At 43.3% G+C, this 288358-nt stretch overlaps 7 protein-coding genes across 22 annotated transcripts in view; 3 read left to right on the forward strand and 4 right to left on the reverse strand.

Annotated features, from left to right (window-relative positions):
- Positions 1 to 760: 760 nt before the first annotated feature.
- LOC106575302 (cysteine/serine-rich nuclear protein 3) lies at positions 761 to 27669 on the reverse strand. 5 transcript variants are annotated; one of them, XM_014151746.2, is made up of 7 exons: positions 27407 to 27669; positions 26348 to 26397; positions 20336 to 20443; positions 8227 to 8415; positions 7212 to 7474; positions 5107 to 5418; positions 761 to 4870 (listed from the first exon to the last, which is right to left on the reverse strand). In XM_014151746.2, exons 4-7 carry the CDS (start codon positions 8381 to 8383, stop codon positions 3845 to 3847), a joined length of 1758 nt encoding a protein of 585 aa, XP_014007221.2. In that variant the 5' UTR covers positions 8384 to 8415; positions 20336 to 20443; positions 26348 to 26397; positions 27407 to 27669; the 3' UTR covers positions 761 to 3844. The 5 variants fall into 5 exon arrangements, with proteins under 5 accessions (XP_014007221.2, XP_014007224.2, XP_014007222.2 ...); XM_014151749.2 differs by lacking the exon at positions 20336 to 20443 and having other exon boundaries at positions 5122 to 5418; positions 7212 to 7471; XM_014151747.2 differs by lacking the exon at positions 20336 to 20443 and having other exon boundaries at positions 7212 to 7471.
- A 5468-nt stretch (positions 27670 to 33137) lies between these two features.
- On the forward strand, positions 33138 to 93562 carry LOC106575303 (xin actin-binding repeat-containing protein 2-like). The gene is given in 12 exon segments (XM_014151752.2): positions 33138 to 33625; positions 57267 to 57387; positions 68771 to 68946; positions 70317 to 70457; positions 71563 to 71655; positions 73857 to 73926; positions 74287 to 74390; positions 74678 to 81226; positions 81228 to 81380; positions 81382 to 85126; positions 93206 to 93339; positions 93437 to 93562. Coding segments are annotated over 11 exon segments (11478 nt in total). The 5' UTR covers positions 33138 to 33394; the 3' UTR covers positions 93301 to 93339; positions 93437 to 93562.
- A 3475-nt stretch (positions 93563 to 97037) lies between these two features.
- On the forward strand, positions 97038 to 222866 carry LOC106575305 (beta-1,3-galactosyltransferase 1). Of its 9 annotated transcripts, XR_006759984.1 has the most exons (8): positions 97038 to 97670; positions 165537 to 165591; positions 186021 to 186168; positions 186546 to 186560; positions 215905 to 216144; positions 216250 to 216348; positions 216463 to 216538; positions 216733 to 217456. XR_006759984.1 is itself a non-coding variant. In XM_014151755.2 (5 exons), exon 5 carries the CDS (start codon positions 220706 to 220708, stop codon positions 221693 to 221695), a length of 990 nt encoding a protein of 329 aa, XP_014007230.1. In that variant the 5' UTR covers positions 97038 to 97670; positions 165537 to 165591; positions 186021 to 186168; positions 186546 to 186560; positions 220428 to 220705; the 3' UTR covers positions 221696 to 222866. The 9 variants fall into 9 exon arrangements, 3 of the variants coding, with proteins under 3 accessions (XP_014007230.1, XP_014007229.1, XP_014007231.1); XR_006759982.1 differs by having other exon boundaries at positions 216463 to 217456; XR_006759983.1 differs by lacking the exon at positions 186546 to 186560 and having other exon boundaries at positions 216463 to 217456.
- A 25300-nt stretch (positions 222867 to 248166) lies between these two features.
- LOC100195750 (salarin) lies at positions 248167 to 252339 on the reverse strand. The gene is made up of 13 exons (NM_001140779.2): positions 252312 to 252339; positions 251780 to 251918; positions 250979 to 251121; positions 250716 to 250751; positions 250572 to 250629; positions 249793 to 249935; positions 249551 to 249659; positions 249294 to 249436; positions 249141 to 249167; positions 248972 to 249032; positions 248738 to 248880; positions 248554 to 248589; positions 248167 to 248233 (listed from the first exon to the last, which is right to left on the reverse strand). Exons 2-13 carry the CDS (start codon positions 251901 to 251903, stop codon positions 248228 to 248230), a joined length of 1029 nt encoding a protein of 342 aa, NP_001134251.1. The 5' UTR covers positions 251904 to 251918; positions 252312 to 252339; the 3' UTR covers positions 248167 to 248227.
- Positions 252340 to 256301: 3962 nt separating this feature from the next.
- LOC106575306 (bile salt export pump) lies at positions 256302 to 276880 on the reverse strand. Of its 2 annotated transcripts, none has more exons than XM_014151760.2 (29): positions 276596 to 276880; positions 270714 to 270796; positions 270584 to 270602; positions 270140 to 270169; positions 270010 to 270061; positions 269260 to 269522; positions 268665 to 268752; positions 268436 to 268569; positions 267759 to 267930; positions 267318 to 267442; positions 265475 to 265649; positions 265183 to 265296; positions 264950 to 265060; positions 264708 to 264833; positions 264305 to 264508; positions 263698 to 263868; positions 263114 to 263315; positions 262876 to 262942; positions 262597 to 262684; positions 262141 to 262314; positions 261947 to 262051; positions 261562 to 261723; positions 261150 to 261353; positions 260468 to 260709; positions 260133 to 260289; positions 259834 to 260031; positions 259485 to 259691; positions 257317 to 257463; positions 256302 to 257023 (listed from the first exon to the last, which is right to left on the reverse strand). In XM_014151760.2, the coding sequence occupies exons 1-29, from the start codon at positions 276667 to 276669 to the stop codon at positions 256823 to 256825; spliced, it is 4095 nt and encodes a 1364-aa protein (XP_014007235.1). In that variant the 5' UTR covers positions 276670 to 276880; the 3' UTR covers positions 256302 to 256822. The 2 variants fall into 2 exon arrangements, with proteins under 2 accessions (XP_014007235.1, XP_014007236.1); XM_014151761.2 differs by lacking the exon at positions 276596 to 276880 and adding an exon at positions 270898 to 271186.
- On the forward strand, positions 275664 to 281769 carry LOC106575307 (retinol dehydrogenase 7). 3 transcript variants are annotated; one of them, XM_014151762.2, is made up of 5 exons: positions 275664 to 275809; positions 279973 to 280293; positions 280492 to 280750; positions 280951 to 281114; positions 281359 to 281769. In XM_014151762.2, exons 2-5 carry the CDS (start codon positions 279981 to 279983, stop codon positions 281580 to 281582), a joined length of 960 nt encoding a protein of 319 aa, XP_014007237.1. In that variant the 5' UTR covers positions 275664 to 275809; positions 279973 to 279980; the 3' UTR covers positions 281583 to 281769. The 3 variants fall into 3 exon arrangements, with proteins under 3 accessions (XP_014007237.1, XP_045554864.1, XP_045554863.1); XM_045698908.1 differs by lacking the exon at positions 275664 to 275809 and adding an exon at positions 279588 to 279647; XM_045698907.1 differs by lacking the exon at positions 275664 to 275809 and adding an exon at positions 279689 to 279708.
- Positions 281770 to 284374: 2605 nt separating this feature from the next.
- The window catches only part of LOC100196679 (ATP synthase subunit beta, mitochondrial), a 6889-nt gene continuing 2905 nt past the window's right edge, over positions 284375 to 288358 (reverse strand). The window contains exons 6-9 of the mRNA XM_014151763.2: positions 286019 to 286300; positions 285674 to 285886; positions 285114 to 285315; positions 284375 to 284805 (exon numbers count right to left, since the gene is read on the reverse strand). Of these exons, the coding sequence (XP_014007238.1) occupies positions 284708 to 284805; positions 285114 to 285315; positions 285674 to 285886; positions 286019 to 286300 (795 nt within the window). The 3' untranslated portion in view covers positions 284375 to 284707. The remainder of the gene's footprint in view (positions 284806 to 285113; positions 285316 to 285673; positions 285887 to 286018; positions 286301 to 288358) is intronic.

A 288358-nucleotide genomic window follows, 5' to 3' on the forward strand; every position in this document is an offset into this window, starting at 1 on the left:
CCAGTCAGGATCGAGGCAAAGATGAACAGAGCAAAGCACAGAGAGATCCTTGGTGAAAACCTGCTCCAGAGTGTTCAGGACCTCAGACTGGGGGGGCGAAGGTTCACCTTCCAACAGGACAACGACCCTAAGCACACAGCCAAGACAACGCAGGAGTGGCTTCAGGACAAACTCTCTGAATGTCCTTGAGTTGCCCAGACAGAGCCTAAAAAACATGTTTTTCTTTGTCATTATGTGTGTGTAGATTGATGAGGAAAACTGTTTTTTTATCACTTAGAATAAGGCTGTAACCTAACAAAATGTGGAAAGAATTTAGGCGTCTGACAACTTTCCAAAGGCACTGTACATCCTGGAATAATCAGCTGCTGAGACAATACTGAAAGAACTCCTCAAATTCATTACATAATGTAGAGGTCTTGCGCGCAAGACAGCAGTCTTAGCTATGTGTTACCCTGGGAAACAGACACATTCCGGAGAATCCATCTCACTCTGACTCTGTGGGCGGGACAGACAACATGGCACTGGTTTTCTCTAGGGATTTCAGAGGCTACATTTGGAACTGAAAAATGGGTGTTGACATAGACTTTTTTTTAAATACACTATAAACTGAAACAGACATATTTATGTTTATTTAGGATGTACATTTTGTCTTACTTTAATAATTCCAACAATACATTACATTTCTGATATGTATGATTCATCTTGACAAACTGTCAAGGTCATATTAATCCGCAACCAAAATGATTGACAAGGGACACAATTATTCCATTGGTTATTTATTCTCAAAGTCTGATGTTTGTGGAAAAGGAACAAATGGTGGTGTAAAAAAGAAGAGACAAACAGAGAATATGTATTTTAGGCCCCCAGTTCTAGGCAGTCTTGATAAACAAAGAGACATTCTGGAACAAAACTAAACAGAACAAGAAGGCTGTGTCCCAAATACCCTATAATGGTACTACTTCCTTGTTCAAAAGAAGTGCACTATATAGGGAATAAGGTGCCATTTGGGACAAAATCAAAAACAACATGAGCTCTGTGAACTTCAAGGCCTTCATGACACAACAGACTGCTGTGAGAATAAACCACAATAAAATACCCAGTTTCACATTGGCCACAATATAGACTAGCAAATCATATCTACAGCAGAATAGCAGAGACTGGTACAGACGTAGCTTACTTCACTATAGATCACCTGAACATGAACGCTTTGGCACCCTTACGCTGCACACCACCTCATTGGCTGACGTGATATGATGGGAGAGAGGAGAGAGAGGTCATGAGAGCAAGAGGAAGAGAGCGTGAGAGAGCGAGGAGAACCTTAAAGGGGCTAGATGAAGAGACTGGGTACATAGAGAAAAGAGAGAGGAGACAAAGAACATGCTGTGATGGAATAGGTCCATTCCTTCCTCAATCACTCCAGTACCCCTGCACACTGTAATAACAGTACTGGCACCGTACTGACCTGTATATAAGAACGTTATATAACTCTATTCTCCTGTTTCTTTTCTTCTTTTCTTCTGTCGCATTTCACATGTTTTATTTCTTATCTGTATTACTACCGTTATTGCGCATTTTTGGGAAAGAGCCCCCAATTAAGGCTCTCTCTGTACTGTTTTACACCTGCTGTATCCTGTGCATGTGACAATAAAACTTGATAACAAAGCCTTCCCTGTAGCTCAGTTGGTAGAGCATGGTGTTTGCAACACCAGGGTTGTGGGTTCGATTCCCACGGGGGGCCAGCACAGAAAAAAATGTATGAAATTGTATGAAATGTATGCATTCACTACTGTAAGTCGCTCTGGATAAGAGCGTCTGCTAAATGACTAAAATGTAAATGTAAATCATAATAGCAGCACTGAAAATATAGCTTGTCTCATGAAATTGAGCACGACGTTTAAAACGATTTCAAACGAAGTACATTTTCCAAGTTTCATGGTCCTTTTGAAAATGGACCTAAATGTAATGGTAAGACTAGAGATGATTATAAGTCTGTGACTACAGTATATTGGAGTATTGTCCAATCTAATGTAAAGTATAAATGCTCTTTAATTTGTTTCCTTTTGACATTCTCACTGTATATAAAAAAAAAATACATTTTTAAACAGGGTGTTTCCTTTTAACAAAATACATGCAAAGTATTCAACATCTATGAGACAACACAAATAAGCACGAGACCGACGCTTAATAATTGTAGTACCTCAAAATCGTGTTGATTTGTCATCAATACTAACCACAGCATGCTCTCATTATCAAAACATACATAATATTACATAAACTTTGTATAGCCATAAATAAACTGCAGCTATATACATTTTCCAGTTGACTCCATATAAAAGTTCAATCTACTAAGGCTGTGACTATACCAGTATTGCAATACTTTTTCCATGGCAATTTTTTTTTATTTTTACACGAAGCAGACAAAACTCTTTGGTCTTTTAAAAACCTGCTATATGTAAATAATGTGTGCTATAGCATGGAAAAGAAATACATGTGACTCTGGGTGACAACATAATGTTTATTTCCAACATTAGGGCTGTTTTCCTAAAGAAGTGAAATCCGCTTCGTGTTTTGTTTCTTTGCCACGCTACCAACAAGTATCGCGTTACTGATATCATCCGAGCCCTAGCGTCTATCTTAGTTCATTCATTTAACTCAAATCAGATGATCTTTTCATTTTCCCATTCCACATGGTTATATTGTTGAAATAAGGAATCATTGTTTAATTCTAACTATTTCACAGTCATTGTCTGTTAGACATTCAGATCCAGGACATGGAAACTGCGTGTGCAATAATGTGCAAAGATCCTTCTGAGGCCAAACCCCACAGCTTGCCTTTGCAACCTAATCGTTCACTTTAAAAAGGTACATTCATCAGGAGTTTAAAAAAAAACCCACCGTCCTTCAGGTTCTATTCAATCAAACGGACAACCCAGTTTCTAGGATAGGTCAAAAACAGCATTATTCCTGTACAGAAAATGAATTGATATTGACATCATGTAGTTTCACTGGTAAAGGGATACTTCAGGATTTTGGCAATGAAGCCCATTATCTACTTCCCCAGTCTGATGAACTCGTGGATACCATTTTATGTCCCTGCATCCTTCATCCAGTACAAAGGAAGTTAGAGGTAGTTTTGCAAGCCAATGCTAACTAGTGTTAGTGCAATGACTGGAAGTCTATGGTCACAGCTAGCATCTGGTACCACAGACTTCCAGTCATTGCGCTAACGCTAGTTAGCAACTTCTTTCAAACTACATGCAGAGACACAAAAATGTTCAACTGGATCTGGGGAAGTCAATAAAGGGCTTCATTGCCAACATCCTGAAGTATCCCTTTAATTAAGTTGGTCAGCACATTAATCCAAATGTGCATACTTGCTGCAAAGGAATGCTAATTTCACTTATCACACTAACCAGTTTCATTGAACTTGCCACAAGTCTACCTGACACTATGCTAGTGACTAGTGTTAGTCTCTAGAATTGGTGGATCCCTTTTGTTCTCAGGCAAGAGAGGATGCCTCAGCCAGCCCGTTGAACGACCCCTGGCTTTGCTGCTCCTCAGTCCCCACAGATACCTCAGACCGTGTGCTATTCTTCAGGGACGTGCAATATCATTACCGTTCATGTCTGTCTGAAAGGCAGATTGACAATTATTGTTATAAGTCTTGTCCTGGAGGCAGAACTGAGCGATTTCTCCTTAGATAGGCCAGCTGCTGAGTCAAAATTGTTTATATTGTAAAAATTTATGAAAACAAAAATGTGCTTTTGATCTTAAGGTTAGGGTTAGGCATTAGGGTTAGCAGTGTGGTTACGTTTAGGGTTAAGGTTAGGTTTAAAATCAGATTTTAGGACTTTGTGGCTGTGCCAGCTAGTGACCACTCTGCAGAGCTGCCTCTAGAACAAGTTTCATGACGAAAAACGCTGACCTGCGTCTGAAAGGGCTGCTCATGGTGTAGTGTACTAGTCTCCCCACTGTGGGGAGTGTTGCTCTGCTGCAGTGCTGAGGAACAGGCGTTGGCTGCTGGTGCTTTGTCAGTGTGGGGAAAATGCATATACAGTCCCTCTATCTGGCTGAGGTGGTCTGTGTGTGGCTCGGAGGTGGTTTTAGGCTGCTCCTGTGACACGACCGTGGGGCCATCGGTGGCCCCCTGCCTGTTGGGGAGTGAGAGGAGTGAGGGAGCTTCACTAGGGGCTTTGGGTGTGGGGTTCAGGTTGGCTGAGTTGTCCATCTGGTAGTACCCTGATGAAGGGTTGTGGTAGTATGAGTTGGGGTTAGCGTGGTTGGTGTTGGTGTTGGTGTTGGTGTGTGTCCCATCAGTGTAACCCAACACAGAGGAGAGAGGAACCACCTCTGTGTGAGAGACTGGGGGTCCACTCACCCCCTCCTCCATAGACTCACAGTCATCTTCCTCCTCCTCCTCCTCCTCCTCTTCCTCCTCAGAGTCACTAGTGTGCAGGCTGTCGGTGCTGCAGTCCGAGAGGCCACTACATAAACTACTACCATCATCCTCATCCTCGTACTCCTCCTCATCATCTTCCTCATCTTCGTCCACTTCCTCTTCTAGATGCTGCTCTGCGTCGCTGCCGCTCGGCAGGTTCATGATGGGAGTCTGCAGGACTGGGATGTTGTCAGACATCAGGGGGTACTGCAGAGCACGCTGGACAGGGACGTTGACTGGTAGTTCTCCATGGTAACCATTACCATTGGTGACCTGCGGTTGTTGTTGTTGCTCGCGGCTCTTTTCCAGCTCCAGCTTCATGATGGTGTGCAGGAAGTGGGTGCGAACACGGATGGGGTTGAACTCGATGCGGCCTGTGCTGTTACTGCAGCCCTCCTTGCTGCAACCGCATGGGAATGACATTCGATCTACCTGTACAGACAGACAACCAACGCCTCAGTTAGCCTCCAATACTGGACGGTTCCCATTTCCAATGAATAACGAACACATAGACAGATGCATAAGCATAGCAGACGGTCAAACAGACAGACAGGCAAAAAGACAGGCAAACAGCCAGGCAAACAGCCAGTCAGCCAATAGCGGGCCAGCTAGCCAGCTATCACTTAACAGGCAAACATACTGACAGAGGTAATTCAGGAGACCCTCACCACAGCTCCATTTACCTGGCACTTGATGCCGGCCAGGCTGCAAGCGCAGGTCGCGGGGTGGCACAGCCCCCTGCAGTCACAGCCGCACTCCTCCCGGGACACCCGGATGGCCCGCAGCTCGTGCTTCTCCTCCACGTCGATGCGTCGCACCCCGGAGGCCCGGAGGAGAGCGCGGCGCCGCCTGGTGGTCATCGGCTGCAGGAAGAAGTACTCGTCCACCTCCGTGTTGTCCAGGTCGATGTCGTCCTCTGAGATGTCGTCCAGGGTCAGCGACTCGGCCTCGTCCGACTCAACAGTGCCATTATTGGTCAGCTGGAGGAAAAACACACGAGTAGATGGTGATGCTCTCTAGTGATGAACACTGAGTATACCGAACACCTTCGTAATACTGACCGCTTGTGTTAGCGCATCCCCTTGTGTTGGATTAGAATCACTGCGATAACGCAGCTTAGACTACACTGAAGTCACTGCTAGTGACAACACTGAAGAAATACATTATAAGGAATGTAAAGATCATTTTGACTAGAAAGGACTGTGGCCCTCAGGTTATTCATGTCATTTGTCATTAACCTTGAATTCATAACCTAGTCCTAATGCTACCCTGCTTTCCTGGTTATTCCCGGCTTACTAATGGGTAAACATTCCTTCCTCATCTCTCTGCTATGTTAGCTGATTTCTAGCACAGAAATAGCTGCCATGCTACACATCGGTGTACAATGTAATGCACTTGGAGAAGTACCACTGTGAATGCTTTATGCAATCTATTATTAATAAACTGCATTTGCCACTGCACTGCTCGATACTTTAATACAAAGGCATTAAAGGCACAGTCCAAACCTTTAGTTAGATGGAGTTGACTACCTTTAGTTTGATGGAGTTGACTCGGCAGAGTTGATTACTTTGAGTTAGATTCATTTGACTACCTTCAGTCAAATGGAATTGACTAAAGTTGACTAGCTTTAGTTTGATGGAGGACTAAAGTTGACTACCTTTAGGTTGATGGCGTTGACTAAAGTTGACTACCATTAGTTTGATGGAGTTGACTACCTTTAGTTAGACAGAGTTCACTACATTTAGTTGGACTAATGGTTCCCAAACTTGGGGTCGCGACCCCATGTGGGGTCACCTGATATGAAAATGGGGTCGCGGGAGAATTTCCAAAATCCTGAAGAATAACAATATACACTAGCGTTCAAATGTTTGGGGTCACTTAGAGAATTCCTTGTTTTTGAAAGAAAAGCAAATGTTTTGTCCATTAAAATAACATCAAATTGATCAGAAATACAGTGTAGACATTGTTAATGTTGTAAATAACTATTGTAGCTGGAAACGGCAGATTTTTTATGGAATATGTACACAGGCGTACAGAGACCCATTATCAGAAATGCATGATGTGTTAGCTAATCCAAGTTTATCATTTTAAAAGGTTAATTGATCATTATAAAACCGTTTTGTAATTATGTTAGCACAGCTGAAAACTGTTGTCCTGATTAAAGAAGCAATAAAACTGGCCTTTAGACTAGTTGAATATCTGGAGCATCAGCATTTGTGGGTTCGATTACAGGCTCAAAATGGCCAGAAACAAAGACCTTTCTTCTGAAACTCGTCAGTCTATTCTTGTTCTGAGAAATGAAGGCTATTCCATGTGAGAAATTGCCAAGAAACTGAAGATCTCGTACAATGCTGTGTACTACTCCCTTCACAGAACAGCGCAAACTGGCACTAACCAGAATAGAAAGAGGAGTGGGAGGCCCCGGTGCACAACTGAGCAAAAGGACAAGTACATTAGTGTCTAGTTTGAGAAACAGACGCCTCACAAGTCCTCAACTGGCAGCTTCATCAAATAGTACCCGCAAAACACCAGTCTCAACATCAACAATGAAGAGGCGACTCCGGGATGCTGGATACATTATGTCAGACTAATTTGCAATTGACTGTCATAGCCCCACATTAAAAGTATGTGATGGTCACAAGAATTTTCAGATATCAAAATGGGGTTCTGGGTTAAAAAGGTTTAGGAACCCCTATGTTAGATCTAGTTGACTACCTTGAGTTTGATGGAGTTGACTAAAGTTGACTAACTTTAGTTAGATCGACTTGACTACCTTGAGTTTGATGGAGTTGAGTTTCTCCTCTTTGAGGTGGTCTCGCAGCATGTCTCGGTGGCTTCTCTCCTGCTCCACGGCGAACTCCCCCAGAGTGTAGCGCTGCACCCAGCTGTGGCGTGTGGACATGCCCAGGGTGCTGCCACCCTGCGTGGGCACGCTGGTGAAGCCCTGGCGCCGGCTGAAGTAGTACACCGTCACGCTCTCAAAGTGCACGTTGCGCACCCGCAGGCGCTTTTCACACCTCAAGATAGAAGAGGCTGCTAGAGGGAGGGCGAGAAGGAGGGGTAGGGAGAGAAGGAGAGAGAGTTGGATAGAGAGGGGGCATTTAGAGACAAAGTATCACTATATAAATGTTTAACTTTTTTTATTGAACCTTTATTTAACTAGGCAAGTCAGCTAAGAACAAATTATTATTTACAATGACAGCCTACCCCCGGCCAATTGTGCACCGCCCTATGGGACTCCCAATCATGGCCAAATGTGATACAGCCTGGGTTTGAACCAGGGACTATAGTGACACCTCTTGCACTGAGAAGCAGTGCCTTAGACCGCTGTGCCACTCCGGAGCTCTTGAGTGAGTATTGCTGCTATTGATATCCCTATGGACCCCTTGAGTGAGTTCTAGCATCCCTAACATCCTCCCTGTCATCTAAAAACCCACAGGGAGCAGGAGCTAGGGGAGATCACCCCCTATGACTCCTAAAGAGAGATGAAATCACACTACTCCCAAGAGCTACTTCCTGTTTCTCTCTATCATTCTAATCCCGCTGAGGCTCAATATGCTGGTGGTGCTTGAAGGAATCGCAGCTGATTTGAAAAGCAGTAGGTGAGGAAGAGGTTCTCGTAACTGGGAGTTTTTTCCACTGAAAAGATGGGAGGCTACTCACTAGCACAATGTAAGGCGCTATTTCATTCACTTGGGGTCAAATAGTTGACAGTGTTGTCCAAAGTTGGCAAAGCTGGCTTTGTTAGTTAAGCAGTCAAGTACATGCATGCTGGGTAAGCAACTCACGGGCGACGGGGGTGGAGGGGCCTGGGTTGACACTGTCGCTGCTGTTCCCGCTGTCGCTGCCAGCGGAGACCTCGTCATCGGACCCCCGGAGAGAGAGGCACGGGGAGGGGCTATCCACCTCCACCTCCTCAAACTTCCTCTTCAGGATCCCACTCATCCTGCCGTAGGTCTAACACCCAACGTCTGCCCCTGAGAGAGATAGGAAAGGATGTGGTAAGAAATGTTATTACTGTTATTGCACAAGAGTGTACATGGTCGCTGAGCAAACCCATGCTACTGTACATGGTTGCTCATTTAATGCTATGGTGGGCATTGATCTCTCTCAATAGGTATAGGTGATGAGAGTATGCACATCGATTGCATAAAAGTAAACTTAACATTATGACTATAACTACTGTTCTCTGAAGGAGGGAAACGAGGTACAACTCACTATGGGGAGTCGCACTCTCGCGACTTCGGTTGAAGGATCTACAATCACGCCTGATAAGGCCACGCCTTGCTGGAAGCCCAACCTTCCACAGGTGATAAGCGTGAGGCTCGAATTCATTCATTCAATTTAATACCGCTCTTCACTGAGCCCAGGAACGGGCGGCGCGGGGCCAAACAGGTGTTGTACCTCGTTTCCCTCCATCAGGGAACAGTAGCCCAAAGCGAGAGCATGTGCGCACTGCTCCCCAGAAATAGGGAGCGTGCCAAGGTTAGGAGGACGAGAGACAGTCTCTCCCCGTCTGTTGATGCACACCACCACTCACATATTGTTGGTTCTGACCAGCACAAGCCTGCCCGACAAAAGCACGGGGAAGTGAGCGCCGATATACCATTAGGAGCTCTGGGTAATTGATATGGTGCACTCCACACCAGTATCCATACCTCCCGAATCGAGTTGCCTTTCTCCAGCAGACCCCACCCTTGGGGGGATTCCTCTGTCGTGATCACCTTGCCAGATATAACTCAGCCCATGGGAGCTCCCTGACAATAACAGAGGGTCCCACCACTGGGCCAGGGCCCGAAGGCCTGACAGGGACACCCAAAGCGACCGGGTTAGGCTGCGAGATGCGTCCAGGTGAGTGGCTAGCATTCAGCGCTGGAAGGGCCACATCAACAATAGCCCCACGGGAACGACTTCGATCACAGAAGCCATCATCCCCAGTAGGCATAGCCACTGGCGAAAATGCACTGTGTGATCCAGCCGAAATTTGCCTCAGCAGAGCCGGAATCTGGACACCCTCCACAGGGATAGAAAAGAGCGATATGCGAGCGAGTCTAGCTCGAGACCCAGAAACGGTATGTGCCGAGATCTTTTTCTGATTTCTTATGAAGCCTAGAAACTGAATACGGGACAGTAGTATGGATGTGTGTAACACTGCGTGCCCCCTCGACTCTGCCGCCACCAGCCAATAGGTTGTAATAGCCGGCGGCTCGTGATTATTCTGAGTTTTCAGTCTGAGGTGCTTGCTGAGGGCATGTAGGTCTAGAATGGGATGCAAAGTCCTGTCCCTTTTCGGAACCAGGAAATATGGACTGTACCAGCCATCTTGGATTTTCAACATAGGAACCACTCGGATTGCCTGCTTCTGGAGACGGGAGGATATTCCCTCCCTCTAAATGTTTATTTATTTATTTATTTCACCTTTATTTAACCAGGTAGGCTAGTTGAGAACAAGTTCTCATTTGCAACTGCGACCTGGCCAAGATAAAGCGTAGCAATTCGACACATACAACAACACAGAGTTACACATGGAATAAACAAAACATACAGTCAATAATACAGTAGAACAAAAGAAAACAAAAAGTCTATATACAGTGAGTGCAAATGAGGTAAGTTAAGGCAATAAATAGGCCATGGTGGCGAAGTAATTACAATATAGCAATTAAACACTGGAATGGTAGATGTGCAGAAGATGAATGTGCAAGTAGAGATACTGAGGTGCAAAGGAGCAAAATAAATAAATACAGTATGGGGATGAGGTAGGTAGATTGATGGGCTGTTGCAGTGCAACAGGTGCAGTGATCTGTGAGCTGCTCTGACAGCTGGTGCTTAAAGCTAGTGAGGGAGATATGAGTCTCCAGCTTCAGAGATTTTTGCAGTTCGTTCCAGTCATTGGCAGCAGAGAACTGGAAGAAAAGGCGGACAAATGAGGAATTGGCTTTGGTGGTGACCAGTGAGATATACCTGCTGGAACGCATGCTACAAGTGGGTGCTGCTATGGTGACCAGTGAGCTGAGATAAGGCAGGGCTTTACCTAGCAGAGACTTGTAGATAACCTGTAGCCAGTGGGTTTGGCGACGAGTATGAAGCGAGGGCCAACCAACGAGAGCGTACATGGTCGCAATGGTGGGTAGTGTATGGGGCTTTGGTGACAAGATGGATGGCACTGTGCTAGACCGCATCCAGTTTGTTGAGTAGAATGTTGGAGGCTATTTTATAGATGACACCACCGAAGTCAAGGATCGGTAGGATGGTCAGTTTTACGAGGGTGTGTTTGGCAGCATTAGTTTAGGATGCTTTGTTGCGATATAGGAAGCCGATGTTAGATTTAATTTTGGATTGGAGATGCTTAATGTGAGTCTGGAAGGAGAGTTTACAGTCTAACCAGACACCTAGGTATTTGTAGTTGTCAATGTATTCTAAGTCGGAGCCGTCCAGAGTAGTGATGCTGGACGGGCGAGCAGGTGCGGGCAGTGATCGACTGAATAGCATGCATTTAGTTTTACCTGCAGTTAAGAGCAGTTGGAGGCCACGGAATGAGAGTTGTATGGCATTGAAGCTCGTCTGGAGGTTAGTTAACACAGTGGCCAAAGAGGGGCCAGAAGTATACAGAATGGTGTCGTCTGCGTAGAGGTGGATCAGAGAATCACCAGCAGCAAGAGCAACATCATTGATGTATACAGAGAAGAGAGTCGGCCTGAGAATTGAACCCTGTGGCACACCCATAGAGACTGCCAGAGGTCCGGACAACAGGCCCTCCGATTTGACACACTGAACTCTATCAGAGAAGTAGTTTGTAAACCAGGCGAGGCAATAATTTGAGAAACCAAGGCTGTCGAGTCTGCCAATAAGAATGTGGTGATTGACACAGTCGAAAGCCTTGCCAAGCTCGATGAATACGGCTGCACAGTAATGTCTCTTATCGATGGTGGTTATGTCGTTTAGGACCTTGAGCGTGGCTGAGGTGCACCCATGACCAGCTCTGACACCAGATTGCATAGCGGAGAAGGTACGGTGGGATTCGAAATGGTCGGTAATCTGTTTGTTAACTTGGCTTTTGAAGACCTTAGAAAGACAGGGTAGGATAGATATAGGTCTGTAGCAGTTTGGGTCTAGAGTGTCACCCCCTTTGAAGAGGGGGATGACCGCGGCAGCTTTCCAATCTTTGGGAATCTCAGACGATAGCCTAGCTGGGAATGGAACGGTCTCTTTCCCCTTCTGTGGTAAGAGACCGGGGCGATTTGTAATCAAATCTAAATCCCAGGAATGAAACGCTTGGAGCTGGAGACAGCTCATTTCAGGGTTCATATGAACCACAGAGACTGTTGGATAATAGCATGGCCGTGTCGAGCACTTCCTGTCCCTCAACTACACTACCAACCACCTACAGGGCCTACAATCTGTATCACTAGAAAACTCATAGGGACTAGTAAGAAACAGGCAGGAATCAGCAATGAATCCCAGTAATGAGCCACCTATGGCGAGGGGTGCCCCTTGTGGACAGAGCGAATTGGCCAACTTATTACTTGGGAGACTGATATACCCATAGTGTAACGGAGACAAAGTCGAGAAGCAAGTGAAATGTTTAATAAAACGAGACAACATAACAGTAGCATCTACACATAAACAATACTGACTGGGGAAAGAACCTAAGGGAGTGCCAGAAATAGGGGAGGTAACAGAGTCCAGATGTGCCTCATGATGACGTGCATGTGTGCATAACGATGGATCCCAGGACCGGTGGTTAGTATACCGCCGATGTTGAACACCAGAGGGGAGGAGCGGGGGTAGACGTGACAGTAGTCCTCCCCCCCGATGTGCAGCCCTGAGGACAAGGATCGGGCCGGGTGAAGAAGATGGAAATCACGGATGATGTTGGGATCCAGAATGTCGTCCATCGGACCCCAACACCGCTCCTCTGGGCCATTCCCCTCCCAGTGTCGGTAGTCCAGTAGAGATCTGACGGTGTCCGGGGGGGGGCATGGGCGGGACAGCATCAGCTAGGGGACCAGGAACCACGGGCCTGAGAAGGGAGACATGAAAAGAAAGTGAGATACGGTAGTCAATGGAAAGCTGTAACCTATACATCCCCTTGTTGACACTCCGAAGAACCTTGAATGGCCCCATAAACCAGGGGCTCAGCGTCTTACAGGGCAGGTGGAGTGTGAGGTTCCTGGTAGAGAGCCAGACACTATCCCTAGGGTGGTTCATGGGGGTTGCACTGTGGTGGCAGTCTACAGTGGACGGCACGTTGGAGTCTCATGCGAGTGTCGCTCCACACTTCTGCGTGCCTGAACCACTCAACCGCAGGAGCGTCGGTCTGGCCCGGGGTCCACAGAGCCAGGGTCCGGCTGAACCCAGAACTAGAAGAGGGTCAACCCAGTGGAGGAGTGACGTAGTGAGTTCTGGGCGTACGGAACAGGAGTTGACGTAGCGAGTGATGTCCTGCGCCAAGGTGGGCCACCAGTACTTCTTAAAGCTAGATTGGGTAGTGTGAGAAATACCTGGATGTCCAGCAATGGCAGCTGTGTGCCCAGGTCAGTAGCTGATCTCTTATCCGCGTGGGAACGTAGACACCCTCGGGAGGACAGTTAGTGGGTGCGGGCTCCATCTCCAGAGCCTGATGTCCACATCTACGTCCCAGACCACAGGAGGGTGATATTATAGGTGCATTCTGGACAGGATCCTCTCCCGAATCGTAGACGGGGCATCGGCCTTGATGCATTTTTAACCTGGGCGATAGGTCAGCGTGAAGTCAAACATTATGAAGAAAAGGGCCCACCTTGCTGAGTGCGGAGTCAGTCTCCTCACTGTCTGTATGTACTCCAGGTTCCGACGGTCAGTGAGGATGAAGAATGGTTCCTTGGTGCCCTCCAGCCAGCATCTCCACTTTAATGCCACCTTCACCGCCAGGAGCTCTCGATCACCGACGTTGTAAATCCTCTCTGCAGGTGACAGTTTGAGCGTAATATGCACACAGATATAGTTTCTGTGGATTACCCTGTCATTGAGAGAACTGGCCCCCACGCCCACCTCTGAAGCGCCCACCTCCACCAAAAGATAGTGGGATCTGGGTGTTTTGAGCAATGGGGCAGAGGTGAAACGTCCCTTGAGTAGACGGAAGGCCTCGTCGGCTGCTGGGCTCCACACCAACCTATAGGGACCACCCTTGAGGAGAGGTGAGAGGAGCGGTGACGACGCTGAAGTTCCTGATGAAACTGCAGTAGAAGTTGGCAAACCACAAAAACCATTGTAACCCCTTTATATGGGTTGGGACTGGCCATGACCTGACCGCATCTACCCTCTTGTCGTCCATTCTCACTCCCAGCGGGTTGATTTGGTAGCCTAAGAAGGAGACAGACTTCCAATGAAGTTGGCACTTCTCAGCCTTGACGAACTGCTGGTTAGCCAGGAAGCGTTCCAGGACTGCTCGAACGCGAGTGATGTGATCCTCTAGGGTACACAACCACCTGGCATCCAAGCACGTCCCTGAACACCTCGTTAACAAATGCCTGGAACACTGATGGAGCATTGGCTAAGCCAAATGGCATCACCAAGTACTCGTGGTGGCCAGACCGTGCTAAACAGTCTTCCATTCATCCCTCTTCCGGATGTGGATGAGCTTGTATGCACTCCGCAGGTCCAGTTCGGTAAAAAAAAGAACGGGCCCCGTGGAGCTGTTCGACAGCTGTCGGAAAACAACAGGAGAGAGTAACGGTACTTTGTGCTGATTTCATTGAGTCCTCTGTAATCAATACATGGACGTAACCCTCCATCTTTCTTGGCCACAAAAATGAAGCCAGCTGATGCAGGAGAAGAGGACGTGCGGATGAATCCTTGTTGGAGCGCCTCTTGGATGTAATCCTCCGTGGCCTGGGTCTCAGCCACCGACAGAGGGTAGATGCTCCTGCGCGGAGGCACAGACCCTGCCAGCAGGTTGATGGCACAGTCCCAGGGGCGATGAGGAGGAAGACAGGTGGCGCAGGTCTTGGAGAATACCTACTCCAGGTCCTTGTATACATGGGTTGTTGGGCTGAAGGGCAACCACAGGACTCTCAACCGACGTAGAACCAGCATTCGGGTGACCAGTCTGATTCTCATACTCGACAATGAGATGGTGGGGTTATGGCATTGAAGCCAAGGGAGGCCGAAGGAGATCTAGTGAACTGTTAATGTAGAAGGGGATGTTCTCCTGATGAATGGACTCCACGGTGAGGGTGAGTGGTTGGGTGATATGTGTAATGGTTCTGGATCCTGGCCGACTATCGAGGGCTTGAACCGGGAAAGGAGAGGAAAGCGGGTATGAGATGTTAAAGAGAGGAGGCAAGGGTCTGGTCAATAAAGTTCCCTGTGGCACCGGAATCTACTAACGCTGTAGACACAGTACATGAGGGACAGTCAACTAGTATGATGGACACCAAAAAGAGTTTAGCAGAAAGTGATGAAGATGGAATACTCACTCCTGCCCCAGGAGGTGGAAGATCACGTGACTCTACTCTTGTGGATCCCGGATTAGGAAGTGCGGGACACCGCTGGAGCTGGTGCCCTTCTTGACCACAATATAGACAGAACCCATCTTTCTCAGTCTGCATCGCAGGGAGGCATGTGACCCCTACCTCCATGTGTTCAGGCTCTGATCGAGAGTGTTCACTTAGAGGGGGTGAAAAGCGATGAGTGCCGACGCTGCCGAAGTAGGATATCCAGACGGACGGCCATCACAACGAGTGCGTCCAAGCAGAGGTTGTCATCGACAGGCCAGTTCCGTCTGGACCTAATTGTGCAGACCTCTTCTGAATAGCGTACGAAACACCCACTCGTTCCATCCGCTGGATGCTGCTACTGTCCGGAAGGTGAGCGCATACTCGGCAGCCGTCTGGTACCCCTGCCATAATTGGAGTAGGCGCTTACCCCCCTCTGCCCTCCAGGGATGATCGAAGATGCATTTCAACAGAGCCATGAACCCCTCATGAATCTAGCTCCTACTCTCCTCTCCCAGACGGCCGTGGCCCATGCCAACACACGCCCAGTCAGCAGAGAAATAACCGTGGCAACCTTGGACCTCTCGGTGGTGGGGGCTCTCATTTGGTGCATAAAGTAGAGGGAGCACTGAAGTAGGAAGCCACGGCATTTAGATGGGGTGCTGTCATATTTATCCGGGAGGGACAAACAGGCATCCCTGACCTGAGCGGGTTGCTAAATGGGCTGGTTGTGCTGGCTCGCTGGGTCAATTGGTTGTAGAGTATCCTCCGCTAGTTGACAGCAACGCCTCCGGGTATGTTCAAGACGTTGCACACTGCGAAGAACCTCTTCCATAGCCGTTGTACTAGCTGGTCATGGTGTTGACGTAGAAGGTATCCCTGCTCGTCGACTGTCTGGGAGATACTGTTTTCCTGCTGCTTCCATTGTTGGAGTCAGTATTCTGTAACGGAGACGCTGAGAGTTGAGAAGCAGGTGAAACTTTTAATAAAACAACAACCATGAACCGAGACAACATAACAGTAGCATCTATGCATAAACACAGGAATAATACCGACTGGGGAATGAACCAAAGGGAGTGCCAGATATAGGGGAGGTAATAAGTGAGGTAATGGAGTCCAGGTGTGCCTTATGATGTTATGCAGGTCCGCGACCTGCGTAATGATTGATGCCAGGTGTGCGTAATGATGGATCCCAGGACCGGTGGTTAGTATACAGGCTACGTCAAACGCCGAAGGTGAGGAGCGAGAGTAGACGTGACACATAGCCATTAAAGCCAGTAGATAGTGATAGTGCTGACGTCATCCACGTATTCCTATGAAAACTCCCAATGGCGCCTGAAGCCAGAAGTATTTGAATTTGAAGCGTGCCATATATTGCTAAATGGCTCTGAATGGCACAAACAAATTGCTAAGGATCATGGTGAAAGTGGCCATAACTAGCAAAAGATCATGGTTGATGTAGGTGTTTTCATCCTGCCTGAGAGAGTCAACAGGGAGCCTCCGCGTATCCTGCCGGCCCGTGATTGGTCTGTTTCAGCACGTGGCACCTGTGTGACTACAGAAGGTAGTAGTCAGAATGGATCACTATTGATCATAATTAACTAACGGCCTTCAAATCAAATGTATTTATAAAACCCTTTTTACATCAGCAGATGTCACAAAGTGCGTATATAGAAACCCAGCCTAAAACCCCAAACAGCAAGCAATGCGGATGTCTTATGGGCTTATCCAGCGATGGCTGATGTAGTACCCCATAGTACCCCGTTTGCTGTATCAAAATGTGGGGCACTGTCGTCACAGCAATGTTTTTAGTGGAGTGGTGCAGCTACTCGGGAGGCTACTTCCTCATCGGAGGAGCACGCAAGCCCTGCTCTCTCTACTCCATCTCCAGTAATTGAAAATAAGAGTAGGGTTGCCATAGCGCTTGGGGGAACACTAGTAAGATTCATTCACCGGAAGTTATGCATGATAGCTGACATTAGCCTGGAGGCTCTTTAGTCTAAACTAGGCTTGCTAGCCTCTTTGATCGCAGCATGGTCCGTTAACAATAACCAAGCGACTTAATGTTATGTATACTAAACAAGACAGCTACCCCAGCAACTCCACCGTGGGGAGGCAGGTATAGCTAGTAGTAGCTAGCTCGCCTCGTTAGCTAATCTGGCTAGCACGCTATGCAGCGCTTGTTCGCTAACCTGGTCTCGAAAGTGTACGTAGGACCGGATCACTGAGGTGGGAACCGGACCCTTCTGGGAAGAGAAGCAGGCGGTGCTTAATAACCAAGGTAGACACAGGCGGTGGGGATACCCACAGAACCTGGTCGCCCTCTCTCTTCAAGTAGCCTCCCGCAACCGGCGGCAGTGCGCACAGGAGCCGGGAGACATTCTACCCGACCAACGACCCGAACCATCAGCCGAGGTACGGGCACCCGGGAGAGGAAGTCACTATCGGAAACACCAAGTCCCCTAAATAATGCTACACGATTGTCAAGAGAACCTATGCCACGGATTAGTAGGGGAACAGTGTCAGCCATCCCCTAATCTCGCACACAAACAGATTCAAGTGAGGGCAGCCAGAGCATGTACCGAGCCGAGACATACAAGACAACCAACGTGAGTATCTTGGGGCATGGTCGCGAATCCGAACCCGGCTTGTTAGCCTTCGTCGTTTCGGTCGCGTAAACCAGCTTACTTATTGCTATAGCCAGGCCAAGCAATTCGAAGAATAACTAATTGTTTGTGATTGGGAAACGTATGACAACCATACAAACTTCAGAACACAACATCCAGGGGGTGAGCACTCTCTACCACTACGGGACAGTTGAGATGGCACAACGTCAGACAGTCTCGTGTTCCAATTGTGTTTTCGCCAGGGTGCGACTCCCCATAGTATGTTGTACCGAAGTTGACTGACTGAAAGGGAACACGCATCAAGGAATGCACACACGTAATCACCTGCACTGTGCATGCACACACACAGGACTCATAGAGGGGTGTTTTAGACATAATACACGGATGATGCAGTGGCAGCCCTGTCCCCCCCTTCCCATCCCACTCCGCATACAGTCAAGGACATCTCGCTGTCATACTGTGTTCAACCGTGTTGCATCTTGCCTAGCCATCTTGTTTCAAGAGGACCACAATGGAAATAAGTCCCAGACGTTATTGTGTGATATCCTCCATGATGTTACTCATGTGCATGTACGGCTTTTCAAGTTTCATGTGTTCGTGTTTTTTTTTTTAAATGGTCGAGTGAATAAACTAAACTAAAATTCAAACACAACCCCCCACAGTGACAGTATGGGGAGATGGTGGGAACTGGGTAAGGGTTTCCATGGCTATATCTAAGCATCATGTACCGACTTCCTACACTGCATTTCAGTCATGTATTCTCATTCCCATCCTCAGAATCCAGCACTCCGGTCACCATGCTACCCATTCCTTGAAAACCCTTGCGGTGGTTGCCATGACAACGGTGTCATCGTATACATGTATCTTATTAAGAGACATGTTTAATTCAGACAGTCGTTGCCTGATATAGACATTATGGATACTATGTGCAAAACAATACCACTTAAAACGGTGGTTTACTGTCCACACAAATCCCAATCTCATAATAAATGCCTCCTTACTGATGACCACACAACAGGACCTGAGGCTGGGAGCTTCTCCCTCTGAACTGGTATCGGATGACATCATGCACCAGAACAGAACAGAACACAGGAGCAGACTACCCTGCAATGGCAGTGAGAGAATAGGTGGAGGGAGACTCCCCCTCCCTTTCACTCGCTAACCACCTCTCTTTCCCTCTCTCTCTCGCTCTCTCTCTCGCTAACCACCTCTCTTTCCCTCTCTCTCTCTTTAAATCTCTCTTGCTAACCACCTCTCTTTCCCTCTTTCTCTCTCGCTAACCACCTATTTTTCCATCCCTCTCTCTCTCCAGGAAGAACAGTAAGCTGTGCAGCAGGATATATACTGGGAACACAACGCTGCATAAGCTCCCTCCAAACCAGATGCTACAGATAGTGTCCTGTGCTGAATGGATCCCACTCGTGAGTCCCCCCCCCCCAAAATGTAAAAGTACCAAAGGTGAGGAAATATTACCACTACACTTCAATAATATTTGTTACCACTGACTGACCTGTGTCGTATCGCCTTGCAAACTCCAGGAATCCTCTAGTGCATCCTCACAGTATTCACTACATAAACGTCCACATTGACAGGGTTCCCAGAAGAACAGACCTTGCTGCTACCGTGTTGCTCTATTGTTTAGCACCCAGGAGTCTGTCTAGGGTTCACAATCTTTCTCTCTCTCAATTAAATTCAAGGGGCTTTATTGGCATGGGAAACATATGTTAACATTGCCAAAGCAAGTGAAGTAGATAATAGACAAAAGTGAAATAAACAATAAAAATGAACAGTAAACATCACACCCACAGAAGTTCCAAAAGAATAAAGACATTACAAATGTCATATTATGTACATTACAGTGTTGTAACGATGTACAAATGGTTAAAGTACAAAAAAGGTAAAATAAATAAGCAAAAATATGGGTTGTATTTACAATGGTGTTTGTTCTTCACTGGTTGACCTTTTCTTGTGGCAACAGGTCACAAATCTTGCTGCTGTGATGGCACACTGTGGTATTTCACCCAGTAGATATGGGAGTTTATCAAAATCGGGTTTGTTTTCAAATTCTTTGTGGATCTGTGGAATCTGAGGGAAATATGTGTCTCTAATATGGTCATACATTGGGCAGGAGGTTAGGAAGTGCAGCTCAGTTTCCACCTCATTTTGTGGGCAGTGTGCACATAGCCTGTCTTCTCTTGAGAGTCAGGTCTGCCTACGGCGGCCTTTCTCAATAGCAAGGCTATGCTCACTGAGTCTGTACATAGTCAAAGCTTTCCTTAAGTTTGGGTCAGTCACAGTGGTCAGGTATTCTGCCACTGTGTACTCTCTGTTTAGGGCCAAATAGCATTCTAGTTTGCTCCATTTTTTTGTTAATTCTTTCTAATGTGTCAAGTAATTATCTTTTTGTTTTCTCATGATTTGGTTGGGTCTAATTATGTTGCTGTCCTGGGGCTCTGTGGGGTGTGTTTGTGTTTGTGAACAGAGCCCCAGGACCAGCATGCTTAGGGGACTCTTTTCCAGGTTCATCTCTCTGTAGGTGATGGCTTTGTTATGGAAGGTTTGGGAATCGCTTCCTTTTAGGTGGTTGTAGAATTTAACGGCTCTTTTCTGGATTTTGATAATTAGCGGGTATCGGCCTAATTCTGCTCTGCATGTATTATCTCTCTCTACCCCCTCTCTGCCTCTCTCCCTCTGGTGTTGCTTGCTGTCAGCTTTCTCAGCCAGCTTCTCTCTCCCCTCTAGCTCTCTCTCTCTCTCTCTCTCTTTCTTTCTATTTGTATCTCTATTTCTCTCACCGTCCGTTTCTCTTGCTCTCGCTCGCACTCTCTCCCTTTCCACACAAAGACTCGTTAGCTTGTGCTGGCTGAAGTGCCCGAAGCCTGACTGAGGTAGAGGAGGAAGTCCTTGGAGATCACATAAAGAGAAAGAGGATAGAATGAAAGAAGAGGAGAGAGAGAGAGATGGGGGGAGAGAGAGAGGGGGGGGGTGTACTCAGACAATTTCAACAAAATAGCAAAAAGGGCAAGGAGACAGATCTGCAATACGAAATCTCCCTTTTATAATCCCAAACCCTGCACTGCCCCCTGTATAACAGACAGACACAACATCACTGCGTCACTTTACAGGCTCAGGTTGTCACAAATAGCATGGAGATGAGTGACAAAGCTTAGTGTGGAGCACCATTGCCAACCCCTGTCCCGACCCTGTCCACAGACACTCAAGTCACGATTATGAATACAGGCCAACTGTCAACTCAACTTAACTCACTGCCCTAAAATACCCTCCTGCATTTCCTCTCTTCCTCTCTCTCTACTTCCCCTTTCCTCTCATCTCTACACCTCCTCCTACATTCATGTTTGGATTCATTGGGTTAATGGTGTGTGTGTCATACAGCAGAGAGGAGCCCTGACTCACTCACTGCAGTGAGACTGGTTGAATTAGCGCTAGGCTAGCTAGCTAGCCTCCATTCAGCCTCCAGGCAGGGAGGTTGAGAAAGGAAGCCCTCTCTAGATTCTAGAATGACCTCACAGAGAGGGTCAGTTAAATGGGATTCCTAAAGGAACGGCCCCCAATGTCACCTGGCGCTGAAGAAGCCTACTGCCACAGACATGCACACAGACATGCACACAGACATGCACGCCCCCATGCACATACTCACACACACGTGGAGGCAGGCAGACACACACAAAGACACACAGACCTGTTTTCACCTCTGGGCACAGGGAGTACAGGGGAGCAGGGCTGGGTAGGGCTGGGTAAGGCAGGGAGGGGCTGGAGGGGACTGAAGGAGATGTGAGGGAGTTGACTTTATGGAACAATGGTTCCTCTTCCTATCCATCCATCCACCCACCCACACCCACCTATACAAATGTGCTCTTTCTTTCAGTTTGAGTTGAAAATGTTGCTGGATTGCCAGAATGTGGAGAGAGAGAGAGAGAGAGGGAGAGAGAGAGAGAGAGAGAGAGAGAGAGAAAGAGAGAGAGAGAAAGGTGGACAGACAAAGACTAAGAGAAAAATCTAAAATTAGACTAGGCGCCATCGAACAAATCACGAAACGATGACTCCATGCCATTCATATGTTCTGCCATTATATTTCAAATAGACATGAGTCATGAGCAATACCAGACAGAGTGCTGTATCTCCCTTAATCAGAGAGCTGTATCTCCCTTAATCAGAGAGCTGTATCTCCATTATTCAGAGAGCTGTATCTCCCTTATTCAGAGAGCTGTATCTCCCTTAATCAGAGAGCTGTATCTCCCTTAATCAGAGAACTGTATCTCCCTTATTCAGAGAGCTGTATCTCCCTTATTCAGAGAGCTGTATCTCCCTTAATCAGAGAGCTGTATCTCCCTTATTCAGAGAGCTGTATCTCCCTTATTCAGAGAGCTGTATCTCCCTTATTCAGAGAGCTGTATCTCCCTTATTCAGCGAGCTGTATCTCCCTTATTCAGAGAGCTGTATCTCCCTTATTCATAGAGCTGCATCTCCCTTAATCAGAGAGCTGTATCTCCCTTATTCAGAGAGCTGTATCTCCCTTATTCAGCGAGCTGTATCTCCCTTATTCAGAGAGCTGTATCTCCCTTAATCGGAGAGCTGTATCTCCCTTATTCATAGAACTGCATCTCCCTTAATCAGAGAGCTATATCTCCCTTATTCAGAGAGCTGTATCTCCCTTATTCAGAGAGCTGTATCTCCCTTATTCAGAGAGCTGTATCTCCCTTATTCAGAGAGCTGTATCTCCCTTAATCAGAGAGCTGTATCTCCCTTATTCAGAGAGCTGTATCTCCCTTATTCAGAGAGCTGTATCTCCCTTATTCAGAGAGCTGTATCTCCCTTATTCAGAGAGCTGTACCTCCCTTATTCAGAGAGCTGTTTCTCCCTTAATCAGAGAGCTGTATCTCCCTTATTCAGAGAGCTGTATCTCCCTTATTCAGAGAGCTGTATCTCCCTTAATCGGAGAGCTGTTCTCCCTTAATCAGAGAGCTGTATCTCCCTTAATCGGAGAGCTGTATCTCCCTTAATCGGAGAGCTGTATCTCCCTTAATCAGAGAACTGTATCTCCCTTATTCGGAGAGCTGTATCTCCCTTATTCAGCGAGCTGTATCTCCCTTATTCAGAGAGCTGTATCTCCCTTATTCAGCGAGCTGTATCTCCCTTATTCAGAGAGCTGTATCTCCCTTAATCAGAGAGCTGTATCTCCCTTATTCAGAGAGCTGTATCTCCCTTAATCAGAGAGCTGTATCTCCCTTATTCAGAGAGCTGTATCTCCCTTATTCAGAGAGCTGTATCTCCCTTATTCAGAGAGCTGTATCTCCCTTAATCAGAGAGCTGTATCTCCCTTATTCAGCGAGCTGTATCTCCCTTATTCAGAGAGCTGTATCTCCCTTATTCAGAGAGCTGTATCTCCCTTAATCGGAGAGCTGTATCTCCCTTAATCAGAGAGCTGTATCTCCCTTATTCAGAGAGCTGTATCTCCCTTAATCGGAGAGCTGTATCTCCCTTAATCAGAGAGCTGTATCTCCCTTAATCAGAGAACTGTATCTCCCTTATTCGGAGAGCTGTATCTCCCTTATTCAGCGAGCTGTATCTCCCTTATTCAGAGAGCTGTATCTCCCTTATTCAGCGAGCTGTATCTCCCTTATTCAGAGAGCTGTATCTCCCTTATTCAGAGAGCTGTATCTCCCTTATTCAGAGAGCTGTATCTCCCTTAATCAGAGAACTGTATCTCCCTTATTCAGAGAGCTGTATCTCCCTTATTCAGCGAGCTGTATCTCCCTTATTCAGAGAGCTGTATCTCCCTTATTCAGCGAGCTGTTTCTCCCTTATTCAGAGAGCTGTATCTCCCTTAATCGGAGAGCTGTATCTCCCTTATTCAGAGAGCTGTATCTCCCTTATTCAGAGAGCTGTATCTCCCTTATTCAGAGAACTGTATCTCCCTTATTCAGAGAGCTGTATCTCCCTTATTCAGCGAGCTGTATCTCCCTTATTCAGAGAGCTGTATCTCCCTTATTCAGAGAGCTGTATCTCCCTTATTTATCGAGCTGTATCTCCCTTATTCAGAGAGCTGTATCTCCCTTATTCAGAGAGCTGTATCTCCCTTATTCAGAGAGCTGTATCTCCCTTATTCAGAGAGCTGTATCTCCCTTATTCCGAGGGCTTATAATGGTGCCATGGGTGAAAATAACAAGAGAAACGTCTGCTTTAAGATGGAAGGTGACAGAAAGGCGTTACAACATCAGTCCCTCTACGACTATTCTGACAGTCCTGTGTGTGTGTGTGTGTGTGTGTGTGTGTGTGTGTGTGTGTGTGTGTGTGTGTGTGTGTGTGTGTGTGTGTGTGTGTGTGTGTGTGTTTGTGTGCAGCAGCTACAGTTTACCCATACATGAATGAAAACTGGTTGCTATAGCAATACCAGACATATAGCACCCAGACAAACATCCCAAATCCCACAGCCTAACGAGAGAAGGAATACCCTTCCATCTTAAACCAGCGCACCACTCAAATCCTATAAGGGACACTTGAACATCCATCAATCTAAATTCTACCTAGACATAACAGAATAGAATGGCTTGTTAGGCTGATATAGTATTGGGGAGGGCTGACATTCTGTCAGTATGCACTCACAGTCTAAAGCTTTTGGAGAACAAAGACCAACGTAAAATCATGAACTATTTGCAAAGTTAATCTACGGACACTTGTCGCCTGAGCTAACGCGTCACTGGAAATCAATTCGGTCTCTAGAAAATGTTAAACAATTAACATTTACCACTGATTAATTTACCACTGAATGAATAAACAGTAGCCTTTACCACTGCACATAATATGGCCTAGCTGTTGGAAGCACGATAAGAGGAAATAGTGGAGAAGTCCAATTACTATTGTATGTGTCCTACAGCGAGTAAGTGAGCCCTTTTTCGTTGCTCTCTTCTCCCTCTCTTCTCCTAGTGACTGGTGAAACTAATTGTGCTGCATTTAAAATCTGCTACTGATTTCTCTCCCAGACACTGCTCTCTCTCTCTATCTCTCTCAACATCCCTCTCTCTCTTTCTCTCCTCTCTCTCTCACCCACACTTCCGCTTTCTGTCTATTTCTCTCTCTCTCTCGTTCTCATTTCAACTTCTCTCCCCCTTTCCCTGTCTTTCTGCGCTTCTCTCTATATATGTCTCTCTCACTCTATCTGTTTCTCTCTCTCTCTCAACATCCCTCTCTCTCTCTTTCTGTTTCTCTCTCACTCTGTTTCTCTTTCTCTATATGTGTCTGTTTCTCTCTCTATATATGTTTCTCTCTATCTCTTTCTCAACATCCCTCTCTCTCTCTCTCTTTCTCTCCCTCTCCCTCACTCTCTATCCATATCAATTTCTTTCTCTCTCCCTTGCTCTTTCTCTCTCTCATATTATCTCTCTCCAATCAAACGTGGAGCAAGGGGATGCAAAGTAATTACCTCGATAAATGTGGAAGGTGAGCGGTGCTGTGTACCTCCTGTCTGCATTCTGTCTGCAAGTTTATTTAGTGGAAAGTCTCCAGACAGAAGCCTTAAAGAGGTGTGAGCATGATTGGCTATGATTGGGGGGTTGGAGAATAAGTTTACTAAACCTGCAAATAAAACCCTGATGAACATTTGTCCACTAAACCAAGTCAAATACAAAGAATACTATACATTTACAGTGGTTTGCTAGGTCATAATATATATATATTTATTATACTAAATAATCCCAAATAATGACCATCTCTTACAAGTAATGAACATGTGAAATGAAATAATCACACTTTCAGCTGACCTCAGCACCCTGGTTAATTCCTAGATGTTACCTTTTATAAGCGGCTTGTCCTCTCCTAGGGGGTGAACAGCAATATGCTGCTGGAGACTAAGTGAACATTCCAATCAGCTGCCATGGCAACCAGCCATGAGGGGGAGGGGGAGTGAGGGGAGGGGGGTGGAGGCGAGGGGAGAGCACTATGCTGAAGCATGAGTTGGACTGGGAAGTATACCACATCTCACAAAGAAGAACTGTTATGTATGCTAGCCAGGAGAGGCGAGGACTATAGATACAATATACAGTGTGGCTGCACACAATAGTTATGGAGCTGTATCAATGACAATACAGAATGATCCATTGAAATATAGAATAGTAATACAATTCTACATGTAAAATACAGTATAGACTATCATATTATTACTATGCATTATGAAGCATTCATTGGAAGTGTAACTAGAATACTATATTTAACAGACAATGATGCAACCGCTTTCTCTCTCTCTCTCTCTCTCTCTCTCTCCCTCCCTCCCTCCCTCCCTCCCTATGAAATTGTAACAATGTATCCTTCACCTTAATGATATACAGTCAAAGCCTAATGAAAACATGGCATGACCTCTAGTAATATAATTTATGCATTGGGAATTGCTTGATGATGGATTTGATAGACAGATGTTGACAGATGGAGAATCAGGGTGACCTTTACAGAGTGTGTGTGTGTGTGTGTGTGTGTGTCTTTGCATTGTATTGTGTAATAACACCCCATACTTCTCCAGTTCTATTTTCTCTCCCCTGCTATCTCCTGTAGAGATAATAACCATGGGGTGGTGGACAAAGAGAGGCTCTACCCAGATATATCAAGCATCATGCAGCCTGCACTGGCACTTAGCTGCCCCACTCACTACATGATGACTTCTCCCATCAGGAACCTTTTAGGAAACGCCAGACAGCTAACAAGGCTGCTAGTTGGACAGACCGTATATGGAGTTCATGTTTAAAATCAGTCTATACAAACTGGAATAACAATGCTTGGACAAGTTAAAGCCAACCTACCTTAGATGCTGAGAGATCAAGTTAGGTTGTTGGCATGAGAAGTCGCTGGCCTGTAAAGAAATGCGCACAGGTGAGGACTGATGAGCTAATGTATTTTTATTTGACAATAGCTGTAATATAGTGAGACACAATTCAATGATAGTGTGGATTGGGTTCTCATAGAAACTACTCATGCAGTGAGACACAGCCTATAGTGAGAGTTTGGCTTGGGGGAGTGGAAAGCAGGCGTTGCTGCCCCCCACTACCCCCTCCTCCCTCTCCTTCTCCCCCTTCTCCTCTTGTGATGAATAATTGGTTCCCAGGGGACTCAGGAGTGGGGCCCAGCAGTTCTACACACACAGATGCCCTTTCTCAACAGACTGACTGGGGCTGTAGCCTCCTCTCTGCAGCACTGAAGTGTAAGTGTGTGTGTGTGTGTGTGTGTGTGTGTGTGTGTGTGTGTGTGTGTGTGTGTGTGTGTGTGTGTGTGTGTGTGTGTGTGTGTGTGTGTGTGTGTGTGTGTGTTGTGTGTGTGTGTGTGTGTGTGTGTGTGTGTATGTGTGTTTACAAGAGCATAGATTTTTTTTAATGATAAGACATGCAAATACAGTTGAATCAATCTGTTATAACTATGCGTAACCTCGGAATAAGTTATACAGAAAAGGTTCAACTATGATGTCATTAATTATACATTTTTTGGGGGGTACTAGCATATAAACTACAACTTATAAATAACGAATGTCAAATTGTTTTAATAATAAAACATAGTGTTGAAACCTTTTGAATGAAAACATAATGTAGTTATGCCTGTGACAAAGCAAGAAACCCTGAAGGCTGTGAGGCCTCTATGACAAACCACGTATCCTACAACAACATGTACTATACTATTCCATAACACTTTATATTTGCAAAATATGTGCATTGCTAGCGTGACATCTCTCACATCATGCACTCACTCAGCTTGTTAAAGATTCAGATAGTGAAAAAGCACAGCAATGCGCTCAGGGTATCGCGGTATGCCGTGCTATATAGGAATTGAAAAGGCTAGAGGGAAAGACTAATACAAAAACAGTGACTTACCAATCATCTTGTCAAACCATCACGAAAAACTGGCAACTGTATAAAATGATGTCCCGTATAGGCTAAAATAAACAAATGAATAGTCTCAATGACAACTGTTAAATGAAATACTAATTATCAATGCAGCTTAAATTATATTTGCGCACCATACACACAAACGCAAAACAGAGTGATATGGTCCTGTAATTGATTATGTTGTAAATGAATTAGCAGGTTTTGCAGCACGACTGATGCGTGGAGGATTTTTCGGCTGCGCGCGCTGACAATGGTGGAGAGAAAGGGGTTGACACGAGCGCTACAGGCAACGTGACTACGGTTAGCCAATCATTCCCAGGTGAATGAAATTATACGTGGACTACCAAAGTGTCGGCTACTGTAGCAAATAATTACACGTTTTTGAAACATTGTAGCCTATCTTTGAAAACATAAAACAATATTTTTGTCAACTCCAACAAAAATAATTGTGGTCTTTGGTCTTCAGATAAGAAGCTGTTTGTGTGTGCGTGTATGTGTGTGTGTGTGTGTGCGCGCGTGCGTGCGTGCGTGCGTGTGTGTGTGTGTGGGGGCTCAGCGATGGATTTGGTGCGGTGGAAATGTTTTGCTGCCATCCAGTGGAAAGCTTGGCTAGCCTCTCAGCAGGGTATTTAAATACTTAACCGTGTATTGTTTTATGTATTGAGCTGTCAAGAATAAGTATTATATTTGAATGTCGTAGCTGAGGTACAGAAACACCCTGCCAGGATGTGTCCACAAGTTGTTATAGTTGTATAATAATATATATATATATAGTATATTCTGTATGATTATCATTTGATATTTCATTGAATTTGTTTTATTCAAGTGTTGGATTTGGGTATAGCACATCGTGTATTTGAATAGATTACTTAATAGCGACTACTTGGGGACATTTGTAGTATTGGCCGAAAAATGGTATTATCAGTGGGTACAGGTACAGTAGAGAGTGATATTAGAGCCAGAAGACAGCAGAGGGCGCTCACAGCCCACAGACGGCACTGGATCCGTTCTGTTCCATTTCCATTCTCTGTGATTTTACAGACGTATTTGATCACTCTTTTGTTGCTGAGAATTTTCCTGCCCAGCAGGAAATGAAAACCTGTAGTGTGATTGAGTTTAAAAGCTTCTAAAGTTTGTAATTTCCACTTTGAAATTTAAGACTTGATTTACCCTAACGAAAAATGTATCAACCTCCTACAAAAAGATCCATTAATTGTAATGCACATAATAATTCAAATGTCCTTTCATGCTGTAACAAACTGGCTCAAATTAAGATCCTACATCTGTATTATTGACAGGCACTGTAGGGCTCATTGCAGTCTACATACACAAAGGTAACTAACGTTGATTGTCTTGCACATTCATCGTCTTCCATATGTCTTTGTAACAGGAAGTCTTGCTTAGTACCTGGGAAACATGGTTCTACGAGACCCTTATCCCCTGTTGACTCTAGCTGCATTGTAATGAGAGCTAAATGAGATGGAGTCACTTTTTCCAGCAGTAGAGAGAGAGAGAGAGAGGTGGCTGAGAAATGTCCAAATACCATTTGAGTTTGTGTTTAAAGAACGGTCTGGTCTGGGCAGAGTACCAAGCCAAACAAGCTAACTATGGCCTGAAGCTTAGGATACGTTTAATAGCTCTTTGCTTGTAGCCTAGTCATTCCCCGACAAACCTCAAGATGAAGCTTTCCCTCACTAAAATGGTGAACTCTCAACTGTCTATGTTGCAATCTGTCTCTTCGGTCTGGTTTCCCGGCAAGTCAGTCATTAAACTATTTCATCCGGCTGTTAAGAGAACACGACGAGAGATTGAACGGGAGAAGCAGTGTAACAGTTGGGAGAAATCTCCAACAACAGTTTATACATTGTTCTTTTGGTCAAGCGTTGTTAGAAGTCAAATCAAATGGACGTTTGTTTAAAGGTGTATAGTCAATAAAAAAGAAAGGTCAGTACACTGTTTAACACCTATCGTGAAATAAGCACAACTAAATAATATAAAAGGAAATGTTTGATAATGCCACGTAATGTCCAAGGCATTGAGTGCCGTGTGCATCTCTGTTGTAGCTGTTGAGCTACTCGAACACCCCATTAAACACTGTAAACATAGGCTGCAGTATAAGTATTACCATTCACTAGGTAGGGTGTCCCTTCTCACCTGCCGTATCGGTGACGTGTGAAAACCAAGCTCTGAAGTAAACCTCAGTAACTGGAGTGTGTGAGACAGAGATCTGATACTGAATGACTAGAGAGCCAGGAATAGATCACACCTAGCCACATGTCTAGTACTGCATGCAGCAATTCCCCGTCTGCTGAAAAAAGCCCACGTTAATCTAATGAAAGTTTAGAAATAAGAGCTTTCATTTGGATACAAAAGAAACAATACAGTGCTTTTTTTATGGAGAACTTCTCTGTAGAGAAATACACCCCATCCTACTTTTTGCATTCCATGATAACAAATTATATTCCTACTTGTCATGGCATGGCTGGTATGTAGCTGTTGAGTTATGTCTTTGTATTTGAAGGGTTTTCCATGAGAATGAAGAGGACTTTAGGACTACAGATTATGAGGCCCATTTCTTACTTCTGATCCGCTTTGGGAGGGAGAGGGCAGTGCGTGTGCGTACGTAAAACTCAACAAAAAAAGAAACGTCCCTTTTCAGGACCCTGTCGTTCAAAGATAATTCGTAAAAATCCAAATAACTTCACAGCTCTTCATTGTAAAGAGTTTAAACACTGTTTCCCATGCTTATTCAATGAACCATAGACAATTAATGAACATGCACCTGTAACCGATGTGAAATGGCTAGTTAGTTAGCGGTGGTGCGTGCTAATAGCGTTTCAATCAGTGACGTCACTCGCTCTGAGACTTGAAGTAGGGTTTCCCCTTGCGTTGCAAGGGCCGCGGCTTTTGTGGCGCGATGGGTAACGATGCTTTGTGGGTGTCAGTTGTTGATGTGTGCAAGGGTCCCTGGTTCAAGCCCAGGTTGGGGCGAAGAGAGGGACGGAACCTACACTGTTACACACCTTTGGAACAGTCGTTAAGACACTAACAGTTTACAGACGGTAGGCAATTAAGGTCACAGTTATGAAAACGTAGGACACTGAAGAGGCATACCTACTGACTCTGAAAAACACCAAAAGAAAGAGGTCCAGGGTCCCTGCTCATCTGCGTGAACGTGCCTTGGGAATGCTGCAAGGAGGCATGAGGACTGCAGATGTGGCCAGGGAAATAAATTGCAATGTCCGTACTGTGAGACGCCTAAGACAACGCTACAGGGAGACAGACAGCTGATCATCCTCGCAATGGCAGACCACATGTAACAACACCTGCACAGGATTGGTACATCCGAACATCACACCTGCAGGACAGGTACAGGATGACAACAACAACTGCCCAAGTTACACCAGGAATGCACAATCCCTCCATCAGTGCTCAGACTGTCTGCAATAGGCTGAGAGAGGCTGGACTGAGGGCTTGTAGGCCTGTTGTAAGGCAGCTCCTCACCAGACATCACTGGCAACAACGTCGCCTATGGGCACAAACCCACCGTCGCGGGACCAGACAGGACTGGCAAAAAGTGCTCTTCACTGAGGAGTCGCGGTTTTGTCTCACCAGGGCTGATGGTCGGATTTGCGTTTATCGTCGAAGGAATGAGCGTTACACCGAGGCCTGTACTCTGGAGCGGGATCGATTTGGAGGAGGAGGGTCCGCCATGGTCTGGGGCGGTGTGTCACAGCATCATCGGACTGAGCTTTTTGTCATTGCAGGCAAACTCAACGCTGTGCATTACAGGGAAGACATCCTCCTCCCTCATGTGTTACCCTTCCTGCAGGCTCATCCTGACATGACCCTCCAGCATGACAATGCCACCAGCCATACTGCTCGTTCTGTGCGGGATTTCCTGCAAGACAGGAATGTCAGTGTTCTGCCATGGCTAGTGAAGAGCCCAGATCTCAATCCCATTGAGCACGCCTGGGACCTGTTGGATCGGAGGGGGAGGGCAAGGGCCATTCCCCCCCAAAAATGCCTGGGAACTTACAGGTGACTTGGTAGAAGAGTGGGGTAACATCTCACAGCAAGAACTGTCAAATCTGGTGCAGTCCATGAGGAGGAGATGCACTGCAGTACTTAATGCAGCTGGTGGCCACACCAGATACTGACTGTTACTTTTGATTTTGACCCCCCTTTGTTCAGGGACACATTATTCCATTTCTGTTAGTCACATGTCTGTGGAACTTGTTCAGTTTATATCTCAGTTGTTGAATCTTGTCATGTTCATACAAATATTTACACATGTTATGTTTGCTGAAAATAAACGCAGTTGACAGTGAGAGGACGTTTCTTTTTTTGCTGAGTTCATGTGCATGTGTTTGTGTGCATGCATGTAAGATGAGTGTGCCAGGTGGATACAGGATCCATTTGAAAGTGACACACATACCTTTGGCCTCCACTAAATAATGTATATGCCACAGGTTCAAATGAAGCTGGATACTATATCCCCACAGTACTATCAGATGCATCTGTCATGGCCTCGCACTCATTAAGATGATCTGATCTCTCGCTCAATCTTTATCCCTCTCTCATATCCCGCTGTATCCCTCTCTTTATTCCCTGAGCTGAACAACTTTTGGGGATTTGACTATTTTCCAATAACGTGGCCCGAATCAACTACTTCTCCTGGAAGGAATTTAAGGCATTTTAAAATAATCTGCTATAAACAGCCTACTATTTGAAAGTATTTTCAAATACTTATTTCAAATACTATTTTCAAACTCATGGGAGTGTGTTTGAGTCAGTGTAATTTGAGTATTTTCCAATACCTTCTAAGTGTATTTTAAAATATATTCAACTACTACCTGAGACGGTTGCCAAGGTACTCTTTGAAATCCTATTGCTTAAAAAAGTCATTTTGACATACCTGAGAGGACCACAGAGTTGCCTTGGCGGATTTCACAACCTATGCATAAGTAATTCAATTAATTTCACATGGTTGGCGATTCATTGTTTAAATTCATTCAGATAACCCAGCAAACCTTACAGTACAGTTAGCATATCCTCACACTGCACAAAGTCCCCACACTGAAAGACAAAAAACATTCAACGCAAAGCTGTGAGAGGCACCATTAATGTTACAGGCGGATAAAGAAAAACAGTACAAAAATTGTGCTCCAATGGTGTAAATAGAGGAAGAAATGTGTTTAAACCGTCAAACAACCTTTAGCCGTGCCCAGTGAAGTAAAACCCTCCCAAGGAAAGGAAGGGCAATAAAACAACTATCACACTGGCGGCTGGGGTGGGAGGATAATTGTGACAGAGCTTCCATGATTTGTTCAGGAATAATAGGATTGGAGCCAGACAAGGCTAGGGCTGGGTCAAACCTGGGTCTCAACTGTTTCCTGTCAGCCTGGCCTGGGTGGTACTGACAGAGGGAGGGAGAAAGGGGTCTGTTCAGTCTAAACTGGGTTCTGGAGTTCCTTGCTTCAGGATTAAGCTGAGAGGTAGGCTATAATATTAGTGTAGTATTACATTTATAAAGTCTGTCTGTCTGTCTGTCTCTCTCTCTTTCTATCGCTCTCTCTCTCTATGTCTCCCTTTGTCTCCCTCTGTCTCTCTCTCTAAAGTGGATATTTATTTCTCATAGCTATGTAGCTGACGTTACTGTGAGCTGCGTCCAAGACCCAAAACGGTGTGTCACTGGGAAAACCTTTTCCTCTCTCCTCTCCCTCTCTCCTCCTCTGAAGGCCAGCCTCTCTGTGTCGTCTATCAGCCTGGTGTGTCTAGAGCTAGCTACAGGGTCAGAACAGAGCAGAGAAAGGAATCTACCCCATCTACTCCTCTTTCTCTCTTTCTCTCACTCACAATACTCACAAATCTCTCTTCCTTTCTCCCTCTTTTACCTCCCAGTCATACAATAGACTTCCCCTGTACGCTCCTGCCCAGAAGAAAGAACGGGGGGATACGGTTTCCACAACAATGGAAATTCAATCAGGAAATGGAGTGGAGTTGGAGGTGGTGAGTGGCGAGTCATTAGCGACCTCGGGCTCCGTTTCCTCCTCGCCGTATCTCTCTGGCCCTCAGGCAGACGGCACGGACGATCAAGTACTCCGGGAGGACCTCCAGGCTGCCAAGACCATTGAGAGGTTTGACATCCCTCTGAGTAACTTGAAGAGGATGTTTGAGAAGCCCCCAGGAGCAGCCAACACTGTAAGTACACTTCTTTGCTTATTATGCAGTACAGCTTGATGTGAATTGAATGTTTAAGCCAAACAGTGCCCTAACTTACTGTGGGCCAAAGCGCTCTGTTCATGGACTGTTTGGGAGGGAACCAAATGATGGGCAATTATGTGCTACATTTACTGTGAGAAACTGAATAAAACTTTAGTGGAAAGTTCAAAAAGTAAGTTGAGTGAAGTAGGTTCACTGAAGATTTTGTCACAGTTGTAATGTATCTGTCTCTAGTTTCTGAGCGACGATAAGCAGAGTATCAGTGTAGATAGAGGGAGGTCTGGTGACCAATGGCATCACACCTTTTGAAAACATCAGCCCTGCTGCTCGTTTTTGTGTTCTTGTTGCGTCTCTCACTTAATTCCATAAATACGTCTGTTCTAGTTTCAGGGTGGCTATGTGGGATCCTGTGAAAGACTTCCGTGTGATCACTGACAAATAGAAAACCCCTGGCGTAGCACCTGGTTTCAGTATTTTGCCCCCTCTTTTTATTGCATTTGGTTTTTACACAGTTAGAAAATGCACTATTTACTAAGATGGATGGTTTAAATGTCAAGATAGAACAAGATGATAAGGGATAGAAAGTATGTTTCAAAGAGCAGTGGAATTCCACGGTCTAGGGTTAGGAGTATTGTTACAAAGAGCAGTGGATACCACGGTCTAGGGGTTAGGAGTATTGTTACAAAGAGCAGTGGATACCACGGTCTAGGGGTTAGGAGTATTGTTACAAAGAGCAGTGGATACCACGGTCTAGGGGTTAGGAGTATTGTTTCAAAGAGCAGTGGATACCACGGTCTAGGGTTAGGAGTATTGTTTCAAAGAGCAGTGGATACCACGGTCTAGGGTTAGGAGTATTGTTTCAAAGAGCAGTGGATACCACGGTCTAGGGTTAGGAGTATTGTTTCAAAGAGCAGTGGATACCACGGTCTAGGGTTAGAAGTATTGTTACAAAGAGCAGTGGATACCACGGTCTAGGGTTAGGAGTATTGTTTCAAAGAGCAGTGGATACCACGGTCTAGGGGTTAGGAGTATTGTTTCAAAGAGCAGTGGATACCACGGTCTAGGGTTAGAAGTATTGTTACAAAGAGCAGTGGATACCACGGTCTAGGGGTTAGGAGTATTGTTTCAAAGAGCAGTGGATACCACGGTCTAGGGGTTAGGAGTATTGTTTCAAAGAGCAGTGGATACCACGGTCTAGGGTTAGGAGTATTGTTTCAAAGAGCAGTGGATACCACGGTCTAGGGTTAGAAGTATTGTTACAAAGAGCAGTGGATACCACGGTCTAGGGGTTAGGAGTATTGTTTCAAAGAGCAGTGGATACCACGGTCTAGGGGTTAGGAGTATTGTTTCAAAGACATGAACAAGAATGATGATGCTCTGATACTTGGAGCATCTTCTCTCTAGACAAATAGTGTTTTAAAAGGTATCTTTAAAAATATACTGAAAAGCCAGAGAATATGATTCAGCCTTTGGCAAAGGGTTTACCCAAAGTTTGTTGACTCTGGTAAAAGTGCTTACGTCTTCTTTTTTCACTGAGGTCGAGGGCGAATGACTCACCGGCTCACCGCCTGGTTTCCCATCACATTGCAGCTGGCTGCTCTCAGAGGAAAATCTAAGACACTTGGAAGCAAAGTGGGTCATTTCGGGGAAAGCGTCCCACAGCCAAATGTCTACCGTTGAGTAACGAATGGGCCATCTGACCTAGTTATCCTCTTAGTTGGTTTTAACACCGTCATGATGTCAACCATATTCTTCCCAAATCTGGCCATGATGTGTTCGGAATGCCAAAGATCCACCGCAGATTCCATCGGTTTAATCAAAACGATAATACAAAATATTCTCACAATATCCTTAGTGAATCTATAATGTACCAGCAGATGGCATGGAGAGCACAGCAAAAGTGAAAGGAATGAGTGAACTCTCCCCATTAGCTGCACAGAGAGATCTGTATTGATCTCCAGTCCATCCTCTTGTCTGTGGAGTGTAGCCTAAATACACAACTGATGTTTCTCAGCCCCGGTCATGGTATTACTGTCCTCTCGAGAGTTGTAAAGGGAACTTCGTCATGCTGTAAACAAAATAAATGACCATGTCTCAGTGTCAACCACCTGAAAGCAGCTTTAGTTATTTATACACTAGATCAATACACTGACTGTGTTTATTGGTTTATTGGTTTATTCAGATCCCCGTTAGCTTTTGACGAAGCAGCAGCTACTCTTCCTGGAGTCCACACAAAACACAAAACATGATGACCAAGCACTGATACACTGATAGACAAGAACAGTCACACACATGTAGAATTCAACGATGTACAACTGACGAATAACGTGTGTGTAGATTGTGTTCGAGTGTGTCTATGTGTGTGTGTCATTTCACAGTCGCTATTTTGCCATGAGACGTTGTTTTATCCACTTTTTGCTGTTTGCTGGAGTAATTGGATCATGGCTCTGTATAATACTGTGTGTTGTCATGAATTCGTTTTGGACTTGGGGAATGTGAAGAGACCCCTGGTGGCATGTCTTGAGAGGTATGTATGGGTGTCTGTGCTGAATGTTATTTGATTATGCAGACAATCTGGAATTTTCATTACAGTAATACATCTCATAAAAACAAGAAGACAAGCAGTTCATCTCTCATCAACCCTCAACCAGGAAAGACTATCATGAATGTCATTGATGTTAGTTCTGTATGTGCAGTTAAAGGCAAGGTGTGCTGCTCTGTTTTGAGCCAGCTGCAGCTTTGCTTGGTCATTCTTTGCTGCACTTGACCATATTACCGGACAGTAATCAAGATGGGACAAAACCAGACCCTGAACAAATTGTACAGTTGATTTTTGTGTCAAAAACGCAGAACATATTTTCAAAACAGACATACCCCTCCCCATCTTCACAACACATTTTTCAATATGACTTGACCATGATAATTGACCATCCAATGTTATACAGTTGAAGTCGGAAGTTTACATACACCTTAGCCAAATACATTTAAACTCAGTTTTTCCACAGACGGTGCACTTGAAGGCCCCTCCTCCAGCCTCCCTACGAACAGCCCCTCCCAACTCCATGGGCATCGGAGCGGGAGTGCTGGGAGATGGAACCGACAAAGCCCCCTCAGGACGTCCACGGATGACCAGCAGGTTATCCAACCGGATGGACATCTCCACCAGTTGGTCAAAGGTGGTGGTGGCATCCCTGCAGGCCAACTCCCGTCAGATGTCCTCATGTAAGCTGCATCGATAGTTGTCGATGAGGGCCCTGTCGTTCCATCCTGCTCCGGCGGCCAAGGTCCGGAACTCCAGCGCGAAATCCTGTGCGTTCCTCGTCCCCTGCCTTAAATGGCAGAGTCGTTCACCCGCCGCTCTACCATCGGGTGGATGGTCAAAGACAGCCCAGAAACGGTGGGTAAACTCCTCCAAGTGGTCCAACGCCGCGTCTTCATCTCCCTACACGGCGTTTGCCCAATCCAGAGCTCTCCCCGAGAGGCATGAGACGAGGGCGGATACTCTCTCCCTTCCTGAGGGAGCTGGGTGAACAGTGGCCAGGTAAAGGTCCAGTTGTAAAAGAAATCCCTGGCACTGTGCGGCCGTCCCATCATACTCCCTGGGAAGGGAGAGACGTATTCCACTGGAGCTGGATCCGGACGCGACGGGTAGAGATAACCCCGGTTGAGCTGGTCGAGGCGCTGGAGAGACTACCTGTCTCTCCCAGCGGCCCATGGTCTGGACAACGCGATCCATCATGGCACCGAGATGATGTAGCATAGCCGCGTGTTCCTGGACGCGCTCCTCGACTCCTCTGACCGGGGTACCTGCTCCTGCTGACTCCATGGTAGGTGTAGGATTCTGTTAGGAGTGTGTATCGGAGGCGAAGTCAGGTGCAGGAGAGCAGAGTGTAGTGAACAGGCAAACTTTTATTCCGGTCAAAAGACAGCATAAAAATAACATAAAATGTGCCCAAAACACAGAACATAGACAAAAAGTAATGCGCGTAACAATATCCACAATATCAAAATACACGTAACACAAACAATCCTACACAAAGACATGATGAGGAATAAATACATATGAATTGATTGGGGAATGAAAACCAGGTGTGTAGGGAACAAGAAAAAACAAATGGATACATGAAAAATGGAGCGGCGATGGCTAGAAAGCTGGTGTCGTCGACCGCCGAATGCCGTCCGAACAAGGAGAGGAGCCAACTTCGGCGGAAGTCGTGACACCCCACTCTTCCTCCAAACATAACAATGGTCATTATGACCAAACAGTTCTATTTCTGTTTCATCAGACCAGAGAACATTTCTCCAAAAAGTACAATCTTTGTCCCCATGTGCAGTTGCAAACCGTAGTCTGGCTTTTTTATGGCGGTTTTGGAACAATGGCTTCTTCCTTGCTGAGCGGCCTTTCAGGTTATGTCGATATAGGACTCGTTTTACTGTCAATATAGATACTTTTGTACCTGTTTCCTCCAGCATCTTCACAAGGTCCTTTGCTGTTGTTCTGGGATTGGTTTGCACTTTTCGCACCAAAGTACATTCATATCTAGGAGACAGAACGCGTCTCCTTCCTGAGCGGTATGACAGCTGCGTGGTTCCTTGGTGTTTATACTTGCGTGCTATTGTTTGTACAGATGAATGTGGTACCTTCAGGCGTTTGCAAATTGCTGGATGAACCAGACTTGTGGAGTTCTACAATTTTTTTTCTGAGGTCTTAGCTGATTTCTTTTGATTTTTCCATGATGTCAAGCAAAGAGGCACTGAGTTTGAAGGTAGGCCTTGAAATACATCCACAGGTACACCTCCAATTGACTCAAATTATGTAAATTAGCCTATCAGAAGCTTCTAAAGCCATGACATCCTTTTCGGGGATTTTCCAAGCTGTTTAAAGGCACAGTGAACTTAGTGTATGTAAACTTCTGACCCACTGGAATTATGATACAGTGAATTATAAGTGAAATAATCTGTCTGTAAACAATTGTTGGAAAAATTACTTGTGTCATGCACAAAGTAGATGTCCTAACCGACTTGCCAGAACTATAGTTTGTTAACAAGAAATGTATGAAGTGGTTGAGAAACGAGTTTTAATGACTCCAACCTAAGTGTATGTAAACTTCCAACTTCAACTGTACCTAGGAGTATAGCTTCCTCAACTTGATCAATGATCACGTAATGCACAACTGCATTTTTTTTACCAAATACAATACTTTTAGTTTTAGATGTATTTAAGACCTGTGTATTATTAATCACCCATTCTGATACTGATTAACTTCTTATTTATCTATTCACTGAGCTCACTGGCTTTGATTGCTTAGTTGTGGGATTCATAGTAGCTCTGACTAGTCCATAATTAAGTTCTGGAGTTGTTCCTGACCATATAGCCTTAACTGAGTCCCAAAGTTGTTCCCAGTTAGCTCATGGTCAGGGAAAACTCTGAGCCCTACTCATAATAAACATACAGTAGTCCCAGCTCTGTAGGTTTTAGAGGTCTTGAGGCGGCAGCACAGCTGCAGTATGGTGTCTCTCTAGTCTGTCGACTGTGGGCTGTAACCTGTAGGTGGCACATGCTGTCTGTGCAGTGCAGTGCCATGCACAGCCGACAGGGCTTATTCCACACTGTGCTATTTAAGGCCTATTCCTGGGGTTGTATGGTTAAGCTTTATTTTAAAAATAATCCTGTAATTGGTATGTCGGCTGTGGCTAACAGCGAGGGAGTGGAGGGCCTTTAGATACTGCCAGCCTGCCTCAGATCAGATGGGAGCGCAGGCAGAGTGGAGACGTGGATCTATAGGGAACTGGATCATGCCTGTCGTAGTCAGAGTTCTGGACTGGGTCCTGCTGTCTGTCTTCTTATGTGGATCTGTGGGTTCTGGTGTTGCTTCAGATCACAAAGAGGAAGGTGAAGTCAGCTGAACTGATTAAAGGCCAGCTGAGAAGCCTCATTCTTAGTAGTTTAACCACACGAGCAGAAGTGTAAAAAACCAAACAGTTCTTTTTTTCTTTGTCTTCTTTTTAATTTTTTTGTGATGGGGTTGTTGTTTTTTGTGAGGGTTTTTATCTTTACTGTTCTTTAATTAATACGTATAAGTGACCTCACTGACAAATTGAGACAGAGACAGAGACAGAGACAGAGACAGAGGTTGGGGGGGAGTGACTCAAGATGTGAAAGGAAATGTGAGAGGTTTCTCAGATGACTGTACCGTAGTTTGCTGCGACCACAACACTGAGCCAATGATGCCAAAGGTCCAAAAGATGCAATCTTTCACAGACATTCTTTGGCTCAGAATAACTGGCCATGTCTCAAATACACAGTAAAAACTTCATCTGGTACTGAGTGAAATGTTGTATTTTAGGGAAAGTTAAGTCTTGTTAAGTATATTTAGACTAGTGTGGCGAGACAGAGTGCAACAGAGCCATAATAAACCAAACACGTCCTGATAAGAACAGAGTTTGGCTCTTCCCCAATGGACCTTGTCCTATAATACATTTAGGAGACATTTGCTTCAAAGATTAATTATTTTATTCCCTTGACATGAGCTGACTGACAATCATGATGAGAGTGAGACAATGTAGGTTAGGCTAACAGATGCTCTTATCCAGAACAACTAGGGTTAAGTGCTTTGCTCAAGAGTACATCAACAGATTTTTCACCTAGTCAGCTCAGGGACTTGAACCAACAACTTTTTGGTTACTGGCTCAACGCTCTTAACCACTAGGCTACCTGCCGCCCCCAAACTCCATGCACTGGTGGTTTATCTACTGTACCGTTGTGATATACTAACGCTGAAGCGCTTGTATTTCTATAGGGATCCAATATGACAACTCTCAATCCTTCTTCTATTTCATCATTCAAGTCAAGGAAAGAGAGACAAAGCCTTACTTTTACTCTACGACACCCATTTGGAATTCATCCCTCATTTTGCATGACCAAAATTCGTAGAGAAACCGATCTTTCTGTCATTATCTTGAATCTTAATTTTGAGAACACGGATACTCGTCACTGTTTAATTCTTCCATTGAATCCTACAAAACCTGACCTTTCTATTTGACATTTGATTCTTAATGAATGTTAATCCAATTTGCCATTTCCTTTCAATTTCCTCTGCAGAAGATTTCATTCTCATTTTTAATTTTTGTTCCATGGTGTTAGTGATTTTTTATTCTCCCAAATCAAATTCATTCTGTCCCCTTTTGGGGCAAGGTGACCTGAGAAACAATAAAACACAATATTAATATTTGATTAATACCCCTTTAGAACATTTAATTAAAGGAGACCTTGAATGAAACACAATAATCTGACTGTTAATTTGTCTCTGTTTCACTCTGGTTTCTAATAACATTCTCAGCCACACAGTATTCACAGGCAATGGGAAGGTCACCTTCTTATCTCTGATTTAGTCATCTAACAAAAGCCTGTGTCAGTTCAACACAGGGCCAGTGTTCACAGATCACAGAAGAAAAGGTTTGCAGCTCACTAAAAAACATGACTCTGTCTCTTGCCTTATCTGTAGGGTTGTAATGCAAATGTCAGCTTTGGTGGGATATTTTATTATTTATACAGTGGAATGCCTGGGATGTCATTGAGAGGTTAGACATAACAATGGAGGATGGATCATCGCCGGGTGGTCGTATAAGTAGTGCCAAAACTTCACTGATTCCACTGTAGAGGAGGACAGGCTATGTTTCCATTATCCACAGATGTGGAGTGATGCAATAGTTTATGTTCAGAGCGAAGAGTTCCTTTTTTGCCCGAGTGGACTAGCTGACTAGCCGACCCCATTCTGTTTATGTTTACATGGTCTGTCTGACCCTGGTTGTGTAACACACATGTGCACGCCCGCACACGCACACACGCACACCCTCACATACACACGGGTTCCCTGTACTGGTTGACGGTGGAATCAGATGTTGTTACCAGTCCCAACCAGAGGGGGGCAATCAAATGTCTGGGAGTCACATCAATTAGTCCTGTTTCTGCTTAATCATCATGCTATCCTAATGAGATGACCTCAGGGATTGATGTATATATATATAAATAAAATATATATATATATATATATATATATATATATATATATATATATATATATATATATATATATATATATATATATATATATATATACAGTACCAGTCAAAAGTTTGGACACACCTACTTTTTAAACTATTTTCTACATTGTAGAATAATAGTGAAGACATCAAAACTATGAAATAACACATATCGAATCATGTAGTAACCCAAAAAGTGTTAAACAACTCAAAATATATTTTATTTTGGAGATTCTTCAAAGTAGCCACAATTTGTCTTGATGATGGCGTTGCACACTCTTGGCATTCTCTCAACCAGCTTCATGGGGTAGTCACCTGGAATGCACTTCAACTAACAGGTGTGCCTTGTTAAAAGTGAATTTGTGGAATTTCTTTCCTTCTTAATGCGTTTGAGCCAATCAGTTGTGTGGTGACAAGGTAGGGAGGTATACAGAAGATAGCCCTATTTGGTAAAATACCAAGTCCATATTATGGCAAGAACAGCTCAAATAAGCAAAGAGAAATGACAGTCCATCATTATTTTTAAAACATGAAGGTCAGTCAATCCGGAACATTTTCAAGAAACATCAAGCGCCATGATGAAACTGGCTGTCACGAGGACCGCCACAGGAAAGGAAGACCCAGAGTTACCTCTGCTGCAGAGGATCAGTACATTAGAGTTACCAGCCTCAGAAATTGCAGCGCAAATAAATGCTTCACAGAGTTCAAGTAACAGACACATCTGAACATCAACTGTTCAGAGGAGACTGCGTGAGTCAGGCCATGGTTGAGTGCTGCATAGAAACCACTACTAAAGGACACCAAGGAGAAGAGACTTGCTTGGGCCAAGAAACACGAGCAATGGACATTAGACTGGTGGAAATCGGTCCTTTGGTCTGATGAGTCCAAATTTCAGATTTTTGGTTCAAACCGCCTTGTCTTTGTGAAATGCAGAGTAGGTAAAATGATCTCTGCATGTGTGGCTCCCACCATGAAGCCTGCAGGAGGAGGTGTGATGTTGTGGGGATGCTTTGCTGGTGACGCTGTCAATTATTTATTTAGAATTCAAGGCACACTTAACCAGCATGGCTACAACAGCATTCTGCAGAAAAACGCAATCCCATCTGGTTTGCGCTTAGTGGGACGATCATTTATTTTTCAACAGGACAATGACCCAACACACCTCCAGGCTGTGTAAGGGCTATTTGACCAAGAAGGAGAGTGATGTAATGCTGCATCAGATGACCTGGCCTCCACAATCAGCCGACCTCAACCCAATTGAGATGGTTTAGGATGAGTTGAACCGCAGAGTGAAGAAAAGTAGCCAACAAGTGCGCAACATATGTGGGAACTCCTTCAGACTGTTGGAAAAGCATTCCAGGTGAAGCTGGTTGAGAGAATTCCAAGAGTGTGCAAAGCTGTCATCAAGGCAAAGGGTGGCTACTTTGAATAATCTAAAATCTAAAATATATTTTGATTTGTTTAACACTTTTTTGGTAAACATGATTCCATATGTGTTATTTCATAGTTTTGATGTCTTCACTATTATTCTTGACTGGTACTGTATATATGTATTCACAAGTCATATACACATTTAATGTGAATATAGAGACATCGCCATATTGCCGCTTCTTAATAATTTGTGGTGTTTTAACATGTTGTTTTAATGCACATCATAGAGGACCAATATCAAAATGTTCATTATCATCTGATATTTAGATTTTAATTAAACATTACATTTGTTATAGATGAAAAACAATAGCGCTAAACACTAAAGTGTTTATTAATGTCATAGCTGTTTAATCAAATCAACGTTTATCGGTCACGCACTGTACATAGTTTAGCAGATGTTATAGCGGGTTCAGCGAAAGGCTTCTGTTACTAGTTCCTAACAGTGCAGCAAAAATGTCAAATAATAATCAAAAACAGTAAATCACAAATGTCAGAACGAATCCAGTTAACAACCCATATAACACTGTATCAGTAATCCAAATGCAATTTAAAGCAATCCATAAACGTTGCATAGCAGAACAGGTAGGACTATAATAAAGAAACCAAAGTCATACAGCATGTATCACTCCACAGAGATAGATTCTATGTCACCACACCATGGCACAGAGATAGATTCTATGTCACCACACCATGGCACAGAGATAGAATCTATGTCACCACACCATGGCACAGAGATAGATTCTATGTCACCACACCATGGCACAGAGATAGATTCTATGTCACTACACCATGGCACAGAGATAGAATCTATGTCACCAAACCATGGCACAGAGATAGATTCTATGTCACCACACCATGGCACAGAGATAGATTCTATGTCACTACACCATGGCACAGTGATAGGATCTATGTCACCAAACCATGGCACAGAGATAGAATCTATGTCACCAAACCATGGCACAGAGATAGAATCTATGTCACCACACTATGGCACAGAGATAGATTCTATGTCACCACACCATGGCACAGAGATAGGATCTATGTCACCACACCATGGCACAGAGATAGATTCTATGTCACTACACCATGGCACAGTGATAGGATCTATGTCACCAAACCATGGCACAGAGATAGAATCTATGTCACTACACCATGGCACAGAGATAGATTCTATGTCACTACACCATGGTACAGAGATAGAATCTATGTCACCAAACCATGGCACGTCCTGTGTCATTGTCCTGTTATTTCACCAGGGACTTAATCTCGGGTAGTTTGTTTTTGGAGGTCCTAGGGGTTCTCTGAGATAGATAGCCCACTCCCCATCCTCACTTCACAGGACCTCCAGACTCCAAATATACAGGCCACTGTGACTTATGAAGCTTGATGTCATGGGTGGCTTTAAATGTGACATATCCTGAAGTCTTTGAGGTGTCTGCACACATTCAGATGGTGGCACGTGTGGGTGGGAATGTACATGGGAGCTTAGGTTGATCCTCACAGCTTGAGTAGCTACCGTACCTCTGTACTATGTTGGATGTACTGCAAAAGCATTTATTTTTATTTAACTAGGCAAGTCAGTTAAGAACAAATTCTTATTTACAATGACGGCCTACCCCGGCCAAACCCGGACGACGCTGGGCCAATTGTGCGCCGCCCTATGGGACTCCCAATCATGGTGATACAGCCTGGAATTGAAACAGAGTCTGTAGCCTCTTGCATTGCGATGCAGTGCCTTAGACAGCTGCGCCACTCGGGAAAATGATTGTTTTTTAATTTTTATGGAGGCTTTAAACATTGCTTAATGTGACCCATATGCATAATTTTCAGCTATGTAGGTAACTTGACACTTGACACAACATCATGTGTATGCTTGTGTGTTTTATTTAGGGGTTAGTCAATTGTGTTTACTGTCATTTCATTGGCTGCCCTGGTTGACAGGAAGTGGTATTTGGCGAACAGGTTTGAGAGCCTCTTTTAAAGCGCCAAATGGTTAATGTTATGATGACATTAAGGCTGCAGTTTACTAACACCCCTATCAAAACCCCTTCATTCTGACCCATTCTTCCAGCCCTCTCTTGTCCAGCCCAGCCCGGCCCTCATGGCTCACTTGTAAAATTCCATTAGCTCTATGAGACACTTCCACCTCGTCTCAGTTTCACTGATTCAAATCATTTAATAGAGTCACGGCTGTATGAGTCTAACCACACGGCCCAATGACAAAGGAGTTGGTCTCTGAACGCTAGACATTCCAATTATTACCAGCACTTATCTGTTGTATAGTTCAACCAATGGCCAGGCCACATCCTCACCTGGCTTTCCATTTCCATTGACTTGACCTAAAACAAGTTCTATTCTAGATATTGTATCGGTAGGGAATTTGATTGGGGCTTTCCCTTTTTAAAGCATTCATCTTGTACTTATCTGTTATGTGCATATAATGAGCATTCCTTTCCTATTGTTCACCAGTCATCTTCATTATGGTCATAACCCATCTTCACCACCAGCATGATTGTGTGTTTCAGGGCCCTTTTCTTTTTTTACAACGGTATTATGATGACACCCAGAACGGCACCGGAGCGTGCATGCCAACGGATTACCACACGAACCACAGGGCTTACAGTTTAATCATTTATGTAGATATTGCTCTGAGACAAAGACAGCACTATAATTCATAACGTCCCCTCACACAGACCTGGCTGCTATTGTGACGGTTGCCATGGCGAAAAAGATTAAATTGTTGTTTTTTTTCAAACCCATTAAAGTTTTATTTATAACTTACTGGATGGCGAACGGTATTCGGAGTGACGGCTTAATCATTAACATCAGCACCGTTGGTCAAACTGAGAACACACTCGCAGCTAGTTTATTTTACTTCCACCTGTCTATATCCATATAAACAAAGATAGACTAGGCCTAGATCCCCAGAACATTGTATCTGCATTGATGAACAAGGGGCCCCTGATTCAGCTTATGTCCAAAGTCACTGTCTGGAAATGGAGAAGGTTCTGGATATACTGGTTTAGATCCGTCACTCGTACGTATAAATAGCGTCGGATGGAGTTGGTGTTTGGCAGCGCTCAGTAAACAGAGGAGCCTGATGAAAGGGAGTGAAACATGATTTGCATTCATTACGCATAGGCCCAGTGGGAAGAGACAGAGAGAATGGCCTAGTCAGAGAGAGAGAGAGAGAGAGAGAGAGAGTGAATGAGAGAGAGTGAGAGAGAGAGACATGGGAAAGAATTAACAAAAAAACAGAGCAAACTGGAATGCTATTTGAGACTTAACAGAGAGTACACAGTGGCAGAATGCCTGACCACTGTGACTGACCCAAACTTAAGGAAAGCTTTGACTATGTACAGACTCAGTGAGCATAGCCTTGCTATTGAGAAAGGCCGCCGTAGGCAGACCTGACTCTCAAGAGAAGACAGGCTATGTGCACACTGCCCACAAAATGAGGTGGAAACTGAGCTGCACTTCCTAACCTCCTGCCCAATGTATGACCATATTAGAGACACATATTTCCCTCAGATTACACAGACCCACAAAGAATTTGAAAACAAATCCAATTTTGATCAACTCCCATATCTACTGGGTGAAACACCACAGTGTGCCATCACAGCAGCAAGATTTGTGACCTGTTGCCACAAGAAAAGGTCAACCAGTGAAGAACAAACACCACTGTAAATACAACCCATATTTATGTTTATTTATTTTCCCTTTTGTACTTTAACCATTTGCACATAATATGACATTTGTAATGTCTTTATTCTTTTGGAACTTTTGTGAGTGTAATGTTTACTGTTCATTTGTATTGTTTATTTCACATTGTTTATTATCTAGTTCACTTGCTTTGGCCAATGTTAACATATGTTTCCCATGCCAAAAAAAGCCCTTAAATTGAATTGAATTGAAATTGAGAAAGAGAGAGTGAGAGTGAGAGTGAGAGTGAGAGTGAGAGTGAGAGTGAGAGAGGGAGAGAGAGAGAGAGAGAGAGAGAGAGATGTTGGTTCTCGGGACTTAACAAGCAGGTCACTGTACTTCATAAACAAGCATGACGAGCACATTTCAGAACCACGCTCTTTTTTTTCATGTTGACTCTCTGTAGTTCCAACTCGCTATCTCTCTATACATCTCTCTCAGAAAAGTTCAGTGACAAAAATGATTGTACATGTTATATCAACATTGACAACCTTTTCCAGAGTACTTCCTACACCTTCCATAAATCAAGTGCAAAGTAGCCTAGGCTCAGAAGAGTGTTACATCATCACTAACCCACCACTGTAGCTGTGTCTTTTCTGGGTTTGATGTACTGTGTTGTGATGAGTGTGATAGAGGGAGAGGTGTTACCAACAATAAAGCCTGGTGTCTAGAATAATCCTCTCCACCCGTACAACATATGACACTTCTGCAGCCTGTCTGTCTGGCCGTCTGGCCATCTGGCACACAGTACTGTTTAGCTCCTCTGTGTGTGTCAGCTGGCCCAGCGAGACAGAGGCTCCTAATCATCTCAAACATGCTTGGAGACGCCACAGCCAAGCTGGGCCCACTCCGTCACAACACTCTCTCTCTCTCTACTCAGCCTCTCTCTTTCTCTCCACTATGTGCCTGTCTGTATGTCTCCTCTCTCACTCTCTGTTTTCGCTCTTTCTTGCTCCCTTTCTGTCTCTCTCTCTGTATCCCTCTCTCTACCTCTCAATTCAATTCAAATGGCTTTATTGGCATGGGAAACATATGTTTACAGTGTCAAAGCAAGTTAAATAGACAATAAACAAAAGTTGAATAAACAATCAGAAATGAACAGTAAACAGACTCACAAAAGTTTAAAAGGAATAGAGACATCTCAAATATCATATTATGGCTATGTACAGTGTTATAACAATTTGAAAATAGTTAAAGTACAAAAGGGAAAATAAATGAACAAACACCATTGTAAATACAACCCATATTTATGTTTTTCACTGGTTGCCCTTTTCTTGTGGCAACATCACAAAACGGCACACTGTCGTATTTCATCCAATAGAGTTTATCAGAATTGGATTTGTTTTGAAATTCTTTGTGGATCTGTGTAATCTGAGATAAATATGTGTCTCATACGTCCTAATTGGGATTTTATGTTCCTTTCGATGGCGTAGAAGGCCCTTTTTGCCTCTCAGACTGTTCACAGCTTTGTGGAACTTACCTGTGGTGCTGATGTTTAGGCCGAGGTATGTATCATTTTTTGTGTGCTCTAGGTTAACAGCGTCTAGATGAAATTTTTATTTGTTAGCCGTGGCAACTGGACCTTTTTTGGAACACCATTATTTTTGTCTTACTCATATTTACTGTTGAAGACGTAGGGGCTTAAGTTGCATCTCTTTCTCACCCCAACGCCCTTTGGAAAGAAATGTGTTTTTTTTTGCACATTTGTTGTTTGTGTACATGGATTTTATAATGTTTTCCCCCCAACACCATTTTATTATTACATAGCAGATTTTTTGTAATTATATAGCCGACCTTCATGCCAAATTGAGTCAAAAGCTTTTTTGAAATCAACAAAGCATGAGAAGACTTTGTCTTTGTTTTGGTTTGTTTATTTGTCAAATAGAGTGTGCAGGGTGAATACATGGCATGTCATACGGTAATTGAGTAAAAAGCCCATTTGACATTTGCTCAGTACATTGTTTTCACTGAAGAAATTGTCCTTTCATTCATTCAATGTAATTGGAGAATCCAGTGGGTTCTGGTAGTCTTTAATAGCTGATTCTAAGATTTTTAATTTATCATGTATATGTCTTTGCTGTTTGATCTTTGTTATAGGGTCAAAAAGATTGGAGAAGTGGTTTACCCATACATCTCCGTTTTGCTCCGTTTTGTTCCTTCTTTTTCCGTAGTGTATTTCTGTATTGTTTTAGTGATTCACCATAGTGAAAGCGTAGGCTGTGGTTTTCTGGATCTCCATGTTTTTGGTTGGATAGGTTTCCCAATTTCTTTCTTAGGTTTTTGCATCAAATCATTGGTCATTGTTGTTAATTGTCTGCCTGAAATGTCTAGATTTGATAGGGAACTGAAAGGTCAAATATACTATTTAGGCTTTCTACTGTCAGCTATCGTCACTATCTCTTACAGTTGAATGCATTCAGTTGTACAACTGACTAGGTATCCCCTTTATCTCTTGCTCTCCCCGCTCTCATCTCTATCTTTCTATCCTCACTGCAACTCTTTTGTGACTGTGTTGGCTTGAGAGTGAAATATACGTGGGTGGATCTCAGTGGCCTATGTTTCCTAATAATGGTGAGAGTCAATAGAGAATTGTACTGTACAATATTCTTCACTGCAAACTTTTGGATTGTGAGGAGAGCTTATGGCATTGGATGCAAACACATAACTCAGATGGAAAGAGAAGCTCGTGCCAAGGTTTGGATGAGACACTCTGGAGTCTGTTAAGTGCATCTGGGTGACCTTCAAAGACAGGAAATATCTGCTGTTTCAGCAAAAGCTTCCAAACCAGAAACTAAAGCTTTGTTATTTCACAAAGAGGAGAAAGTGAAATCAAACTTGTTCAGGTACAGTACGTGCTCAGGTGAAGCAAGTTTTGTGACGCTGTAACTCAAAACATGCGATCGATTAGTAAAGTATTGGATTGATTTAAGGTGAGGAAAGAAAAACGAGATGTTCTCCACCAGCAGCAAGGCAGATGCCTCCTACAGCCTAATGGTATGTCTCTGTCTTGACTGTCAACTGTGGATTCTGATGAGTCATCTTCATGTCACTTCATGTTGTGCCAGGAAAGCAATAAGGCAGCTTTCACAACATTAGACCTCCTAGCCAGGAGCAATCAGGCTTTGTGGCGTGTATATGTGCGTCTGTGTGTGCATCATTTGAAACAAAGCATCCCTCCAAGTGGTGAGTCAGTCACATATGAGCTGCCATTTCCCTCAGCAACCCCTTCTAGTCCGTCACCTCAGCCAGAACTCCTTTTTCTATACAGACACAGAGAGAGAGAGAGAGAGAGATCACCTATAGCTGCTGTATGACGTGCTTTTCCATATAATAAACTGATGTCATCGCCACGGTTTCCCCTGACAAGTGTCCGACCGGCCTCACCGTTTTACTGTGCACGCTGTCATATCAGAATTAATGTCATGGATGGGTGGCATTGAAATAATTAGTGAGACACCCTTAAAAGGGTTATTTATTTTCCCTGCGGATTGTCTGTGAGGCTGGTAGATTTCCTGAAGCACGTACCTTATTAATGATGTCAGTCTGTCAAGGGGAGCGTAAGGGGAGTGATTCCCCAGGCTGGACGGGAAGGCTGACAGGGAAGCTGACGGGGAAACTGTGGCAGGGCCAACGGGAACATATGGAGGACAAGATCTGGCTAACAGGGAGCCCTGGGAAATGGCCTCCTGTCTGTGACTTATCTGACCCCCATTCCTCTTCAGAACAGGAGATGCTGTGGCATGATAGTAGAGAAAAGCAGAAAACATTTGATTTATTTTAATGGGAATGGGTGAGGAAATACATGAGGATACTGCTGAATGACCATATATGTACAGTTGAAGTCGGAAGTTCACATACACCTTAGACAAATACATTTCATTTCAGTTTTTCACAATTCCTGACATTTAATCCTAGTAAAGATTCCCTGTCTTAGGTCAGTTAGGATCACCACTTTATTTTAAGAATGTGAAATGTCAGAATAATAGTAGAGAGAATGATTTAGTTCAGCTTTTATTTCTTTCATCACATTCCCAGTGGGTCAGAAGTTTACACTCAATTAGTATTTGGTAGCATTGCCTTTAAATTGTTTCACTTGGGTCAAACATTTTGGGTAGCCTTCCACAAGCTTTCCCACAATAAGTTGGGTGAATTTTGGCCCATTACTCCTGACAAAGCTGGTGCAACTGAGTCAGGTTTGTAGGCCTCCTTGCTTGCACATGCTTTCTCAGTTCTGCCCACAGATTTTCTATGGGATTGAGGTCAGGGCTTTGTGATGGCCACTCCAATACCTTGACTTAGTTGTCCTTAAGCCATTTTGCCAAAACTTTGGAAGCATGCTTGGGGTCATTGTCCATTTGGAAGACCAATTTGTGACCAAGCTTTAACTTCCTGACCGATGTCTTGAGATGTTGCTTCAATATATCCACATCATTTTCCTCATCATGATGCCATCTATTTTGTGAAGTGCACCAGTCCCTCCTGCAGAAAAGCACCCCCACAACATGATGCTGCCACCCCCATGCTTCACGGTTGGGATGGTGTTCTTCGGCTTGCAAGCCTCCCCCTTCTTCCTCCAAACATAACGATGGTCATTATGGCCAAACAGTTCTATTTTTGTTTCATCAGACCAGAGGACATTTCTCCAAAAAGTACAATCTTTGTCCCCATGTGCAGTTGCAAACCGTAGTCTGGCTTTTTTATGACGGTTTTGAGCACTGGCTTCTTCCTTGCTGAGCGGCCTTTCAGGTTATGTCAATATAGGACTCGTTTCCTCCAGCATCTTCACAAGGTCCTTTACTGTTGTTCTGGGATTGATTTGCACTTTTTGCACAAAGGAAAATGAATCTCTAGGAGACAGAACGCATCTCCTTCCTGAGTGGTATGATGGCTGCATGGTCCCATGGTGTTTATACTTGCGTACTATTGTTTGTACAGATGAACGTGGCACCTTCAGGCGTTGCTCCCAAGGATGAACCAGACTTGTGGAGGTTTCTGAGGACTTGGCTGATTTTCTCATGATGTCAAGCAAAGAGGCACCGAGTTTGAAGGTAGGCCTTGAAATACATCCACAGGTACACCTCTGATTGACTCAAATTATGTCAATTTGCCGATCAGAAGCTTCTAAAGCCATGACATCATTTTCTGGAATTTTCCAAGCTGTTTAAAGGCACTGTCAACTGGGTGTATGTAAACGTCTGACACACTGGAAGTGATACAGTGAATTATCAGTGAAATAATCTGTCTGTAAACAATTGTTGGAAAAATTACTTGTGTCATGCACAAAGTAGCTGTCCTAACCGACTATAGTTTGTTAACAAGGAATTTGTGGAGTGGCTGAAAAACAAGTTTTAATGACTTCAACCTAAGTGTATGTAAACTTCCGACTTCAACTATATATATATATACTGCTCAAAATAATAAAGGGAACACTTAAACAACACATCCTAGATGTGAATGAAATAAATGATCTTATTAAATACTTTTTTCTTTACATAGTTGAATGTGCTGACAACAAAATCACACAAAAATAATCAATGGAAATCCAATTTATCAACCCATGGAGGTCTGGATTTGGAGTCGCACTCAAAATTAAAGTGGAAAACCACACTACAGGCTGATCCAACTTTGATGTAATGTCCTTAAAACAAGTCAAAATGAGGCTCAGTAGTGTGTGTGGCCTCCACGTGCCTGTATGACCTCCCTACAACGCCTGGGCATGCTCCTGATGAGGTGGCGGATGGTCTCCTGAGGGATCTCCTCCCAGACCTGGACTAAAGCATCCGCCAACTCCTGGACAGTCTGTGGTGCAACGTGGCGTTGGTGGATGGAGCGAGACATGATGTCCCAGATGTGCTCAATTGGATTCACGTCTGGGGAGCGGGCGGGCCAGTCCATAGCATCAATACCTTCCTCTTGCAGGAACTGCTGACACACTCCAGCCACATGAGGTCTAGCATTGTCTTGCATTAGGAGGAACCCAGGGCCAACCGCACCAGCATATGGTCTCACAAGGGGTCTGAGGATCTCATCTCGGTACCTAATGGCAGTCAGGCTACCTCTGGCGAGCACATGGAGGGCTGTGCGGCCCCCCAAAGAAATGCCACCCCACACCATGACTGACCCACCGCCAAACTGGTCATGCTGGAGGATGTTGCAGGCAGCAGAACGTTCTCCACGGCGTCCCCAGACTCTGTCACGTCTGTCACGTGCTCAGTGTGAACCTGCTTTCATCTGTGAAGAGCACAGGGCGCCAGTGGCGAATTTGCCACTCTTGGTGTTCTCTGGCAAATGCCAAACGTCCTGCACGGTGTTGGGCTGTAAGCACAACCCCCACCTGTGGACGTCGGGCCCTCATACCACCCTCATGGAGTCTGTTTCTGACCGTTTGAGCAGACACATGCACATTTGTGGCCTGCTGGAGGTCATTTTGCAGGGCTCTGGCAGTGCTTCTCCTGCTCCTCCTTGCACAAAGGCGGAGGTAGCGGTCCTGCTGCTGGGTTGGTGCCCTCCTACGGCCTCCTCCACGTCTCCTGATGTACTGGCCTGTCTCCTGGTAGCGCCTCCATGCTCTGGACACTACGCTGACAGACACAGCAAACCTTCTTGCCACAGCTCGCATTGATGTGCCATCCTGGATGAGCTGCACTACCTGAGCCACTTGTGTGGGTTGTAGACTCTGTCTCATGCTACCACTAGAGTGAAAGCACCGCCAGCATTCAAAAGTGACCAAAACATCAGCCAGGAAGCATAGGAACTGAGAAGTGGTCTGTGGTTACCACCTGCAGAACCACTCCTTTATTGGGGGTGTCTTGCTAATTGCCTAGAATTTCCACCTGTTGTCTATTCCATTTGCACAACAGCATGTGAAATTTATTGTCAATCAGTGTTGCTTCCTAAGTGGACAGTTTGATTTCACAGAAGGGTGATTGACTTGGAGTTACATTGTGTTGTTTAAGTGTTCCCTTTATTTTTTTGAGCAGTGTATATATGTAGACATATGACATGTTTTGTATAGAAATATGTCATATAATTGCTGGCTATATTATGTGATGTAAATGCTCACTCCGCTGATAAAGATGTTTGACATCCTGCCCTGTTTGTTGACATCTGACCTCAGAGCTGAATAGCCACAGAGGGGCTCAAGCCCAGTCTGCCTGGTATTCTGTCACGGCTGTTCGAAGGATCAGACCAACATGCAGCGTGTTCGTAGTTCCACATATTTATTAAACGTGAAACTGAAATGCAATACACTTAAATACTTGAAAACACAAAACAACAAACCGTGACCCAGAGAGGAAAACACACTACTCAAAAAATATAACCCACAAACAACAATGAGAAAAACCCCTACATAAATATGATCTATAATCAGAGGCAATGAGGATCAGCTGCCTCCAATTAGAGATCAACCCCAAACAATCCCAACATAGAAATAGAAAACTAGAACTTAAACATGAACAACCCAAAACACCCCCTGTCACGCTCTGCCCTACTCTACTATAGAAAATGACATCTTACTATGGTCAGGACGTGACAGTACCCCCCCCCCAAAGGTGCAGACTCCGAATGCAAAAAAAAAAACACAAAGGGAGGGTAGGGTGGGTGACTAATGTCTATGGCGGCGGCTCTGGTTCCGGGCGTAGTACCACCACCGCCGCCCGCTGATACCCCCGCTTCTGTATGTCCGGAGGAACCAGACCATGGATCATCGCCGGAGGCTTCGGACCGCCAACCGCCGCTGAAGGCTCTGGGCTGCGGACCGCCGCTGAAGGCTCTGGACCGCCGCTGGAGGCTCCGGGTTGCGGACCGCCGCTGGATGCTCCGGGTTGAGGAGCATCGCTGGAGGCTCCGGGCTGAGGAGCGTCGCTGGAGGTCCGATGTGTGGAGCTGGAATACGAGGCGCCAGACTAGTAACACGCACCTCAGGGCGAGTGCGGGGAGCAGGCACAGGACATACTGGGCTATGGAGACGCACTGGAGGGAGAGTGCGAGGAGCAGGAATCGGTCTCACCGGACTGGGGAGACGCACTAAGGGCCGAGTGCTCACAGCAGGCACTGGCCGTACCGGGTTATGGATGCGACTGAAAGGAGAGTGCGAGGAGCAGGCACAGGACGTACTGGACTATGGAGGCGCACTGGAGGGAGAGTGCGAGGAGCAGGCACAGGACGTACTGGGCCGCGAATGCGCACTGGAGGTCTGGAGCGTATGGCTTGCACAACCCGCCTTGGCTGGATGCTCAACTCAGCTCGACAACTGCAGGGTGCAGGCACAGATCGCACCGGACTGTGAATGCGCCCCCCTGACGACACAGTCCGCATCACCGCACAACACGGTGCCTGCCCCGTCACTTGCTCCCCACAGTAAGCACGGGAAGTTGGCTCAGGACTCCACCCTGACTCTGCCCAACTTCCCATGTGCCCCCCCCCCCCCCGGAATGCCTCTCGTGCTTCCTTCGTTGCCTTGCCTGTTGATCTCGTCGCTGTACTTCCCTCGCTGCTTCCACCTGTTCCCATCGGAGGCGATCCATTCCGGCCTGGATTTCCTCCCACGTCCAGGATCCTTTTCCCTCCAGTATGTCCTCCCATGTCCACGACTCCCGCTGCTCCATTCCACGCTGCTTGGTCCTTTGTTGGTGGGTTATTCTGTCACGGCTGTTCGAAGGATCAGACCAACCCGCAGCGTGTTTGTAGTTCCACATATTTATTAAACGTGAAACTGAAATGCAATACACTTAAATACTTGAAAACACAAAACAACAAACCGTGATGCAGCGAGGAAAACACACTACTCAAAAAATATAACCCACAAACAACAATGAGAAAATCCCCTACTTAAATATGATCTCTAATCAGAGGCAATGAGGATCAGCTGCCTCCAATTAGAGATCAACCCCAAACAATCCCAACATAGAAATAGAACACTATAACTTAAACATAGAACAACCCAAAACACCCCCTGTCACGCCCTGCCCTACTCTACTATAGAAAATGACATCTTACTAGGGTCAGGACGTGACAGCAACTGGATTCTTGTAAACAGTAAAATAAGCTCACTGTGCCAACATGTTTGTAGTGGAGCATTATTATTTACAGGAGATTTGACTCCAACATCCCCTTGTGGATTAGATTGAATGGAACCCTCATCTCGAGATTAGCACACAGTCCTCTCTATACCGTCAATCCCTACTTCACAGACACAAATGCTGTTCAAACATCAGTTCTATTGCCACTAATGACGCTTTTAAACATCTCCGGAGCAACACACAGCGCTGCCGTAGACTTACTATTACTATTATTAAATAACGGGAGACGTCAACAGAAATGGTAAGACGATCCAGTGGGAGGCTGGGAGCTCGTTCTTGAGGAGAGGAGTGGTTCGAGTTTTACGGAATGGAGCGTTCGGCTACATGGTGTTTACTACTGTTCTGCTGTTGACAAAGCTTGAAGTGTGAGGGACTAAGTCCCACATTCAGTCAATCGAAGAACCCAACTCTGTTCACGCTGTTTTGGGACCTGTAACCTCGACACACCGCACAAGCTGTTCCTCTCATGGACATGCCCTTCAAATACATTGTGTCCTTGTGTGTGTGTGTGTGTGTGTGTCCCAGATTTGTCTCAGGTGCGTTTCTCTGATTGTGGCAGTGTGTTTTGGAGCATTGTCTGTTGTGTCCTTGTGTTGTTGTTTGCTTGTTGTCACTCTTCCCCAGGTCCTGGGAATCTGTAGATGAAATACCACAGGGAACACATTTGATTTGCAAATAGTTTTTGGAAAACAACACATAGGTGTGTTTGTTCCAGACAGTGCTGATTTGCAAGAAAACTAGGCGTGCTTATTCTACTGGTTTCTACATTTGACAAAAAAAACACTTCAGGAAACACAAGATTATATGCCTCAAGGATATACCACGAACAACGAGACATGTTTTGCATTGTAATATTGCGTTTTGTCTGACACGGTAGTTGTGTAACCTACAATTCTGTTGAAGGGTGGAGCCTTAAGCTGCTACACACACCAAGAGTTTGCCAATTAAAATTCACTGGAGTGTTTTGTTTGCTGTAACTTTCCAGTCGATGCCTGTTTTGCACATTCCAGTCAAGGTCGTCAGTGTTTGCGCTGTAAGTTCAGAAGTTTGTTTGCCATCCAGTCAACAGACACAGACATCCTTGCTACCATTGATAATGTTCCACTGGTGTCCAGGGGTTCAGTGACACCTAACACTCACTGGGTGGATCATTTTTCAGATATGGGCATGTGTGTGTGTGTGTGTGTATGGGCATGTGTGTGTGTGTATAGCAGCCTGTGTGTGTGTGTGCCGATTGAGCTATGACCTGTACCTCAATCATCACCCCCTTCTGGGAAAGCACAGGTGTTTCCTCTGATAATATACTCACCAACTCCTCCTGTCTCTCTCTCCTCCGTCCCTCCCTCTCTTTCCCTAACCAGGAAGTGAGAGCTGTACAGTCCAGCCCATCCAGAAGAGCCCCAGCCAGTAGCTACCAGCTGGACCAGAAGAGGGACCCATCACCTGGTGAGAAGATGGCCTCAACTCATGACCCCAGCCTCTGTAAGTAGTTCATTACTTACTTAAGTAGTATTACACACTACCTCCTCCTCCTCCTGGACTTTTATTCCATCAGAAATCAGGTTTCACAACTTTCAAAGAATTTCTTCAAATCCACATAGCAGCTACAGAATGTGATACTGGTTATGTGTACTTGAGAGAGAAATCCGAAGACGAGCTTGTGTGTTGAGAATATACTGTATTGTCCTTTGTGGGATCAAATCAACTCTGGGAATTGAGTATCATCCGAGGCAGAAAATGAATAACCCTAGATACAGAAACAGTGTTTCCATTACTGTGATAGGAGAAGTTGGTGAGTGGCTACATTGTGGGTTCTCTCTTTTCCACTGCAACTGATAACACTGGCTGTACAGAGTAGTCGTGGGGAAGGTGCAGTATTCTCCATCTAAAAAAACTGCAGTATTTCTCATTTAAAAAGGTTCTCAGATATATGTTTCTTTATGGAAAACCATCCACAAATATACATTTCACTGTTTCACTCCATTTAAATGAATTACACGTGTGAAGGCAGAGGACGTGACCCGAGTGAGATAGCCCTTGAGTGTGTGACATTGGGGTCATGTTGAGGTGCTTCAGTGAGTGAGTGAGTGAGTGAGTGAGTGAGTGAGTGAGTGAGTGAGTGAGTGAGTGAGTGAGTGAGTGAGTGAGTGAGTGAGTGATACAGAAAGGCTCAGTGGATTGATGACAGCTCACTGTGTGTTTCACTCATTTACTTACTCACACGCGCACACACACAGACACACACAGACACGCACACACACTCACACACACACTCTCTCTCTCACACACACTCACACACACGACACGACTCCTAGTTGTTGTTGTGGTTTCAATAACAACCTATATACAGCAATTCAATCTCCAAAATGTTTTTTTTTCTCTTCTCAAATGTTACGTCGGTCATGTGAAATGGTTAAGCAGTCCTAAATCACTGTGGTGGCTAAAGCTGGAAGACACTGTGGCCTTTGCAGACCGGTGTTGGTGTAACTGATGAGGGTCTGTGAGAGCTGACCGATTGACTGTGTCATGTCAGTGACAGCATCATGTGATTTACAGCTCACAGTGAGTGACAGAGGAGGTAAAGGAGCTGTTTGGCCAAAGCCACCGTGTTAAATAAAGACCTGTGAACGACACACTGCGCTTTGTGCTTTAAACAAGTACCAACCTCACCTTCGAACCAGCATGCTTTTGTCTTTTAAATAGACAACCTTGGTTACAATATCTCCCTTTTGCATATCCCACTGGATTCTGGATCTGGTTTATATAGCCCACACCTGTGGGTCCAAACAACACTATATTTTTTATATGGAATGTAATATTCACAGTTGTAGTGGTATTATTTTATAATATCAGGGGATACGCTCCGTTGGGAAAAGCACCACTGATTTTGTTAAACAAGGCAAATTTGTTTTGGGATTTTACCCAACGAAGGTTATTGGAGGAGATTTTAGCCTCAGGATTCCTGCTTGAATTGGAAATCGAAGCTCCAGTCACTCAGATTGACACCTATTGATCCACATTGTTTCTCTTAGGGCTTCTCTAAATGGCAAAAGTTCACTTCCTCCCATTATCTTCCATTAAGCACAATACTCAAACAGAATCAGAGGGCTAAGGTGCTTTGAGGGACAAGAGTCTCTACCTAGACAGGCAGCACATAAAATAAACTGTGATTATCTATTGTCTAAACACTGACCTGAAAATAAGCATTGCCAGTGAATTTGCATACACATCTACTGTGCCTTAACAAAAAAAGTTTCCAGAATTTGTGAAATGCGTTCATTATTAACCCTTTGAAGGCCTGCAGGCATTAGCTAGCTGATAAAGCACCAAGGGATGCTGTCTATGACATCAGATATTCCGGGCGAGTTTGTTTACACTCCACGAACAGGAAATCCATGTGCAATTTCAGAGGGATTATCAGCATGGCACAGGTTCCTACAGCAGAGATAAGCAGGCTTTCCTTTAGTCGATGCACTGCTATGTCTGACTCTGGGGGTACTTACACACCAGAGGAGGCTGGTGGGAGGAGATATAGGAGGAAGGGCTCATTGTAATGGCTGGAATGGAATTTATGGAATGGAGTCAATCATGTGGTTTCCATATGTTTGATACTGTTCCATTAATTCCTTTCCAGCCAATACAATGAGCCCTTCCTCCTATAGCTCCTCCCAATAGCCTCCTATGGTATGCACTGTGTTTCCTCTGCATGGCCAGAAAACAACAATCAATGCTATCTACTTGAATTTAGTGAACTATACAATACCTGGAGGCTTTCTGAACAGAACCAGGAGTACCCTGGGTAGAATGTCAAGAAAGGTCAGGGTCTGCACATTGATGCCTTGAGCGAGCTAATGCTAATCAGTCTTTAATAAAAGGCCTGAATGAGAGAAGTTAGCGTGATGAAGCTATTCTCACAAGGTCAATGGCTTAAGGGGGGCTCGCTCTTGTTGGGCAAAGTTTACTCCCCTCTTTCATGCTGAGCTCTTTTCTCTTTCTGCAGGTTAGTGAGAAAGTTACAGAGGGTCAAAGACCATACCCCCAAGACATACTAACCTCTTCGCCATTACCAATAACAGGGAGGATAGCCTGTCTTGGGGGTATGACATCTTTAACTTTCTCACTCATCATTATTCACAATTCATTTAGGATTATCCGTAATCATTGTGGCATCCACATTAATGTAGTAGTGTTTAGAAACATATTATATTCGATTTACAATAAAAGGGACTTAAAAATGAAACAATACATTATTTACCATGCATTTCTATTGGACACAAAATAATCTGAAACACAACCAAAATGAAATGCAAATGCATCCAACAAGTTTGCAAAGTCATTGCTATGAATATGGGACCAAATACTACACTTTTGACTTCTTTATTTATAAGAATCTTCAGGGGTGTCAATAATTTTGACTCCTACCTTAAAACTTCTTCAGGATTGGTGTGTCCCCCATGGGACCGTTGAGCTAATGTAGGCTAATGTGATTAGCATAAGGTTGTAAGTAACAAGAACATTTCCCAGGTCATAGACATATCTGATATTGGCAGAAAGATTAAATTATTGTTAATCTAACTTCACTGTCCAATTTACAGTAGCTATTACAGTAAAATAATAGCATGTTATTGTTTGAGGAGAATGCACAGTTTTGAACTTGAAAAATTATTAATAAACAAATTAGGCACATTTGGGCAGTCTTGATACAACATTTTGAACAGAAATACATTGGTTCATTGGATCAGTCTAAAACTATGCACATACACTGCTGCCATCTAGTGGCCAAAATCCAAATTGCACCTGGGCTGGAATAATACATTATGACCTTTGTTTTTTTTCTTTGCATTATCTTTTACCAGATCTAATGTGTTATATTATCCTACATTCCTTTCACATTTCCACAAACTTCAAAGTGTTTCCTTTCAAATGGTACAAAGAATATGCATATCCTTGCTTCAGGGCCTGAGATACAGGCAGTTAGATTTGGGTATGCCATTTTAGGCGAAAATGTTAAAAAAGGGGCGGATCCTTATGAGGTAAAAAATAAAATGTATTTCTTGTTAAACAAAATCTCTTTCTCTGACCAATTTTTTTGGAGCATATAACATAGCTCAGTATTTGAATTATTTATTTTATACACTTATTATTGCTCATCTTTAACAAGGGTATCAATAATTTTGGACCTCACTGTATGGAAACACTGGTTTGGTGCTGGAGATGATGAATATGAGGTTGAAAAGTGGCGGAATTGCCCTTTAACTACGACATGATGTCAGTTCAATGATAAATGATTGAATGATACTTCTTGTATGTCAAGTAAAGGGCCAAGTTTCCAGTCACCAAATATTGCATTTAATTTATGTGTGTTCTTAAGATAGAATTCTTAATTGAAACAATAACAAAACACACTCCCCGCCCCTGTTTAGCTAAAAAGCTAAGTAATGGGGCTGGAGAAATTTAACCACTCTCAAATTTATGATATCAAATGTATAGTTTTAACCATGTTTTGAATCTCTAATGTGTTTCTTTACATTCATGCTGTTTTATAAACATTGAGGTAAAGCAAGCTATTCGGGGTTCTGATGGGGTACGACAGTTGAACTAAACTCATTAAGCATTTATAAGATATTCTTCAAGAATCAATGGGAATCAATAAGTCCAAAAATGGATCTAGCAACTAAGGATTCTAGCTTTAAGGCATGCATTTATGTAACAGTTCCTGGAAATGTTATCAATGATTCCCAGAACACAAGTGGCTTTAATAATAATAGATTTATTTTATACAGCGTTTTTCATTACAAAGAATTTCAAACACGCTGTAAAAACAAACAAAACTAATGTAGAGATCTGGCAGGTCTTGGGTGATGTAATCGGTCTGTGTGTAGCTGGTGTACATTTACATTACATTTAAGTCATTTAGCAGACGCTCTTATCCAGAGCGACTTACAAATTGGGCAGAGTCAGGCGCAGGACAGCAGATATGAGTAATCAACGTATTTACTCAAGAATACACAAATACAACACAATATACCGAGCCCACAATAACGGACCGTATACAAGACAAACAATCACTCACAATCAACCATGGGGGAGCAGAGGGTTAAATAATGAACAAGTAATTGGGGAATTGAAACCAGGTGTGTAAAACAAAGACAAAACAAATGGAAAATGAAAAGTGGATCGGCGATGGCTAGAAAGCCGGTGATGTCGACCGCCGCCCGAATAAGGAGAGGAACCGACTTCAGCGGAAGTCGTGACAGGTGATGTTCTTCCATCTTCAGATGATAAGGTGCTGTTCAGCCAGGCAGTTCAGAAAGGCTGGGCAGTAACTTAAGGGGAGGGAGCCTCGATGGCACAAAGAGGGAGCAGCGTCACTCAGTTACTTAGACAGGCCCGGTACCACAAACACACACACACACACACACACACACACACACACACACACACACACACACACACACACACACACACACACACACACAGACACACACACACACACACACACACACACACTAAGATCTGAGATATATTTGTATATAGTGTGTTGTAAATGCCATGATCATGGCTGATGCATCAGGTCGAGCTATGACAGGCGGCTCTGTTGTGGTCTCAGAGGGGACTCCTGTCCATCTGGTATCCCTGTTCCCCATCTGGGCCCGGGCAGCCAAGAGAGATCCCTGAACCTCAGGTGTCTGCCCTCTACTCAGTCCCCTTCACTTTCTACTTTTCATTTTTGGCATGTAAAAAGTCCTGCTCTCTGTGGCTCTTAAAAGGGAGCCTAGGGTGGATTCACACATTTCATCATCAAAGATATTAAAAGAACGTCATCATGGTGAATCATCGTTGTCAATATTTCTGGATTTCGGGACGTGTATGAGGTTATCTGGGTCGGTCCTCTCATTGGGTTGATTACCCACCCCATCCCTTCGTCTTTTCCCCTCCTCTCTGAGAAACGAGCGTTGCGGGTCCGGTTTCGAGGTCTCATTGAAGAACGTCTGTTCCGTTAGGTCCGTGTGACTTAAGGTAAAAGGAATGTAGGGTACCTCATCTAAAAAAAGCCCCCCTACCCCTCCTGAGCTCTGTCTTTTAGGAAGGGGGGGGCATCTAAAATAAAATCAGCTGTCACTGTCCACTAGGCCCCACAGAGCTGAGCTGATTGCACACTGCTGGAGCTGGTCTCCAACCCTCATTAAATCACCTCCCAGGGTTTTGTTTAGTTTCCTCTGGTAACGGCTGGGCGAAAATACCCTGCTGCTGGCTCTCAGGGGATTTCAAGGCCCTTCAACATCATCTGAGGGATTGTATTGTCCGAGGTACACGGTCGTGCTAAAGGCATAGAGAGCACTACAGTAAGTAAGCCAGTCTTTACAACCTTCATAGCCTTTCAGTGTGTTACAATACTCTGCATGTAAAGGTGGACTGACATTCATTGTCACATGATTGATTTGAGTGAGACACACAAAGACACTTCGAGAGATATGTAGAGAGAGAGAGAGAGATACTATATGGACTGGATGAATGAGAGGCTGAATGGTGAATTGACTGTGTTGACAGAAGATTGCCTTTTCAGCCTTATACAGCTTTTGCTTGCGTGTACTGTACGACTAGGTTGTTTTACCATGTAAAACAGGACTGGAATTACAGCAAGAGTCTTCTAAACGTGTTCCAGAAGTATAGAGTTGTCAGATGATGCTGATTGGGCCGGTGACCGAGGGGTCGGTGGTTCGAATCCCCGCGCTATCTAGGTGAGGGATCTGTCGATGTGCCCTTAAGCACGGCACTTGACCCTAGTTGCTCCTGTAAGATGCATCCAGAGCATCCTGTAAGATGCTCTGGATAAATGAATAAAATGTAAAATTGCGAAAGGAAGCATGATTCCACGAGGATGTGGGATTGTTAAGTATGCATGAAGTCAGCTTGTTTTTTCCGATCTGATATGACTTAGTTATTTCGCCTGGAATGCTCTCCGACCGTTCGACTGTGAGCGTACTCAGTAGAAACATCGTGACCAAGTACTTGAGGTCGATCCAGTACTTGAGGCCGATCCAGTGGTCTCTTTGATCCATTTGACAGCTTAATAATTGTGCGTCGTCTCTGTGCATGTGGAACATCCAGTTGAACTGGAGTCACAGAACAGTGAGCTTTGGCTCAGGATCTCAGCTGCTGCTCTGGGTCTGTGGTTCCATGAGGCTAGCTAGCTAGCAGTGTAGCCCACCTCTGATCACATAACCACAGGCAGAGCAGCAGCAGTGACCGTGGGGGGGGGGGGGAGGGGGGCTGGCTCAGCTCAATATAGCCACTGAGCCATGCATACCAGATGCAAGGCCTCCCCCACACATACTCTCTCCCCCATAGACTTTTCCTGACGCCCACCCGCCACCTCCAACCACCCATCAGCCGCCTCAACCTCCCCCTCCTATCCCTAGGGCCAGATGAAGGCACCGCTGCCTCGCAAATCAGAGAGATTAAGAGTTATCACTCCTCAGGAAGAGAATAAGAGCCACACATCCCTTCCATGTGGAGTTTCCGCAAACACACTGCTGACTAATCATACAGTAGGTGGCCTTCCATGGAAGGGAAGTTAATATAGGAAAATAAAAATCTGCTTTTAAGATAGCGATGTCAAAACGCAAACAGATGGTAATCTGCTGGAAGATTATGGCATCTTACCCAGTAAGATAAGTCATTTGTAAACGTTATAATCATTGAAATCGGTTGATATCGCTAATTAAACAAAGGAACGTGCCAGTGATGTAGATGAAAAAGCTTTTAGGCTTCTGGAGAAATTGAGCTCTTTTGAGATGTCCTTGTGTTTGACCTCTCCCTCTCTCTCTTTCCCCTTCATCCCTCTTTCTCTTACTGGGAAACATGACTGCAGACAGGGCCGGAAAAAAAGTAGGATTTATTTTGCGACTCTCATGGAGCCTGGTTTAGTTACCTCACTTTCCCGCTATGGCGAGCTTTGCATTCATTCACCACCATACCTCCGCTCGCAGGCTGAACATACCAAGGGACTGTTGTCAATGGTTTTATGGCATCAGAACGCTTGTATGTCTGTCTGTCTTACTGACAGCCCAGGGCCCAGTTTCCTGGTAGAGATGTAATTTAGGGTTAGGATTGTTTAAAATATGCATCTTTCCTACAATGTCCGAAGATATAACACACGTTTTCCAAAACACCTGGCAGAGAGAAAGGTCACTAAGTGTGTTGTACGTGCATGTGTCAATACTGATAGGATCAATAGAAAGGGAGCGCTGCTCTTGGATAAGCTTTCTCCATTCAAATCTTTCCTTAACATTATAATTATTCCCCAATACTGACAGCAGATCAGCTCCTAGAGAGATATTACCACCTACGGCTACAAATATTGAGGTGGCTTATTCTAATTACCGGAGATCTGCTGTGGATAAAGTGACGCAGGAACGCAAACAAACCTCTAACAACGCACTTTGCTGTTCTACGAGTGGTCCGAGGCAGGCGTTAGATTACAAACGTTTTCAAGTGCAACGTTAATAATGGTTTTGGGAAACAGCTCGGAGATTTAACGATGCTCCTACGAAGGTTCTAACGAGGAATTTAGCCTTAAGATGCCTTTGGGAAACCGGGGCCAGAACCATGACGTGTGGTACGCACTTATCCCCAGTGATAAATGAGGACATTATCCCTCGTTCGCTGTGTTAAACGAGTGTCAGCTTTCAGGTGATCTCAGGTGCAGAGTATCTGGCCCGTATTTATAGTCAAGAGCGGGTAAAACCCACATTTATTTTTGGACGTTGCTGCGCTGGTCAGTCATCCTCTAGCTATCTCTCTCGGCAGCGCAGGGTGATTGGTTAACACTAACACGCCCACCATAGCAGGAGGATCTAAAAATGGTGGTTAAAGGGAACATGCTTTCATCACATGGTAGCCAATCCAAGTGCTTGGCTCCTGTGAGAAATCCTGTTTGTTTATGAGACAAAATATACACTGCTCAAAAAAATAAAGGGAACACTTAAACAAAACAATGTAACTCCAAGTCAATCACCCTTCTGTGAAATCAAACTGTCCACTTAGGAAGCAACACTGATTGACAATAAATTTCACATGCTGTTGTGCAAATGGAATAGACAACAGGTGGAAATTCTAGGCAATTAGCAAGACACCCCCAATAAAGGAGTGGTTTTGCAGGTGGGGACCACAGACCACTTTTCAGTTCCTATGCTTCCTGGCTGATGTTTTGGTCACTTTTGAATGCTGGCGGTGCTTTCACTCTAGTGGTAGCATGAGACGGAGTCTACAACCCACACAAGTGGATCAGGTAGTGCAGCTCATCCAGGATGGCACATCAATGCGAGCTGTGGCAAGAAGGTTTGCTGTGTCTGTCAGCGTAGTGTCCAGAGCATGGAGGCGCTACCAGGAGACAGGCCAGTACATCAGGAGACGTGGAGGAGGCCGTAGGAGGGCACCAACCCAGCAGCAGGACCGCTACCTCCGCCTTTGTGCAAGGAGGAGCAGGAGAAGCACTGCCAGAGCCCTGCAAAATGACCTCCAGCAGGCCACAAATGTGCATGTGTCTGCTCAAACGGTCAGAAACAGACTCCATGAGGGTGGTATGAGGGCCCGACGTCCACAGGTGGGGGTTGTGCTTACAGCCCAACACCGTGCAGGACGTTTGGCATTTGCCAGAGAACACCAAGATTGGCAAATTTGCCACTGGCATCCTGTGCTCTTCACAGATGAAAGCAGGTTCACACTGAGCACGTGACAGACGTGACAGAGTCCTGAGACGCCGTGGAGAACGTTCTGCTGCCTGCAACATCCTCCAGCATGACCGGTTTGGCGGTGGGTCAGTCATGGTGTGGGGTGGCATTTCTTTGGGGGGCCGCACAGCCCTCCATGTGCTCGCCAGAGGTAGCCTGACTGCCATTAGGTACCGAGATGAGATCCTCAGACCCCTTGTGAGACCATATGCTGGTGCGGTTGGCCCTGGGTTCCTCCTAATGCAAGACAATGCTAGACCTCATGTGGCTGGAGTGTGTCAGCAGTTCCTGCAAGAGGAAGGCATTGATGCTATGGACTGGCCCGCCCGTTCCCCAGACCTGAATCCAATTGAGCACATCTGGGACATCATGTCTCGCTCCATCCACCAACGCCACGTTGAACCACAGACTGTCCAGGAGTACAACGCCACCTCATCAGGAGCATGCCCAGGCGTTGTAGGGAGGTCATACAGGCACGTGGAGGCCACACACACTACTGAGCCTCATTTTGACTTGTTTTAAGGATATTACATCAAAGTTGGATCAGCCTGTAGTGTGGTTTTCCACTTTAATTTTGAGTGTGACTCCAAATCCAGACCTCCATGGGTTGATAAATTGGATTTCCATTGATTATTTTTGTGTGATTTTGTTGTCAGCACATTCAACTATGTAAAGAAAAAAGTATTTAATAAGATTATTTATTTCATTCAGATCTAGGATGTGTTGTTTAAGTGTTCCCTTTATTTTTTTGAGTAGTATACTTTGTCCCTGTTTTAATAGACTTGAAGTAGGGAGGATGTTTGACTTGTGTCATCCGGTCAGATAACCAGTCAATTCCAGGAATAGGAAATCAAACCGGCAGATAGTAACACATGTATTCATAGGACTTTTCTAAAAGTGGTCTGACAGGCATTAGGACGACTAGCTCTTCACCATAGGGGTATATGCGTACGGTATGTACCAAGCAAAGAATAGCTTTAATCGCTAATAGTTGTAGCCGAGTTACCATTGGAATAGTTCCTTAAAATATACCAGTGTTCTATCCATGTGCTTCTGTTTTGGCTAAGATCCCCCCCCCCCCCCCAGTATGTGAAACAGCAGAGAAAATCCACAACATAGAAATGTCAACGTGTACTACATAAAACTATTACCATTTCCATCCGTTGCCTCTTTGATCTCAATGCATTATAACCCAGGCAGAATCAACATGCTAAAAGCCTTGAGGCCCAGTGTGGGTGTTAGGGAGATCCTCAGTGGAGTCATCTCACTGGCTTAACGATGCCTTATAGCGGAGCGGAGTCAACCATAAATCAATACTTGACTCTAATTGGACGTCTACAGGGATGTACTGTACTAACCACTAATCAGTGTGCGCGTCCATTGGTGTGTGTGTGCGTGTGATGTTAGAGCAGTCCTGTTTGATTGATGAGTTTGACTCGCTTCAGTTTCATGACAACATCCTTTGTGAATCCCCATTGTCTTGTCTATGGCTATGTATATAGGGGTCCTGTAAGGAACATGTGACAGGACGTGGTTCTGGAACAGGCCAGACGGAGTGTGGAGGCTGCTGAGGGGAGGATGGCTCATAATAATGGCTGGAATGGAGTCAATGGAATGGTATAAACTACATGGAAACCGCGTGTTTGTGTTTGATACCATTCCACTGACTCCATTCCAGCCATTACTATGAGCCGTCCTCCCTACAGCAGCCTACACTGGTGGAGATTGTCACTGTTGACGCTCTGCCGCTCGCAGTTACATCATGGCCCCGTCCTTACAGATAACAGGACATAGCTAGCACAGCTGGTTTCCAATACGTCCTGTTAAAATGTCGTCCATGGTTATTTCAACAAGTATCTCTTGAAAGTATCTATTCTGTTCGTGTTTTATTTTATTTGACCATTAGTCTATTTGCACCACGAAATGGTGGACATCAATGGGCTGAAACGCTGAAAGGTTGACTCATAACTGATCTGACTCTTACGTAAACCATGGATTTACTGTAAATCAAGGATGAGAAAGAACGCAGAAATTCGTGTGACAAACGCCGCTTTCAAGTCAGGATTCGGCTCTCTATGTGCATAAACTGCATTCTCATGTCCTGGAGAGTAAACTGTTGCGTTTTGCAGCTGCGGGGGGAACCAGGCCAGGACGTCCTGAGGAAAGGGAAGGGGTGGTGAGTCAGAGGAAAGGAGACGGAGGAGCGCCCACCAGCGAGGAGGCGGAGTCCGTGTCACTAAAGGAACGCATGGCCATGTATCAGGCGGCCGTGTCCAAGAAGGAGGCCAGCAGCTCATCCGCCACGGTAAGGGGATACTTCCACAAGGACGTAAAGAGAGATGGAGGGAAAGACACTCCAAGGATAATAACTAGACAGGCTGCTAAGCAGGCAGGACAGGCAGACAGACACTATACCTTCAAACACACACATTTCCATGTGTGTGGTATAATTGGCAGTGCGTCCCATTTTAATGGGTATTATTAACAGAACATTTTCACCTATCTCCAAATATGACGCATTCTCAAAACTTTTCTACACAGACATCCATGACCACATAAACATGCTGTGTAAAAAAAAAACCACAACAAAAAAGAGCTTACATGCCTGGTTCATCAGCGTAAAGAAACACCTCTCCGAAAGCAGCTTACACTTTGTCCGACCTGTAATTGAAAACGAGGGCATGTACTAAGCCAAGGCCATTAATTCAACTCAGTCTGTGGACTGAAGCCATCGGAGCCTCAACCTTTTAGCCTTTTACTATACGTGAGTCAGCGGTTCACTATTATTCACTATTATATGGCTTCTCTTCCCTGGTCTGTTGCATTCCATTCAGCTTCTCTATACCCAGGTCACTGTTATCTGATTGGAACTGAAAGGAAGTCAGGAAGACATTTTTATATTCCTAAGCCTTTTTATATTGAGAATCCTCATGGATAGAAATAATTCCTCTTTTGTCAGAAAGAAACCCAGTGTTGAATATTCCTGGACACTACAAAGATCTTCCAGCGACCACATATTCCAGGAAGCTCTGTCCACACAGTAATATGTAACATTCTGAAGACAAGTAGTGGGATATCAACATTCATCACACATCATTTACTTTTACATTCAGTACTGAATAATGACAGCTATGTAGATTTGCTCTGAGGCCATCAGTGTCATTTGTCGGTGCCACTGCGGTGACCTCCGTTGACCCCAGTGTCACGGCCCATGGGCAGGCTGCTGACAGCTGACGGTGGGAGGCTGGGCTGTAGGGTTACTGAACACTATGAGGGGTAACAGACAGAATCTGGACCAGAACTATCTATCAATACCTTTACAGCTACTGTCTGCATACGCAGCTAAAACATAGCTTGATACTGTTATGCTGTGTTGTACTAGTTAGTTTGATTTGACATGATGTCACAGATATTTGGGATTTCCAATTGTGTGGGGAGACTGGGGACATCCTTCTCTTGCAAACGTCATGAGGTCCAAGTCATTACTCCCTACTGTATTTAGGGTTGGAAGTAGTCTAGTCCTGTGGAATAGGCTGCTCACTTATGCCCCCTTCAGGAAGTCCCGGGAACTATAACTTCTGCATTAACTACCACTGTACCCCTGAAGATACTTTAATGAGAACTGTTTGCATGGAGATGACTCGAACTAATGATGCCTATGTCTTCTCTTAATAGGTTATGGAGGAGTCTGAAGCCTGTTCTCTGCCAGGGGGTTTGGCCAGCGTGAAGAAACAGTTTGAGAGCCAGGAGTACGCCTCCTCCTCCCAGTCCCAGACCAGCATTACCCAGGTCCACTTAGAAAAGAGATCCGTGCAGGTACTGGCAACTAAACAGGCAAAGCATAAGCCATACGTAGAAATGTATTCTTATTTATTTATATTGCACTACCATAGTAAAGCATGCTGAACCATACTGACCACACTGAGTCATACAAATCCCTAGTAAAACAAGGCAGAAAGCCCATATACAGGTCACAGCCACACAGGGATAGAGGTGTGTGATGACTCAGCATGCTGTAGTGATCTCACTGGATCTCATAGAAGTCGATTCAATTTTGCCCAGTCATGCATTCTCTCTCATCCTGCCGAGCTTAAAACAGGCTCGATTCAGAGAGTGGGCCCAGACTTGTGTAAATACTTAATGATGCATGGGGCTGTGGTCAGATGTGGAGCAGTGGGTTTTGTTGAGTTGTTGTTACTTTGCGTCAAGAGCCTTTTTACGTGTCTCTGCAGCTCAGGTAATGGGTCCACATGCTGTTTTGTTTTTGCTGTATGGCAAGTTGTACAGCAACAACATATGTTATTCCAGACCTAGGTGGTCTCAGGGAGCCAGTACTATTCTGACACGTATGCTTCTATGCTCTAAATGCCAGTGAAATAACGTCCAATTTCAGGTATTCAATTTCAAAAACCTATTTGAGGTGCATTTGGTGTATTTTCAATTTACTTCAGAGATTGTCCACCTCTCTCTATTTGTCACTCACTCTCTCCTTAAGTTACTGTCTACTATTTACACAGAGAGAGCTCTGCAATTGATAGGAAATGATGTATTATTTGTAGCAGATTAATGTTCCTGTAAGCTTTGCTCTCTAAACATTCATATTTTCCCCTCCTGCTGCTAAATATGGTCTGCTGTCATGGGGAACACAATATTGCTGTGTGTTAGTGACTGCTAGCTACAATGTGTGTGTGTGTTAGAGTGTTTGTGTGAGAGTGTGTTGCTTGCAACCTGTCAGCGAAAGGAACAGACGCTAGTGGAGCGGGTCCGTGACAAAATATTGTATGCCGCCCTCAAGTAAAGTACCCCCGTAAAGCAGAACCAGCATAAACCACACCCACCGGCATCTGGAGACATTTGTGTTTGTGAATCATAAATACGTAGGCCTAGTGTGTGAACGGTCTGTGTGTGGTCTTTCTGACAGGAGGTGTCCAGCTCACAGGAGGTGACAGTGAGGAGCAGTGTCAGGGAGGTCATTCCCACCACTCAGCAAGTGGCCTACTTCCATGGCCAGGAGGTAATATACACTTAAACATTATTACAATGCATTACTTACCTGGTATTTACCAATGAATTCAGATCATTACTCAGCTTTTCTCTCATATACAGCTGAAGTCAGAAGTTTATATACACTTAGGTTGGAGTCATTAAAACTCATATTTCAACCACTCCACAAATTTCTTGTTAACAAACTATAGTTTTGGCAAGTCGGTTAGGACATCTACTTTGTGCACGACACAAGTAATTGTTCCAACAATTGTTTACAGACAGATTATTTCACTTATAATTCACTGTAGCACAATTCCAGTGGGTCAGAAGTTTACATACACTAAGTTGGCCTTGCCTTTAAACAGCTTGGAAAATTCCCGAAAAGGATGTCATGGCTTTAGAAGCTTCTGATAAGCTAACTGACATCATTTGAGTCAATTGGAGGTGTACCTGTGGATGTATTTCAAGGCCTATCTTCAAACTCAGTGCATCTTTGCTTGACATCATTGGAAAATCAAAAGAAATCAGCCAAGACCTCAGAAAAAAATTTGTAGACCTCCACAAGTCTGGTTCATCCTTGGGAGCAATTTCCAAATGCCTGAAGGTACCACGTTCATCTGTACAAACAATAGTACGCAAGTATAAACACCATGGGACCACGCAGCTGTCATACCACTCAGGAAGGAGACACGTTCTGTCTCCTAGAGATGAACATACTTTGGTGCAAAAAGTGCAAATCAATCCCAGAACAACAGCAAATGACCTTGTGAAGATGCTGGAGGAAACAGGTACAAAAGTATCTATATCCACAGTAAAACAAGTCCAATATTGACATAACCTGAAAAGCCGCTCAGCAAGGAAGAAGCCACTGCTCCGAAACTGCCATAAAATAGCCAGACTACGGTTTGCAACTGCACATGGGGACAAAGATCATACTTTTTGGAGAAATGTCCTCTGGTCTGATGAAATAAAAATATAAATGTTCGGCCATAATGACCATCGTTATGTTTGGAGGAAAAAGGGGGAGGCTTGCAAGCCGAAGAACACCATCCCAACCGTGAAGCATGGGGGTGGCAGCATCATGTTGTGGGGGTGCTTTGCTGCAGGAGGGACTGGTGCACTTCACAAAATAGATGGCATCATGATGAGGAAAATGATGTGGATATATTGAAGCAACATCTCAAGACATCGGTCAGGAAGTTAAAGCTTGGTCACAAATTGGTCTTCCAAATGGACAATGACCACAAGCATGCTTCCAAAGTTGTGGCAAAATGGCTTAAGGACAACTAAGTCAAGGTATTGGAGTGGCCATCACAAAGCCCTGACCTCAATCCCATAGAAAATCTGTGGACAGAACTGAAAAAGCATGTGCAAGCAAGGAGGCCTACAAACCTGACTCAGTTGCACCAGCTTTGTCAGGAGTAATGGGCCAAAATTCACCCAACTTATTGTGGGAAAGCTTGTGGAAGGCTACCCAAAATGTTTGACCCAAGTTAAACAATTTAAAGGCAATGCTACCAAATACTAATTGAGTGTATGTAAACTTCTGACCCACTGGGAATGTGATGAAAGAAATAAAAGCTGAAATAAATCATTCTCTCTACTATTATTCTGACATTTCACATTCTTAAAATAAAGTGGTGATCCTAACTGACCTAAAACAGGGATTTTTTACTAGAATTAAATGTCAGAAATTGTGAAAAACTGAGTTTAAATGTATTTGGCTAAGGTGTATGTAAACTTCCGACTTCAACTGTAAATATATATATATATATTTTAATTAGTCTTTATATTCACTTGGACCCTTAACCCTGCAACTGTGCAGTCTCAAACTAAACCTATTTCTCACAAACACATATTGAGCCCATCATGAAGCCTGCTAGACCGTTTCCCATCATTTCAGCCCACATCTACTCAATAAGTCTAATTGTTTAAACTCAATATGTTAGCTGCCCCTGCAACTACCCGCAACATCTATAATTAAGTGTATGTCAATAATTTTAACACTTTTTGTTTCTCATATCACTTTATTTGTTTACCAAAGTTTTCCTACATAGTAAAGTAAAAAAAAAAAATGCAGGACTAAATTAACCGTACGTGGTAAGACAAATGCTGTTTTCATTGCGAATGAACATTCCACTTACACACCCTTTCTGATGTCTGTGTGTGAAGGAAATCAATTTGAAGAATTGCCTATTGTGCTCACCGCTTGCCTCCATCTCATTACAGGTGACTCATGATCAAAGAGTTCAACAAAGCAACGTGGCCTCCAGTTATGAAAACCATTATGATGAAACGGGTAGATTATAATACCATTCATATTTAAATTTGTGGCTTTTTTGATCACACCCTAGAGTGTACGCTGTATAGTAATGACTGTTGAAAAGCTGGAGATTATTCTCCAAGCCTAAATTACAGAGGAGGTGTGGAATTGAATTGTATTGCAGATGCTTTTCTATTAGAAATTCAGTGCATGGCCGCAAATTAAATCAAGGCATAGGAAGGTAAAAAATATTGCTATTGGGAATAGGGTAATCAATGCCACTTTCGGAATTGAAAATGGTAGGTTTTAAAGACACAATTTTACTTTCCTCCAAACCAACTGGGCTTCAAACTGAGAATCATTTAATGAGACAACTGCTTCCTGTTTCTATTTCAGTTAGGGTCATTGGAGGAGAGGACTTACCAAAGGTCTCCACTCAGGCTTTGAAGCAGCAGTATGAGAAGACAATCGAACAGGCCACGCCGGGCAAGCAAATTAAGGTAATGATGCAGTCTGTTTATCTACATGGCCATTATAGTGTCTGTGTTTAGACGATGCCATGATATCAACATCAAAGCAGGGGAATTCACTTTGAGGGTAGTGTGTACTGAGTAAACTGGATGACGTGAGAATTTTGTGTAAAAACAAACGTATTCAGAGATGTCATTATCTGCTTAAATCTACTCTACGCTTTTTTCTGCTATACTGTCCTCTTTTCCATTTCTCTCACTTCATATTCTGACTACAACTATCACTGTCCTTCTTTCCATCAATCATTAAACCATAGATTGATCTGGATTACAACCAGTTTCAATGGGCACCGATAAACCAGTCCTCCTCAGCAGCAGCTAGCTATGAAAGTTCCTCCATTGTGAAACAGTCATCCAGAGCTTCAGCAGCAACGAGCTATGAAACCTCATCCACTATGAGGACAGGGGCTGTCTCCTCATCTACCGCTGCCTCAGCCTCATCCACTATGAGGACAGGGGCTGTCTCCTCATCTACCGCTGCTTCAGCCTCATCCACTATGAGGACAGGGGCTGCCTCCTCATCTACCGCTGCCTCAGCCTCATCCACTATGAGGACAGGGGCTGTCTCTTCCTCTACCGCTGCCTCAGCCTCATCCATGGATTATGAGACCATGGAGCACTTCCCTCCTCCACCCACTGAACTAATGCCCCAGGAGGTCCCCGAGTGCTGTGACTCTCTCCCGCCTCAGGACCAGGGTGGCCAACAGAGATACATCTTCAACAAGGAGCAGTACTCCAAGCAGAGGAACCTCAATGAGCTGAAGCGCCTGTACAAGCACATACACCCAGAGGTTCGGAGGACCATGGAGAAGGACTACTTCACTGACGTCACTGAGATCGAGCAGGCACAGCTGGATAGTGAAGATGAGATGACCGGGGAAGTCCAGCAGGCTTGCTATGCGTTTGAGAACAGTGGTGGTGATGAATGTATGAGCCCTGAGGGAGATTACCTGGAGTGGGACGAGATCCTTAAAGGGGAGGTGCAGTCCATGCGCTGGATGTTTGAGAATAAGCCGCTGGATACCATTAAAGATGACACCCCAGATGAGGATGATGAAGTGAAGAACATTGCTCAGCAGGAAATCATTGCAGGAAGTGATGTCAAATACACAGCCTGGATGTTTGAGACCCAGCCCATGGATGCGCTGCGTGCAGACACCCCAGACTCCACCGTACAGACAGGGCAATTGACCGAGCTGGCGAGAGGAGACGTACGAACAGCCACCTATCTTTTCGAGACCCAGCCACTGGATTGTCTGAATAAAATCTACCAGGAGGATGAGCAAGCCTTGGAGGTTGTCTTCACTAAAGATATTACAGGAGGGGATGTGAAAACAGCCAGGTATCTGTTTGAAACTCAACATTTGGATTCCCTCAGCCACACAGAGACCATTGAGGAGAGCCACTTCTTGAAACTGAAGTCAGAGCTTGAGGAGATCAAAGGGGAAGTGAAGACAACCACACGGATGTTTGAGACCCAGCCCATGTGTGTCATCAGGGGCAACTCTGGAAATATACTGGAGATCACCGCCATCCGCAGGGAGGAGATGGAGAAAGGAGATGTGAAGACCTCCCGCTGGCTCTTTGAGACCCAGCCTCTGGACATGATCAACAAAGACCCTGCCAAGGTGAAGCTGATCTGTGGAGTCTCCATGGAGGACAACTCGCAGGGAGACGTGAACCGAGGGAGGTGGCTGTTCGAGACAAAGACACTGGACTCCATTAAAGATGAGGAATGGCAAAGCATCAGGCAGAAGGAGGAGATTATTGGAGCTGATGTGCGGAAGCACTGCCTGGTTTTCGAGACACAGCAGATGGATACTCTGAAAGACAACGCCAATGCCAGACATTTACCCTCAGAGGCAATTGTAGGAGGTGATGTGCGATCAGCAAAACATCTGTTTGAGACAGTGCCAATGGAGAACCTGAAGGATCTGGCGGAAGTAGGGAAACTTCAGAAGATGGTTGCGTCCGAGGAGGAGAAGGGCGATGTTAGACATCAGAAGTGGGTTTTTGAAAGTCAACCACTTGAGAACATAAGGGAGGAGAAGAAGGAAATGACACGCTCTATAAACCTTGAAGAACTTGATAAGGGCGACGTCACAAATCATAAGGAAAGATTTGAAACCTTGGATTTAAGCAGATGTGAGGGGGCACAGAGAATTCAAGTTGAAGGTGTTACCAGTGGGTCTGTGAAATCAAACAAAGTTCTTTTTGAATCCACCCCGATGTATGCCATGCAAGACAGCGAGGGACACTACCACGAGGTGAAAACCGTGCGACGTGAGGAGATAGTAAAAGGAGATGTTAGAAGCTGCAGGTGGATGTTTGAAACACGTCCTATCGATGAGTTTGATGAAAGTAGCAATAAATTCCAGATTATAAAAGGTATATCAAAGGAGGAGATTGAATCGGGCGATGTCAAGACAGCCAAGTGGTTATTCGAAACTCAACCCCTCGATGGTATTAAACATTTCAGCAACACTGAAGAAGATGAAACTAAGACAAAGGAGAGTGTTGAAATTGAGAAAGGTGACGTGAAAACCTGCAGGTGGCTGTTCGAGACTCAACCAATGGATAATCTGTATGAGAAAGCAGATAAGGTGAGGAATGAGACTGAGGTTGAGGAGGTCAACAAAGGGGACGTCAAAACATGCACATGGCTCTTTGAGACTCAGAACCTCGATAATATCTGTGACCATTCAGAGTCTGAATCGGAGACTGTTCTCAAAACCTGCACTGTCAAACAAGAGGACGTCCAAGGCAAAGATGTGCATCACGCTCGCTTCCTCTTTGAGACAGAGAACCTGGAGAACCTCACAGGGGAGGAGAGTGGTGCCTTCAGGAGGGTGACTAAGATTGATGTCCAGTCTGGAGATGTGTCTAGGATGAAGTTTCTCTTTCAGAATCGGTCTTCCGACATCATGACCTCAACCTCATCTGAAACAATGCAGAAGCTGAAGACCCTTACGGCGGAGGAAATTCAGAAAGGAAATGTAGTGAACAACATGTGGCTTTTTGAAAACCAACCTATAGACACTATCCGAGAGGATACAGAGGAAGCCAAGGATACTCGCACCGTAACCGATGTGCAGGGAGGAAACGTTGGTCAAGGACGCTTCATTTTTGAGACTTACTCTCTCGATAAAATCCAGGAGGAGTCCACCGAGACTGAGATTTCAAAACTCCAGAGCATCATCAGGGACGATATAGAGAAAGGGGATGTAAAAAGCTACACCATGATGTTTGAAAATCAGCCACTGTATGCAATCTGTGACAAAGAGGGCCACTACCATGAAGTAACCACTATGACAAAGGAAGAAATCATGAGAGGAGATGTGGTGGGGGCCCGGTGGTTATTTGAGACAAAACCTCTGGATTCAATAAGGGACACAGACGACGTCTATGTCATCAAATCTGTCACTGAGGAGGACGTCCAGAAAGGTGATGTCAGCACAGCCAGGTGGAGGTTCGAAACACAACCTCTTGATGAAATCGCTGAGGACATGAAAGTGTTGACTAAAACAGTTGAAGATATCCAGGGTGGTGACGTGAAGACAAACAAACACCTTTTTGAGACAGATGAAATGTCCCAGAAGTATGTTAGAACTGTTAGCGTGAGTGAGATCCAAAAAGGGGACGTCAGGACTGCCTCATGGATGTTTGAAACGCATAGCATCGATAAGATCCATGGCGAGGGCTCAGAATATGATGAAATGGAGACAGTGACAAAAGAAGAAGTGATGAAAGGAGATGTCAAGCAGTCTGTGTGGCTCTTTGAAAAACAGCCGCTTGACAGCATTAAAGAGTCAGACGGAACAGAGACTGTTGTCACCCGGGAGGAGATCCCACAAGCAGATGTAAAGTCAACAACATGGCTTTTTGAAACCACTCCTTTAACCAAATTTAATGAGAACAGTGTAGAAAGAACTGAAATAATGGGGAAGAGCATCAAAGAGACCCTTGAAGAGCTGTATTGTCAGAAAATGGTTGACTCACAAGGGATTCTCATTGAGACGGATGAGATAGGAGATGTCAGAATGGCAAAATACAGACTCATGAACCAAGATGCTCCAGAAATCCAGAAGGAGGAGGTGATCAGAGGGGATCTGAACAACATCATGATGAACCTCCTAAACAGACGAGAAATGACAGAGAAAGGGATAGTCATAGACCAGGAAGAGAGAGGCAACATCAACACAACAGTAAAACAGCTATTCAACCAAGAAAAGGGATTCAATGTTGAGAAGGAGGAAATCCTCAGAGGCGACATTCAAGAGGCCATCAACAACCTACTGAAGGAGGAGGGCTCCTCAAAACGTGGAATTCTGATTCAAGAAGATGAAAAGGGAGATGTGCGAATGACTATATACTCCCTCCTCAATAAGGAAGACGGTGCTGGCATTGAGAAGGAGGATATCATCAAAGGCAATGTCAGTAGGACCCTTCACAGACTCTTGTCCAACCCAGGGTCAGAGGAATCTAAAAGGATAAGGGTGGAAGACACGGAGAGGGGTAACGTTAGCTTTTACTCCACCTGTATTGAATCTGGGGCTCTGGATTACCTCAGACAACTCCAGTTTGAACCTAATGAGGAACAAGAACAGGCGCAGAAGGAACGTATCATTGGCGGCGACATTATGGAAACCAAAATGACACTATGGAAGAATCAACAGCAGATTGAACGCACAGTAGCTGACGACGATATCGTCCCTGGTGATGTCAACAACACTGTGAAGGTGTTCATGATGGAACCTGCTCTCTTGCTGGAAAACCTGCAGAAAGAGGAAATTGTCAAGGGAGACCTGAGGGCGGCCCTGGACTCACTGACCAAAACTATTAGCAAGAGAGTCGTGATAGAGAAAGAGGAAGTGGTGAAAGGGGACCTGCACACCACTCTGAGGTCTTTGGAGGATGCTCAAAACCAAGCCAAGGAAATGGAAAAGCCAGAAATTGTCAGAGGTGATATCCGAGGAGCCCTCCAATCATTAGAGAAATCGGCGACCACCAAGACTGAGGTAACTGTTGAGGATTTAGTGCCCGGCGATATCAAAGGCACCTTGAAATCACTAGAAGAGGCTAAGCAGGCAGTGAAAGAGATGGAAAAGGAGGAGATTGTAAAGGGAGACATTCATACTGCGCTGAAGGGTTTGCATGAGGCCTCGAGTGAGAAAAAGCTTTACCAGCACCAAGTGAGTGAACAGGGGGACGTGAGAGGCACAATACAGCTGTTACTAGAACCATCCACATCCCCACGAATGCAACGCAGGGGAAGCACTGAGGGAGATGTGAAGACCTCCATAAAATGCCTCTACGAAGGGCAGGGGCAGGACCAGGATGAGGAGCAATCACAGATGGAGAAGGAGGAGGTCATAAAGGGAGACGTTAAAGGAGCGATAAAGAATCTGATGCAGAGAAAAGAATATTCCAATCGGAAAGTACGAAAGTATCCTCCCAGAAAAGCTCCCAGAGCTCATGTGAAAAATCCATTACCCACACAGCAAGTGGTGGACCATGAATACTCAGATGTGGCTAAGAATGAGAACGTCACAGTCAATCTAGCCCCTGCTGTGAAAAACCTGTCTCAGAGTCAGAGCAGTAAATTACAGGACACCACACAAAAGCACACTGAGATGTACACCGAGAACAAATCAGTGAAGAGCAGCAAGACCCTCACCCAAGAGGAACACTCTATGACAACACAGGTCCAAACAGTAAATATTATGGAGGCCTCACAGCAGGAACATGGAAAAGAACAGACTCAAGTTAAAGAACAGACACATGTTAAACAACAGAGTGTGAAACTGAAATTGCAACCCCCTCCTAAGCACATGATCATAAAGAAGAAAAACCTGACCAATCAGATGACTGATAATACATCAATGAATCAGATGACAGAGATTAAAGCAGCCAATCAGATGACTCTGAATCAATCAGCCAATCAGATGACTTTGAATCAATCAGCCAATCAGATGACTGTGAATAAATCAGCCAATCAGATGACTGTGAATAAATCAGTCAATCACATGACTGAGAATAAAGCAGCCAATCAGATGATTGTGAATAAATCAGCCAATCACATGAGTGAAAATAAAGCATCCAATCAGATGACTGTGAATAAATCAGCCAATCATATGACTGAGAATAAAGCAGCCAATCAGATGATTGTGAATAAATCAGCCAATCATATGACTGAAAATAAAGCATCCAATCAGATGAGTGTGAATAAATCAGCCAATCATATGACTGAGAATAAAGCCGTCTCAGACATAAATGTGACGAAAGAAACACAGAGAGAAACACAAGTCTCAGACATGAACGTGACAACACAGGTCAAAACAGTCAATATGTCTGAGTCCTCACAGCAGACACAGGTTGAAGAACAGGCTGTGAAACAGAAAACACCACCAGCCCCTAAGCCCATCTTCATAAACAAGAAAAACATGACCAATCAGATGACTGATAATACATCAACGAATCAGATGAAGGAGATTAAAGCAGCCAATCAGATGACTGAGAATAAAGCAGCCGCAGACTTAAATGTGATGAAAGAAACACAAAGCACATCTCAAACTATTATTGTTTCAAAGCAAACACAGGAAACAAAAACAATGAAACAGTTGCAAACAACAGTGACAGAGCATAAGACTGTCACACAAAAACACAATGTCAAAAATCTGAATACAAATTTCCGGAACCTGGACATGAAGGGAAAAGGTATGCTAAAGAAAGGGACGCCTGAGATTCATTTCCCCCCTCCTCCCACGTCCTCGCCTCCACCCTCTGAGTCTGAGATGTCTCTTCCTCCCCCCGCCCTCACCAGTGGCAGGCTGCCCAATGTCCCTGTCAAGCCGTAGCCCAATGTTTCCCACATCCCGTCCCCTGATTATGAGACAGGACAGTGACCTTCCGCCTCCACCTCCTCCACCCCCAGTAGAATGCGGGGAGCCCGACTTTTTTCCCTTCTCCCCCACCCCCACCCCCACCCTCCGTGGCAGGGCAAGACTTTCTTCCTCCACCGCCCTCACAGCAAGAGCTAAACTCAATGCCACACCAAGTGCCTACACCACCACCTGGAAAGCCATTTAAAGCTAGGCCTTTATTCAAAATCCCAAAACCTGAGCCACCCAAGCAACCAATACTGGTCAAACCAAAATGGCAGAAAAAGCAAGTAGCACCACCACCGCCTCCTCCACCTCCTCAGCCAATGACAGTTCAAGCAGAACATAAAGAGGAAGGAGTAGTCCAGGAAGTCAAACGTGAAATCAGTTGTAAACAGGAAGAAAATACAAATACTACCAACACACAGGTTCAATCTGATTCTACAGTGTCCATGACTAAAATCCCTTCACCAATCCCAGTGGCAAAACCACCACAGGAAGAGTTGCCACGACCACCTAAAAAGGTATTCGTCCCTCCAATCAAAATACCCCCACCTACAGAACCTGCACCAGTGGCAAAACCTAAACCATATGCCCGTAAATTCAAAACCCCACTGATGCTGGCAGAGGAAAGGTATCGTGTGCAAAGAGAGGAGGCTGAGAGAAACAAGTCACAAGACACAACTCCCGCCTCTTCACGAGTCACATCTCCCACCTCTCCTCCAACTAATATGATGCAGATGATGGGCTCAACCAATGTTGCAAGTGAACAACACTCAGATGCACACAAAACAGAGCAGTCAAAAGTGACCTCAGAGGTAACACATGAACAGGCTGAGGAAACTCACTCTAAAAGCAAAGTACGCACAGCATCACAAGAGCCGCCCACGAAGAAAGCTCTATCACATATCCCCCTGAGCAAACCTTTGATCTCCATGGTAAATAAGGAATCAAACTCTGAATCTGGAAATATTTCCTCAGATAAGAAACACATTACCATTGATCAGTCCTCTATGGTCTCTTCTGGGAAAGAACTCGCCTCATCTGTTGCCTCCAGAAAACATCAGGCTGTTTCCTCTGGCAAGCATCAGTCTGTTTTCTCTGGCAAGCATCAGGCTGTTTCAGTCTCTGCTGCTCACTCTCACCATGAGTCCAACATTAAAGTCCAATCTGGCTCTAATGTGATTTCGTCCTCAGTAGCTGAGCAGCAGAGTGGTATGACTGCTATCTCACAGTCTATCATCTCCACTCAGAGCATTGTCCAGGAAAATGTAAATCTTCAAACCCAATCCGCCATCACATCCGAAGCAGAGAATGCAAAGAATACTAACGCCTTTCTCACACAGGAAGTAAAAAATATTCCATCTCAGCCCACCAAAATCAAAATTCCAAAAGTGACACCAAATTTCAAGGTGAGAACAGTGAAGTTGCCAACAGAGAAGATGGAGGAGAAAAGCGAGGTGGTGGAAAAAGATCAACGAGCAGTGAAAAATGAATTACATGTACATCAAACGGGTATGGAGACTATTTCTAAGAGTGAGACCAGAGTAGTTCAGGAGAGCACCCAGATGGCCACCAGTAGCTCAGCAAAAAATGAAGTAAAGGTGGAGATGAATGTGACACAGGAGAAAGCTGAGGAGGTTGAGAAAACTGCAGCTGCCAAGGAAACAAAGCTGCAAATCCAAATGAAGACAAAGGCAAAGCAGAAAGGAATTAAAATCCCTTTGCCCAAAGAGCCAAAGCTAGTTCCCATGCCAGTAGCTCAAGCTCCAGGGCACTGCCACATATCTGTCTCCCATAGTCAACAAAGCATGCAGGAACAGCACATTCAGAAGCACGAGCAAGTGATTGTTAATGCGAGAGTAGTTCAACAGAGCTTCCAGAAGCAGGAACAGCAGGTTCGCACACCGAAGCAGCAGGTCAAGTCTTTCCAACAACAAGGAGAAGTAAGCAAAATGCAGCAGCATCAAGAGAGGTCAAAGGCAGAGTCTAAGGCTGTCTCCATGAACATTGCAGGGAATGAAACAGCTCAATCAATGGTGGAAAGCACAGCTCAATCAGTGGAGGAGACCACAGATTCAGAGAAATGTGTAATGGTACAGAAGTTGCTATTTAACATTAAGCAGCTTCATCCAGGTAAAATGGATTCAAACTCAGTGAGGACAATACTTAGTGAGGTCCCTGACTGGTTGATGAGGGCGGAGGAAAAGCGTGATTTAACACAGGTTGCTGTTCAGCAGAATAAGAAGAAGCTCACAGAGATAATTTTTCGTGTGAGAAACCTAGCACAAGCAAAACTTGTATTCTTAGAAGGACACATGGCAGCCATGGCAAAACAGGAAAGTGAACCCGCACCTGCCTCATCACCTGCACCACCACCTGCACCACACCATGCACCACCACCTGCATCATCACCTGCATCATCACCTGCACCACCACCTGCACCACACCCTGCACCACCACCTGCATCATCACCTGCAAAAGCACATGAAAAGAAAGGATTTGGAGGAGCAACTGCCAAGATATCTAAAATAAGCATTGGCTCGTCAAGAGTCGAAACCTATAAGAAAGTGGTTGAGGAGAAGAAGATCTCTCATGAGAGCAAAAAGCCAGAGCTGACTGAAGTAAAAGGTCCTGATCCCAGAGTTCCCTCTCCCATGCTTGCAACGCGAACACCTTCACCTACCTTCATAAGCATTGAATCAGTGAGGAGAACAAACTCACCCCTCATAGTGACACCCTCACCTCCTCCGTCATACAGGTCTGGTGCCACCCCAACCCCACCACCTCCCCCTCCCCGCACCCCTACCTCTCGGTTCTGTAGGGCCACACCCTCTCCCACCTTGAGCCGCTCAGAGAAGCTAGCCAAGTTGAAGGACTCCACTGCGAAGCTCTCTCGGGGCATGACCCCTCCCCCACCCATGCCTGAGTTTCTGATGACAGAGCAAGCCTCTGACAGAGAGGATTCCCCAGCGCTGATTGAACCTGAGATCCACATGCAGACACAGGAGATGGAGACTGGGACGACGACTCCGGATGTGGCTGATATGGTTGACTCCATGATGACTGTCAGAGACAAAAAGTTCTTCTTTGAGGAAGCTCAGAAGGCAGAGGTGAGCAGGACATACATGCGGAAGGACCCCATAGAAATCCCAGAGCGCCTGGGTCCAGATGATATAGAGGAAGTTCCTGAGGTTGTGAATATAGACATAATGAAAGAAGATCTCCCTAGGCTTGACCTGTCAAAGCTGGTCAATCAATTTGAATCCCCACAACCAAAGCTGTACATCAGAAAAGATCCCATCATCATCACAGATAGACTGGGTAGTGACACTGAAGATCCAGAGGCAGACCCCAAAACGCCAAAAACCGATGAAACACCTGCCTTCAACATCAAGGCCATCAAGAATGCCTTTGACTTGGGTGATCGTAATGCTCTCAAAGAAGTGAGAGAGAAACAAGAGGAGAGAGAGAGGAGAGAATCAGAATCTGCCGAACCGACGGGGCACTCCAAAACAAAGTCCGTCACTGAGGAGTTCTCTGGCATGGATGAATTTGGCACCGTAACAAGAGGGGTGAGGAGCGAGACCAGCATGCACTCTGAGAGCCACATGACCCGCCCCCTGCCTCCCTCTTATGCCGACGTGGTGAAAGGGACGGTTGAAGAGATGGCAGTTCCTGTGGAGGCCGCCACCGAGGACCTACTGAAGAGCTTCCACCAGTCCTGGGCCGAAAGCGAGAGTGTGTTCCAGAATTTGGGATTCAGTGTCTCAGAACAGAGGACATCACAGATCGTAACACACCAGCAGGAGACTGTCGTGACGGGTAAACCAACGTGTGGAGCATGAGGGGAGACTAATAGAGCGTGATGGTGTGTTTAACATATTTTTTGTGTGATAGTAAAAAACTATTAACAGTACCTTCAAATTCAGCATTAACGTTATGCATCTGCACTGGTTTTAATGATGCATTTCCCCTTTGTTGCTCTTCTTCTTTATTTTTATCTGACAGACACTAACACTTCTAAAGCATAATGAATCTAATGGGTACTGACAGTCTGTTTAGAATGCATTAAAACAAAGCAAGAGAGCGCCTCATGATGTGCTTGTCTACAGGGGGGTGGGTTTTGTTGATGCCTAAGATATAGAGCTGCTTTTGCAAAAAGCAGTGATGGGAAGTTATGGATTAATGTTTTCGTGCTTGTGTGAGGATGTGGTTGTATATTTCTAATTATAAACTGGGTGGGTTGAGCCATAAATGCTGATTGGCTGATAGCCGTGGTATATCAGACCGTATACCACAGGTACGACAAAATATTTATTTTTACTGCTTTAATTACGTTGGTAATCAGTTTATAATAGCAATAAGGCACCTCGGGGGTTGCGTCGTGTCTAAATACAGCCCTTACCCGTGGTATATTGGCCATATACCACACCTCCTCGGGCCGTATGCTTAAGTATAGAATTAGCATGTATATTCCATAAAAAAGTAACAAGTTATATGATTATTCTGATTAGGATTTAAAGCTGCAATATGTAACTTTTTGGGGGACGCGACCAAAGTCACATAGAAATGTGAGTTATAGATCTCTCATTCTCATTGAAAGAAAGTCTAAGAAGCGGTAGATATATTCTATCTGTGTTATTACAATGCTTCCATTTCTTAAGTTTCGTTTTTGAGTCTTTCACTTTTGGTTTTGTACACCATCTTCAAACAGCTGAAAATACAATATTTTTGCTTATGTAAAGTATATTTCACAGCGGTTTAGATGGTACAATGATTCGCTACACTATATTCACTTGTTTTGTCACTAAAAATGTAATTAGGTGAACTATTCGAATTTTAGCAACCAGGAAATGGCAGCGCGATTTCTGCGTAGTGCATCTTTAAATCTAAATTGAAATGATCTAAACATGAACTACAATTTATAATGGACTCATATAGTATAATATAAAGTCTTCATGAGCACTACATACAGTGGGGTCCTAAACCCTTAATAAAGATGAGAAATAATGACTGAATAAAATAAACAATTAAAATACTGAGCTACTGTATATTGTATGCTACATTTTATGGGGAAATTATATTATTTTATAATAATACAATTGCTCAGAGAAAGAGATTTTATTGAATAAGTCATATACATTTTTTTTTTTTTAATCTTATAAATAAAGTAGTCAAAAGTTGAGTTTTTGTTCCCATATTCCGAAACGTGACCCTACAAACTTGTTGGATGCATTTGCCTAATTACATAGTTTTGGTTGTGTTTCAGATTATATTGTGGCCAATAGTAATGAATGGTAAATCATGTATTGTGTCATTTTGGATTCACTTTTAATGCAAATAAGAACATAATATGTTTCGAAACACTTCTACATTAATATGAATGCTAGCAGGATTACAGATAATCCTGAATGAACCCTGAATAATGATAACCTATTATTGGTTATGGAGAGAGGATAGCATGTCTTGGGGGTATGATCTTTGACCTTCTGTAACTTTCTCACTCATCATTATTCACATTTCTATCAAGATTATCTGTAATCCGTAGTCATTGCGTGCTAGGAATATGGGACCAAATACTGAACGTTCTACTACTTTATTTATTTAAGAATCTTTAGGTGTTTTTTTAGAGAGAAAAAAGTATTACTTGTTAAACAAAATATCTTTCTCTGAGCAATTGTATTAGTGTAAAATGATATAATTTCTCCATTTGTTTTTGCATACAATAGAGCTCAGCATTTGAATTCTGTATTTTATACAGTCATTATTGCTGATCTTTATCAAGGGTGTCTGTAACGGGCGTCGTAAGGATTGGACCAAGGTGCAGCGGGAACGTGTATACTCATCTTCTTTATTAAATCAAAAGAAGAAAAAACAAACAAATCACGTATACAAACCAACGACCGACACTAAACAGTCCTGTCAGGTGCACAGACACAAAACAGGAAACAACTACCCACAAACCCCAATAGCACAAACACCCCTATACATAGGACCTTCAATCAGAGGCAATGAGGAACAGCTGCCTCCAATTGAAGGTCAATCAACAAACCCTAAACATAGAAGTAGAAAACTAGACTGAACATAGAAAAAAAACTAGCCTAGAACATAGACCAAAAACCCTGGAACACTCTAAACAAACACCCCTCTTACATAATAACATAGCCCAACAAACCCCGAACCACATAAAACAAACACCCCCTGCCACGTCCTGACCAAACTCCAATAACAAATAACCCCTTTAATGGTCAGGATGTGGCAGTGTCGGAACCGACTGTAGATGTTTCACGAGTCACCTATAAAGCACTATATAGATGGTTAACATAACTGCTCCATATGTAGGGTGCACTGCTAAATGCATAACACACTATGCTAATTCTCCCAAAAAGCTGTGTTTATAAAGGGTGACATGATGTATGCTTATTGGTAGGGACCGGACGATACCAGTATCGTGATACTCATGAGTATAATGGCAAGGAAACATAACTGAAAGCGGATTTAATTTATTCAGGAAAACATCCCTAATGTTGGAAAAAACATCATTATGTTGTCACCCAGTCGTATTTATTTTCCAAGCTATAGCACACAATATTTTAAATACAGCCGATTTTTTTAAGGACCAGCGTGTTTGGTCTGCTTCGTGTTTTCATTTTTGGCATGTAAAAAATATTGCGATATTGGTATCGTCACAGCCCTACTAATTAGGAGGCAATTCTGATGGTGACATTACTTGTCTTCAGGAAAGCCCTCAACTAGGGCCTTAAAAGGGGATAGAAAGCAGACAACCGGTATTATAACACCTACCACCAAGTTACATCTTTCTCAGTGCCAAAATGTACAGACAGACACGTGGACCCAGTCACCACGTATAGTCATACACACAAATGTTTGAATGGAATAGGTAGGCCACATGGTGTATGCTACATATTTACTTTGACATTGCCTTGTTGTACATACCTTGCATGAAGAGGCCTCCATCTACGCCACAACAATCATTGCGATCTGATGTCACACACCCTATCACACCTAAAGTAACCAATCATTCCCGATACTACCTTTATAATAGGGTAGATTCATTTAGATCACACTCATGACTACTTTGTGTAGTGCTTTGTCATACTTACTTTAAAGTGACACACCTATTGACATTCATAACACATCCAAAAAGATCTTGCTGCATCGTGCTTGGTTCTGCCCACATCCTTGCTTGCTCTGCCCATATTGTGACAATCATTCCTATTGGAAACAATGCATCTGAACTACATTAGGTTAGCTATAAGAATCTTGGCTTTAGACATTCGTAAAACACAGATGCATGCTGAATAAGTGTGTTACAGACCTCGGACATGAGGTCTCATACACTTACAGCTATTAACAGCCAAGTTAATTGTCCTGTTATTGACCTCTTCTTTTATCTGTTATAAACAGATAAAAGAAGACGCAGGAGAAGAGGTTTTGGAAAAGAAGGTAATCTGTTTTTTGAAAATTAATAGGAAACCCTTATACCCTTGAAATTAGCAAAGCCAACAGGCCTGAACAATACCTTGTTAGATAGCTAGCTTAGATATTATTTCAAAATACCCTACCCGCTAACTAGCCAAATAGCAATTCCGCTAGGCTTGTTTTCTTCCAAATTATAACTAGATAAAAAGTCACGTTAATGTGTCTGGGTGAACAATTATGTTACAGGAGCTTTATTTTTAGAGGGCGACCGATTAAGATTTTTCCACGCCGATACCGATACCGATTATTGGATGACCAAAAAGGCAGATGCCGATTAATCGGACCATTTTTATTAATTTATTTGTAATAATGACAATTACAACTATACTGAATGAACACTTATTTTAAACGAATATAATACATCAGTAAAATCTATTTAGCCTCAAATAAATAATGAAACATGTTCAATTTGGTTTAAATAATGCAAAAACAAAGTGTTGGAGAAGAAAGTAAAAGTACAATATGTGCCATGTAAGAAAGCTAACGTTTAAGTTCCTTGCTCAGAACATGAGAACATATGAAAGCTGGTGGTTTCTTTTAACATGAGTCTTCAATATTCCCAGGTAAGAAGTTTTAGGTTGTAGTTATTATAGGAATTATAGGACTATTTCTCTCTATACGATTTGTATTTCATATACCTTTGACTATTGGATGTTCTTATAGGCACTTTAGTATTGCCAGTGTAACAGTATAGCTTCCGTCCCTCTCCTCGCTCCTACCTGGGCTCGAACCAGGAACACATCGACATACAGAGCAAGGGGAACAACTACTCCAAGTCTCAGAGCGAGTGACGTTTGAAACGCTACTGCGCGCACCCCGCTAACTAGCTAGCCATTTCACATTGGTTACACCAGCCTAATCTTGGGAGTTGATAGGCTTGAAGTCATAAACAGCGCAATGCTTGAAGCACAGCGAAGAGCTGCTGGCAAAACGCACGAAAGTGCTGTTTGAATGAATGCTTACGAATCTGCTGCTGCCTACCACCTCTCAGTCAGACTGTTCTATCAAATCATAGACTTAATTATAATATAATAAACACACAGAAATATGAGCCTTAGGTCATTAATATGGTTGAATCTGGAAACTATCATCTCGAAAACAAAACGTTTTTCCTTTCAGTGAAATACGGAACCGTTCCGTATTCTATCTAACGGGTGGCATCCCTAAGTCTAAATATTCCTGTTACATTGCACAACCTTCAATGTTATGTCATAATCACGTAAAATTCTGGCAAATTAGTTCGCAACGAGCCAGGCGGCCCAAACTGTTGCATATACCCTGACTCTGCATGCAATGAACGCAAGAGAAGTGACACAATTTCATCTGGTTAATATTGCCTGCTAACCTGGATTTCTTTTAGCTAAATATGCAGGTTTAAAAATATATACTTCTGTGTATTGATTTTAAGAAAGGCATTGATGTTTATGGTTTGGTACAGTCGTGCAACGATTGTGTTTTTTTCTCGTAAATGCGCTTTTGTTAAATCATCCCCTGTTTGGCGAAGTCGGCTGTCTTTGTTAGAAAGAAATAGTCTTCACAGTTCGCAACGAGCCAGGCGGCCCAAAATGCTGCATATACCCTGACTCTGTTGCAAGAGAAGTGACACATTTTCCCTAGTTAAAAGAAATTCATGTTAGCGGGCAATATTAACTAAATATGCAGGTTTAAAAATATATACTTGTGTATTTATTTTAAGAAAGGCATTGATGTTTATGGTTAGGTAGACATTGGAGCAATGTGTACCTAAGCGATTATATGCAACGCAGGACAGGCTAGATAAACTAGTAATATCATCAACCATGTGTAGTTAACTAGTTATTTTGATTGATTGATGGTTTTTATAAGATAAGTTTAATGCTAGCTAGCAACTTACCTTGGCTTCTTACTGCATTCGCGTAACAGGCAGGCTCCTCGTGGAGTGCAATGTAAAGCAGGTGGTTAGAGCGTTGGACTAGTTAACCGCAAGGTTGCAAGATTGAATCCCCGAGCTGACAAGGTAAAATTCTGTCGTTCTGCCCCTGAACAAGGCAGTTAACCTCTATGGGCTAGGTGGGACGCAAGCGTCCCACCGTGGTGCACTCCATCAACAGCAGGTGCATTTCAAGAGCGGCAAATTTGAATCCAAATAAATGTCAAAATTCAAATTTTTCAAACATACAACTATTTTACACCCTTTGAAAGATAAACATCTCCTTAATCTAACCACGTTTTACGATTTCAAAAAGGTTTTACGGCGAAAGCATAAATTTAGACTATGTTAGGACAGTACATTTACAAGAGTTGTGTGTAATGTTGTGCCAATTCAAAGACAGGCGTCACCAAAACCATAAAATCAGCTAAAATTATGCACTAACCTTTTACAATCTCCAACAGATGACACTCCTAGGACATTGTGTTAGACAATGCATGCATTTTTTGTTCTATCAAGTTCATATTTATATCCAAAAACAGCGTTTTACTGTGGCGTTGATGTTCAGGAAATTGTTTCCCTCCAATAACCGGCATTCAAGTCAGCACCACAAATTAAATAATTAAAATTAGAAAACATTGGTAAAATATTATATTGTCATTTAAAGAATTATAGATTTACATCTCTTGAACGCAATCAACTTGCCAGATTTAAAAATAACCTTACTGGGAAATCACACTTTGCAATAATCTGAGCACTGCGCCCAGAAAAATACGCGTTGCGATACAGACTAGCCGCCATGTTGGGGAGATCTAAAATCGAAAATACTATGTAAATAATCCATTACCTTTGATTCTCTTCATCAGATGTCACTTCCAGGTATCACAGGTCCATAACGAATGTAGTTTTGTTCAAAAAAGCTCATCATTTATGTCCAAAAATCTCCGTCTTGTTAGCACATGATCTAAGCCCGCCGGACTTCACTTCATGAACGAGGGGAAAAAATATATTTACGTTCGTTCAAACATGTCAAACGTTGTATAGCATAAATCATTAGGGCCTTTTTTAACCAGAACATGAATAATATTCAAGGTGGACGAATGCATTCTCTTTTATAACGTATTGGAACGAGGGTACCCAACATGAACTCGCGCGCCAGGTGTCTAATGGGCCATCATCGTTCCATGGCTCTTGTTCGGTCAGATCTCCCTCCAGAAGACTCAAAACACTTTGTAAAGGCTGGTGACATCTAGTGGAAGCAATAGGAAGTGCCAAAATATTCCTCAGCCCCTGTGTTTTTCAATGGCATAGGTTTAAAGGTAATACAACACATCAGGTATCCACTTCCTGTCAGAAAATGTCTCAGGGTTTTGCCTGCCAAATGAGTTCTGTTATACTCACAGACACCATTCAAACAGTTTTAGAAACTTTAGGGTGTTTTCTATCCATATATAATAAGTATATGCATATTCTAGTTACTGGGTAGGATTAGTAACCAGATTAAATCGGGTACATTTTTTTATCCAGCCGTGCAAATACTGCCCCCTAGCCCTAACAGGTTAACCCACCGTTCCTAGGCCGTCATTGAAAATAAGAATGTGTTCTTAACTGACTTGCCTAGTTAAATAAAGTTAAAAAAAATATATATATATATATATATATATATATAAAATCGGCCAAATCGGAGTCCAAAAATACCGATTTCCGATTGTTATGAAAACCTGAAATCGGCCCTAATTAATCGGCCATTCCGATTAATCGGTCGACCTCTAGTTATTTTAATGTACAATCAGCATCGGAACCCGCAATCATCATCATTAACATACAATCATCATCATTAACATCAGCACAAGCGCCATATTTATGAAGCCTGCTTAGCTTAGCTTGGTAACATCTGTGTGTCGGTGTGTGTTATGTCTGTCTTGGTTAAGGCACATTTGGCGATGCAGCCTACTATACATAGGGAGATGCTCCCGAGTGGCGCAGCAGTCTAAGGCACTGCACCTCAGTGCTCAAGGCGTCACTCCAGACCCTGGTACGATCCCGGGCTGTATCACAACCATCCGTGATCGGGAGTCCCACAGGATGGCACACAATTGGCACAGCGTCGTCTGGGTTAGGGGAGGGTTTTGCCGGGGTCGGCCGTCATTGTAAAACTCATTTACCCGATTTGCCTAGTTAAAAATAAAGGTAAAAAAATGGTAGACCATGTCACCTTTTCTACACCCTTTATAGAGTATGGAATTAACCGATTTGTGAAGCATCTGTGTAGTGCTTAGCAATATGTTACTGTATGTATGCTACATAAAGCCTTCATAATTTGTAGTTTGTTTAAAGTGGGAACCATTTTTTTTGTGATTTCATAAATGATTTACAGTCCAGTAGGTTTCGTAATAATGACTAATTATTAACTAATAGTGTTGTCGCTTTGTTTGTTTTTACTGAAAAGGTCAATAAAAGAATGCCCTAACACTATCTTTCTCTTGCAGAAAATTCGAGTTCCAGAGTCCGAACTGTGTACGGTGTGTCGGAAGAGGGTGTATCCGATGGAGTGTCTGATCGCAGACAAACACAATTTCCATAAAAGCTGCTTCCGCTGTGAGCACTGCAGTGGCAAACTAAGGTAAACCACAAACTTGGACTTATAACCAGTACAAATAATAACAACTATCTTATTTCAAATGTTGTGTCTGAATAGTTACAACATTTGTCTTTCTCAGCCTTGGCAACTACGCCTCTCTCCATGGACGAATGTACTGCAAGCCCCACTTCAAACAACTGTTCAAGTCCAAAGGAAATTATGACGAAGGATTCGGACAGAAGCCTCACAAAGACCTTTGGAGTGCTAAAAATCAAGAGTATTCCATTGAAAATGAAAAGACTAAGCTAAAATCACCGTCCCCTGAAAAACTAGATTCCAGAAATTCCACAGCCAGGAGCAATGTCAGTTTGACAAAGATTGAGGTACCACCTCCACAGGAAAAGGAAGTGAGCAAATCACAGGATGAAAACAAAAAGCCCACTTGTAAGATTGCGGTTGTATGGCCCCCTCAGAATGATTCTCCCAAGAAAGTGTTCATGATGGAGGACGAGGTGAAGCTGGTTAAACCCTCATGGCCCCCCCAGGATAGCTCTCCACAGACCGACACCGATGCCAATAAAAGCCAGATCAGTGAACCTTCTTTAAATGATAGCCCTGCTATAAAAACACAAAATTGTCCTCAAGAAACTGCATGGGAAGGTGCCGTTGTAACTGTAGAAACTCCAGCAGAGAAGGCTTTGACCACTCCTGTAGACCTAGTAGAGGTAACAGAGAGTACTCCCACCCATGAACCCCCAAGAGACAGTGGCATAGCGGTAGCTGGGAAAGTGGAAGCCAATGTGGAAGTGACAAGCGAGGTGAACGAGGAAGGAGCTGTGGAAAGTGGGAATGTGACAGAAAAAGATGAAAAGGAAAGTGGAGAGAAGGTAGAGGATGTGAGAGTAAATGGGCATAGCGGGGAAGCTGAGGCAGAGAATTCTCATAAAGAGGAGGAGGAGAAAATGGAGAAAGTAAATGGGAGTGAGGAGGATAAGGTCAAGGTCACAGTGATAGATGGTGAGGCATCAGGAGAGCCAACAGTAAACGCAAACTCCAACAACAACAATAACGGACAATTATTATTTGACCATGAACCAATGTTCAAAATGCTTGATGACTACAAAACGGAAGAAAGAGATTTAATACTTCAGTCCACAGAACCAGCTGCTGCCGAAAGCGATTTTAAGGAGGGCATATTCGGGGATGAAGAACTAAAATGGATGCCAACCGACGTTCTAGACATGGCACGGAGGGAGGACGCTTTTGTGCCAATGGGTGCCAAATGTATGGAGGCCACAGACGACAGTCTAGATGAACATGTCTTCACAGAGGCGACTCAAAGTACATTTTGTTTTGAAGCGGAACCAAAGATTAGCACCTCTAGCTTCCTGGAGGACATTTTTGCTGGGCTCGATAACAGTTCCATCCTCCTGTCTGATTTCAAGTCTGACATCTTCAGTGAGTCTGTTAGTGAGAGGCCCTTGGTGTCATCGCTGGACGACCTTTTGGATTTTGGAATGGAGTCAAGAGGAAACACAGATAAACCCAAAGACGGGTGGAAAGGGGATGAACAGCTTGACAGTTTTGCCATGAAGGATGTCTGTGCACAGGGGAAAAGCAACATGGTGTGGAAAGATGATTATGACTCGCTGTCAGTGGAGGAACAAATCAAGAGGAACAGATATTATGACGACGAGGACAGTGACAACTCCTAAATCTGATCACATTTAATCCATCTTTTCTATCACTCAATTAGTCAATTCTGTCCTCATGCAATCCCTAATTTAATTTCTGTCCGTGGAGAGAAGAATCAAGCTAATATCACAACTTCCTTATATCAATTTTTGTACTGTGTTTTGGCAATGATATCGATGCTCTTTATTACAATATCTAGATTTGATCTTGCTGTTTAAAAGCACCTGGTGTGCAGTTAAAAAAAATTATAAAGGGATATTTTCTTTCATGTTTTTCTGTATACGTTGATTCTGATATTTTAAAACCATCAAAACAGAACATTTTCATATTTTGCAATACATTCATTATAATTTCTTGCTACAGTATAATGGTTTTCGATTTGCTTGGTTTGTTGGAATGAATGTCTGTGAGGTTTAATCTTCTGAGTCTGATTAAAGATTATTTACTTTTCCTATTCTATTGTTTCTACATTAGTAATGTAGTTATTATTAAAGACTTGACATGTTTCTGGTACATTACTTTTTAATCAGTGGGGGAAGAGATGCTAAGGTAAACATTGTGTGTAGAGGTGTAGTTTGGTCTACGGTCTGTATGGTTGGCCAGCTGAAATCTCTTAAATTAGAGCCATATTGAATTTCCATTGAGGGAACCAGAGGGTTGTAGGAGGAATACAGATTTTAACATGTACAGTGCCTTCAGAAAGAATTCATACCCCTTGACTTATTCCACATTTTGTTGTATTACAGCCTGAACTCACCTACACACACTACCCCATAATGACAAAGTGAAAACATGTTTTTAGAAATGTTTGCTAATTTATTGAAAATGAAATACAGATATATCTAATTTACATAAGTATTCATACCCCTGAGTCAATAAATGTTACAATCACCTTTGGCAGTGATTACAGCTGTGTCTTTCTGGGTAAGTCTCTAAGAGCTTTGCACACCTGGATTGTACAATATTTGCCCATTATTCTTTTTAAAATTCTTCAAGCTCTATCAAGTTCATTGTTGATATTGCTAGACAGCCATTTATAAGTCTCGCCATAGATTTTCAAGCCGATTTAAGTCAAAACTGTAGGAACATTCAGGAACATTCAATGACATCTTGGTAAGCAACTCCAGTGTAGATTTGTCCTTGAGTTTTTAGGTTATTGTCCTGCTGAAAGGTGAATTTGTCTCCCAGTGTCTGTTGGAAAGCAAATTTAACCCGTTTTTTCTCTAAGATTTTGCCTGAGTTTATAGATGTATTCTGTTGTTTTTTTTATCCTAAAAAGCTCTTTAGTCCTTGCCGAAGACAAGCATACCCATTACATGATGCAGCCACCAGCATGCTTGAAAATATAAAGAGTGGTACTCAGTGATGTGTTGTGTTGGATTTGCCCCAAACATAGCGCTTTGTATTCAGGACAAAAAGTAATTTTTTTTGCCACATTTTTTGCAGTATTACTTAAGTGCCTTATTGCAAACAGGATGCATGTTTTGGAGTATTTTTTTATGTACAGGCTTCCTTCTTTTCACTGTGTCATTTAGGTTAGTATTGCGGAGTAACTACAATGTTGTTGATCCATCCTCAGTTTTCTCATATCACAACCATTAAACTCTATCACTGTTTTAAAATCACCATTGGTCTCATGGTGAAATCCCTGAGCAGTTTCCTTCCTCTCAGGCAACTGAGTTAGGAAGGACGCCTGTGACTTTGTAATGACTGGGTGTATCGATACACCACCCAAAGCCTGATTATTAACTTCACCGTACACAAAGGGATATTCAGCCTCTGTTTACACATCTACCAAATCGGTGCCCTTCTTTGCAAGGCATTTAAAAACCTCCTTGCTCTTTGTGATTGAATCTGTGCTTGAAATTCACTACTTGATTGAGGGACCTTAAAAGATAATTGTATGTGTCGGGGGACAGAGATGGGGTTGTCATTCAAAAATCATGCTACCCACTATTATTGAACACGGAATGAGTCCATGCAACTTATCATGCGATTTGTTAGGCACATTTTACATTCTCAAATTATTAAGGCTTGCCATAACAATGGGGTTGAATACTTGACTAACATTTCAGCTTTACATTTTTTATTGATTGCAAAACGTTTTTACAAACAAAATTACACTTTTGACATTATGGTATATCAATTTTAAATTCAGGCTGTAACACAACAAAATGTGGAAAAAGTTAAGGCTTGTGAATACTTTCTGAGGGCACTTTAGGGCTCTGTCACCCTAACATAGCAGTTTAGCAAAATGGTCACACTGTGAAGTCGAGTCATGAGTTAATTTAGCCTAAAATTGTCTAATTCCAATTGTCTGTTATGAGTAGCATCATATCCATGCAAACTCTACATGAAATCCACATTAGCTTACCTCAAACTTCTCAGCTTTTGCAGTGCAATTCCTTGAAGCCATAGCCATGCATTGCAAATGTGTTTAGAAGCAACGTCAGTCAACCTTGCTAAAGAAAGTCAAATCCTCACTTCCAGACAGATTGATTGGCTACTATTCATTTCGCAAATAATCCTGATTGGACAGCTCTCTTGTCAGCTGCAGTACCGCATACAGTCACTATCATGTCTCCCCCACTCCTTTCTTGCGGTGAGATCAGATGCAGAGCCCAGCGCAGGACAGTTTCAGCACCTCTTGTCTTGGTGGGATGTAGACGACTAGACCGGTAGGTTCAAATGCTTTGTAAACTGAATCCTATTGCTGCTATTTGGGTTTGTCCAGTGGCGACAGCCCGCAACAGTTTACTGAACACTTGGTACAAGCTTTCGTCGTCATTCAGTAATTTTATTTCGTGCATGCGACTACTTTGTGATTAGATTAGAATCGTTTTATAGTGACAGTGCAAACCATTCGGTCGCTGCTTCTTTGTGTTTAGAAATGCATCGTCCGTTGTTTACTGTTGTCCTATTGGCTTTTCCCTCTGATGGACCGTCCGGGACTCCAAAGGAATGTTCTGTATTGAAGAGTGCGTCTCACATCAGCAGTGATGCTGCGATGTTTTGTGGTCCAGGATTGTCCGCAGATTTGATGTAACCTACGGCTTTGATGCAAAGCGATCCAAATAGCTATGAGTTGAAACCCTTTTATTGCTGCGCTTGAAGTGAATTGCGCAAGGCTAGCCTACATGTTTATCTCATTTTGAACTTCATATTGCTGTTAGTTGATATAGGCTATCATACTGAGCACATGCCTCTGGAACAAGTCCACTAGCACTTACTGTATGTCGTCCAAATACTACAGGGCGTTCAGCATAGGGACATACATTAATATACAACTGTTTTAAATACCACACATAGGCTACACGAACAGTATATTTTACTCAGAATCTCCCTCATCAAGTGAGAACCTATGAGCCCAGGGAGGCAAGGATTCATCATATTCAAATCATAAACATATGAATTATGAATGGTTTCTTAATATCGACTTTGCATAGGCTACAGTATATTCACTTTTTACGTATTGATTTTCATATTACGTTTTGGTGATAGCATCTGTTTTTTGACATGATGGTGCACCAGCCACACCACACTCACTATTGAGATGAACATGTAATTGTTATACTTGAAAAAGCCTTTAATTATATATATCATAGGGGAGGAGAGGACGAGCAGTGTTGATAGAGGCATCTGTTTGCAGTAAGTAGGTTCAACGCACTTGTTCTACTACAATGACCTTGCACATACAAAGCCAATAACTGCACGAGGACAACAAATGTTACATACCCAACAGTAGGTCGTTGATTTGTTTACTGTCCAGGACTAGAGTATCACCACTGTTTACCATTTAGGTGTAGTATACACGAGCATGACAAAGTAAATCAAAGCAAGACTGAACCTCCTCCGTTTTTAGAACGGTTGATTGTAGCCAATAAGGCATAGTGACCATTTAAGCTGCAGCGTCTTGTCATTCTGTGAACAGTGTGTCTAAACCTCGGGAAATCCATTGGCAGAGATTTATTATGACAGAGCCTTTGTGGGAGGAAACGCCATAGATCTCACAGGCTTTTTCACTGTGCGACTGATCCTCTTTTGGAATTACACTGCTGTTTGAAGTTGCTACATTAATACTTTTCGCACACTTGCTTGTCAGAGAGTAATGCTGTAGCAAGAAGCATAGTCCGTCTTGTGTAAGCGCAGCCTCTCTCTGTCTCTCGACCTTACAGTGCCTGGTCGCTAATTCCCCCGGTCCTGCCAAAATTCCCTCATTTAAACCTGCGTTCTGGCATCCTACCAGTAACTGATATTTTACGGGTGAAAAAAAAATGTCCCATTTAATTTCAAACATCCTCAGTGCCCCTTTTATCTCATTTGACAAGAAATGCAGCAGTTGAATCTCAATTAAACAATTACATATCAACATAGTTGTCAGGGACAGGTGGAAGCTTTAAATGTGGAGAACAATGTAGGTTGTGGAAGAGAGGAGAGAGGAGGGGTCTTTATATGTACAAGGGAATGAGATGCTGAATTGGTTTGATCCATCTAAACACTGTCATATTGACTGATCTCAATAATTTCATACTTATCACAATTGCCTATTCTTCTGTACTGCATTGCAAGATTACGGTTCCTTCAATAGCTATCACGGGCTATAATCAAAGCGAAAGCGTCTTATTTCTCCTGGCTGTACCCTACAGCGTCTATGTTCACGTTTGCATTACCTTAGATATAGATCGATAGTAAGTCAATACAGTAAGTAGCTGTGTGCTGACAGCAGGCCATGCATTGGTCAAGTGTAATAGGAACCCACTAAAAGCCTTCGATGCACATTCCCTTAACGTCAACAGCGGTGGTCGACGGGAAGCAACGATTTGCCTTAGGAAACATCCTGTGCATTTTTTTTAGAAGCACTGATTCCCGTCAAATGTATTGCAATATTGAACGTGTACCGATCCAGGTCATATCACAAACCCTCTTATCTTTAAATAGCTACTTATCTTTTACCGTAAGCCATGTCCCATTGACACTGGTGGAGAGAAGCACCAGTGTATTAACTCTCTGAGGGGCATTTGATTGCGTGTTTTGGCCCTTCTCTCCACTGGGTACTTGCTTAAGATTCATTTTATGCGTTGTTCCGTTCGTGTAGGGAACATGTAGGTCTACATCAAGGATGTATTTGACTTGAGAAATTGATCCTTTGAAATATACACTTTAGAACAATGCAACAGTGTACTGCCACAGTTCTAATGGAATGGAATATTGAATGCTCTTTTACCCACAGGGATAAAATATCCAAGAGCTACATATTCTTAATTACATTTGTGTGCTGTGGTGGAATGTTATTTATAAGAATCTACAAGGTTAATAGTTAATTCAGGAGATAAACACCATGTGACGTTGATGGATGGCATCGATAAGAGAGCGATAGAAATGTGGATTGCAAAATAGCATATTACGTTGTTCCCAGGTCATGTGCACTTCAGCGGTGTTTTTTTTCTTCTTCTTTTCTTATCAGATCAATTTAAAAGGAAAATCTGTGTCGGTAAACTTTTAAGTTTATTTTTTCTCAGGGGAATATTTCTGTCTTTCAAGTCTAGCAAGCCTGAGCTTGTCAAATGCCAATCTTCTTTTGTCCAAACAGAGTCAGCTTGAAACAGCTGCCATTTTATTAACACCTTGTGGATGTGTGTATACTGGGTCAGTATTTGGGATTGTTTTAGTTGAAGGCCTTTTAAAAGCCTGCTATATGGCAGGTTGGTTTAGTAAGGGGCCTAGCAGGAGCATAAACTGTTACAGGTGTCGTACTGACACCTGTGTATACTCATCTTCTTTTTAATGTGAAGAAGGAAAAACAAACAAATCACGTATACAAAACAAACGAACGACACTAACAGTCCTATCAGGTGCTCAGACACTAAACAGGAAACAACTACCCACAAAATCCCACAGAAAAACACCTCTTAAATAGGACCTTCATTTAGAAGCAACTAGGAGCAGCTGCTTCCAATTGAAGGTCAACCCCATAAACTAAACATAGAACTAGACATACTAGATAAACATAGAACATAGCCCAACAAACCCCAAACCACATAAAACAAACACCCCCTGCCACGTCCTGACCAAACTACAATAACAAATAACCCTTTTACTGGTCAGAACGTGACAGTACCCCCCCCAAAGGTGCAGACCCCGGATGCACCTAAAACAACAAAATAAAAACCTAATCCAATAATACTAAACAAAAACAAAATAAAGGGAGGGAAGGGAGGGTGGCCACCGTCACCGACGGTTCTTGTGCTACACCCCCCCCTCCCCAACCCACCTACTATGGAGGTGGCTCAGGCTCCGGCCTTACTCCCCAACCTAACCTGTCCACCCCCGCTAAATATCTATAACCTGTCCACCCCCGCACCTCCTGCACAACCCGTCCTGGCTGGATGGTAATAGTAGCCCTGTACAAGCGGAGTGCTGGCACAGGGTGAACTGGGCTGTGCAGAGGCCTGATGGTTGCCGTGCGCAGAGCAGACGTAGGGTAGCCTGGGCCTAGGAGGCGCACTGGTGGCCAGATGCGCTGCGCAGGCATCCTCCTTCCAGGCAGGATGCCCACTCTAGCACGACACTTGCAAGGGGCTGGGATCGCTCGCACCAGACTGTGCGTGCGCATGGGCGAGATCGTGCGCACTTCTGCATACTCCGGCGCTCTCCACTCCATATGCTCCCCATAATAAGCACGTGGAGTTGGCTTAGGGCTCACCCTTGGCCCAGCCAAACTACCCATGTGCCCCCCCCAAAAAATTATTGTGGGTGCCTCTCGTGCTTCCCAATTGGCGCGTATAAAGCCTCATAACGCATCGCATCCAAGATGGCGTAGCAGCTCAGACGTCCTCTACCCTCCTCTTGTCGTGTCCCGTGTATATATATATATTTACATATTTTTTTCTTCACTTATCTTTTAATATATATATATATTTTTTTTATTCTAAACTCAACCTCAAAGCACTCTCCTGCAACCCGCCTCACCAATTTAAAAAAGAAAGTATTATTTACCTCATCTGAATTCCACAACAGAAGCTAGCAAGAGGTTAGCCATTTTCACTGGCTAACGTTGAAGTTCAGCTAGCCACGGTTAGCTGTCCTCAGCTATCCATTAGCTAGAAAAGCTATCGCCAGTTTTTGTACAGCGCGACTCAGACCAGAGCATACCGGACCTATTCTCTCTCCTTTCCCCGATTTCAACCAACGGGCTCTGGACATTTACACCTGGATCTTGCAGCTAACTAGCTGCTACCTGAGTGACTATTGGCAACGTCGGTCACGGAATTAATACACATTATTACGGAGCTAGCCAGCTAGCCAGCTGAAGAGTTCCGTCAGCCACTCCTGGGCTATTCCTGAGCTAGCCAGCTGAAGTGTCTCCTGGGCTACAACTCACCTATCCTGACCCGTTTTACTGCCGATGCGGAGCCCCATCGGGTCTTCACGACTGGACCACCGACGTTATCTGCCCGAGGGAGTTATCCAACTGGCCCCTCCATCGCGACGTAACCTGATCGCCCATCTGCGGCCCGCTAATCGTTAGCTGTCTTTTCGGCTGCGATCTGAATAGGTCTATCGGACACTTTTCTTGGGCCACTATAACTAACTATTTTGCCAACTTGGACTGGTCCCCCCTTCCACACGGAACCCCACTAACCCACAGACGGAAACGCACGAGGTGGCTAAAAACAGACCTCCCTCCCATCTTCCACCAGCTTGCTACCTATGGCCCGGCTAGCTGTCTGAATCTCACTGGACCCTTTGATCACTCGGCTAAGCATGCCTCTCCTTAATGTCAATATGCCTTCTCCATTGCTGTTCTGGTTAGTGTTTATTGGCTTATTTCACTGTAGAGCCTCTAGCCCTGCTCATTATACCTTATCCAACCTCTCAGTTCCTCCACCCACACATGCTATGACATCTTCTGGTTTCAATGATGTTTCTAGAGACAATATCTCTCTCATAATCACTAAATGCCTAGGTTTACCTCCTCTGTACTCACATCCCACCATAACTTTGTCTGTACATTATACCTTGAAGCTATTTTATCGCCCCCAGAAACCTGCTCCTTTTTCTCTCTATTCTGGACGTCACAGACGACCAATTCTTATAGCTTTTAGCCGTACCCTCATACTTATTCTTCTCTGCTCCTCTGGGGATGTAGAGGTGAATCCAGGCCCTGCAGTGCCTGGCTCCACTCCTACTCCCCAGGCGCTCTCTTTGATGACTTCTGTAACCGTAATAACCTTGGTTTCATGCATGTTAACATTAGAAGCCTCCTCCCTAAGTTTGTTTTATTCACTGCTTTAGCACACTCTGCCAACCCAGATGTCCTAGCTGTGTCTGAATCTTGGCTTAGGAAGTCCACCAAAAACTCTGAAATCTTCATCCCTAACTACAACGTTTTCAGACAAGATAGAACGACCAAAGGGGGCGGTGTTGCAATCTACTGCAGAGAGAGCCTGCAGAGTTCTGTCCTGCTATCCAGGTCTGTACCCAAACAATTTGAACTTCTACTTTTAAAAATCCACCTCTCCAAAAACAAGTCTCTCACCGTTGCCGCCTGCTATAGACCCCCCTCGGCCCCTAGTTGTGCTCTGGACACCATATGTGAACTGATTGCCCCCCATCTATCTTCAGAGCTCGTGCTACTAGGTGACCTAAACTGGGACATGCTTAACACCCCAGCCATCCTACAATCCAAGCTTGATGCCCTCAATCTCACACAAATTATTAATGAACCCACCAGGTACAACCCCAAAGCCGCAAACACTGGCACCCTCATAGATATCATCCTAACCAACGTGCCCTCTAAATACACCTCTGCTGTTTTCAACCAAGATCTCAGCGATCACTGCCTCATTGCCTGCACCCGTAATGGGTCAGCGGTCAAACGACCTCCACTCATCACTGTCAAACGCTCCCTGAAACATTTCAACGAGCAAGCCTTTCTAATCGACCTGGCCCTGGTATCCTGGAAGGATATTGACCTCATCCCGTCAGTAGAGGATACCTGGTTATTTTTTTAAATGCCTTCCTCTCCATCTTAAATAAGCATGCCCCTTTCAAGAAATTTAGAACCAGGAACAGATATAGCCCTTGGTTCTCCCCAGACCTGACTGCCCTTAACCAACACAAAAATATCCTGTGGCGTTCTGCATTAGCATCGAACTGCCCCCGCGATATGCAACTTTTTAGGGAAGTTAGAAACCAATACACACAGGCAGTTAGAAACGCCAAGGCTAGCTTTTTCAAACAGAAATTCGCTCGTGCAACTCCAACTCTAAAAAGTTCTGGGACATTGTAAAGTCCATGGAGAATAAGAACACCTCCTCCCAACTGCCCACTGCACTGAGGATAGGAAACTCTGTCACCACCGATAAGCCCACTATAATTGAGAATTTCAACAAGCATTTTTCTACGGCTGGCCATGCTTTCCACCTAACTACCCCTACTGCATTCAACAGCACTGCACCCCCCACAGCTACTCGCCCAAGCCTCCCCCATTTCTCCTTCTCCCAAATCCATTCAGCTGATGTTGTGAAAGAGCTGCAAAATCTGGACCCCTACAAATCAGCTGGGCTTGACAATCTGGACCCTTTCTTTCTAAAATTATCTGCCGAAATTATTGCAACCCCTATTACTAGCCTGTTCAACCTCTCTTTCGTGTCGTCTGAGATTCCCATAGATTGGAAAGCAGCTGCTGTCATCCCCCTCTTCAAAGGAGGTGACACTCTTGCCCCAAATTGCTACAGACCTATATCCATCCTACCCTGCCTTTCTAAGGTCTTCGAAAGCCAAGTTAACAAACAGATTACCGACCATTTCGAATCCCACCGCACCCTCTCCGCTATGCAATCTGGTTTCAGAGCTGGTCATGGGTGCACCTCAGCCACGCTCAAGGTCCTAAACGACATCGTAACCGCCATCGATAAGAAACAATACTGTGCTACCGTATTCATTGACCTGGCCAAAGCTTTTGACTCTGTTAATCACCACATCCTCATCGGCAGACTCAGTAGCCTTGGTTTCTCAAACGATTGCGTCGCCTGGTTCACCAACTACTTCTCTGACAGAGTTCAGTGTGTCAAATCGGAGGGCCTACTGTCTGGACCTCTGGCAGTCTCTATGGGGGTACCACAGGGTTCAATTCTTGGGCCAACTCTTTTCTCTGTATACATAAATGATGTCGCTCTTGCTGCTGGTGAATCTCTGATCCACCTCTACGCAGACGACACCATTCTGTACACTTCTGGCCCTTCTTTGGACACTGTGTTAACAACCCTCCAGACGAGCTTCAATGCCATTCAACTCTCCTTCCGTGGTCTCCAACTGCTCCTAAATACAAGTAAAACTAAATGCATGCTCTTCAACCGATCGCTGCCTGCACCTGCCCGCCTGTCCAGCATCACTTCTCTGGACGGTTCTAACTTAGAATTTGTGGACAACTACAAATACCTAGGTGTCTGGTTAGACTGTAAACTCTCCTTCCAGACTCACATCAATCATCTCCAATCCAAAGTGAAATCTCGAATCGGCTTCCTATTTCGCAACAAAGCATCCTTCACTCATGCTGCCAAACATACCCTCGTAAAACTGACCATCCTACCAATCCTCGACTTCGGCGATGTCATTTACAAAATAGCTTCCAATACCCTACTCAACAAGCTGGATGCAGTCTATCACAGTGCCATCCGTTTTGTCACCAAAGCCCCATATACTACCCACCACTGCGACCTGTACGCTCTCGTTGGCTGGCCTTCGCTTCATAATCGTCGCCAAACACATTGGCTCCAGGTCATCTACAAGACCCTGCTAGGTAAAGTCCCCCCTTATCTCCGCTCACTGGTCACCATAGCAGCACCCACCTGTAGCACGCGCTCCAGCAGGTATATCTCTCTGGTCACCCCTAAAGCCAACTCCTCCTTTGGTCGTCTCTCCTTCCAGTTCTCTGCTGCCAATGACTGGAACGAACTACAAAAATCTCTGAAACTGGAAACACTTATCTCCCTCACTAGCTTTAAGCACCAGCTGTCAGAGCAGCTCACAGATCACTGCATCTGTACATAGCCCATCTATAATTTAGCCCAAACTACTACCTCTTCCCCTACTGTATTTATTTATTTTATTTATTTTGCTCCTTTGCACCATATTATTTATATTTTATCTCTGAACTTTCTTCAAACTACAAATCTACCATTCCAGTGTTTTTCTTGCTATACTTTATTTACTTTGCCACCATGGCATTTTTTTGCCTTTACCTCCCTTATCTCACATAATTTGCTCACATTGTATATAATCTTATTTATTTTTTATTTTTTATAATTTTTATTTTTTATTTTTATTATTATTTTTTTCTTATTTTTTTTTCTACTGCATCATTGATTGTATGTTGTTTTACTCCATGTGTAACTCTGTGTTTTTGTATGTTGTCGAACTGCTTTGCTTTATCTTGGCCAGGTCGCAATTGTAAATGAGAACTTGTTCTCAACTTGCCTACCTGGTTAAATAAAGGTGAAATAAATAAATAAATAAATAAAAAATAACGGCGCCGCTCCGCCTTGGCTGCCTCTATCTCCTCCGGTGGGCGACGGTATTCACCAGCCTGGTGCCATGGTTAAGCTCCGTCCAGAGTTTCCTCCCATGTCCACGACTCCCTGTAGTCCACCTGCTGCTCCTTCCTCCACTGCTTGGTCCTTTGGTGGTGGGTAGTTCTGTACGGGTGTCGTACTGATCAGACCAAAACCCAGCGGGAACGTGTATACTCATCTTCTTTTTAATGTGAAGGAAAAACAAACAAATCACGTATACAAAACAAACGAATGACACTAACAGTCCTATCAGGTGCTCAGACACTAAACAGGAAACAACTACCCACAAAATCCCACAGAAAAACACCTCTTAAATAGGACCTTCAATTAGAAGCAACTAGGAGCAGCTGCTTCCAATTGAAGGTCAACCCCATAAACTAAACATAGAACTGGACATACTAGATAAACATAGAAATATACTAACATAAAACATAGCCCAACAAACCCCGAAACACTCTAAACAAACACCCCTCTTACATAATAACATAACCCAACAAACCCCAAACCACATAAAACAAACACCCCCTGCCACGTCCTGACCAAACTACAATAACAAATAACCCTTTTACTGGCCAGAACGTGACATAAACTCTCCCTGTAAGGTGTCCTCTGTTTACAATAAATACCGTTTACCCCTTACATATGAATTAATATGACTTAGAGTGTCATATATTTTACTATTCTATTCCTGTCCCCATAGGAGAACCCTTTTTGGTTCCAAGTAGAACCCTTTTTGGTTCCAGGTAGAACTCTTTTGGGAAAGGGTTCTACATGGAAACTAATAGGGCTCTACCTGGAACCAAAAAGGGTTCTTCAAAGTGTTCTCCTATGAGTACAGCTGGAGAGCCCTTTTAGGTTATAGATGCACCTTTTTTTCTAAGACTGTAGCTTTAGTCTGTTGGCTATATATTATTTTTGTGACCATGTTTTTGTGGGACTATATTCTGCCTAAAGCAATAGTTCACTTGTTTTACCAAAAGACTCTATGTATTTCTGCTGGTAATGTCAATTGTGTTGGTATACCATGCATAAAAGCCACTAGTCTTGTGTAGTATAGTCTTAATATGAACCACAGTACAGCTATAATACAATTCCTCACATTTCCATTAGTGATTTTCATTCTCCTAGCATCTCCAATGTTTTCATGCTGATTTGATTTGACCTGTGCTGTCCTCCTCTATACAGAGTCACTAACAAATGCAACTGTACATTTCATCCGTCTCACTCAATGCTCGGCCTTGATCATCTTTGTCATTGCCATCCAGAGTTTTTTGGATCACTAGATAATCCCTTTAGCTATGACAGTCACACATGGCTCCCGTCCTGCTTGTGCTTTCCAAGGCCCAAATGTGACAGCAGCACACAGTCAGTCAACCACAGTGACACTATTTTAATGTTTTATTTGATTTGACACATGCATAAAATAGGCTGGCTAGACACATGTTGACATTTAGCAGATGCTCTTATCCAGAGCGACTTACAGTAGTGAGTGCAGAGAATTTCGTACTGGTCCCCCGTGGGAATCAAACCCACAACCCTGGCGTTACATGCCCCATGCTCTACCAACTGAGCCACAATGGACCACAACGCTGTCTGTACACCAACGTGCATGCAACGCCAGTGATTAGGAAGGTACAGAGTCAAATTTGATTGTGTTGTACAGTATGTGAATGGTTGTTTAATCAGTGATTTAAGCAAAGCCAAGCTATAGACACAAGCATTGTCCACCATATTTGTTTACAAGAATGGCAAATGGCCCTGTATGGCAAACACAGCGTTGTTATCCTCCGTAAGCATTCTAATGGCAGACGTCCACATTCATTTTCTGTGAAACAATTGAATAGCGTGTGATGTGATGTGAACGTGTCAGAGCGGACCCAAGTGGCTGTCACGCCAAAACCACAAACACATCCGAGGTTGATGAGGTGAGCTACCGCCATCTGAAGAATTGTGAGCAATGTGATGTCTAATGAACGCAGCTATATAAACTCAGTCCATTATCTTTCCCAAGAAAATCCAATGGCTGATTATGTGGGGGATCTAAACTGTAAACTTGCAGTTGCAGTCTTCCTTTAAGTGCTTTAGACAGTATGTGAGGACCTTTAGGACAAAGGTTTCCCTTTAACACGTCCTTGGAGCTCGTAGAGCTGGTATCACTGTGTTCGGCAGCCAATCTGGGACAAGAGATAAAGAGGAGGCAAATGCACCACGATTCCCCCACATCAGCAGCATCAGCAGCTGTAGCCCACTTTGTTTTCTGCAGCCCTGCCGCCACCAAGCTGGGACAACACCGACTCTGGTCCGTGCTCTGCAGTGTTGGTGTGTGGATCTACAGTACATGAGCAGCCTACAGAGCATAGGCCACCACACCACTGTTGGCTGTGGGAAGGGAAGAGCTCCAAGCTCTGAGAGTATAATTTCTCGGGTATAATTTGGTTCTGCTGAAGGGCCTTTGTTGGTTTGCCAACCTGGCCACTGGAGGCGGACGGCTTCCAGCTCCCCTGGTCAAGTGGATGATTGGATTTGCGCTGCAGTAGTCATACGAGAGGGGCTTCAAGGGGACGAGCAGTCCCCTCGCTGCCTCCTTGTGTTAAACTTTGGCAAGTGCCCTTTTTCCAACAATAGTAGTTGTTGAATCTGCTCCTATATTTCCATTATGTAGAAGCTGTTATGTCCCACCCAAACCACATACATTATCTCTCTGGTCCTGTGCCATTTAGAAGGGGGGGTCAGGCTCAGCGCGCCATAAGAAACATTTTAGCTCTTAATTGTTTTTTTTATCCTCCTAGAACACAGCACGACTCCAAACTCATGATGGGCCTGGGTTAGAGGTCGAGGGACTGAGAGAAAGGGAGGATGAGGAAGATGAGGCTTGGTCCATACATGTTACTTTGCATATCTGAAGCCATGTACAGACCACTATAGCCCCCAGATGTCACATTGAAGGATTATGGCTTGTTGGAAGGACATACTACATTTAGATGTGACAAGGTAACTTTGTTCACATTGTCAATTCTAGTCTGTTTCCACGCTGTGAGTCTGTGAACAAAACAATATTACAGCTCAGTGGACTACAATGTTCCATTTGAATACTCGTTTGTTCACTCCAATAGGCTATGCACTACACAGGAGGTTGGTGGCACCTTTATTGGTGAGGACGGGCAAGTGGCAATGGCTGGAGCGGAATAAGTGGAAAGGTATCAACAACATCAAACGCATAGTTTCTATGTGTTTGATGCCATTCCATTCGCTCCGTTCCAGCCATTATTATGAGCCGTCCTCCCCTCAGCGGCCTCCACTGATGCACTATTCTGATTGTTTATAGAGTATATAGGATGGAGTAGAACTAACAGTATTTTTATTGCAAACAGTAATTAGATACAGACCACGCATGTTTCAGTTTCCCTCTGAGATCTGCATGTCAATTTGACATTTGCCTTCCGCTCAGAATTATGCCTCTCAAATTGATTTTGAAAGGAGGCTGGTTTAATATAGAACTGTCTGATCCCTGGCTTATCCCCGATGGTCACATGACCTACTAGTACTAGGGGATTTAAACACTCTATGAATCAGAGGTGCTCTTTAAAGGCTTTAACTGACTTTGAAATGAACCAAAAAATTGAAGATCACTTAAAAAGAAACACACACATTGACTCATCTCATTTGCTCCACTAGACTCGTCTTCTGTGAGAAAGAAAGTGAGAGGTATTCATATTTATTAGGGATCCCCATTAGTTCCTGCCAAGGCAGCAGCTACTCTTACCGAGGGTTTATTATGGATCCCCATTAGTTCCTGCCAAGGCAGCAACTACTCTTCCTGGGGTTTATTATGGATCCCCATTAGTTCCTGCCAAGGCAGCAGCTACTCTTACCGGGGTTTATTATGGATCCCCATTAATTCCTGCCAAGGCAGCAGCTACTCCTCCTGGGGTTTATTATGGATCCCCATTAGTTCCTGCCAAGGCAGCATTAAGGCACTTACATCACACATAAAATAAAAGATAAAACAGTACATCATATAACATTATTACATATCTACAATACAAAATGTATAATACCACCATACAACATTATTTCAAGGTACGTGTGTGTAGAGTGCTAGCTTTTGTGTGCGTATATATGTGTGTGTGTACTAGAGGTCGACCGATTATGATTTTTCAATGCCAATACGATACCGATTATTGGAGTACCAAAAACCCCCGATACCGATTAATCGGCCGATTTTTTTATATATATATATTTGTGATAATGACAATTACAACAATACTGAATGAACACTTTTATTTTAACTTAATATAATACATAAATAAAAATCAATTTAGTCTCAAATAAATAAGGAAACATGTTCAATTTGGTTGAAATAATGCAAAAACAAAGTGTTGGAGAAGAAAGTAAAAGTGCAATATGTGCCATGTAAAAAAGCTAACGTTTAAGTTCCTTGCTCAGAACATGAGAACATATGAAAGCTGGTGGTTACTTTTAACATGAGTCTTCAATATTCCCAGTTAAGAAGTTTTAGGTTGAAGTTATTATAGGAATTATAGGACTATTTCTCTCTATACCATTTGCATTTCATATACCTTTGACTATTGGATGTTCTTATAGGCACTATAGTATTGCCAGCCTAATCTTGGGAGTTGATAGGCTTGAAGTCATAAACAGCGCTGTGAAGCAAGCATTGCGAAGAGCTGATGGCAAACGCAGGAAAGTGCTGTTTGAATGAATGCATACGAGCCTGCTGCTGCTTACCACTGCTCAGTCAGACTGCTCTATCAAATATCAAATCATAGACTTAATTATAATAAACACACAGAAATACGAGCATTTGGTCATCAATATGGTCAAATCCGGAAACTATCATTTCGAAAACAAAACGTTTGTTTTTTCAGTGAAATACTGGAACCGTTCCGTATTTTATCGAACGGGTGGCATCCATAAGTCTAAACATTGCTGTTATGTTGCACAACCCTCAATGTAATGTCATAATCATGTAAAATTCAGGCAAATTAATTATGGTCTTTGTTAGGAAGAAATGGTCTTCACACAGTTCGCAACGAGCCAGGCGGCCCAAACTGCTGCATATACCCTGACTCTGTTTGCACAGAACCCAAGAGAAGTGACACAATTTCCCTAGTTAATTTTGCCTGCTAACATACATTTCTTTTGACTAAATATGCAGGTTTAAAAATATATAGGCATTGATGTTCATGGTTAAGTACATTGGTGCAATGGCCGTGCTTTTTTCACGAATTCTCTTGTTAAATCATCACGAGTTTGACAAAGTAGGCTGTGATTCGATGATAAATTAACAGGCACCACATTGATTATTTGCAACACAGGACAAGCTAGTTAAACTAGTAATATCATCAACCATGTGTAGTTAACTAGTGATTATGTTAAGATTGATTGTTTTTTGTAAGATAAGTTTAATGCTAGCTAGCAACTTACCTTGGCTCCTTGCTGCACTCGCGTAACAGGTGCAATGTAATCGGCCATAATCGGCGACCAAAAATGCAGATTACCGATTGTTATGAAAACTTGAAATCGGCCGTAATTAGTCGGCCATGCCGATTAATCGGTCGACCTCTAGTGTGTACCTGTGTGTGTATCTCTTCACAGTCCCGCTGTTCCATAAGGTGTTTTAAAAAAAAATCTGATTCTACTGCTTGCATCAGTTACCTGATGTGGAATAGAGTTCCATGTAGTCTGTTCTGGACTTGGGGATTGTAAAGAGACCTCTGGTGGCATGTCTTGTGGGGTATGCATGGGTATGCATGAGCTGTGTACTAGTAGTTTAAACAGACAGCTTGGTGCATTCAGTTTGTCAACGCTTCTTACAAAAACAAGTAGTGATGAAGTCAATATCTCTTCCACTTTGAGCCATGAGAAATTGACATGCATATCATTAATGTTAGCTCCCTGTGTACATTTAAGGGCCAGCCGTGCTGCCCTGTTCTGAACCAATTGTACATTTCCTAAGTCCCTCTTTGTGGCACCTGACCACACGACTTAACAGAAGTTCAGGTTCAACAAAACTAGGACCTGTAGGACCTGCCTTGTTGATAGTGTTGTTAAGAAGGCAGAGAAGGGCTTTATTATGGACAGACTTCTCCCCATCTTAGCTACTGTTGTGTAATGGGAAGGGGTATCACCTCCCCCTCTTTTTTCTCTGTTTACCATAGTTAGCTAGGTGAGATGAAATGACTGGAAGAAAGCCAATGAGCAAAGTAATGCACTGCTTTTCCTGGAGCATATTCAGGGAGGGAGACAGACTCCCCAGCTACAATTTTGACCCAAAAATGTCTTCTTTTGGTACCACTCTGTCCTGTAGATATATTTACAGCATGGTACTGGCTTGCCTCATTTTGACTGTTTTCCAAGTTGTTCATTTTACCAAGGATATAAATTCCCCAAGGTGAAGTTAAAATGTGTACATTTAGCTCTATATCCAAGCATTTTGGATTTGAGATCATACCCAGGGCTGGATTACCGAACGGGCATGCAGGGCACGTGCCCTGTGGCCCCCGATTTCCAGGGGGCCCCTAACCAAGTAATGTTTTTGTTTTTGGGGGTTGTGTGCCTCCAGGAGGTCAGGTTGTATATGTTCGGAAAATGTGTAGAATTGCAGGAAATTTGCTGGAGGCCGGTGCCCCGGGGCCTCAAATGCAGTAGCCCGGCCCTGATCCAACCTCTCTCCATTATCAATAAACAGGGGAAGTTAGCATTTTTTTTGGGGGGGGGGTGTATAATCTTTGTTCTTTTGTAACTTTCTCACTCACCATTATTCATGATTATCCATATTCATGGTAGCATCCACATTAATGTAGAAGTGTTCAGAAACATCTTCTATTCTTATTTATAATAAAAATGACTTCAACATGACTATGCACCATTCAGTTCCTATTGGGCAAAGCATAATCTGAAACACAAACCCCCCAAAAAACTGCAGATGCATCCAACAAGTTTGTAGAATCACAAGCTTAATGTAGTCATTGCGGGCTAGGAATATGGGACCAAATACTAACATTTTGCATACTTGAATACACTTACATTTAAGTGAATTTGTCTAAATGCTTATGATTTTTTTGTTGTCATCAAGTGAAAATACTCTTACATAAAAGGTGACATTCTGTACTGTGACCTCATATGAAATATTTAATCTCAAATCCAAAATGCTGGAGTATAGAGCCAAATTGCGTGTATTTACTGTCCTCTGGGAATTGTGGAAAGAAAATCTATGACTTAAGGATGAAGGAATGCTCTGTTATCCCTCCTGAGGGGAATTTGAAATCAATTGTGTGCACTACTTACATTATTGTTCTTTAATTTTGTCACGACTTCAGGTCCTCTCCTTGTTTGGGCGGCGGTCGGTGCTCGGCGGTCGGCGTCGCCGGTCTTCTAGCCATCATCGTTCCATTTCCTTTTCATTTTCCACGTGTTTTGTCTTGTTTTTCCTCACACCTGGTTCCAATTCCCTCAATTACTTGTTGTGTATTTAACCCTCTGTTCCCTCATGTCTTTGTGTGGGAGTGTTTATTGTAGTGCTTGTGCACGTTCCCCGTGAGCGCACGACGGGTTATTTTTTGTGCCTATTTATCTTGTTGTTCTGGATGCTGTTGGTTTTGCTTAATAAATCTCTGGTTATTACCCAGTTCTGCTCTCCTGCGCCTGACTTCTCTGCCGCCAATTACGCACCCCGCTACAATTTTTGTAGTTGTTTGTTTTTGTTTAATCATGTGATGCTACTGTACATATAGAGGTCACCGTTTTCACAGTTTATTCTTGACGAGACCCCCAGTACTGTAGGCATTTGAACATGGATTTGAACATGGATGTTGAATGTATTGCATTTTGTAGTTTAACAAGGTTTTAAAGAACATCATCTGTTGCGGTCAAAATAGTAAATACGACCTGACTTGTACTTCAACTGTAATCCAGATATTTGGATTTAGCCATTTCTTAGCAGAACATCTGTCTCCTTCAGTCCTTATTTTCCTTTCTCAGGTTACACAAAATGTCATTGCTTCATGATACGGGCACTGTGATGTGTTGCACACAATATCATCTCTCATTTGTTGCGCCCATGCATATTTCATGATGCAGTTGATTACAGTTTCTGGATGATGTTCATATTTAATATACACAGGGCATTGGATGGGATGAACTCACACAAAGGAAGATACTGGATTATGTCTTGAGTATACGTATTATACATCGTGATTACCACAAGTCGGTAATGATTACCACAAGTCGGTAATGCTCCGGCAATTTTTTCAGATGTATAGCAGATGCTATCAATTACCTTATGAAAGCAGGAATTCAATTGAATCTGTTCAATGCAACAAGGATTGCTTCCGTGACACATATTATGCTCCCTTGGCCCCTTCTGAAGACGTGGATTCAGAGGGGTTGGGTTAAATGTGGAAGACACATTTCAGTTGAATGCATTCAGTTGTTTAACTGACTAGGTATGCCCCTTTCCCTTTCCTTTCTCACTTTGTCCCTGTGCACCTTTCACCTTGCTGTCAACTGACCCAGGACCAGTTTATACATCAGGAGTGGTTTAACCCAACCCCTCTGATTCAGAGGGGTTGGGTTAAATGTGGAAGACACATTTCAGTTGAATGCATTCAGTTGTTTAACTGACTAGGTATGCCCCTTTCCCTTTCCTTTCTCACTTTGTCCCTGTGCACCTTTCACCTTGCTGTCAACTGACCCAGGACCAGTTTATACATCAGGAGTGGTGTAAAGTACTTAAGCAAAAATACTTGAAAGTCCTACTTAAGTCGTTTTTTTTTGGTATCTGTACTTTACTATTTATATTTTTGACAACTATTACTTTTACTCCTCTACATTCCTAAAGAAATAATGTATGTTTTTCACCCAAAAGTACAAAATTATGAATTCTAAACAAGACAGGAAATCGTCCAATTCACACACTTATCAAGAGAACATCCCTGGTCATCCCTACTGGCTCTGATCTGGCGGATTCACTAAACACACATGCTTCATTTGTAAATTATGTTGGAGTGTTGGAGTGTGCCCTTGACTGTCCGTAAATAAAATAAAAATGCAAGAAAATTGCGCCGTTTGGATTGCCAAATAGAAGTAATTTGAAATGATTTATACATTTACTTCTACTTTTGATACTTAAGTATATTTTTGCAATTACATCTACTTTTACTCAAGTATGACAATTGGGTACTTTTTCCACCACTGTACATCAGCACATAAAGCCATTGAGTCTTTCCGAAACTGAAATATGTGATTAGCCTGCTTTTGATTAAATCTTTGAAAGCAAACTCCTTGATCTTCATACAATACTGATTTAATCTCATTGTGCTTAGGAGCATCTGCCAGCGACCCAGAAAATTGGGAAGGGATGGAGTGATTATGATGAGTGATCTGATAACTCCACATGATGGACAATAAACCAAGCTTAGACTTCAGATGCACATTAATCTCTTTATATTGGCTTATAGGAAAAATATACTTCTGTTCACTGTGCTTATCACATCGCCTTAGCAAAGAATAAGTAAAAAAAAATTGTTTCGATAAATTGTGCCATCTGGAATATTTTTTCCTTACATATTCCCAAGCATCTACCGATGTGTGTCCAAATAATCAATCTCTTATTAATGTGGTTGATAGTTTTCATCAGTCTTGATCTACTAAGTTAAAATGTATATTTCTCATGTCTCCTGACCCTTCCAGCTAAATTAAGATGAGCTCATGATTAAGGCTGTGGCGGTCACAAAATGTAGTCAGCCGGAGATTGTCAAGCAACTAACTGTCGGTCTCACGGTAATTGACTGTTAATTACCATGAACAAATTTAGCATCTCCAGGCTTCCACACATAGCCTACAAGCCACTGGTGTGGCTATGCCAAATGGCTGTGGGCTACACTAGTTCATTTAGCAGACAAGATTCGTTTAGAGTTCCGTGGCGTTATTTTATATTATTTTATAGTATGAAGAATACACGTGATCGGGTCTTTCTCACAGTCTACAAGTGAAGGCAGACACATCGAGGATGCAACTGCGCGTGTTCTTATCCAATTCCAAGGTGCATATTGAACATATTGGAAGAACTTTCCACATTTACTTTTCTTCAGCCAATAAGATGATTAGGCCTAACGAACAGCAAAAGCACTAGCCTATGTCAATCTACTATCCTCCATAGTACAAAAGTCGACCTGTTCTATTCTGTGCAATAAATTAATATTCCAAACATAGTCTGGGACAGTTGTGGGGTGCGATAGATCCCAAATTAATAGAACCACTAGCATAAAAAGAAACTTTTTTTACTCAATGCGGCTGATGCAATAGATCAGAACGTTTAGCTTAAATGTTGATAAACTATTAAGCAATTGTTTGACATTATAAGCGCAGCAATGCGCACATAGCAGTTTTCGCACATTTTCCATTAGCGAGAAAACACCACTATCAAAAGCATTAGAGTAAAGTACTTAAGTAAAATATTTTAAAGTACTACTGTCACGCTGTTTAATGATTGGAGACAGGCGCAAGAATACGTAATAGTTTTTTTTATTTCTCCACCCAAAATAAAGTACGTCATGAAAACGACGGGGACGAAGCCCAAAATAAACACATGTGTATAATACAAGGGACGAGACCCGTAATAGTGCACAATAACACGTAGCACGAAAGCCCATACAACAGAGCACAGGTACTAATAAGACCAACGGACATAGGGACAATAATTGACAAGGACAATGGGAAACAGACGGCACATATATACACATACTAATCAGGGAGAATTGGAACCAGGTTTGTGTAATGAGACAAGACAGTCCGGGGTTGGTGGTAATGAATCCAATTCGGTGATGTCTAGAAGGCCTCCTATTCGATGAGGTACTGGAGACGTCCCGCCCGACGCCTTAAATCCAGGACTTCATGGACCGAGTATGCCGGACCTCCCTCGATGTCCTGAGGAGGAGGTGGGGCGTCACTGGGTCCAGCCTCAGTGAGGGGACCAGGCACCACTGGCCTGAGGAGAGACACATGAAAAGTCTGGTTAATGCGGTAATCAGCAGGGAGTTGCAAGTGGTACCTTACCTCATTAACCCTCCTCAGGACTTAAAATGGCCCCACAATCCGCGGGCTCAGCCTCCAGCAGGGCAGGCGGAGGGGCAGGTTCCGGGTGGAGAGCCAGACCCGGTCGCCTTGACAGAAAACAAGCGCCTTACTGCGGTGGCGGTCGGCCTGCTCCTTGTGCCGACGCACAGCCCGCTGGAGACTAGTGTGCGGTCTAGGTCTTGTCAGCGCGAGGAAACCACTTGTCCACCACAGGGGCCTCGGTCTGGCTCGGATGCCAAGGTGCCAGGGCCGGCTAATATCCCAACACGCACCAGAAAGGAGTGAGGTTAGTGGAGGAGTGGCGGAGGGAATGCTGCGAGTACTCAGCCCAATCTAGAAAATCCACCCCCTCCTCCTGCCGGTCCTGACAGTAACACCTCAGGAACCTTCCCACTTCCTGATTGACCCTCTCCACCTACCCATTAGCTTGAGGATGGTACCCAGAGGTGAGATTGACCCTGACCCCCAGGCATTCCATGAACGCTTTCCATACGTGTGAGGTGAACTGGGGGCCACGGTCTGACACAATGTCTTCTGGGATCCCGTAGTGCCGGAAGACATGCATAAAAAGAGCCTCCGCAGTTTGCATGGCCAACGGGAGCCCAGGCAGAGGAAGGAGGTGACAAGCTTTGGAAAACCAGTCCACAACGACGAGAACAGTGGTGTTCCCCTGGGAGGGGGGAAGGTCAGTGACAAAGTCCATCGAGAGGTGAGACCAGGGTCATTGTGAAACCGGCAAGGGAAGGAGCTTTCCATAAGGGAGGTGTCTGGGTGTCTTTTACTGGGCACAGATGGAGCAGGAAGAGACGTAAACCCGGGTGTCCCTAGCCAAGGTGGGCCACCAGTACTTCTCAGTCAGGCAGGCAATGGTACAGCTTATCCCAGGATGACCCGACACAGGCGCCGTGTGCGCCCAGGTAAGGAGGCGGTCCCACACACCCGTGCGATTCTCCGGGCACTGTGCATGTGCAGGACCTGCCGTATGTCGGCATCCACATCCCACACCACTGGTGCGATGATACGGGACGGAGGGATGATGGGGTCTCCTCTCCCTGCCTCTCTGCGTGATAGATGCAAGACAGGGCGTCTGCCTTCACGTTCTTCGAGCCTGGCCTATATGAAGCGGGAATTGGAACCTGGTGAAGAATACCTGGCCTATCTCGGGTTTAGCCTCTTCGCTGCCGTCTTCGCTGCCCAGGTTGTGGTAGTCCGTCCACACCAGGAAAGGGTGTTTGGACCTCTCCAGCCAGTGCCTCCACGCCCTCAGAGCCTTCTTGACCGCCAATATTTCCTGGTGACCACTCGTTCCATCCGGGTGGAGGCTGCGATGGTCCGGAACTCACGGGCGAACTCTGAGGCGGTCCTAGATCCCTGGCGTAGTCGGAGTAGGCGCTCACCCCCCTCTCGGCCCTCCACAGAATGATCAAACAGAGTGGATAGGAAGCGCTCATAGGACTCAACCTCGGGTCCGACCGCAGCACCACAGTCCAGGGCCCGTCCGGTCAGTGCCGAGATGACGGTGGCAACCCTGTCTCTCCCGGAGACAGTCTCGGTTTGGCGAGCGAAGTACAGGTAGCATTGCAGAAGGAATCCCTTGCATCTCGCTGGCGCACCTTCAAAGCGCTCCAGGAGGGACGGGTATTCCGTGGACCGGCTCAGATAGGATGGAGGCAGGTAGTGGTGGTGTGGGGCCTTGTGCCGGAACCGGTCCTAGAGACTGGAGGGACTGCACATTTCCCTCCAAATGCAGGATGGTTGCCAGCACGCTGTCCATTGCTCTGCCAAGTCTGGAGAGACTGTCCTCGTGATGCTGGACTGTCTCCACGATGGTCGCCAGAAAGTGGTCTCATCTGGTTTACTTAATATAAGGAATTTTAAATGATTTATACATTTACTTTAGATAGAAGTATTTTTTAAACCAAATACTTTTAGACTTTTACTCAAGTAGAATTTTACTGGGTAACTTTTACTTTTACTTGAGTGATTTTCTATTAAGGTATCTTTACTTTTACTCAAGTATGACTGTTAGGTACTTTTTCCACCACTGATCACAAGTGACCGCAGTTACGATTATGCATGTAATGATTTTATTACAGGTGCATTTTTATGGTGAAAATGATCTTCCCCAAACGTGAAACTGCCAGTTAGGCTCTAAACCCCTTGTAAAGCGATTAATGTGCTTAATTTTAAGAAGTTATTTGGCCGCTTAAGTTGTGATACAAACCTTATCAAAACATATAGGCCTGTGGGCTAGGCTACATTAGGTGTGCTACTACGATTTGAAAAAGGTGCAAAAAAAAGCTAGTTTTTTATGCTGGGCTTCATTCACAAGTGATAATATATAATTCACAAGTGATAGGCTAACATTGTCACCCATCAGACTATTCTTGATTTAATCTTGTCTTTACATATACTAAATAATAAATGTATGAAATTTGTTTTGATTTAGAATTGACAATTATCGTGCACCTGTCTCGAAATAAGGTCAGCGGGAAAGAATACATGTCATCTATGCTCTTAAATAGCTGATGGAGGACACTTTTCCTGTGGTTAATTTTCATGCCTATAGAAATGTTGCGCAACATGAGCTCATGGGCTCTCATGAAGTGTTTGATTAGATTTTCGATTACATTTGCATTGATGTCAGAGTGATTAGAGGGACAATAGAGTACTGAGTACCAGCTAGCAAGTTTACTAATGACCAGCAGCAGCATCAGAGCTTGGAGAAGCCTAATTGCCGTGACTAAACAGTGTGGCGGTAATACGGTCAACGCAACAGCCCTACTCATGGTCATTCATTGTTTCTGTCAATTGTTATTTCTCTCTTGTCGTACTGTACTTAGCCTCCTGCTTAAATTGCTAGTTCTGAGAGTAGCAGTATATCCGTATCCCAAACCTGTAACTTTTGACAGTGTTCCATCCACCATCATGCAACATATCTCAACTTTAATTCACCATCTGTTCCTCTTGGACATTTTACCACTGCGCTACTCTTCACCATTGTTCAACGATAATGAATGATCCATTATTGACCCCGTACTCTGCCAACAGAGTTGTGGATGTCAGCCCAAATGGAAAAAGTGTTATGAATATCCGCTATTCATTTATTGGGCATTTCAGTTTGGGGCATTAAAGACTGGCAGCGGTTGGAGAGAGATCAAAAGAACGGAGGCACCACCCATCATTTTGTCTCGTAAAAAAGACACCGTCAAGGATGCGCGCATCACTCTTCTCAGCAAAACATCAACTGAGAGCCATTAAACACACCACCAGTACATTACAGCCCATGTCTGCTCTGCAGTGTTGATCACAGCTCTGAATCAAAGATGTGGCGGGCACACTGTGATTCTTATCACCACAGAACCAATGGGTTCTGCTGTTTAAAAGCCAAACTTACAGCCATTAGGCCAAGCAGTATCTGTTTTATGACAGCTATCTGCTTTATTATCCGACATTTCGTTTTTTGCTTTGTGCTCAACACTTAGATGTTTGATTGTATCTTTCTCTATGAACTCTCTCCTAGAATTGTTATCACTTTTGGGGCATCTTCTTTTCATTATACACCATCATTACTGTTGATGAGGTTTAGTGAGACAAAGTAACTCATTGCCTGGCTAGCAAAATAGAAAGGAATTGAGGGTAACACTTTACTTGACACCCAGCGTCATAACACTTTATGACACGGTCATAACCATGTCATAATATGTCATAACAGCAGACATAATGTGTCATAACCTGTCATAATATGGTCATAACACTGTCATGACACATATAGTTAGACTTGTTGTGACATATATTGCGTCATTAAATGGCTGGTTATGACGCTTACATAAGACTGTCAAAACCCACAAAACCTACCACACAAGGAAAAACATTTCATTACACCATAATTTACCTGTCAACAGTATGTTTATGTTAGATAACATTTTCTGAAATTGACCATATTCAATTATCATTGTAATTGCGCCCACATTTATGTGAGACACGCACCTACCCCAATGCTCTGTTGCTGATTACTGGGATGAATGCAGGAGCAGATTTCAGGAGCAGGACAAGCCTCTCTCTTTTTGACTGATGACTGATTAAGACGGTCATAATGCTTCTTGACATTGTCATAAAGTGTATTTTCTTAGTCCAAGTAAAGTGACACAGGATGGTCATGATGCTTTATGACAGTGTCATAAAGTGTATTTAAAATATGATGGGGAAAAAATTCATTACAACAACAACAACAAGAGATTTAAGAAACAAGCTTTAAAACAAAAGGAAACTTCTCGGCAGGGAAAAAAACACATTTGAATATAATTGAGTTTTGACACTCTTTTGTAGGTGTCATCACCAGCCATAAAATAACGCAATATATGTCACAACAGATGTAAATATATGTGTCATGACAGCGTTATGACCATTTTATGACAAGTTATGTCAGCTGTTAGGACGTAATATGACATGATTATGACCGTGTCATAACGTGTTATGACGCTGTGTGTCAAGTAAAGTGTTACCGAATTGAGAAATATTACAGTCTAAGGGCATCGTCCTTTGTGGCTTCTAATTAATATTGGACGTGGAAATGTAATGGATCTCCAAGAGTCCTAAAGTCATTTGTAGGTGCATTGTAGGAAAATAATGAGAAATATTTTCACTGCAAGAATTAATCACTTTGAGTCACAGTTGGAGGTTTGTACAGAGCAGCCTCGGTACAGTAAAGTGAAACCAAATTTGAGAAATACATTTTTCTCCACTGGTAGCTAGGCTACAGTATATTCATCACCATTGAGCAAGCACTCAATGTTCCAGGAGATTGGCATAGTAGTCTGTGAGACACAGAAACCAGATGGTTTGCAGGTCAGGTTCCTCCACCATCTCCGAGCTACAATATTGAGTGCTGTGATTTATTGGGGGTGAAAGCCGGAGCAGCCTTCAAATAAAAGCAATAACTCTGAGCTTCCGGATGGTGCCGGGCCTAGCTGGCAAGCAACCGACAACCAACCGACTGTCTTTTCTTTTTTCCTCACAAACCCAAACGTGTCTGGGCCGCCGTTGTATTCTCACGCCTTGCCGTGCTCAAAGTTTATCATTATGGCCCCTGTAGATGGCTTATTACCGTTTCCTCCAGCGTTCGCCTGTCTGAAAGGCCTCCCAGGAACAGATTAGCGATCCAATAACGGTGGAGCATCCACCTCAGCAGCAGCAGGTGCTCCCCTGAGTGAATGCTGATGAGGCTGCTACCATGCAGAGCGGGTAGGCCCCGGAGCGAGACGGAGGATGAGACGTAGGAAAGGAAGGGTGACAACAGGTGACCAGCCCTGCCGGTTCTGTTTACCTGTGTCTCAGCTGGTGCATGCTATAGAACAGGGATGGTCAACTGGACCCCACTTTTGTAAGCCCGCAGACCAATACTTTTTAAAAATAATAATACTTTTTTTGGAACTTTTTTTGGAACTTAACTTACTGTTGAGAGTTAGAATAATAGAATACACAATGTGCAATTTCAAAAATTGGTTATGCATCAGCAGTCACTCAATTAGCCCATGTCAGCTAAAACAAATGAGATTGGTAAATGAGTCTAGCGGCCAGCTATGTAAACTTGTAGTAAGCATGGTCCAATTACCGCCCGGGGTGGGGCCCATTGATCATCAGTTATCATATTGAAAACTGCAAACATGATGAGTTCCGTTTTTTTGTGGACCCCACCACGACCAAAGTTGCCCATCCCTGCTATAGAAGATAGGGAAAACATGTTCCCTTACGTGAAGCGGAATAGCACATCTCCCACACCGATGACATATTGCATATATGAAAACTCTGGCCACAGTTATCAAGTTACAGTTATCAGTTATCAAGTAAACTCTAATGTAGTGTTGCCAGCCTCGTAAAAAGCCAGCATAAGCAAAGTCTACTGTATTTTCTGTAAGACAATAATATTCAGTCTACAATATGAAGCATGAACAAACAGAAATCATTGGAGCTTTTTTTCTTTATAAATATTTTTATGTATTTTCAGATAGTAAAAGAAAGTTTGATTCATTTATGAATATACACGTTCAGTATATTTATCACACAGTAAATAAGTAATAGATACACTTTGTACACACGGCAATAAAATGTGCTCCTCAACCTTCAAAACCTGGCAAAATTGACTTGGAGGCATACGGATAAGACTGTTGGCCGATGGAGTCAAATCACTTTCTATAGCAGAGGAAGTTCATCATCTCCTCACAGTCCCTAATTCCCCAGTACTCTTCTTCTTTGGCCAGGGTCCCACAGTGGTAACTGCCTGGGCACTGGGGCGGCTTTCCCCCGGTCCCTAACCCGGCCTGGTACTCCAGAGCATCCCCGTTCACCCACAGCCAGTAGCCGGCATGGAAGCGCAGGCCCGTCCACACGTGGTCCGTCTGGGCCCCCTTCATCTTGCTCTGGGCCTGGAGCTGCTCTGTCTCAGAGAGTAGGCTGGGGAGGTCTGCGTGGTGATCCCTGCAGTGCTTCAAAGCCTCCAACCACGTCTTATTCTCCTGAACCAGGATCAGCTCACGCTCCCCCTCATAGCAGAGAAAAGTGTGTTCATTATTGCATGATGTGTCAATCCATACATTATCAAGCACATTGGCGCAGGTCTCAGATTTACCTTTGTTTGGTTCTTTTTTTCCCCAAAGCCTGAACTCTGAGTCCTCCCCTCCTGACCACTTCCACCCAATTGGGTCATTGTTATCTCTGTACAGACCAATCCACATCACCTTGGCCGTTTCTTTAATGTTAAAGACCAGCTCTGCCTCTTCCTGGTTGCTGATGAATGCCAGGTCAGTGTAGTGCTCTCGGCAGTACTGTTGAGCATCGTGCCAAGTCAGTATTTTATCCACATGGTAGTACTTTTTGCTGGTCAGCCCAGAGGCCACTGCACACAGAGCAGTGACGAGGAGCCCAGTGAAGCTGCTCTTCTTCTGCATGATGATCAGTCAGTGTGGTGTGGAGCTGAACTGACCTTGCTGCTGCTCTTCTACCTGCTCCATCTACCTGGCCACACCCACCTGGAAAACCCAGCATACCAATCATAGGGCTTCCTTTCCTCACCTGAACATCCCATTGCTCCTTGTGCCCCCCACCCTCTCTCTGTCCGAGGCGGGTCATTGCTCTTACCTCTAACCCCGAACATAGATACATCTCCACTTGCCCTCTTAGGCAAATAATAGCCATGCAAAACTCCTCATTCCCTCAGAGCAAAACAGAATGCTGAACAGGGCTGCATTCCAACATCAATTGGCTGACCCACATGTTTTCACCAAGGTCCTGTGTCTTGTACTGTACAGGGTACTTCACCCTGCCTTCAGACCTGCTGTTGCATTATTGTATTCATTTTACAGTGATATTATTGTCCCCCACAATGACATCGTGAAGGGGACTGTGGATCTGTCTCCGTCTGTTAGTGCATTAGTACATTCATGCGATAGTCACACGTAATATCTCAGACAGCACAGGCCCGATTTTGACGAAACCTGGGTGAATGATGCATCTCGCCATAGAGATCCAGCATTTACAAAATTACACTGTTTGGTAAGATGGTATCGCTATAACAAGAGATTGAAAATTATAACTTTGAAAGGTCATGCCTCTCAACCTGTTTGACCTAAAGTCATAATTCGGTACATCGGTCTCTCTTCTCACATGGAACAAATTTGCCTCAGGGACCCATAAGGTCCGCCATGATGGATTTTCCGCCATTTGGAAGTTTGTGAAAAACACTTAAAATGCTACTTCTCTGGCACCGAATGACCGATCTGCACGAAACTATGGACAAAGCTCTCTCAGCTGAATACTTTCCAGACTAGTACCTAAAACAACATGGCTGCTATTGGCCAATAAACATTCACGTGGGTGTGTGTAACAAAATGTGTACACATGTTGCAAACACTGTCAAGCCTCAACATCGACCACATGGTGGCGCAATAACAGGCACATGTTTATATCTCTTGAGCTGTTTGACTCACAGTGATGAAATTTGGCCCACATGCTCAGGGATATGAGTCTAGCTAACCCACACAATATCTCAGACATCACTAGCCTGATTTTGACAAAACTTGGGTGAATGATGCGTCTTGCCATAGAGATCTGTAATTTACAAAATTACACTGATTGGCCCAAGGGGGGTACTGCATCATTCGTGGGGGGTGACATGCTTACTGTTGCCTTTTTATATAGTTGGCTTATGTTGGTACTAGGAGCCCGAGGGTGTGTCATTATAGGACAGTGTGGGCGACGGGATGAGAAGGAGAAAACAGATGATAAATATTCTTGTTGAATGTACAGCAGCCTGGTGTTGAGGTTATTGTTTCATAACTCCCCAGTTGTGAGAGGTCGGTTTTATTCCAGGGACTTGGAAATGTGGTTGATTCTGGGAGAACGCAGGATATTCCAGAAACTCACATAAATGATGGATGGGGTGAGCAACCCCACACAATGTGAAGCGTTTTGAGAGTCAAACATTTTCTATATATGTGCAATCCATTATTGTCATCATCATTATTAGTAGGCCTTTATGATCCTGGTGCAAAGTAAACAGCTACAAAACATCTATTGAACCTGGCTGAATATCAGCTATAGGCCTAATTTCATGTGATTTTATTGGTTGTTAATGGCGATTATGATATGATAATAATCAGAGGGCATTCTGACCTCAACAATGGAGTTGTGTTGCCTAAACCCACCTGTCTTGGGAGTGTACCTATTTAGGCAAATCAGTATCATTAGTAGACTCTGTTCACCTGCACAGAGACAGCAGGCAAATCATAGCTCTGCTTCCCTAACAAATCAGCCCTGCTCCAGAGTGAAAATCAGACCTTAGGCAAAACCCCTCATTTGAATATATCCAATGCTTCCAGTTTCCAACAGTGACATTTTCTGAAGCGTGGAAAACGCCTTTTGTCATTTACCTCCTGTGATCATAATGGCCATTTGATTTGATTTGAATTGAATTGATCCCAGGTCTGGTTATGACGACGTCGCCGTACAAGTCCTTTCCTGTCTTTCATGGTGACCCTGGCTAACGGAGAAGTGGAGGAGCAGCGCTGTGAACCTCCAGGGATGTGTTTGTCCTCTGTGTTCCCTGACAGGCACAACGTGTAAACACACACACACACGTGACTCTAAACAGACAGTCTTCTAGTGTCTGTCCATTTCAGAAGAAAACACGGAGGCCTGGGTCTGTGAAATTGAGAAACCACACAAAACACAGACAGATCTCATTTAAAGCGGCTTGATATCTCGCCGTGAAAGCTGTTGGGGTTTTATGTGGAGGATGGCGACGATGGACGGATTGGATGTTATAGTCCTATTGTATTCCACAGAAGAAAGCTCTTCATGTTTTTGTTTTGTTTACACTTTTTTTTGTCCATGCCTCTTTTATATTGGGAGCTTTTGTTAAGGCTGTGATACCATAGATGGAACAATAGCCTGATAGAAAGACTGGATTTACTGCTGCTGTGCAGCAGCAGATAGCAATGTTAATGTTGTGTTGTGATTTTTGTCCTTAAGAAGGGACTTTTCAGAACAGTCACCCACAGGTCACCTGGCCATAGCCTGAGACCTTCTCCTGCATGGGTGGGGGTTACTTCAATAAAACACCTGTCTTTCTTCCTGTTTCTATTCCAATGGAAGCCATCCTGTTTTGGAGGTATCATGCTACTTGACTGTGTGAGGAATGAGCGAGTACGTACTTGGTGCTCTTTCAGAATTCAGCTTTAAGCTGCTGTCTGTCATGGTAGGAAAGTTCCTCATACAAAAATAGAAATGCAGTAGTGTTGCTTATAATTGTGATATAATGTGTTTTATGAATTGATGCTATAAAAAAACACATCGCACCGAAACAATTAAGGAAGATGTGACACATCGGCATCTGTTTTCACAAGGTGAATTGAATCACAGCAGAAAACACAATCAAACGGGTCATTTCATTGCAGAACATTATCTTTTGTGTCTCGTTTGCATCTCAGAAATACATTAATTTCACATTATGGTGGAGGCTGCCTTCACATGGAAATGTTCAATAACGTAATTACATGGATGGAAGTTTGTGGCAATTTACAGGCATTATTTTCCCATGTGATTCTGTATCGGAGAGTTAAATACACTGCTGTCCAACCAGCAGTACTCAAATACATAAGATCCGAAAGGCTTGTATAAAGACAGCTGCTTCATTATGTTGTGAGATAGATTAGTGTTGTAATCTTCTTAATACGCCTTTATCCAAAATGCTTTTTCACAAGCAAAAGCTAATAACCATCCCTGACTGTCAAATGTAGATTTTATTATTCACATGGGAAAATAATAACATTATGACTTTGTTTTATAGCCTCCGAGTCATACCCGACTCCCTTATGATGTTGTCTTTGAAGATTCCTTAGATTAAATCCCAATGCTGTGTTAACTTTGCGTTCACAAATTATCGTACACAGTTGTTGATAAAAAGATTAGCTATGTGATGCTTCTTCTCCTACAACGACTGTCAGATGTGGAGTATGGGAGTGATAAGAAGAACCTCAAGCTCGAACAAAGATGAGATAGAGAGAGAGAGAGTGAGAGAGAAAGAGAGTGAGTGCGAGGCGCAAACACGAACATCATCACTCCTACCTCACAAAGACGCTCCCTATAGCCAGAACCACACCCCTTATACCTTCATTCACCACCATCTGTTATCTCGCCAATAACAATGAATTCATTTACATTGCATTCCCCATTTCCAGTTGTTTTTTAGATAGGACATATAGTATCGGCACGTGGGCGACCACAACGTTGGTCTTAGACTGATTCCCAGCTCAGCCGATGATAAACTATGTATCCCAAATGGCACCCTATTCCCTATTTAGTGCACTACTTTTGACCAGAGGTCATGCACTATATATGGAAAAGTAATGCACTATGTAGGGAATATGGTTCAATTTGAGACACATGCAAAGACTGGTCTGAGCTCAGTTAGTAGGCGAGACCCAGCGATAGCTAAACGCAGTAATTATGAGCGATGGGCTTCTAGCAGAGCGACAGCATCAAACCCAGAACTCACACTGATGTAGCTAGCATCTCCTATTTAGAAGGAGAGGGGGGGCAGCTCTTTTATGTACATACTCTAGAGAAGGGAAATGTGTGGGCAGGCAGGCTGAATTTCATTAAACCCAGTGTTTTTCAGTAAAAAAAAAAATGTTTTACTTCTGTCTGTAGTCCAGGCCAAATGGAAATGAGGATGAGGGACTGAGTCCTACACGATAGAATTACCAGGGTATTCTGACAGGAGACTCCAGGGTGACATTTTCTGTCAGCTAAACGGCACAGGAATGGGCAGAAATTACTCTATTACTCCCAGTACTTGCTGCAGGACTTACTGTATCTCGAAACATTGTAAAATGAGGCGATAATCTATCTGCTAAAAATATAGAAATATTACAATGATCTTTGGTAAGAGATCCATACTGTCATTCTTAGTCTTGTGTATTACATAGTTTTATGCATATTTTTTAAATTATTTTTATCAAACCTTCATCCATCCAGGAATGTTCCTGTGGTATGAAAATGCCAGTCTTTCAACTGATTCATCCCTCTGTTCATACATCATCTTTCCATACCCCTCCCTCCCAACCTCCACATCCCTTCCCCCTTTCTCCTCCACTCACCCTCTCTCTCTCTCTCTCTCTCTCGCTCTCTCTCTCTCTCTCTCTCTCTCTCTCTCTCTCCCTAGATACACAGCCACAGGTTGTCACAAACATCATTTCCACATACAATAATGTTACAGCCCACTGCGTCATAAACATCATAAACCATTATTATTCAGTGCAGAAAGGCGCTAAACCTCCGCTCGCTACTTGGAATGTTAAAGGTATGGCTTTTCCTACAAAAAACATTTTGCTGTGTTGGCATAGATTTCTCATTTCAAGGTGATAGGTGTGCTAAGGGAAGGTGTGTGAGCATTCAGCTGTATCGTTCTTGCTCTCGGTTTCATTTGCTGCGGGTTGCAGCGAGGCGCTCTGAGGTTAACCACCCAACACAGGCCAGCCCTCGGGGGAGATAGCACGCTTGTTTTTCTCTTATCTCCCTGGAATAGATAAGCACCCACCTGGAGGCACAGACAACACAGCCTGCATGCTGCTGGTTCCACTCCTCTATTCTTCTTTTCTGTCCATCTCCCTCCTGAGATTTGCTTCTGCTTTGTGTGTGTGTGTGTGTTGTCTGTATGTTTTGCCTCATAAAAGGGCATTCGGAACAGTAGGTCTCATCCTCTCTGTATGAATCGTGTGTTATTTAAAAGTGTAGGTGTGCAGCTGTTTGACTGTTAATCACTGAGTTAAGACTAATTGTGGTGTACTGATGTAACGGTGATGTGTCAGTTGACAAACGCAGTGTGGGCCCTGGCACGATGATGTTTGAAATGGTTCATGCCTCAGTGACGCTATCAGATGATCGCATATTAATCATACGCTATTCACAGGCGCACGCACATACACACACACAAACACACACACACACACACACACACACTCATGAGTTCAGACAGCTTTGATACTGTCCTTACTCTCCTGTAGCCCTTGATGTCATCGGGGGGGAGGGACACTGTGATTTGAATTGCATTAATCTTCTTTAATCTGATTTTCAATCTTCTCATCCACTGGACGTTTTCTCTCCCAATTAGATTGGCAGAAATCAGAACACAAGGGTAAAAAAATAGCAAAGGTTGAGCTGCATTTAAGTGGAATTACACGAGGACCCTCAAAGTGAATGTCAAAGGGACTTTGGCTAACTGGTTAACATGGACATTAGAATTCCAGTTGCAAGCTCTCTAATTTATTCTCAAAATGGTCTAATCATTTATGGCCCTGTTCCATATTCAAGGGGAAGGAGGGCTGGTGGTGAGATTTCCATTCCTGAATGTCATTGGAACGTTACTGTACTGCATCCTCCCTGGCTGGCTGCTTCTGGCATAGGCCTTGGACATTGACTTGATTCATTGGTAGATAAACACCCACTGGCTTAGTGGCTTTGTTTTTGCATATAATGCACAGAAACATACCAATGTTTCTATTATGAAAGATGCCTAAAGACAATGGCTTCCTATTTGCATGTATTCCAGTCCTTGAAAATAGGGATTTAGTTCCTGCGCCTACAGTGTTCTACTCAGTCTTCATTTGCTGTCTTCTTGTGTAAAATATTTGAAGAGCAACAATACTTGTCAGCGACTAATACGTTTCTCAGGCTCGCGACGTGGCGTCATGCTGCACGAAGAAAACGGGCCCAGTGTCTCGTCTCTGGCTGTGTCCCAAATATCACCCTATTCCTTATGTAGTGCACTACTTTTCGCCACGGCCCATAAGGCTGTGCACTTATTGGGAATAGGTTGCCATTTGGGACACTGCCTCTCTCTCTGTCTGATTAATGAATGGAGGTGTTTCCGGATAACGATGCAGAGGTGCACTAGAGAAGAGTGATGTGTTGGCACAGCCTTGCATGGTTTGTACTGTAATACTGTAGGTGGTCTCATTAGGTTTAAGTGCGCCTAGGGCAGACGTTATAAAGTGGGTAACCCTAAAGGATTAGCTATATGTGACTCATTTCAGGAAACTAGGCATATGTCGTGCATCACTACTTCACAGGAGCGCCATTTGAACGGAAACACATTTTTGGGGGCAGAAATGCCTTCTGTAACATTTGAACTTTCATGTGCCGTGATAACAAACTTGTATGCCATCTGTAAATACAAATACAATTATTCAATTACGAGCCTAGTTGGTTTAGCCACCGAAAAAAGGAGCAACCTTCCCGCTAGCCATGATTGGCTGAGATAATGAGTGTGCTGGACATGCCGAGAGATGAGTTTGGATTGGTCTGCCATGTTGCCGCTTCTGTATATAATATGAGCTGGTCAGTATGTGTAGGTAATCCTTTCTAATGCGGCTTTTTGAAAGATGTCACGTTTTAGAACTGTATACGTTTTGCTCTTCACTTTCTGGAGGACCGAGTTTTGAAATCAGTGGAATTAGAGTATGATAGCTAAGGAGATGGAGAAAATTCAGGCATTTGATTGCAAATATGCAGACGGGGTTGAAAAGAGAACACACGGAAAGGCTGTTGTATAAAACACCTGTCTCTGGATTACATCTTCAAACTAAGGGCAAACATGGCATCCGTGACAGAGATTGAGAAGCACCCATCCATGTATACGGACGGGTAAGAGAGTCTAGCTAGCTACATTTTCAGATATTAAACGTTTCTAATTTTGTCAGAAAGTAATTTTAATTTCAAATTAAAATGTACTGTTAGCTGGCTAGCTAGCTAACGTTACATGTATGATCTGTGAAAACAAAAGACTCCACTATTTCAGTAACTATTTCAGTAACTATTTCAAATGTTTATGATCTCACTGCAACCACTATCGATAGACGTAGCTGGTAAATTCACTCTGGCTATCTACTCCGATTTCAGAGCACTCTCATCTAAGTGTGCCAGAGTGCAGAATAACTGATACATTTACGAACGCTCAACACCTGTTGAATATGGCTGGTGTCAGTAAACTTTGGCAAAAAAAGCATAATTAAATTGTTGCCAGCAGCACAGTCACCAATGCTATGGATAACATAAAAACAGCCTAACCAGCTCTGCTAGGGCAAGTCAAATGATCAATGTCAGCTGTTCTATCATTTGTGTCTGGAAGTAGCTAGCAAGCTAGCCAACATTAGCCAGTTAGCTTGGGTGCTTGACTGCTGGTGTTAGCTCAGAATGCTCGGATCAACCCTACTTTTCAGCCAGAGCGTCCAGTGTGCACTTTGAGTGCTCCGGGAGCGAAACGCTCTGAATTTACGAATGGCAAATCTGACTGTAACGGGGTGAGTGACTGGTTGGCGGGAAGTCAGGCGCAGGAGAGCAGAGATGGGTGATAACAGGAGAACTTTAATATACACCCTGGCCCAAAGGCACAGGCGAGGCAGCACAAAGCACAACCATGGTAACATGAACCAGATTAAACAAAACAAACAAACCTAGGTTTGAAACAAACCTAGCGCAAGCCAGCCTGTAGCGTAACACCCTACACAAAGAACAATTCCACACACAGACATGGGGGAAACAGAGGGTAATATACATTTAGTCTGATGAGGGAATGTGAACCAGGTGTGCGGGAAAACAACAAAATTGAAAACAACAAAATTAAAGGTGGAGCGGCGATGGCTAGAAGACCGGTGACGTCGACCGCCGAACGCCGCCCGAACAAGGAGAGGGACCGAGTTCGGCGGAAGTCGTGACACTGACAAGTTTACGAACGCCCAGAGTACACTCTGGCACTCCAGATTAAATTTACAAACACACCCGTAGTATAAGCCAGCCTTTAGCCTTGAAATATTTAGTTGTTTAGTACATAGCCTCACATGTGAATCCTTAAAGAGATGGGTGGGGCTAAAGCGTAATAGGGTGTGAACGATGCTGAATGCGTGTAGACAAAGAAGAGCTCTCCAGTAGGTACCAAACAATCAAGGGCCATTTTCTCAAAAGTGAGGTTATAAGTTTATCAACTTTCAAAGCAGAATTACTTTCACATTGTTCTTCAACTGTAGTGTATGATGTACCATTTTCTAGCTCTGAGTCTCTACTTTTATCCAATGTAAATAACACCACTTCAAAATTTGCTACATTAGACCGAATCTAGCCGGTCGGTCACATATCATTATTGCTGTATACTGAGCAGATGCAATATAACTGTTTTACCGAATTTAGTCCAATACATGATACACCGCTGATACGACAGTAAAATATGCATACAATGGGCTGCAAAAATGTGTGCGCTGGCTGTGCAGCAATTATAGTTGTGTTGTCTAAGATGAACTGCTCTGACGTCCCCATGCTGTTCGTGATTTGGGACTTTTGCAACGCCAACTTGGAAAATGAGACCCGTAATTGAGCAGGCAGGAACAGTCTAGGCACGGGAGAACTCCCATAATGCACAGCAATTTGTGAGTCTAGAGTAAATGAGGACACTGTCAGTGTGGTCCCCATCCCTCCCTCCCTCTGGGATTTTAGTGCCCTTGTTTTAGACTAATGTAGGCTATTTAGCTTAGCTCCAGGCTGCGGCTGCTGGAGGTAGTTTGGCTATTGTTTCTCACCACGTTGTACTGAAAAAGTAACATGCACAGGGAATTCACTGAACAGAGAGATATGGAGAGAGAGAGAGCATTTGAAAAAAATATATTATTAAGATATTGTTCTGCACAACATTGTACAGGAACAGCTACATTTACAAGGATTGAGGAGAAATTGAGAGCTATTTAGAGAAACTGAGAGTATTTAAGCAATAAGGCATTCAAACCCGGGGCTGACGTGAAGCTGAGGGCCAGGAAAACAGCCCTTACGAGGGTGTTATTCACAATAATCCCCGGGTTCGAGTGCCTTATTGCTTTTATAAAATGGTTGCCAACATATTAAAAAAAGGTTTAAAGACAGGTTTACATTAAAAACTTTACATGCGTTTTATTTCATCCTTCCACCAGACAATATAGTCTGTGAAAAAGCCATTAGTTAGTTTGGAGATTTCTACATTTCTTGCCGAGCAGGCTGGTCGTCCATTCTATTGGCATGGTTTCCCACCAAGCGGACTGGTCGTCCATTCTAGGCTAAAACAGTTCCTATGCAAGCTGGCTACTTCTCCTTTGCTAGCTAGCCAACTAAAGCTTTCACACAATCACATCAAGCAGCTGAAATTACAGCAAACTATGTACATTATAGTTTGTTTTACCTTGATTTTTATTGTTATTTCTTTGGATATATCCATTATAATGAGTCTCCTCTGAACACGTTCATTCTCAATGGCACGGTGGAGATCGCAAAAACACCCCAGCAACATTGTTGCACAGGTCGGAGAGGCAGGCAGCAAGGTTTAGACCAGAGGTTTTCAAAGTTTGTGGGGCACCTCCCAAGGGGGGTACCAGAGAGTTTTCAGGGGAGGCGTGAAAGGAAAGCCAAGTGAAACTGTATTCGGTTCTCTAAAATGAATAAATATTAGGCTTGTTTCTAGCTACAATCTCGGGGAAAACACATATTTTAGCTTTCCAGTGCTACCACGATTATTTTTCAATTCCTAAAATTGCGAGCATGGAATTGTTTTAAAAATGCAAATACAATCGGAGTTTGTAGCATGGGGTTGTGGTCAGTTTGATTAAATGTTTGCGTGACAGTTTGTTCTGAACGAAGGGAGGCCCACTGTCTCTAACTTTGAAAACATCTGGTTTAGAAGACTAGGCTAGAAGCATGGGGAAATGTCTAGATGCTTTTTTCCAGGGGAAATTAAGTTTATGAATTGCTTGGCTGGGTTGTGGGACTGTGGATGCACATTGATAATTCAAAATGTTTTTTTTTTAAATGTTACCTTTATTTAACTAGGCAAGTCAGTTAAGAACAGTGACAGCCTCCCCCTAACGCGGACTAAGCTGGGCCAATTGTGCCCCCGCGTTATGGGACTGCCAATCGTGGCCGGTTGTGATACAGCCTGGAATCGAACCAAGGTCCATAGTGACACCTCTAGCACTGAGATACAGTGCCTTAGACCGCTGCGCCACTCAGGAACCCTGTTAACAGGCATTACCCAGGGATTGTCGCTAATAACTCCCTACTATCAACCAATCAGCATCCAGGATACAAACAACACGTTTTATAACAATATATTGTTCTTCACAAATGTGTACTGAAAAGCAAATATGTATTGAGAGAGAGGAAAGAGTTAGAAATTGGGAGAAAGACTATAAAAACAATATTCTATGTACTAGACTGGTTCTTTTCCACAGCCGCCCCATTTCTGCATAAATGAATACCAATTGGGTTGTGAAGCCTCCTCTGCTTAGAAGCATCTAGACATGTGGCTGATGTTCCTAATCAGTGTCTCTATACTCCAGGATAAATAACTCCATATCAGTTTAATTTAACCAAACACACTTTCATCCGTTCCCTTTCCTTTTTATATGTAATATGAATGAAACAACCTTCCCTCCGTTAGCCCGGGCTAGAAATATTTGGTGTGCACTATATAGGGAATAGGTTGCAATTTGGGATGCAGCCGTGTTTGTTGCCCAGTAATCCTTGTTGATTTCTCTTCACCATTCTGGTGACATAGTGTATACATTCTCCTTGTAATATATTATATCATATCATTCCGTACATACAATATGTATAAAGGTGGAGTTGTGTGTATGCAGCCTGATTCTGCAGATGGCTTGCGATCATTAAACACAGCTCATTGCAGTCCAGAGCTGGGGAAGCAGCAGCTGCTGGGATCAGGCTGGATCCTGATAACCCACACCCAGGAGAGATGGGGGGGGCGGACTGAGAGACTCCCCCCCTATTCCACACTCACTGTGTGCTAGGTGAATCAGAATGACGTATGGGTATGGATTGGTGGGTGCGTGGGTGGATGGACAGAAGTGTTTGTCCGCTTGTGCACATGCGTGTCCATGTGCGCGCTTGTGTGTTTGTATGTTTGTGCATGTGTGCATGTTTGCACTGTTTGTGTGTTGGTCCATTGGTGTGCATGTGTGCTTGTGTTCCATCTGTGCACTACTCATCCTCTATCCCCTCCTCGCCAATCAGCTTCATGAACACATGTAAATGTTTCTCTCTGGCTCTGGCAGCTACCAGAGAAAAACTGCTCCATAGCCGGCTGACATTTTGACGTTGTTAGCTGTTGACATGTTTATTCGCTAATCCCTCCATGATTCCTGGTGAGATTGACAGATAATTAAACACCAATCAGACATAGCCAGTTTACCTGGGCTTAATTAGAGGTTGGGACCATAGATATTGTACGAGGGTGGATTGGAATAATAACGTCTTAGTTTTGCCAGCTTTGTGGCTTGACAGCTGTTGTTTTCTCAGTGTCTTTTTTTTGCCCTACCTCTGTTTTGCTTCTGCCCATCTGGTGCGTCTGTGTCAGAGCTGATGTGTGTGCCGGGCTCAGTGAGTCAGACCCACGAGCCGATGTCCCTCTCATTCTCTCTCTCTCATTCTCCCTATCTGCATTCTCGGGCACACGTTCCGTTTTTTTTCAGACCACCACCTGCCAACCGCCACTGTGCAATTTCCTGCAGAAATATGATTCAGCCAATTGTGCCGTGAAGAAAGGGAATCATGGGAAAACAAACGAGTGCCGTTGCCATTCTGACACGCTAACAAGGAGGCGGAGAATAATAACCGCTAGTCAGTAATGATAATATAGATGAACGGGTGTCAGGCTCCTCATGAAAGATGAGCAATTATGGTGACTTGTCTACTCGTGAAACAATAACCAACAGTTGTTCCTTGTGTGTGTAAACACCATTATGAGTTTGACAACTATGTCATTGCTTTATTCATGTGCAGAAATCTCTTATTTTTCTTGCTTTGCTAGAGACAGATAAAGACAGCTCATGTCATTTGGCTACGTGGGTGCATATGTGTGTAGTGGTGCCCCGTGTGAGGGCGATTGTTACATCTGTGTGGGAGGGCAGATACTTTGTATTCATCCAGTTCACGTGTCATAATTGACATTTTATAAAGCATCAACCTCAGTGGGTTTAATGGACCGAAAGGTAGGAGAATACGACTACACTAGTTATTGACTGGTTTGTTTTGTAAAGAAGCCTAATTACCATATCAGTCTGGAGGGCATAGCTTCCATTCACACTCTCATTCAAAGACTTATCTTTTATAGTGTGTGTGCTGTTTGTATCTATAGAGGGAAGAAAAGAAAGACTGTGTCTAATTACAATGAGTAATACTCCATCTTGTATGTCGAAAGCTCAAGTACGTTCATTTTTTTGTTCCCACATAATGCCTGCTGTTCGTATCGAGCTCGGGGCGTTTTTGTTTTTGTCTGGTGGTTTCAGAGAGCTTCTAAGCAACAACAGAGCTTTCACTGAAGACCTCTCTCTCTCTGTCTCATTTGTTTTTGTCTGTGACGACCGAAGGGAAGGTGAACTGCCTCGCTGAAGTCCCTAGGAGCCTAGTTGCTTCCATTGTATCCTTGAGTACTCACTCAAAAGGGTTAAAAGCTAGAATAATTCTATCGACCCACTACATTGAACCTCTTCTATCCCCTTTTATAATCACATTGTGAGAGAATCAACGTGAAATTGTCTGGGTTCTGCCTGTACGTCAATGCCTCCCCACAGTGCTGCGACTCCCAGCAGCGACTGCTTTATTTATTCACCGCCACGTCAGCTAGGTTGTGGTGCGTGTCTGATTGCCATCTGAGCAGCACATTTCAAAGAGGACAGAGAGGGGAAACGAAACTACCTCAATGGGCTTTTTAAAATCTCATCTACAGGATATTGTCATAACAGGCGTGGCGGGGAAGCGGTAGTCATGAATTACAGACAGAGTCACAGTAGAGAGGTGCTCAAGAAGCAACAGGCCCTGTGATGAGTCCGTCTGCTCTCTCTCTCTCTCTCTCTCTCTCTCTCTCTCTCTCTCTCTCTCTCTCTCTCTCTCTCTCTCTCTCTCTCTCTCTCTCTCTCTCTCTCTCTCTCTCTCTCTCTCTCTCTCTCTCTCTCTCTCTCTCTCTCCTTGGCACGACTGTGATTCTGTGACGGTGACAGTTCATGGCAGCATCCGGGCACGAGCAGGTGACTAAGGGTGACACTTAATTCACCTAGAGAGCTGCTTCCTGCCTACCACATTTTCTCTCTTCATTTGGATAGTGACTCTGTAGGCTATCAGTAATGCGTAGCTCACGCCTTCCAGTGTAACCTTCACTCCCTGGTGTCCATAGCTGTTGCTACCGTGCAAAACACTTCCTGTATGTGTGCTGGTAAAAGACTTGGGATGTTGTCTAGGTAGGAGACGCAAGGCAGGTTGTTATGACTGTACCTTTAAGACAGATCATGCCTTTCCTTTTCCTCTGGCTCTGGCTCCGTAAACCTTTAAGTGCAGGCGTGCTGTGCCAGAGAAAGCTGAGGTGTGAATTCAACTGTTTTCTTTAGAAAGTAACCCTGCTCCCTACACACATTCCATTATCCGAGGTCTCTCTTTCTCCCTCTCTGTCCCTGTCTCTCCCCCACTCCTTCCTTTCTCTCTATATCTGTCTCTCTCATTCTCCTCTCCTTATGTTGTCTCATCATGCTGATGATGTTCATAGTATTGACACATTTCACCTCAGATGACCTACCCGTTTTACCATAGAGCCAAGATATATTCAACATGTGATTTAACTTTTCCATTTTCGTCTCAGATTGTTTGGCAAAGTGTTTTAAGGAGAGAAAGCATTTATTCCCCTAGGGATTAGGATGCACTGTGTATACACTTAGCTTTGGTTAAAAAATTAAACCCAAAGTCTTTCCTGATTAGTAGGTCATTGCTTTTAGTTAAAATGCTCAGTCAGAGAGGAAACAATTCAACCCTGTGTGAGTTTGTAAGTTACTGTGCCAGCTGTAATGCTCTGTTGAGAGGAACGCCTTGTGCAGGTCTCTAATGGCTCTGGGGAAGTGAAGAGGGATGACTTTGGCTTACTCTGACCTCTCCATTCTGAGGTTCCCTTGGTAACCATTATTCCTGCCTGAGGTGACAGTTTTTGTCCAACCATTTCGGTGTCTTAAAAAGGATTTGGGCTTTCGGAAATTGTAGGTAAAGATAATGGTAGACAGTCAAGGCAAAGGTTATGCCATGGTGGAAGAAATACACTGTATTTCTAAACTTACCTGGAATAATTCATAACATAATGAATAAAAAGTATGTTTACATTAATTTTGTTTACACTTTGTTGCTGCATAATATTTCCCTTAATAAGAAACCATGATTCATTCAAATGTGTTTTTGCCTAGTCACAATATTGTTACCACAATGGCATTGTTCCACACAGACAATTCATCATACAAAATATGATAAAAATGCGCTCATTTTAGGTTATTAAAACCAATTTATGCATTTAATTCTCAAAAGGTGCATTCATTTACATATTTAACCAGGTTAAGGTGACTCCTACCACCGCATAATACAATTTATTGATCAAGACTCCATTACTGCAACACGTAATTTTCTCATCAGCCCGCTACTGTTCTGCTGGCTTTGACAAGGCGAGAACTTAACATTCAATGTTGTTTACCCTCTCCCTCAATTAACGTCTATAGCAGCCTGCAGTGATGAGGTCTGTGCACTCCAATCAACTCTCACTGTTCAGCTCACACTCTGCTGCTACTCAGACTCATATCATTCATGTTTAGCATAATTATGTCATGTCCAATCACAGGGATGCAGAGGGTTGCTTATAAGATATCCCGCTATGCCCTCCGACGAACCATCAAACAGGAAAAGCGTCAATACAGGACTACATTTGACTTCCATCATCTAGGACATGACAATGGTTAATAAAATCTCTCCATTTCTGCCTTTTTTTGTTGTTGTTTTGGACGGTCTGCAGGCCTTCTCATACAGCTGCAACTGTAAATGCATTTGTAAATCAAGACCTTTCTTGAGTTGGGCTCTGGGATGGTGCAACTGTTGAGAATGTGAGCCTATGGTTGTGTGGGGGGAAAGGGTTGATTGTGTATGAGTGTGTGGGTGTATGTGTGTATCCCACAACTGTTGCGAAGGAGTAACAGATGTTAGGGACAATAGAGGATGATTCACAGCGATTGTTTGCTAATATAATAATTGCTTGTAATAATGTAATTTTGATAATGGCGAGACTGGTGAGAGGTAAAATCCTTTTCATAAATTGCCTACATTACTACAAATACTAATAGCTAATTATGGAAAATAAGAAACAGGATTCTTAAAATATATATATATATATTTTTTTTTGATGGCTATATATTCTGCTCAAAAAAATAAAGGGAACACTTAAACAACACATCCTAGATCTGAATGAAAGAAATAATCTTATTAAATACTTTTTTCTTTACATAGTTGAATGTGCTGACAACAAAATCACACAAAAATAATCAATGGAAATACAATTTATCAACCCATGGAGGTCTGGATTTGGAGTCACACTCAAAATTAAAGTGGAAAACCACACTACAGGCTGATCCAACTTTGATGTAATGTCCTTAAAACAAGTCAAAATGAGTCTCAGTAGTGTGTGTGGCCTCCACGTGCCTGTATGACCTCCCTACAACGCCTGGGCATGCTCCTGATGAGGTGGCGGATGGTCTCCTGAGGGATCTCCTCCCAGACCTGGACTAAAGCATCTGCCAACTCCTGGACAGTCTGTGGTGCAATGTGGCGTTGGTGGATGGAGCGAGACATGATGTCCCAGATGTGCTCAATTGGATTCAGGTCTGGGGAACGGGCGGGCCAGTCCATAGCATCAATGCCTTCCTCTTGCAGGAACTGCTGACACACTCCAGCCACATGAGGTCTAGCATAGTCTTGCATTAGGAGGAACCCAGGGCCAACCGCACCAGCATATGGTCTCACAACGGGTCTGAGGATTTCATCTCGGTACCTAATGGCAGTCAGGCTACCTCTGGCGAGCACATGGAGGGCTGTGCGGCCCCCCAAAGAAATGCCACCCCACACCATGACTGACCCACCGCCAAACCGGTCATGCTGGAGGATGTTGCAGGCAGCAGAACGTTCTCCACAGCGTCTCCAGACTCTGTCACGTCTGTCACGTGCTCAGTGTGAACCTGCTTTCATCTGTGAAGAGCACAGGGCGCCAGTGGCGAACTTGCCAATCTTGGTGTTCTCTGGCAAATGCCAAACGTCCTGCACGGTGTTGGGCTGTAAGCACAACCCCCACCTGTGGACGTCGGGCCCTCATTACCACCCTCATGGAGTCTGTTTCTGACCTTTTGAGCAGACACATGCACATTTGTGGCCTGCTGGAGGTCATTTTGCAGGGCTCTGGCAGTGCTTCTCCTGCTCCTCCTTGCTCAAAGGCGGAGGTAGCGGTCCTGCTGCTGGGTTGTTGCCCTCCTACGGCCTCCTCCACGTCTCCTGATGTACTGGCCTGTCTCCTGGTAGCGCCTCCATGCTCTGGACACTACGCTGACAGACACAGCAAACCTTCTTGCCATAGCTCGCATTGATGTGCCATCCTGGATGAGCTGCACTACCTGAGCCACTTGGGTGGGTGGTAGACTCCGTCTCATGCTACCACTAGTGTGAAAGCACCGCCAGCATTCAAAAGTGACCAAAACATCAGCCAGGAAGCATAGGAACTGAGAACTGGTCTGTGGTCCCCACCTGCAGAACCACTCCTTTATTGGGGGTGTCTTGCTAATTGCCTATAATTTCCACCTGTTGTCTATTCCATTTGCACAACAGCATGTGAAATTTATTGTCAATCAGTGTTGCTTCCTAAGTGGACAGTTTGATTTCACAGAAGTGTGATTGACTTGGAGTTACATTGTGTTGTTTAAGTGTTTCCTTTATTTTTTGGAGCAGTGTATAATACAAATCAAGGAGAGGGCGATGGAAATGCTTTTGGCAGTTGATCTACTCCTGTTCTGTAAATGGCACTGTGTGCTCTTTTCCAAGGATGGATCCCAGTCTTTTCAGGGCTATGGGATACGGGGGGTCGGGGGTGGTCTGCCAGGCATTGGGATGACAACCCAACTCGGGATGAGGAGGGCTTTTAGAGGGTGGATTAGTATACAAATCCCAAAACAAAGAAATTCTCACTCCAATACATTTTTATAGAAAGTTAGCAAAAATAGATAAGATCTTGCTACCATGGAAAGCAAAATACCTGTCTATTTGTGGAAAAATCAACCTGATTAACTCTTTAGTCATATCACAGTTTACCTATTTGCTTATGGTTTTGCCTACACCTAGTGACCTGTTTTAAAATTATATGAACAAAAAATATTCAAATTAAAAGGGCCTATTTATATAACGAATATGAATTCAGAGGGCAGATACTATTAAATATTAAAGCATTAGACCTCTCACTAATGGCATCAGTCATACAAAAGTTTTACTTAAATCCAAACTGGTTCTCTAGTAAATTGGTAAGAATGTCTCATCCTATGTTCAAGAAGGGCCTTTTTCCCTTTATTCAGATTACACCTGCTCATTTTCGGTTGTTTGAAAAGGAAATAATCTCCAAAATATCGTTATTTTTTAAACAAGCCTTAGAAAGTTGGTTGCAATTTCAGTTTAATCCACCTGAAAAGCCAGAACAAATAATACAACAAATTATTATTGATTTTTTTTTTTTAAACGTATTTTTCAAAGAAATGTTTAGAAAAAGGTATAATTTTAGTGAATGATATCATAAATAGGACTGGTGGAGTTATGTCACACATACAGTTAACACAGACATATGGAAATGTCTCCTCTACCCAAAATTACAATCAATTAATTGCAACATTACCACAAAAATGGAAGAGGCAAGTAGAAGGGGAAAAAAGTAAGGAACTTGTATGTCGGCCCTGTAGTAAAGAACAAAATTGGTTAAAGACAAGTGTGATAAATAAAAACATATACCAATTTCATTTAAGGACCAAAAAACTGACAGCTGTGCCTTATAAATTGCAAAATAGTTGGGAAGAGATTTTCGATGTACCCATTCCATGGCACATGGTTTATGAATTGATACTTTCAATTTTTCAATATAAATTACTATAAAGAATTCTTGCAACCAATAGAATGTTATATAAATGGGGGATACAATCTTCCCAGCTCTGCAGATTCTGCTGTGAGGAGGCCGAGTCATTAGATCATTTATTTTGGTATTGTCCATATGTAGCTCATTTTTGGTCACAGGTCCAGGAATGGCTGAAGAATTGCAACATTTGCCTAGAACTAACGCTGCAGATAGCAATACTGGGTGATTTGAAAAGCCATAGTCAATCAATCAATAATATAATAATTATTTTAGCAAAAAATATATTTTTCATTTACAGTCTGTAGAAGTTATGAGAATAGAAAAGTTCAATACTTTTGTGAAGCATCACTGCACAGGGTTTGCGGGGAATAATAAAGGTATATTCAAAAAAAAGTATGTCTATATAGGTATGTATATGTATATATATGTATATGTATGCATGCGTGTATGTATATGGATATATTTACCCAAAAAATATATGGGGGATTGGAAATGATGCAGACTATCACATTGATGGAAGCAACATTCTCTCCGCAATATTAAGCTGATCCACCCCTAATATATATATAGTTTTTAAATACAGGACTAAGATCAAATCGTACTACACTGGCTCCGACGCCCGTCAGATATGGAAGGGCTTGCAAACTGTTACAGACTACAAAGGGAAGCACAGCCGCGAGCTGCCTACGAGCCTACCAGACGAGCTAAAATACTTCTATGCTCGCTTCGAGGAAAGTAACACTGAAACATGCATAAAAGCACCAGCTGTTCCGGACGACTGTGTGATCACGCTCTCCGTAGCCGATGTGAGTAAGACCTTTAAACAGGTTCACAATTCACAAGGCCGCAGGGATTACCAGGACGTATACTCCGAGCATGCGCTGACCAACTGTCAAGTGTCTTCACTGACATTTTCAACCTCTCCTGTCTGAGACTGTACCAACAGGTTTCAAGCAGACTACCATAGTCCCTGTGTCCAAGAACACCAAGGTAACCTGCCTAAATGACTACCGACCCATAACACTCACATCTATAGCCATAAAGTACTTTGAAAGGCTGGTTATGGCTCACGTCAACACCATTATCCCAGAAACCCTAGACCCACTCCAATTTGCATACCGCCACAACAGATCCACAGATGATACAATCTCTATTGCACTCAACACTACCCTTTCCCACCTGTTCAAATGGAACACCTATGTGAGAATGCTATTCATTGGCTACAGCTCAGCGTTCAACACCATAGTGCCCTCAAAGCTCATTACTTAATTGAGGACGCTGGGACTAAACACCTCCCTCTGCAACTGGATTCTGGACTTCCTGACGGGCCAGCCCAGGTGGTAAGGGTAGGTAACAACACATCCGCCATGCTGATCCTCAGCTTGGAGGCCCCTCGGGCGTGTGTGCTCAGTCCCCTCCTGTACTCCCTGTTCACTCATGACTGCATGGCCAGGCATGACTCCAACACCATCATTAAGTTTGCTGATGACAAAACAGCCTATAGGGAGTAGGTCAGAGACCTGGCCGTGTGGTGCCAGGACAACAACCTCTCCCTCAACGTGATCAAGACAAAGGAGATGATTGTGGACTACAGGAAAAGGAGGACAGAGCACACCCCCATTCTCATCAACAGGGCTGCAGTTGAGCAGGTTGAGAGCTTCAAGTTTCAAGGTGTCCACATCACCAACAAACGATCATGGTCCAAGCACACCAAGGCAGTAGTGAAGAGGGCACGACAAAATCTATTCCCCCTCAGGAGACAGAAAAGATTTGGCATGGGTCCTCAGATACTCAAAAAGTTCTACAGCTGCACCATCGAGAGCATCCTGACTGGTTGCATCACTGCCTGGTATGGCAACTGCTCGGCCTCTGACCGCAAGACACTACAGAGGGTAATGTGTACGGACCAGTTCACCACTGGGGCTAAGCTTCCTGCCATCCAGGACCTCTATACCAAGCGGTGTCAGAGGAAGGCCCTAAAAATTGTCAAAGACTCCAGCCAGCCTAGTCATAGACTGTTCTCTGCTACCGCACGGCAAGCGGTACCGGAGCGCAAAGTCTAGGTCCAAAAGGCTTCTCAACAGCTTCTACCCCCAAGCCATAAGACTCCTGAACAGCTAATCAAATGACTGTTTGCATTGCCCCCCAACCCCCCTTTTACTCTGCTGCTACTCTCTGTTTATTATCTATGCATAGTCACTTTACCTACATGAACATATTACCTCAATTACCACGACTAACCAGTTCCCCCACACATTGACTCTACCGGTACCCCCTGTATACAGTCGTGGCCAAAGGTTTTGAGAACGACACAAATATTAATTTTCACAAAGTCCCTCTTTGCCATGCAAATTAACTGAATCCCCTAAAAACATTTCCACTGCATTTCAGCCCTGCCACAAAAGGACCAGCTGACATCATGTCAGTGATTCTCTCGTTAACACAGGTGTGAGTGTTGACGAGGACAAGGCTGGAGATCACTCTGTCATGCTGATTGAGTTCGAATAACAGACTGGAAGCTTAAAAGGAGGGTGGTGCTTGGAATCATTGTTCTTCCTCTGTCAACCACGGTTACCTGCAAGGAAACACATGCCGTCATCTTTGCTTGGCACAAAAAGGGCTTCACAGGCAAGGATATTGCTGCCAGTAAGATTGCACCTAAATCAACCATTTATCGGATCATCAAGAACTTCAAGGAGAGCGGTTCAATTGCTGTGAAGAAGGCTTCAGGGTGCCCAAGAAAGTACAGCAAGCACCAGGACCGTCACCTAAAGTTGATTCCGCTGCGGGATCGGGGCACCACCAGTACAGAGCTTGCTCAGGAATGGCAGCAGGCAGGTGTGAGTGCATCTGCACGCACAGTGAGGCGAAGACTTTTGGAGGATGGCCTGGTGTCAAGAAGGGCAGCAAAGAAGCCACTTCTCTATAGGAAAAACATCAGGTACAGACTGATATTCTGCAAAAGGTACAGGGATTGGACTGCTGAGGACTAGGGAAAGTCATTTTCTCTGATGAATCCCCTTTCCGATTGTTTGGGGCATCCGGAAAAAAGCTTGTCCGGAGAAGACAAGGTGAGCGCTACCATCAGTCCTGTGACATGCCAACAGTAAAGCATCCTGAGACCATTCATGTGTGGGGTTGCTTCTCAGCCAAGGGAGTGGGCTCACTCACAATTTTGCCTAAGAACACAGCCATGAATAAAGAATGGTACCAACACATCCTCCGAGAGCAACTTCTCCCAACCATCCAGGAACAGTTTGGTGACGAACAATGCCTTTTCCAGCATGATGGAGCACCTTGCCATAAGGCAAAAGTGATAACTAAGTTGCTCGGGGAACAAAACATCGATATTTTGGGTCCATGGCCAGGAAACTTAATCCCATTGAGAGCTTGTGGTCGATTCTCAATAGGCGTGTGGACAAAAAACACAAATTCTGACAAACTCCAAGCATTGATTATGCAAGAATGGGCTGCCATCAGTCAGGATGTGGCCCAGAAGTTAATTGACAGCATGCCAGGGCGGATTGCAGAGGTCTTGAAAAAGAAGGGTCAACACTGCAAATATTGGCTCTTTGCATCAACTTCATGTAATTGTCAATAAAAGCCTTTGACACTTGTGAAATGCTTGTAATTATAATTCAGTATTCTATAGTAACATCTGACAAAAATATCTAAAGACACTGAGGCAGCAGACTTTGTGGAAATTAATATTTATGTCATTCTCAAAACTTTTGGCCACAACTGTATAGCCTCGCTATTGTTATTTTACTGCTGCTCTTTAATTATTTGTTACTTCTATTTCTTGTTTTTTTTACTTATCCATTTTTTACCTACTTTTTTACTTACTTAACACTTATTTTTCCTAAAACTGCATTGTTGGTTATATTCGGTACATGTGACAAATACAATTTGATTTGATTTGTTTGTCCAATAGAGAAGCAGGGAACTGAGATGTTTGTCCAATAGAGAAGCAGGAGACTGGGATGTGGGTCCAATAGAGAGGCAGGAGACTGGGATGTGGGTCCAATAGAGAAGCAGGAGACTGGGATGTGGGTCCAATAGAGAAGTGAAGAGAATGAAAAGGGCTTTGACTAACACGAGGAGCAGGAGAACATCGAGGTAATGAGAAGTGTCAGTCTCATCAGACATATAAACAGTAAATGAGCCAGTCTAGTTAGAGAAAAGAAAAGACGTTGATTGAAATGGCCTGCTGTAAGGAGGCATTGATCTCACATCAAACCACATCAGTCAGAACAAATAACAGAGCGCCAACAGAGAGGAATGATTCTCCGTCCTTCTTTGTACTTCCTAATCTGAACCTAACAGATCACGCCACCATTTTGGGTGTCTTGTACACAATGTATGAAGAACCCCATACAAACACTAAATTGGAGCTATGTCTCCTTAAAACACTGAAATTCCACAATGTCTCTTTAGCTGAGCAAGCCATCCCCATGTTTCATACCAGTCTCTCACACACTCGCAGAGTTGCTGCACCGTACCGTAATTGAGACAATTGGCTGTACTGAGGAAGGAACATCCCCTCACCATCGAATGGCTCCACTTTGACGGAGGGAATAGCCAGCTCCGATTAGTGAGAAGAGCATTCTCGGTGGACTGGCCACGTGACATGCAAGGCGTTAGGTTTGGAAGAGGATGAAGGGAGCCCAGGTATACGGACGGTCAGCGATGGTGTCCATGGCGGGATGAGATGCGATTGGTGAGGAGAGGTGCAGACAGACATGTCACGCTTCAGGTTCCTGACAGAGAGAGAGACTTGCTTTGGCAATGTAAACATATGTTTCCCATGCCAATAAAGCCCTTTGAATTTAATTGATAGGAGAGAGGAAGAGGCAAAGAGAGAGAGACAGAGACAGAGAGAGAGGGTAAGAAGAGGATAGGCAGAAATAAAGAGTAAGAGGGGAGGAGGGGAGAGAGGAGAGAGGAGGTATAAGAGATGTAGAAAGAGGGCGGGGTGTTTGGAGGCTTCAGGAAGATCAAAGGAAATCATATTAAGGGAAGATTGTCTCTTATTCGGCTGTGATGTGCTGCAATGCCAATAGAGAGTGAGGGACGAGACTCTGTAGCCATCAGGATGGACGAAGCCTTCTCCTTTAGCTAGCTAAAACCGTTTCTCTTCATTTTTCTCTTTAATCGTTAGCATAATCATATTATTTATCATCATCATTATTAAGATGTTTGAACCTACACTAGCAAAAGCAATTAAAATGAATCACTGCTTTTCATGCAGTTGACTGAGCAGATTCATTCCTCAAGACCGATTGGCCATGTGAGTGACTGACCATTTTTCCGCCTTACGCCCAGTCTACGCACCCTCTGGCTATTTGTCGCGGACAGTAACTTGCTGGTGGGGAAACGAAGTGGCCTGGTGGCCCTGGTGCACACACTTCCATGTTTAACGATGCCTCGAGAGCGACTTCCCTCATTACACATGATGATAATGAACCAGAAGGTTACTGAGGAAATCTAGGCCAGCCTGACCTATTTTACTGTGGAGCGCAGATGCTCTTTTGTCATACTGGGAAGAAGGAGAGGAGAGTGGAGGGGAGGAAAGGAAAGGAGGGGAGATGATGGGAGAAGAGGAGAGGAAAGGAACGTTGACTTCCAGTGAGGCAGTGATGGAAGTGTTTAAGACTCTCTGGTTTGCGAAGCGTCAGATTCTTAAGAGGAAGCATCCACAAAATCCCAAAAATAATGGTCCAATTGATAAACCTTTTGAGTCTCATGATGAGGTACATTTGAAGTCGGAAGATTACATACACTTAGGTTGGAGTCATTAAAACTCGTTTTTCAACCACTCCACACATTTCTTGTTAACAAACTATAGTTTTGGCAAGTCGGTTAGGACATCTACTTTGTGCATGACCCAAGTAATTTTTCCAACAATTGTTTACAGACAGATTATTTCACTTATAATTCACTTATAATTCATATTTCACTTATAATTCACTAATTCACTTTGGTGCGAAAAGTGCAAATCAATCCCAGAACAATAGCAAAGGACCTTGTGAAGATGCTGGAGGAAACAGGTACAAAAGCATATTTTTCCACAGTAAAACGAGTCCTATATCGACATAACCTGAAAGGCCGCTCAGCAAGTAAGAAGTCACTGCTCCAAAACCGGCATAAAAAAGCCAGACTATGGTTTTCAACTGTACATGGAGACAAAGTTTGTACTTTTTGGAGAAATGTCCTCTGGTCTGATGAAACAAAAATAGAACTGTTTGGCCATAATAACCATCGTTATGTTTGGATAAAAAATGGGGAGGCTTGCAAGCCGAAGAACACCATCCCAACCGTGAAGCACGGGGGTGGCAGCATCATGTTGTGGGGGTGCTTTGCTGCAGGAGGGACTGGTGCACTTCACAAAATAGATGGTATCATGATGAGGAAAATGATGTGGATATATTGAAGCAACATCTCAAGACATCAGTCAGGAAGTTAAAGCTTGGTTGCAAATGGGTCTTCTAAATGGACAATGTCCCCTAGTATACTTCCAAAGTTGTGGCAAAATGGCTTAAGGACAACAAAGTCAAGGCATTGGAGTGGCCATCACCGAGCCCTGACCTCAATCCTATAGAAAATTTGTGGACAGAACTGAAAAAGCGTGTGCAAGCAAGGAGGCCTTCAAACCTGACTCAGTTACACCAGCTCTGTCAGGAGGAATGGGCCAACATTCACCCAATTTATTGTGGGAAGCTTGAGGAAGGATACCCAAAACGTTTGACCCAGGTTAAACAATTCAAAGGCAATGCTACCAAATACTAATTGAGTGTATGTAAACTTCTGACCCACTGGGAATGTAATGAAAGAAATAAAAGCTGAAATAAATCATTCTCTCAACTATTATTCTGACATTTCACATTTGTAAAATGACCTATCTGACCTAAGACAGGGACTTTTTATTAGGATTAAATGTCAGGAATTGTGAAAAACTGAGTTTAAATGTATTTGGCTAAGGTGTATGTAAACTTCCAACTTCAACTGTATGTCTAGGGCTGTTGCGGTGACCGTATTACTGCCACCCCGGTGGTCACGAGTCATGAAGGCAGTCAAATTCTACATGACCATTTAGTCACTGTAATTAGGCTTCTCCAAGATCTGATGCTGCTGCTGGTCATTAGTAGCCTACCAAACTTGATATCTGCCTGGTACTCAGCACTCTATTGCAAATGTTTTCAAAAATCTCATCAAACACTTCATGAGAGCCCATGAGTTCATGTTGCGCAACATTTCTATAGGCTATGCAATTGCGGGAGAAAAAAAGAGTGATGGCCGCTAATAAAAAGACGATCCCATCAGCTTTCTATAGGCTAGGATTAATACTTTTTTTTCTTAACTTTCCTAATATTAAGCACATTGCTTATATTTACAGCAGGAGTATAGCCTACCTGGCTGGCATGAAAATGGAAAGTGTCCTCCATCCGCTATTTATGAGCACAGATGACATGTGTTTTTTCCCGCTGCCTCTGTTTCCATACAGGTGAATTATAATGGTCCATTCTAAATCAAAACAAATTTCACACATATGTTATTTAGTATATGTAAAGACAAGATTAAATCAAGAATATTCTGATGGGTGACAATATTAGCCTGTCACTTGTTCGAATCATAGTCGCATACCTCATGTAGCCTAGCCCATAGGCCTATATGTTTTAATAAGGTCAGTATCACAACTAAAGTGGTCAAATAACTTCTTAAAATGAAGCACATTAATCCACTTTGCAAGGGGTGTACAGCCTAACTGGTATACAGTGGGGGAAAAAAGTATTTGATCCCCTGCTGATTTTGTACGTTTGCCCACTGATAAAGAAAGGATCAGTCTATAATTTTAATGGTAGGTTTATTTGAACAGTGAGAGACAGAATAACAAAAATATCCAGAAAAATGTATGTCAAAAATGTTATAAATTGATTTGCATTTTAATGAGGGAAATAAGTATTTGACCCCCTCTCAATCAGAAAGATTTCTGGCTCCCAGGTGTCTTTTATACAGGTAACGAGCTGAGATTAGGAGTACACTCTTAAAGGGAGTGCTTCTAACCGCAGCTTGTTACCTGTAAAAAAGACACCTGTACTCAGAAGCAATCAATCAATCAGATTCCAAACTCTCCACCATGGCCAAGACCAAACAGCTCTCCAAGGATGTCAGGGACAAGATTGTAGACCTACACAAGGCTGGAATGGGCTACAAGACCATCGCCAAGCAGCTTGGTGAGAAGGTGACAACATTTGGTGCGATTATTTGCAAATGGAAGAACACACAAAAGAACTGTCAATCTCCCTCGGCCTGGGGCTCCATGCAAGATCTCACCTCGTGGGGTTGCAATGATCATGAGAACGGTGAGGAATCAGCCCAGAACTACACGGGAGGATCTTGTCAATGATCTCAAGGCAGCTGGGACCATAGTCACCAAGAAAACAATTGGTAACACACTACGCCGTGAAGGACTGAAATCCTGCAGCGCCCGCAAGGTCCCCCTGCTCAAGAATACATATACATGCCCGTCGGAAGTTTGCCAATGAACATCTGAATGATTCAGAGGACAACTGGTGAAAGTGTTGTGGTCAGATGAGACCAAAATGGAGCTCTTTAGCATCAACTCAACTCGCCGTGTTTGGAGGAGAAGGAATGCTGCCTATGACCCCAAGAACACCATCTCCACAGTCAAACATGGAGGTGGAAACATTATGCTTTGGGGGTGTTTTTCTGCTAAGGGGACAGGACAACTTCACCGCATCAAAGGGACGATGGACGTGGCCATGTACCGTCAAATCTTGGGTGAGAACCTCCTTCCCTCAGCCAGGGCATTGAAAATGGGTCGTGGATGGGTATTCCAGCATGACAATCACCCAAAACACACGGCGAAGGCAACAAAGGAGTGACTCAAGAAGAAGCACATTAAGGTCCTGGAGTGTCCTAGCCAGTCTCCAGACCTTAATCCCATAGAAAATCTGTGGAGGGAGCTGAAGGTTCGAGTTGCCAAACGTCAGCCTCAAAACCTTAATGACTTGGAGAAGATCTGCAAAGAGGAGTGGGACAAAATCCCTCCTGAGATGTGTGCAAACCTGGTGGCCAACTACAAGAAACGTCTGACCTCTGATTGCCAACAAGGGTTTTGCCACCAAGTACTAAGTCATGTTTTGCTGAGGGGTCAAATACTTATTTCCCTCATTAAAATGCAAATCATTTTATAACATTTTTGACATGTGTTTTTCTGGATTTTTGTTGTTGTTATTCTGTCTCTCACTGTTCAAATAAACCTACCATTAAAATTATAGACTGATTATTTCTTTGTCAGTGGGCAAACGTACAAAATCAGCAGGGGATCAAATACTTTTTTCCCCCACTGTACATAAGCAGCGCGTGAGTTTCAAGTTAATAATTTTCACCATAAAAATGCACCTTTATAATAAAAGCATTACATGCATAATTGCATTTGCGGTCACATTTGATAATGGTGTTTTCCGCTTATGAAACATTCGCGCTTATAGCCTACTACCATGTGCGCATTGCTGCGCTGATAATGTCAAGAAATAGTCTAATAGTTTATCAACATTTTAAGCTAAACATTCTGATATGTTGCGTAAAAAAAAGGTTTGTATTCATCCCACAACTGTCCCAGACTATGTTTGGAATATTTATTTCTCGCACAGAATAGGTCGACTTTTGTACTGTGGGGGATAGTAGATTGACATAGGCTAGTGCTTTTGCTGTTCGTTAGGCCTACTCGTCTTGTTGGCTGCTGAAAAAATATCTTCAATATGCACCTCGGAATTGGAGTAAGGACGCCCACAGTTGTGTCCCCGATGTGTCTGTCTTAACTTGTAGCCTGTGAGAAAGACCCGATCACGTGACGGAGAGTTGTGTGAGTGAGAGACGCTTTGGATTGCGCAGCACACACAGGGAGAAGGGCACAATGCAGCTGTAACAATCATCTGACAGAGGGGACCAAGATGCAGCGTGGTGAGTGTTCATATTGAAGTTTTAATAATACGAAACACTTGAACTTAAGAAACAAACGAAAGCCAACAGTTCTGTCAGGTGCAAACCACACAACAGAAACAACTACCCACAAAAACCCAAAGGAAAACAGGCTGCCTAAGTATGACTCCCAATCAGCGACAACGATGTACAGCTGTCCATGATTGAGAGCCATACCAGGCCAAAACAAAGAAATACAAAAACATAGAAAAAAGGACATAGAATGCCCACCCTAGTCACACCCTGGCCTAACCAAAATAGAGAACAAAAACCTCTCTATGGCCAGGGCATGACAGCAGCACTCAGGTCCACAAAAGGCGTGGATTTGTTTAGGGTGCATTACGGCCACAAAGGGGATGCTGCCATGAAATTTGAAGCATTATCAAGTGCTTGTCAAATTGTGAATGAGAGACTATTGGAGTGTGAACAGCATGCGCAAAAAAAACAAAGCAGAGCTCATGCCGTTCAAGCAACCTTTTTCAAATCATCATTAGAGTCTCATCATGCAGCCTTACCACGTATTAAAAATGTAAACACAACATATAGTCCAGCATTTGTAGAACAACTAAAGTTACATTGATAACTCTAAATTAGGCATATAGGAGTACCTATTTCTTTGTTACTGCTCAACACAGAATAGCTGCATGTGTGCACTCCCTCAAATCATTTGGAGAAAATATGTATATTTTATTCAGCTTTGTTCAATTGTGTTCTTCAAACTATAAAATACCGCCACGGAATTCTAAGCAAATCTTATCTGCTAAATGAACTAGTGTAGCCCACAGCCATTTGGCATAGCCACATCGGGACCTAACATAAGGACAACTCAGAGTATGCTATTATTTTCTTCTGAAATAGACTTCATTTTCTTCATATCATCCTTCTTTAGACCTGTCTAAAATAAATAATGGATTTATTGTGAAGGTGTAGGCTATATTAAATGGATTTATTAGACTTTTTAAAATGGCTTGTAGGCTATGTGTGGGAGCCAGGAGATGCTAAATGTGTTTATGTTAATTGCCGGTTACCGTGAAACCGACAGTTATTTGCTTGACAATCTCCGACTGACAACATTTTGGGACCACCACAGCCCTACCTTGGTATGTCCACAACATCCTCTGTAGTATTTTCCGATAGAACAAACCGTTATATCCAGTGTCTCAAGTGTGAATTGATGGTAAATCACTGTTCAGAGGGAGAGAGAGAGAAAGGGAGAGAGGGAGGGACGTGCTTCCACTTCAATCAGCCCTGTGTTTTCCACTGCTGTGCACAAACCTATCTCTGCATCTGAGCTTGAAGGACATCTGACTTATAATGCTGAGCAGAGCTTAAAGAGTGACAAGTGCTCAGAACAACCTTGATTGGAACACTTCCTTTCTGTATACGTTTACATCAAGACGTGAGCCTATCAGGGCAGACTGAAGATCATTCCTCCAGGTTACGGGTAGTGTTTCACTAGGAATTTCAATACTGCTAGAGATGGAGTTGTGTATCGAAGTATTACAAGAATGGTGTTATGGTCTTTGGTATGATGTTGACAAAGGTCGATGGGCCGACATTGTTTTGAGCCGGTAGGTTCATGTCGGCTAGAGTTTGTGGTACAGTACCTACAGTACAGAGCCCATCATTGTCATCCTTTAATTATATCCACTTTGAAAACACTTTGACTTCAGGGTTGCTATCCCTCTATCTTCCCAGATGTATTTCAACCCTACAACTTTGAGGCTATTAATCTCATGGAACCGCTTAGAGAACGTTTCAGCACCTACACTTCCATGACAGCTCACACAGTTGTTTAATGTCATCAGTCTTTCGGGCACTTCCCCGTCACTAACGACATCTGACAGATCCCCCTTAAGAAACGTTTTTCTGAAGGTTAATCATCCCGTTTCCCGCCTGTGGTCCTCTTTGGATCAGACGCTCGCTATCCGTTTCCAAGCAGCCGAGCCGCTGACACTTTGAATTCAGAACGCGCCCTTCAGCCGCACATTTCTCCACGGTAATTAGGATCGGAGAGAGCAGGAGTGTCAATGTAAAAGTTTAAAGGGAAGACTGTGGGTTTGACTGATGCTTCTAATGGCCTTCGGGCGCCAAGGCCTTGTTCTTACAATGGCGTTCGATGGGGGAATGATGAGGGGGGGTTGAAGGAGAGGATGGAGGGGGGTATCATTAATCTACAGGTGACGCCACACAATCTGAAACAACGTCGTTCTTTTTCCATCAACAGGAAGTCATAACTCATCTATACCAGAGCCGTCCATGACTTTTGGTGGTTCATTTTTGACAGACAAGGATATTTAAAGTCGTTAATCACTGGCACTATTATCTCGCTGTTACCAAAGTCATTAAGATGGATAGACGTGATTGGCAATACTTGATTTGATATGGTTCATAATAATACAGTAAGATGGATGTGTGGATTGAACCTAATGTTTTGTTCACATAATAGGCTACGATTGATGTAATGCACCATGACAACGGAAGAGGATGGTTAGACCACGGATGCTTTAACAGTGTTGAAATGAATTGATTGATTCAGGGGCGGTAACACTATTTTGTTAAGTGAGGAAGCGGAAGCATATTTCAGCTAATTAACACCGGAATGGCTAATTGATCCATGATCTACACTGTATGCTCTCAGGTCTTACATAGATAATCAGGTATTGTGCTGATATATTTTACAGTGATTTTACATTGTCAAAATCAGAACGTTCTCTGGTAACTAAGATGTTGTTACAGAGCTGGAACCACAGGTCCCAGAGTGGTGGGTCATTTTTTTCAGACTCTATAGTGTATGTGTCACGGCTGTTCGAATGATTGGACCAAAATGCAGCGTCGGTTTTGTTCCACATATTTATTAACCGTGAAACTGAATGCAATACACTTAAATACTTGAAAACACAAAAACAACAAACTGTGACGCAGAGAAGAAAACACACTACTCAAAATATAATCACCCACAAAACACAAGTGGGACAAACATCAACTTAAATATGGCCTCCAATTAGAGACAACAACCGGCTGCCTCTAATTGGAGGTTATGCCCAACCTATAAATGCAAAACTAGAAACTAAACATAGAAATACAAAAACGGACAAACACCCCCCTGTCACGCCCTGACCTACTCTACCATAGAAAATAACAACTTACTATGGTCAGGACGTGACAGTATGACAGTGATTAAATCAGTTGTGACAATGTTTTATATGGGGTATAATGGGATGAAAAAAACTGTTATCAGGTCACATGGTTTTAAAAAAGAATCCTGGAAAAACCTGGGGAGGATGGGGAGGATGAAAATCTTGTCAAACTTCAGCAACCTTGTACTTGTTCATATGAATTATATTTTAAAACTAGACTAACAGGGGTTTCCTCTACAAACACAGAGACAACTGTGATTGGACAATAGAACATGCTTTATGCATGTTTGCATCGTGTAGGCCTATGCAACTTTGCAGGGCTCCTGAGTGGTGCAGTGGTCTAAGGCACTGCATCTCAGTGCAAGAGGCATCACTACAGTCCCTGTTTCGATTCCAGGCTGTATCACATCAGGCCGTGATTGGGAGTTCCATAAGGCGGCGCACAATTGACCCAGCGTCGTCCGGGTTTGGCCGGGTTAGGCCGTCATTGTAAATAAGAATTTGTTCTTAACTGACTTGCCTAGTTAAAGTTTAAATTGAAACCAAAAAAAGGTATGTCTAATAAAAAAAATGAACGACAGTCTACAGAATGTCATCACTATTATGTTGATTCATTAATTCCAGTTAAACATTTAGGATGGAAAAGATATAGGCAGCCTAACCAGCCCAAGTTTGAATAGAAACCAAGTTTGATCACATACACATTTTCTCCTAACACAAATAAATGGATTATAAATATTTAACATTACCACTTTATTTACCCTGGCCAGATGGACAGGGCGCATAGGCTGTATGAAGCTGCTGTTGTTAGTAGCCTAGTGTTACGCGGAGTGGAATAGGGGATCCCAGAGCAGACTCAGATGAGGTGACTGGGATGAAGTAACCAAGGTATTTATTGAAACACAGGGGGAAGATGGAGTGCAGGCCAGGGGAAGCTCGGGTGGGTTGCAGGAAACCAGGTGAGGAGGCTGAGGCTGGAGCGAGAGGGGTTGGGACAGGGTAAGCAGGTCCGTAGGGGAATCCAAGGGAGTAGTAGAGTGGGGAATCCAGGACAGAGTAGCAGGATGACGAGACGTGGAACTGGAGACAGAGACCAGAGTCAGAGCGGGCAAAACTGTAGCCGAGAAGAAAACAGCGTCAGGCAAGGAAAACAGGCACCACAGGATCTAATAGTAACAGCTAGACGCGTAGACTGACTGAGCAGAGATTACGATCTGGCAGCGTGGAAGTGGCAGGGCTGAGTATTTGTAGAGGTCTTGATTATGAAACAGGTTGCAGCTGGTAGGGATCTGCTCTGACTCCAGCACACCTGTTTCCGCCCACACAATCACACACACACACACAGAGAGAGAGAGTGGGAGAGAGTACTGGGGGAGTGGCGGCAGGTCAAGGAGACACAGGATGAGCTGTAGAGGGTGTTGCAGGAGCAGATGTGACACCTAGTCCTGCAACATTTATTGAAAGAGTTTTTGCATGTGTCTGTCAGGGTGATGTATTATCACGTTTGCGAAATAAATACCGGAGGAAAGTGGAAAGCGCACTTGAGTGTGTGTTGTGCCCAGCCCACGCAGCCCGTGATTTCCGTGAATCTGATTGGTCAAGCACTCACCGAACCTGCAGTACTCTGATGTGAAGGACAGATAAATTGCGAGTTGACAAATCATGAAGCAAATCAGTCTAAAAAACAGTACTTTGCTTCAATATTTTGTACTACACTAAATAAGAAATGGTGCTCCACCTGATTGAAAAGGGAAAATGTCTGCTTGCCACACGTTTTTCGACGGCCCTGTGTTGTTCGTAGCTGGTTAGAGGATTATTAATGTAATGTCAACACTCAACATATTGCCACATAATAATAAACTTACCAGTCAAAAGAGTCTGGCATCACAATTTATTTTACAACTGATCACAAATAAGGGTTATACTGTTAGCGCTGTCTTATTTTCCTGAAGGAGAGAGATCCAGTAAGGGTTATAATGTTAGTGCTGTATTATTTTCCTGAAGGAGAGATCGAGTAAGGGTTATACTGTTAGTGCTGTATTATTTTCCTGAAGGAGAGATCCAGTAAGGGTTATACTGTTAGTGCTGTCTTATTTTCCTGAAGGAGAGATCCAGCAAGGGTTATACTGTTAGTGCTGTCTTATTTTCCTGAAGGAGAGATCCAGTAAGGGTTATACTGTTAGTGCTGTCTTATTTTCCTGAAGGAGAGATCCAGTAAGGGTTATACTGTTAGTGCTGTCTTATTTTCCTGAAGGAGAGATCCAGTAAGGGTTATACTGTTAGTGCTGTCTTATTTTCCTGAAGGAGAGAGATCCAGTAAGGGTTATACTGTTAGTGCTGTCTTATTTTCCTGAAGGAGAGAGATCCAGTAAGGGTTATACTGTTAGTGCTGTCTTATTTTCCTGAAGGAGAGAAATCTAGTAAGCGACTAATCTTTTTAGTCAGTTAAAATAAAAGCGCCATAATGTACCTTCATTCTTTGATTGGTGAATAATTAAGTGATACTGTGTTTCGGCTTTGCCCTCCGTAATGATGGCAATAATTCATGTTATGCTGATGAACCCACAGAAAGAGTTGCATAAGGCATTTCAAATGGCTAAATGATTACAGCTTCAGATGAATGGAGTGAACTGTGAACAACGGCATGTTTCCTAACTGCGATAAATGCATTAGTGTAAATGTGAGAAAGACCTCCCCGAATGCGGAATCATTTACAGAATCCCGACCAAATTGCCTATGCCTGGTGGATGGGATGTGAAATAGATTTCAAATGGTTTAATTATCACTATTATAAAAGGATTTTTCATAAAGTGATGAAAGATCATCGGCAGGCCACTTGTTTAAGGAGTTCCTGTTTGTGTGCATGTGTGTGTGCGTATGTGTGTGTGCGTGTACATGCATCTTTGTGCATGCTGGTGTCCCTCTTACAGTGAGTCAGCCCTGTGGATTTCTGTCTTGTGTGTACTCTGACTGCTATGGCCCCTGGGTGACAGGCATGGGTGTATAAGACATTATCAGCTGTGATTCTCAGGGGTCAGAGCCTGAGGTGACAGTGCACATGCTGGAGTTGAGACAGACAGACAGACTCCCTCCTGCCACTTAGAGTCCATTATGAAGAGAGGGGTTCCTCTATATTACCCAGAATGCATTGTTGTCTGCCAGTTGTCAGTCAGGGTCGGTGACAGGGCTGCAGTAAGGTGGGGCAACAGTCTCTCTCTCCCTGTCTCTCTGTCTCTCTTTCTCTCTTTATTTCACTCTCTGTCTCTATCTCTCTTACTCTCCCTCTCTCTTTCAATCTCTCTCCCCCTCTCACTCTCTCCCTTTCTATTTTCAATTGGCTCTACTCTTTACTTACCTAGTCAGTATGGTTCTATGATTGACAGAGAGGCTGATAGGTAGATGGCAGGTTCTTGGCTTGCAGAATGGATTACAAGGCATGTTGTGGAAAAGCAACATTTATTTTTTATGTTTCCAGAACACCTAAGTGCACTTTGTATTCTAAAATTACTGTACTCTCAATTACTTTCCCATTTAGAAACATTACACAGGGTTTTAACCTTTTTGAGCAAAATAGAGTCTAGCAGTAATTGCAGTAACTTTTCTCTGCTTTTATATATAGGTTGATCTGAAAACCTTTATCAAACTATTGTGTGCACATACAGATGCTGTCATACAGGCAAGTGTTTGATTCCATTTACTCACTGTTTTTTTTACTAATAAAAAAAAAAGCAATCCAATGCATTATGCTAATCAATTAATTTGACTATTTTATGGTTATCCAAATACATTAATTTTCCTTCAGTTGAATATAATTCACAACAGAAATGAGAACCTGATAGTTGTATATGTGTTTTAGTCCTCCATTTTGCATCAGCACTGTCAGCCATAGCAACACATTCATCAACAGAGAAAGGGGGAACTCAATTTGATACGGGAGAATTTCATTTGACCTTTTATGCAGTAAGTGGGTCTGAATGAGAACTGCACATACATCAATAGATTCTCAACCTTCCAGAAGTGTCGATGGTTAATACAGCAACATTTCCGCAGAATACTGATCAGATGCTGGCTCTCCGCTTCTACCATATCAACATGAATTTGGCTCGAATTGTATGCAGTTTGGATTAGTGAGGCCACATCTGTTCTTTCTTTGGCCACCTTGTTCATTGTTATGACTGCACAGTGGAGGTAGAAAGGCTGTTCACAATATCAGGTTTTACTTGTAACAAAAAAATATATGCTTTTTAATTTACTTCTGTTGTCCTCCAGGAGTTGCTGAATCGCCTCTCTACTTCAGTTTGGTCCTCAATTCATACACCTTGGTTGGAGAGCGAGTGTGATCCCTGTGATCCCTTTCCTTTGCACAATATCACTGTAGTCGTAAAATAGAAATAATATTGTTATAATAGATAAGGCAACATTTATTCTGCAGAGTATACAAATGTCTCGTGTCTTCCCTGTGGTTTTTTTCACTCTCTGTCCGTCTGTAAGATGGCGCTGGAGCAGAAGGCAGACGTTTTACGTGTCCCCAACCGATTGTGTTTTTTTGTTTGTTTATCTGCGTTGTTCGTAACTTATTTTTTCACTCTTTTTGTACATAATGTTGCCGCTACCGTCTCTTATGACCGAAAATAACTTCTAGACATCAGGACTGCGATTACTCACCATGGACTAGCAGAAACTAGCACGACTCTGATGAACCCGAGGCGGAGGATATACGGCTTCCTCGGGAACAGGCGCCGACCCCAGTGATCTGCGTGAAGAGGAGGCGGAGAAAGAGAGGCTGGAGAGCGGGCTGCCTTCTGAGAAGTTGGAGGCGATCTGATAGATCCCCACTTCCCGCAATTCTGCTAGAAAAAACATGCAATCTTTGGACAATAAAATGGACGAGTTACTGGGAAGATTAAACTACCAACGGGACATTAAAATCTGTAACATTTTATGCTTCACGGAGTAGTGGCTGAAGGACGACAATATCAACATACATCTGGCGGGTTATACGATGTACCGGCAGGATAGAACAGCAGCGTCTGGTAAGACAAGGGGCGGTGGTCTATGTATTTTTGTAAACAACAGCTGGTGCACGATATCTAAGGAAGTCTTGAGCTATTGCTCGCCTGAGGTAGAGTTTATCACGATAAGCTGCAGACCACACTACCTACCGAGAGAGTTTTCATCTACAGTGGGGGGAAAAAGTATTTGATCCCCTGCTGATTTTGTATGTTTGCCCACTGATAAAGAAAGGATCAGTCTATAATTTTAATGGTAGGTTTATTTGAACAGTGAGAGACAGAATAACAACAAAAATATCCAGAAAAACGCATGTCAAAAATTGATTTGCATTTTAATGAGGGAAATAAGTATTTGACCCCCTCTCAATCAGAAAGCTTTCTGGCTCCCAGGTGTCTTTTATACAGGTAACGAGCTGAGATTAGGAGCACACTCTTAAAGGGAGTGCTCCTAACCTCAGCTTGTTACATGTAAAAAAGACACCTGTCCACAGAAGCAATCAATCAATCAGATTCCAAACTCTCCACCATGGCCAAGACCAAACAGCTCTCCAAGGATGTCAGGGACAAGATTGTAGACCTACACAAGGCTGGAATGGGCTACAAGACCATCGCCAAGCAGCTTGGTGAGAAGGTGACAACATTTGGTGAGATTACTCGCAAATGGAAGAAACACAAAAGAACTGTCAATATCCCTCGGTCTGGGGCGTCATGCAAGATCTCACCTCGTGGGGTTGCAATGATCATGAGAACGGTGAGGAATCAGCCCAGAACGACACGGGAGGATCTTGTCAATGATCTCAAGGCAGCTGGGACCATAGTCACCAAGAAAACAATTGGTAACACACTACGCTGTGAAGGACTGAAATCCTGCAGCGCCCGCAAGGTCCCCCTGGTCAAGAATACATATACATGCCCATCTGAAGTTTGCCAATGAACATCTGAATGATTCAGAGGACAACTGGTGAAAGTGTTGTGGTCAGATGAGACCAAAATGGAGCTCTTTGGCATCAACTCAACTTGCCGTGTTTGGAGGAGGAGGAATGCTGCCTATGACCCCAAGAACACCATCTCCACCGTCAAACATGGAGGTGGAAACATTATGCTTTGGGGGTGTTTTTCTGCTAAGGGGACAGGACAACTTCATCGCATCAAAGGGACGATGGACGGAGCCATGTACCGTCAAATCCTGGGTGAGAACATCCTTCCCTCAGCCAGGGCATTGAAAATGGGTCGTGGATGGGTATTCCAGCATGACAATGACCCAAAACACACGACCAAGGCAACAAAGGAGTAGCTCAAGAAGAAGCACATTAAGGTCCTGGAGTGGCCTAGCCAGTCTCCAGACCATAATCCCATAGAAAATCTGTGGAGGGAGCTGAAGGTTCGAGTTGCCAAACGTCAGCCTCGAAACCTTAATGACTTGGAGAAGATCTGCAAAGAGGAGTGGGACAAAATCCCTCCTGAGATGTGTGCAAACCTGGTGGCCAACTACAAGAAACGTCTGACCTCTGTGATTGCCAACAAGGGTTTTGCCACCAAGTACTAAGTCATGTTTTGCAGAGGGGTCAAATACTTATTTCCCTCATTAAAATGCAAATAATATTATAACATTTTTGACATGCGTTTTTCTGGATTTTTGTTGTTGTTATTCTGTCTCTCATTGTTCAAATAAACCTACCATTAAAATTATAGACTGTCAAACTGTGCTGCTGTTATCTGCCCAGAGACAGGAGATGCGTCAATCCAGTTTCTGAAGGCTTTAGAGAGCCAATGGAAGCCTTATAAAGTGTCACGTAACAGCTCAGATACTGTAGTTTCGATAGACAAGCAACAGAAGGACTACAAATTCGCAGAAAGGCCACTTCCTGCTTGGAATCTTCTCAGGTTATTGCCTGCCATATGAGTTCTGTTATACTCATAGACACCATTCAAACAGTTTTAGAAACTTTATCCAAATCTACTAATAAAATGCATATTCTCGTTTCTGGGCAAGAGTAGTAACCAGTTTAAATCGGGTACGTTTTTTATCCGGCCGTGAAAATACTGCCTTCTATCCCAGACAGGTTAAGAGTGTGCTCCTAATCTCAGCTCGTTACCTGTATAAAAGACACCTGGGAGCCAGAAATTTTTCTGATTGACAGGAGGTCAAATACTTATTTCCCTCATTAAAATGCAAATAAATTTATAACATTTTTGACATGCGTTTTTCTGGATTTTTTGGTTGTTATTCTGTCTCTCACTGTTCAAATAAACCTACCATTAAAGTTATAGACTGATCATTTCTTTGTCAGTGGGCAAACGTACAAAATCAGCAGGGGATCAAATACTTTTTTCCCTCACTGTACTTCTATGCTCGCTTCGAGGCAAATAACACTGAAACATGCATGAGAACACCAGCTGTACCAGAAGACTGACTGTATGATCACGCTCTTGGCAGCCGATGTGAGTTAGACCTTTAGACAGGTCAACATTCACAAGGCCAGACGGATTACCAGGACGTGTACTGCGAGCATGCGCTGACCAACTAGCAAGTGTCTTCACTGATATTTTCAACCTCTCCCTGTCTGAGTCTGTAATACCAACATGTTTCAAGCAGACCACCATGGTGCCTGTGCCCAAGAATACTAAGATAACCTGCCTAAATGACTACCGAACCGTAGCACTCACGTCTGTAGCCATGAAGTGCTTTGATTGGCTGGTTATGGCTCACATCAACACTATCATCCCAGAAACCCTAGACCCACTCCAATTTGCATACCGCCCCAACAGATCCACAGATGATGCAGTCTCTATTGCACTCCACACTGCCCTTTCCCACCTTGACAAAAGGAACACCTATGTGAGAATGCTATTCATTGACTACAGCTCAGCGTTCAACACCATAGTGCCCTCAAAGCTCATCAATAAGCTAAGGACCCTGGGACTAAACACCTCCCTCTGCAACTGGATCCTGGACTTCCTGAGGGGCCGCCCCCAGGTGGTAAGGGTAGGTAACAACACATCCGCCACGCTGATCCTCAACACAGGGGCCCCTCAGGGGTGCGTGCTCAGCCTCCTCCTGTACTCCCTGTTCACACATGACTGCACGGCCAGGCACGACTCCAACACCATCATTAAATTTGCCGATGACACAACAGTGGTAGGCCTGATCACCGACAACAACGCGACAGCCTATAGGGAGGAGGTCAGAGACCTGGCCGTGTGGTGCCAGGACAACAACCTCTCCCTCAACGTTATCAAGACAAAGGAGATGATTGTGGACTACAGGAAAAAGAGGACCGAGCATGCCCCCATTCTAATCGACAGGGCTACAGTGAAGCAGGTTGAGAGCTTCAAGTTCCTTGGTATCCACATCACCAACAAACTAACATGGTCCAAGCACACCATGACAGTCGTGAAGAGGGCACGACAAAACCTATTCCCCCTCAGGAGACTGAAAAGAGTTGGCATGGGTCCTAAGATCCTCAAAAGGTTCTACAGCTGCACCATCGAGAGCATCCTGACTGGTTGCATCACTGCCTGGTATGGCAACTGCTCGGCCTTCGACCGCAAGGCACTACAGAAGGTAGTGCGAACCCTCAAGCTTCCTGCCATCCAGGACCTCTAGACCTCTATACCCCCTACCCCTCCCCTCTCCACACCACTGCCACTCCCAGTTGTCATCTATGCATAGTCACTTTAATTAACTCTACCTACAGGTACATGTACATACTACCTCAACTAACCGGTGCCCCCGCACATTGACTCTGTACCGACACCCCCCTGTATATATTGTTGTTTTTTACTGCTTCTGTTTAATTTCTTGTTATCTTTATCTCTTATTCTTATCTGTATTTTTTGAAACTGCACTGTTGGTTCGGGGCTCGTAAGTAAGCATTTCACTGTAAGGTCTACACCTGTTGTATTCAGCATTTCACTGTAAGAGCTACACCTGTTGTATTCAGCATTTCACTGTAAGAGCTACACCTGTTGTATTCGGCGCATGTGACTAATACCATTTGATTTGATTTGATGACTCGTTTTACTCTCTTTCATGATTCACCTCTCTTTCTCTCACATCAAATATCCCTCATTCTTCTCTTCTCTTCGCTCTCTCTCATTCTAACAACTCCCTTTCTTTCTCCTCCTTTCTCATCACCACTCACCTTGCTGTCTTATCTTCTGTTTGCAGAGATGGAGTGAAGAGGAAAGAGCCTAACGTTAAGGGCAGGAGCCAGCTGTGTGAGGTAAGGAATGACTCAGTGTTTTCTATTATCAAACCCTTTCTGCTGGTTTGGCCCCTCTGTTTCTCTGTCTAATCACATCATTCATAACTGATATAAAGAACCAACATTGTATTTGACTCACTATGCTGCCTGTACTGTACTAAAACATCCCAGTATTTGGCAGCATACAATATAACATTGCAACAGAAGGCCCCAGAATATATATGAAAACACACAGTACAGCACTGTTGTCAATTTACCTGTAATAACCTAGCTGGCTAACACCTTGACTGTTACAATGTTTCAAAGCTGCTTTTCGATCTACTTGTAGCAGCCTAGCTACTGTAGCTAACAGCTTGTCAATCTACTTGTAGCAGCCTAGCTACTGTAGCTAACACCTTGTCAATCTAACAGTAGCAGCCTAGCTAGCTAACACCTTGTCAATCTACCTGTAGCAGTCTAGCTAGCTAAAACCTTGTCAATCTACCTGTAGTAGCCTAGCTAGCTAACACCTTGTCAATCTACTTGTAGCAGCCTACAGTAGCTAGCTAACACCTTGTCAATCTAACTGTAGCAGCCTAGCTAGCTAACACCTTGTCAATCTACCTGTAGCAGTCTAGCTAGCTAACACCTTGTCAATCTACCTGTAGTAGCCTAGCTAGCTAACACCTTGTCAATCTACCTGTAGCAGTCTAGCTAGCTAACACCTTGTCAATCTACCTGTAGCAGCCTACAGTAGCTAGCTAACACCTTGTCGAAGCTAACTCTAGCAGCCTAGCTAGCTAACACATTGACATATAGTGTTACATAATGGCTGCTATGTAATGTGATTGGGAGGAAAAACTATATACAATCCTATGCTAAGCTACGAGGGGTTCTTAGCCTTGTGCTGACCTTCAGCTTTTGTTTTAGTGAATCAGTGCTTGCATCCTAAATGTCACCTTATTCCCTATATAGTACACCACTTTTGACAAGGGCTCATAGGGCTATGGTCAAAGGTAGTGCACTATATAGGAAATAGGGTGCCATTTGGAATACATACAGTGTGTTGCAGGTAGAAAGGTCATCCATGTTCCATGCTGTAGAGTAAAGCTGAGAGGTATGTTGCAGGCTCCATCATTAGTGCTGGCTAACAACAGGGCAAGAGGCGCCTGCCTACCTACCTACTGCTCCAGCCCACTCACATAATTACAGCTGAACACCTTGGCGATACAAGGAGTGAATCATTCTGTCAATCTGCATACGATTGACATTTCTACCTCTAAGTAGGCTGTCGTATGTCAATGAGCTCAGGGATAATTCCACCACCTCCACTGCTACCACTGCTAAGCGCTACTGCTGTACAACTAACAGCTATACTACTTCAGTACTAATACGACTAACACTACTTATTATGATAATAATATGGGTAGAACTGATCAGAATTTGTGGTCATCATTCTACTTACACTGAACTATAATGTTTTATTGAAGACACAGAGTAAATCAGAAATGTGCACAGCTTCAGCTACCATTTCTAGAGATCAATTTCTAATAGAGGAAGATGTATAAAAGGCCTACGTCTTTTTGTGAGACTGTGTTCAACTCGTCGCTTCACCCTGTGTTCTGTGAAAAGCGGGAGGCTGGGTTAGTCGAACCCGTCTCTGCTTTCGTAGACGCCCATGTTGTCTTGGCACAGTCTAATTACCAAAGGCAAACAGCACAGAGAACTTTCAAGAGCTGCCTGCCGCGTTACGTGAATGCAGATATGATTGGGAAGCGACAGCAGAAGAGTTCCTAGATACAGTGTGGCGAAGGCCGGTCATGAGTGAAAGCCAGGAGTGCAGTGATCACAGAATGGGACATAAAAAAGGTCTGAAATGCAGTCAGTGATGCATAGCCTATGTCTGGGAGAGAAAAACCACCACCGCCCACTTTTGAACCCGCCTGAACAGATCCACGGCTAGTCCAAGCGGGAGTCATATCGAGTTCAACATGAAGATGTCAGACATTTAAAATAAATCAATTTGGCTCAATTTATCTAAGGCTTTCATTTATGATGTTGTTCAGTGCAAGACCCTTGTAAATATTCCCACCCATGCTCTAGGCTAATTATCTGAAAAGCCAGAGGATCGGTGCGGGTTTTTCCGCGAGGAAGGGAAACTGTACAAAGACAGTGTTAGGCTACCTATGAATAATGCACACATCATTAGAGCAGGTTTTAGTAAAGTACCTGGTCTGACACAGATTCTAACACAGTGTATATTGTGAATAATGGGTGTGTGTGAGCTAAGAAAATGTGCCAGATAAACCCAATCTGTTATGATTAGTTTGTGCGGTATAAATTCGATTCTCATTGGATAGAACTATAATGCAAAAACAAGCATTTCACTACTCTAGCTTGAAGTTGCAGATTTTTCGTTGACTTGCAACCTGACAAGAGTCGGATGATAACATCACAGAACAGTGTGCCTCAGGACTGTGTGTAGCAATGCACTTAGCATAATTAAATCAATCATAAACTAATATGGGTCGTAAGCATCCTCTGAAATATTCAAATAGGAATTTTCCTTGTCCTTTCCCATGCAAATCATCCCAAATATGTTCAGTTTACACTACTGTATATATGTCAATTCAACTGAAGCAGTAAAGCACCGTATAGTGCTCTGCTAATTGAATGGTCTTCGGTGGGGATCTGACTCAATTTCTCTAGACTCCATAATCATTTATCAATGACACCTCAGCAGGTGCTTCATCATGTTTCCAGACCAATTTTTCCATCGTCCTCCCTATGAATACATTATGTTTCCACCCCATACATCTTCCTGGCCCGTCCTTGCGCGTGGACTGAGTAGAGTAGAGTATTACTTTATTAATCCCATCTAGGGGACAAAAGTAGGGTACTATATAGGGAATAGGGTGCCATAACGTATAAGGACAGGAAACAATGACAGACACACAACCAAACACAACACATATCAAGACACATGAAGGCACCTGCACCTTAGCGTCTGCAGAAGAACAGTCGGATTCAAGTGCTGTTTTCCATCCCACCCTGGAGGAAAAAACAGCAAGAATACTGTTCACAAAAGGAAGACATCATAAAACAGTTCATCAATTATACTCGTTAAAAAGCCTCATGTCTTTGGGTAAAAATGTCTAAACCTCTGTGGAACTTCTGGGCAGGATGGACCTGCTACTGAAGCTGCTCCTGTGTTGCATTAGAGTGCTGTGGAGTGGGTGGGTGTCATTGTCCATGATCATGTGTGTTTTTGCTTGCAGCTTTTTTATGAACATGTCCTGCATTGATTACAGGCTGCAGCCAATTGTAGCACTGGCTTTCCTGATGATTTTGTCAAGCTTGTTTATATCCTCCTTGGCTAAATTATCTTTCCAGCACACAGTGGCATAGCTTACTATACTCACCACGACACTGCTGTAGAACATAGAACATGCGAAGCATTTTGTCACAGACGTTAAAAGATCTAAGCTTCCTTAAAAAGTACAGTTTGGATTGGGCTTTTTTGTAGACGCTGTGGGAGTTCACCTTCCAGTTCAGTTTGTTTCCACAATTACACCCAAGTACTTGTAAGCGTCAACAGTACCAATCTCTTCACCATTAATAAAAATAGGATTAAAACCATTCTTTATTTTTCCTCAAATCTACCACTAGCTCCTTGGTCTTCAGCACATTCATTGGCCTCACACCCTTACACAAAGGACATAGTTGTATCCATGTGATTAGCATCGGGGTACGTCCAAAATGTCACCCTTTTCCCTATATAGTGCACTAATTTTGACCTGGTCAAAGGTAGTGCACTATACAGGGAATATAGTGCAATTTTACATGCACCCAATGCCACTCCACAAGGTGAATTATATCTGGAATAGATATGCAATCTGTGTTTTTGGCAATCAGTGTTTCCGATTGTATTTGTTTTGTATTATTATTTTTATTTCAACAGGGAGTCACCATTGAGACCAGGGTCTTTTTCACAAGGGAACCATGCATATACACTATATATACAAAAGTATGTGGACACCCCTTCAAATTAGTGGATTCAGCTATTTCAGTCACACCCGTTGCTGGCAGGTGTATAAAATCGAGTACACAGCCATGCAATCTCCATAGACAAACATTTGCATTAGAATGGCCTTACTGAAGAGCTCTGTGACTTTCAACGTGGCACTGTTCAAGGATGCCACCTTTCCAACAAGTCAGTTTGTCAAATTTCTGCCCTGTTAGAGCTGTCCCTGTCAACTGTAAGTGCTGTTATTGTGAAGTGGAAATGTCTAGGAGCAACAACGGCTCAGCTGCGAAGTGGTAGGCCACACAAGCTCACAGAATGGAACCGCCGAGTGCTGAAGTGCGTAGCGCATAAAAATCGTCTGTCCTCGGTTGCAACCCTCACTAACAAGTTCCAAACTGCCTCTGGAAGCAACGTCAGCACAAGAACCATGTTTTTCATGGTTTGGGCTAGGCCCCTTATTTCCAGTGAAGGGAAATCTTAATGCTACAGCATACAATGACATTCTAGATTATTCTGTGGTTCCAACTTTGTGGCAACAGTTTGGAGAAGGCCCGTTCCTGTGCACAAAGCGAGGTCCATACAGAAACACCAGAACATCTAATTGTAATGTATTTTGTAGTTGGTTCCAGCAATGAGGTGCTTTAAAGCTAAATGCAGATTTATCGAGTTTGGTCGACAAGAGTTAAGCAACCTTGTGAACGGGTTTGGTATCATGTTTTTATATTTTAATAGCGAAGTTAGGAAAGTTGAAAGCTTGTGTAGTAGAGCTTTGTAAAAATTGCATCCTATTCCCTATAGTGCACTACTTATAGCGAATAGGGTAAAGTAGTGCACACTATAGGGGACATAGTGGGTGCCACTTCAGACACAGTGATGGTCTGTGGTTTGTAAACTCCATACACTATAGCAGTACAAAGCTTCCTGGATGGTAAAATAGCCAACTGCAGCCAATCTTCTGTGATTATTGGTGAATGGATACTAAGCTAATGGAGTCGTTGGATCCTACTCTGAAATTAACAGCCACTCTCCCACAGAGCCCTGTGCGTTTTAATTAATTAGTCGATAGTCGCTAATCAATCAGACCTGAATTACAGAGGGAAATTAGAAGGATAAACCCCAAATGCCGACCTCTGAGGAAAATCCATTCTGGCATGTATAGAGAGGGAGGGAGGGAGGGAGGGAGGGAGGGAGGGAGGGAGGGAGGGAGGGAGGGAGGTGGGATGCTGTTTCTACTACAGCTGTGTAGGAAAGCTGTTTCCCTAACATGTTAAGGATGCATCTGAGGATTAGCATTGAGAATCAATAGGAAACGCTAAATGACCGAAGCAAGTCTGACTCAACATATAGTGTTCGTATGTGACAGTAAAACACATTTGAATTTTTTTCCTCTCTGAAAAAGGAAGTCATGGAATGATCTTAGTAAGGGTTGTTGTGGTGAATGTGGGTGATGCCATCCAACCTGGCATCCACCCATTTGTTGTAGGGAAAAGTACCACTGAGTGGATTTCTCTAGTACCACATTCCTGATAAAGGTTCCCTTATAGTAGTGTAGGCACACAAAGCAAGCATCTGCTGCCTGCCACTCTAGTGCAAAAAGTGCAAAAATTAACACATGCACACATACACACACCTACACACACATGCAAACACACACCAACTAAAAATGACCAATAAAACTATTGAGTGGTACTGGGTGACATGATTCTATTTTCCAGTCTATATGTAGTTACTGTGGAGGGGGAACAACAGCTAAGAACACTTTTAATCTCAGATCAATGGAGCATGGCTGTAATTGGAATAACGCAACATACCAGGGTGGGAAACAGGCATTTGAGAAGATTACGCTGTGTCAGATTAAATGACACAGTGCACAGGTTTCATTAGTCTAGCATGAAGCGCTTCTCTTCAGTTCCAGGGGGTATAAACACACAAACCCACTGCTCCTGAGATAGAGGGGCAGGAATGTGGGGATGTGATATTCAATCAAATCCGTTCTCGGGTTTATGGGGGAAACAAAACAAAAAACAAATGATAATTGATTTGATATTGGATTAGATTCATATAACCCTTTCCTAGGGGACACAAAGTGCTGTGTACTGCAGATTACGCTGTATGCAATGGGAGAAATTCAAACAACCACTTAAGATATGAAGGCTAGATAATGGAATCATAGCTAATAGGGTTAAAACTTGTCTCAGCTCTACAGTAGCTTGAACCCTTTTTACTGTAACCCACAAAAGCAATTGTAAAGTTGAGTTGAGCTTTAGAGTCCCAAGGTCTAAAACTAGGGTCAGCCGCAAAGAAAGGTTTCAAATCATCAGCTTAGTCTGATTACACAGATCGAGGAAAATACATGTTTTCAGACACATAATGACATTTCGCAAAAATCGTGTATACATTCACAACTGTAAATTCTCTTCACCAGGCGTCGCTAAGCTGAGCACATTGTGTAGAGATTGTTTTGTAGTCTGTGAAAGCTTGGATGGTATAGGTCTTATAGCTCTCAGAAGAACAATAAATACCTTTTAGTGTTGTGTCTACAGAGTAGCTTTAATAGGGTAAACTCTGAAGCTGTTTTCTGGATCTGTAATGTATACTGCTCAGTCAAGTGTTTCTGTCCAGTTGATTTGTTGTTTTTAGGTGATAGAAATATCGGATTTTGGGGTGGAACTATAGAGTGTAAAATGCCTGTACTTGATAGTTCAAGCACGTCCATCAGGTCGCTTCATACTGTAAGTGCTGCATCTTTGGCAATACAGTATGCTGGACCTATTAAAGGGAAATCAATAAGCAAATAAAACAGGATCGTTTTAAGATTATTTCCTTTTTTTCCCTCTTTTGACTTTTATATCCACTTCCCTGTTTTATGTTCACGTAGTCCAACTCCTAGTATCCTTTGCGTACTGAAAGAGTGAGCGCCCCTTTCACTAGACCGACCTTTGATGAGGTGAACTTCAGTAGATGAACAGACAACTGCTGCCTCAGTTATAGTACAGCACATAAAATACTATTCTGTAGTTCAATACACCCTCAAGTCCAGGTCAGGAGCAAGAACACAATAAACCAGTATTGTGATGCCCAGTGAAATGAACACAGGTTTCAAGACGATGTTTCGAAACCTAATTTATCATGTCCTTCCTTCCTGTTCAGTTGGTCCTCCCTGTATGAGAGGGTAAACGTGAGGCATACCTCTATTCCCGACATCCACTCAGAACCAATTTTTGCGGGAATATCACAAATTGCTGCTTTGTCTCGGAACAAAGACAACATTAATTTTATCATTTGATGTTTTAACCTGGCAGTATTACTCCCAGTAATCAGAGAAAACTATATGTATATATCTTCTTAACAGTTTGACCAATGGGAGCCTGCTGTTTAGAGGGGCTGTTAACTTTTAAAGTGCTTTTCGATGGTCTTCAGGAGTTGATGTGAGCCACAGTTTTATCAGAACAGATTTTGTTCTGGGAGTATAGAAGTGGGTGTATAGAAGCCTTGTGTTGGGGTGCTGTGTGGTGGCAGATCACTGTGTGTTTGGTGTGGGTTTAAATTGAGGACTGTGTGTTGGTGTGGGTTTATATTGAGGACTGTGTGTTGGTGTGGGTTTATATTGAGGACTGTGTGTTGGTGTGGGTTTATATTGAGGACTGTGTTTGGTGTGGGTTTATATTGAGGACTGTGTGTTGGTGTGGGTTTATATTGAGGACTGTGTGTTGGTGTGGGTTTATATTGAGGACTGTGTGTTGGTGTGGGTTTATATTGAGGACTGTGTGTTGGTGTGGGTTTATATTGAGGACTGTGTGTTGGTGTGGGTTTATATTGAGGACTGTGTGTTGGTGTGGGTTTATATTGAGGACTGTGTGTTGGTGTGGGTTTATATTGAGGACTGTGTTTGGTATCTGTTTGGTATCTGTTTGGTATCTGTTGTAACAATATTGATAACGACAACGAAACCTTGGTTTGATACAATGATATGATACAAGTGTGGGCTGTGCCATTGTGTGCATGTGTATATGCTTGTTTGTGAGTGTGAGTTTTTGCGTGTCTGAGTGTCGAGCAGAGAGAGTAGCTCAAGGTCTCAGCAAGGTCTACGTTCCCCAGGGCCCCTGGAGACAGAGGTGAACCATGAGTCCTGGTCCACCCACCATAGCAGAATGCCTATAGCAGAATGCCAAACTCAAGTCTCTAGTTTCCCATGAGACATCCTTTGCTCTCACCTATCATCACAGGGGTCAGATTCAACATGACCTCCAGACATTCATAAGACAAGAGGGCTATTGTTTTCACCTCCTTGCTCTGCACTGACTTGGCTAACCTAGGCTCACAATACCGCCTGGCCCCACTCCAACCCCCCAGGCATCATGTGTGTCTGTGACAGGGACAGAGGAGGACGGTGCAACCACTTTACATGCCCACAGCTGACATTTCACCCCCTTCTGTCATCACATGCGTAACACTCTGGCATGACCGTCTGGACACTTGACCATACGATCGCTTGACCATCTGGTCATATGGCCGTATTTCACAGACTTTCACATGATGAATTCACGCGTGACACTCTAGCACAACCACCTTAATACCGTTTGACCACTTCACCATTCGACCTTCTGAACGTCTTTCAGGATATAATACATGATGTTTTCAAGGCTGCTGTGCTGGTCATTAGTCCTGCTGACCTCCCGGTAGGTTCATTTATGACATCATGTCCTGGCAGTGGTGAAGGGCATTATGAGAGGGATTACACCCAACACCCTGGCTCAGTCGGTCCCCCACGCTGGCACTGCACCTTTTCTGTTTCACATTAAAAATAAAGTAGAGTGTGTGTGTGTGGGGGGGGGGTGTATGCGATTATCAGTGTGTGCGCTGCTAGAGAGCGAGGATCGTCTTTCAGAGACACCTGAAAATGCGCAGTGCGGAGGGACTCCTGCCTTGAAGGCAGCGGTAATTGAAGTTGAAATGAAAAAGGGCTCCAGAGCCAACGCTGCCAAGAGAGGAGACGGGGAGATGAGAGGAGGGATGAGGACATGAGAGGAGCGGAGAGGAGAGAAGAGGAGAAGGGTCCAAGGGAGTCCGAATCTATAGGGGAAAATCAAAGGTGCCCCATAGGTGCTAAAGAAGTGATTTCCTTGGGGGATAATGTAGTTTGGCTCACCAACTCACCTTGAGTTATTAAAACATGGATTACCCACAGAACGCAGGGCTGAGAGAGAGAGAGAGAGAGAGAGAGAGCGAGAGACTTAATTCTTCTAGCCTTTTTAATCTGGGTTTAGAGGTAATTTGTGTTTGTAATACAGTGCATGACAACATTACCGTACTTCTATAGACTATATATACAAAGTATGTGGACACCCCTTCAAATTAGTGGATTTGGCTATTTCAGCCACACCTGTTGCTGACAGGTGTATAAAATCGAGCACACAGCCATGCAATCTCCATAGACAAACATTGGCAGTAGAATGGCCTTACTGAAGAGCTCAGTGACTTTCAACGTGGCACCGTCATAGGATGCCACCTTTCCAACAAGTCAGTTTGTCAAATTTCTTCCCTGCTAGAGCTGCCCCGTTCAACTGTAAGTGTTGTTATTGAGAAGTGGATATGTCCTGGCTCAGCCGCGAAGTGGTAGGCCACACAAGCTCACCAGAACGGGACCGCCGGGTGCTTAAGCGCGTAGCGAACTTGACTGGCCTGCACCGAGCCCTGATCTCAACCCCATCGAAACACCTTTGGGATGAATTGTAACGCCGACTGCGAGCCAGGCCTAATCGCCCAACATCAGCGCCTGACCTCACTAATGCTCGTGTGGCTGAATGGATGCAAGTCCTCGCAGCAATGTTCCAACATTAAGTGGAAAGCTTTCCCAGAAGAGTGGTGGCTGTTATAGCAGCAAAGGGGGGACCATCTCCATATCAATGCCCATGATTTTGGAATGAGATGTTCGACGTGCAGGTGTCCACATACTTTTGGTCATGTAGTACACCGGATAGGTGCAGTGAAATGTGTTGTTTTACAGGGTCAATCATATTAGTACGGAGACCCTGTAGCAAATTAGGGGTAAGTGCTTTGCTCAAGGATTTTCATCATGTCGACTCAGGTATTTCAGACAGATTTTTCCCCTTAACGGCTCAGATATTTCAGAGCTAGAGTCTGTCAGCCCGGGCAGGTCTTTACAATATTAATACCCCAAGTCATTATGCAGTTTTATTCTCCCTACTGTAACTGTTTCAGAGCCAGCCCAATGCCTCAGTCAGCAGCCTGTACAGTACCACCACAGATAGAACAATGAGACAGATATTTAACCAGATGTATGAATGTGAAGCATCCACTTGGCGTTTCCACCAAATATGGTAGTGAGAGGAAGCCCACCGGCCGGCAGTGGGAGAAGATAGAACAAGATGGACTTTGGCTGACATTCTGCTAATTTTGTCATCGCTAAAATATTTAATCTCATACAGTTTTCTGTTCCCAAAAGTAGAATCTGTTATGAGTTTTAAAGACTTTACCCTTTTAAAAATTGCGTTGTTTAGAAGGATTGCAAAGGCGAATTGAGTTATTGCACACGCACACTTCACAGGCTAGAACATGCCAATAGGATCTCGCTAGATCGTGCTTGGCCTATGTGCTTGGTCTTTTACCAAATAGGGCTATCTACTATATACCCCCCTACCTTATCACAACACAACTGATTGGCTCTAACCCAGTAAGAAGGAAAGAAATTACACAAGGCACACCTGTTAATTGAAATGCATTCCGTGTGACTACCTCATGAAGCTGGTTGAGAGAATGCCAAGAGTGTGCAAAGCTGTCATCAAGGCAAAAAGTGGCTACTTTGAAGAATCTAAAATATAAAACATATATTGATTTGTTTAACACTTGTTTGGTTACTACATGATTCCATATGTGTTATTTCATAGTTCTGATGTCTTCACTATTATTCTACAAAGTAGAAGATAGTAAAAATAAAGAAAAACACTTGAATGAGTAGGTGTGTCCAAACTTTTGACTGGTATTGTATGTACTACTTGAAAATAAAGTTGACATGCAGACAAATGAATTGCATGCAGAGAAGGGAAATAGCCTACTGTCTGGAGTCATAATAACAATTAGCTAAATACATTGATATATTAAAAAAGTGTTGATAGGGGACAGAATGCGGTCAGATCATCATCATGGCATATACAGTTGAAGTCGGAAGTTACATACACTTAGGTTGGAGTCATTAAAACTCATTTTTCAACCACTCCACAAATTTCTTGTTAACAAACTATAGTTTTGGCAAGTCGGTTGGGACATCCACTTTGTGCATGACTGTCACAGGATCCAACGAAAGTGGCGCCCCTCCTCGGTCGGGCGGCGCTCGTCGTCGCCGGCCTATTAGCTGCCACCGATCGTTGGTTCTGTGTCTTTTGGTTTCGTCTGTCTGTTCCGCACCTGTTTTGTGTCTGTCATTAGTGGGGCCTTATTTAGTGTGTGTTTTCAGTTGGGGTTTTGTGCGGGATTGTTGATTGTCCACTCAGGACGGTGGTCCGTGTTTTATTACGGGTTTGTTTCTGACAGTTTCACGAAGAGAGGATTTACTGGGCTGCGCCCCGTGCCTTTTTGTGCCGCATATATATATATTTTGTTCGCAATATTGGGAATGTGTTTTTCCCAGGCAGTCTGTCTGTAGCACCCTGTGCCTCGCGTTTTTGTTTTGTGTGTCAAATTATTAAAAGGACACTCACCTCCAGCACCTGTCTCCTGCATCTGATTCCGCCTTACACCAGTCCAAGTCAACTGTGACAATGACACACGTCATTTTTCCAACAATTGTTTACAGACAGATTATTTCACTTATAATTCACTGTTTCACAATTCCAGTGGGTCAGAAGTTTACATACACTCAATTAGTATTTGGTAGCATTGCCTTTAAATTGTTTAACTTGGGTCAAACGTTTCGCGTAGCCTTCCACAAGCTTCCTACAATAAGTTGGGTGAATTTTGGCCCATTTCTCCTGACAGAGCTGGTGTAACTGAGTCAGGTTTGTAGGTCTCCTTGCTCGCACACACTTTTTCAGTTCTGACCACAAATGTTCTATGGGATTGAGGTCAAGGCTTTGTGATGGCCACTCCAATACCTTGACTTTGTTGTCCTTAAGCCATTTTGCCACAACTTTGGAAGTATGCTTGGTGTCATTGTCCATTTGGAAGACCCATTTGCAACCAAGCTTTAACTTCCTAACTGATGTCTTGAGATGTTTCTTCAATATATCCACCTAATTTTCTATCCTCATGATGCCATCTATTTTGTGAAGTGCACCAGTCCCTCCTGCAGCAAAGCACCCCCACAACATGATGCTGCAACCCCCGTGCTTCACAGTTGGGATGGTGTTCTTGCAAGCCTCCCCCTTTTTCCTCCAAACATAACGATGGTCATTATGGCCAAACAGTTTCTGTTTGGCCACATTTCTCCTAAAAGTACGATCTTTGTCAGTTGCATGTGCAGTTGCAAACCGTAGTCTGTTTTTTTTAATGGCGGTTTTGGAGCAGTGGCTTCTTCCTTGCTGAGCGGCATTTCAGGTTATGTCGATGTAGGACTCGTTTTACTGTGGATATAGATGCTTTGTACCTGTTTCCTCCAGTATCTTCACAAGGTCCTCTGCTGTTGTTCTGGGATTGATTTGCACTTTTCGCACCAAAGTACGTTCATCTCTAGGAGACAGAACGCGTCTCCTTCCTGAGCGGTATGACGGCTGTGTGGTCCCATGGTGTTTATACTTGCGTATTATTGTTTGTACAGATGAATGTGGTACCTTCAGGCGTTTGGAAATTGCTCCCAAGAATGAACCAGACTTGTGGAGGTGTACATATTGTTTTCTGATGTCTTGGCTGATTTCTTTAGATTTTCTCATGATATCAAGCAAAGAGGCACTGAGTTTGAAGGTAGGCCTTGAAATATATCCACAGGTACACCTCCAATTGACTGAAATGATGCCAATTAGCCTATCAGAAGCTTCTAAAACCATGACATAATTTTCTGGAATTTTCCAAACTGTTTAAAGGCACAGTCAACTTAGTGCATATAAACTTCTGACCCACTGAAATTGTGATACAGAGAATTATAAGTGAAATAATCTGTCTGTAAACAATTGTTCGGAAAAATTACTTGTGGCATGCACAAAGTAGATGTCCTAACCACTTGCCAAAACTATAGTTTGTTAACAAGAAATTTGTGGAGTGGTTGAAAAACGAATTTTAATGACTCCAACCTAAGTGTATGTAAACTTCCAACTTCAACTGTATGTATGTATGTATGTATGTATGTATATGGATATATAATTACCCCAAAAATATTTTGGGGATAGGAAATGATGCAGACAATTACATTGATGGAAGCAAAAATCTATCCACAATATTAAAGCTGATCCACTCCTTCATTTTTTAAATATTTTTTTTTATAAATAAAATAATAGTACATGAATGTAATTGACGGGTAACAGGTCGGCTCTCGGAACAATTCTATGATGGTTGGGTCAGGCTGCAGAGTAAAATTGGTCCTGATGTTAGGTGTCGGGTGGGTCTCAGAATTGATATGGCCCGCGCGGGGCGGGCGCGGCTCCAAAAAACGGACCCATGCAGGACTCTACTACCATGGGACCTGCACTGACAGCCCTATCCTGCTACTGTACTGCACTACAGTACCACCATGGAACCTACACTGACAGAGATGGACCTACGTATCAAAGGCTCACTGAATGGGAACCATACCAACTTTGCTGGCTTTACTCAGCTCTCACCAGGATTCTCTCTGCTCCCCCCATGTTTGCCTAGTGAAACCTTGGCCCACGCCTGATGTATGTAGTGTGTGTGTTTGTGTTGCCATCAGGGCCATGAGTCAATTGTGAGTCTGTCCCTGGCCCGTACCATAAGTCTCACAGCACAGGGGCATGTCAGCTCAGCATGATCTAGCCTCCACACACACGCTTAATTTCATAAAACGATTGTCAAAACCCAATTTGTCATGGGCCACAGTTGTGCTCTGAACACCATCCGTTTGCTCCAGGCTGACTTTGTGCTCTGTCATATTTGATAAGTCTTATGTGGTCTGTTACGGACGTGGCAGTGAACAAAGGTACATTTCCCCACGTTGCCAAATGGTGAGACGTGCCCCCTGCACATATTATCACGCCCTATGATCATTAGGTACAACGACAACAAGGTAGTCTATGGTACGGTCTATGGAAGATTTAAACAGATTGGACATGTGCCTTACTGTAGGTCTATAGTGAACATAAAGACAAAGCTACAATGTTAGCATATGTAAGATAACCTGTCTTCCTGTATTACTACTGTCTGTCAGTAGAACAAATGGATGTATTGCTGAACAGACCTTGAGGATAGTGTTTGTAGATAAATCAGAGCATCTGTGCCTCTTCCGGCTGTACAATAGACTGAGAGAAAAGTAGAACAGCTATAAAAAATAATGTATCTTCAAGAATTATATATAAAACATGTGCCTCTGAAACTAGCCTGATAAAGAAATAAGTACTTTGGAATCCTCTTCTCTGATAACGTTAGATAAAATACCCCCAAGGCCCTTTTGGTCTCTGAATCAAATTATGGATATTATGTTCTTTTTTGGGAGCATTTATTTGACTCGTAGTAAGAGCAAGCGCACATTCAGTAGGCAAATCTGCGTTGAGTGCTTTTAGTGGCCACTTCATGAAGGCTCTAATGTCCATTTGACCTTTGTCCATGTTGCAGTATAATGTACAGCTTAAAAGCAGGATAGTGTTAGTCTTTCTTGGCCGAAAACAAACATGTTTTCCAATTCCAAAATGTACAAACTCTACTTTTATGAAGAGTAAAACAATAACTAGATGGTTGTGGGGCTTGCTTTAGCTCTTTTAAAAGTATATTTGTGGTAGTGGAAGAAGTAAAAAATGGTACCTTACTATTTAAAGCAAAGCCGTTACAGTGCCTTCAGAAAGTATTCACACCCCTTGACTTTTTCCAAATTTTGTTGTGTTACAGCCTGAATTTAAAATGTATTAAATTGAGAGTTTGTGTCACTGGCCTACACACAATACCCAATAATGTCAAAGTGGAATTATGTGTTTAGAAATGTTTACAAATGAATTAGAAAGGAAATGCTGAAATGTCTTGAATCAATAAGTATTGAACCCCTTTGTTATGGCAAGCCTAAATAACTTTAGAAGTTAAGCTTTGCTTAACAAGTGACATATTAAGTTTGAATTACATGTTTTAATGACTACCTAATTTCTGTACCCACATACAATTATCTGTAAGGTCCCTCAGTCGAGCACTGAATTTAAACCACAAAGACCAGGGAGGTTTTCCAATGGCCCTCTTTTTACACTGCTATTACTCTGTTATTATCTATGCATAAGTCACTTTAATAACTCTACCTACATGTATATATTACCTCAATTACCTCGACTAACCGGTGCCCTGCACATTGACTCTGTACCGACACCCCCTGTATATAGCCTCGCTATTGTTATTTAACTGCTTCTCTTAATTATTTGTTACTTTTATTTCTTATTTTTGTAGGTATTTTTCTGAAAACTGCATTGTTGGTTAAGGGCTTGTAAGTAAGCATTTCACTATAAGGTCTACACCTGTTGTATTCGGCGCATGTGACAAATACAATTTCATTTGATTGGTAGATGGGTAAAAATAAAAAAGCAGACATTGAATATTCTTTTGAGCATGGTGAAGTTATTAATTACACTTTGGATGGTGTATCAATAATCCCAGTCACTTCAAAGATACAGGCATCCTTCCTAACTCTGTTGCCAGAGAGGAAGGAAACAGTTACAAAGTTTAATGGCTGTGATAGTGGAAAACTAAGGATGGATCAACTTCTGTCCCTCTCTGTCTGTCCCTAGCTACCTGTGCTGCCCCATGAGCTCCTCTGCGTGTGCTAGTATGCATAACAACGGCTCCATTTGTGCTGCTCAATGACGAAACATGAGAGAGCTGTTAACTGACATAAGATAGCTACTTTTCGTCACTATAAACTCCGACAAACATGATACTTACAACATGAGGTTGTACTTGTTACTTACAACATGAGGTTTTTTCCAGGAAAATTTCCCGGGATGTAGACATATCTGATATTGGCAGAAAGCTTAAATTCTTGTTCATCTAACTGCACTGTCCAATTTACAGTAGCTATTACAGTGAAATAATACCAATGCTTTTGTTTGAGAAGAGTTCACAATTTTGAACATGAAAAGTTATGAATAAACAAATTAGGCACATTTGGGCAGTTTTGATACAAAAAATGCAATGGTTCATTGGATCGGTGTAAAACTTAGCACATACACTGCTGCCGTCTAGTGGCCAAAATCTAAATTGCACCTGGGCTGGAATAATACATTGTTTTTTTTCTTTGTATTATCTTTTACCAGATCTATTGTGTTATATTCTACTACAATCCTTTCACATTTCCATAAACTTCAAAGTGTTTCCTTTCAAATGGTATCAAGAATATGCATATCCTTGTTTCAGGGCCTGAGCTACAGGCAGTTAGATTTGGGTATGTCATTGTAGGCGAAAATTGAAAAAAGGGGCTAATCCTTAAGAATAATAACATTTTTAAGAACTTGAAGTTAAGATAGCCTGAACATGTGAAAGTTGGTTTGGGGTCTCTATCTTGAACAGTTCAAGAATTACTGTTGGTAAGTTATTTTATCCACATTATTATAGTTAATGACAAGACATGAGATAGCTGGTAGCTGATGTTAGCTAGCTACTTTCCGTCACTCTAAACTCCGACAAACAGCTGTAACTGTTGATTGGTAGAAGATAATTACGTTCTGATTCCAGCTTTAAATAGAACAGAAGTAAATCAAGATTTCATACCCTTTAAGTATTTGTGAGTGTCCATAGCAACGGCTCCATTTGGGCTGCTCAATGACTAGACTGAGAGAGCTGTTAACTGGCTCTAGCTAGCTACTTTTCGTCACTCTAAACTCAGACAAACAGCTGGAACTTTTGATTGGTAGTGTGACGAACGTCGTAGAGAGGAGGAGACCAAGGTGCAGCGTGGTAAGTGCTCATGATTCAATTTTATTTATACTCAGAACACTAAACAAAATAACAAACAAAGGAAGGAAGGAAGGAAGGAAGGAAGGAAGGAAGGAAGGAAGGAAGGAAGGAAGGAAGGAAGGAAGGAAGGAAGGAAGGAAGGAAGGAAGGAAGGAAGGAAGCCGAACGTCACGTTCTGCAGGCTTTCACTGAGCTGTACAAAAACAAGATCCCACAACTGAAGGAGGGAAAAAGGGCTGCCTAAGTATGATTCCCAATCAGAGACAACGATAGACAGCTGCCTCTGATTAGGAACCATACTCGGCCAAACACAAAGAAATACAAAAACTAGATTGCCCACCCCACATCATACCCTGCCCTAACCAAACTAGAGGAAATAAAACGTCTCTCTAAGATCAGGGCGTGACAGGTAGTAGATAATTCTGTTTTGATTCCAGATGATTTTAATACCAGAGCAGTAGACCAAGATGTCATTTTTCAGTTGTTTGTAAAAAGTTTTGGGGAAAATTGTTAATGCGGTTACTAAAACAGCTGTATCAGTAGATTGGTAACAGCTATTTTTGTTCCAATTGGAATAGCAGAGAAGTAGAGGAAGATTTCACATGCTCTCATGTTTTGACTAACTGGTTGTGAAAGGGGTCAAATTAGCAGATTTAAAGTTGCATTGTTCCCAGTGAATGGAATGTTGGAAATCTGGGAGTTTAAAAGTATAAAATATATATAAAAAAGTTGTATGCAAGCACACTGGTCCTGACCACTCTGCACATTTTAAAGTTGGAATTATGTTTCTAGTTGAAACAGTATAAGACGAGTAGCGTTCCAAATAATAATAATAGGAAGTATGACAAAGATTTAAAGTGGGGAGTCTTGCTTCACAAGCCTCATTAATTACATTCTATGGAATTAATTGCGTCAGCCTATTCAATATTGCGTCAGCCTATTCAATATTCAGCTATTCAGTTTACTATGTTGTGCTTGCCTTAGAACTACTAACACAGGAGTGTACACTGAGCAGAGGTAAAGCAAGACTAACCTCATGAAAAATATCCAATAAAATGACCAGGCTACATCACTCTTATCCCCATGGCGATAGGGTGTCTTCCTAAATGGCAGTATATCCATGCAGCTGTGCTCTGAGGATTTACACTGACAGACACCACACTAGCAGAGCACAGTACTCTATGAGGGTGTACGTTTTTAATGCTATGCAGAGAGTGGAACTGTAGGATAACGGAAGCGTAATTAATTCCTGTCCCATGGTGACATCGTCCTCCTCTCCTTCCCCCTCTGTCACCGCATCACTGCTCGACTTTATAGACGGGCTAGCTGACAACATCACCGAAGCGATGCACACGATTCAATGGGGCAGAAGTCCATGTGTTGTTGTAATTAAATCTGGATGGCCAGATAGCTAGCAATGACGATGACAAGAAGCTGCCATGTGGAGAATTGCAGGTTGCTCATTTCAGCTAGTTTTATGTTGTTCTTGATACCATCTTGTTATGAGGTGTTTTGGCATATGTCATGTCTACGTTAATATGGCAAAAAATGTGCTAGCTAGCTAGCTAACCAACAACTGTGACGATGTATTTGAGAGCCAACAACATTGGACACTAAATATAGTTTACATGTTGTCAACAATCGACAGTAAGTCTGTTTTGTCCCATAGTTTGTTGCTGAACAACCAACCCATCTATGGAGACCGGGGGTCGGGTGGGGGTGGGAGGAGGGGGAACAGGGGAGTCTCTCAACCATCATGAAGCTGCATACAGTTATTGTACACTAACCCAATTATGTATAGGAATGTTGAATGCAGAAACTGGGCCAAGAAGCAGATTTGTCAGTATTATCTGGGACATTTCATGAGAGAAAGAGAAATATGTGTAGTGTGGTAGATATGTATGTATGGTGTATTCCATGGATGGTATAGAAGGTATTGTTATGTCATGGTTCTTGAGAGAAATAGCCAATCAACACCTGGTTGAGAAAATTGGCTGGGAAACCTATGGTATCTATCTAGTCATTTAGATTTGTGCTCAAGGTGTGTTTACTGTATTTATTATCAATTTGTCTTCATTATCACCATGGTGACAGGGTTATAGACAGGTTGATAGAGAGAGAGGAAGAGAGCGAGAGAGAAAGACAGAGTTTCTTCTACAGTGTGTCTGGTTGAAGGATGCATGTTTAAGTGTGAGGTAGACGTACCCATTACCATCGTGATGTTCTGTTTGTAGTTTATCCTTGTTCCCTTGCTAGATACTCATCAATCTCTATGACTTAAGGTCATTTAAAAAGTAGAAGGATAAATAATTGAAAATGCTTTACCTCAGCGAGTTCTTCTGACCTCAAACAAAGAGCACTGTGACTCTAATGGTTTTGTTCTATTTTCTTTGAAAATAATCCTAATTTAGACTCCCAGCCCACTTGCTCTTTCTCTTCCCACTCGCGGACCTGTGAACACTGCGAAGTCACACATAAGCACACTAAGTCGTGCACACAAACACACACATACAAAAACACAAGGACACACAGACACTAACAGTTATTGTACACACAAGTACCTAAGTCAGTCTCTTTCTCTCTCTCTTACACACGCACGCACACACACACACACACACACACACACAAACACACACACACACACAGTATCCTACATCTGCCCACACACATATAGTACAAAGAGATGCCTGGAGAAATTGTCTTCTGATCTGCCAACTACCATAAATCACATTACTAACACAGAGTCCCTCATCGCTGACGAAACACACCAAAGTTCAACAGTTCCCTCAGAGTTCTAACCTTCTCTGTATCCCTACATTGTTTGTACTGTACAACATGCCCTGGTGACGCTTTAGCCTGAATGGATTCACATCGTAATTGGAATGTACTGTAGTTGTTGTCAAATGGGAGCTTGGGAGGTACGACAAAGAGTTTATTTCGTAGACTTCAGGTAATTTATGGTATAAAGTACTTCATGTATTATCTAGTGTCTACAGATCCTGCCATCTCACCAATTTACCCACAACCACCTGGTGACACATGAATGGAGACTCTACAAGAAGATAAACTGTCATTTATACTCTTTCTATTGTGCACCATTTACTAATTGCACTGATTAAAATCCTTGGACGGTGTATTCATTCCTATTTTCCTCAGAGCAGCCTACTGTGCCTCTGTCAGAATAGGAGTGTTGTAATTATCTATTGTGATCGTAAGCTATTCATTGAATTGAAGAGTAATTGCAGGGTAATAGTAATTGCCAATCAGAGACAGAGGTTCACAGATATTAAAGGATTGGTTTGGTAAGAGATAATGGTGGAGGAACTCCACTTAGCCTATGGGAGAGGTGGAGTCATCATCTTTCTTGCTTACTCCTATCCATTGCTTTCAGATCTGTGAACACCAAAGGGGTCGAAGAAGGGGCTAGGGGCTGAAGGAACCAAGCCAGAAGTCTGAAAGATTGAGGTCAAGGCTGTCCATTGTTTTGCCTGCAGGACCAGTGAGAGATTACGTTTTGATGACGAGCTCTATACCTTAAGGTGAGATAAAAATTCAAAGTCAGTCTTTATGAAAAGGCGTCATACCAGATAACTTTTGGAAAAAAACAGTTGAAAATAAAGTACCTCCCACTTTTTTTCTTCAAGGATTTTGCACTGTAGAAAATGAAAAGCTCTCCTTTTGTTCATTTTCTTTTCGTGGCCTGAAGACTACAATTATAGAAAACATTATTCAGCCTTTTCTAAAGAGGTATCCTTGATGCAGCTTTGAATTGCACTGACTGCCATACATCAGCATTGTCATTTTCTCTTACTTCGGTATTTACAGTGTAATTCATTGTTTTGATTGGTAAAAGTTCAATAGATTTGATGTGGGCTTAAATCTTACAACTCTCTCTCTCTCTCTCTCTCTCTCTCAGGCAGGGGAAGCTAAGGTTTGCTTGCGTGCACGGCACACATCCTTTCTCTCTCTCTTTATCTCTCTCTGTCTCTCTCTCCCACACTAACGCCCTTTGCTAAGGTTTACGCATCATGGGTTCTGTCATGCATATGCTTTATTCTCTTAATTCGGTCTCTTAAATATTCACTTTGATGATGCTAATGTGTAGAAGCGAGTCAAACACCTGCGCAATCTCGTGTTTGAAGACGTGTCGGGCATCCTGTACTGCCACCTCAGCCTCGGCTAATGAGCGCTCCGCTACAAATACCTCTCTCTATACCCGCTGTTTCTCTCACTCTGTCACTGTCTGCTTTCTCTTTAATTGTCATCTATGTTCACGAAAAAGACTTATCGCTACCACATACTGACTTGATGCTCGACTTCCCTTTACTTAAGTAGGACTTGGTGTTTACGTTGAATAAGAGATGTATTAATACAACATTCTCTTGGATATTCCTTGTTCTATTGTTTAGGCAGCCATGTTGTAGATTTACCTAGAAATAGATTTTAAATAACACATTACATGTTTTAACACTGTTCAGGCTAGAGCCTGTAACAATGGTTCATTTTGCAATAACACTTGTTTCCGTATTTTACAATATTTCTAATAAATGGTTGCTTATTCATTTCAAAATAAAAAATCAAAAAATGGTGGTGTATAATTTAAGACGTGCAAATATGATTTCTTTATACTCAGCCCAAATCGAGTCTGAGCACTGGAGGCCTCTATTATATGGTCATTATAGGCTGCTGTGTGGGTAGTGATTTAAGGAGATTTGTTTCTCCTGCAGTTTCCCAGGAAATTGCCCTCATTATAATGGTTCAATTCAGTTTGGATCCACATCGATCTCACACTCTTTCCACAGTGTAGCAGGGGTCTTAGTAACGCATGTCGGTGTCAGTGTGTGAGTGACAACAGTGCAGTGATTACTGCCAGGAGGCTGAGGGTGTCAACCAATGGTTAAGAAGGGGTTTATATACAGTTGAGGCATATAAAGTATGTAGTACACTGATTACTGTTCAGTGGCTGAGAGTGTCAAACAAGGGTTAAGTTGGGGTGTATGCAGTAGAGACCTATAGAGTCCTGGTAACACCCCTCAGTGACGGGCCATATGTCTGAAGGGAATCTTATGCTTATATAGCTCACAGACTGAGACTGTTTGACTAGAAGCAACTGTCTGTGTGTGTGTGTGTGTGTGTGTGTGTGTGTGTGTGTGTGTGTGTGTGTGTGTGTGTGTGTGTGTGTGTGTGTGTGTGTGTGTGTGTGTGTGTGTGTGTGTCTTTATGCGTGCTGGGCAGGGGGTGTCAGTCTTCAAATAACCACTTTTAGGCTCTTTAATGTTCAAACTACCCAACAATCTCAATCAATATTGCTCAGTGTGCCGTTGAGTGTTGAAATGAGGGCTTCGAAAGAGGGCTGCTCGGCAAGGCCAATAGAACCAACAGAGAACCAATCAGAATTACCCACCCTGCAATGTCTGGGGTCATCACAGTTCTATTAGCAAGGAACCATGCTCTTTAACAATATGGTATTTGCTCTTCTTACATTATGCCGTTGTCATGGTTTTGAACATCTTGGAAGAGTGGCTACTGTCCTCTACTGTTGTTGTGGATGGAAAACGTGACTTTGAGTCACTAGGGTTAAAACCAGTTCTACACATTGGCATCTCTGGAGGGAAAAAAAGTGTTTTGTTAATTAAAAGATGTGTTTGATGAGAACTTTTATTAAACTAGGATATTATCTTTGCTTGCATTATTGGTTGGGTTATTTTCCTCATCAACTGTCTCCACTGATTTGTTCTATGGCAATGAACATTTTTGTAATTTGTTCCCCTCTCTCTCTCTCTCTCTCTCTCTCTCTCTCTCTCTCTCTCTCTCTCTCTCTCTCTCTCTCTCTCTCTCTCTCTCTCTCTCTCTCTCTCTCTCTCCTCTCTCCCTCTCTCTCTCTCTCTCTCTCTCTCTCTCTCTCTCTCTCTCTCTCTCTCTATCTATCTATATATATATATATATATCTCCCTCCCTCTCGTATCTCTCACACACACACGATAATATAATCTAGTTTGGAAAAGCGACTGAGAGTGTTTTGAGCTGTACGTTTTCAGAGTTCTTAGAGAAAAGTAGTGAATCCTTCCCTTCCTGGGCCTAGAGCTCCAGGGACACAATCTCTCCAACACCATTATGCCTCTGGATGAGACACACTGGGAGGTGTCCTTCACATTACAGCCTAGGAGGAGAGGACATACTGGGGAGAGGAAGGGGAGACAAATGTATTTGTTTAGTGTTAAAATACAAGTAACAAAGTAAAAGAATCACATCATAAAATAATAAAATAAAAGTACTAACAAAGTAACAAAAACAAGAGTTTTTGAACAAGATCATGGCGTCTGGTAACAAGTGTGTATCTTGAAGTGTTCCGTTTGTAGTGTGTTGGCCTGCCGTCTGTTTTTTCCCCAAGGCATTAGTATCTGCTATCTAGCATGATTTTCAGGGGGAGCTTGTTGGGGACCAGTCTTTGAGGTATTCAAGCTATATCACAAATGTACCTAAAAGTGTGTTCTCGTCCTGATTTGAGTCAAACAGGATAGACACAAGAATATCAAACATCATGTTTGTCATGATATTTGATCATAGAGCTACATTTAGGGGCTCCCGAGTGGTGCAGTGGTCTAAGGCACTGCATCTCAGTACAAGAGGCGTCACTACAGTCCCTGGTTTGAATCCAGACTGTATCACATCCAGCCGTGATTGGGAGTCCCATGGGGCGGTGCACAATTGGCCCAGCGCCGTCCGTGTTTGGCCGGGGTAGGCAGTCATTGTAAATAAGACTTCGTTCTTAACTGACTTGCCTAGTTAAATAAAGGTTAAATATATATTTTTTAAAATGTTTAGTATTCATCATAGACTATCAAAATAAAGAAAGTCGCACACTCCATGTTTATACATGTTTATACATGGAGTGTGCGACTTCCTTTATTTTGATAGTTTATAGTTTATTCGCCCTTAATCAACACCTCACACAAACACATTTTTCTGGGTGTGCACCAGTTCATGTTTTTGAATCTACTAGTATTCATCATAGAACAATAGAAATAGGCGTGGTTACACTAGGATTTAACCGGCTTCACATTATTCCATCTCTACCACAGTAACAGCAGCCCTCACAGTACAGGAAATACCACATGCCACTGTGGAGAGAGGAATGAAACAAAGTGTTACAGTGTAAAGCTTGAAGAGTCAGCCTAATTGGCCCCTATTAGAGACCATAATTACCACTCCCATCACTGGATAATGTGTTGTGTAGCCTGATTATACACAGAGCCTTTCAAAATAGCCGAAACGCTAATAGCCCTAGAAACAAGACAAGTACTCTACTAGTCACGATCGTTCCTTTTTGTTTTGGTCGATCACGATATCACACCTCTATTTATTGCAGAGTAGGAATGGGGGGTTATGCAAATATTAAAATGAGCAGAGGAGTTCTAACTAACCTGGTGCCTTTTCTCTCTCCTTGGTTTGATATGTCATTTATCTGACAAAGAATGTTATTAATTGTATTTGCATCGTATAATTGGAAACCTTCCCTAATGCATTTAGAAGCAGAGCAGTCTTGTTAAGTAGGACTCTTAGAAGGGAGTCAGAGGACTAGAATTAACATAAAGTAAACCTAAAAAGAACTCACTGTTCAAATATAGCAGACGCTGCTGTACCAATCACAACTGCAGACTGTTTTGTAATTGATTTCGAAGTAGAGCAACAAAAGCAAGAGCAGGAGAGGGAGAGATTAGAAGAACCTCTTGGATTGGAAGGTGAAAAAAACCCTGAGAGTGAATGAGTAGGAAAGAGATGGAGAAACAGTAAGAGAAAGGAGAGAGATGGGAGGGATTCAGGTAAGGGGCAAGAGAGAGAGAGAGAGATGAGGAGAAACAGGAAGAGAAAGGAGAGAGATGGGAGGGATTCAGGTAAGGGGCAAGAGAGAGAGATGAGGAGAAACAGGAAGAGAAAGGAGAGAGATGGGAGGGATTCAGGTAAGGGGTGATAGAGCAAGATGAGACTGAAAGAAAAGATAGCAAGATGAGGAGCGAGAGACACAAGAAAGTGATGAGAAGGATGCCACACCACACCACCTGTTGCTTTAATGACTTCCTACTTGCTACTTCCTACTTCCTGCTAAGGCATTTTTTTGACAGCTTCCTGTCTTTAGTCTTCACACATCGGTTTCTCATCATTACAATATCTGGCCCTGAGGTCCCTTGGTCCACTCAACCTCCAGCAGGAGACCAGACTGGTCCAATTTAAACAAACACCACACACTGCTCTCCCTCTGAGACCTCAGAGAAGTGCTACCTCTTCCCTCACTCCCTCGACACGGGCAACACACGACTCACTCTCCTCTCACACAGAGCAAACTCACACTGGCTCCTATCTCACGTTGCTATAGCTACCTGTCTGAGAACTAACGAACAATACAGACCTTGAGTTCCCCCCGTGCCCCACTCATCTGACAGCTCCACTGCCTGTCACTTTCAAAGACCAACTATATACAAAAATATAAACGCAACACGTAAAGTGTTGGTCCTATCTTTCATGAGCTGAAATAAAAGATCCCAGAAATGTTCCATTCGCACAAAAAGCTTACCTCACTCAAATGTTGTGAACAAATTTGTTTACATCCCTGTTAGTGAGAGTGTCTCTTTTGCCAAGATAATGATCTTTACACAGGTGCTGGGGACAATAAAAGGCAACTCTAACATGTGCAGTTTAGTCACACAACACAATATGACAGATGTCTCAAGTTATGAGGGAGCTTGTAATTGGAATGCTGACTGCAGGGATGTCCACCAGAGCTGTTGCCAGAGAATTGAATATTCATTTCTCTACCATAAGCCGCTTCCAACGTCGTTTTAGAGAATTTTCAGGACGTCCAACCAGCCTCACAAACACAGACCACGTGTATGGCGTCGTGTGGGCGTGCGGTTTGCTGATGTCAACGTTGTGAACAGAGTGCGAATACAATTGCCTTTTATCAATGGCAATTTGAACTCACAGAGATACCGTGACGAGATCCTGGGGCCCATTGTCATGCCATTCATCCGCCCCATCACCTCATGTTTCAGCATGATAATGCACGGCCCCATGTCGCAAGGATCTGTACACAATTCAGTTCCTTCATGGCCTGCATTCTCACCGGACGTGTCACCCATTGAGCATGTTTGGGATGCTCTGGGTCGATGTGTACGACAGCGTGTTCCAGTTCCCACCAATATCCAGCAACTTTGCACAGCCATTGAAGAGGAGTGGGACAACATTCCACAGGACACAATCAACAGATGTGTCATGCTGCATGAGGCAAATGGTGGTCACACCAGATACTGACTGGTTTTCTGATCCACGACCCTCTCCACGACCCTACCTTTTTTTATCTGTGTTATCTGTGACCAACAGATGCATATCTGTATTGCCAGTCATGTGAAATCTATGGATTACGGCCTAATGAACTTATTTCAATTGACTGATTTCTTTAAATGAACTGCAACTCAGTAAAATCTTAGAAATTGTTGCATGTTGTGTTTATATTTTTCTTCAGTATATAATATACTCCACCTTATTCTTAACTTATATAACGTGGAAATGAATCACTATTAAAAAGGTTAAAACAATCTGATTACCTGTGTCACTCCAGATACAGCTGATACATGTACAGTACCACTCAAAAGTTTGGACACACCTACTAATTCAAGGGTTTTTATTTATTTGTACTATTTTATACATTGTAGAATAGTAGTGAAGACAACGTAACTATAAAATAACACATATCATGTAGTAACCAAAAAAGTGTTAAACAAATCTGGAATGCTTTTCCAACAGTCTTGAAGGAGTTCCCACATATGCTTTACATTTGTTGACTGCTTTTCCTTCACTCTACGGTCCAACTCATCCCAAACCATCTCAATTGGGTTGGGGTCGGGTGATTGTGGAGGCCAGGTCATCTGATGCAGCACTCCATCACTCTACTTCTTGTTCAAATAGCCCTTACACAGCCTAGAGGTGTGTTGGGTCATTGTCCTGTTGAAAAACATGATAGTCCACTAAGTGCAAACCAGATGGGATGGCGGATTGCTGCAGAATACTGTGGTAGCCATGCTAGTTAAGTGAGCCTTGAATTCTAAATAAATCACAGACAGTGTTACCAGCAAAGCACCCCCACACAATTACACCTCCTCCTCCATGCTTCACGGTGGGAACCACACATGCGGAGATCATCCGACCAAAGGACAGATTTCCACCTGGCTAATGTCTATTGCTCGTGTTTCTTGGCCCAAGCAAGTCTCTTCTTCTCATTGGTGTCCTTTAGTAGTTTCTTTGCAGCAATTCGACCATGAAGGCCTGATTCCCACAGTCTCCTCTGAACAGTTGATGTTGAGATGTGTCTGTTACTTGAACTCTGTGAAGCATTTGTTTGGGCTGCAATTTCAGAGGCTGGTAAACTCTAATGAACTTATCCTCTGCAGCAGAGGTAACTCTGGGACTTCCTTTCCTATGGTGGTCCTCAAGAGAGCCAGTTTCAACACAGTGCTTGATGGTTTTTGCGACTGCACCTGAAGAAACTTTCAAAGTTCTTGACATTTTCTGTATTGACTGACCTTCATGTCTTAAAGTAAGGATGGACTATTTCTCTTTGCTTATTTGAGCTGTTTTTGCCATAATAGGGCTATCTTCTGTATACCACCCCTACCTTGTCACAACACAACTGATTGGCTGAAACGCGTTAAGAAAGAAGCAAATTCCACAAAATAACTTTTAACAAGGTACACCTGTTAATTGAAATTAATTCCAGGTGACTACCCCATGAAGCTTGTTGAGAGAATGCCAAGAGTGTGCAAAGCTTTCATCAAGGCAAAGGGTGGATATTTTGAAGAATCTCACATACATCATATATTTTCATGTTTAAAACTTGTTTGGTTACTACATGATTCCAGATGAGTTATTTCATAGTATTGATGTCCACTGTTATTCTACAATAAAGAAAAACCCTTGAATGAGTAGGTGTGTCCAATCTTTTGAATGGTACTGTGTATGGAGGATAAACTCGAAGCAGCAACAAGACAAGAGGTGAACCCGAGCCGCGAATGCAAACCCCCTATCTCTCCATGATGGCTCCATCTTAGGACAGATTGCATGGCCCTTCACTTCAGGTAGTAAAAGCTGACGGGGGCCTCATAAAGTAGAACAGCCTCCCTCTCCAATCTCAACATTAATCACGCCAGCCAGCTAGATATGACAGCTCGTCTCAGTCCTCCTCCCTCCCTTCCTCCTTCCTCCTCCTTCCTCCTCCTCTTAAGTCAGACAGCTGCCCACCAGTCAGTCACTTTAAGGTTCCACTGAATGCTCTTTGAAGAGTTCCTACAATATCTGCCTGCTGGCTGCTGTCTTGGTGTCTTCCAAAGGGTGTCTCTCCCTAACGCCTCCTTCTATCGATCTGTCATGGCAGAAAGCCAGTCCCCTTCCTTCAGTCTCCAATGAATTAATGTCCCCTTCCACCGTGACAGCCAGTCACACTCAGTGAAGCTGGTGCTGTATCAATGGCTGTCAACAGTGTTAAGGGAGCCCACGAACACACACACACACACACACACACACACACACACACACACACACACACACACACACACACACACACACACACTCACACACACTCACAAGAAGACATATGGAGTGCACTCATTAAAAACAATGGTCAGGGATTTGAGACGGAGCTCTCAGTTGAAGTGTGCTGCGGATCCCCCTCATTCAGCAGAGGGAACCAGTCCAGAAGATTAGTAAAATATTCATTCAGAGCTGTGCCAATTATTCTGCCCAACGTGCTGTGCCAATCTGTGCTTGTTGACGTGTTTGTATCAGCATACATTTAAGTCCTCTTTATATCCAAGGCTGCTTAAGCTGGTGCGTATGGCTTTATCATGTGATACCCATAGAGGATGAACAATAATGATATTATTGAGCTGATTATTTAATTTTTTTAACTTGATTCACCCTGCTAATGCTGTAGATTATACATTGTTTCATATCAACTAAACCTGAAATGTGTACATCATGATTTGTTCCTGTCAGTAGTTGACATAAGCACTCCTGACGCTCTCCTAATCACCGATGGACATCACTTTCATGATACCATTTAGATATCACACTGTGGCTCCAGTATTGCCTAATATTCCTGAGTCTCTCTGTCTATTGGGCTAAATCAGAGGACAGTCTGCCCAAAACCCAAGAGGAAGTTGGCTTTTCTTTTGAACAGACATCGTTCTGAGTCCGACTGATCATGTGGGAGCATTCAGATCACATCACAGTGTCAGAACTCTCCTATTGAGAACATTCCCTCGCCTCACCCAGCCTGTTGCCATAGTAACGTGGCCATTCGGAGTCAAAAAGGGTGTTTCGATCCACAACCTTCCATTACCAAACACACGTACCGCACACACACACACACATTACTCACTCACACACTATATCTTTCTCATCCGCATTGTCTCACAATCACACACGCTCACGCCCTCCCCATAACTCCCATAAGTCTTGGCTTGAAGCGTGTTGTCGTCAAACAGAGACCGTGTTAAAGGTTAAGGCCTGTTCTTTCAACAGTGTTCAAGGACACATACAGATCGGTTTGCCTGTGGGCAGAGGGGCAGCGATCTTAATGTCTAATGTTTTCTCTGAGGTGTGTATCTGTCTGTGTGTGTGCCTCCTCTCCCCTGCACCTTCTCCCTAGGTCGTTGTTTTAAAAGTAAATGTGTTCTCAAATAAAGTATGCTTCATTCACTGTATTGCTCACAAAGACAGATAACATTTGCAACACCCTTCCCCACCTCCAACCCATGCCCTCCATCTATTCCTCCCACCTATAACATGTGGACATCCTCCGGTGTCCCCCACCACCACCCCCTTTTCCAGCTTCCACCACCACCTCCTCTCAAGCCACTTCCTGAAGGATCAGGCTTGAGTGGATCTGACAAGTTTAATCATTTATTTATGGTCTCCTGCTCTGCAGAGGTTGGAAATAAGTAGTTAGATGTAGCAGCGACAGCTCCTTACCAGCGGAGCACCATGCTGGGTAGTTAGATGTAGCAGCGACAACTCCTTACCAGCAGAGCACCATGCTGGGTAGTTAGATGTAGCAGCGACAGCTCCTTAAGAGCGGAGCACCGTGCTGGGTAGTTAGATGTAGCAGCGACAGCTCCTTACCAGCGGAGCACCATGCTGGGTAGTTAGATGTAGCAGTGACAGCTCCTTACCAGCGGAGCACCATGCTGGGTAGTTAGATGTAGCAGGGACAGCTCCTTACCAGCGGAGCACCATGCTGGGTAGTTAGATGTAGCAGCGACAGCTCCTTAAGAGCGGAGCACCATGCTGGGTAGTTAGATGTAGCAGCGACAGCTCCTTAAGAGCGGAGCACCATGCTGGGTAGTTAGATGTAGCAGCGACAGCTCCTTACCAGCGGAGCACCATGCTGGGTAGTTAGATGTAGCAGTGACAGCTCCTTACCAGCAGAGCACCATGCTGGGTAGTTAGATGTAGCAGGGACAGCTCCTTAAGAGCGGAGCACCATGCTGGGTAGTTAGATGTAGCAGTGACAGCTCCTTAAGAGCGGAGCACCATGCTGAGTAGTTAGATGTAGCAGCGACAGCTCCTTAAGAGCGGAGCACCATGCTGGGTAGTTAGATGTAGCAGGGACAGCTCCTTACCAGAAGAGCACCATGCTGGGTAGTTAGATGTAGCAGGGACAGCTCCTTACCAGCGGAGCACCATGCTGGGTAGTTAGATGTAGCAGGGACAGCTCCTTACCAGCAGAGCACCATGCTGGGTAGTTAGATGTAGCAGGGACAGCTCCTTACCAGAAGAGCACCATGCTGGGTAGTTAGATGTAGCAGGGACAGCTCCTTACCAGCGGAGCACCATGCTGGGTAGTTAGATGTAGCAGCGACAGCTACTTACCAGCGGAGCACCATGCTGGGTAGTTAGATGTAGCAGCGACAGCTCCTTACCAGCGGAGCACCATGCTGGGTAGTTAGATGTAGCAGCGACAGCTCCTTACCAGCGGAGCACCATGCTGGGTAGTTAGATGTAGCAGCGACAGCTCCTTAAGAGCGGAGCACCATGCTGGGTAGTTAGATGTAGCAGCGACAGCTCCTTACCAGAAGAGCACCATGCTGGGTAGTTAGATGTAGCAGGGACAGCTCCTTACCAGCGGAGCACCATGCTGGGTAGTTAGATGTAGCAGCGACAGCTCCTTAAGAGCGGAGCACCATGCTGGGTAGTTAGATGTAGCAGGGACAGCTCCTTACCAGCGGAGCACCATGCTGGGTAGTTAGCAGCCTGGAGCTGCTACAGGTTACTGTCGGGTTAGGTCCAGAGAGGGTCACTGGAAATACTTTACCCTGCTCATGGCTCTGAAAGTATTGTACTCAGGTTGACATATCACTGGGACGAGTGTGTGTACCGTTGTGTGTGTGCGTTTAATATATGCACAAAGACAGTATATAATTAATCATACCCATAACTTTATACTGTAGGTGTGCATGTGTTGCTGTTGTAACAGAGCATCTATCTTCACACACCTCACCTCGGGTTATGCAGCTTTTCAGCACCCTCTCTGGGAGTAGTGCAGTGAGAGAGGAGATGCTGGCGCAGCTTTCCTGTCCCTGTGCCTGGCTGTCCCTGTGCCTGGCTGTGTCAGCAGCAGCAGGGTCTGGCACGGAGAGGAGAGGAAGACAGGACAGGGTAATTGCCATAAGCCTGCTCAGCGCCTCAACACCGCCCAGACACCGCTACAGCTCCCCTCCCAGGTTCATCAGAGCGACTAACAGGACCCCTGTCAGCCTCGAGCACCGACATGGAGCAAGGGAGAGAGAGAGCGTGTGCGCGTGTGTGTGTGTGTGTGTGTGTGTGTGTGTGTGTGTGTGTGTGTGTGTGTGTGTGTGTGTGTGTGTGTGTGTGTGTGTGTGTGTGTGTGTGTGCGTGTGCGTGCGTGCGTGTGTGTGGGTGTGCGTGTGTGCTTGTGGGTGTTTATGTGTGTGTAAGAGAGTGTGAGACAGATTAAGCCTATTGTACAGAGCTGTGATGTTATCAGGACAGGTGTGGTGTTTCAGCTGTGCAGTATAATGGGATGTGTTCAGGGTGCTCGCAGCGTGCCTGCCTCTACCCACGAGCACTGAGATGGTGCCTGTGATAATTCCTAGTACACTCTCACTGTGAAAGGACGATTTGACATGAAAATGAAATGTCATTCATTCATTTATTGGTGGAGCTCTTTGTGTGATGCTGTGTCTGGACTGCACAGCACTGGGGGTTGGTAATGGCACCGGAGGGGGTCATTTCTGGACACGTGTTTTGGTTGCTGCTAGTTATCCATCACCCAGGCCTCCAGATGTTTATCTAAGCAAAATGGTCTTGGAACAATCAGAATATGTGTTTGTCAGAGTAGGGCTGGGTGCGTGTGTGTGTGTGTGTGTGTGTGTGTGTGTGTGTGTGTGTGTGTGTGTGTGTGTGTGTGTGTGTGTGTGTGTGTGTGTGTGTGCGCCCACACTAATTGATGACTGCAGGGGTTCAGTAGTCCCTCAGGTGAACATATGGGCTAGTTAGCACACACTGCCTAAACTAGTCCACATGCATCTCTCTCTCCTGAGAGCCAGGTGGAGGAGAGGCCGATGAGACGTGGGGATAAGAGAGCTCATAAGGGAGATGGGAGAGGAGTGTGTGTGTGTGTGTGTGTGTGTGTGTGTGTGTGTGTGTGTGTGTGTGTGTGTGTGTGTGTGTGTGTGTGTGTGTGTGTGTGTGTGTGTGTGTGTGTGTGTGGACACTACAGTTAAGAGGCATTATATTTATACATTAGAATATATTTAGCTTTAGTGCAATTATATCCTGACATTTTTCGCCTGTACAAGTAAGAATTTTTAATTTTGTCAGGAGTGGCTCTTGAGATCAAATGATTTGTTTTGAATTATAAGCACAGATTTTCACTTTCTTTTAAAGGATAAAATAATGTATCCAAATTGGCCCCGCTGGTGCAATGCAGCAGTTCTTGTTTGTCCTGTTCTATTGTTCATAGAAAGGAATAGAATAACAATCGGCACACTGAGTTGATCTCTGTCTCTCCCTAACTAACTCCATCAACTTTTATAGGTCAATGCCAGAAAAGGGATTGTCTTTTTGAAGTCTGAACGTTTCAGTCACAGGCGGCTGGTCGCACCTTAATTGGGAAGGGCGGGCTCATAGTAATGACTGGAACCGAATGAATGGAACGGTATCGAACACATCAAACACGTTGTTTCCATGTGTTTGATACTATTCCATTCACTCCATTCCAGACATTATTATGAGCCCGTCCTCCTCTCACCAGCCTCTTGTGGTTTTAGTGTTCATCGTTCTCATTTGCCCATGGCTTATTTCACCTCAACTAGCTTACATCCAACATACCATACCAGATAATGAGAGTTCAAACCTCCAGAATTTACAGTATAGCTAAGCCGAGAGAGAAGGTTTTGAAGGTCTCTGTCACCTACTTGTTTAGCTGGAGGCTTTTACTCTATTGATGTAGTAAAACATCCTGTACTTCCTTCACAGTGTATCGTCAGGTTTTAAAGAACCCCTTCCGTTTTCTTTGATTTCACATGCACAGCTGGTCTACCCACTCATGTTTATACTAAACTATGAATTCTAGGCCTGCTTTCCGCTCTACTTCATTCATCTGGACCCAGCATTTTCATCCCATCGCGTCTCTGGAACGCTACAGCAAGCCTCGGATATTAGATGATCAGAATGTCACCCGGTCGAACGGTAAAATATATCACCGGCATGAATCAAGTTGTCATTTCCAATTTATGACAGAGCACAGGTCCTGGTGCCATGGATAGACTACTAATGCTGTCCGCTCTCTTGTTCTCTCTCTCTCTCTCTCTCTCCCTCCATCCCTCCTCAAACAGTAGCAGTGTCTCTCTGACTCCGACATACAAAACCCTCTTCAGAATTTCACATGTATTTGTAATTTAGCGAATGCTTATCCAAAGCGACTCACAGTTAAAACATATAGTGTACGCACAAGGTGGTACTGAATGAAGAGTCTGTGCCAATAATGCCAGCATCTGTTTGTCTGTAACAGATTTGATAAGGAGACCAGAGATATTTAAGGTGGCCCCTACAGAAACAGTGTCTGCGCAGAACATACATTCATTCTCTAAGCGCCTCTTCCACGCAGCGCGCCGTTATTCTCTATTCCAAGAAGTGGAGTGTGTGGCCTTAAGTTAATTATTTCTTACCAACAATCATTCAATTATATCTGTTATCAGGAGAATACACAAAGTCTCGAACCATACTGGGAATCATTATCAATGCCATTTTAATTAACACTAATCAAAGTGTGAGAGTGCTTATTAATTCAGCCTCCATCAGGACCTTCACGCACCATTTAACAGCAGGAAAGCAGAATGACATCTTCACAGTATTCACAGCAACATCCAATTGGTGGATGAGAAAAGCTTGGAAGAATGTCAAAAATAATGGGTAGATTTCTGATTTACTCTCCTCTTCCTGATGCTTATTTGTCCAATTATGAAACAAGTATTTGTAAGGAAAGACGCTGGGAGACGAGAAGCAAGTACAGGGAGTGAATATTTAATAATTAACCGACATGAAACAAAACAAGGACAGAGTCTGGACAGGGGGAACAAAACGACATTAATGCTGACACAGGGATGAAACTGAGGAATAGACAGATAAAGGGAAGGCAATCAATAAGTAATGGAGTCCAGGTGAGTCCATTGAAGCGCTGATGCGCGTAACGATGGTGACAGGTGTGCGTAATGATGGGCCGCCTGGCACCCTTGAGCGCCAGAGAGGGGGAGCGGAAGCAGGCGTGACAGTATTGGGACATACTAACAAATCAGGGCCCCAAAGTATATGCTCTGTAGTTAAGGAGTAGGTCAAATAGTTACATAGTGAACTACACCTACACACAGAACCATGTGGGGTGATGCCTTTGTGGTGTTAAAGATGCACTATGCAGAAATTGCGCCGCCATTTCCTGGTTGCTAAAATTCTGATAGTTCGCCTAATTTCAGTTTATGTGACAAAACAAGCAAGCGTAGGGTAGAGAATCATTGTACCATCTAAACCTGTGTGAAATATATTCTCCATAACCAAAAATCTTGTATTTTCAGTTGTTTGAAGCTGGTGTACAAAACTGAAAGTAAAAGACACAAAAACGAATCTTAAGAACGGGAAGCATAGAAATAGCGCACATAGAACTGCTTCTTAGGCTTGCTTTCAATGAGAATGACAGATCTATAACTCAAATATCTATGTGAATTTGGTCGGGTCGTCCAAAAAGTGACATATTGCAGCATTAAGGAGTAACCATATGGGTCTAAGCTTCTGTGTTAAGGTGTAGTTCACTATGTATGACACTATGTCCTCCTGGCTCCATGCAACCTGCAGCTGCTCCCTATGTGTAGTTGCCCATCACAGAAGGTTGGTGGCACCTTAATTGGGGAGGACGGGCTTGTGGTAATGGCTGAAGCGGAATCAGTGGAACGTTATCAAACACATGGTTTCTATGTGTCTGATGCCATTCAATTCGCTCCGTTCTAGACATTAGTGTGATCCGTCCTCCCCTCAGCAGCCTCCACTTCTGCCCATGTAATTACTATAGGTTCAGGTCCAGTCTTAGATATAAGGTGGCTGTTGATAGGCTGCCTTGCATTAATCCATGTCACTGTATCGCTGCCTATGGGGGCCCACAGTGCTGCATTCCCAAGCAGCCTCCGTCTGACTGACTCCACGGCTTGCGTTTCAAAGAGAATGAAAAGTGGGTCTCTTGAGATTTCCCATAGTTGCAGCAGTAGCTTTCCGAGACATACCTCATTGACAGCAAGACTTCATGTCTGGCTAACAATATATCTGAAACAGCATACTCTATATTCTATTTGGATGTAGGGGGTTTTCCATTTAAGTCTTAAATCTGCCTTTCGTACTCCTTGATTTGATTGAATGATATTACAGTTCTATATTACAGTTCTATGTTACAGTTCTTTCCCTGCTTTCAGATATAGTTATACCTGATAATCACAGGGAGACGGGAGCTTCTTTCATGAAGAGATGGTAGGCATCAGATCTGTAGGGGGTAGTTATGTATTTTTCTCCCTTTCCGCCTTTTATCCCGAGATGGATCAGAAAATTAGACATGGCAGTGTGAGACGCCTACCTTTGGTTTGGCATTTGATGGACGTGCCCATCGATTTGATGTATGATTTATTATAAAGCAGCATGCTCCTCTCATCTCATGAGCTGAAGTCCATCTCTGAAACACTCAGTTTTCTCAGTCTACTCAACAATAGCCTCTACCTGAACACTTGTTTTGAATTGTCCGTCCCTAATCACACCCTTCTAACCAAGGTCAATTTCCGCTTAAATAACGAATTCAGTTAACAACTTCAGTTAATTAGGTGTGAGGGCTAAAAGAGAGGCCCTCAGAAGTGAGTAACCATCAGGCTGGTCTAATGTTGAGGCATATCAGACACAGTATATTATACTCTCTCTGGGAGGAAAATACCTTTAACCTCTATGGGCTAGGTGGGGCGCTTGCGTCCCACCTACGTAACAGCCACTTGCAGCCTGTGGCGCGATTTTCAAAACCTTAAAAATCCTATTACTTCAATTTCTCAAACATATGACTATTTTACAGCTATTTAAAGACAAGACTCTCGTTAATCTAACCACACTGTCCGATTTCAAAAAGGCTTTACAACGAAAGCAAAACATTAGATTATGTCAGCAGAGTACCAAGCCAGAAATAATCAGACACCCATTTTTCAAGCCAGCATATAATGTCACCAAAACCCAGAAGACAGCTAAATGCAGCACTCACCTTTGATGATCTTCATCAGATGACAACCCTAGGACATTATGTTATACAATACATGCATGTTTTGTTCAATCAAGTTCATATTTATATCAAAAACCAGCTTTTTACATTAGCATGTGACGTTCAGAACTAGCATACCCCCGCAAACTTCCGGGGAATTCGCTAACATTTTACTAAATTACTCACGATAAACGTTCACAAAAAGCATAACAATTATTTTAAGAATTATAGATACAGACCTCCTCTATGCACTCGATATGTCCGATTTTAAAATAGCTTTTTGGTGAAAGCACATTTTGCAATATTCTAAGTACATAGCCCAGGCATCACGGGCTCGCTATTTAGACACCCGGCAAGTTTAGCACTCACCATAATCATATTTACTATTATAAAAGTTTGATTACCTTTTGTTGTCTTCGTCAGAATGCACTCCCAGGACTGCTACTTCAATAACAAATGTTGGTTTGGTCCAAAATAATCCATCGTTATATCCGAATAGCGGCGTTTTGTTCGATGCGTTCCAGACACTATCCGAAATGGTAAAGAAGTGTCGCGCGCATGGCGCAATTCGTGACAATAAAATTCTAAATATTCCATTACCGTACTTCGAAGCATGTCAACCGCTGTTTAAAATCAATTTTTACGCCATTTTTCTCGTAGAAAAGCGATAATATTCCGACAGGGAATCTCCTTTTCGGCAAACAGAGGAAAAAATCACAAAGGCGGGGGCGGTCGGGTCACGCGCATAAGCCCAGAGTCCCTTGATCGGCCACTTGAGAAAGGCGATAATGTGTTTCAGCCTGGGGCTGGAATGACGACATTCTGTTTTTTCCCGGGCTCTGAGAGCCTATGGAAGACGTGGGAAGTGTCACGTTAGAGCAGAGATCCTTAGTAAAAGATAGAGATGGAAAAGAAGTTCAAGAAATGGTCAGACAGGCCACTTCCTGTAAAGGAATCTCTCAGGTTTTGACCTGCCATTTGAGTTCTGTTATACTCACAGACACCATTCAAACAGTTTTAGAAACTTTAGGGTGTTTTCTATCCATATGTAATAAGTATATGCATATTCTAGTTACTGGGTAGGAGTGGTAACCAGATTAAATCGGGTATGTTTTTTATCCAGCCGTGTCAATACTGCCCCCTAGCCCTAACAGGTTAACTGGCTCCAGCCTTCATCAACACAGAGTGGTTGTGTATTATCACACGCACACACACACACACAAATGAACAACACAAAAACGCACACACTAAGGAGAGGAGTGTTAGGCGTCAGGCCAAAGCAGTAGATCAATGAGAGGGTGAGCCATGATTTATAAAGGCTGCTAAATTGTGTTCTTCAAGGAAGGGGAATGTTTGTGGGGATTTAAAGCTGAATGGTCTAATCCAGCCAGATGCATTGCATTTTCTCCCCCATCTCTCCAGCCCCCACCCAGTCCAGTGTGAAGACAGTACTTCTTTTCAATTACCCAGAGTGCATTGTTGTCTGCCAGTTGTCAGTCAGGGGCGGTGACAGGGCTGCGGCGTGGTGGGACGACAGTGGCTCTCTTTCTTCTTTCTTCATTCCCTTCTCTCTCTCTCTCTTTCTCTCTACACAAGGCTTTACTGTCTGCTTCCTGCTGTCATGACAACCAATACAATAGCTCACATCAGTCAAAGACTGCTGTTGCTTGATGTTAATTGGCTTCTATTGTCATTTACACCAAATACTTAATTTGTGAATTAAGCTCTACAACACTTCATTGAGTGAAGGGAAAAAATTTAACTACGTTTTATTGAGTGTAAGGAATTTTTTATTTTTTTTACATTTTCGGTTAAAATGATTATTCTTTAATTGAATGTTGGGAAAAAGTTAAACAAAGTTTCGTTGAAAGCCTATCTTTTCCGTTTCTGTTATGGCAATCCCAGGATCAGGGAGAAAACATGAATATGATACTGAAATGATGTCCTGTTCATTCAAATAGTATCTGCAGGTCAAGGTGTTCTAAAAAAGAACCTACTTCAACATGAGGAGGGAATTAATACTTTTTTATTTAATTTTTTTATTTCACCTTTATTTAACCAGATTGGCTAGTTGAGAACAAGTTCTCATTTACAACTGCGACCTGGCCAAGATAAAGCAAAGCAGTGCGACAGAAACAACAACACAGAGTTACACCTGGAATAAACAAGCGTACAGTCAATAACACAATAGAAAAAAAAGAAAGTCTATATACAGTGTGTGCAAATGGCATGAGGAGGTAAGGAAATAAATAGGCCATAGTAGCAAAGTAATTACAATTTAGCAGATTAACACTGGAGTGATAGATGAGCAGATGGTGTGTAAGTAGTGATACTGGTGTGCAAAAGAGCAGAAAAGTAAATAAAAACAATATGGGGAGGAGGTAGGTAGTTGGATGGGCTATTTACAGATGGACTATGTACAGCTGCAGCAATCGGTTAGCTGCTCAGATAGCTGATGTTTAAAGTTAGTGAGGGAAATGTAAGTCTCCAGCTTCAGCGATTTTTGCAATTCGTTCCAGTCATTGGCAGCAGAGAACTGGAAGGAAATGCGGCCTAAGGAGGTGTTGGCTTTGGGGATGACCAATCAATCAATCAATCAAATTTATTTTTATATAGCCCTTCGTACATCAGCTGATATCTCAAAGTGCTGTACAGAAACCCAGCCTAAAACCCCAAACAGCAAGCAAAGCATGTGAAAGAAGCACGGTGGCTAGGAAAAACTCCCTAGGAAAAACTCCCTAGAAAGGCCAAAAACCTAGGAAGAAACTTAGAGAGGAACCAGGCTATGAGGGGTGGCCAGTCCTCTTCTGGCTGTGCAGGGTGGATATTATAACAGAACATGGTCAAGATGTTAAAATGTTAAAATGTTCATAAATGACCAGAGCGGTCAAATAATAAAAATCTTAGTAGTTGTCGAGGGTGCAACAAGCACGTCCGGTGAACAGGTCAGGGTTCCATAGCCGCAGGCAGAACAGTTGAAACTGGAGCAGCAGCACGGCCAGGTGGACTGGGGACAGCAAGGAGTCATCATGCCAGGTAGTCCTGAGGCATGGTCCAAGGGCTCAGGTCCTCCGAGAGAAAGAAAGAAAGAGAGAAAGAGAGAATTAGAGAGAGCATATTTAAATTCACACAGGACACCGGATAAGACAAGAGAAATACTCCAGATGTAACAGACTGACCCTAGCCCCCCGACACATAAACTACTGCAGCATAAATACTGGAGGCTGAGACAGGAGGGATCAGAAGACACTGTGGCCCCATCCGATGATACCCCCGGACAGGGCCAAACAGGCAGGATATAACCCCACCCACTTTGCCAAAGCACAGCCACCACACCACTAGAGGGATGTCTCCAACCACCAACTTACCGTCCTAAGACAAGGCCGAGTATAGCCCACAACGATCTCCGCCATGGCACAACCCAAGGGGGGGCGCCAACCCAGACAGGAAGACCACGTCAGTGACTCAACCCACTCAAGTGACGCACCCCTCCCATGGACGGCATGGAAGAACACCAGTAAGCCAGTGACTCAGCCCCTGTAAAAGGGTTAGAGGCAGAGAATCCCAGTGGAAAGAGGGGAACCGGCAAGGCAGAGACAGCAAGGGCGGTTCGTTGCTCCAGCCTTTCCGTTCACCTTCACACTCCTGGGCCAGACTATACTTAATCATAGGACCTACTGAAGAGATAAGTCTTCAGTAAAGACTTAAAGGTTGAGACTGAGTCTGCGTCTCTCACATTGGTAGGCAGACCATTCCATAAAAATGGAGCTCTATAGGAGAAAGCCCTACCTCCAGCCGTTTGCTTAGAAATTCTAGGGACAATTAGGAGGCCTGCGTCTTGTGACCGTAGCGTACGTGTAGGTATGTACGGCAGGACCAAATCGGAAAGATAGGTAGGAGCAAGCCCATGTAATGCTTTGTAGGTTAGCAGTAAAACCTTGAAATCAGCCCTTGCCTTAACAGGAAGCCAGTGTAGGGAGGCTAGCACTGGAGTAATATGATCACATTTTTTGGTTCTAGTCAGGATTCTAGCAGCCGTATTTAGCACTAACTGAAGTTTATTTAGTGCTTTATCCGGGTAGCCGGAAAGTAGAGCATTGCAGTAGTCCAGCCTAGAAGTAACAAAAGCATGGATTAATTTTTCTGCGTCATTTTTGGACAGAAAATTTCTGATTTTTGCAATGTTACGTAGATGGAAAAAAGCTGTCCTTGAAACGGTCTTGATATGTTCTTCAAAAGAGAGATCAGGGTCCAGAGTAACGCCGAGGTCTTTCACAGTTTTATTTGAGACGACTGTACAACCATCCAGATTAATTGTCAGATTCAACAAAAGATCTCTTTGTTTCTTGGGACCTAGAACAAGCATCTCTGTTTTGTCCGAGTTTAAAAGTAGAAAGTTTGCAGCCATCCACTTCTTTATGTCTGAAACACAGGCTTCTAGCGAGGGTAATTTTGGGGCTTCACCATGTTTCATTGAAATGTACAGCTGTGTGTCGTCCGCATAGCAGTGAAATTTAACATTATGTTTTCGAATGACATCCCCAAGAGGTAAAATATATAGTGAAAACAATAGTGGTCCTAAAACGGAACCTTGAGGAACACCGAAATGTACAATTGATTTGTCAGAGGACAAACCATTCACAGAGACAAACTGATATCTTTCCGACAGATAAGATCTAAACCAGGCCAGAACTTGTCCATGTAGACCAATTTGGGTTTCCAATCTCTCCAAAAGAATGTGGTGATCGATGGTATCAAAAGCGGCACTAAGATCTAGGAGCACGAGGACAGATGCAGAGCCTCGGTCTGACGTCATTAAAAGGTCATTTACCACCTTCACAAGTGCAGTCTCAGTGCTATGATGGGGTCTAAAACCAGACTGAAGCGTTTCGTATACATTGTTTGTCTTCATGAAGGCAGTGAGTTGCTGTGCAACAGCTTTTTCAAAAAAATTTGAGAGGAATGGAAGATTCGATATAGGCCGATAGTTTTTTATAATTTCTGGATCAAGATTCGGCTTTTTCAAGAGAGGCTTTAATACTGCCACTTTTAGTGAGCTTGGTACACATCCGGTGGATAGAGAGCCGTTTATTATGTTCAACATAGGAGGGCCAAGCACAGGAAGCAGCTCTTTCAGTAGTTTAGTTGGAATAGGGTCCAGTATGCAGCTTGAGGGTTTGGAGGCCATGATTATTTTCATCATTGTGTCAAGAGATATAGTACTAAAACACTTTAGTATCTCCCTTGATCCTAGGTCCTGGCAGAGTTCTGTAGACTCAGGACAATGGAGCTTTGGAGGAATACCCAGATTTAAAGAGGAGTCTGTAATTTGCATTCTAATGATCATGATCTTTTCCTCAAAGAAGTTCATACATTTATTACTGCTGAAGTGAAAGCCATCCTCCATTTGCGAAGGCTGCTTTTTAGTTAGCTTTGCGACAGTATCAAAAATAAATTTTGGATTGTTCTTATTTTCCTCAATTAAGTTGGAAAAATAGGATGATCGAGCAGCAGTGAGGGCTCTTCGATACTGCACGGTACTGTCTTTCCAAGCTAGTCGGAAGACTTCCAGTTTGGTGTGGCGCCATTTCCGTTCCAATTTTCTGGAAGCTTGCTTCAGAGCTCGTGTATTTTCTGTATACCAGGGAGCTAGTTTCTTATGACCGATGTTTTTAGGGTATTGCGCAAGGTTAAATTGAGTTCCTCGGTTAGGTGGTTAACTGATTTTTGTCCTCTGACGTCCTTGGGTAGGCAGAGGCAGTCTGGAAGGGCATCAAGGAATCTTTGGGTTGTCTGAGAATTTGTAGCACGACTTTTAATGCTCCTCGGTTGGGGTCTGAGCAGATTATTTGTTGCAATTGCAAACGTAATAAAATGGTGGTCCGATAGTCCAGGATTATGAGGAAAAACATTAAGATCCACAACATTTATTCCATGGGACAAAACTAGGTCCAGAGTATGACTGTGGCAGTGAGTAGGTCCAGAGACATGTTGGACAAAACCCACTGAGTCGATGATGGCTCCGAAAGCCTTTTGGAGTGGGTCTGTGGACTTTTCCATGTGAATGTTAAAGTCACCAAAAATTAGAATATTATCTGCTATGACTACAAGATCCGATAGGAATTCAGGGAACTCAGTGAGGAACACTGCATATGGCCCAGGAGGCCTGTAAACAGTAGCTATAAAAAGTGAGTGAGTAGGCTGCATAGATTTCATGACTAGAAGCTCAAAAGACGAAAACGTCATAGTTTTTTTTTTTGTAAATTGAAATTTGCTATCGTAAATGTTAGCAACACCTCCGCCTTTGCCGGATGCATGGGGGGTATGGTCACTAGTGTAACCAGGGGGTGAGGCCTCATTTAACACAGTAAATTCATCAGGCTTAAGCCATGTTTCAGTCAGGCCAATCACATCAAGATTATTATCAGTGATTAGTTCATTGACTATAACTGCCTTGGAAGTGAGGGATCTAACATTAAGTAACCCAATTTTGAGATGTGAGGTATCACAATCTCTTTCAATAATGGCAGGAATGGAGGAGGTCTTTATACTAGTGAGATTGCTAAAGCGAACACCGCCATTTTTAATTTTGCCCAACCTAGATCGAGGCACAGGCACGGTCTCAATGGGGAAAGCTGAGCTGACTACGCTGACTGTGCTAGTGGCAGACTCCACTAAGCTGGCAGGCTGGCTAACAGCCTGCTGCCTGGCCTGCACCCTATTTTATTGTGGAGCTAGAGGAGTTAGAGCCCTGTCTATGTTCGTAGATAAGATGAGAGCACCCCTCCAGCTAGGATGGAGTCCGTCACTCCTCAACAGGCCAGGCTTGGTCCTGTTTGTGGGTGAGTCCCAGAAAGAGGGCCAATTATCTACAAATTCTATCTTTTGGGAGGGGCAGAAAACAGTTTTCAACCAGCGATTGAGTTGTGAGACTCTGCTGTAGAGCTCATCACTCCCCCTAACTGGGAGGGGGCCAGAGACAATCGATGCCGACACATCTTTCTAGCTGATTTACACGCTGAAGCTATGTTGCGCTTGGTGACCTCTGACTGTTTCATCCTAACATCGTTGGTGCCGACGTGGATAACAATATCTCTATACTCTCTACACTCGCCAGTTTTAGCTTTAGCCAGCACCGTCTTTAGATTAGCCTTAACGTCGGTAGCCCTGCCCCCTGGTAAACAGTGTATGATCGCTGGATGATTAGTTTTAAGTCTAATACTGCGGGTAATGGAGTCGCCAATGACTAGGGTTTTCAATTTGTCAGAGCTAATGGTGGGAGCCGTCGGCGTCTCAGACCCCACAACGGGAGGAGTAGAGACCAGAGAAGTCTCGGCCTCCGACTCCGACTCGCTTAATGGGGAGAACCGGTTGAAAGTTTCTGTCGGCTGAATAAGCGACACCGGTTGAGCATTCCTACAGCGTTTCCCTCCAGAAGCCATGAGAAAGATGTCCGGCTGCGGGGACCGTGCGACGGGGTTTATACTAACGTTACTATCTGTACTTACTGGTGGCACAGACGCTGTTTCATCCTTTCCTACACTGAAATTACCCTTGCCTAACGATCGCGTCTGAAGCTGGGCTTGCAGCACAGCTATCCTTGCCGTAAGGCGATCGTTCTCCTGTATATTATAAGTACAACGACTGCAATTAGAAGGCATCATGTTAATGTTACTTAGCTTCGGCTGTTTAAAGTCCTGACGAACCATGTCCAGATAAAACCTCCGGGGTGAAAAATTTGAATGAAAGAAGTTGAGTGAGGGAAAAAGTAAAAATATACGGTAATGAAAAAGTAAAAAACCGTCAGGTAGCAAAGTAAGATCGGCAACAAAACACACAGCAGCGTAAACAAGTCTGCAAGTTGACCAGTGAGATATACCTGCTGGAGCGCATGCTACGGGTGGGTGTTGTTATCATGATCAGTGAGCTGAGATAAGGCGGAGCTTTACCTAGCATAGACTTATAGATGACCTGGAGCCAGTGGGTCTGGCGACGAATATGTAGCGAGGGCCAGCCGACTAGAGCATACAGGTCGCAGTGGTGGGTGGTATAAGGCACTTTGGTAACAAAACGGATGGCACTGTGATAGACTACATCCAATTTGCTGAGTAGAATGTTGGAAGCTATTTTGTAGATGACATCGCCGAAGTCGAGGATCAGTAGGATAGTCAGTTTTACTAGGGTAAGTTTGGCGGCGTGAGTGAAGGAGGCTTTGTTGTGAAATAGAAAGCCGATTCTAGATTAGATTTTTTTTTTATTTTTTTTAACTAGGTAGGCAAGTTGAGAACAAGTTCTCATTTACAATTGCGACATGGCCAAGATAAAGCAAAGCAGTTTGACACATGCAACAACACAGAGTTACACATAGAGTAAAACAAATATACAGTCAATAATATAGTAGAAAATAAGTCTACATACAAAGTGAGCAAATGAGGTGAGATAAGGGAGGTAAAGGCAAAAAAGGCCATGGTGGCGAAGTAAATACAATATAGCAAGTAAAACATTGGAATGGTAGATTTGCAGTGGAAGAAAGTGCAAAGTAGAAATAGAAATAATGGGGTGCAAAGGAGCAAAATAAATAAATACAGTAGGGGAAGAGGATGTTGTTTGGGCTAAATTATAGATGGGCTATGTACAGGTGCAGTAATATGTGAGCTGCTCTGACAGCTGGTGCTTAAAGCTAGTGAGGGAGATAAGTGTTTGCAGTTTTAGAGATTTTTGTAGTTCGTTCCAGTCATTGGCAGCAGAGAACTGGAAGGAGAGGCGGCCGAAGGAGGAATTGGCTTTGGGGGTGACCGGAGAGATATACCTGCTGGAGCGCGTGCTACAGGTGGGTGCTGCTATGGTGACCAGCGAGCTGAGATAAGGGGGAACTTTACCTAGCAGGGTCTTGTAGATGACCTGGAGCCAGTGGGTTTGGCGACGAGTATGAAGCGAGGGCCAGCCAACGAGAGAGTACAGGTCGCAGAGGTGGGTAGTATATGGGGCTTTGGTGACAAAACGGATGGCACTGTGATAGACTGCATCCAATTTATTGAGTAGGGTATTGGAGGCTATTTTGTAAATGACGTCGACAAAGTCGAGGATCAGTAGGATGGTCAGTTTTACGAGGGTATGTTTGGCAGCATGAGTGAAGGATGCTTTGTTGCGAAATAGGAAGCCAATTCTAGATATAATTTTGGATTGGAGATGTTTTATGTGAGTCTGGAAGGAGAGTTTACAGTCTAACCAGACACCTAGGTATTTGTAGTTGTCCACATATTCTAAGTCAGAACCGTCCAGAGTAGTGATGCTGGACGGGCGGGCAGGTGCAGGCAGCGATCGGTTGAAGAGCATGCATTTAGTTTTACTTGTATTTAAGAGCAGTTGGAGGCCACGGAAGGAGAGTTGTATGGCATTGAAGCTCGTCTGGAGGTTAGTTAACACAGTGTCCAAAGAAGGGCCAGAAGTATACAGAATGGTGTCGTCTGCGTAGAGGTGGATCAGAGACTCACCAGCAGCAAGAGTGACATCATTGATGTATACAGAGAAAAGAGTCGGCCCAAGAATTGAACCCTGTGGCACCCCCATAGAGACTGCCAGAGGCCCGGACAACAGGCCCTCCGATTTGACACACTGAACTCTATCAGAGAAGTAGTTGGTGAACCAGGCGAGGCAATCATTTGAGAAACCAAGGCTATTGAGTCTGCTGATGAGGATGTGGTGATTGACAGAGTCGAAAGCCTTGGCCAGGTCAATGAATACGGCTGCACAGTATTGTTTCTTATCGATGGCGGTTAAGATATCGTTTAGGACCTTGAGCGTGGCTGAGGTGCACCCATGACCAGCTCTGAAACCAGATTGCATAGCGGAGAAGGTGCGGTAGGATTTGAAATGGTCGGTAATCTGTTTGTTGACTTGGCTTTCGAAGGCTTTAGAAAGGCAGGGTAGGATAGATATAGGTCTGTAGCAGTTTGTGTCAAGAGTGTCCCCCCCCTTTGAAGAGGGGGATGACCGCAGCTGCTTTCCAATCTTTGGGAATCTCAGACGACACGTAAGAGAGGTTGAACAGGCTAGTAATAGGGGTTGCAACAATTTCGGCAGATAATTTTTAGAAAGAAAGGGTCCAGATTGTCTAGCCCGGCTGATTTGTAGGGGTCCAGATTTTGCAGATCTTTCAGAACATCAGCTGACTGGATTTGGGAGAAATGGGGAATTCTTGGGCGAGTTGCTGTGGGGGGTGCAGTGCTGTTGACCGGGGTAGGGGTAGCCAGGTGGAAAGCATGGCCAGCCGTAGAAATATGCTTATTGAAATTCTCAATTACAGTGGATTTATCGGTGGTGACAGAGTTTCCTATCCTCAGTGCAGTGGGCAGCTGGGAGGAGGTGCTCTTATTCTCCAAGGACTTTACAGTGTCCCAGAACTTTTTTCAGTTTGTGTTGCAGGAAGTACATTTCAGCTAGCCTTTGCTTTTCTAACTGCCTGTGTATATTGGTTTCTAACTTCCCTGAAAAGTTGCATATCACGGGGGCTGTTCGATGCTATTGAAGTCCACCACAGGATGTTTTTGTGTTGGTCAAGGGTAGTCAGGTCTGGAGTGAACCAAGGGCTATATCTGTTCTTAGTTCTACATTTTTTGAAAGGGGCATGCTTATTTAAGATGGTGAGGAAATAGTAAGTCCATATGTCATGAAAAGAGCTGAGGTTTCTAGTACTACTTTCCCTGTACTATTTAAAAGAATCAGCTGACACTGTGATCTCAAGCACAAATAATCAGTCTAAGAGAGAATAATTAAAGGAAATGTACAGTACAATCCCAAGGAAATGACTGAAGGAAAGCAAGCAAAATGTCTCTCTCTATTGCTCTCTCGCTCAGAGACTGAAATAATAGAGTGAACGGGATGAAGGAGGGCAGATGATTTAGTAGCGGAGATAGACTAAAAGAGAGAGGGGAATAGAGAGATAGATGAGAGGAAGCAGCCAGAGGTATCCATAGAGAATGAATGGTTTATAGTGGGTGGCGTAAAAAAGCTGCCAGTAAGGTAGTGTGTTTTCAGTGGGTGTCTAAGACCCAGCACAGCATGGGGAGAGGTATCAACAGTATCACTGAGAAAAAGGAGTGCGCGGGTGAGTGATAGAAAGAGAAGAATGATAGAGAATGAGGGGAGAGAAAGGGATGGAGGAGAAATTATGGCGAACAATGGGGAAAGAGAGAGGGAGAGAGTGATAAACAGAGATGGAGGAGGAATGATTGAGAAAAGGGGAGAGAGGTAGGGAAACATGATGAGATGGATTGAACTCCCAGTAAAAAGTGATGGGAGGATGGAAAATGTGAGGACATGGAATAGATCATTCTGCCACTGAAAGAGATGGGATAAAGAATATGAATAGATGTAATAGTGTCCACTCTCAAAGTGTGACGAATAAGGCAGGACCACAACTCCAGAACTGTGATGTCAAGCTAATCCAAAGAAATCATGAGAGCATCTCACCATTTTGAGCATCTCACTCAAAATGACATTTGTGGGATATCCACAGGGCTTTCCTTTGATCGCGCAACACAGCATTCAACTATGCCAAGACTATGTTCATTCCCCAAAGACATGGATTTCAGCCCTCTGAACATTTTATTTGTCAGAAAGATAATCCTTTGGATACAGTAATATAAATGTTCACCTATGTTGATGCACAGATGTTATAATGCATTATCCGAAGGATTATCTTTGTGACAAATAAAAGGGACACATACAGTGGTTCCTCCTTTAAAAGTTGTGTCATACTGCCTCAGCATTCTGTGGCACGTCATTTAATTGTCAGCCATTTTTTCTGTTACTGCAAGTTATTGCTAGTTTGACCACCAGAGGGCATCTTTGAGAAGCATTTGATAGTATTCCGTATTGGCATTACCAGAGAATTGAAAACATTTTTTGTAATAACATAGTATATGGGTATGATTTTAAGAAATTTGGCTTAATTAATTTGATTAATATTATGGTGTTTCTATTCAGAGAATAATGAAAAATGAAACCCTCAGGGCTTTCCGTTAGGATGGAATGGAAAATATGGCGTTGTACAACGTGACGGTCGGGAATAGGCTACAGGATTGGAGGATTCTAAATTGTTTGCCTTCATTAGTCAACTTTTTTCCAATATTTCTGTAAATCAGTGATATTTATTCCCATAGTAATTCGTTATGGATCCATAACTAAATTAACATCTGCATTTTGAAAGAGTATTTTTTTATGTGTTTGTTTGTTTATTAGGCTACTGTGCAGTCTACAATACATACTGTAGTAAACATGGGAAAGTGCTTGTTTCCTTACACAAGGGAGAGCAGGCCATGTCTGTACTACAGAATGCGGGGCACGCGGGAGACCGGGGTTCAAATCCCCAGTGGGGAGGAAGGAGTAGGCTGTTCTTATAAATAAGAATTTGTTCTTAACTGGTTCCATATGTGTTATTTCATAGTTGTGATGTTTTCACTATTATTCTACAATGTAGAAAATAGTAAAAGTATAGAGAAATCCTGGAATGAGTAGCTGTGTCCAAACTTTTGACTGGTACTTGCTGGAACCGAAATTATGGCGCGGTACAACGTGACGGTCGGCAGTACAGTACTGGGCTATTTAGCTAAAGAATCCCAGCAGGGCACAAGGAAGGAGTAGGCTGTCCTTGTAAATAAGAATTTGTTCTTAACTGACTTGCCTAGTTAAATAAAGGTTACACCAAGAGCATAACATTTCTGCACTTTAATTTTCTAATTCTTGTCTAACCAATACCCAAACTGAGATTAAGTGAAAATAAAAATCTCATTGATTTATCAAGACCAGTCCCTATGCTTGTCTCAGAGCAGTGCGTAACGGTTCTAAAATAGTTGTAGGCTTTTGCTTCTAACTTTTATATGCTCTTTAAATAAATAAGACCTACACCATTTTTAACAGCACATTACTCAACACTAGTGAGACTCATGTCGCCTATGGTAGGCCTACAGTATATCGAAAAATATTTTTTTCAATGACATGACTCTCCGCCAATAATTACATTTATAGGATTGGAGGATATCTATGGGGCATTTTCCTTTAGGATCTGTGAGAATATCTGAGAATATCTACGTTTTTTTTATATAATTCTAAATTAATTCATAATAATAGTAATAGTAATCGCTTTGTTTAAAAAGTAACGATATTTTGGAGATTTCGTTTTCATTTAACATAGAGTGAGCGAAAAAAAGGCAATTCTTGAACATGGGGTGAGAGATTCTCACTAATTTGTAAATAAAGCCAGTTTGTTATTTAGAATTATTTATTTCTGGAGAAACCTAAATTGATTATTTAGCAGACATCACTTGCTTATATTCATGAAGATGATGAGCGATTGGCAATTCTTTAAAAAAAAAATATTATCAGAACATTAAGCATGTGTGTTCGCTTGTTTTGTACTGTTCTGTAGTTTCGACCCAATGATTCATCTGACAAACAAAGAACTTCGCGTCCTTCAGGTCCAGGCATGGATAAAAGCTGGTGAGACATTCAACAATGTCATCTTCACAGACGAATCAACCGTGGCCATTGAGCAATTTGCTCAAAATTGCTACAGAAAAAAGGAAGAAGAGTCCCAAGCATCCCCTCAAACTCCAAGTGTGGGGTGAAATTTCTCACCAGGGACCAGGCCCATATTTGATTTTTGATGGTAAGTTTGGCTATTTACAAAGCAAAAGGTACTTAAAATATTGTAGCCTACACCTCACGGACTGTTATGTGTTCCACAATAATTCACTCTTGCCTCCTTTTTCAGGTATCATGGCTCAAGATTTCTTTGAGGAAGAAAACATCAAGAGATATGCTGGACCCTATGTCAGAGAGGTGTTTCTGGGTACACATTGTTTCTTTCATGGTAGGATTACAGCAATATTTTGTTACGTTTAGGCCTATTTACATGTATATTTCTATTATTGTACCTAATTTTAGCTGTTAGGCTAAATGTCTTTTTTTTCTTCTCCAAATGTAGACAATGACCTAAAACACACTGCCACCCGGGTTTGTAATGCAAATGAAGGCATAAACTGGGTCAAGACGCCAGCAGAGTAAGTAGACCTTTAAGTAGTAAAATAAAGGTTAAATAAAAATAAATAAATAAAAGACCTACAACACCTTCAGTAGGCCTACAGTATATCTAAAAATATATATTTTTTTCATCTCTACATGTACGTCTCCTGATTTAAACCCGATCGAACTTGTTTGGCATCAACTGAAAACATTCATCCGTAACTCTGCCAAGCCGACAGGCAAAGATGAACTGGTCAAGGCCATCAAGATGTTTTGGCTAGAGAAATTGACAATACAACAATGCAACAAATACATTGATCATCTCAGCAAGGTTTTATCTGTGGTCGTGGAGCTGGGTGGAAGTGCAACTAAAATGTAGTTAATATAAACATCCACATTGGAATGTCTTTTTTCTTGTTATTTTATTTTTATAACGAAAGCATAAAGATGTTGATGAAGAAATACTGTACTGCTGTTTTGAGTTAGAAATGTAACACTTTAGCATCGAATAAATTGCAAGTTGAGGTATTTTCACAACAGTAGCCGGGCTATAAAAAGTCTATTGTCCTGCTAATAGGAAACATTTTCATGATGGACTACATTCTTTATTGTAACCACAATACCACACATCATTTGTATCTACCTTTCCAATTACTTTTAGAGTTTGTGACATACAAATGTGTGCTTTTAATTATTAGTTACATTGTTTTAGTTCGAACATGCAGACTTTTTTTCTTTAAATGATTGTTTTATGTAGGATGCTACATTTTTGACCAGTTGCAATTGTAAGTAGGCCAAATAGAATTCCTACTTTGATTAGGCTGTTAAAGCTCATAGCCTACCTCAGCCAGTTAAGTTATTTTATATAGGTCTAGGCTCCTGAAGAAATAGACTCCAATTAAGCCCTCTTGTTGTTTGTAAAGTCAAATTAAAATAAAGATTTTTGTTGAAATTAATTGCTCGACTGGTGTAGGTTTTCTCCATCTGTTGGTGTGCAACACTTGCATTACAAGTCAGCTATATTTTCAACACCAGCCACTGTTCACCGCCTATTGATTGCGCTGTGGTTGCCACAAGTTGTTTTTTAAATTGAACCTTTATTTAACCAGGCAAGTCAGGTAAGAACAAATTCTTATTTACAATTACGGCCTACCTCGGCCAAATCCGGATGACGCTGGGCCATTTGTGCGCCGCCCTATGGCACGCCCAATCACGGTCGGATGTGTTAAAGCCTGAATTCAAACCAAGGACTGTAGTAAAGCATCTTGCACCGAGATGCAGTGCCTTAGACCGTATATATATACAGTTGAAGTCTGAAGTTTACATACACTTAGGTTGGAGTCATTAAAACTCGTTTTTCAACCACTCCACAAATTTCAAGACAGGGCATTTTTTTCAAATCTGAGCTACAGTTGAAGTCGGAAGTTTACATGCACTTTAGCCAAATTCATTTAAACTCAGTTTTTCACAATTCCTGACATTCAATCCTAGTAAAAAATCCATGTCTTAGGTCAGTTAGGATCACCAATTTATTTTAAGAATGTGAAATGTCAGAATAATAGTAGAGAGAATGATTTATTTCAGCTTTTATTTCTTTCATCACATTCCCAGTAGGTCAGACGTTTACATACACTCAATTAGTATTGCCTTTAAATTGTTTAACTTGGATCAAACATTTCGGGTAGCCTTCCACAAGCTTTCCACAATAGGTTGGGTGAATTTTGGCCCATTCCTCCTGACAGAGCTGGTGTAACCAAGTCAGGTTTGTAGGCCTCTTTGCTCGCACACGCTTTTTCAGTTCTGCCCACAAGTTTTCTATAGGATTGAGGTCAGGGCTTTGTGATGGCCACTCCAATACCTTGACTTTGTTGTCCTTAAGCCATTTTGCCACAACTTTGGAAGTATGCTTGATGTCATTGTCTATTTGGAAGACCCATTTGCGACCAAGCTTTAACTTCCTGACTGATGTCTTGAGATGTTGCTTCCACATAATTTTCCATCCTAATGATGCCATCTATTTTGTGAAGTGCACCAGTCCCTCCTGCAGCAAAGCACCCCCACAGCATGATGCAGCAACCCCCGTGCTTCACGGTTGGAATGGTGTTCTTCAGCTTGCAAGCCTCCCCCTTTTTCCTCCAAACATAACGATGGTCATTATGGCCAAACAGTTCTATTTTTGTTTCATCACACCAGAGGACATTTCTCCAAAAAGTACGATCTTTGTTCCCATGTGCAGTTGCAAACCATAGTCTGGCTTTTTTATGGCGGTTTTGGAGCAGTGACTTCTTCCTTGCTGAGCGGCCTTTCTGGTTATGTCAATATAGGACTCGTTTTACTGTGGATATAAATACTTTTGTACCTGTTTCCTCCAGCATCTTCACAAGGTCCTTTGCTGTTGTTCTGGGATTGATTTGCACTTTTCGCATCAAAGTATGTTCATCTCTAGGAGACAGAATGCGTCTCCTTCCTGAGCGGTATGACAGCTGCATGGTCCCATGGTGTTTATACTTGCGTACTATTGTTTGTACAGATGAACATGATACCTTCAGGCATTTGGAAATGGCTCCCAAGGATGAACCAGACTTGTGGAGGTCTACAATGTTTTTGGTCTTGGCTGATTTCTTTTGATTTTCCCATGATGTCAAGCAAAGAGGCATTGAGTTTGAAGGTAGGCCTTGAAATACATCCACAGGTACACCTCCAATTGACTCAAATTATGTCAATTAGCCGAGGAGGTCTACAATATTTTTTCTGAGGTCTTGGCTCATTTCTTTTGATTTTCCCATGATGTCAAGCAAAGTTTGAAGGTAAGCCTTGAAATACATCCACAGCCTGTGGTCGCCCAACGCCCTATTAAGACACTTTATGTTGCTGTTTCCTTTATTTTGGCAGTTACCTGTACATTTCCTTATGGTGTAAAACTGTTTTTCATCAACACACCCATAAAGACACACTTTTTTTTATTCCACACCACAATCAGTAGTCTCACTGCTGGAAGCAACAGGTGCATGTTCCCTGAGTAAAACCCAGTAGAGTGCCTCTCACTTCTTGTTACTGTAATGATGGAAAATTGCACTCTTCACTTTGATCCAGGACCAATGCTGTTGCTGTCTGTGATGGAAACACTCACTGGGCGTGGTGGGCTTTTTATCAGAGCTGACTTTCTTTAATCATGACTTTCATCATCGAAGCGAAACAATGGTTATTTTGTGATTCATTTTGCTCCGTCATAAACCATTCTAAAAAGCAGTGTGTGTGCATATATATATATATATATATATATATATATATATATACCCATAAGAGTGCCATACAACTCATAATAATGGCGCCAGAGCATTGTTGCATTATTTCTCTGGATGCTACAGTACCTATTTCACCAAGCGAGGAAGAGCTCATTACTGAACAATATTTCCCGTCATGCCAAGATCACTGTGTCATTGAGAGAGAGAGAGAGAGAGAGAGAGAGAGAGGGGGGGGGAGAGAGATATGAAGAGAGAAGGAAAGAGGGAAGAAGAGCGAGAGAGAGACAGAGAGAGCAAAAGAGAGGATACAGAGTATTTCCCTCGGGAGTGTTTCTTCTTGAGGAGACTTTTCAGAGAGTAAGAGTGATATTGCTGATTTGACATGGCGTATGCAGCGAGGGAAGGACAAGCGGAGATAAACAGTGTTTGTAAACACAAAGTAGCCAGAACTAAAGAAGAAGAAAAAGCAGGCCATAAACATACCGAGATCGTCTCACATGTTGAGTTATCTGTATTCTGTGATTATAGGAAACAAACAAAGAGTATCTTTCTGTATGTTTTTCTAAGATCATACTAACCCTCCTCATAACTCCACACAAGTGAATACTCTAGTTTTGCCAAAGAGTTCTGAAACATTCTTGTTAAAGCTTGACTAATTTGTTTTTTATCTGTTTCTGTCTAGAATCAAGTGCTGGCGAGAAGAATGCAAGGAAACACCCTTGGGACCTCTAATGGAATGGAATAGTACAATGGCTGCATTGAGGAAAAACGACAACCCTCCTTTTCAACCAGAATCCCACCGCTAGACTGTATTAAAGCAGTCGAGGGTATTGAATTAATGTCAAGCGTCTCGTGGAGGCAGCATCATGCTGCACCGCTGGAAGTAGCTGGAGGACCACCCATGGAGATTCCACCTCCTCGACGTTCTCAATGCTCCTAACACACACCAAGTAAACAGAAATGCCTTCAAAGGTCAGCTGCTTATACTTGTTGACGGTCGTTTGCTGGGCTAGCGCTCTCTGGTACCTGAGTCTGTCCCGTCCCTCCACCTCTTACGTGGGCCAGCTGTCCATCCCCATCCGCCAGAAGACCAAGCTCACCAAGAACGTGACCTTCAGCAATATACGGACTCGGCCGCTCAACCCGCACGCCTTCGACTTTGTCATCAACGAGCCCAAGAAGTGTGAGACGGTGGCACCTTTCTTAGTCATCCTGATCAGCACCACCCACAAGGAGTTTGACGCACGTCAAGCGATTCGAGAGACGTGGGGCGACGAGAGCACGTTCGGCAATGGCGTTCGCGTCCTCACACTCTTCCTGCTTGGGAGGAACACGGACCCGGTGCTCAACCAGATGGTGGAACAGGAGAGCCAGATCTTCCACGATGTCGTGGTGGAGGACTTCATAGACTCCTACCACAATCTCACCCTCAAGACCCTGATGGGCATGCGCTGGGTGGCCACCTTCTGCTCCAAGGCACAGTACGTCCTCAAGACGGACTCGGACATCTTCGTCAACATGGAGAACCTTGTCTACAATCTCCTCAAGCCCACCTCCAAGCCGCGGAGACGCTACTTCACGGGCTACGTCATCAACGGAGGTCCGATCAGAGACATGCGCAGTAAGTGGTACATGCCCAGAGACCTTTACCCTGAGGCTAAGTACCCGCCGTTCTGCTCGGGCACTGGGTACGTGTTCTCGGCGGATGTGGCCGAGCTCATCTACAAGACGTCTTTGCACACCAGACTGCTCCACCTGGAGGATGTGTACGTGGGGCTGTGCCTTCGCAAGCTGGGCATCCACCCCTTCCAGAACAGCGGCTTCAACCACTGGAAGATGGCCTACAGTCTGTGCCGCTACAGACGGGTCGTAACGGTCCACCAGATCTCCCCGGAGGAGATGCACCGCATCTGGAATGACATGACCAGCAAGAAACACCTCAAGTGTTAATCAGCTACCTACAGTTAGTGCCAATATGAGGAGGTCCTGAATTCTTCTTCTTCTCCTTTATTGCTTCTTCTCTTCCTCCTCCTCTGCCCCTTCCTCCTCTTCCGATCTCTGCTTTTCTTTGTCAATGTACAGCACATGACCCGGAGGAAACGGTACTATAACAATAACCTTCTGGCCGTTTGCATAGTCCAAGAGACGCTTCGCTAAAAAACTTTTTATCAGACCAAGGTTACTCTCTGCTGTTGTAACTCCTGCATTCTCCCCCTTAGCTATTGATGAGTTTAAAGGCCACAGGTAAGAAAATAAAATTATTCTATACATTTTCTGAAATATATTTGATTAAAATGACTTTATGACTTTACTTTACTCTATGAAAATCAAATAATGTCCCACAATGCAACAGTACGCCATTTGCACCATACGTTGTTTATTAGATGAAATCACTAAAACACAGAGATAGAAGCTTAGCAGTGGAACAGAATAGCTCAGATGCTATTAGGCTAATCGATGTAGGCAACGCTGCTAATTTACAGAAAAGGTCTGGCCCCATTACTGAAGTAGTAGGGATGATAAGAAATACCAAGATATACAACCTATGTAAATGTTCAGCTGTCAGTTAGGTTGATAATGAATGTCCACTCTTCATTTCCAGTCTTTGTGTATTTAATAAAGATGTATTTGTGGGATGTACTGTTTTGGTACCGCAACAGATGTTGTCATAGTGAAAAGACCATGATAAGTTCACGATGTAACAATGTGCTGTAGACATAGATTGAGTGTTCATTGGAATGATCTAAGATTGTTAGAACAGGAGACTAACAGTTCAATGGACCTACTGTGTGACATGACGGACATACTTGCCTCTGCAATTGAGTTGTAATATATTGTTTTAAAGATCAAACATATTTTCTTACTATGTATTTGGAGTCCTTTGTATTGTACTATGTAGAGAAAGACTTCATTTCTTGAACACCGGTATTTCTTATGGGACTGTACAAATGGCGATGTAACGATATTAACCACATGCATTCCCAGGTGAATGTTATTCTATCTGTATGTGATGTGCAATAATTGTTTCGCTCTTTAAGCCGTGCTGTGACAAGACAGACTGCAGAGTGTTATATTTTATATTACTTGAAGCCGCATTACATTAAAGACTTATTTCATTTTAGAGTGTATTCCTTTTTTCCACGTATTTGGGATTTAAAAAATGCTGTAATTTATTGTGTGTGATCCTAAAAAGAGGGCAGTTTATAATATTGTTTAATTATTCAATGGGTTTTATTTCAATACATGCAGTAGACTGCCAATTACCTATTTATACCTGAACTAATGACTTCAGCTTTACCCAAGTCCCTCTCTGTAGTTGCAGTGCATCCGGTAATGAATTGTAAACATGTTCGGCGCTCATTAAGATTGCCTATCAACACAACTCTCTGTGTAAAGCTGTCAACACGCCATGAACAACTACTCAGAGAAACGCCTTCATGCTACGACTCTGAACTACTCGACTGAATACTCAAGATTTGCATTTGCTCATCTGTAGAGGTGTGTGTGTGTGTTTTGAGTTTTCAATTAGGCTCCCCATTAGCTGATGCTATTGGAGACAGCTGGTCTTACTTGGGTCCGACACATACATTACAGACATTTAAAAACGTGTGTGTGTGTGTGTGTGTGTGTGTGTGTGTGTGTGTGTGTGTGTGTGTGTGTGTGTGTGTGTGTGTGTGTGTGTGTGTGTGTGTATTTATCAGTTGCACATACATATCAGTACATACACACAAAAAAGTAGGTCACATCGGAAGCTGTGTGTGTGTGTGTGTGTGTGTGTGTGTGTGTGTGTGTGTGTGTGTGTGTGTGTGTGTGTGTGTGTGTGTGTGTGTGTGTGTGTGTGTGTGTGTGTGTGTGTGTGTGTGTGTGTGTGTGTGTGTGCGTGTGTGTGCGTGTGTGTGTGTGTGTGAGATATGTAAGAATAGAGCTCCAGTAATTGGTTCTTCCTATCTGTGAGAGCAGGTTTGTCAGATGCCGACAGGTGTGTGTGTGGCGGGGGTGAGAACACTTTGAAACACAAGTTTACCATCATGGCTCCTGGGAGCTGCTAGGAGCCTCTGGGGAGTTAGGTAGATTCTATATAGAACAAAAGGGGATTCTCAACAGTATATATGTTGAACACACAAAGACACACTGTGGTAAAACATTTACAGTGTTCTCACAAACAGTATTGTCAGGAAATCTTTGGGGACAGACACATCCCCATGTCCTAACCGTTTCCCTCACAATAAGAGTATTCCCAGATGCTGTTCTGGTTGAAAATCTATTTGGTTAACTTGTGATCAACTTCAAACCCCTTGAAATGTAATTGGACTTTTAATACTGTAGATAAATGGTGTTTTAATGCCTTGCTCCATTCTAATGATCCACTTAACCACATGTTGCCTTCATTCCCAGAGATTGTTCAGTAGAATGACCGTTTAGCTGATGGTTTTCTATTAAATGACTCACGGGTGATACATTCACTATATGACTCATTCTGTGTTCCATAGATTGCAGTTATATTTGCAGTGTTGTGCAATAAGCTGAACAATTGGGAATAACATACTGTGCTAATGGAAGACATGTGGGAGACAAGGAGGCATCAGCCAGACAGACGGAGAAGGCAAACTGCTGTGCTGACAGATAACGGTAGTTCCGGTGAGTTTTTGAAGTGGATTCATTTATCGCAATAGACTCTAGGCTATTCGTAAAACAAATTGGAAAATAAAGAGTTACAAGTTTCTTAGTTGACTTTTATCACATTCTAAGTGCATTTAAGTAAAAAACTAAACCACGTAAAAAGTTGCGACCCAAGTTAAAAATATGGTACCAATCTGAGGGCAGCATGTACCATCTGCCATGGTAGCAAAGGGCTCCTTCAGATGAGGGCTCACTGAAAGCAGCTGGGCACACAATCGTTTTTATTTTCAGTGATGCTATTGTATCACAAAATGATCTCTGAATATACAATGGGATTATGGAGTGGGTGCTGTTGGTTGGTGTTATTCAGTGGGAGGAATATACATAGGGATTCTCTGAATCTGTTTCACAGAGGGCATTGATGGATCTAATAGGGAGAAGTTATCTAGGGTACTCATTGTGCACTGTTTTGTGTTGAGCCTGTGGTCTGTGTGTATGGGAGCATACACACAGGAGGGGGGGGGGGGAGATGCTGTTGCCCTGCCTTTCTGAGCGGGTGAGTGCAGATCACTTGTGAGTGTTGAGGAAAAGCCTTGAAATAGAAATGATCGAAGAATGAGCCATTTTTATTCTAGTGCCAGTCTCCTAGGAGACAAGCTCCCCCGCTCACACTGTGATGAAGCAGAAAAATGAGTTGATTATGCGGAATTTAAAATCTAACGTTTTTTTCACACATCTGCCAATCAACAGCTATCTCCTCAGGAACTGTCTTGCAAAGCTGCATGCCGTGCTGTATGTGAGCAGGCCTGTCGGTGAGTGCTGTATGTGAGCAGGCCTGTCGGTGAGTGCTGTATGTGAACAGGCCTGTCGGTGAGTGCTGTTTGCGAGCAGGCCTGTCGGTGAGTGCTGTATGTGAGCAGGCCTGTCGGTGAGTGCTGTTTGCGAGCAGGCCTGTCGGTGCGTGCTGTATGTGAGCAGGCCTGTCGGTGTGTGCTGTATGCGAGCAGGCCTGTCGGTGAGTGCTGTATGTGAGCAGGCCTGTCGGTGCGTGCTGTATGCGAGCAGGCCTGTCGGTGAGTGCTGTATGTGAGCAGGCCTGTCGGTGAGTGCTGTTTGCGAGCAGGCCTGTCGGTGAGTGCCTGTAGGCCTACCCATGCCAAAGCAATACTCCACCACATGGGTAAATACCCCAACTCAATCCTCAGTGCCGAGTAGTTCCAAACATCTATTGACACGGTCTTGCACTCTAGAGAGGGTACACTGTATTTGGCAGTTGGTGACATTTTCTTATTACTTAGAACTGACTTAAAGGTCAGGATTTGATACAGTGCCGCTATGATCCTCCCACATGTTATTCATCTTTGTTACAGTTGCTGGATTTTAAAAGTGTGATAAATATGCATGAAACAAAAGTCAATTTGTTTGGATTGGAATGTTTTGGGATTGAATTTGCATTTCCCCCGCTGCAAATCAGATCAATTGGAATACTTCAAGAGAGGCAAGCAGAGAGACAAGCTGGGTTTGTGTTCTTGTGTCTGCTATCTTTTACTCCATTGAACCACAACGATAATATAATGCCCGTCCCTGCAGTTTTTAGGGAAGGGATTTTGTCTGCCTCGTTTTTCAGACAACACTTTATATTTGCCCCAAGACGATTTGTGAAGGCAGGCTTTGAATATATCACATCAAATCACATGCAGACATTGCCTCAGACATATCTTATATTTGTAAGACATCCTGTTGACATGTAATCCCTAAAGCTAATGCAATACGCCGTTCATGGACATCCTGACTGCTTTGAACATTCAGTAGTCCAATAGTCCAATAGTTAGAGGATAAAAACGTAATATTCACCGCACACTAAAGACGTGTCATCTAAGCACACAATCAACTCTGACTCATACTGAATCAACTCTGACTCATACTGCTCATACTGCACAGTTGACATTCATTCATTCCCTCTCTTTCTGTTCTCTACGCCACAAGCCTGTCTGCATCTAAAAAAAACTGCTTTCTCTATCTCTGTCTCTATCTCTGTCTCTATCTCCTGTCTCTATCTCTTTCTCTATCTATGTCTCTGTCTCTTTCTCTATCTCTGTCTCTATCTCTGTCTCTTTCTCTATCTCTGTCTCTATCTCTGACTCTTTCTCTATCTCTGTCTCTTTCTCTATCTCTGTCTCTTTCTCTATCTCTGTCTCTTTCTCTATCTCTGTCTCTATCTCTATCTCTGTCTCTTTCTCTATCTCTGTCTATCTCTGTCTATCTCTGTCTCTGTCTCTGTCAATTTCTCCATCTTTGTCTCTTTCTCTATCTCTGTCTCTATCTCTGTCTCTATCTCTGTCTCTTTCTCTATCTCTGACTCTTTCTCTATCTCTGTCTCTTTCTCTGTCTCTATCTCTGTCTTTCTCTATCTCTTTCGCGCTCTCTATCTTTATCTCTGTCTCTTTCTCTATCTCTGTCTATATCTCTGTCTCTTTCGCTATCTCTGTCTCTATCCCTGTCTCTTTCTCTACCTCTGTCTCTATCTCTGTCTCTTTCGCTATCTCTGTCTCTTTCTCTATCTCTGTCTATCTCTGTCTCTGTCTCTGTCTCTGTCAATTTCTCCATCTTTGTCTCTTTCACTATTGCTGTCTCTTTCTCTATCTCTGTCTATCTCTGTCTATCTCTGTCTCTATCTCTGTCTCTATCTCTGTCTCTTTCGCTATCTCTGTCTCTTTCTCTGTCTCTTTCTCTATCTCTGCCTCTATCTCTGTCTCTATCTCTGTCTCTTTATCTGTTTCTTTCTCTTTCTCTACCTCTCTCTTGCTCTATCTCTGTCTCTTTCGCTATCTCTGTCTCTTTATCTCTGTCTCTTTCTCTATCTCTGTCTATCTCTGTCTCTATCTCTTTCTCTGTCTCTTTCTCTGTCTCTTTCTCTGTCTCTTTCGCTATCTCTGTCTCTTTCTCTGTCTCTTTCTCTATCTCTGTCTCTATCTCTGTCTCTATCTCTGTCTCTTTTGCTATCTCTGTCTCTATCTCTGTCTCTATCTCTGTCTCTTTCTCTCTTTGTCTCTTTCTCTATCTCTGTCTCTATCTCTTTCGCTATCTCTGTCTCTTTCTCTATCTCTGTCTCTGTCTCTTTCTCTCTTTGTCTCTTTTTCTATCTCTGTCTCTTTCTCTGTCTCTATCTCTGTCTCTATCTCTGTCTCTTTCGCTATCTCTGTCTCTTGCTCTATCTCTGTCTCTTTCGCTATCTCTGTCTCTTTCTCTATCTCTGTCTCTGTCAATTTCTCCATCTTTGTCTCTTTCACTATTGCTGTCTCTTTCTCTATCTCTGTCTATCTCTGTCTATCTCTGTCTCTATCTCTGTCTCTTTCGCTATCTCTGTCTCTTTCTCTGTCTCTTTCTCTATCTCTGCCTCTATCTCTGTCTCTATCTCTGTCTCTTTATCTGTTTCTTTCTCTTTCTCTACCTCTCTCTTGCTCTATCTCTGTCTCTTTCGCTATCTCTGTCTCTTTCTCTCTTTGTCTCTTTCTCTATCTCTGTCTCTTTCTCTGTCTCTATCTCTGTCTCTTTCGCTATCTCTGTCTCTATCTCTGTCTCTGTCTCTTTCTCTCTTTGTCTCTTTCTCTATCTCTGTCTCTTTCTCTGTCTCTATCTCTGTCTCTATCTCTGTCTCTTTCGCTATCTCTCTCTATCTCTGTCTCTTTCTCTCTTTGTCTCTTTCTCTCTCTCTTTCTCTGTCTCTATCTCTGTCTCTTTCGCTATCTCTGTCTCTTTCTCTATCTCTGTCTATCTCTGTCTATCTCTGTCTCTTTCTCTGTCTCTTTCTCTGTCTCTATCTCTGTCTCTGTCTCTATCTCTGTCTCTGTCTCTTTCTCTGTCTCTTTCTCTATCTCTGTCTCTATCTCTGTCTCTTTTTCTATCTCTGTCTCTATCTCTGTCTCTATCTCTGTCTCTTTCTCTCTTTGTCTCTTTCTCTATCTCTGTCTCTTTCTCTATCTCTATCTCTGTCTCTATCTCTGTCTCTTTCGCTATCTCTGTCTCTATCTCTGTCTCTATCTCTGTCTCTTTCTCTATCTCTTTCTCTGTCTCTATCTCTGTCTCTATCTCTGTCTCTTTTGCTATCTCTGTCTCTTTCTCTATCTCTGTCTCTTTCTCTATCTCTGTCTATCTCTGTCTCTTTCTCTGTCTCTTTCTCTGTCTCTATCTCTGTCTCTGTCTCTATCTCTGTCTCTGTCTCTTTCTCTGTCTCTTTCTCTATCTCTGTCTCTATCTCTATCTCTGTCTCTTTTTCTATCTCTGTCTCTATCTCTGTCTCTATCTCTGTCTCTTTCTCTATCTCTGTCTCTTTCTCTGTCTCTATCTCTGTCTCTATCTCTGTCTCTTTCGCTATCTCTGTCTCTATCTCTGTCTCTATCTCTGTCTCTTTCTCTATCTCTGTCTATCTCTGTCTCTTTCTCTGTCTCTGTCTCTTTCTCTGTCTCTTTCTCTATCTCTGTCTCTATCTCTGTCTCTATCTCTGTCTCTTTTGCTATCTCTGTCTCTATCTCTGTCTCTTTCTCTCTTTGTCTCTTTCTCTATCTCTGTCTCTATCTCTGTCTCCTTTGCTATCTCTGTCTCTATCTCTGTCTCTATCTCTGTCTCTTTCTCTCTTTGTCTCTTTCTCTATCTCTGTCTCTCTTTGTCTCTTTCTCTATCTCTGTCTCTATCTCTATCTCTGTCTCTTTCGCTATCTCTGTCTCTTTCTCTGTCTCTATCTCTGTCTCTTTCGCTATCTCTGTCTCTTTCTCTCTTTGTCTCTTTCTTTATCTCTGTCTCTATCTCTGTCTCTATCTCTGTCTCCTTTGCTATCTCTGTCTCTATCTCTGTCTCTATCTCTGTCTCTTTCTCTCTTTGTCTCTTTCTCTATCTCTGTCTCTTTCTCTATCTCTATCTCTGTCTCTTTCGCTATCTCTGTCTCTTTCTCTATCTCTGTCTCTATCTCTGTCTCTATCTCTGTCTCTTTCTCTGTCTCTATCTCTGTCTCTTTCGCTATCTCTGTCTCTTTCTCTGTCTCTTTCTCTATCTCTGTCTCTATCTCTGTCTCTGTCTCTTTTGCTATCTCTGTCTCTATCTCTGTCTCTATCTCTGTCTCTTTCTCTCTTTCTGTCTCTTTCGCTATCTCTGTCTCTTTCTCTATCTCTGTCTCTATCTCTGTCTCTGTCTCTTTCTCTATCTCTGTCTCTATCTCTGTCTCTTTCGCTCTCTGTCCCTCTATCCATGTAGTAGAACAACCCCACATTCACTTTTCTAAAAGCGATTAGATGACAATCTTAAAGATGGCTCTGAATGCGTCACATCCTTTATTGCCACTTCAACAGCAGGAACTATTTGCGTAATAGTATTCACCCCATTTCATTTCGTCCAAGACCAAGATGCCATTTGCAAACCACCAACCAGCAAAATGAAAAACATGACATTAATATTGAATTCTTCCTTAAGAGACTGCCCTTGCCGTGGTGGATAGACAGGATTCAGCCCTATGTGAATTATGCTCTGTCATACATAACAGATGGATGTGATTTAAATGGGCTGCATACATCAGCCAGAGACTAGGAGGAGCGCAGTGAAACTCTGACAGATAATTGTGACACCCTAGGAAACACAGGAATTCTCCTGTGATAAATTAACTCTTTAAAGTGCAGAATGAACCCATTCTGTTAGATGTGATGGAGATGGGCTGTGAGCTAGACCTATTCCACCCTCCTCCTCCTCCAACTCCGCTCTTTTCAATGCATTGGAAAGTAGCAGACTCGTATTTATGGTTAGCGCCTCCCACCGCCTCAGACGAGGCAGCCCTGCTTTATTTGATTGTGCTAGGCAAGGTGGTCGTACCCGTGGAGGTGACCACCATAAATACCTGATGGGATTCATAAAGAGGGTGATTCAGACCACCGCTGATGCTAAATAGACCAGGTACCACACTGAAGCACACCGTTGCAAGGCAACTCCATTACAGAAACCATCCTAAAGCCAGCAGCACTCCATTGCTTAACATTACAGTCGCATGCCGTTAGACCCCAGAACATCGCTTGTGACAGAAACAGTAATAGGTTACTTATGTCACAAGGAAGGTATTATGTGTCGGATGCCTACCATGTCTCCTCTGTCTCCTTCCCCCAAACCACAAAGAAGATATTGAGAACTACCAGACCTGAAGTCCCCTTGTGATAATAGACATTCTATAAGGTAAGCCTGCTGCTTACAACATCCTGTTTTGAGGCCATGTGTAGTATTGTACCATGGTGAATCACAGTGTTTATGTGGTGTTGTCTCAGTGGGACTGATAGGGGTCAAGGCTGTGTTCCTCTGTTCTCCCGACCATGACAGGCTCAGCAGTGTTCACAGCAGCATACCTAACCCATCCGGACAGCTAGGAGGGTTCCTCTAGTCTACACTAGCCCAGCTAAGAGACTCAGCCCTTGGATAGCTCTGGGCAGCCCTAGCTTTATGAATCGTACAGTATACAACATCTGGGTGTTAAACTGCAGTCACATGTCGGATCACAATCAGATCCCGCTGGTTGTCTGGGCTAGATGGGAGGTATTGCATTCAAAAGGATTTATCATTCATCATTATCATTCATCATTATCATTCATCATTATCATTCATCATTATTTTTTAACATCCATTGATGTTGTTATTGTTGTCAAAAGGAGATTGTAATTGATACGCTTTTAATAAACTTTGCTGTTGCTTTTGATACATTTCTGCTGAAACTTTAATGATCTCAGCAGTAATTCAAAATAATTCATCAGGTAGCTAATTAATTGATGAATTACTCAACGTGTTGACAGATGATTTGATTTAGGATGTTGGATATAAGACTGACAGGATTCGTTCAGAATACAGAGTGCTTTAGAGTTCAGCAGAACTTGTACGATGTCGATGTCTCGCTATTGCCTCAGGCTAGTCTCAATATGTAAGACACAAGGAGAGATTAAAAAAAATCGCTGCATTAAAATCAATCTCCTCATCCTCTCAAACTACTCTTTCCATGAGCCCCGTCAATACAACATCATCAAGCCTGCTCTTTTAGATGCTTCTTTTAGATTGGTGTCTTTCAAGTTTTTAACTTTTATCTACAGAGTTCTTAAATACCCTTAATAGTAATTGAAACACAGTTAAGTGGTCGGTCGCTGTGGTAAAAGACAGATGAATGTGGAAATTGAGTTTCTCAGACGATCATTAACAGAGGTCTGCGTTGAGCAGACGAGATGCAGAGAGCTGAGGAGGAGAATTAGGTGGCTCATTTGGGAGGCAATTCATTTCTATTCAAATCTCTTCCATCTCCGTCCTGCTCTTCACTTCGCTCTCTTATTTACGGACCTACTGTACATCCCAGGATGCAATGCTGGCGGTCTCAATGCAATCCAGCAGCAAACACATCTTAATACTGAGCAGGGCTATGGAGCTCTGTAGGAAAGAGGGAGAAGATGGAGGAAGGAAGGGATGGAGGGAGGGAGGATTATATCAAACACTCCTTTCTGTCTCACTTTTGTCATGTAAGGAGTGCATCTTAGAGAGTCAGTATGTTGTAGCTTTAAGACTCTGAGGTGACAGGCACTAGATGGATCTCTCTCTCTCTCTCTCTCTCTCTCTCCCTCTCGCTCTCCCTCTCTCTCTCTCTCTCTCTCTCTCTCTCTTTCTCTCTCCCTCTCTTTCTCCCTCTCTCTCTCTCTCCCTCTCAATTCAATTCAATTCAATTAACTTTATTGACATGGCAAGTTCATTATTACTTACATTGTCAAAGTATACATATATATATAAATAAATGGTGGGAACAACAACAATAATAATAGTAGTAGTGGACATGGGATTATCATTAACAACAACTACAATGACAATATTGATCAGAACAATAATACATTAAAGCAATGGTAGTAGACCAGTGTCAACATGAATGAGAAGACACATGACATGGTATGAAAGACAAAACTAAACAAGATGGGAAATATTATCGACATTACATTGCACTTTTCACTGGCTGTTCCTCAGGTTGATGCAGGAGGACACATATTTGCACATTTTGGTTTTTCACCCAATAAACATTTAATTTTTTCTTCATCTTTTATAGTTTCAAATTCTTTGTATTGAATTATAATTTGGGGAATGAAATATTCTCTTAGGTCAGAGTATATGTCACAGTGTAATAGGAAATGCAGCTCTGTCTCTACCTCTCCTAGTCAGTGCTTTCCTCAGTTTTCTATCAGTCACAGTGGTCAGATAGTCTGCCACCATGCAGGGGCGAAAATCGGATATCAACTTTGGAGGGGACAATTACATTACATTTTCTCAAGAGCAATTCCTGAGGGGGACACCAAAGGTAGTGCTGTAACACATAGCCTACGTTTAATATGGTAGATGTATATTGAGGAACCAAAGAAATAAGGTGTTTGCCGTACTCCTAACTACCGGTACCCAAAACTACACAACTAATCACAACAGCAATAACATTGCCTTTAACAAATCTTAGTTCAGTCACCAGTTTAAGTTGAGAGTGGGGGTATCCATGGCATTTTCCAATTATGTCCCTATTTTACAAGTAACATTTTTTTTAGAACCTTTCATAATGTTGCCAAACAAAGACTCAACAAACTTACCTGAGACTCCCTGTCTCTGCCAGTCTGTCCCTGCATATCTGTCCCCAACTCTGCTGTCTGTGTGCCATCTGTTGCCTGCTCTGCCTAATGACATTTGTGAAACATTTCCATTAGAATTTCATTTCTTTCTTATGAACATTTTATCAACTAGTCTTTGAGATATTAGGCTACTAGGGTTCTTACTTTGCGTTTTGGTGTACTGAAAAATACTCTGATGTCCGTCTTTTTCTGCCATTTTTCTACCTGGTTGGCTACACACACACAGTTTGTAGGTTATTTACAGTAGGAGATGGGCTTCTATCATCTTATCTTCTATCATTCTATATGGGCTTCGATCTAAAAGGTAGCTAGCAAATGTGAAACGGATTGCAGTGACAAGAGTTGACAGCTGTATGAGTTCACCATTTACACAACATATGCTGCAACCTTTTGTAATTTTAATCGTTTGTTTCATATTGGCTGGCTTCTAACAATAGCTGAATTTGCAAAGCTAGCGAGCACCAATTCAGTGGTGTTTGCTATAATCTTTGCTACCCGGGTTAAATAAAGGTGAAATAAAATATATAAATAAAAGTTCCCTTGCGACAATTTAGCTTTTGCAACGAGACCATTAAATATATTTAAAACAATGGTAGAAGAGAGTGTAGTTCTGTTCAGTTTATCGCTAACCTTATCACAGGGACTTTGAAGCACTAACTTACATGCATGCTGATCTTGGAATAAATTGACGATAGCAAAGATTCCATCTTTGACGACGCCACATAAATGGAATAGGTACTAGCTAGCTTAATAGTTAATATCTGCGCGCTAGCTCTGCATATTCAGCTAGTGTGTGTGCGCGATTGACTGGATTAACCTCACGTCAGTTACGTGCATTGAGTGCCTTTCAGACAGTAGATACGACCTCTACGTTACCTAGCAAGCTAAGGAGCTGGCAGTAGATCAAACCATTGTGAGGCAAAGGGTGGGGGGGTCGCAATCTTTTGAAACTTAAAAACGTGCTATTAAGTGTCTATAATCAGCACAATTGCTTTCATTGCGTATTATTAATATTATTTAAATTACATAGTTATGTTTCAGTGATATATTGGGGGGGACAAATCACATTTTTCCCAGGATGGGGGGGTCGTGTCCCCCCGTCCCCCCCGGGATTTCCGCCCCTGCCACCATGTACTGCCTGTTTAGAGCCAAATAGCATTGAAGTTTACTTTGATTTTTTGTGGTGTCTTTCCGATAGGTGATATATTTTTCGTTTTGTTTTGTGATGATTTGGTTGGGCCAGATTTTCTGAGTGCTGTCCTGAGGCTCTATGGGGTTGGTTTGGGTTAGTGAACTGAGCCTCAGAACCAGCTGGCTGAGAGGACTCTTCTCTTGTTTCATCTCTTGACATTGTAGAGCTGTGTGATGGAATGTTTTGGGGTCACTTGTTTTTAGATGGTTGTAAAATTTGATGGCTATTTTTTCTATTCGAATGAGGAGGGGTATTGGCTCAATTCTGCTCTACATGTGTTATTTGGAGTTTTTCTTTTCACTTGCAATACAGTCTTGCAAAACTCTCCATGCAGTATTTCGATTGGATGTTTGTCCCATTTGGTAAATTCATTTTTAGAGATTGGACACCATACTTCACTGCCATATAGAGCAATTGGTTCTATAACTGATTGGAAAATTTTGAGCCAGATTCTAATTGGATTTTGATGTTCCTTTTAATGGCATAGAATGCTCTTCTTGCTTTGTCTCTCAGCTCATTCACAGCCATGTGAAAGCTACCTGTGTTGCTGATATTTAGTCCTAGATATGTGTCGTTTTTGGTGTGTTCTAATAGAATTGTGTCCAAATAAAATGTGTATTTGTCATCCTGATTTCCGGACCTTTTTTGGAATATCATTATATTCGGGTTTTTTAGGTTAACGGTCAGAACCCAGGTCTGACAGAACCTGTGAAGATGATCTAGGTGCCGCTGTAACCCCTCTTTGGTGGGAGACAGCAACACCAGGTCATCTGAGCACAGCAGAAACTTGATTTCAGTGTTGTGTAGGGTGATACCAGGTGCTGCCGATTCTTGTAATGTTTTTGCCAATTCATTAATGTAGATGTTAAATAGTGTTGGACTTATTGGGCAGCCCTGTTTCACTCCCCGTCCCTGAGAGAAGAAGTCTGTTTGCTTGTTGCCAATTTTAACCGCACATTTGTTTTTAGTGTACATTGATTTAATAACATCATATGTTTTCCCTCCAATACCACTTTCTATTAGGTTATAAAAACAGACCTTTGTGCCAAATTGAATCAAATGCTTTCTTGAAATCTACAAAACACGAGTAGATTTTGGCTTTGTTTTGGTTTACTTGTATGTCAATTAGAGTGTGGAGGATGTAAATGTGGTCTGTTGTACGATCATTTTTTTGAAATCCAATCTGGCTTCTGCTCAGGACGTTGTGTTCGTTAAGGAAATTATATAGTCTGCTATTTATAATACTGCAGAGAATTTTCCCCAAGTTGCTGTTAACGCAAATTCCTCGGTAATTATTTGGGTCAAATTTGTCTCCATTTTTATAGATTGGTGTGATCAATCCCTGGTTCCAAATATCGGGGAAAATACCTGCAGTGAGGATCATTTTGAAGAGTTTGAGTATAGCCAATTTGAATTTGTGGTCTGTATGTTTGATCATTTCATTTAAAATACCATCAGCACCACAGGCCTTTTTGGGTTGGAGAGTACATAGTTTTTCCAATAATTATTCTTCTGTAATTGGGGTATCCACAGGATTCTGATAGTTTTTGACTGCTGATTCAAGGATTTGTAATTTTTCTTGTATATCTTTTTGTTCTGGGCTCTTTGTTATATTGCTGTAGAGATTTGCAAAGTGATTTCTCCACATATCCCCATTTTGGATAGGCAATTCCTCCTGATGAGGATTGTTTAATTTATTCAAATTCTCACAGAAGTGGTTTGATTCTATGGATTCCTCAATTCTATCCAGCTGATTTCTAATGTGCTGTTCCTCTTTTGTTCTTAGGGTGTGTTTGTATTGCTTCAGTGTTTCCCCATATTGAAGGCGTATATTTTTGTTGTCTGGTTCTCTGTGTTTTTGATTAGATATATTTCTCAATTACTTTCTTAGATTTTTGCAATCATTATCAAACCATTTTTCATTATCTGTTATTTCTGGTTTGCTCTTATGCTTCTTTAGATTAGCCAAGGAGGCTAATTTGTCAAATATAAAGTGTATGTTCCAAACGGCCAAATTTACACCTTCATTGCTGAAAGAGAATGTTAAGGCTAAAAAGTTGTCCAGGAGAGATTGTATTTTTTGCCTACTAATTGCTTTTTGGTAGATGTCTGTACTGTTTGCACTCCATCTATAGGCCTGTTTAGTACCATGTAATTTATTAGGCCGTGATGCTTCATGGTTGGGTTCCGCTCTTCTCAGATACTCTGTGATTTTACTGTGGTCTGAGAGAGGTGTTAGTGGGCTAACTGTGAAGGCTCTGAGAGACTCTGGGTTTAGATCGGTGAGGAAGTAGTCTACAGTGCTGCTGCCAAGGGATGAGCTGTAGGTGTACCTACCAAAATAGTTTCCCTCTCAGCCTACCATTGACTATGTACAGACCCAGTGTTTGACAGAGCTTCACGAGCTGTACTCCATTTTTGTTTTTCACTTTGTCATAGTTGTTTCTGTGGGAGTATGTGGGGAGGGAATGCTTGTTGCTTCCTGGTAGGTGTTTATCCCCATGACTGTTAATAGTGTCTTGTTATTCTGCTGTTCTAGCATTCAGGTCTCCACAGACCAGTACGTTGCCTTGGGCCTGAAAGTGACAAATTTCCCCCTCTAGAATGGAGAAACTCTCTTCATTGAAGTAGGGTGACTCTGAGGGGGGAATGTATGTGGCACAGAGGAAGACGTTTTTATCTGTAAAGATAGCCTCCTTGTTGATTTTTAACCAGATAAACAATTCTCCTGTTTTGATCAATTCGATTTAATTAATTAGTTTTTATACCATATTAGCATTCCCCCTGAGTCTCTGCCCTGTCCTGAGTCTCTGCCCTGTCCTGAGTCTCTGCCCTGTCCTGAGTCTCTGCCCTGTCCTGATTCCCTGCCCTGTCCTCAGTCTCTGCCCTGACCTGAGTCTCTGCCCTGTCCTGAGTCTCTGCCCTGTCCTGAGTCTCTGCCCTGCCCTGAGTCTCTGCCCTGTCCTGAGTCCCTGCCCTGTCCTGAGTCTCTGCCCTGTCCTGAGTCCCTGCCCTGTCTGATTCCTTTTAATTTAGTGGATGGTAGGATTATCTCCCTATAACCTAGTGGAAGCCAGTGGAAACATCACCTCTGCACCGTGTTTCCTGTAGTACTACAATATCAACATCATCCATTTCTTTCAGGAAGTCTGGGTTTCTGCTCTTTAGCCCAAAAGCAGAGGACTACAAACCCTGTAAATTCCAACATGCAATGTAAAAAGATTTCATAACTTTTTCTTTAGCTTCAAAATGAGACAAACACTCACAATCCAACAAGAACTATTAAAATAGGATTTTTCAATTAACGTAAACTCATATTATGCAAATGTGATTTGTTTATCATTTAAGATAGCATTTGTGTCATGCCACTTGGGTGGATGTAGTGTGAGGATGGTGGAGTTCTTGTGCTCATCTTTCCATGACCCCCGGCCTATCACATGTGAGCATCCATGACCCTCGGCCTATCACATGTGAGCATAGTAGACGCAGCATTTGTTTAATGTCACTCATTTCGTTGGTGGGGGCTGGGCCAGTTTCTCCTCTCACAGCCTGTGCGTAGCTCTGCCTGCTGGGCTGTGGCTCCTCCAAGTGTGGGTCTGCGGTGGGGAGGAGGGGGGTGGTAGGCCTAGTCTGGGTGGCTCTGAAGCTGGGCTGGGGTGGTCTGTGCTGCGCTGGCTGTGGTGGGCATTGAGGTTGGTGGTGCTGTGGTCGTGGCTGGGGGGTCCAGGGTGCTGGTCCGGGGTGTTGTCTCGGTGATCTCGGAGGGGTGGAGATTGCTCCAATGTTCCTGAGTGGAGAGGTCGGGATGCGGTTTAAATCGACGTCATTGAGAGTCTTGGCAAGGATGGGGACTGTCTCCCTGTACAGGTGAACATGGTCATAGAGACAGTCCAGATCGAGGGTGGGATGGTGGGCCAGGTGTACATTGGGTTGCAGGGCACAGTCCCGGGAGAGGCTGGCGTTTATTCTTTGGATTGTGGCAGGGTGGAAGTCCTTCCTCTGTAGAAGGGTTGACACCATGATTCTTGAGTTGGGGAAGATTGCAGAGGCCTTCTCAATCACTCCCCGTAGTGAAGTCGCCACCCTCTCCTGCTGAGCACGCAGGCCGTTGCTTCCGGTGTGTATGATTATGTGGCTTGGCGACCCGAGATGGGCCTTATCAAGCAGCTCCATGGCACTCTGCGTTGTTGGGCACCACACCTTTCTCCTTTTGTGTCTAGGGAAAAGTTTCTTCTCCTGAACAAACTTCCCATTTGAGTCCATCAACAGGACGATGTCAGCCAGTGTTTCTTCTGGACTGGAGGGGGCAGAGGGGGGGCTGGTGGGTGTTGGAGCTGGGGTGTGGCTGGTCTGTGCCGGGTAGCTGCCCATCTCTCTCTCTCTCCCTCTCTCTCTCTCCCCTCTCTCTCTCTCTCTCTCTCTCTCTCTCTCTCTCTCTCTCTCTCTCCCTCTCTCTCCTCTCTCTCTCTCTCTCTCTCTCTCTCTCTCTCTCTCTCTCTCTCTCTCACTCACTTTTTTGTGATTCTGTGGTTGTTGCTTGCCCAACTGCTGTGGGGTCACAGAAGGGTAATCTGATAACCCAGGGCTTGAACTCAGTGTGACAATCCGGCTTCTCTCTCTCTCTCTTTGTTTTCCTCATCCCTATCTCTCTCCATTTTCCTAATTTCTCCTCTAAGACTCGCTCCATCGTCCACACAGAGAGCGAAATCCCCAGCAGATGCCTGTGAAGCTGTTGACAGACAGGACAAGACTTTGTGTGTGTCTGCTTCAGACAGCCAGAACAGCTTGGAAAACATTACAGGGTATTTCTGGGAAAGCTATGCACGGGAGATCAGGCATTTCTGTCACCAGAGAGTTTCAATGAAAAATTAATTCATTGTTTTTTATTCAATAGCCCTCCTAAACCAATCAATGGAGAGTGCTTTAAGGAAGAGCTAGTCTGAAACTTCTTTACACCTTTGGCCCCTTATCAAATCACCACAGCAGTGCTGCTTATAGTCCTAATAATATTATAAGCCTCTGGACAGCCTCCTCATAGTCAAAAGCATGTCAATGATGCTTCCTACTCCCTACACAAGAGTTCCTATTTTCTATTCCCTACCTCCTTGTCTTTGTTCCTATACTTCCTCTAGGCCACCGTCATTTTTGTTCTCCTCCTACTGTGAAAGATGCCCTCAGAGACAACAGTTTCATCTCATCTGCAAATAGCAACTAATAAAGTGAATCCAATCAATATCTATTAGATGTGGCACTTACTCCGCCTGCAATACTTTGTAGCTTTGTGGGGATGAAAAGATAACGCCGATTCCAAGGTAATTCAATCAGCCCGAATAGTGCCGTCAACTTCAATTGGAGTAAATGTGCCCCCTTTGAGACAAATGCATTTGCTTCTTTCCCTCCCTATCAAATGATAATGACGGCGCGTGATTAATTGAAACAGAAAGCAAATCTCCATGTGACACAGTCGAAAAAATGGATTTATTTACCTCTCCTTTTTGCTTTCATGTGTTTGGAAGAGCTGGTGATTCAGTCTTTATTTACCTGTGTAGGAAAGGGAGGTACGCAGCAACAGTGAGTGGACGAGGGATGTACTGACTGACAGAGAAATATTCCCCTCTCAACAATCTAAACATTATCATCCCTATTTATGTCTCTTTACTATATCTCCCTTATATAGGTACATGTAAGCCCTGATCTGTGAACAGTACTTGTCTTTATCTGATAATTGTGATTATCAGTTCCAACCTCAACTGACTGGAATCTAACATCTGAAGATCAGCTCTCAAATCAGCATGCCAATATTGTCACAGTGTAGTTCCACCTTTATGGGATGTTTCAGCTAAACGCATACATCTGTCCAGAAGATTAATAGCTGGCCGTGTCATTTTTCATTTCAAGGGGATTTGGCTCAAGGTTATGGTGTTTCTTCAACTTAAGAGGAAAGAAAATATGTGTGTGTGTGTGTGTGTGTGTGTGTGTGTGTGTGTGTGAGAGAGAGAGAGAGAGAGAGAGAGAGAGAGAGAGAGAGAGAGAGAGAGAAGGCAGGTGTTTTATATGCAGACAGGTTTGTGGCTGTGAGGACAGAAAGAAGCATGAGAGAAAGAAAATTAGCTGATACCATCTGTTCATCAGTCTCCTGTCCAAAAACCCAAAAGCTACAAGGGTATTTCAGAGAGAGAGCGAGAGGGGGGTGCGACGAGTGGAAGTGTTTGGAGTGTCACACTGACAGTGATGGATCTTTGGTCTAGAGCTTCAAGTTCCTCGGTGTCCACATCAACAAGGACTTAACATGGTCCTCTCACACCCCCTCAGGAGGATGAAAAGATTTGGCATGGCCCCTCAGATACCTGCTGCATCACTGCTTGGTATGGTAACTGCAACGCAGGCCATCTCAAGGCGCTACACAGGGTGGTGTGGATGGCCCAGTACATCACTGGAGCTGAGCTCCCTGCCATTCCAGACCTCTATACCAGGCTGTGTCAGAGGAAGACCCAGGAAAATTGTGAAAAACCCCAGCCACCCAGGCCATAGACTGTTCTCTCTGCTACCACACAGCAAGTGGTACCGGAGCACCATGTCTTGGACCAAAAGGCTCATGAAGAGCTTCTACTGTACCCCCAAGCCATATATTTTTATACCTTTATTTAACTAGGCATGTCAGTTAAGAACAAATTATTATTAACAATGATGGCCTACACCAGCCAAACCCGGACGACACTGGGCCAATTGTGCACCGCCCTATGGGACTCCCAATCACGGCCGGTTGAAATACAGCCTGGATTCGTACCAGGATGTCTGTAGTGACGCCTCTAGCACTGCGATGCAGTGCCTTAGACTGCTGTGTCGCTCGGGAGGCCATAAGTCTGCTGAACAGTTAATCAAATGGCTACCCAGATTATTGAATTTGCTCTTTTTTGCACTGACACTCTTACATTGATTCTATGCACGCTCACTCTACCCACACACTCCCACATGCTTACACAGACACTCCAACACACACACACTACATACGCTCACACACACACAAAACACACATACACATACACACAGACACTTTCCACATACACTGCTGCTACTCTGTTTATTATCTATGCCCCTACCTACATGTGTCATGGATCAGGAGAAGACCCAGATGCAGACAGTTTGAAGTAACAAAAGTTTATTACAAAAACAGGGGGCAGGCAAACGACAGGTCAAGGGCAGGCAGAGGTCAGTAATCCAGGGCAGAGTCAGAAAGGTAGAGAACGGCAGGCAGGCTCAGGGTCAGGGTCAGGGCAGGCAGAGGTCAGTAATCCAGGGCAGTGTCAGACAGGTACAGAACGGCAGGCAGGCTCAGGGTCAGGGCAGGCAGAGGTCAGTAATCCAGAGCAGAGTCCAAAAGGTACAGAACGGCAGGCAGGCTCAGGGTCAGGGTCAGGGCAGGCAGAGGTCAGTAATCCAGGGCAGTGTCAGACAGGTACAGAACGACAGGCAGGCTCAGGGTCAGGGTCAGGGCAGGCAGAGGTCAGTAATCCAGGGCAGTGTCAGACAGGTACAGAACGACAGGCAGGCTCAGGGTCAGGGTCAGGGCAGGCAGAGGTCAGTAATCCAGGGCAGTGTCAGACAGGTACAGAACGGCAGGCAGGCTCAGGGTCAGGGTCAGGGCAGGCAGAGGTCAGTAATCCAGGGCAGTGTCAGACAGGTACAGAACGGCAGGCAGGCTCAGGGTCAGGCAGAACGGTTAAAACTGGGAAAGTAAAAAAAAAAAAAAACAGGGACTAGAGAAAAAAACAGGAGAACGGGAAAAACGCTGGTAGGCTTGACGAGACAAGACAAACTGGCAACAGACAAACAGGAGAACACAGGTATAAATACACTGGGGATAATGGGGAAGATGGGCAACTACTGGAGGGGGGATGGAGACAAGCACAAAGACAGGTAAAACAGATCAGGGTGTGACAACATGTACAGTCGTGGCCAAAAGTTTTGAGAATGACACAAATATACATTTTCACAAAGTTTGCTGCTTCAGTGTCTTTAGATATTTTTGTCAGATGTCACTATGGAATACTGAAGTATAATTACAAGCATTTCCTAAGTGTCTAAGGCTATTATTGACAATTACATGAAGTTGATGCAAAGAGTCAATATTTGCAGTGTTGACCCTTCTTTTTCAAGACCTCTGCAATCCGCCCTGGCATGCTGTCAATTAACTTCTGGGCCACATCCTGACTGATGGCAGCCCATTCTTGCATAATAAATGCTTGGAGTTTGTCAGAATTTGTGGGTTTTTGTTTGTCCACCCGCCTCTTGAGGATGGACCACAAGTTCTCAATGGGATTAAGGTCTGGGGAGTTTCCTGGCCATGGACCCAAAATATCGATGTTTTGTTCCCCGAGCCACTTACTTATCACTTTTGCCTTATGGCAATGTGCTCCATCATGCTGGAAAAGGCATTGTTCATCACCAAACTGTTCCTGGATGGTTGGGAGAAGTAGCTCTCGGAGGATGTGTTGGTACAATTCTTCATTCATGGTTGTGTTCTTAGGCAAAATTGTGAGTGAGCCCACTCCCTTGGCTGAGAAGCAACCCCACACATGAATGGTCTCAGGATGCTTTACTGTTGGCATGACACAGGACTGATGGTAGCGCTCACCTTGTCTTCTCCGGACAAGCTTTTTTCCGGATGCCCCAAACAATCGGAAAGGGGATTCATCAGAGAAAATGACTTTACCCCAGTCCTCAGCAGTCCAATCCCTGTACCTTTTGCAGAATATTAGTTTGTCCCTGATGTTTTTCCTGGAGAGAAGTGGCTTCTTTGCTGCCCTTCATGACACCAGGCCATCCTCCAAAAGTCTTCGCCTCACTGTGCGTGCAGATGCACTCACACCTGCCTGCTGCCATTCCTGAGCAAGCTCTGTACTGGTGGTGCCCCGATCCCACAGCTGAATTAACTTTAGGAGTCGGTCCTGGTGCTTGCTGGACTTTCTTGGGCGCCCTGAAGCCTTCTTCACAACAATTGAACCGCTCTCCTTGAAGTTCTTGATGATCCGATAAATGGTTGATTTAGGTGCAATCTTACTGGCAGCAATATCCTTGCCTGTGAAGCCCTTTTTGTGCAAAGCAATGATGACGGCATGTGTGTCCTTGCAGGTGACCATAGTTGACAGAGGAAGAACAATGATTCCAAGCACCACCCTCCTTTTGAAGCTTCCAGTCTGGTATTCGAACTCAATCAGCATGACAGAGTGATCTCCAGCCTTTTCTTTGTAAACACACACACCTGTGTTAACGAGAGAATCACTGACATGATGTCAGCTGGTCCTTTTGTGGCAGGGCTGAAATGCAGTGGACATGTTTTTGGGGGATTCAGTTCATTTGCATGGCAAAGAGGGACTTTGCAATTAATTGCAATTCATCTGATCACTCTTCATAACATTCTGGAGTATATGCAAATTGCCATCATACAAACTGAGGCAGCAGACTTTGTGAAAATTAATATTTGTGTCATTCTCAAAACTTTTGGCCACGACATTACATATTACCTCAACTACCCCTGCACATTGACTTGGTACCGACTCCTTGTATATATTCTCGTTATTGTTGTTTTTTGTGTTACTATTTCATATTTATATTAGCACATTTTTTAAAACTCTTTTTAACTCTGCATTGTTGGGAAAGGTCTCGTAAGTAAGCAATTCACGGTAAAGTCTACACCTGCTGTCTTCGGCGCTTGTGACAAATAAAATTAGATTTGTTTAGATTTGATTTAAGTTAGAGGACCTGAAGTAAAAGTGCAATATCAAAAAGACCAGTTTGGACAAACACAATGTCAGTGATTACATAACTTTGGGTGTTAGTCATCTACCCTTTCCTTTCCAATCCATTTAATTTGGGGGCAGCTACCCGTCCCGGCTTCTCTGCTGGGGAAGATAATGGGAAAATGTAATTAAGGCAGTTGGCAGTGGGCTCTTGTCACAGGGGGATTGTGGGGGATATGGCTTCTGTGGGCTGATGGGGAGATAATCTGTGATAGGATAATGGCTGACGGGAGAATAGCACTGAGGTTCTTTATGGCAGTAATAATCAGTACCTCGACTGGCCCAGCAAGGTGAGACACACACAAGCATGCACACACACACACACACACACACACACACACACACACACACACACACACACACACACACACACACACACACACACACAAAACACTTGCAGGGGCGGACACACACACACACCTGCATGCTGACACCACACACAAACACCCACACAGGGCTGAATGATATCAGTGTCAGCTGAAAGACTCCCTCCTGGAGTTGTATTGACACAAAACACTTAGAGGGTCTCTACACTTACCCAATCATGGCAAATCACTGTTCCTAATGTCTGGCTGTCACACCCGAGGGGACTGTAATGATAGCTCAGAGCAAGGAAGGAAAGAGCCCCTTCTGCAACTCATAATGGAATCATTGGACCTATCATGTGTTCTGCTTTATCTTATTGCTCCTCCTTTGTGTTACTTTGAGTTCCTGTACTACTTTATTTCATTGCACCGTATGTCTCAAGTGCTGTGATTGGCGGATGCTTGTGTGCTAATTTGAGTGCTTGTATTGTCGCTCTGGGTGATAAGAGTGTCTGCTTAGTGACTGAAATGTAACGTGCATGTCGACGTAATCGTAGTGTACTTCAGTAGGCGTCATCTTGTTGCTTCTATTGGAATGACCATAGATGACACTCTGAGAATGGAAGTTCAGCTCTCTCGCCATCCTAAAATCTATATGTTTCATTATTTATGGCTGTAATGTATGCTAGAGACAACATTGAAAATTCAGGGTACAGGGACAAAAATATGGAGACAGTGTGTGCCATAGTCATTACACATGCAAAAAAAGCCCTGCAATGTAATTACGGCCTGTAAACATCACTCACACACACACACATGCACACACACACACACACACACACACACACACACACACACACACACACACACACACACACACACACACACACACACACACACACACACACACACACACACACACACTGTCAACACATACACATACATTTTCAGAATTTTCTCATGACAGCCCATTGGATCCTAAATGCCACTCTTCTCTTGGCTGTCTAATCAAATTGAGCAGAAGCCTACCATAACCCACACAAAAACATGGCAATGTTGCATCCACTGCTCTTGTTTATTGGTGCGATTTTGGGGACACAAGAAAACTGTGTGTGAGTGACATTTGATAATGCAATGGCTCTGAACAGACTGAGAAAACTCTGCTCTCTATTGGTCAAGTCAGCTTAATGTCCCACCCACATTCCAAATTGCAGGGATCATCAACTAGATTCCGATTTCTTCTTTAGCGGCTGGTTGGGGGACCGGAGCATAATTACAAATAATTTGGAAATTGCAAATTGACCGCAAGAAGCGTAGTGAGAAATTATTGATACACATTCATGGATGTAAAGGCCCGTTGGTTAAGAGTTCAGAAATGTCCACTGCTGCTTTTTTCCGTGTGTCCAAAGTGGACACCTTTGGCCCTGTGGATTCTGGCCGTGGAGAGCTCCATAAGTACAATTTCCTTAAATGTGAGCAGCCATTGTTGCAATGGTAAGTGATGAGGTGGAATCCACCTTTGTTCCTACCAACCACACTCTCTGTTGCCTTTCTGACAAGTGCAAATCAGAGTCATCACAAAGCTGCATCCCTATTGGATCTAATGACAGTATTTTATCTATAGGTACAGAGGTGACATGGTTGACTTTCCCCCAGAATTCAACTCCCCCCCCCAGTCATTTCCACAGCACATGCTGAAAAGTACCAAGGTCCCCTGTGGTGCAGAACTCACATAATGGTGATGGACTAATACCATGTGAAGTCTTTTTTTAGGTGTTAGATAGGTTCTATGGCAAATGTTTTAATTCATTGGTGATTGGGGTTTCTAGATGATCCAAATATATTTTTCCATACTGTCTCCCAATTTATTTGTCTGTCAGCAAGAGTAAAATCATTTTCCCATACAGTGGATAGAGTTAATGGTTTTTGTGCTGCTAAAATTAATTGACTATAGATATTAGACACTCCTTTTGAGGGGCGTCTGTCCGTTAGAAGTTTGACCAATGGGTGAACTGTTAATTCTGCTCCCCAGGGGACCCCATAGGCTGGCGTGGATAGGGCGGAGTTGAAGGTAAAGACTAAATGATGAACCTGGGACATTAAAACACTGGTGGATTTCCTGGAAACTGAGGAGTCCATTCACATTGAATATGTCTTTGAAAGTATAAATACCCTTCTTAGACTAAGAATCTGATATAAATGGTTTCGTACACGCTAAGAATTCTTTATTACGCCATATTGGAGATTATGAATGCCATTTAAGACTAGATCTTATATGCTTCTCTGTAGCTTTCCACACATTTACTGAGTATGCTATAATGGATCCAAACAATAATGCAAATTTTTTTAGGAGTCAATCCAGAAAATAATCAATCTTGTAATCTAAATGGTGAAATTATTGAATCTTCTATAGCATGCCAAGGAACTTTGGGTTTAACCAGGTCTTCAGGAAATGAATTTGGAATGTTAGGTGCTAAAAATGTGGATTTGGAAATGCAAATCAACCTGATGCTTCTGTTCTCTGTAGTGTTGCAGATTTAATCTGTGGTCTCTTTCTCCCCCAAATGAACTTCTTTCTGACAGAGTCAAGTTTAGACCAATAGTCTATAGGAGGCAGTGGTAACATGGAACTCATAAAATTGATACGAAGGAGGACATTCATTTTAATAATTGAGATTCTAGCATGCAAAGAAGTGGCCATAGCAGGCCATCTTTTAATTCATTTTTTGATCTTTTGAAAAGTTTCTAAATAGTTTTTCCTGAAAGTAGTGTGAATAGAGGGGGATATGTAATGTCTAAGTAGGTGGTTTGTTTCTTCACTGGGATCATGGGTGGTAGTTGAACGCTTCCCATAGCGGAGTTAAGAGGTAGTAGAGCTGATTTAGACCAGTTGATCTTGTAACCAGACCATGAGCTGAATGCTGTGAAAATAAACATTATTGGCTGGAGGGATTTCTGAGTGTTTGCGACGTAGAGCAGAAAGTCATCTGCATACAGAGAAATTGCTTGTTCGCCTGATTTTGATATGTGAGGAAGCAGAATTCTGACATATGCTTTGTGCCAGTGGTTCAAGAGAGAGAGCAAATAGCATAGGGGAGGCGGGACAGCCTTGTTTACATCCTGGTTGTATGGTAAATGGATTAGACTGTGTAGTGCCTGTAGGTATAATAGAAGAAAGATTCACATACATGGTGCGAATCATATGTATGAATCTAGCCCCAATTTCTCGCATGGAATAGCCTTCATTTCTCAGAACAAGAATAGACTGACGAGTTTCAGAGGAAAGTTCTTTGTTTCAAACCATTTTGTTCCTGTAATCAAACCCACAAATGCTGATGCTCCAGATACTCAACTAGTCTAAAGAAGGCCAGTTTTATTCCTTCTTTAATCAGGACAACAGTTTTCAGCTGTGCTAACATAATTGCAAAATAGTTTTCTAATGATCAATTAGTCTTTTAAAATGATAAACTTGGATTAGCTAACACAACGTTCGGTTGGAACACAGGAGTGATGTTTGCTGATAATGGGCCTCTGTACGCCTTTATAGATATTCCATAAAAAATCTGCCGTTTCCAGCTACAATAGTCATTTACAATATTAACAGTGTCTACACTATATTTCGGATCAATTTGATGTTATTTTAATGGACAAAAAAAGTGCTTTTCTTTCAAAAACAAGGACATTTCTAAGTGACCCCAAACTTTTGAGCGGTAGTGTATATATATTTTTTTCTTTTACTTGGGGGGCCAAATAAAACCACCCACGGGCCAAATTTGGTTGGGAACCCTGCCATATGGGCTGGTATAAAATAAAATAAAAAATGGACACAAGAATTGAAAGTGTAGTGTTTATATTTATTGTAAATTACAAAATAGTTAATTCCTCATAGGGTCTAGTCTTCTTCATTCTGTGGGAGGAAACAGACAGTCTGTCAATACCTGATTGTTTAGTGAATTAGGAGTGTAACATTAGTAAATGTGAAGGGTTCTTTAATATTTTTTTAAGACTATGGTCATTGTAGTTAAGGGTTGTGAATAGGAGTGTAGTGAGTACAATGTTAGTAACTAATGTGACTGGAAGCATACCCTGTGATGAGATGAGTGGTCAGGGGCAGGAGGATGAATGGGAAAGAGAAACGGGGGTTAACACAAACTTTACATCACTGTAAGTTCAGTTAAATTACATTGTAGCATTAAACACATTACATTTTGAAATGCTGGTACCTTACCATGGGAAAAAGCCCTCTAGGAACCTCCTCAGCAGTCTGGAAGCAAAAACAGACTTGTTTGAGAAATCTTATATAAACTTATAACTTATATCAACATAGTAATATAATGTAGAACTAGAAATAACAACCCGGATTTCTTTCAGACTGATCTGAATTCATTTCACTATTAATAATAACACCATACCAAGTCAGCAAAGTGATTGACTCCCATGGTGAAGCTCTCCAGGCCATTCTCTGCTCTCTTGTTGTGTTCCATCACCATCTTCCTGGTAGCTAGCCAGATCTCCTTGCGCTTAGCTTCCTCCACAGTGGACGGATAGGTCTTTCCTGCAAGCATGAAAAACGTCAACTTGTTTAATGAATTTGACTTCATGTATACGGGAAATATCTATTTCAGTTAGTGTTGAACCAGTTTTACCATATTTAACTTTCCATGTTTCAAACTCCTTGTGCACCTCTGCTTCCTCCCCATCTTGAAGCTAAGGAATAAGAGAGTTCTCAATCATACAATTACCACCACAAATGATTGATTCATATATTCATTAACCTTATAAGTGAAGTGCATTGCAGTAAGTGCGTGACCCTACCCTTCGTCCTGTAACCTCCGCAGTAGTCTGTGAAAGGAAGCAACATGCATAGTATCAAGAAAGCCTATAAGAAAAGTATCATCAGTAACCAAATAAGCAACCTCCAAGTTGAACTGTTTTATATAGTAGGCCTCTCCCTGACAGTGATCATACCTTGTCAGAAAGATGATTCATCCCCATGGTGAAGCTCTCTGAGCCAGTCTCTGCCCGCTTGTTGTGTTCCATCACTCTCGTCCTAGTAGCTAACCAGATCCCCTTACGCTTGGCTTCCTCCTCGGTGGAACCATAGTTCTTCCCTGCAAATGGTCAGATAACACTGAGACATAACGTCTGTATTGTTCAAACTGTTGTCGTCAACCATCACTGTTGACTATATTTGTTTCTTTCAGTGAGTATTGAACCCGTTTTACCGTGTTGAACCTTCCACGTTTCAAACTCTTTATCCACCTCTGCTTCCTCCCCTCCATCTCGAGTGGGAAACACAACCATAAGTCTTGCTTTAGGAATCTCCTCAAAAGTCTGGGGGTGTAAAAAAGACAGAGACTCAAAAATAAGACAATAAAATGTTAGACAAGCTGTTTGTAGCAGAATATTCTAAAGACTTTAATCAATTTGATAATTATTTGACAAGAAATAATTGGTACCACCTTACCATGTCAGAGAAGTAATTAATCCCCATGGTGAAGCTCTCTGAGCCATTCTCTGCTCTCTTGTTGTGTTCCATCACTCTTGCCCTAGTCGCTAACCAGATTTCCTTGCGCTTGGCTTCCTCCTCGGTGGAGTTATAGGTCTTACCTACAAACATGTCCATTTAGTAAATATTAGCATCTGCATTCACCAATACTAGGCTAACACCACACTTTATTTTAAAAGCTTATTTCCCTTTAATTATTTAGGGGCCATTGTACTACTACCAGTGGAAACGGTAGCCGTCTCCAAATACCCATACTAGCGTACTAAATAGCATGCAAAAAAATACAGTTTTATAGTATGTGACATATCGAGAAAAAAAATAGTACTTTGAATATGTAATCTAATGCACAATTGCATTGATTCCCACCATTCATTCATTTTGGTACAGTGCAACAATTTATCTGATTACCAGCTGTTGTCAAATACATGAGTCGGAAGAAACAAGTGAATTCTACTAGATCAAACGCCAAAATGAGTATGCAGTTTAATTATGTAGTACGCTATTATGGGTATTCGGACAAGGCCACTGCCTTAAAATAAAGCCTCATTCAGTCACAGGAGGCTAGTAATAATGGCCGGAATGGTGCAAATGGAATGGCATCAAACACCTGGAAACCATGTGTTTGGTGTATTTGATACCATTCCACTCATTCTCCTCCAGTCATTACCACGAGCCGTCCTCCCCATTTAAGGTGCCACCAACTTCCTTTGCATTCAGTTAGTATTAAACCAGTTTACCATTGTGAGTTTTCCACATCTCAAACTCTTTGTCCACCTCTTCTTCCTCAGGTCGAGGCTGAGACAGAAGACAGAGTTCTTCATCATACTATTATTATGATTAACCATATAGGGAAATGCGTTGTAAAGACTGTGGCACTTTACCATGGGCAAAAGTCCTTTAGGAACCTCCTCAGTAGTCTGTGAGAGGAAGCAAAGACACGGAGACTCAACAAAGAGACTCAACAGGGCTGCTAAGAAAATATCACAGTAGTAACTAACTATAATATAAATAAATCATTTAAACTAAAACTATGGGCCTAAGACGGATTTGGAATGTTATTGTAAAGCCAGTGGCTGAGCTAGAATTTCTATACTAACTAGCTAAATTGAAAGTTAATAATTTACAGGTAAATATTGAACAGTACCAGGTCAGCTAAGTGATTGACCGCCATGGTGTAACTCTCCAATCCATTTCCTGCTCTCGTATTGTGTTCCATCACCTTCTTCCTCGTCGCTAACCACATCTCCTTACGTTTGGCTTCCTCCTCGGTAGACGGATAGCTCTTCCCTGCGAATGGACTCTAAATGTATCTTTCTGTGTTGACATTTTGACAACTAATTCATTGTCAATACAATTATAAACTGAGTATACCAAACATTAGGAACACCTTCCAAATACTGAGTTGCCCTCCCTCTCTTGCCCTCAGAACAGCCTCAATTCGTCGGGGCATGGACTCTACAAGTTGTTGAAAGTGTTCCACAGGGATGCTGGCCCATGTTGACGTCAATGCTTCCCACCTTTGTGAAGTTGGCTGGATGTCCTCTGGGTGGTGGACCATTCTTGATACACACGGGAAACTGTTGAGAGTGAAAAACCCAGCAGCGGTGCAGTTCTTGACACAAACCGGTGCGCTTGGCACCTACTACCATACCCCGTTCAAAGGAATTTAAATATTTTGTCCTGCCCGTTCTCCCTCTGAATGGCACACAAACAGAATCCATGTCTCAATTGTCTCAAGGCTTAAAAATCCTTCTTTAACCTGTCTCCTCCCCTTTATCTACACTGATTGAAGTGGATTTAACAATGGATGGTTTAATAAGGGATCACAGCTTTCACCTGGATTCACCTGGCCATCCTATGTCATGGAAAGAGAAGGCATTCTTAATGTTTTGTATACTCAGTGTAAATATCCATTGGTGAAATATTAGTACTGAACCAGTTTTACCATATTTAACTTTCCATGTCTCAAACTCCTTGTGAACCTCTGCTTCAGAGTCTTCAGGAAGGGGTTTAGACACCACAGATGATACAGTAACAGCCACCAATAGAAGGAGCACGAGAGACTTCATTCTAGAGATGAGCGGCTAAGGTAGAAAACACATCGAAAGATCTGGCACCAGCTCAATATACTCAAATAGGCCATATTGATATTGATACACTCAAAGGCTTATCCACATCCTCTGACTTCTCCCCCAAACCACACACACACACACACACACACACACACACACACACACACACACACACACACACACACACACACACACACACACACACACACACACACACACACACACACACACGGTCCAACTTGTGGGGACCAAGATTTTGTCCCCAGTTAGTCATGACATCCCCATACGGAAGGTGTGCAAACAGTTGAAAGTCCCCATTGAGTCAGCAAAACAAGAACACACACACACACACACACACACACACACACACACACACACACACTCGACAGCGATGTTTTACTGTACCTTCTCCCTGTGATTGTAGACTCACAGTGCGTTGTACCACTGCACACTGCCACTTTATAGCCACCCAGCCACACAGTAGACAAACAAAACAGATGAACTCTGTACCTCTTTCAAAATCACATCGCACAAGCACACAATGCTGTCTTTCACAATCACTTCCAAAACAGCCTTTCTGAGAAGAAAAATTAACCCTACGTTTCCTAATCTAAACATCATCTTGATTCGAAGTCACCTGGTAGGTTAATTCCTCATCACTTTACAGTTTCTCTGTTCAAATAAGTGTCAAGCAAAAGCACAGCTACAATAACTCATGGCAGTTGGATTCCTTTAAAAATCTGCGACTTCCAATACTAAAAGTAGCTTGGACAGCAACTAGGATAGTGACGTGAAATGTACATATTTATAATTAACGTCATAAATTTGGCATACTATTTATAGGGCTATACTATAAGGAGACTTGCTAAATCTGGATCCGTCTGGATCCTGAGGGCCATCTAAAGCCCTGTTTATACCTGGTTCTAACTTGTGTCCTTTATCCTGATCTTGTCCACATTCTGATTGTGCCCACATTTTTAGACAGGTGTAAACGATTAAAAGACACATTGTGATCAAATCTTCCTGGCCACCGTCAGGAAGGGATAACATATACATTTTAATACCATGTGTAGTCACATTTCTGGAAATGTGGGCACGGTCAAAATGTAGACAAGATCAGGACACATTAGCACAGGGTATAAACAGGGCTTTTAACGGATGTCACTGATTATTGCTCAACCCAGAATCTCTGCTGGCACAGCTAGCACTGCGGTGCAGTGCCTTAGACTACTGCGCCACCCCGAGGCCGCATTTTGATATTTTAAGTAGAAATGGTGCACCAATATTGAATTTTAAAAGCCTGTTATATTAAATGAAATGCCCTTTAATATAGACCACATGAAAAATTAAATAAATCTGATTTAAGGTGTGATGGAAATGTTATGTTTGTGCTTTCCTAATAACTCATTTCTGTGTTCTATTCATGTGCTGTTCTAGAAACCAATTTCTGTGTTCTATTCATGTGCTGTTCTAATAACCAATTTCTGTGTTCTATTCATGTGCTGTTCTAATAACCATTTTCTGTGTTCTATTCATGTGCTGTTCTAATAATCAATTTCTGTGTTCTATTCATGTGCTGTTCTAATAATCAATTTCTGTGTTCTATTCATGTGCTGTTCTAATAACCAATTTCTATGTTCTATTCATGTGCCGTTCTAATAACCAATTTCTGTGTTCATGCAAGTGACTGATTATCACTATCAGTATCTGCAATTTGGCAGTAAGACCAGACCTTGTTTTGAGAATGAAAGATATCTCAGTTTCAAGGTCTCAGCTTGGAGAGAACAAGCCTTGTGAGGTATTGGTCTGCCACATGCATGAACCAGTATTGGTTGGTCACATGAACGAAGCGAACGTTATCCGTTTCTTCTCTTATATACTGCAGACAGGTCATATTTGCATGACATAGCTTATTCATCCTTCATTATTAACGGGTCTGCCCAGTTGGAGCTCCAGATCAACATGTGTAGATGGTGCATTGAGTTGGTTGGAACCTCTCCAGGTAATTGTTAATAAACAATGATTCATTTAAGATTGACTTCGAGTGTTCCTAGTGGTAATTTCCACGACATGGAGTAGAATTTCCACGACAAGGGTTAGGGCCAAATCAGCCTTTTGACATATCCCTCCTGTTTTTCTGACTTCCTGGAAGTTTTAATCCGCTTAACCCAAACATTTCCCCAAGTTTTCACCTCATTGTGAAACCCAAATATTATTATCTTATTATTGTATTTTGTTTGTAAAGCCCTAGTTATTTTCTTGCTTTGACAAAGTCATTTCTGAAGATTCTAATTAATTTAACGTGATTTACATTTGTCTCTCATTTTAAGGTCAACCCTGTTATGTGAACGGGACAATCCTTTTACAATGGTGAAACTATTCCTTTATAAGTAAAATATATATTTTTAAAGAAACATTGGACGTCAAATAGTAAAATCATAGTGTCAAAGCAGGTGATCTGTTTCACTATAGTCATTTTTCTGAATTTAACCTTTTGAAATGGGATTTTTTTTAATGAAGTTGAACATATGCTCTTTATGACAGAATCTTGACAATTTTGTATCGTTTTTTTTTTTTTTACCAAATGACTCTACCCAAATGACACTCTATTAGTTCATGACAACACAACAGGTAGAATTCAGCAGGGTATCTTACCTCCGCAGTTCAGTACTCCATCCTGCATATATTCTACTGTGCTCCTACTCATGGTCAACACTCTGCTACTAAGTTACCACTTCAGTTCACTATAATACTTATGAAGAGAATAGAATACAATGCCACCAAGTGGTCAACTAATGCCACTGAGTTTACCACTAAAGTTTAATGTAATGCACTCCCAAGTGAATCAAATTCCATCTCCAACCAATTCCAACCGTGGACATGGTCTTAGATTTTTTTTTAAATGCATCTAATTCAATACCAAAGCAACTTCAATCTCTGACAGGGCCATTTGGGAGCAGGCCTACCTATAGTCTTTGAATTAGTTGGATCCCCGTTCCTCATTCTCATTGAGGCCCCTTGTGTCACCGATGGATGATGGAGCATTAGAAATACAGCGGTCTCTAAATCACATTTACTGTTGCTGTTTAATACAAGCTCATTTACTGTTCAACCCCCCCAGTAGGTAATAATAATATCTTGGTGGGTGCTTGTATTTGTCCTATTTCACACATGTACAAATACACATGTGTGAATTGGAAATGTGTTTTCCTCATATCCCACTCTCCCTGAGACAGGGTCTGCCATTATCAACGGTGACCCTGGAGCAATTAGGGTTGAGTGCCATGCTCAAGGGGCCCGTCAACAGATTATTCACCTTTATTCAAACTAGGTTCCTTTCGGTTATTGGCCCAGCGCTTTAACCGCTATGCTACCTGCCACCTAGTCGGTAGTAATGACATGGTAGGTGTGTTAAATCTTCTGAGGCTTGACTTTTCACCAGGGTGGAGGCTGAGGCAGATGGAGAGGCAGAGTAGGAGAGAGTATAGGACTAGTAGGACAGAGACTGTATAGGACTAGTAGGACAGAGACAGTATAGGACACGCAGGACAGAGACAGTATAGGACACGTAGGACAGAGACATTATGGGACCAGTAGGACAGAGACAGTATAGGACAAGTAGGACAGAGACAGTATAGGACACGCAGGACAGAGACAGTATAGGACACGCAGGACAGAGACAGTATAGGACTTCAAATCTGAGCTACAGTAGGTCACCAATAAGGTCTGGGATGATGACTCATCTTTACGAATGGATAACATCGTGGAGGTTGATGACTTGAGATTAAAAACACACATGCGGCTCAAACTCAGTCCTTCCACACTGGGCAATACTGGGTAAGACTTATTAGAGCACATTAGCCCCACTTCTCACCCACAAAGTCAACAGAGACCCAGACACTCACCACCACACTTGATTCCAGGACCTGTCTATGACGCGCCTGTATCAATCGATATTGTATTGACGCTACATGGTACAAAGTAAAACAGTGTCCTCTAAGTGGACAGAATGTGAGCAGAGAGCCAGGAAATATTATATTGCTTCCCCAGCATACTAATTCACCCCTGTCTGGGTGCTGGGAATCTGGGATGCACTGATGAAGACTCCATTCCATAAGGTCAGAGCGGTGTGATCACACATTACCACTGATGGACGGATGCAGCAAATCTCATCCTGGTCTCAGGTCAGCGTGTCGCAGTGTCATTCATGGAATCATCAACGAGACCTGATGTAGAGAATACTGTAGTACTAGTCTGCAGTACTAGTCTGTCCCAGGCTCTTCAATGAGTCTGTTATCTTAACCTTTGACTAAGGAAAATCAACTGGTGTAGAATGTACTATCGTCTGCAGGCAATTTAAATGCACCATATTTGGTTCAAAGAATAAAGGTTCAATTTAAAATCCAAAACATTTTAAAATCGTAAATGTATAATGGTAAGCACAGCAAAAATGGTAGACAATTGTGAACAGTTACTTCATACTCTCAATGTAGATATTAGGATTCAATGTATTCTTATGCAATACAGTTAATTACAAAAAAGTACAAATTGAAATATAAAAGGTAGCCGCTCAGACCTACAGTATGTCTCAGACTGAACACTGACCTGTGTCAACGTTAGACAATTAATAGGGCATAATTATGAACACCTGAAAGCCCACCTTGAATACATGTACTCAACAAAGTCATTGAACTAATCCTTCATTTTGTACACCACAGTATATACAAGTAATGAATGCATACCAGCCATAGTTCTGTTTAAATGTAACGACAACAAATGAATACACAGCATGACCAATTAAAAGGAAAGAATGTGTGACCCGTTGACAGGATTCCTTCTGCAGAATAAATACTATATGACCCGGTGTGATGACATGAACAGGCATTTCCTGGTTTGGCTCCTAGAACCCTGAGGAGTTAGCTGATTGGTGCACCGGTGGTGACAAGTTTGTAATAGGCTCCTTTGAGAGCCATGAGCTGGTCGTGTGGTCCCTGTTCGATGACGAAGCCCCTGGACATAACGGCGATGATGTCAGAGTTCTGGATGGTGGAGAGACGGTGGGCGATGACGATGCAGGTTCGGCCCTCCCTCGCTTTATCCAGCGCCTCTTGCACCGTCTGTAAAGCACGCACGCGTACGCACACACACGCGCACGCACACGCACACACACGCACACAAAGCTTTGAGCTGATTTCACAATCACCCATGACTCACCATGATTACTTGATTACTGCCTCTGCCTCATACAATGGACCTAAGGCTCAGGCAAATTGCATGCTTGCCTTGCCTCGTATCAATTCTAAAGCTATTTGGAATTGAAAGATCTGTATAAATTGAATCTATCCTTATCAGGTTCAGGACTTCTTCTACTGCTTGTGGTGATGACAGGCGGTTGTCATGGAGACATTACCTTCTCGCTCTCCGTGTCCAGGGCTGAAGTGGCTTCGTCCAGTAGCAGGATCTTAGGGTTGCGGATAATCGCCCTGGCGATTGCTATGCGCTGCTTCTGTCCCCGAGAGAGCTGGGAGCCCTGGGAACCCACGTTGGTGTCGTATTTCTAAAGGGAGAAATTAAAACTTTAAAGACTACTGTGTCAGACAAAGGGCTACAGATGCAGGGTATACTGTGACAGAGTTCTTGTGACTAGAAGTTTGGCACAAAAGCTGGACATTTGTATTTGGATCTTAGTGTGCGAGTATCTTTGATAGAAACGAAGATGTTAGAGTAACTTGCCACAACTGATTTAAATGACATATCTAAATCATTGGCGTTTCCTTCCTAATGGTGCTACAAACTTCAGTGGCAATTTTGGGTTGTTTTAAGTTAGTACACTGACAGTGTTGTTTTAAGTTAGTACACTGACAGTGTTGTTTTAAGTTAGTACACTGACAGTGTTGTTTTAAGTTAGTACACTGACAGTGTTGTTTTAAGTTAGTACACTGACCGTGTTGTTTTAATTGAGGATACCCTAGGATAGGGGGCGCCACAGCGCATTTTGAAAAAAATTCGTTACCATTTTCAACGGCCTACTAATCAAACTCAGAAGCTAGGACATGCATATACTTATTATATATGGATAGAAAACACCCTAAAGTTTCTAAAACTGTTTGAATGGTGTCTGTGAGTATAACAGAACTCATATGGCAGTCAAAACCCCGAGACCGATTGAACCAGGAAGTGGAATTCTGAATTGTGGACTCGACTTTCATCTTTCCCTATTAATCACACCGTTAACAATGGTTCAGTGAGCACTTCCTATTGCTTCCACTAGATGTCGCCAGTCTTTTCACAGTGGTTTGAGCCTTATACAGTCGAAACTCAGTGAATGAGACGCATTGGAAATTAGTCACAGGGGATGGGCCATCACCATTATGACGCTGGCGGCCCTGTCTACCCCCACCTTTGGAAACGTTTTAAAACACTCTACAACCGTCCCCGTCAAATCTGATTGGCTCTCTTGGTGTTACAGGCCCTGAAGATTAATGTTTTACAACGTTTGACATGTTTGAACTAACCTAAAGGCGGGAAAATCTCATTTTATCCGAAACTGCAGCCCTGCGCACGTCGGAGAATTTGGAGAGAGCCCTAGGACGCGCTACCAACAGCAGGCTAATGGAAATGAAGGTTGGACTTTTTCGACCGAAAATACATCTGTTGTGGACCTGGGATTCCTGGAAGTGCTTTCTGATGAAGACAACTAAAGGTAGGCGATTATTGACAATATTATACAAGATGAGATGTGACATGCGATTGTTCCAAGATGGCGCCGAGCTCGGTATATTAGCTCATTTTCTGAGTATCGCATCTCCTTTTATCGCAAAGTGTGATTACCCAGTAAAGTTAATTTAAAATCTGGTATGACAGGTGTTCTCAAGAGATATTCATCTATAAATGTTAGATTGACAATATAAATTTAAAAAAATCATTTTCGAATAGTAATTTAGGGAATTGTAGCACTGTTTCCCGGGACGCATTTGAGGGGAAAATAGTTAGTCAACGTCAGACGCCGATGTAAAATGCTGTTTTTATATATAAATATGACCTTTATTGAACAAAAGAATGCATGCATTGTGTAACATGATGTCCTAGGTGTGTCATCTGATGAAGTTTGTAAAAGGTTAGTGCTGCATTTAGCAGTTTTTTGGTTATTTGTGATGCAAGTGGTTGGTCGGAAAATGGCTATGTTGCTGCTTTTTACGATGGACTCATCTAACATAATCTAATGATTTGCTTTTCCTGTAAAACCTTTTTGAAATCGGACGACGTGGGTCGATTCAGGAGAGGTGTATCTATAAAACAAAACAAAAAAATATTAATTTAAAAAATATATATATATATAATTTTTTTTTATGCTAATTGACGATATGATTTTTCGCTGGATTTTGATCCCGCTGACGGGATGAGACGCTGAAGAGGTTGTTAGTACACTGACCGTGTTGTTTTAAGTTAGTACACTGACCGTGTTGTTTTAAGTTAGTACACTGACAGTGTTGTTTTAAGTTAGTACACTGACCGTGTTGTTTTAAGTTTGTACACTGACAGTGTTGTTTTAAGTTAGTACACTTACAGCAGTATTACCTCAGGTAGTGTCATGACAAAGTCGTGGAGCTGGGCTTTCTTGGATGCGGAGATGATGTCATTCATGCTGACTTTGCGCAGGTTGTCTCCATACTTGATGTTGTCTCCGATGCTGCAGTCAAACAGAATGGGCTCCTGGGATACGATGCCGATCTTGGAGCGCAGGTACGAGACGTTGACCTGAGTCGAGTCATGGCCATCAATAATCTGCAATGCAACGTGGAAAATCCAGTCAACTATCCTGTAAACTAATCCAGCTCCCAGGATACCCCCATTGTCTTACAGTCTTTATACCTCTAGAGACATATATGGGGATATTGCGTGCTGCTGAGAGAAACTGAGGACTCACCACTTTGCCCTGGTCGGGGTCATAGAATCTCTCCAGTAGCTGGACGCTGGTGCTCTTCCCACAGCCGCTGCTGCCCACGAAGGCCAGCGTCTGGCCGGGCTTTACCGACACGTTGAGGCCGTTCAGCACCTGGATGTCTGGCCGGGTCGGGTACGTGAACTTACAGTCAATGAACTCTAAGTTCCCTTTGAAATCAGGCTGGACGAGAGAGAGAGAGAGAGGGGGCGTGAGAGAGAGAGAGAGTGAGTGAGTGCGTGTTTGTGTGTGCGTGCGTGCGTGCGTGCGTGGGTGACATGTACCCATTTGTCCCCCTCGTTGCTGTAGACGCTGATCTTTGGCACGCGGTCGAGGAGCTGGAAAAAACGGGCAGCTGAGATCTTGGCTTTGGCATAATCTGGGGTGTAGGAAGAGGCTCGGCCCAGCGCTGTGCCACTGGTCACTATGGCTGAGATCACTCTGAACCAATCACAGAGAGACAATGGGGTTTAGTCAGGTTAATATAAAGGAATAAACAAAGGCGGTGGAAATTTGGTGGAATACATCTTGGACAGTGTGATTTCATGGTCTGTTTATATTGTTGACAGATATGCAGGCAGACAGGCAGACGGACAGGCAGGCAGACAGTTTCTCTCACCTGAAGACCAGGCTGAAGTGGAGGCCCTCCTGGCGCACCAGGTACCCTCCAAACCTGTAGGAGGCACTGTTGGCCATGAAGACGACACACTGGGCGAAGCCGTAGCAGGCGCCGTACACGTTGGCCTTCTGCTTGGCGGCCTGGTACGGAGCCTCCAGGTGAGCCTCGTACATCTCCACAAAGCTCTGTTCCTTCCCCAGCCCAGCGATGGTGCGGATGTTGTTCAGGGCCTCGCCAGAGATCTACATAAAGATACCACAGAGATGTCACAACCACCCACCACTACCACCTTGTAAGTCTAGAACAGGAAGTAGGAACTGTCTACAGTACAGGAACTATACGCATTATCTCTACCACACTGTAAGATAAGCTCTCCAGTGGGTTTACTGTGACGAGGTTTCAGGAAGCGCTCACCTGATGTCTATAACATACATTACAATAGTTACAGGCTGAAATATCTTAGACTATGACACAAGGGAAGTTCTGTGGTAGTGACTTTGCTTGAACGACCCTAACAGAAGCTTTCGAGAACATGTTGATAACGTATTGACATCTAATGTGAGAAGTTAGTGTACAACCTTGCTTCAATGACAATTCACTTCCAGTCACAGTAGCACTATGTGACTCCAGCCTGTGTTACAAACAGCCCTGGCCAGTGAGTCAGTGGAGTACTGTAGCCTACCCGTCCTGCATCCTCCATGGCCTGTTTGTCCTGCTTGGCGAAGCCAGTGAGCATCTTAGCCTGGAAGCCTCCGGACAAAGCCAGGAATGGCAGGAAGCACAGGATGACCAGGCTGAGCTTCCAGCTGAAGTAGAAGGAAATGATGACGGCAACACCAATGTTGGTCAGAGAGTTAACGATCATGCCGATCTGAGAGCCAGTGGCCTAGGAGAGGACGAGGGAGTGGTATCAATCAATTTGGGTTCGGAATAGGTTATTTACCCAGAATGCCAGATGGGTGAGGTTTTCTTTTGAGTCTGCTACATTAGTTCCATAGCACTTAATTAAATCAAGTATTTGAAAGACACTAATACTATTTGGTCTGGGGTCTGGTAACTGCCCTATATGAGGACTGTATGAGGTCCATACTCACCCCTTGGACCTGGGAGGCGTCAGTGGCCAGCCGTGTGGTCAGAGCCCCGGGGCTATTCCTGTGGTCATCGAACCAGCCCACCTCCTGGCCCAACATGGCGTGGAAACCCATCCTCCTCAAGCGCCTTGTCAGCAGCTCCCCAGACTTAGAGAAGGCATAGCCCTGGTGGAGACACCGACACCATCAGATCAGGTTAAGGGAAATGAATGACAAAAACACAGAGAAATAGGCTGCTCTTTTCACAGAGTTTAGAGAAGCAGGAGAAAGGATCCGGTTGATGTGAAGATTAAGAAAGGTGAACATAAAGGATGGGAGGGAGGGAGGGAGGGAGGGAGGGAGGGAGGGAGGGAGGGAGGGAGGGAGGGAGGGAGGGAGGGACATGTACTTGGAGCATCTGGGTGATGAAGGAAGTCACTCCGACCAGCACAAAGAACATGCAGATACCATTGATCTCCCTCCTCTGAGCCTCTGGGTCTGGTATGGAGAATGTCTACAGGAACACACACATACACTGATTAAGCTAATGAACCAATATTTAATGTAGACTGTCTTGGTCAATACTAGACCCCTCCCTCTTACGGCCAGAATCTGACTGAAGAGCAGGGAGTACACTGGGTTGACTCCTCCGTTGACAGCAGCTCCGATGGTTCCAAACAGCATGTAGGGCCACTCAGGGGCATTGTACTTCAGGATCCTGGTCACTGGAGCAGGCTCAACATGCTCCTCCACCTCTTCCTCCTCCACAAAGGCACTCTGGACACATTAAGACATATATATATACACACACGTGTATGGACTATTGATACATGCATTACAAATGCACACATGTAAACTGTAGATTACCTGGAAAGGGTAAGTAGCAAGTAACCCCGTTTAACTCTGTTGATGACTCCCATACCAACCTCATTCACACACACACACACACACACACACACACACACACACACACACACACACACACACACACACACACACACACACACACACACACACACACACACACACACACACACACACACACACACACACACAGACCTTGCCCGCGTCTGCCTGAGATATGAAGGATTCTGCTTCTGGAATGAGGTTGGACAGCTGTGAGCGGGTCCTCTTCCTGATAGAGGCTCTGCACAACAACAGACAAGCACCAAGTCAATGCACTACCGAGATGCAAAATGACACCATCAGTCAGCATTCTGGCACAAAATGTCTGCCGTGCTTCACCCAGATGTGTGTCGGATTCACTGTAACCAGATATGAGTGAGGCCTTGTGAAAAGGATGTGAAGTGCATCATGAGAGATGTAGTGCTACAGTACCTGAGACTGGCCCTGTAACTCCCGGCCCTGGATAAACTCTTCAGCTCTGGCTCGTCGTTGCCCGCCACTGACACAGGCAAAAGGAGGGAGGTTATTATACAAAATGTTATAAGAAATGTTTTGTTAAAAGTGTTCCTGCACATTCATTTCTCTCTTAATACTTTTTATGTTGACAAAAGTGTGTGCAAGTCAACTTTAGAATTTTGGATGGGGATGCATTGATCTCATAGAGACCTACTCTGTCTGGCCTTCTGGTTGAGAGCCTTGTCTCCTTGGCTTTGTAGGGTGACCAGAGTGAAGTAAACACCCTTCCTCTCCAGCAGCTCATCATGCTTGCCCCTCTCCACCGCCCGCCCATGCTCGTAGCCCACGATCACGTCCGCGTTCTTAATGGTGGATAGGCGATGGGCTATGGAGATGGTGGTGCGGCCATTGCTTACCTTATAGGAGATAAACATGAGACCGTTATCCTACCTGGCTACTGTAAATATGATTATTTTCATAATTGTTTTTCTACCATTTGTCACGTACTTAGGTTTGATCATGTTGTATGAAATATGATATACGGAGAGGAGGGAAGGAAAGGGACCATTTCAGTTTATTGGGACAGGAAGCGACCACATTGATTGACGTTGACCATCCTACCAGAGCCATGAGGGCGGCCCCGACTCCAATTAGAGGGCTGGCTGCGATGATGACGAGCATTAACTTCCATCCCTTCACAAAGCCCATCGCAAATTAATTGATCCTAGCAGAGACACTTCCTGGTCTCTTCCTGTTGTGTTTAGGGAATAGGGTGCTATTTGGGATGCAACCACTCACTTTGTCCAGTGCCTCCTGTACCACAGCCTCACTCTCATTGTCCAGAGCGGAGGTGGCCATGTCCAGCAGTAGGATCCGGGGGTTCCTGACCAGGGCCCGGGCGATGGCGATGCGCTGCTTCTGACCGCCACTCATCTGACCTCCGCCCTCTCCCACCAGCGTGTCAAATTTCTGTTGTACCAATCACAAGTCTTTAACTGAAAGGCCATGTGACAGTAGATAGACAGTAGACAGTAGATGTTGAGTCAGTAATGTTGAAAGTTTTTAAGCCTTTGAAGAACACTGGAGACAAAAGTCACAAATAAGTAGTGTGGGTTCCAGATCGGACTATCGTTGTCATGTTAGTGTAACAGTTTTCCTTCCGTCCCTCTCCTCGCCCCTACCTGGGCTTGAACCAGGGACCCTCTGCCCACATCAACAACTGACACCCTCGAAGCATCGTTACCCATCGCTCCATAAAAGCCGCGAAACTACTACTTCAAGGTCTCAGAGCGAGTGACGTCACCGATTGAAGCGCTGTTAGCACTCGCCCCGCTAACTAGCTAGTTATTTCACACCGGTTACACTAGCCCTCAATGTGTAGCACGCTAAATGCTGTCAACCTCACCTGTGGTAGGTCCATGATAAAGTTGTAGGCATTAGCCTCCTTGGTGGCGTGGATGATGTCATCCAGGGTGACTCCAGGGCGACCGTAGCGGATGTTCTCGGCGATGGTTGTGGCGAACAGCACGGGCTCCTGCTCCACGATGCCCATCAACGAACGTAGCCATTGGATGTTCAGGCCTCTGATGTCATGGCCATCCAAGGTCACCTGAGACAAGGCATAAACAAGGAGAAAGATGGAATGGGAGGGAGAAAAATGGGACATTTACAATGTCTCTACACTATTTCCTCTAAAGACTCTCTCAGTGATAGACTTTAGTGGAGGTGCACTTTTGTACTGATAAAAGTATTATTATTTTACTAATGTGTTACATCATGTTAAATATATATCAGGGAAGATAACATACCATGCCCTCCTTGGGGTCGTAGAAGCGTTGGATGAGCTGCACGGCGGTACTCTTCCCAGCTCCACTGGGCCCCACAAAGGCGGTCGTCTCGCCAGAATTCACTGCTACACTCAGCTTGTCCAGAATCTGACACGGCACAAAGTAAATGACAGACTGCATCTTCAAGGAAATATTCCACGATCGCCCTGCGATACAATAATCAGATGCATGTCGTCGTTATAGGAAATATAAAGCCACAGTACCACGACTTCAGGTCTGGAAGGGTAGTGAAAGGTGACGTTATGGAACTCAATGTCCCCTTTGACCTTGTCCAGTTTGTAACCTGCTTCTGAGAGGCAGTCGATGTCCGGCTCCTAGGCACAGTGACACAGCCAGACAAACGGCAGTGTTAACCACCAGGGCTGTTTAAAGTGAGCGTGCACACACAGTAAATGGAATGCTCAATGAAATTCTCCAACAATGTTGAGATTCCCACCCTGTCGATGGTCTCAAAGATGATGGTAGCAGCTCCTCTTCCTGCAGCAAATGCCTCCAGACATGGCGATGCCTGCCCTAAGTTCAGGGCTGCTATCAGCACACCAAAGAAAACCTGCGATGACAGACAAGACAGTGCAGAGGATGAGGTGATCATTATTTTTTAAGCTCTTACTGTTTATTATTCATTCATAAACCAAAGACATTTGATTCACAGTCAGTAGCTGAACTACTTACGGACTCTTAATAAAGTATACCTTTATGGTGTTGGCCGTATGGTTACAAAGTAGTACCTGTAACAGTGTTCCGGGGCTGTACTCCTGTGTGTCCACCACTAGGCTGGATCCATACCAGAAGGCCAGGGCGTAACACAGGAAGATGATAAACCACATGTAGCCTGTGAAAAAGCCCATGATCAGGCCCTTCCTGATGCCCCAACGCTGAGCTGAGATCAGGTTCTTGTCATACCTGGGAGAGAGGGAAAGGGACAGAGGGTTAACCTGTTGGGGATAGGGGGAAGTATTTGCACGGCCGGATAAAAAACGTACCCGATTTAATCTGGTTACTACTCCTGCCCAGTAACTAGAATATGCGTATAATTAGTCGATTTGGATAGAAAACACTCTAAAGTTTCTAAAACTGTTTGAATGGTGTCTGTGAGTATAACAGAACTCATATGGCAGTCAAAATCCTGAGACAAATCCTAACAGGAAGTGGAAATCTGATGTGTGGAATCACTTACAAGCCTTTGACATTGAAACACACAGGGACTTATTAATCATTTAGCACTTCCTAAGGCTTCCACTAGATGTCAACAGTCTTTACAAAGTGGTTTGAGTCTTCTATGGTAGAAACTGACCCAAAGAGAGGCTTGGGAAGTTGGTCACAGGGGGAGGGCCATTACTACTATGACGCGGGCGCCCATGGGAACCCTTTTGTTCTGAAACGTTTAGTAAGACAATGCTATCGTCCGCCTTGAATATTATTGAAGCTCTGGTTGAAAAAGGCCCTAAAGATTTATGTTATACAACGTTTGACATGTTTGAAGAAACGTAAATATTTTTTTTTTGCACATTCGTGACGACAAGTCCCGCGCGCTTCAGTACATTATGAGTAGCCTTCGGAACGCGCTAAAAAGAAGGAACTATTGGGACATAAATTATTAACTTTTCCGAACAAAACTACATTTGTTGTGGACCTGGGATTCCTGGAAATGCCTTCTGATGAAGATAATCAAAGGTAAGGGAATATTTACAATAGTATATTTGATTTTAGATGGTTCCAAGATGGCGCTAACATGTATCGCCTAGCCTATTTTTCTGAGCATACCACGTCGTTTATTGCAAAGTGTGTTTTCCCAGTAAAGTTATTTTTAAATCTGGCAATGAGGTTGCATTCACGAGATGTTAATCTATAATTCTTTGAATGACAATATTAAATTTTACCAATGTTTTCGAATAGTAATTTTGTAAATTGTAGCGCTGATTCACCGGAAGCATTTGAGGGAAAATATTTTCTGAACGTCACGCGCAGATGTAAAATGCTGTTTTTATATATAAATATGAACTTTATCGAACAAAAAATGCATGTATTGTGTAACATGATGTCCTAGGAGTGTCATCTGATGAAGATTGTCAAAGGTTAGTGCTGCATTTAGCTGTGTTAGCAAGCGTCCCACGTTTCCAGACAGGTTAAAGATGCAATCCGGGATCTTAAGCACAAGAAAATCGTAACATATCATACGAAATGGATTCGTAACATATCATACAAATTCCAACAAACAATTGTGATTTTTTTGCAGGATTGGAATTACACAATTGGATGACGTAGTACACAAAAAACAGGGACCCGTTTTGGCTCGTGAGCACTAGTTTCAAAAGTACTTGCTGAAATTATACAAAAGTTCTGGAGCATCACTTTAAACTGGGATAGAGGCCCAGCACTCAATATAATATGTAAAGTGGTGCTACTAGTTGCCCCTTAAGGAGAAAACAATTAATGGAATTAAACAGTATATAGTGAGGTTGATCAAGGTCAAGAATGTCACATTTGGCAGGCGAGTATTGACACTTACAAATTCAGCAAATAACTAAAGGAGAAATTGTTGGGGCAGTTTCTGTCATGTTATTATATTACCTCTCCACTTCCTTTAGCTCTCCTCCGAAAGCAGCCACTGTTCTGATAGAGGTGAGTACCTCGTCGGCCACGGCTCCAGCCTTAGCATAGGCCTGCAGCTCCTGACCTGTCAGCTTGGCCACAAACTAGACGAGAGCAGAGGAGGTAAGTCGATTGGTGCAGTCAGTACATTACACTAACTAACTCCCACCTAAACGGAGCTCAATGAGAATTGACACATAGTAAATTAACAATGTAAATCATAGGCCTAGTCCTAATACTCATAAATGAGCTTTCCTTGTCGCCTTTAACTTTCATTGTCTCCTTTACGAAGTGACCACTAGTAAATTGCTTTCATCTATCCATTCCTAACAGAGTTAAACGGAGAGGAGGGAAGGAAAGGGACCATTTCAGTTTATTGGGACAGGAAGCGACCACATTGATTGACGTTGACCATCCTACCAGAGCCATGAGGGCGGCTCCGACTCCAATTAGAGGGCTGGCTGCGATGATGACGAGCGTTAACTTCCATCCCTTCACAAAGCCCATCGCAAAGCCGCACACGAAGGTGGTGAAGCGCTGGATAAAGATGCTCACTTGATCCGCAATGGCGTCATTGATCTTGTTGATGTCACTGTGAAATAGCGGAGCACACCACAGACAGAGTCATGAGAGTCATTAGCGTTTTTCCAGGTCAGGTCAAGTTCAAGAACAACTACAGATGTATATTCTTAATTTGGGCCAGTTTGCTAAAGCAGAAAACTAATCCTGCAGCAAAAGGAAATGTGAGTTATTATGTGGACCATAATTAATGTACATTTTTGTAGGGATTAATACATGTTTTGTTAGGGCATATAAAGTCTGACATTTCAACACCCAACCAGGGAACAAAATTATTGGATCCGAGCACCTTTATACTTTATAGAACAGCAGAATTTCCCTAACAGTTCTTTCTAAAACTCACATACACCGCAACTTTACATTTCCTGCTGTGCAGGAAAATTCTCAGCAACAAAAGAGTGATCAAATTAAGATCCTACATCTGTACTGGTCCTAAGCATGATAACAAATGCAAAACATTCCCAGAACTTTTTCTATTAAAACCTAACAGGGGAATTTGGTCTGTGTTTTTCTCTTACTCTGACATGCGTGTGTTTAACTCTCCAGTCGAGTTGCAGTCGAACCAGCCAATCTCCATCCTCATCACCTTCCTGAAGTACATCTTTCTGATGATCTGGATCTGTCGCGCTGCAGACGTCACCCACAACGAGATCTAAAAGAGAAATAAGGCATTCAAAGCAATCAAGATCTAGCGCTCTGTCATCAAACTGCTTGGACTCAGTATGTTGATGCAAACTATATACTTACTTGAAGGTATCCTAGCAAGAAAACTGCACATCCAATGGCAACGTAATAGTAGGCAAAATTGGTCATCTCATACTCAATGTCCAGAAGCCTGAAAATGAGTGTCATACAGATGTAGGATCTTAATTTCAGCCAGTTTGCTAAAGCAGGAAAATAAACATGAAGCTGCAGGGAATGTGAATTATTATGTGGATTATAAGTAATTGACATTTTTGTAGGGGTTGATCCATTTTTTTGTAAGGGAAAATCAAGTCTGACATTTCAAAGTGGAATTACAACCATCAGAAGCCTTATTAAACCTTGAATACACTACAGGTTTTACATGTCATGCATCGCAGGGAAGTTTTCCTGCAACAGTGTGATCAAATTAAGTCTACGTCTGTACACTAATTACAAAAGTCAACAGTTTGAGACAACAAGAAGACCCGAACCTTACCCTAAAATACATAAAGAGACCATTTTCCCTGTGTAACCTGCCCATGACAGTAGGCTACTATAGTTGTCAAATAAAATACATCTTTCTATCTTTAATCCTTTATATAGAAATTCCATGTACAGCAATGTCCTACTCTTGTGCGCAGCAACGAATAGGACTTACCCACATGTTAAATTCTTCATCTTATCAGTGTTATTGCTGTCCTGCCAGTCTGTCCATACTGACTGGTTCTTCCACTGTATGGTGTTGTTGATACATTCCTTCCTGGGGTCCAAGAGCTCCTGTAACTCGATGTCGTACTCGATGAAGGTGTCGGTGAGCATCCCGAACACCAGCAGCATGAGAGGCTGAGCGGAACCATGGAGGAAGGCACACACACTTCCCCCCACCATCATCAGGGTCTCCCGGCAAGTGGCGAAACGGAACTGCAAATACACACACACACACACACACCGAACACACACAAACACACACACAACCAACCAATGGGTCAGTCATCACAACAGGTGTTCTGATAATCTGACCTACCATCTCAGAATGTACTACCTGGACAAAATATGCATGCTTTAACCACTGTAACCATGTAGATTTTAATATCGTCATTGCCACAACAAAGGCATCCCATGGGAACCTGCCTGTGTGTGATGAGTCTGGCCCATGATGCTCCATTCTCATATTGTACCTACCATTCTTGTACCCATTTCTGAAGATTTCCAGTCCAGTTATGGTTTAAAGTTCTTACGTACAAGAGTTATGAAACAGCTCTCCCACACATGAGATAAAATAAAAACGTCTTCATGTGACCTTCACACGACACTACTCAACCGCACAGTGAATTCACTGAAGGAAGCATAGAGTTAGACACTGTTTTGTTTAACCTCTATGAAAATAAATGCAAATAAAATACTTTACCAGCTGAAAGAAGCCAATCCTGATAGCAGCTTCATTCTTCTTGTTTGGAGACCTGGGACAATCACAGAGAAATTAGTCAAAGCCTAAAGGACATGAGGGGGAATAATGTAAGGGGAGAAGAGGGACTTACTTTGTGTCCTGTTTCATGTTCCCCATCATCCTGCAGCGGAGAAAAAAATAACATACTATTAAATGTGACCTTGTTTTTATGTGTCACAATTCTGAGAAGCATGATAAGAAATGGGCTCCCGAGTGGCGCAATGCTCTAAGGCACTGCATCTCAGTGCTAGAGGCGTCACTACAGACCCTGGTTTGAATCCAGGCTGTATCACAACCGGCTGTGATTGGGAGTCTCATAGGGCAGCGCACAATTGTCCTGGTTTGGCCAGGGTAGGCCGTCATTGTAAATAAGAATTTGTTCTTAACTGACTTGCCTGGTTAAATTAAGGTTAAATAAAAAATTCCAGAAACTTATTTTGTTTAATTTATCAATTTTACCAAAAAAAACACAAATCACACAGAATATAAGTCATGACAACTGTTTGTTTTTTTTATCTGAGGAAGATGCACTTACATGTATGCATCATTAGGTTCTGTAATAAAGAGATGATAAAGAGATATTACACTTTTCTAAAGAATTATTCATGTCAGGAAAATAACATCAAAATCATGCATTGAACATAATCACATTCATGCAGGTGTACCTTCATCATCAAAACCATTGTTTTCTTCTCCCAGCTTTTTGATGCTGTGTAACTTCACTGATCCACCAGGCATCCTGGACTGTCTACAATACATTTATAAGAGGAAAAATATATAATAAAAATGAATTACAAAGCCAAAATACATCCCGATTGAAATGTATTGTATTATCACTGAGATACCAACCAAGTTGCTGTTTCCCAAATCCAATAAAAAAACGACGTATCTCCTCTTTACACTAGTCGATCCAACTGTACTGTACACTAATGGGCTCCAGTCCGTACTAAGACGTGCTGCCGAGTCCACCTGACAGCCTGGTGCCACCACTGTCTGTCTGTAGAGACGGCAGGTGGTCACTGACAGTGGGAAAAGAATAGACCGATAGGGTGACTGTGGGCTGGAAGAGGCTGAGGCCCTCTGCACCACATACTTATTGGACACACAAGCCAGGTTCACGCTGGAACTTGAGGTCATACAATCGTGTTTAGAGGTAAGTGTCCTGTCGGTTCGTACTGCCCAAGGGGCCGATGACCCAGCTATGCAAAGAGTAGGAGAGAGCATGGTACAAAAAACAATCCAGGCCCTTTACTACATAGCTCTCCTTGCAATGAAAAGGAATCAGGTAAAATCATTTGCATATCAGGGTTTTACACTTGCAATTACACTCATGGTGATATGGGTTTTTCTTACATTCGACCATAAATTAGGGCTAAATGGATGTTATGAGAACGTCAGATAATCATTTTCAAGAATACATAACAAGTAATGATATTAAGCCACAATCACCATCACAATCTGAGGTATGCCTACTTTTGTTGTTGAAGAACTGTTCTAGCATTTTTTTTTTAAGTACATTTACATTTTAGTGATTTGGCAGAAGCTCTTATCCAGAGCGACTTACAGTAGTGAATGCATACATTTAAAAAAAATAATAATAATAATTGTACTGGTCCCCTGTGGGAATCAAACCCACAACCCTGGTGTTGCAAACACTGTGCTCTACAAACTGAGCTACACGGGACTGTGATCAAAGACCATGGCAAAATCTATAAGACATCCATCGATGATTAGGCTCAGCGTTACACATTCATCATATCACATTGATGACTTCTTAAGATATTACAGTTTATCGACCCTTCTGCATGTGAACACAAACTGTGTGTGAAAACAGGATACTTTCCAAGAGTTAAAGCTAAGTCAAACACCTTCCAGGTCATCACCCTCAGGGTTGCTGTCCTCTTCAGTCCTAAACAAGCCAATATGATCTGTCTGAAATGATGGTCATACATTTCTGTTTCATTTGCATTTTAGCAGTCTTGTCATAACAGGTTTTCTCCTAACTGGGATGTTTTACCTTAACACTGTTGCTTTTACTTGCTTTCATGGGGTTGGGAAGCCATTACAAACAAGCACCAGCACTTCTAATTTGAGACCACAACCTTATTCCATGAGTAGTACTTTAACTCAAACCAATTTTCCTTTTTGTTTGTGAACTGCAACAGTAAATGGTATGTTTTCTCTCACCATTGGGAAGCAGGTGAATAGGCCTGTGACACAGTGCTTGTGAAGGCTACTGACACGTGAGGAAAAGGTTCTGGAAACATGCTTCTGAAACATGCCCAAATAAGTGAACAGTTTGTTACGTAATGATTACCTCCTAAAGGAAGAAGTGTAGCCCATTATAGCAACATTATGATAATTCACATTGCAGACCATTACAGGCCACTGCACGCATTGTTCCTGATCTGTTGTAAACTATGACTATTCAAATGGATTGGCAGATAGCCATGTTTACTGACTACTAACACAGCTTGCCTAGATCAGGCCTATGTCTATATTAGTTCATCAATTAATGTAGCATAATCTGTCAATTAAAAACATAATACAAAATTAACTTAGAGTGGTAGCTACGGTGATAGATAATTAACTAACACAGATTTGATTGTGGTCAATGAATGTACAGATCTTAATTTGATCACCCTGTTGCAGGAGAACTTTCCTGCAATGCAGGAAATGTAAAACTCGTAGTGTATTTTAGGTTTAAAAAGGCTTCTGAAGTTTGTAATTTCCACTTTGAAATTTCAGACTTGATTTTCCCATACGAAAAATGTATCAAGCCCTACACAAATGTACATTAATTATAATCCACATAAAAATGAACATTTCCTGTTGCTGCAGGATACTTTTCCTGCTATAGCAAACAGGCTCAAATTAAGAACCTACATCTGTAGGATGAGCAGAAATTATTTATATTATTGATCATGCCCATTTTCAATAGCCTACAACTATTTGCCACCATCTAGTGATCATTGTAATACAAGGCATGACCTTGAGTTAGTATTGAGTTGAACTATAACTGAACCAAAATATATATGCAACATGCAAGAGATTTTACTGACTTACAGTTCATATAAGGAAATCAGTCAATTGAAATGAATTCATTAGGCCCAACTCTCTGGATTTCACATGACTGGGCAGGGGAGCAGCCATGGGAGGGCCTGGGAGGGCATAGGCCTCCCCACTTGGGAGCCAGGCCCAGCCAATCAGAATTAGTTTTTCCCCACAAAAGGGCTTTATTATAGACAGAAACTCAACTCAATTTCATCAGCTGTCCGGGTGGCTGGTCTCAGACAATCCCGCAGGTGAAGAAGCCGGATGTGGAGGTCCTGGGCTGGCGTGGTTAAACATGTTCTGCAGTTGTGAGGCCGGTTGGACGTACTGCCAAATTCTCTAAAATGACGTCAGAGGCAGCTTATGGTAGAGAAACTAACATTCAATTATCTGGCAACAGCTCTGGTGGACATTCCTGCAGTCAGCATGCCAATTGCACGCTTCCTCAAAACTTGCGTTGTGTCACAAAACTGCACATTTTAGAGTGGCCTTTTATTGTCCCCAGCACAAGGTGCGCCTGTGTAATGATTATGCCGTTTAATCAGCTTTTTGACATGACACACCTGTCAGGGGGATGGATTATCTTGGCAAAGGAGAAATGCTCACTAATAGGGATGAAAACAAATTTATGAACCACATTTGAGATAAATAAGCTTTCTGTATGTATGGAAAATTTCTGGGATATTTTATTTCAACTCAGGAAACATAGGACCCAGGGGCGGAAATCCCGGGGGGGACGGGGGACACACGACCCCCCCATCCTGGGAAAAATATGATTTGTCCCCCCCAATATATCACTGAAACATAACTATGTAATTTAAATAATATTAATAATACGCAATGAAAGCAATTGTGCTGATTATAGACACTTAATAGCGCGTTTTTAAGTTTCAAAAGATTGCGACCCCCCCACCCTTTGCCTCACAATGGTTTGATCCACTGCCAGTTCCTTAGCTTGCTAGGTAACAGAGAGGTCGTATCTACTGTCTGAAAGGCACTCAATGCACGTAACTGATGTGAGGTTAATCCAGTCAATCGTGCACACACACTAGCTGAATATGCAGAGCTAGCGCGCAAATATTAACTATTGAGCTAGCTAGTACCTATTCCATTTATGTGGCGTCGTCAAAGATGGAATCTTTGCTATCGTCAATTTATTCCAAGATCAGCATGCAGATGATGTAAGTTAGTGCTTCAAAGTCCCTGTGATAAGGTTAGCGATAAACTGAAATCCAAACTGAACAGAACTACACTCTCTTTTACCATTGTCTTAAATATATTTAATGGTCTCATTGCAAAAGCTAAATTGTCGCAAGGGAACTTTTATTTATTTATTTTAGTTCACCTTTATTTAACCCGGGTAGCAAAGATTATAGCAAACACCACTGAAACTGAATTGGTGCTCGCTAGCTTTGCAAATTCAGCTATTGTTGGAGGCCAGCCAATATGAAACAAACTATTAAAATTACAAAAGGTTGCAGCATATGTTGTGTAAATGGTGAACTCATACAGCTGTCAACTCTTGTCATTTTCATCCGTTTCACATTTGATAGCTACCTTTTAGATCGAAGCCCAAATAGAATGATTGAAGATGATAGAAGCCCATCTCCTACTGTAAATAACCTACACACTGTGTGTGTAGCCAGCCAGCCAGCCAGGTAGAAAAATGGCAGAAAAATAAAAGATGGACATCAGACTATTTTTCAATACACCAAAACACATAGTAAGAACCCTAGTAGCCTAATATCTCAAAGACTAGTTGATAAAATGTTCATAAGAAAGAAATGAAATTCTAATGGAAATGTTTCACAATGATGTCATTAGGCAGAGCAGGCAACAGATGGCACACAGACAGCAGAGTTGGGGACAGATGTGCAGGGACAGACTGGCAGAGACAGGGAGTCTCAGGTAAGTTTGTTGAGTCTTTGTTTGGCAACATTATGAAAGGTTCTCAATTTTTTTGACTTGTAAAATAGGAACATAATTGGAAAATGCCATGGATACCCCCACTCTCAACTTAAACTGGTGACTGAACTAAGATTTGTTAAAGGCAATGGTATTGCTGTTGTGATTAGTTGTGTAGTTTTGGGTACCGGTAGTTAGGAGTACGGCAAACACCTTATTTCTTTGGTTCCTCAATATACATCTACCATATTAAACGTAGGCTATGTGTTACAGCACTACTTTTGGTGTCCCCCTCAGGAATTGCTCTTGAGAAAATTTCATGTAATTGTCCCCTCCAAAGTTGATATCAGATTTTCGCCCCTGATAGGACCAACACTTTACATGTTGCGTTTAGATTTTTGTTCAATTTATTTGACATGATAATCCATGACAACCATATTTTAAAATGTAAAACACATTTTCGGTAAAAATCATATTTTTTATAATTATATCAGGATTTAATATGCAATTTAGTATGTTGGCCTAAATTCATTTTTTTTCTTCATCTATTAGACATCAATGAATTATGGATGAAAGAATACTTTAATAATCCTTCCATGTTGAAGTCAAGAGTATGTTAAGTAGTTTCATGTTCCTACCAAACGATATCTAATCAAATCATTTTGGACCTTGTTAACTCTAATGACATAACTTGGCTCCGATTGGCCAGTGCTAGACATGTGACGTCCTTGGGCCGAGTTTGGTCTTGAGTAGTTTCTGAAAACTGTTACTTTGTTGCGCTGGTAAGGAACATCTCCAACAGGTACGACTTCAATATTCCACCAGACTGTAATCTTCTGAACATGCAAAAGTTGAGGATAGGCTATCTATCACAATCTATCATAATTGATCGAACAAATGTTTATTATTATGTAATGTGCAGGGCTTTCAATTCTGTCATGCGCCCTGACTTTCCATATTGTGTTATTTGAAACATCGAGAGCTTGCATTTAACATGAGATTCACATTACATTCAAATGGGAATGTAGGAGTGTTGCACATATTTCATCCAGTTTATTTCAACCACATTTTTAATAGTATTTGTTAGTTGTGGTTTAAAGGACCTTTGGCAAGATATTGGCTCATTTTGCAGTTGATTATTTACAGAGAAATTACACCAGATAGCCTACAGCGCACTTTGAAACCGCTGCAGGAAATCAACCCCTGCCAAAATCCCCCCCCCCCCCCCCTCTCTAATTTCCTTAATTTTGTGGCTAGAGTCAAATACTTTCAATGGCACACATCAGTCGAATACTTTCTATAGAACAAACTTCACGTCAAGATAGGCAACTGAAATTAAGAATTCATGTATCTGTGTTATATTAAACATAGACGGAGTCAAATGTTGTGCAAGCAATAAACATTCCAAGGCGGTATCTTGCCGGGGGCGTCGGTCGGGGGGGGGTCGATCAGGACACCATACAAGCAAGCTAGCTATACACTTGAAACAAATAGCCAAAATTAAAACTGCAGACAAAAATGCTTTCTGCTATTAAGATCAGTGAAACGTAGGCTAAACTGACAACGGAGTGAAGAGCAGAAATCTTAACTAGCAAGCAAGTCGCAGCAATGAAGAACGGGGGGATTCTGGCAGAGGGGAGATTTTAGGCACAACACCGGCATTAATAACGGTTGATCCTTGCTCTGTTCAATCCTGTCTCTGTCATTCCATGCGCTTCAATGAACTCTCCCTGAATGTGGTTGATCTTCAAAATATTTTCCTGATTATCTTATAGCTACGATAATGTTATTACTATAAGCTACTGTTATAAGATGCATATTAGTGATGAACTGTAAAAGGCAGATGCTATCATCCCACTTGATTTATGTCTAACCTCATATTGTGTAATGTGCGTATTTCTGTAACTTCCCGTGATGACCCTGACACTTTGGTATACTGAGGAATGGGGGGTGGAGCTGGGTAGATGTGACTGGGGCTGTGGCGGTCACGACATTTCGTCAGCCAGTGATTGTTAAGCAAATAACTATTGGTCTCACAGTAATAGACCATTAATTAAAAATAAACACATTTAGCACCTCCTGGCTTCCATACATTTTAAAAAGCCTAATAAAGCCATGCAATTTAGACAGTGGTGGAAAAAGTACCCAATTGTCATACTTGAGTAAAAGTAAAGATACCTTAATAGAAAATGACCCAATGTAACGGCCGTCTGAAAGAGTAGACCAAGGCGCAGCGTGGATAGTGCTCATCATGTATTTATTTCTGGTGAACACTTAAACAAAATAACAAAAACGACAGCCAAACAGTTCTGTCAGGTAATACTCACGAAACAGAAAATAACCACCCACAAAACCCAAAGGAAAACAGGCTACCTAAGTATGGCTCCCAATCAGCGACAACAATGTACAGCTGTCCCTGATTGAGAGCCATACCAGGCCAAAACAAAGAAATTACAAAAACTTAGAAAAAAGGACACAGAATACCCACCCTAGTTACACCCTGGCCTAACCAAAATAGAGAATAAAACCCTCTCTATGGCCAGGGCGTGACAGTACCACCCCCCCCCCCTAAAGGTGCGGACTCCGGCCGCAAAACCTAAACCTCTAGGGAAGGTTCCGGGTGGGCATCTATCCGCGGTGGCGGCTCAGCGGCGGGACGCAGACCCCGCTCCACCACTGGCTCACCCCACTTTGGTGGCGCCTCTAGAGCAGGGTCCCTCGCCGCAGGCCCCGGACTGGCGGGAGACTCTGGCTGCGCCGGACAGGCGGGCGGCTCTGGCAGCGCCGGACAGGCGGGCGGCTCTGGCTGCTCCGGAATGGCGGGCGGCTCTGGCGGCTCCGGACTCGCGGGCGGCTCCGGACTCGCGGGCGGCTCCGGACTCGCGGGCGGCTCCGGACTCGCGGGCGGCTCCGGACTCGCGGGCGGCTCTGGACTGGCGGGACTTGCAGGAGGCCTGGCTCTGGGCGCAGACACAGGATTCACCAGGCTGGGGAGACATGCAGGAGGTCAGGCTCTTGGAGCAGGCACAGGACCCACCAGGCTAGGGAGACATGCAGGAGGCCTGGCTCTGGGAGCAGGCACACGACGCACCAGGCTGGGGAGACATGCAGGAGGCCTGGCTCTGGGAGCAGGCACAGGACTCACCAGACTGGGGAGACATGCAGGAGGCCTGGCTCTGGGAGCAGGGACAGGACGCACCAGGCTGGGGAGACTTGCAGGAGGCCTGGCTCTGGGAGCAGGCACAGGACTCACCGGGCTGGGGAGACATGCAGGAGGCATGGCTCTGGGAGCAGGCACAGGATAGACCGGGTCCTGGAGACGCACTGGAGGTCTGGAGCGCACGGCCTGCACAACCCGTCCTGGCTCGATGCCCACTCTAGCATGGCACTTGCAGGGGGCTGGAATGTAGCGCACCGGGCTATGAGTGCGCACTGGAGACACCGTGCGCTCTACCGCATAACACAGTGCCTGACCAGTACCACGCCGCTTCCGGTAAGCACGGGGAGTTGGCTCAGGTCTAACGCCTGACTCCGCCAATCTCCCCGTGTGCCCCCCCCCCCCCAATTAATTTTGGGGGGCTGCCTCTTCACCTCCACCTGCTTCCCCGGCAGGTTGTTGCAATGGTCCAATAGCTGTTCCCAAGTCCAGTCTATTCTTCCCTCCAATACCTCCAGCGACCAGGATGCCATCACCTCCCGAGCACGCTGCTTTATCCACTCCTGGTGCTGCTCCCTTCCACGCTGCTTGGTCCGTTTGTGGTGGGTGGTTCTGTAACGGCCGTCTGAAAGAGTAGACCAAGGCACAGCGTGGATAGTGCTCATCATGTATTTATTTCTGGTGAACACTTAAACAAAATAACAAAAACGACAGCCAAACAGTTCTGTCAGGTAATACTCACGAAACAGAAAATAACCACCCACAAAACCCAAAGGAAAACAGGCTACCTAAGTATGGCTCCCAATCAGCAACAACAATGTACAGCTGTCCCTGATTGAGAGCCATACCAGGCCAAAACAAAGAAATACAAAAACAGAAAAAAGGACGTAGAATGCCCACCCTAGTCACACCCTGGCCTAACCAAAATAGAGAATAAAACCCTCTCTATGGCCAGGGCGTGACACCCAAGTAAAAGTGAAAGTCACCCAGTAAAATCCTACTTGAGTAAAAGTAGACTTAAATATACTTAACAAAGAAATAGGTACTCCTATATGGTTAATTTAGTTAGTAATGTAACTTTAGTTGTTCTACAAATGTTGGTCTATTTGTTTAGATTTTTAATACATTGTAAGGTTGCATGATGAGACTCTAATGATGATTTGAAAAAAGTCACTTAAAAGGCATGAGCTCTGCTTAGCTTTTTACGCAGGCTGTACACACTCCAATAGTAACTCATTCCCAAATATGACAAGCACTTGATAATGCCTCGAATTTCACAGCGGCATCCCCTTTGTGACTGTAATGCACCCTAAAAAAATCCAAGCCTTTTGCGGCCCAGAGTGCTGCGTTGTGCCCTTCTCCCTGAGTGTGCTGCGCAATCTACACGGCTCTCCGTCACATCTTTCTCACGTCTTTCTCACAGGCTACAAGTTAAACAGACCCATCGGGGACGAAACTGCGTGCATCCTTATCCAATTCCGAGGTGCATATTGAAGATATTGGAAGAACTGTCCACATTTACTTTTCATCAGCCAACAAGATGAGTAGGCCTAACGAACAGCAAAATCACTAGCCTATGTCTACTATCCCCCCACAGTACAAAAGTCGACTATTCAATTCTGTGCGAGAAATAAATATTCAAAACATAGTCGGACAGTTGTGGGATGCGATAGATCCCAAATGAATATAACCACTAGCATCTAAAAACCTGTTTTATGCAATGTGGCTGATACAACAGATCAGAACATTTAGCTTAAAATATTGATAAACTAGAGATGACTTATTAAAAGGCTGTTTGTCTCATCCAGTCCTAGACATGTTCCTGTACCTCCTTGGGCTGGTGGTGTTTTACTACCTGTACCGCTGGTTCCGGGAGATCCCCAGAGTCCCAGACAAAGGAGACAAATATGTCTACATCACGGGGTGTGACTCTGGTTTCGGCAACCTACTGGCCAGACATCTGGACGAGCTGGGTTTCTGTGTGATCGCATCCTGCTTCACAGAGAAGGGAGAGGAAGATTTGAGGAAGGCCTGTTCAGACAGATTCACCACCCTCCACCTGGACGTCAAAAAGAACGAGAGCGTCGACAAAGCAGCTGCTTTGATTAAAGACAAAGTTGGGGCTAGGGGTGAGTGTCAGTGTTTATATTGAAAAGCAAACAGTCCTATCATCATCATTTGTTTCAACCAGTCAAATTATGCAATATTACCAGTTCAGTTGACATTCATGTTAGTGCCGGTATCTTTGTCCTTATGTCCCCTTCTTACCAAACACCTGTGAAATAATGGCTGTTCAAAGAACTACCTAATGACCTGTCACCTTCTAGGCCTGTGGGCTGTGGTGAACAACGCAGGTGTGGCCATCCCCTCGGCCCCCTGTGATTGGCTGACCATTGATGACTACAAGTCCATGCTGGACGTGAATCTGAATGGGGTCATCGCAGTCACCCTGAGTGTGCTGCCCCTCATCAAGAAGGCCAGGGGTCGCGTGGTCAACGTAGCCAGTGTGTTCGGCAGGATCAGTCCAGTCGGAGGACCTTACACCGTGTCTAAGTATGGAGTGGAGGCCTTCAATGACAGTCTCAGGTGAAACAACACAACAACACATTATCCTATCCATGCCATATTTTTTATCTGTGTTTTTTTTAAATATATATACATACATTCAGTAATCTAGCAATGGTGAACCATAAGCAATACAACTTTGACTGTTTGACTTGATGAAACAATCTGTAACATATCAGAAGTAAATTTGTAAACAGAAGTTTTGTTACCTTGTTTTTCAGGAGAAACATGGCACCTTTCGGAGTCAAAGTCCTCTGCATTGAGCCAGGATTTTTCAAGACCACCGTGACTGACTCGGTAGTCCTGGGGAAAAGCATCAAGCAGCTGTGGGAGAAGATGCCACAACAAGTCAGAGATGATTATGGACCTGATTATTTGGACAAGGGTAAATATTAAAGTTTTATTTTCCTACATTCTGGAATGTATTAACTTACACAAATGTTTTATTTATCCTATGCAAAATGTGGCCATTTTTTAAATTCTGTCTGCCCACTGTGACATCCAGTCTTTCAAAGGATTTGATCTATTCAGAAAGCATTATTCACCCCTATATTCTAGTGAAAGTGGCCATCCTGAATAGCTAAAGACAAACATGTAACATGGTTCCTAACCTTCCCTGTCCCTTCTAGTGGACGTGATGATGAGGGAGAAGCTTGCCAAGATGTCTGACACCGACTTAATGAAGGTGGTGAGCTGTATGGAGCATGCTATCTCTGCCGTCCGTCCTCGCACCCGCTACTCACCAGGGTGGGACGCCAAGCTCTTCTGGATCCCCATGTCCTACATGCCAACCGGGTTTGCCGACTGGCTACTGCTCAAGGAAGCCATCCTACCAGCCAAGGCTGTCAACTAAGGCTGACGTAAGATTGTCAGTGTTTATGCTGTCAGAACAAATATTTGATTGTGCTGTGCTACTGCTTGTCTATAATGAATATAACACTTTTGTACCCTACGGTCTGCAGGCCGAAATACAGTATGATGTAAGCTTTGCTACAGTTTAACCTCTGACTTGTAACAAAAAATAAAAGCCATAGTTGCTATTTGGTTCCACTTGTTTCCCCTCTTTTATTCAGTGCATTCTCTATGCCAATGTCAAAGATGGTGGATAACTGACGATAGTTCACTCAGGCCGTTCATCATTGAAAAAAAATTCAGTTACAGTTCACTTAAGGGAATGGCTCTACCATGGACACCAATTCAATTGCAGCTGGGTCCGGTCTACTTAATTCATTGACTTCCATTGAAACAGAAAATTTGTGGGATGTCTCGCTTCTTCTTCCATCTCTGGCCAGTATGATATGGGCAGTGTTGGGTTGGTCTTTGAAAACTTTACAAGAGAAATGGGGATTAAGGTCAAGGTTTGACAGTCTTTGTCCTTGGTGTGCTGATATTGGTATGTTGAAGGATAACCTGCAATAAGTGACCAAAAAGGAAGTTCACAAGATTTGAATCATTCAGATTCTCTCAACTTCACTGATATTAGCAGTTATGATTCAAATACCTCCACGTTCACGACTTAAATATTCAATTCTATAACAATTGTAAATATTGGTAGGAGATAAGTACGTCTATGAAAGACTTACACCCTTTTATTTCGATCTTGTAGCCCATGTCAGATGTCTACCTTAAATACATACAGTACCAGTCAAAAGTTTAGACACACCTACTCATTCAAGGGTCTTTCTTAATTTTTGCTATTTTCTACATTCTAGAATAATAGAGAAGACATCAAAATTATGAAATAACACATATGGAATAAGGTAGTAACCAAAAAAGTGTTAAGCAACTCTAAATATATTTGAGATTCTCCAAAATAGCCACCCTTTGCCTTGATGACAGCTTTGCACACTCTTGGCATTCTCTCAACCAGCTTCATGAGGAATGCTTTTCCAACTGTCTTTAAGGAGTTCCCACATATGCTGAGCACTTGTTGGCTGCTTTTCCTTCACTCTGCGGTCCAACTCATCCCAAACCATCTCAATTGGGTTGAGGTTGGGTGATTGTGGAGGCCAGGTCATCTGATGCAGCTCTCCATCACTCTCTTTGGTCAAACAGCCCTTACACAGCCTGGAAGTGTGTTTTGGGTCAATGTCCTTTTGAAAAACAAATGATAGTCCCACTAAGCGCAAACCAGATGGGATGGTGTATCGCTGCAGAATGCTGTTGTAGCCATGCTGGTTAAATGTGCCTTGAATTCTAAATAAATCAGTAACAGTGTCACCAGCAAAGCACCCCACACCATCACACCTCCTCCTCCATACTTCACGGTGGGTACCACACATGCAGAGATCATCCGTTCGCCTACTTTGCATCTCACAAAGACACAGCAGTTGGAACCAAAAATCTCCAATGTGGACTGATCAGACCAAAGGACAGATTTCCACCGGTCTAATGTCCATTGGTCATGTTCCTTGGCCCAAGCAAGTCTCTTATTATTAGTGTCCTTTTTGTAGTGGTTTCTTTGCAGCAATTCAACCATGAAGGCCTGATTCAGTCTCTTCTGAACAGTTGATGTTGAGATGTGTTTGTTACTTGAAATCTATGAAGCACTTATTTGGGCTGCAATTTCTGAGGCTGGTAACTCTAATGAACTTATCCTCTGCAGCAGAGGTAACTCTGGGTCTTCCTTTCCTGAGTCAGTTTCAACATAGCGCTTGGTTTTTGCAACTGCACTGAAGAAACTTCCAGATTGACTACCCTTCATGTCTTAATGGACTGTCATTTCGCTTTGCTTATTTGAGCTGTGGTTCCCTATTTGGTCTTCTATCTGTATACAACCCCTACCTTTTCACAACACAACTGATTGGCTCAAATGCATTAAGGAAAGAAATTCCACAAATTAACATGGCACACCTGTTAATTGAAATGCATTGCAGGTAACCATACAGCTGGTTGAGAGAATGCCAATACTGTGCAAAGCAGTCAAAGCAAAGGGTGGCTACTTTGAAGAATCTTAAATACAATATATTTGACATTAATCCATTTTATGTCAGTTCTGTCACCATTATTCTACGATGACGAAAATAGTAAAAATAAAAACCCTTGGTGTCCAAACCTGATTGGTACTAACATGTCCACTTTACCATTTCTCTGCTCAGCAGGGCTATTGAGTTCAAACTTTGACCCTCCACCCACTCCAGTCAAATGTGCGTGCAGCAAAGTAAAGTCTAGTATCAGAGGTACTGGCAGCTGTGGTAGGAGTCTGGTTTGCATGTTAGTGCTGTCTAGTTTGTTGGGTCCTTTTGAATACATCTACATCTTAAAGCTGCAATGTGAAAGCATGTCTAAAAAGCAGTAGAGCGTTCCCATTCGTGTTTCATTTGAGTCTATAGACCAGGGTCAAACAATACTTTTCAGTTATTGAAGGTGGTGTCACAGCAGTTAAGATTCTACAATGATTCTCTATACTGCTTATTGTCACAAATAAAATTATGCGAACTACTAGCAAGCAGGTAATGGCAGAACGATTTTTGCATATTACACCTTTATAACATGAACATGTCTGATTCACATGTCAGCAGTAAGCCAACAAGCTATACTGAAGCATTTTACAATTACTGTAGGTAGGTCTTATAAAATGCATCACATGCTGGTCTAAAAAGCATCTTAGAAATACATCACTGCACAAGGAATGACAAACTTCCCTCAACTTTAACAGCCGTTTTATTTAGTCACGCCTCAAAGCCTTTGAACGCCATCTAGTGGATCAGTGATGTAGGATGACATTTAACATCCAGTCTGACAGCACCCAGACAGGAATAGCATTGCAACATTACATTGAAAAATGCCACAAAATATACAGTAGAGACCAAACCAAAAACAAATCTTTATTCCATATTCTTTCACTGGAAAGATTAAATATAACTTTACAGGATGACAGGGAATTGTTGCATGTGACATTATAAATCAAGTGCTTCTTCTACACAAGCCTCCATTTCTTTGTGTCTCTCCCACCTCCCCTCACAGTTAAAGATGAACTTATGCGAGATCCTTGGCCATCTGTGCAGCCTTCTCAACCACCTCCTCGATGGGTCCAACCATGTAGAAAGCCTGCTCGGGCAGGGCATCGTACTCACCTGGAGGGAAAAGAATGAACATACGCTCTAATCAGAATGGCACACCGACAACACCAAGGAAAGTCATCAGTTTAAAGATCGACTGAAGTGTTGCCACGAGCAGAACTGCAGATATTGCAATTAGCGAGATGCAAGACTACGCCCATGGATTAGATTGTTACGTGGGAGCCACGGCACCAAAACAGCCGAGTTTAACCTCGTGCTTCAACACTCTTAGTTGCAGAAATTGACCCACTAAGCTGCTTACTTCACACACTTACATCATATCGCAGAGTCCATCTTTAAACCTAATCACAAGTACTACGTACCATTTAGAATGCTCTGGAAGCCACTGATGGTCTCCTTGAGTGGCACCAGCTTGCCAGCATGACCGGTGAATACCTCCGCCACCTGGAAGGGCTGGGACAGGAAACGCTGGATCTTGCGGGCGCGAGAGACAATCAGCTTGTCCTCCTCAGACAACTCATCCATACCCAGGATGGCAATGATATCCTGCAGGGACTTGTAGTCCTGAGAGGGGAGAGTTGTAGGCATAATGTTAGGGGCAAGGTCGGTCATTCATTAGAAGCTGTGTAGTGCCGCTTTCCATGTCTAGCTTGTGAAGTGTGTAACAGTTGCTTTTAAGCATTTTACACCATTGTTATTGGGCTGTCTGCATGCCACATGTTGATTGTCCTGTTGCTCTGCATGTGCTTACTGCTCATTGTCATGGTAATGGTTTAATAACCTGCCCAGGGTGTGCAGTTGATAATTTGCCAGATGGCTAAATCCAGCACTTTGACCAAAACATTGATTAATGTGCACTGTGCCTAAAAATAAACTCAAAGGGCGGGGTGACTGACACACTAGGGGGGCTTAAGACACTAACCTGGAGGATCTTCTGCACGCCACGAGCAACATCATAGTGCTCAGCGCCGACAATGTTGGGGTCCATGATACGGGAGGTGGAATCCAGGGGATCCACAGCAGGGTAGATACCCAGCTCAGCGATTGCACGGGACAGCACAGTGGTGGCGTCCAAGTGAGCGAAGGTGGTGGCAGGGGCGGGATCAGTCAAATCGTCAGCCGGCACATAGATGGCCTTAGAGAAAACAGGTTGTTACATTCACAGGTAGCGTTTCAGTCTTGAAGCCATGTCAGACTATTGGGTGCTACAGACTGCCATGTTAGTGTGGTCCTCCAACAGGCCTATGCTGCTTGAACTCCAGCTTACCTGCACAGAGGTGATGGAACCCTTCTTGGTGGTGGTGATTCTCTCCTGCATGGTACCCATGTCAGTGGCCAGGGTGGGCTGGTAACCCACAGCGGAGGGGATACGACCCAGCAGGGCAGACACCTCGGAGCCAGCCTGGGTGAAACGGAAGATGTTATCGATGAAGAGCAGCACATCCTGACCCTCCTGGTCACGGAAATACTCTGCCACGGTCAGACCAGTCAGAGCCACACGGGCACGGGCGCCTGGGGGCTCGTTCATTTGTCCGTACACCAGCGCCACCTAGGGGTGTGAAGGAGAGGGCACAATTAGAAAACACATCTCGATCAAACCATAATAGAAACTAAAGGGGAAAGGCTGACGTGAACATCAAGTCAAGTGGGTAATGAGGGCAACTTTCCAGACTGGTGATATGCTACAATTTAACTTTTTGGGTGACAATTCAGAAATGTGAGTTACAGACCAGTCATTTTCATTGAAAGCAAGTCTAAGAAGCAGTAGATATGTTTTATGTGCTCCATTTCTATGCTTCCCGTTAAGTTTCTGCATCTTACTTTTGTACACCAGCGTCAAACAGCTAAAAATGTTTGTTATGGAAAACATATTTCATAGCAGTTTAGATGGTAACATGATTCTCTATGCTATCATGTCAAACTGAAAGACGGACTACTCGAATTTATACAGCCAGGAAACAGAGCGATTTCTGCATATTGCACGTTCAGTTTTGACATTTAACAGTGGGTTGTCTCTTTCCTGTGACTGACAACTTTAATACCATCAGTCTGCATAAGACTCCAAGCCAGGGGACAGGGTACTGCTAGGCTACATGGAATTGTTTTATGGTCATGCCACAGACCATTTTGCTCTTCGATTTTGAATTGTAACACTTCTTGAAGTATAAAAAAAATAACCTGTTGTGGTATAGGGGGCAGTATTTTCACGGCCGGATAAGAAACGAACCCGATTTAATCTGGTTACTACTCCTGCCCAGAAACTAGAATATGCATATAATTAGTAGATTTGGATAGAAAACACTAAAGTTTCTAAAACTGTTTGAACGGTGTCTGTGAGCATAACAGAACTCATATGGCAGGCCAAAACCTGAGAAGATTACATACAGGAAGTGCCCTGTCTGACAATTTGTTGTCCTTCTGTTGAAACTCTTATCGAAAATACAGCATCTGTGCTGTAACGTGACACTTTCTAAGGCTTCCATTGGCTCTAAAGCCGCCAGAAAGTGGAATGGGGTGTCTGCTGTCTCTGGGCAAAGTACAGCAGCTCTGTTTGTGAGTGGTCAGCCTGGGGACAGTGAGACTTCTCCATTTTTTTTTTCTTTCAGCCTTTGAATGAATACAACGTTGCCCAGTTGGAATATTATCACTATTTTACGAGAAAAGTAGCATAAAAATGTATTTTAAACAGCGTTTGACATGCTTCGAAGTACGGTAATGGGATATTTAGAATTCTTTTGTCACGAAATGCACTCGCGCGTCACCGTTTGAATAGTTACGTGAACACATGAACAAAACAGCGGTATTTGGATATAACTATGGATTATTTGGAACCAAAACAACACTTGTTGAAGTAGAAGTCCTGGGAGTGCATTCTGACGAAGAACAGCAAAGGTAATCCAATTTTTCTAATAGTAATTCTGAGTTTAGGTTGTCCCAAACTTGGTGGGTGTCAAATTAGCTAGCCGTGATGGCAGAACTATGTACTTAGAATATTGTAAAATGTGCTTTTGCCGAAAAGCTATTTTAAAATCGGACATAGCGATTGCATAAAGGAGTTCTGCATCTATAATTCTTAAAGTAATTGTTATGTATTCTGTCAAAGTTTATCGTGAGTAATTTAGTAAATTCACTGGAAGTGTTCGGTGGGTATGCTAGTTCTGAACATCACATACTAATGTAAAAAGCTGGTTTTTGATATAAATATGAACTTGATTGAACAAAACATGCATGTATTGTATAACAATGTCCTAGGAGTGTCATCTGATGAAGATCAAAGGTTAGTGCTGCATTTAGCTGTGGTTTGGGTTTATGTGACATATATGGTTGCTTGGAAAATGGCTGTGTGATTATTTGTGTCCATGTTCTCTCCTAACATAATCTAATGTTTTGCTTTCGCTGTAAAGCCTTTTGGAAAATCGGACAACGTGGTTCGATTCAGGAGAAGTGCATCTATAAAATAGTCCTGTTTGAGAACTTTGAATTATGACATTGTGGTTTTAAATTTGGCGCTTGATTTGTCACTGGCTGTTGAATAGTGTGGGACGATTTCGTCCCACCCCCCCAGAGAGGTTTTTAGAGAGGAAAAATGTTGGCCTTATTGCCATTA

The sequence above is a fragment of the Salmo salar genome, chromosome ssa17, assembly GCF_905237065.1.
Source record: "Salmo salar chromosome ssa17, Ssal_v3.1, whole genome shotgun sequence".
NCBI classification, from domain to species: domain Eukaryota; kingdom Metazoa; phylum Chordata; class Actinopteri; order Salmoniformes; family Salmonidae; genus Salmo; species Salmo salar.

Excerpts from the sequence above, each read along its gene's own strand:
- LOC106575302 (XM_014151745.2), bottom strand. The coding sequence starts at position 8,383 with ATGAGTGGGATCCTGAAGAGGAAGTTTGAGGAGGTGGAGGTGGATAGC. Across the intron at positions 7,475-8,226 it reads CCCCTCCACCCCCGTCGCCC|CAGCCTCTTCTATCTTGAGG; the intron begins GTGAGTTGCTTA and ends CCCTCCCTCTAG. Across the intron at positions 5,419-7,211 it reads TCAACTCCATCAAACTCAAG|CTGACCAATAATGGCACTGT; the intron begins GTAGTCAAGTCG and ends TTTTTCCTCCAG.
- LOC106575305 (XM_014151755.2), top strand. The coding sequence starts at position 220,706 with ATGCCTTCAAAGGTCAGCTGCTTATACTTGTTGACGGTCGTTTGCTGG.
- LOC100195750 (NM_001140779.2), bottom strand. The coding sequence starts at position 251,903 with ATGAAGTCTCTCGTGCTCCTTCTATTGGTGGCTGTTACTGTATCATCT. Across the intron at positions 250,752-250,978 it reads TCAATCACTTAGCTGACCTG|ACTACTGAGGAGGTTCCTAA; the intron begins GTACTGTTCAAT and ends TTCCTCTCACAG. Across the intron at positions 249,437-249,550 it reads AACGTGGAAGGTTCAACACG|GGAAGAACTATGGTTCCACC; the intron begins GTAAAACGGGTT and ends GACCATTTGCAG.
- LOC106575306 (XM_014151760.2), bottom strand. The coding sequence starts at position 276,669 with ATGCCGGTGTTGTGCCTAAAATCTCCCCTCTGCCAGAATCCCCCCGTT. Across the intron at positions 270,797-276,595 it reads TGCTGCGACTTGCTTGCTAG|ACAGTCCAGGATGCCTGGTG; the intron begins TTAAGATTTCTG and ends AATGTATTGTAG. Across the intron at positions 267,931-268,435 it reads TTAAACACACGCATGTCAGA|TGACATCAACAAGATCAATG; the intron begins GTAAGAGAAAAA and ends GCTATTTCACAG.
- LOC106575307 (XM_045698907.1), top strand. Across the intron at positions 280,294-280,491 it reads AGACAAAGTTGGGGCTAGGG|GCCTGTGGGCTGTGGTGAAC; the intron begins GTGAGTGTCAGT and ends GTCACCTTCTAG. Across the intron at positions 281,115-281,358 it reads ACCTGATTATTTGGACAAGG|TGGACGTGATGATGAGGGAG; the intron begins GTAAATATTAAA and ends TGTCCCTTCTAG.